This window comes from Apteryx mantelli, chromosome 1 (assembly GCF_036417845.1).
Source record: "Apteryx mantelli isolate bAptMan1 chromosome 1, bAptMan1.hap1, whole genome shotgun sequence".
Classification (NCBI taxonomy): domain Eukaryota; kingdom Metazoa; phylum Chordata; class Aves; order Apterygiformes; family Apterygidae; genus Apteryx; species Apteryx mantelli.
Genome location: NC_089978.1, coordinates 68,122,066 through 68,410,423, shown reverse-complemented (window position 1 = coordinate 68,410,423; position 288,358 = coordinate 68,122,066). Strand labels below are relative to the sequence as shown.

Genomic DNA, 288,358 nt, shown 5'->3' with positions numbered 1-288,358 from the left:
GGCTGTGTCTCTCCTATTGCACACCCCCGCAGCCTGCGCGTAACTTCTCGCAAGCCCCCGCCTTCCTCGTCGCTGCTATCTTCTCCGCTCTCCTCCTCAACCGGCAATCTCACCCGAACCTTCCTCCCTCCTTTCAAGGTCGAACTCTGGTCTCTCCGCTCTGCTTGGCCGTTACCCTTCCTCCCTCGCTGCAGTGCCTGACTCTCCCCGCCTACAGCACCCTCCTCTGCCGGGGCCCACGGCAGCAGGGTCCTATCTTCCTCACTAAGCGTCTTCCTCAAAACTGCGCCAGGCACGCAATCCTCGGGTTCGGTCCCGTCGACCCCCCATCCCTCTCTGTCTTGTGCGAGATCTTGCCAGGGATACACCGGAGGCGGCTCCTGGGATTCCACTGGTAGGATCACTGGAACCTCCCCGCCCCCACTCTCCCGTTCTTTCTCCGGGGCCTCCCTCGCGCTCCGCAGGAGCATTCTTATCAGCCCCCACACCTTTAACTCCCTCGCGGATCCCCCGTTCATCGGGGACTCCGCCAGCGCTGCTGTGCATTGCAGCCACAGTTCCTCCCGCAGAATCTCCATAGGAGAAGTAATCACTCCCTCCTTTACGAGCCTCTCTACACACGCTCGTATCGCGCCCGCCTTCAGCGGCGCCCGCCATTCCTTGGCGCAGGCCATCACTACCTTACATATGGCCTCCATGGTTCCGGATCCCTTCCTCACGCTCCCGGCGCCTGCGCCGGCCGAGCCGCCTCCTCGGTATCACGTCAGGGTCACCACTTGTTACTGTTCTCGTTCTTACCGAGGAGGCACGGGGCCTTCTCCCCAGACCCCGGACCATCACCACACAGACACCAATATGAGGAGTGGCAAAATGGCGTTTAATGAAGCGTGTCCTACTCTATTATAATGCTGTAAAGCCCCGCCTTCTTCTCCGGCAGCAGTGCTCCGCCCGTTACGACCTTCCCATGTTCCGCCCCGCAGTGCCTCCCTGCTCATCCTTTTTCCTCCACAGTATAAACACCAGCACAGGAACAAACTTTACATGAATGAGATCAGAAATAATTTTCATGTCTACCAACAGCTCAAGCAATGCGGGCAATCAGAGGGCATGACATAATGTTAGCATAAGAAATGTCACACTAACTTAGACTGTTACGCTTTATTAGCTCACTGCTTTGGAAGTTATGGACCTCTCTACTGCATACTCAGTACAAGAGTAATATTTATACAGTCATGAAAACAAATAAGTGACTCATCACCTCTTCAGACATCTTTATTCCCTTTTACTGAATTTAAGAGATCTAGATCTGCATTCAAAAACATCCAGTGCAGATTTTTAGCCTATACCTTGCATGAGCCATACCCATTTACAAAATCTTTGTGTGGAATTATACCCGGTTTTAACACACACCAGGTACTGATAGTGTTAAAAAATATATACTCTGTATGTTTATTTTTCTTAAGCAGTATTTCCTTCAGAAAAGAGAATGAGGATGTAATATCACTTTCTAGCAGCATCCTTGGTTCACAGTTAAGATGAAATTAAGTGGAAAACTCCAGCTGAGTTCACCTTGCCTAACTTTAGATAATTACAACGTGCATGTCTACTTTCAAGCTAGGCATAACAGACATTTGTATTGGGAGAAGACATAATCACAATACTAGAGGGTCTGTTTCCTTCTATAAAATATAAAAGGTGCATGGGGTGGCTAGCCTAAATATAGACACCTAGGATGGGATTCAGTTACCTAAACACAGGTGCCTACTACCATTTTAAATCTACAAAGTTATCCCACCTTGTTTCCAGACCTAGTCTCCAGCAGGTCCTGTATCGTATCTAATGGGCCTGTGCAGAAATCTCAGATGATGCTGGAGATCTCAGATGGTACCAGTCAGTTATGTTTAGGCAACTGATACCTGCTTCTATGCTTTGAGCCTCTGAAGTTTGATGAGGTGAATCCCAACCTTTGCTTTATAATTGCGCTCGTGGGGTCCTCAGAGAACAGGTACCAGGGTCCTACACGTGGAGCAAAGCACCAGGCCCTGTGGAGTCCTCTGCCTAAACAAAAACATCTAGCACCATTTGAGAGGTCATACAATGTCCAGGACATGTAGATGAGGCTGGCAGATATGACAGGGAGCATAGGAATGCATTCTTCAGGAGTGGCACCTAGCAGCCGGGTGGATATCTCTGAAAGGGAGTATATACCAATGTTTAGGCAACTGAATCCTCTCCTGTGGTGAGGATTAAGTTTAAGGTTTAGACATCTAACATCAGATAGCTATAAGGTAGATCTGTGATCTACCTGTCTAAGTCCTCATTATAGTCAATGGTCACCTAAGTCTCCAGTTGCCTATATTTAGGCAACTAAACAGATCAGTAAAGCCAAGGGAGCCCAAAGAGACAGCAGTTCAGGTGGTCAAACACCAGCGCCTCAGCCATCCTTGGAGGATGACATAGATAGCTCACCAGAGTACATCTACTGTACTGGCTCCATCCCAGGGTCACAGGCATCTATCTCACATGTCTTAAGTATAGACTTTTACAGTATAGTACCTGGATTTCAGTGTCTGAATCCAGAATTGAATCTCACCCCCTGCTCATTTTTTTGGTTTTCTGGGACCTCTTTCTGTTTTCCTGCCTCTAGGAATGAATCAGATTTCAACTTCCCACTATAAATTAGGGCCAACTCTCCCAAATCTCTTATGAATTTCTTGCACATCCCCAGCATTCTGCTGAAGCCAAGAAAATTCTAATGCATTATTTCTCTCTCTGAGACCTAGTGAAGTAAGCTCCTCATGTTTTGGTCTGAGAAATCTGCAAACCAATACATCTCACTAGCAGAAGGGCAGTATGGAAAAACAGCAAAAGAGCATAGTGTAGTCTCCCTTTCTGGGAATCTCTAAGAAATATTTCTGTCACACCGCTCAGTTCCACATATGGGCGTTCACCCTATAGGGCTTTACATTCTTCTTCCTCAAACAGACAGTGGGAAAGTTTTCTTCTTACACCCTTATTTTCCAGTTTATCAGGTGACTTTTCCCTAGTTTGTGAATTCATGTCCTCACCAGAAACTTGATCAATTGATTTCTTTGGGTAATATGGTGGAGAAGCAGGTCCTCTGTACTGCAACTCTTCTCCTAGGATTCTGGACTGAAATAGGAAATTTTCGACTCTTTCTTTTGCTTTGTTAGCCTCCCTCTATCATTGCTTTAAATCCCAGTCCAACATGAGATACCAGATAAAAAGATAACTGTGCTAGCACAAAATAACTAAAATTTTGTACTGGTAAATATATGCAGACTATATATAAATAAATACAGAAACACTGATGTGCTTCATCTAATAAACAGACATGATCAAACACATATTGATGGCCGCAATAAACAAATCTGTGCCTCAGAATATGAATGCTCATAAATTATTCAATTGCACAGACAATAAGTAACTCCGCAAAGTTCCAGCTCTTTCTTGCACTTCAATGGGATCTGTGTCCCCTCCATTTTAACCCCATTGCTCCTCAGAGTGCAAGCACTCATTTTAATTTTAAGAGGGCAAGGTAGTGTTGCTTGGCAACACCACAGTTAATAGCTGGTTGCTGTCTGGACTGGAGCACACTTCTTCAGAAACACTTTATATAGAAATATCTTTTTATTACCAAGGACGGTTATTCAGATTTTTCTCCCTAGCCGTTTAATTGTGTAAGTGTTCTTTCAAAAGCAACACAATTAGAGGAATCTTTTTCCTTAATTTTAGAAAGTAAGTGTTCATATTTCACATAGAACCAATCAGGAAAAAAAATTCTTAATAACTCCCCAATGCATAGTTATTAGCAGAACCATCACAGCATACAAAACTTCCCCAGTTAGGGACCTCTTGCACTTTGCACTGTTATGTGTTCTGACTTCTAAAACCAATATATATTTTTTTCATACTTAACCACTAATTACTAATGCTATAGTTTCTTTACAAAACAGAGCCTCCACTGTGTCTTCTGTCTCCGCTGATAACAAGATCATTCTTCCATTCTTTAACAATTTGCTAAAAAAAGAATCAGGCCTAGGTGATTTCTGAGGAAAAAGTCAGCACATTTCTTTCAATTTGTAATGAAATGCTACTAAGTATATGTGAATTCTAGACAGGTATTTTGTGGGGTGATTTTTAAAATGATTAACCTTACAGAATAGCTCAAGTTGAAAAAGATAATAGAGAGTAGCTGGTATAGAGCACTGGAGAAAAGCTCTTGAGAAAAGTCTTAACAAGAGAGCACTTTCTACCATGAATACCAAAGACATTTTAGATATAAGCGCTGTTAAAGAAGGTGGGTCCTCAGAGAGTGGCTATTCACTTATAGCCTAATGTGTAATGTGTGTATATGTTAAGAAGCTGCTCTGTGAATTTAAGCCTCCTCTATTAATGTAAGAGTAGGTTAAACTAAACAAGCAGAATTACAGACACTACAGGACATTGCTTGAGAGGGAGGTTCCTGCAGAGCATTGATCATAACTTCCTGACACAGGTGGCAGAGTAGCCAGCAAGGAGAGGTGTGCTGCTGGACCTTGTTTTAACAAACAAAGAAGGACTGGTTGAAGATGTGAAGGTCGGGGGCAGCCTTGGCTGCAGTGACCATGAGAGCATGATGGTGGAGTTCAGGATCCTGCAAGGAGGAGGCAGGACAATAAGTAGCATCGCAACCCTGGACTTCAGGAGAGCAAACTTTGGCCTCTTCAGGGACCTGCTTGGGGGAATGCCATGGCTTACGGCCCTAGAAGGAAGGGGGGTCCAAGAGAACTGGTTAATATTCAAGCATCACTTCCTCCAAGCTCCAGATCGGTGCATCCCTATGAGTAAGAAGTCAAGCAAAGGGGGCAGGAGACCTGCGAGGATGAGCAAGGAGTTCCTGGCAAAACTCAAACAGAAGAAGGAAGTATACAGAAGGTGGAAAGGGGGACAGGCCACTTGGGAGGAATATAGGAACGTTGTCAGAGTATGCAGGGATGCGACGAGGAAGGCTAAGGCCCGTTTGGAATTAAATCTGGCAAGGGATGTGAAGGACAAGAAGAAGGGCTTCTTCAAATACATCAGTAGCAAAAGGAAGACTAGGGAAAATGTGGGCCCGCTGCTGAATGGGGTGGGTGCCCTGGTGACGAAGGATGCAGAGAAGGCAGAGTTACTGAATGCCTTCTTTGCTTCAGTCTTTACTGCTCAGGCCAGCCCTCAGGAACCCCAGACCGTCGAGGCAAGAGAGAAAGTCTGGAGAAAGGAAGACTTTCCCTTGGTGGAGGAGGATCGGGTTAGAGATCATTTAGGCAAACTTGATACCCACAGATCCATGGGCCCTAATGGGATGCATACACAAGTGCTGAGGGAGCTGGCAGATGTTATTGCTAGGCCACTCTCTATCATCTTTGAAACGTCATGGAGGAAAGGAGAGTTGCTTGAGGACTGGAAGAAAGCCAATGTCACCCCAGTCTGCAAAAAGGGCAAGAAGGAGGACCCAGGAAACTATAGGCCAGGCAGCCTCACCTCCATCCCTGGAAAGGTGATGGAGCAGCTCATCCTGGAGGCCATCTCCAAGCATGTGGAGGAAAAGAAGGTGATCAGGAGTAGTCAGCATGGCTTCCCCAAGGGGAAATCATGCCTAACCAATCTGATAGCCTTCTATGATGGGGTGACTGGCTGGGTAGATGAGGGGAGAGCAGTGAATGTTGTCTACCTTGACTTCAGCAAGGCTTCCGATGCTGTCTCCCATAACATCCTCATAGGGAAGCTCAGGAAGTGTGGGTTAGATGAGTGGACAGTGAGGTGGACTGAGAACTGGCTGAATGGCAGAGCTCGGAGGGTTGTGATCAGTGGCGCAGCCTAGTTGGAGGCCTGTAGCTAGCAGTGTTCCCCAGGGGTCAGTACTGGGTCCAGTCTTGTTCAACTTCTTCATCAGTGACCTGGAGGAAGGGACAGAGTGACCCTCAGCAAGTCTGCTGATGATACAAAACTGGGAGGAGTGGCTGATGCACCACAGGGCTGTGCTGCCATTCAGAGGGACCTGGACAGGCTGGAGAGCTGGGTGGAGAGGAACCTCATGAAGTTCAGCAAAGGCAAGTGCAGGGTCCTGCACCTAGGGAGGAATAACCCCATGCACCAGGACAGGTTGGGGACTGACCTGCTGGAAAGCAGCTCTGCACAGAAGGACCTGGGAGTGCTGGTGGACACCAAGTTAAGCGTGAGCCAGCCATGTGCCCTTGTGGCCAGGAAGGCCAATGGTCTCCTGGGGTGCATGAGGAAGAGTGTTGCCAGCAGGTGGAGGCAGGTGATCCTCCCCCTCTCCTCAGCCCTGGTGAGGCCACATCTGGAGTACTGTGTCCAGTTCTGGGCTCCCCAGTACAAGAGAGATGTGGCGTTACTGGAGCAAGTCCAGCGAAGGGCTACAAAGATGATTAGGGGACTGGAACATCTCTCTTAGGAGGAAAGACTGAGAGAGCTGGGCCTGTTTAGCCCGGAGAAGAGAATGCTGAGAGGAGATCTTAAGGGAAGGTGTCAAGAGGATGGTGCGAGACTCTTTTCAGTGGTGCCCAGCGACAGGACGCGAGGCACAAACTGAAACACAGGCAATTCCATCTGAATATGAGGAAAAACTTTTTCACTGTGAGGGTGACAGAGCACTGGAAGAGGTTTCCCAGAGAGGTTGTGGAGTCTCCTTCTCTGGAGATATTCAAAAGCCGCCTGGACGCGATCCTGTGCAATGTGCTCTAGGTGACCCTGCTTGAGCAGGGAGGTTGGACTAGATGATCTCCAGAGGTCCCTTCCAACCTCAACCCTTCTGTAATTCTGTGAAGCTTTATATGTCTAGACATATGTGTACATACATATAGGTAAATACAATGTATTTTTATGTCTATGAACTACTATCACTAAACTCAGACAACAACAATCAATCAGACTAAAGCAGAATATTCAAGAAAAAGTTACATTCCAACACAAGTCCTTAACTAATGAGAAGACTTTTCAACATTAACCTGTTAATAACTTTTCCCTACTGAGTCTTTCCTTAGTCTATTGAGAAGCCCTCCCAGTAAATTGTTTCTGAGTGAGTTACTGAGGAGTTTAGCCAAGAGTTTGGCCAAAGATTAGAGATATTAGCACAGGTTTGTTAGTTAAACTTTTGTTTCTCCTTTTTGAGTATCATCTCACTAATTCCATATTTCAGTTCATTCCTTCCATGACAGGACCATGTCCTGGTTTCCATTCTTTTTGCCACAGCAAAAGATAAATCAGGCCTAGGAGAACTTTATGATGTACACCATGTTCTTATTAAAGTTTTTCTAGACTTCTCATTTCAGTGAAACAAAAAGAAACACATTCATTCCAGGTGTGAACTTTTATGTGTGTAATGATTCACAGTTCTGAAAAGGGACTAATTTTACTGGACTATGATCACAATTTTTTAAATCCATTACAGAAAACCTTTTGCTGAACACTGTTGCAATAATATATTCTCCAGTTTACAGACCTCACACAGCTAGAAACTGTGGACCATGAGTAAATTAGAATATCATTTTAAAGATGAGGCTAGATTTAAATATCACATTTGCACCAGCATCTGTTGAAAACATTCTTAATGTGTCTACAGGGCACTATAAATGGCAGTTATTCTGCACAGTTTTGAATAAGTCGCCATGATTATCAAAGCAAACTAATCTCACTCAAAGACAGCTTATACTTTTTTCATTATTCATCTCATTCATCCAGAGCTTCAAATATCTTCACATGGAAGTCAAACATAGTCTTATTTATGAGTGTAAACTATAATATAAATAGTTCAGGTGGCAATATCATCCAGCTAGTTAGTGGCATTATTTTCCTTGTACTACACACTATTAACAGTTAACCAGATAAGAAAAAATATGTGTAAAACACCTCTGACAGAAAGATATTTTACTGGTTATCAAAGAATTCAAATATTACCCATGAAAGCCTACTAAAAATAGCAATAAAAGAAAATGCTGGTCATCTTAGCTATTATGACATACAATGCATGGTGATTAACACAAAGGAATATACATAGGGTCAATTAGAGAGTAGGATGAGTAACCAAAATTAGCAAGTGATCATTATACCATTTTTACTACATGCTCTTTTCCCAATTTTCCCTGCAATTATTATTCAAGTTTCTTTAAAGTGTTTATGAAGTTTTCCAGAAGCTATCGGGGTGTGTTTTTTCCTGTACATATCTTTATTACAATTATTACAATAACTTTATGCTTGTCAAGAAAATTGCAAGCTGCAGTTCTCCTTAATTATTTATTCCTTTTGGTCTGAGTAGACAAATATTGCAAGACATAGACAGTTTCAGTTCTCCACCTCTCACAATGAGATAGACTCTGTAGTAGGAAAGGAGCTAGGGACAAAGCTCAGGGAGGTCTAGTCACTGACACCATAATTATGAGCAATCAGTGCAAGGATACATTTGAAAAAGAGAAGTGATATCTTGAGATGTTTGAGGAGACATGGAAATGTAAGTACCATTACAGAAGTACTGGTTACACAATGTGTGAAATACATACTTTTCTTGTCAGTTATGTTTATAAAAGATGAATTGAATTTGAAAAAGTGTGGAAAGAAATATTAAAATAGTCAGACAGTGAAGATCATATCATATGAGAGGAAATGAAAATAATTTGAGTTACTTGATCTGACGAAGTCTAGGCTGGGGGGATTACGATGATTGCTTACCAGAGAGGTAAAAGGATTTGTAAGGAAGATTAAAGGACAATACTGGCACAAGGAACAGAGGGGTTGAAACTGGCCACGAGGAAAGTGAGACAGTCCATCAGAAGGCTGTTCCTAAATACCAGAGCAACAATACTCCAGAACAAACTTTCAGAAGGTCTGGGGAGAAAAGGAGGAAAGGAGGGAGAAAAAGCCCTAAGTAATTTTCAGGTAGGGCATAATAAACTTATAAACAGGATAAAAATGGCATGGCTGCCTGAGTCTGTATTAGTGAAGAGTCACGTGGGGCCAGCCCTACTTCCCACCTCTGCGTTTCGAGGCAGGTTGCAAGCACAGGCCAGCCACCGCAGCTGCTGTACAAGTGCTACGGTGTGCCCTTGCCTGTGCCAGAAGCTAAGGGCAGACCTATGCTGTAATAGCAACGGGTGGACATGGTGACCCCAGGACTTTCTTCTCCCCATTTCACAATGCTCTGCTCGTGCCTGCACCAGGTCTGAGCTGGGAAACATTTTGCTAGCTCTGAAGAAAATTCCGCTTTGAGCAGGTGATTTTGTACAAGGTGGACACTTCCAAGGTTCATGGGAAGGAATGAAATAATGGAAGGGATTTATAGTTTGTTTGTTTGTTTGTTTTTCAATTGCAGGAATAAATTGGGAGGATTAGTCTTTGGTGACCAAAAGAAAAAGGACTTTAAATCCAATATTGCGTCAATTCATAATTTTCTGCAACTAAAACCAGTCAACTAGTAACATATTTTTGTTGATATTACTGGGATGGGTAAAGTGATGTTATACAAACCAATGAGTCTATTACTATCATCTTAAAAAGAAGAAAGACTACTTCTCTTCAGCTGACCTCACTCAAATGGCAAGTTCAACCATTCAGAATCAAACAGTTATTTAAACACAGAAAAGCTTTTTACAGCTGTAAATTTGAATAGAATAAATGTGTACTAAAAATAAACCAGAGTTAACACTGCACACTGCTGCCAACACAACTGTTTTCAGGGTCTTGACCACGTTCAAACCCACTGAAAATGTTAATGTCATTAGAAAAACTCTCTGCATGAGTGACAAACTCTAATATTGTATGTTGTGTATCTCATTCAAATCAAGTTGGGAGTACAGAGTTCATCTGAATACAGGTACTTGGATATAAATTGCTTTAAATACTTGAAGAATCTAAACAAATTTGAACTAATAATTCTTATTCACAACATTATATCTGGTATGGGTGGATGGGTTTAATCCATCTTCTCTTGATAAATCTCTTTGGTCAAAAGTCACATCAAACAGCCAGTTTTTTTCCTGGGGGGGGGATGCTAGGAAGTAATAAGAGTCTCTCTCAGAAGAACACCCACAGGAAAGAAGATTAACACCTTATATTAAGTGTCATATATTTTTTATGAATGGTTATAGACAAATATGTATTTAGCCTTTGCTACTAATATTATACTTGCCTTAAGAACACATTTATCTACTTATTCTCTAATCAAAGAAACCACCTTTACTTCACTGTATATGAAATCAAGTTGCTAATTCAAAATTTATTTTTAGACTTTTTTTAACAAAATTATAATCTTCCTTAGAGAATCATCCATATTGAGGGCGAAAGGCCACAAGAAGATCAGCACACTACTTCAGTTCTCCAAAGAAATCTTACATTTTGGTTTTAGTGACACATCACCTTTTAAGGAGCTTGGGCACAGGAACAGAGCCAGGTAGCACGGCATCATATTGGGAAGTTAAAATAAAGAGCATAGCTATTTCAATATTTGTAATTAATTCATGACAGCATTTTATTGATTATTACCCTCCACACAGAACTATGTCTAAGAGTGCTTAAGAGTTCTACCCTGAAGGTGTCTGAAGTGTGTGATCCTTTTTTCTTCACGACTCCTCATGTGCCTTGCAGACTCACTGGATTATCTGCCAGATTACCTGTTTCATTCTACAGAGAAAAATTCATCAAGACAAAATCAGTTTGCCATCACTATAAGGATTATGAGAGGCATACATTTTGCCTATGTCCCCAAAATAACCAAAAGCAGGCTTTGGGGGTTCTTTCTTTCTGGTTCTCACTTCTGTTTTCACTCTTCTTTACTCATGATGTCCTAATGTTGCCACTTCAGAAGTCACCAGTGAATCATCCAACGTAGACAAATTTTCATTTTATATTCGAGGAACCTGAAAAAGCACAAAGCGTGACTTCTCAAATATTTAACACTGTCTGCCACCCCAAGTCTCCACTCCTTCAGGCTTTTTTCGGGAAAGAGCTGAAATATGATTTTACAAAATCCTTGGTTTGAGTCTTTCAGGCTACTGATAACCGATCGATAAACCAGAGGTAGACTCCTTTTATAGCCCTTATTACCATTTCTTTTCACCCATTCACACAACCAGGTTGTCTGACAGGGAGCAGGATGCACAGGAATGCTAACGTTTACCAGGTACTATGAATCTTCTCAAGCACATGCAAGCATGTCCAGGATACAGTTGAGGCCTAAGCTCTCTACTTGTATCACTCCTATCAATAGTTTGTGTAACATTCTTTTGCACAAGATATGCTAAGAAACTGCTGTTTTCATTGTTTAATTAATCAATCATAGAAATATGAGTCCATAGGTAGCATGTCTCCAAAGACATTTAAAAATCCTGATATATCACAGAATTGTTCTCAGTGCAATAACAACTCAAAGAGCAAGTGTCAGCGTGGTACCTTCCAGAACGACATGGAACAAATAGATCCATCAGTCCAGTGATACCACTTCTATCCTCTATATAACTCTCCAAAATGACCTAAAAACAAACAAACAAAAAAATACTTCCTGTATTGATATAGCACAGTTTTGCTCAGTAAGAGTTTATTGTTCCTTCATTGAGTTCTTCATAGACTTCACCTCTTTCTGATCTCTGTAAACAGATTTATTCATCTCTAATAGAGAAAATATCAGGAGCCAGCTTCTCCACCACCTTGTATCTTCCATTGCAAAATGAATGCAAACAACATTTTGATTAGATAGCATTTTTCCTTCTTCATAGGGCATGAGCGTCTTAAAAAGGCATAAGGGAATCTGGTATTACATATTCTTTATCTAGAGAGAATTGTCACTTCTTTTAATTATTCTTATGACATAAGCCAGAAATGAAGCGGCAAAGATGTTAATTACACTCCTGTTTCAAGACTGGACTCTGTCTCAAAAGCTGAGCCAGAACTCATTTAGCAGTCCATGGGAACACTTGACTTTCTAGAAATGTCATTGTGTCACTACCACACTGTAGTTTTTCCTTTTCAGAGATTCAATTCAGGGACCATAAAACCTGAATTATATACTGTTTCCCAAACTTTCCCAGAGCATATCTTTGTCAGAAATAACTTCCTATGGTTATTCCTATTTTTAATGTTTGGAAAGTCATCTCTATTATCATGAGGGAGGCAATATTTCGAGACAGCTGTTTTATATATGTACTGTGCTACAAAGCTAAAACATGTTGGCCAATTTAATTAGCATGTAATTGACTGTTACTTCATAAGCTGTTGTTTCACAAATCTTCTTTATTCGGCTCTGACCTGCTTTCCCTCTCACTCTTCTATCACTTTTTTTCTGGCCCAGATGTCCACCAAAACACAGCACAAACAATGACAACAGAACAGAGGGAGCAGAGCTCTCTCAAGTGTTCAGAGAAAGGGCAGTGAGCTCTGGCAACATTTCTCTGAGCTTGCCATCCTGATTTCCATCATTTTGATGAAGTACAGAAAAGTAAATCTTAGTCATGAAATAATTCTGAAAATAGCTGAAGCAAGTGTAATGGATACAAGGGTATGTTTTTGAAAATCTGTGAACAACCTTCTGTCTAGATCTCTGAAAAAATGGGAAATAGCTCTTTCCTGTGAGAAAGTAGTAAAGGAGATTTTTATCTTCCTAAGCAATGTACTCCAGTGCTTACCTGCCAAAAGTACTCAAGAGTGGTTTTAGTCCCTTAACAATATCTTATAGCCCATAAGAAGTCGTAAACTGATGTCCTGAAAAAATGAACCTTCTCTTTTTATCACAAGAAAATTTAAAAAACCCAAGTAAGCAAAAATGTATTCAAAAAAGAACACACACACAAGCAGCTGTAATACAAAGGTTTCCTAACCTGCCTGTTCTTCTATAATTATGCTTCTATTTTATTTACTTCAACACAGCACAAGAAATACTGGAAAAGCAGACCACCTCTCTAAATGCTATCCTTTGTAAGGATAAAACACAAGTATGAGGAGAACAGGGAACAATGTTGCATATATAAAATTTCATGGTTTCTATGTTTGGCTGTACCCCTGTTTTCTAGTTCAGATGTTTCAATGGTGTTTGCTGTTTTTAAGACCAAGCCCACGTCAGGCAATGCTGCAGGAGTGATTTTTAGGCATGAATAGAATACAGCAAGAGCTGAAGAGATTTTGCAAGGTATAACATGGAAGAAAAGCTCTGCCTTTGAGAGAGAGGACAAACAGTAATTCAGATTTACCATGGTCCTCAGATATTGCTCATTGCATTTTATTCCTGGTTAACCCTTCAATTACTGTCAGCTTTATGTTGTGTCAGCTAAAATGATTGTAATGGGAAATCTTCAGAAGTAAGATTCAGAGAACCTATACCTGATTTCAAGAGTGTAACACAGGTGACTTACTATCCTGGGTCAAAAGATCCTGACTTCCAAAGTAATCATTAATAACACTGGCATCACACCTCAATTAGCTACCTGTGAAAAAGTCTGGATATAACTCTCAGGTCTCCTTGCTGATGCTAGAGCTGGCCAGGTCTGTCAGCCTTGGAAACTAGAAAGTTCAACTGCCATCACCTGAATACCATAATAGGTACCATATTAGGCACCATAGCAGGCACTCTGAATACAGATGTGGCTGCTACAGACATCCACGAGTTAAAACATCACTTGCAATAGATTGACAAACATAATTTATTAGAGTGCCATGAGTATACCCCAAAGGAACAGAACTTGAATGAAAAACGTGAAGGGAGTAAAGGGCAGTCAGTTGGACTCTGGTATACAGATAATTAAAAGGAGCTCCTAGCATTTCCTGAGGATGCAACTCATTCCATTATAAGGATATGGTATGTCATAAACCTGCCCTCTTAGGTTTTTGAAAAACTCAGTATCAATTCCTTTGAAATGTGTGGCAAAAAACAATTATGTTCTGAAGTGCTGCAAGACAATGATAAATGAACAATGTAACTGTAGTTAGTTCTGTAACTGTAGTCTAGTTCCTATTAATAGCCAGAGGGGACATACTCAGTGAATTTCAGAAATGTGATTCTTGACACATCTCCATAGACTTATAAAAAAAGGAAAGGTCTGTGTGAGTTTTTTCTGCTTTTTAGGGGATTGTATTTCAGTCTTTTCCACCGTGTAATGAGTATGGGTCAAAGCTCACTGCAAGAAATATGGCAGCCATTAAAATACGTATGATAATTACTACCACCCCTCTTAGGCTTTAAACTGGGTCCTAAAAATAACCTGTATGTGATCTCCACCTGTTTGCAGAGTGTAGGGTTTACGTGGGAGGGAGAAGGAGAAAGGCTGTGTTTTGTTGATCTGCCTGTTAAGTCCCAATGGAGACAGAGTTTTCATGCAAAAATACCAGTATCTTCAGAAACCTTCCTATTATCAAATAATTTTTGTCTATTTATTAATGTGTTTGTTGTGTTACAGGCTAAGGCAGTCCTTATTTAAAGACAAAGAACTACAGTAGCCAGGATAATTTTATTTAAGGCGCCTCTGCTGATGGTATGAATCATTCAGCTAACAGGGGCCTTCCTTCTGACTCATGCTCTAATACTTTTCAAGGCACAGTGCAATATTGAAGTGATTTTGTGAGGGGGGGGGGGTTGTTTTTCAGTGGAGAACCACAGTTGTGAGTCATAGCCACTTACAGTTATTAGAGACTATCTGGCAGTTTTTGTAAGCAATAGGGGGTGAGCCCCAATGTTATCTTGATACAATGTTCTCCTGCTTACCTACATATACCTGTGAAGGTTTAACTGGACACACTACTCTTCCTCTCCTGCCCTGAGCTTGTGTTTGAACCAAGGGATATACAGGCTACAGTTTATGTGAACATCATGCAATTTATCTCACCAGTGAACACCGAGTTCATCTCGGGCCTCACTGAAATGTGTAGCAGGCTGGAAGCATGCTAGGCAGAAGAGAGAAGGCTGGAGCAAGGCCCCTTCTCTGACACACAGGCCAAAATCAGTAGATTACAAAGGAGTGATAAGCTGTACATCTATGTGCATTCAAAAGTATATGTGCAACTGTTTGCATGCTGATTTGTTCTCTTGATATGTGGCTCTGCAGTGCACTATCCTATACCTGTGGAGTAATGTAAACATATCCCAGATAGCCTTAAATTAGATAGCCCTCATACCAATTCAGGAACACTCAGATTAGCACTGCCTGCCAAACTCACCTGAGACGCTATGTACAGGCCCAGGCACTGTCTTTGAATAGCCAAGGTAGCCAGCTGAAGCTGCTTCAAGTATGGCATTACGACAGAAACACAGAAATAGGCAAGCAAGAGCAGGTCATCAAAAGGTATGTGAGCTCCTCACTCATATGCAGACAGGTGCTTAATGAACCATGAAAATTTGTGGGAAGCTGGGGGTCTACACAGGCATCTAACATCTCTGTGGTGCTCAGCTGCAGTGACCGCTGTCACAGACAGAGTCTGACACAGAAAGAGTCTTCCCAAAAGCAGAATGGGTCCAGGTGTGATTCTGGGGCTGAGCTGATGCGCTTCTCCCCTGGTTGTGGGCTACATGTGAAAGGAGCACAGAAGCATTTACAGAAGAGCCTGAGTGTTTTGTGACCTAAATTCCATTCACTTTCAGGAAGTTTAAGGCAGCTGAACACCCAAACGATTTTTGAAATGGAAATTGAATTTTAAGAAACGTATGGTCTGTCTACCCTGTAAAATGAATGTGGCAGATTTAATCTAGATAGCAGGAGCAGCCACAGCAACAAGGGGGGATGGTTTCAGCATTAACATGTGCTACTAGAAAACCACATACAGACTTAACTCCCTGAGCCAAGAGTTTGCAGCTTGGTTGCTAGCCCAGATAAAATGTGAGCTGACCTATCTTCACTGCTTTTCTTATGCCAGGTACCTAAAGTGTCAAATGTTTATGTGCAAGCAGTACAGACACGTTTATACTAGTAATTATGATTCCCAGGTATGGTTCAGGAACCAGAAAGCACTAGGGACCATCTCCAACACACATGCAGCCTGCACACAGACAAACTGCTTAGGTGAATAAGAGATATACACATTCAGTACAAATTGACATCAACGCCCAGGACTGTTCCTAGGCATATTTTATTTACTACTGTAAATGCAGCCTTTGAACACAGCGTGTTCATTTTGCTCTACAGGCATCCTAGACATTTCAGGCACTTCTTAAAATATTTACTCCTTTATGTTTGCATAGCTTTCTCACTTCATCACTTGCCACAACTTTTCACCAGCCTGGAGAGACAGTTGTGATCAGCTTTCATCAGTCCAGATAACTCTATATTTAATTGCTATTATCTCCCTCCAGCTGCAAAGAGAAGTCAGTAACATACCTTATACACACACAGCACTGCTCTTCTGCAGAAGGATTACTTTATATGCTATGAAATTTGGGAGTGCTCTCCAGTGGTTAAAATTCCTGGACATTCCCAACAGTACATTGAAACAAGAGTTGGGTGCACGGCCCGCACATGAACCACAATGTATTCTTGCTGGTTTTCAGTCAGCACAAGCAGCAGATTGGGATTTCAGATCTTGAAGAAGCGAGTGTAGAAGCAACTCTCAGTAAAACTAAAGAAGTAACCTAAGGAGATATACCTTATCTCTTTTTTTATTTGGAGGCCAGAAAAACCATTTCTTACTTTGACCAAGTTTAGAGGGAAATGAAAACTACAACATATTTATCATCTTAAAGCTCCTAGAAACTCATGCAAGGCAAATTATACTGCCCGGAAATGTTAAAATCATCTCCTCTTTTGTATGAAAACATGGTCATAAAAATGGAAATAATCCCCTCAGGACACAACCCAGGGAGAAACAACAACATGACCCTGAGTTATAAACAGGAAAGGATTTCAAGTGTACTACAGGGGACTTAATGAAGGGATTCCCATTAATGTTAATAGGAGACACATGGATGAATCCCCATGCACTGAACTGGAAATTTAGCCCTTCTTGTCAAATGTTCTTCTGAAAACCAGCCAGTTTGGTTCTGACTGTGCATCCAGCCAGAAACGGGGATGAAAAGGGTTAATTGCTTTCTGATGTTTGAGTTGAACTGAGGACACAATATAAGCATGAAGCATCTGGAAATAATGCTCCTTTTAAGAATTCTGGGAGGCAAGTGCCTACTTCCCTGCACAGACATGGGATCCCTCATTCCACAGCTCTCTGGAAATACCTAATGTGAACCTCATTTAGATTAGATGAGATTAACCTCAGACTTCATTGCTCATGCAGACAAGACAACCTAAGTGCACTAACATATAGGCTAACCACTTTTATCAAAACATAAATGCTTCTCTCTGCAGAGCTTTTAAGCAAATTACAAGCCAAAATGAACATAAAGCACAAACTGAGCTATTCTGTTGTAAAGATCTTGGGTTTTTTATGTCGTTCTTCAAGCTTTTTATGCTGTGTTATGTTTAGAAATGTAAACTATAAAATGTTCTGGTGCAGTCTCCATTCACTGTTTTTTTTCAGTTGAAGTTTGTCTTTTTATAGCCTGAGAGGGAAACCTGAAATATTGAAGTGAATCCTGGGCTACTGAAATAAATGATGAATTTCCCACTATTTTGGAAAAAGTTGGGATTTCACCCACTTCCTTCTTGTGCATCCAAAAGTGAGGGGAGACTAACAATGGAAAAGATAATTAAAGATAGTAGAGAAAATAATAGTAGTGCATAGCAGCTGGAGATCTGACCCTATACATAATCATGTGCATGCACAGTTGTAAAATTTGCCACAGGCTCTGAGACTGCTTTTCCTGCCTTGTGATTAGGCAGTAGTACCATATTCCTACTGGCATCACTTTAGGAAAGAGGACAAGTTAAGTGCAACATATTTGTAAATTATGCAAATTATTATGATTTCCAAATTGTGGGGGTGTGGGGCAGCTGATAGACTGGAAGGCAGAACTGTGATTCAGGGGGACTTCAACAGGCTGCAGAAATGGGCTGATCAGAACCTCATGAAATTCAACAAAGGCAAAGTCCTGCAGCTGGAATGGTATAACCCCATGCACCAGGGCAGGTAGGGGACAAGTGGCTAGAGAGCAGCTCTGCAGAAAAGGACCTGGTGTCCTGGTGGACAACAAGCTGAACATGGGTTAACAGTGTGCCAGGCATGAAGGCCAACCACATCCTAGGCTGTATTAGCAAGATTGCAGCCAGCAGGTCAGGTGATTATTCTCCTCTGCTGAGAACCTGAGAGGCCACATCTGGAGGGAGCAGTGTATCCAATTCTGGGCTTCTCAGTATAAGGAAGATTTTGACAAACTTGTGTGTGTCCAGAGAAGGATAAGTGAGGGGTCCTGGAACACATGATATAAAAGAAGTTAAAGGAGTTGGGCTTATTTAGGCTAAAAAGAGAAAACTAAGTGGAGATTTAACTATGCTCTTCTAGTACATAAAGGGAGGTTACAGAGGAGACAAAGCCAAACTCTTCTCATAGGCCCACAACAAAAGGAAAAGAGGCAATAGTCACAAGTTGTCACAGAAATTGACTGGACATAAGGAAAAAAAAATTCACAGTGAGGATTATCAAAGACTGGGACAGGCTGCCAAGAGATGTTGTGTGATCTCTGTCCTCGGAGATTTTCAGAACTAGACTGGACAAGGCTCTGAGCAACCTGATCTAGATTTGAGGCTAGTGCTGCTTTGAGCAGCGGAGAGGACTAGAGACCTCCAGAGGTCTCTTCTAACCTAAATTACTCTATGATTCTATGTGTTGTTTAAAATATTGCTCAATTACCTAAACAATTCTGCAAAATAAGACACATTAGTATAATCTTCATAAAGGTCTGACCTCAGCTAGGAGGTCACAAGAGGCTATTCTGTTTAAGAATGGGTAATCAGCCAGAAAAGGATCAGGTTCACATGTATGGATCTTGCCTTAGCAATACTTTTTAATCACTTTGCACCTGTAGTTCTAGGTCATACTACTAGTACATAATAATGTAAATAACATCAAACTATCACATTTTGAAAGTGGGCAGGAAAAGCTCAAAGGGTTTACCTCCCGAGTTCTTTCAAATATCCTTTAGAAGCTTTCCTAAAGTGAAATTTTAGCAGATAAGAAAGTCTTGGCTATAGATTCTATTTCTTGTTTCCTTGAGGAAGTCAGTAGGCTGTGTAGCATCTGAGAGGATGAGAAGGATATAGATAGGGTGTTCTCAGAGACTGTACAGCTCCAGGAGTCCCAACCCCCCACAGCAGGGGAGTTGCCGGAGGGCTCTGTGCTGTGTGAAATGGTACATCACAACACTGTAGAAGATGGCTGGAAACTGGTCACTCCTCGTAGGAGGAGAAAGGCTCTTACTCCTCCTGAAGACCTGCAACTGAGGAACAGGTTTAGTGCCCTCCAGGACGAGGAGGAGCTGGGCATGGCTGCAAGGTAAGCAACTGGGACAACAGACCCTGTGCCTTGCAGGAACACCCAGAAGAAGCGGTGGGTGATTGTTGTGGGAGACTCCCTGCTGCAGGGGACAGAGGCACCTATCTGCCAACCTGATCTCTTATCTAGAGAGATTTGTTGCCTGCCAGGGGCTCGAATACGAGATGTCATGGAAAGACTGCCAAGGCTTGTCCACTCGTCAGACTATTACCCTCTGCCGCTCTTCCATGTGGGCACTAATGATGCCAAGGGCAAACTGGAGACCATCAAGAAGGATTTCAGAGCTCTGGGGATGGTGGTCAAGGGTCTGGGAGCCCAGGTCATCTTCTTCTCAATCCTGCCAGTGAGGGGGATGGATGGGAGGAGGAGGAGACGGGCTTTCCAAGTTAACGACTGGCTGCGCCGCTGGTGTTGGCAACAGGGTTTTGGTTTCTACAATCATGGGACCCTGTTTGAAAATTGACAACTGATGGAAGAGATGGGATCCACCTCACTAAGCGGGGCACACGTGTCTTTGCCAACAGGTTGGCCAGCCTGGTAAGGAGGGCTTTAAACTAGGAAAGATGAGGGAAGGGGAGAGTCATACTGACAGGGTAGTTGGCAAAATGCAGCTCAAGTTGGGATGCCTCCAGCGGGTGCGTGCAGCCAGGGACGTGCACATGGGACATAGCTATGGAGGATCCTCTTGTATCCCTCCTGGGAAACCTGCATGCTAAATCACCTCTCTGAAATGCCTGTACACCCATGCAGGCAGCATGGGGAATAAACAGGAAGAACTAGAGATCTGTGTGCGGTCGCAGGGCCATGATCTCATTGCCATTACAGAGACATGGTGGGATAGCTCGCATGACTGGAGTGCTGTCATGGATGGCTACGTGCTTTTTAGGAAAGACAGGCCAGGAAGGCAAGGTGGTGGAGTTGCTCTTTGTGAGAGAGCAACTGGAATGTATTGAGCTGTGCCTAGGGGTGGATGAAGAGCGAGTCAAGAGCTTATGGGTAAGGATTAAAGGGCAGGCTAACATGGGCGACACTGTTGTGGGTGTTTACTACAGGCCACCTGATCAGGAAGAGGAAGTGGCGGAGGCCTTCTACAGACAGCTGGAAGTAGCCTCACAATCCCAGGCCCTGGTTCTCATGGGGGACTTCAACCACCCTGATATCTGCTGGAGAGACAACACAGCTAGGCACAAACAGTCCCGGATGTTCCTGCAGAGCATTGGTGACAATTTCTTGACACAGGAGCCCACAAGGAGAAGTGTGCTGTTGGACCTTGTTTTAACAAACAAAGAAGGACTGGTTGAAGATGTGAAGGTCGGGGGCAGCCTTGGCTGCAGTGACCATGAGATGGTGGAGTTCAGGATCCTGCAAGGAGGAGGCAGGACAATAAGTAGCATCGCAACCCTGGACTTCAGGAGAGCAAACTTTGGCCTCTTCAGGGACCTGCTTGGGGGAATGCCATGGCTTACGGCCCTAGAAGGAAGGGGGGTCCAAGAGAGCTGGTTAATATTCAAGCATCACTTCCTCCAAGCTCCAGATCGGTGCATCCCTATGAGTAAGAAGTCAAGCAAAGGGGGCAGGAGACCTGCGAGGATGAGCAAGGAGTTCCTGGCAAAACTCAAACAGAAGAAGGAAGTATACAGAAGGTGGAAAGGGGGACAGGCCACTTGGGAGGAATATAGGAATGTTGTCAGAGTATGCAGGGATGCGACGAGGAAGGCTAAGGCCCGTTTGGAATTAAATCTGGCAAGGGATGTGAAGGACAAGAAGAAGGGCTTCTTCAAATACATCAGTAGCAAAAGGAAGACTAGGGAAAATGTGGGCCCGCTGCTGAATGGGGTGGGTGCCCTGGTGACAAAGGATGCAGAGAAGGCAGAGTTACTGAATGCCTTCTTTGCTTCAGTCTTTACTGCTCAGGCCAGCCCTCAGGAACCCCAGACCGTCGAGGCAAGAGAGAAAGTCTGGAGAAAGGAAGACTTTCCCTTGGTGGAGGAGGATCGGGTTAGAGATCATTTAGGCAAACTTGATACCCACAGATCCATGGGCCCTAATGGGATGCATACACAAGTGCTGAAGGAGCTGGCAGATGTTATTGCTAGGCCACTCTCCATCATCTTTGAAACGTCATGGAGGAAAGGAGAGTTGCTTGAGGACTGGAAGAAAGCCAATGTCACCCCAGTCTGCAAAAAGGGCAAGAAGGAGGACCCAGGAAACTATAGGCCAGGCAGCCTCACCTCCATCCCTGGAAAGGTGATGGAGCAGCTCATCCTGGAGGCCATCTCCAAGCATGTGGAGGAAAAGAAGGTGATCAGGAGTAGTCAGCATGGCTTCCCCAAGGGGAAATCATGCCTAACCAATCTGATAGCCTTCTATGATGGGGTGACTGGCTGGGTAGATGAGGGGAGAGCAGTGAATGTTGTCTACCTTGACTTCAGCAAGGCTTCCGATGCTGTCTCCCATAACATCCTCATAGGGAAGCTCAGGAAGTGTGGGTTAGATGAGTGGACAGTGAGGTGGACTGAGAACTGGCTGAATGGCAGAGCTCGGAGGGTTGTGATCAGTGGCGCAGAGTCTAGTTGGAGGCCTGTAGCTAGCAGTGTTCCCCAGGGGTCAGTACTGGGTCCAGTCTTGTTCAACTTCTTCATCAGTGACCTGGAGGAAGGGACAGAGTGACCCTCAGCAAGTCTGCTGATGATACAAAACTGGGAGGAGTGGCTGACGCACCACAGGGCTGTGCTGCCATTCAGAGGGACCTGGACAGGCTGGAGAGCTGGGCGGAGAGGAACCTCATGAAGTTCAACAAAGGCAAGTGCAGGGTCCTGCAAGAAGGCCAATGGTATCCTGGGGTGCATTAGGCAGAGCATTGCCAGCAGGCCAAGGGAGGTGATCCTCCCCCTCTCCTCAGCCCTGGTGAGGCCACATCTGGAGTACTGTGTCCAGTTCTGGGCTCCCCAGTATAAGAGGGATGTGGCACTACTGCAGCAAGTCCAGCGAAGGGCTACAAAGATGATTGGGGGACTGGAGCATCTCTCTTATGAGGAAAGGCTGAGAGAGCTGGGCCTGTTTAGCCTGGAGAAGAGAAGACTGAGAGGATGGGGCCAGACTCTTTTCAGCGGTGCCCAGCGACAGGACGTGAGGCAACGGGCACAAACTGGAACACAGGAAGTTGCATCTGAACATGAGGAAAAGCTTCTTCACTGTGGGGGTGACAGAGCACTAGAACAGGTTGCCCAGAGAGCTTGTGGAGTCTCCTTCTCTGGAGATATTCAAAACCCACCTGGACACGATCCTGTGCAACATTCTCTAGGTGACTCTGCTTGATCAGGGGGGTTGGACTAGATGATCTCCAGAGGTCTCTTCCAACCTCAACCATTCTGTGATTCTGTGACCTTTCTCTAGTGGGAAATACAAATGGTGGAGAGATGTAGGCCTCTCTCCCTTTACCCTCTGTAAGCTGTCACCCACCTCCTCCAGGGGTTTTGCTGCCCACGAGCCAGGGACAGGAGGCCCAGCTCTGAGACAGCCCAGCTGGACAACCTGCTAAGACAGATGAGGAAATTGGTAAGTTGTGAGAAAGAGCTGTGAAAAAGCCTGTAGAGCAGAGGTAAGGAAGATCAGTAAGGTAAAATTACAGACAGGTTAGATTGCTGAGACAGGATCATTAGTAGCTCAGGATTTAAGAAGGAAGGTATGGAAGAATATAAAATCCCCAAGGACAAAGCAAAGGAGAGGCTGGATGATAGCAGCTCAGTAACATCGAGGATCCATTTCAGGTAGCAAAAAAGTTTGACCCTTCTCCTCCTGATTAATGCCTGCCTGGCCAGCAGTCTCTTTGAGTGTCTTATTATTGGGGTGGTGAGTATAACAAGCCTAGCAGCTTATTACATTCTAGCTATCTTTGTGCTTCCAGGCCAAGATATAATTGTCTTAAACTTTAAAGCTTAATATACCTTGCTTGCAAGGTTTCTGCACATGGCTAAAGGTATGCAAACAGGTGCCCCAAACAGACATTGTCTCAGGAGTAAAGTTTTAAAGTTTTGTAGCACTATTTGGTTTTGAATTTGGGGGTTTGAAAAAAGAGGCTTTTAATCTGTCATTTTATTAACCAGTTTGAATTGAGGCAAAAGCATGCATGCTGTGTGGACAAAGCCCCTAGGAGTATTCATACTGTTGTCACTTACGGCTTTCGATGTGGTTTCTGTGCCTGGATATTTTGTAGTTAATGTCACTCCCAAAAAGGCAACTGAGACTAGCATTTCTCAAGGGCTTTGAAGGCAGAGCCACTCAGTTCCATTCTTTTTACAAACTATGAGCACTGAGCCATGAAACCAAGAGTAGCAGCATGGTTTTAGGCAATGTATGCATAGTTGATTGCAGTTTTTAAATTATTACTCTTTAGCAAAATTTCTGGCATTCAGTTTGTATTAGCAGAACTCCTAGAACTTGAAAATATTTGCAAGAAGGAAGTAGTAGTAATGTCTCAATTACCAGAACCTGAACAGCCCGTCAGTGTTGACTGCACATTATCAGTGACCACCAGTCTGGGCCACCAAAAGGATCATTTCAGCCTCCAGAGAAACAGCTCTCCGTGACTTCCCCGGGTTATGTTAGAGTTCCCTGCTGGGCCCTTGTTCTTTGTCAAGGAAGCAGCATTACAAACACATTCCTCCCCATTAGAATTTAGTCTACCTTATTTAACTTTCCAGATGTTTGACTTCAATACATATTAGAGCTGTTGCTGTTAAGCAACTAGAGGTTGAGTTATCTTGAGAAATCTCCACTTAGGAAACTGGGACAGGTTTAGCAGTGTTGCTCTGACTTGTTAAGAAATTCTTCTAGCAATACTTCCCTTCTTCAGTGTGTCCTCAGACACTCAAAATGATGGAGGCTTCACAAGAACTGGCTTGAGGCTAGTTTCAGTTAAACCCTCACCTGACCAAGCGGCTGGGACCCTCAGTTAGTGGAGGGAGACGCCTTTGCATGACAAGAGACAATGGTCATGAAATCATCCCAGGCTCAACAAGCAGTAAAAAGCTCAGAATTATTCTGGTTCCAAATAGCTTCAAAGAGGCTACACTTCCACATCCATCACTGCAGCTGTCAGCATATTTGCCATACACCTAGTATTTTCCTCCCTGTCTACAGCAGTATGTTGCTTATGGGGGCGGATCTAAGTTGAAATCTAAATTCTTCAGTTGAAGCTGTCAAGCTGGCTTCCTCCCACTGACTTATAGAGCCAGGTATCATTATTGCTCTGAAAGATGCAACGGAAGGAAACTGAGCAATTAAGGGTGCCTGTAAAACCCTGTCAAGCTGCTGAGTAGTCTATTTATTTTCCTACTGATCTTGTCTTTCTTTCTTTCTTTGAAGTATAATAACTCTCCCATCACATTCTTAAAGTTCCCCATGTCGCACAGCGCCTTAACTTTTGTAATGCTAAGGACCTCTCATTTGCAATTCTGTAGTCTGTCTTTCACTCAGCTCTGTAATCTTTCTCCTAAGCTGCTATGGCAATATTTTTCCAGTGTCATTCTCATGCTGTTATTCTTGTGCTGTTTTTTGCTTGGCCTTGCACCTTTAAATTCGGATATCACTGTTATGTTGGGTTTCTCACAGGAAATGACTGCCCTCAAGTGAGAATTGCCCCTTCTTCCACACTTTTTTCTACACCTTGTTATGTAGTTTTTAGTTTATACTAGAGGAAAAACAAGACTTAGTAGATAACATAGTACATAATAGTCATTTCTATATCTGATAAGTATTACCCAATAATATATATGCACAATGCCTAGCCAATGACCTTACCTTCTGTGTAGGAGGTGTCCCAGATGCTACCCTGAAGTCAGTATTTGCACTGTAGGCTACTAAAGTCTGTTTTCAATTTACACGATGTATGTTGCTGGCATCTTTTGTTTTTAATTAAGTTACAGGATATTGTGAAGTGCTTGGGACTGGGATTATCTTTCCCCATGTGCTAGTTTGGCACCTAGTATCTTGGGCACTAAATCTGACAAGAATTTTCCAGTGGAATCACCACAGAGCTATGGTACTTACATAAGCCTTTGCATCATTAACAGTCCATTCAGTTTGGGTAAAAAGTATTGCTTTACTTTTACTACTTTGGGTTTGCAGATACTGAAAAAGCTCAGAGCATTTGAAATCTCAAGTCCTTTCTGTATATAGTATTTTTAGTGTAAGTAACACCGTACTGTTACTTCTTGGACTGGCTGTCAGGATTCAGGTGGCTGAGGTGATGCAGCTCACTCAGACATCCTTCTGTTTGGGCTGCAAGAAATCACTGCACACAGAAATCTCTGTTTCACAAGGAAAGCCATGCTCAGTCACCCACATGTGGAACTTACTCGTATGCTTTGTGTATATTGATTACTGAGGGGAAAAAATGAACCCAGGTGAGTACATTTTGTCACAGGAGATATATCTAAAGCAGGTTGAATGGGAGCACCAACCTAGTTACTTACAGTCTTTAAAAATATTCCAAGCTGGGTGTTAACATAAACAACATTACAGTGACCACTGCAGCCTACAAAGCCCTGCCTTTTGGGCTACTGTGGCTTGAGCCAAATGCATTTAAAGACAGCCTGCAGTTAGAAGATCTGAAGGCTCGGGAACAATCCTGGCGCAAACAGGAATGACCTTCATTTGGAATCAGAGAGTCATGGGTAAAGGTGGAGCTCAGGAGTCCCCCTAGCTCATCTCCTTTCCCTAGGTCAGATCAGCTACAGTGATATCATTCCTGACAAATGTGTGTTGAACATAGTGGATCAAGCTTTCATATGCTAATACTTTCTAAACTGTTTTTATGATTTGGAAAAGAATGACTAAATTTCATCTCATTAGATCTAACAGAACAAGGAGAAAGGAAAATCTGAGCAGCTGTAAATTATTTCTTTTCACATTTGGAATGCTAAGTCTCATACCTGGATTAAATATGCTTGGCTGGCAGCATTTTAACTGACCTCAGGCTATGCCTAATGCCAAAAGAAAAAAGCAGCATAAAATTAAGAGATTGAAAATTCCAAATATCTTTTTTTTTCTCTGACAAGGTGTTTGTAGGTAGAACCAAACACAATGTCTTCAACAAATACTAAATTTGCACTAATAAAAAGAGGAAAAAAAAGAAGAACAAGCAAGACTTCTCTACAAATAAGGTCATATCTGGGGAATAGATTTGGGCTAAGAAAATGAGGGGAAGGGAACATTTTTAATGTTTTTTAATTTTTTTAAGAAAAAAGAGGATTAAAATCTAGCTATAACAGGAGTAAATAATCCTCCTTCCTGTAAATCAGACAAAATATTTTGATTCACACTGCAGCAAATGTTTTTGGTTGAGCTGCAATTAATTTTTTCTGTGTATCTTTGTGTGTGGATATGGGTGAATGTTTAAATGTCTTTAAAAAGATTAAATAAATTTCCTACTCAGCCATCATAATGAAAATTCTGTCTAGTTACCTGCCCAGTTAAACTTCTGAGTACAAAACTTCTCTTCTGGAAAAGGGAATCTAGCCCACAGTGGTCAGTGAAAGATTACTCTTCATCTAAAATGATATTTATGATGAAGAGACATCATACCAGGAATCTTGTTTGCTTTTCCTAACTATTTCAGGTGTTCCCTGCACACTCAGCCATATTATTCTTACAGTCAGCCATGGATCAGCACGACTACACTACCATAACCATGATTTTTACAGGTTTATATAGTGAGCCAGAGTTAAAACAAACCTTCTTTCCTTCATATGCTCACTTATATGAAATGACAGATGCCCCATTGTAATATGCAGAATTATGCTTCCCTGTACAAAATGGGCCAGATTCTCTGATCTGGTATCATCGCTTTGCACTATATTGCAAATATAATTCACACCTAAAGCCTTGTTAGCTGACACAGCAAGGATTATCCCATTGCAAGGATAATCCTTTTGGACACAGACTAAGTCTTAGAGCTTGCCTGGGACTCATTCCTGCGCCATGAATATAGCAAGGGAAGAAGGGTGTCGGTAGATGACAAGAAAGTATAATTAGTGTTTTACCATGTCACACCAGGCACCCCCCTCCAAAGGCTTGCAGTGTGTCTCTAATACAATTGCCAGCAAGACTCCCCCAATACCTAACAACACATATGCATGGAGGTGGAGAAGACTGAGCTAGACAGTGTAAGCCTTCTCAACTGACCAATTATTTTCACTGTTTGGGGGTATCATGTTTAACATTCATGTGATACTCAGAGAAAAAATAAATAGAAATCTAGCAAAAAAGATTGTATATTTAATAGTCTCTGAAAGATTTTGTCAATGCATACTCAGAAGGCTGTAACAGAGACCAAGAAATGGCAGCCAAAAATTATCAGATAAAATATATATTGAATTCAGGAAGAAAAGGAAATGAAGTAGTCCCCAAAATACCACAGAGTGTCTTCATTCCCATTCCTCAACTAAGCAAAGCCTTGTAAGGGATGAAGGGTCAGTCCAGGCTGGGTTGGCACCACCTTGATTCCTGCTCACACTCAGTGGGGCTGATGGCCAGGCAAACCATAAAAGCCCCACGAAAACAGCCCCTTCTCTCCTCTAAATGCCAGCAGTGCATTGCCCCCTCTGCAGCTAGCTGAAAATCACCAGTAGCAGGGAGACTGCAGGTCTCTCCTATCTTTAGCTCTCTTACTCTCCATGATACCAGTTGCTTTGAGAGCAGAAAGATTCTTTAACAGAGAAATGAATGAGTCAGATAGGGAAATTGGATTCCTGGGTTGCAAATTCCACTGAATTTTCTCTTCAGAGCTGGATAAACTTGTGGGTAGGGGGCCAGAAGGGTACTGGAAGAGCCCAGCTGTCCCTGCAGACTCTGTGTGAGCTCAAGCAAGTCACTCAAGTCTGTTTGCCAGTTCTTTTATCTGCAACATAAAAATGATAATCCTTTGTTTCTCACATCTCATGAGTATGCTTTGTTCAGTTTTCTGAAACAAGAACCATGCTGAGTGTGAACTGTACTGAACACAAGGACTTTTTGTTTTTACTTATCGATATCCAAATAATAGAAGTAGCAATAACTGTCTGGACACCCTTGGATGAGTTTTAAAGCAGGTAAGGAGAGACCACTTAAACCGTTTTCCAGTTTAAATTGCAATATGATCCTATCACAAACTGACACATCAGTTCTCCCTAGTATTGAAGAAATGCATAATCTAACACATAATACAAAATTATTCTCCAAGAGGTCCATCTAGGCTATGGACTTCAGTAGTATGGAGAATTTTTTAAGAGTTGATAATAACTATAGTTTACTGAGAGCAATCAGCAGGTACATCTCTGGCTCCTTACTATGAATCTGCTGTGGGAAGCCATATCAATTTTTCTAGTACATGAGATTTTTTCACACTTGTATAAAAACATAAGATTATCCTCTTAAAATATACCTGAATAACGTTCACATGGATCTTGGCTTTCACTAATGTTCATGCAAAGCTGCATATTCAGTGACCTTCATACATACCATTTGAACACTAGTGTCTGCTCTGGGTATATAAGGTTAAGCTCATTCTCCTACTTGGGTAGATATTAAAAGCCCTCTGTGCTGTGCACAGGTGTTGCTGCTCATAGACCATGTAAGGACAGCAGCAGTGCTCCTGGGCATGCAGCAGCTGAGCAGCAGCTAGCAGGCCCTTTGCTGAACAGGCTTATGCAGAATCCCTGCTATTGTAAAAAAAATTGTCAGTGATGTGGAAACAAGAATGCTCCCCATTATAAGAGTAATTTCATTCATTAACTTAACTTTTAAACCTTAAAACTACTGACTGTCCCCCATTTTCTCATGTCACCACAGCTGAAAGTAGTTGAACTACAAAGTAGTTTTAACTAAAGTTGAAAGCACCTTAGCCTATGTTTTCAGGGAGGCTGTGCCAACATGTCTGAGCTGCCATATGCATTAGAGCAAATGGCTGAGCTGAAACACTCAAGGAATTGTTATATGAAGCCCATACACTACCTAATCCATACTGACAGGCAAGATCAAGCTACCTTTTCAGACATGATGTTGTGTCAACATCAGATGCCTGTTTAGAAAATCTCAGTGCTACAATGCAAAACCTTTGTTTGCGTTGCATCACTCTGGTTGCTACAGAGATGGTTTTTCCACTTAAATGACGAATATGTTGTCCTGTGCTGCTACCTCATTTTCTCTAGATGCTTATAGCTTCATAAGATCAGCACACCTGTGGCATCTGAAGAATTTCTGCTCATATATTTATTTCTAGAAAAAATATCTGCCAGTGGAACAGTGGACTGAAATATCTCTTTTGCTCTTTACATCTACAACAATGGCCTAGGAGTGATTTTGGAACATCACTGGTAATTTATTCTTCAGTATTATATGAGTAATACCTGTTGTCAGACAAAACAGGAAGCTTACTGAGGAACATAGGGTTTTTTGCCAAACATTCAGCTTTGGGCACATTAAAAAAAAAAAAAAAAAAATCAGTATCTTGCATTTCTGAAACTTAGCCTGAGGTTCAATTGCCTAAATATAGGTGTACAAATTCCTTTGAGATGCCATCGAATATCCCACTTGGCCTCTGCTGTAGAACTGCCTGGGACTGGCAGCAGGTCCTATCTGCCAGCTCCATGCAGATAGTTCTACTATCCTAAGACAGATCAAATAGCATTAGACACTTACAGTTAGGCATCTGCTTTCCATCCTCAATGTTGCATTGTTTATGGACCAGGGTTTTGATGCCTTTCACAAAAATAAGGGGAAGGAGATGTCATTGCCCTCTTCTCCTTTTCCAACAGCCCCTAAAATCTAGCTTAGTGAGTCAAGGCACTGATCAGAGATGTGGGAAATCCAGATTCAAATCCCTATTCTGCCTCATTTAGACCATGGATTTCAACCCTCACAGAAGATGCCTGAACTATCAGGTAAGTACAGAGTCACTCCTGTTATACTTTATGTACAATGAATATTCATGAAAACAGGGATTCAAACCTACATTTTTCAGCAAGACCCTTAATTACCTTACCACTGAGATAGTCTTCCTTTGTCTAGCTTGAAGAATATTCAGCAATGTGCAGTGTAACAGCTATAAATGGATAACCTTATCCTGTAACAGTTTATAAATGTTTGTAAATGTTTCATTTTTCTAGCCAAATAGGAAATTCAAACAGTTGTATAGCTCAGATGTTATTGTACATTCAGGTTTGCAATGGTCTTCTATGAAAAAGGCAGTAACAATGACTGATATGGAAAAGTCTGTCACATAAAATGTGCACTGTCACATAAAATGTGCAGAGCATTCTATGTGGAGTTCTCTGAGGAAGTGTGCTCAGCACCCCCATACATTTATGAGGGGTGTATTATGAAGGAAAACAATTTTCTCTACCTACCAATTTATTCAGTTTTTAGTGTTCTGTAGCAAAAGAAAAATCAGCAAGGCTCTCTGTTCTTTTGTATGTTCTTTCCTGAATGAGACTTCTTTATTATAATTTTTTGGCACCCTGAGAAATCCTGTCACCCTGAGCTCATTATATTCATTATATTCAACAAGATTAACACAGGCTGTATTCATGTTTCAGAAAACACAAAATAGAAGACCTGGGCTAGTAAGAGAATGGATGTTCAAGAGTTGTGGACCAGGTTTAATGCCCAGGTCACAGATACTGACTTCTCCAGTCTTCAGAATTCCTGCATGACTAAAATCCTCTAGGTTTCCCTGAGTGAGTCTATATTCATGTTTTGCCAGGAGTACACTTTTGAAGCAGATCTCTGTCTTACCTGTCAAATAGCACCTCCTTTCTTCAGAGGGAGCAGTCACAACAGTGACAATTGTCAGAGAAGATGTACATATGGCCAAAGTGCTGCTTGGTGTCGCAGGTTAGAAAGAGATCACAACTCGCCAGTGCAACTAGGAGGAATGGCAGGACCCCCTTGTGCACAGGGAGAGTGCTTCCTTACCATGCATCCAAGAGACCACAAGGCATGGCCAAGTCAGGTGCTGGCTGGCTCATTGCAGGCCTCCGGAAAGCCCAAAATGGCAGGGAGGCACTGCCTGCCTCACCAGGACGGTTGCAGCTAGATTGGGAAGCAGTAGGAAAAGCTGCTAGACCCAGGGTCTGGCTCAGGGTGCAGGTCCCCATGGCAGCTCTGCACATTAGGGAGTGAATCCATCTGGCCACCAAAGAGGGCATCATGAGGGGTTACATGGTGGTGGGGGTGGGCTGGATGAATGACAGAAGTGTTTGGTCAAAGGCCCTGCTTATTTCCTGCCTCGCTGGCATGGGTATCCTCCTTGACCCTCAGAACTTACCCCACACTGCCACTCAGCCACAGCCTTGTGAATGGCAACAGGAACTGCTCTTTTGAACTTTCACCCAGCATAATCTTTAACACTGATGACAAACCCAGTTGTCTAAATATAGCACTACTCATGAAGTTTGCAGCTCACTCCTAGTGTTTACGGGCAGCCTAAGAAATGCAGGTGTCCTATTTTTTATCAAGTTTCAATATTCTTTTTTGTTCTGAACTGTGTTTCAGCTTTGCAGTGTTATTTTCTATCTCAAATTCCCATGGCTGCACCTATGAGTAAGCATAAGATATTCATACTCTTACAAATTCAGATTATCACCTTCTGTATCTCCAATTTCTAAATAATTGCAAATTCCTTTACGTGGGCCTAGATCGAAAGATTGGTTCTGCGTCCTTTTTCCTGTATTAAACTACAGGGGGAGGTATGGATTGCCAATTACATCAGCTAAGAACAGCTGTCTGATCTCTTCCATCACTACTAACCATTATAGTGCCACAGTCTCTGCAGGTCACAATCACCTCTGAGGGTAGTTACTTACAGTTATATTCAGCCGGTACTGTATTCAATTCTGACTTTCAGAGAGATATATACAGGGTGGGTGAACAATAAAACTATGTTTTTAAAAGCAGTCAGTTCTCCATACATTCACTTGCATGTGTTTCATACTGAAATAGGAGACAGACTCTCTTTGAAAACCTTCACCTATTCACTACCTTCTTTTTGGAGCAAGAGAATGAAACAGGAGAACACTAATGTGTGGCAGAATTGAACTACTTTGTTGGCTTTCCTCTTTGTTCCTCCATAAGTGGGAATGGTATTCTAAAGGTGCCTAAAGGTAAGGATAATCACATATTTAATTTATTGTATATTATACATTAACTTTGAACAAATGCCCTCATCTTTACTGGTGATATATAAAATCAAATGTCTTTTTTGCTTCTGTTTATAAAGGTACCTTTTATCAGCTGAAAGGCACATACCACCTAATATGCATTTTTTCCCCTGATATTAGTTGTCTGCAGAATAGCAACTGCCAATTGACTGGCAGATTTAAACATAGAAGAAGTCCTGACAGGTGTAGGAAAGCCTCAAATTAGGAGGATAACAGTTAGACAGGTATCCAAATACTTAAGCAAAATAGAAGTCTTCTGAAATAGTTTGCATCCAATATTTTTAGCTGTCAGTGGGAATCCAGTAGGTTGAAAAATGTGCCCAGTAATAAATTTCTTCTTCTATAAACTAAAGAGCAATTTTGTAGAGAGCTATTGCAGAGCTGAAAAAAGTTATGTCTAATCACATTATTCTACTGCTCTGAGAAAATATAGCAGACACCTACAGAAAAGCCTGCAAAAGATATGTATCTTGAACACATGATTTCAACCAAAACCAGGAAAGTTACAGACATTTTTGTAAATTTAATGTACACATTAATTAATTAACAAACAAAAGGGCAGGACTAAGTGGCAAAATCATTTGGCTCTTTCTAATCAATCTATCTCATGCTTCATGGTGCCAGTTCCGTGGTGTTGGCTGCAATGTGCCACTGACAGATGTACTCAGGTTTGGAAGCTGTTACTTAACCTACAGGCAGTGACAGTGTTTGGATAATTCTGATGTTATCCGGAGAGGATTAGGAGATGAGCACAAATTTAAACTCCCTTCTCCAATGCGTATTTGAAGATGATGTACATTTGCAGGGGACCGGCTGTCACAAAACTAATTTGGCCTACGTTTTTATTTGAACATATGTGGTTTCTCAAAGGAAGTGGAATGTAGGCAGAGATGAAAGCAGTTCAGTGCCTCTGATCTCTGGGATGCCATTTCCAAATGAGATCACCTACCTTCACTGCACATTTTCTTTTTCTGGCACCCATCTGGGGAAATTTAGAGACATAAAAACACACTCTTATTTTCAGAGTTTTCTTCACCATATAATGCATGCCATAGGAACAATCTGGGGCTTTGTTGTTTTTAGGCTAATGTAATTTCCTGAGAACTGAAATCAATAGTATTTTTGAAGACAGACAAAATGGCAAGATGATACCACCAAAAATCTTCTCTGCTTCCTCCCCAGTCCTCCAGAAAGTGAAATGAAACCAAAAGCCTTTAGAATTCACTTTGTTGTTCCCAAAGAAAAGTAGCCAATATAAGGAAACTATACTTTAAGTTGTAAAAGCAGCACAACTTTTCAGAGGTCAAATGTAAAAGCCAGATTTGTATTTGTATACACAGTACATCATGAAGCCCTTATACAGGGAAAAGAATGAGTCAGGGATCAAACTTTTCCACATTAGAAAAGACAAAAACCCTACTGCTGCTCTAATTAGAGTTACAGCAAGATTGCCACTTTGTATTTCATCTTATATTTTTTGATTCAGTTTAATAAAAAGCACCACAGTAAGATCTATCTTTAGAAAGACAAAGTGAAATTGAAAATCTCTCTTGCTATTTGGCATTTCAGCAGATACACTAATTGTTAAGAACTTGATTTTTTTAATTTAGCAAATGTAACATAATTGGTTCATACATCCAATATTCCTAGATCATTAAAGGGAGAAAATAATTTTTTTAGAAAAGGATAAGATGGCATTTGCCTCTGGCAGAGCATTAAGTTGTTTACTCTTTAGTTATTTGGCTTATAAAAATGAACACCTATTACTCATAGGCATATAGCACACGAAAGTTCTTTGAACACTATGCATTTCCACACTTCCAGATTCCACACTTCCAGGACATCAGCTGCACAAAACAGCTTACTAGAACAATATTTTTTCTTTATGCAATGTTCACAAACCATATGCTATTCCATTTTATTTTTAATAAGTTATTCACTTTCAGAATCAAACAAAGAGAACAATCAGGAGGATATAATCTGTATGTCACAGCACTTGCTATAAAGCACAGATTAAAAAAAAAGAAATTAGCAAACTGTCTAAACTACATGCTATGTCTGCAAGTTAAGTCATGATTAGCCACCACTTGCCAGTGGGGAAAAGAAAGGATGTTCCTAAAGGTTTGTTGAAGCACAAACAACAGCTTGAGTGTAAAGAGTCGTTGAGGATTTACTGAGCTTTGAAAATGTTCTGATTTTACTATTTTGTCTACTGCCTTTAAATGCTATTTCTGTATGTTAGGCATAAATACCATTTATATAGTTTCACTGAGAACCACAACTACAGAATGCCAAATTGGAAGCAGGAGAGGATTTGGGGTTTATATGTTCTTAAGTGAATTATGGGAACAGCTACTTTTTCCCCTTCCTCAGCACTCTTGCTTTATTTCCCACTGAAATAAATTGTTATTTTTGCATCTCATTGTAAGGCTGCTTTCACAGCTTTTGAATTACTTGTGTTTGGAGCCTACTGCAATTTTTTAATAATAATTCATATTAAAAACTTGTTATATTGCCTCTCTACAACACTCTTGCAGATCTCCAGACTTTATGCATTATACCATGGAAAAAGTGCATGAGATGAACGTGAAAAGGTGAGCGTTCCTTTTATTCCTTTTCAGCTTTGTACATTTCTGGGTTTGACATTTTCAAGTTTCTCTCCGCAATGATGATAATTAAAAAATGAAACCAAGATTCTGGGGCTCTGAGACAAACACCAAATACCAAAAACATTAGCAACACTGCTTAAAATGACACAAGAAAAATTCACATGGAAGACCTTCTGCTTTGAAATACTAGAAAAAATTTTAAGCCTGCACTGAAATTGATAGGTTCCTATTCAGACAGAAAAATTCAGCCTTATGGGCCATTTTGAGGCTCAGATTCATACCAGCATGCTGAGCCTGTAGAGCACTGCAGGAAGAATACTTCACCTGGTACACTGAGATTAAAACATGAACCAGAAAACACTTACTAAACTTTATTATCATAATCCTGACTTTTAGGAGGTTTATCTCTAAACAATTTGGCCATTCTGTTGTAAATTTTGGCTCCTGGCACTTGCCTTAGGAGAAAAAATTTACACATACAAAGATGCCAGATTCACAAAGGAGGAGGAGTTATGAAGTTAAAGGTAGTGTAGAAGTAAGAACAGCTTTATGTACCACTGCATACAGGTATAGCAACCGATCCCATTCTCCTATCATTATTAAACAGATAAAAATTAGACTAATTCAGAAACAGACACTAAAGTTTATTTTTCAACTGTGTTTTTAAGTTATCCAGTGAATCTGCTGTGTAAACAGCTCCAGATGAAGCATTTAAATTTCATCTATAAAAATTAAATGTGGTATTAGCGAAATGAACTTAATTACAAGTTTCTAGAAGGACACAATCAGTCTTTACACACAGCATTCCCTGAATCACAGTTGGCACCACCAGGACTACCTGCAGCTTCTGCCCTGCTCTCCCCTCCCTGGGTATGCCGGCCACTGGTCCCTTTGCCGTGGCATCACCAAGGTCCCTGACTCACAGCTTGGGTTCAGGAGGGCAAAATTCATGTATCACGAGCATCATTTTTCAAGTCTTTTTCAGATCAAGTCCCGCAAGTCTTCCTTGCCTTTATTTTATCCAGATCACTGTAGCAATGAAGCCCAAAGGATACCCCTCTCCCAAGGAGGCGGTGAACTGCTCTATACAGTTGGGAACCAGTGGCTGAAGGAAAGATTTTACCAGGTTTGTCCCAGCTGCTGAAAGGGCCAGGCAAGTACCAGTGGCACCTGCTAGTCCCCAGTGGGGCTTTGTCAAAGAGAAAAGGAATAGAAGCAAGGGGAAGACCACAATTTCTTTCCTAGTTTTAGGAAAGGGAGGTCTGTGTTAGCAGTAATTTCCTCCAACACTTTAAATCATCTCAAGAAACTCATAAAAGATTCCAAACTCTATTTAAGAACTAACAAAAGAAAAAGAAAACTTGCATGGGACTTATTCACCTGTATAAAAGCATTTTAGGCATCAGCAGTATTATCCCTATTTTACAGAAACAGAAATTCAGGTAGATTGTGTTTGGGCATGCATGTAATTGCAAACTGCCGCAAGACAAAGAGACTGAATGAATGGAAAGGAAGAGGAATAAAAAGAAAATCTATGCATAGTGTAAATCATAGATAATTGCACAAAGGCCTAAGACTAATGTGTGGTGCACAATATAATTTTTAATTATTTTGATTCAGGCCAAAATCAGACAGTACCTGATCACATTTATTATTTCAGTGTTTTACATTCTAAACTGTTGTTTGTATCTTTTGATATTTTGGATGGAAATGAAGACAATTAATAATAAAAGAGTTTCACAACAATTCATTTTAAAAATACTTTTAATTAACATAGGATTATTTTGTTGAGGTGCCATACAACATGGATTGCATATCCATATGTAATGTACCAGGCAATAGGTAAGGTATGGGAAAGACTGGAGGGAGAATAACAGTTCCAATACAGGAAAGACTGGAGGGAGAATAACAATTCCAATATATAATTAAATTAACCTTCTAAATATAAGCATTGCACTGCTGATAATTTAAAATACGAGCCGTTATAATAAAGATAATAAAATGGCATGTCTGTACAGATGAGGGAAACTATAAATGGCTTTGTGCAACTTAAAGATGTTTGAAACAGGAGAAGCACACAAAAGACAATTCCATCACACATTTGTCCTGCTGTAAATTCAGTCCAAACTTTACATAAATTCATGCAAAGCTCTCACATAGATTATGCCTGTCATTCTGTTTTGTTGAGTCAGAGAGGTAGCAAGAGTAAATCAAGCTAAACTCACTGTGTTTTCAGAATGCCCATCCTTGAAATGTAGGATATAAGGAATACGGTTTGTCCATGGAGCTGAACAGCAGCTGGAAAAATATCAGTTTTCAGAACAGCAGTAGCAAATTTTAGAATTACACCTGTAACCCACTGGTGGGTTGGAGGAATTATAGAATTTCAGGTCTCAGTGTTCACCCTATCATATGGATCATTCTTTAACTAATTCAGTGATTTTGTAAACGTTTCAAGATTCTGAGTTTGGCACTGCTTTTAACCGCCTGCTAGTGCGACAGAATCTGTTGTTTCATCTGCAACAGTGCATGCCATCTTCTAGAGGAATTCTGAGAAATGCCACTTGTCAGTTCAAAAGCTGTGATTTCCAGCATTAGTTTGTCTCCGCTGTTTTTCAGCAACTTTGAAATACCAGGATCATACTCTGCTTGGAAATAAAAGCAGATTAATAAATTTGTAACTAATCTTTCTAGTTATTTTCAGTTAAATTCATATAATGGCCTTTTACTGAAATCCTGTTCAGCAACATAGTAACAGTTACTTGGCATTTACAACAGGGTCATGTTTCTTTCTGCAGGAGGTTATTGGAAATTTAGGATGTCACTTGTTTTCTTTTGAAGATCAGGTTCTTCAGGTTTTGAGTGTTAGTGTCTGTCTAAAGTGTTCCTTTCAGTTAGGGAATCCAGACTGTATGAAAACTGCCATATATCCCCTGTCTAAAGAAGCTTTCCCCTAAATACTGTGCAGCACTAAAACATGGCTCATTGTCACCCACAACAGCATGATGGAGCCACTGAAATTGCTGAACCTGGATGAGCAGAAAGGACACTTTTACTTTCCAGAGCAATCTGTATGGAAAGGCTTGGTGAAACATGCTTGGTGAAACAGTGAGAGGAAGAAAAGTTAATCTACTTGCTGGAAACAAAGCTCTTTTTTTTGTTTTCCTTTTTTCCTCCCCTTCTTTTCAGTCAACCATTTTGTTTTAACACCTGGGAATTCTTCATCTTCTTTGCCCTCCTCTTAGTCACTACTCTCTCAGCAGAACTTGTGCAGGCTTGAAAGACAGAAATACAGTCAAAGCTGTTTGTCAAATGGAATTTTTTATCTGGCCTCTGGGGTTTTGCAGCATTGGGATGCTCTTTGAAAAACATAAGAATAAGGAACAGTTTAGACTGCATAAGTGGGAGGAGATGGAGCAGTCTAAACATAGTGCATTGATTATTTGGGATAACAGTTGTTTTCATGTTTCTCCTAGGTAAATCCTCTCTAATAGATGCCCTAACAAAAAAATGATAGAAGTTTGACTAGCAGGCATGACAGACTGGAGTTAGAGACTGCCAGGGCTTCTGGTGTTCAACAAGGTCTGGCTTCTCTTTTCTTTGTGGAAGAACAGCCTGGAGTCAGATGGGGATGGAAAGAAGCAAAAGGGGATAAAAGTCAGTGAGAAGACTTGGAGATAATCTCAGAGAAATAACACATGGCTAAAGAAATCTCACATGTTCTCAGATATAAGAGCACTGCCACACAGAGTGATGAAAACAGAACTAGCAGCATCTATGAAAGAGGGAAAGAAATAGCTTGCTATGCTTCAGAAAGCCCCAGGGGGAAAAAAAAAAAAAAAAAGAAGAAGAATAACCAAAACAGAGGCAAATGAGCTGCTTGGGGAGCCATTTGGCAGCCAGTGAAGAAAGGAACCAGGTTCCTCAGCAGACCAGTCTTCACGAATCTTCAGCCCCGTCAGCAGCAGCGAGCTGGGCATTTGTTTATCAGAGAGCCTGATATGATATAGTCCCTTCTACTATAGTCAGAAACACTAAAATGCTATTTCATTTCATATTTGACCTTGTATTTCCCCACATTAGGCAAAGAAGGGAAGGGGTGCTGTGTTTCTTCCACTACAGATAGACCTTCCCTTACAGCTTACAGTATTCTTTATAGTAAAGGTGATCAGGTTACAATACCTATAAAACACTACTTATATCTGTATTGAAAGGTAACCTTTATTGTGCTCACATACCCTCTTGTTTCTTGTTTTTCTAAATTGTTTTGGTTTCCACTAAGATTTTGGTAAGGTCTTTGTAAGGACCAAATATTGATGTCACTCATGTGAATAACAGATTTCTCCAACTGATGAGAGTGGAGTTAGGAGGGCTGACTGTTAACTGTGTCTTTGCAGAGCATTACTGTTCCAGATACCTGAATATCTAATTTTTCAGCACAGAGCAGTAAAGGCCTAAAATGTAGAATGTTAAAAAAAATAGGAAAAAAAGTAAAAAGAAAAAATCCACTAATCTTTGAAAGAGCTTACACATCATGGAAAGGAAAGGGCAAAAAACTTTTCTGCTTCGCAGTCCACCTTTAAAGTATTTCAGCTACAACTTGTGCTTAATCTCCAGCTGCTCTCTTGACATGTCATGGAACAATTTCCTGAAATTCAGCTATCCTTAGAGGCAATCACGATTTTTTCCTGAAAACCATAGGCCTCCCTTGTGCACCAAATTTCTCTATAGCATTATCCGCTATATGACAGGTCTGCAATTATCATTCTTGCAAACTATTATTTAAAAAGCTCCAGCTTGCTCCTGAAGATGTTAAAGGGTATGAATAACAGGACCTGCAGCAAGAGTGCGCCAGAGAACATTTCTGTCAGTGTGCAGACAGCTGTGAATCATGTGTCAGCTCAACAGAAATGCTCATATATTGCATCACAATCCAGAGATGTGCTTGCCTCTTGATTTATGAATCATGATGCTTAAGGGGAAATTATTTTGCTTTTCCAATTAGTTTTGCCTTTTAAAATTTTGACTTGGCCTAATTCAAGGGAGATGTTGCAGAAGAAGAATACATTGTTCCTTGAGAAGAAAGAGCAAAACCTAATTTTCAGGTATGTATAGAACAAACCTATAAAATCCACTCTGGGACACAATTCTGTATAGGTAGTGGAACAGATCAGCAGAGCTACTAGTATTTAGAATTCTCTTGGGACAATTCATGTTCTGCAGAAAAGAAAAACAGAGGATGCAAAGGTAAAAAAAACAATTATTTAGTATGAGGAAATATAGAAAACAAGAAGGAGAATTCTGAAGAATGGTAATGTGAAGAATGGCTTGTGTAATAAAAAGTGAGAGGAAAACCTTGAAGACATCTTGGGAAAAGATGGAAGAGCCATCAGACTTCAAACAGTACTTGAAGATAACATTTAAATTCAAGAGCCTGACTCAAAGCCATCACCTTTCTGTTCTTTTTCTTCCCTCTACTAGACTTTCAAACTACATTTCTGACCAAAGGACCACAGACTCTCCCCTTAGGTAGTCTCCATCTTCCCTATTCCCACCACATAACTGTGCCCATAAGAAGCTCAAGAACTCAGATGCCTAAAGTCCTTCATCCTTTAGGGCACACCTGGGAATACTTCCAAGAGGCAGTGGAAAGCTTTATAGGTGTGTTTGCAGATGACCTCATTCTCCCACTCTGATCCCAAAATGATTCTCTAAAATGTAGCTTAAAAAAAAGGTTAGAACAGTGTGTGACTAAAACATGCAAAAGGAAAATGACTTTTCCCCTTGTAATGCCCAGTTACACAAAGCATATGAATAACTAAAGAGCACTCAGGCAGCTATATGGCTTTAAAGTAAGAGCTGAAAATTTGTTGAACCCATCTGACACTCTTTGTGAAGCACAACTCCAGCTGAGCAGAGCGGTGCCATTCAAAGGAGGCTGACAAAAGGTAGCACAGTGTCCTGAGGGGATCATGTTGTGTGAATATAGAAAGTGATTATGCTGAAATAATTAACACCTCTAATCAAGCAAAGAAGATGTAAGGTTCAAAACACTGATTTTGTTCCTTTTATTTAAGAGAAGGAAGCTGTTCTTTTATCCTAAACACTGTATCAACCCTATGTTCACGCTGCTACAAGCTGCAAAGCTCTTATTTTTTTACAATTGTCTCTGAACAAACCAAACTGTGCACAGCATGAACTGATAAAGCTTGACTTGAACATTTTTTCTGAATGTAAATTGCTGTAGGCTTTAAAGGATTCCAAATCTCCCTGGGGTAGGTACGAACTATTTTTAAAATTGATTTGATACAACGTCTGTTTTAAAAGTCAATTTGAAACAGAATATGTCTGTATGCTAATGGGAGTAAATGGGATTGTGAAACATATGCTGCAGGCTTTTTTTGTGAAGAATGCAAGAACGTAAGCACACAAATAATAATAACAACAGTAATAATCTACTGTGTATTCCAGTCACTCTCCATACACATACAAACATACTGACATCATGATAGAGACATACCAGGCAGCTGTCTGTAAGTCATGAAAACTGCAGTTGAATTCCACACTAATAGCAGCAAGTGTGGGTGACTGGAAACATGGGGACAAGAGAAGGTTCTCTCATGGAAAAGGTTATACAAACTAGTTTATATGCACACATACATATACACATTATATATGTATATACAAGCACACATACGTGCACACACATATACAGATGTATATATAAATGCACACACTTTTTTGACATTTCCACAGAAAAATTCAACTTATCAGCAAAGTGTCAAAATATCAACTCTTGCCCAAACACTGAAATATTCCCATCTTGAAATATCTCTTCTCTCATCTGATCTCCCTGAGAGAATTAAGCATCTCCTGAGGCACACAGATGCCTCTTACAGTAAGTAAGGCAATGCATTAGGGAAGTCACTCATCTCCAGTTCAAGGGAAGCAGTAACTGTCTGAGGGAACCCACTACCCACACAAAGCAACAGCAGTGAGAAACCCCCAGACTGTCAATCCTATGAGATACTCTAACAATATCTATTTGCAGGAGAAATATTTCAGGGATCATTTTTGGCAAAAAATGAAAATGAGAAGGAAACAGATCTGCCCAGTTTAAAATCTAATGGCAAAACTTCCATTATTTTTAATGGACCCAAGGAATCGCCACCTTTAAAAAAGCAAAAAGTCTGAAATATTCCCCAATAAGTGACAGTCTCAACACTTTGGTGGATGAAAGGTAGCAACAATCTCCTACCTGTATGACCCCTCTGCCCTTCTACAGGAACTGGAATGTGTAGAGATTGCAATTTTGGTTGCTGACCGCCTTTGTCTCAGACACCATCCATGCATCCTTTCTCTGCCAGTTTCTGCAATCGCAGTCTGCCAAACTCAATTCCATCAAAAACAGAAAATAGCTTTGCCTTTTCTCAAAGAAAAAAGAAAAAAAAAGTAAACAGTGAGAAAAAGAGAGAGGAAAAAAGGCAATTTGAAAAATCTTAGAGAATTAAATTGTCACATTTATTCTGAATCATTTATCTTGTAGAAAACATCTACCAGTAATCATGAGTTTGTTCTTTAACTTTTAAGCAACTCCTGCTACAAAACAGTGGTTTAAATGAATGTTTTATGAAACTACATGAAGCAGCCAGTCCACTTTGGTAAATCCCTCTGCCAAAAAAATGACACCGTAACACTTTCTTTAAAGAGAAAGCAAAACAAAGCTATGACTTTTTTTCTAATTATACATTTAAAATCTTTGTAATAGAAGTAGGATTAACACATTAAGAGAGTTACCTCTGTCCCCAGTGCTGGCTTCTTGGTAGTGTAGGTCCCTCAATTCCTCAGGCGCCCTCAGCTTGACCTGAAGAATTTCCGGAGTCCTTATTTTTACTCACTCACAGGTTCTTAGAAGTGTCCACTGTACAGAGATGGGAAGCTGTCTCCCAGTCTAAGCCTCCAGTACAATGTATGCTTAGATGAACACACACCTGAATGCCATGTAAGTCTTTCCCCAAAGCTTTAATTAGAAGTAGTCAGTGCTATAACTCTTGTGGTAGTAATGGAGGCATTTAAATGGTAAGGGGAGCATTTTAGTAAGCTGCCAGAGTTTTCCTCTGCTGTTCCTCCAAGACCCTGGCTGTCTTCCCTGATAGAGAATTTAAATCAAAACAGTGGCACTAAAACTTCAGTGTGTCAGTGCCTAAACAAGTCTGAGTGTAAGCATGAAGACAGTAAAAAATTCTCCATTTACAAAGTGTGAAGGACCTGAGACCGATGTGGGCACCCAGAAATACAAGCTAGTACCATGAGTTGTCTCTTGCTGTCAATATAGGAGAATTAATAAAGAACCTGATCTCAACAGAACAGTCAGGTGGTTATGAAACTGTGTGGTAAAACAGAAAAGCACCCCTGTAGGCAAGGCTGTCAAGGCTACAAAAATCTGAAAGTAAAATTGGTATAAATAATTATCTGGAACCAATGAGGCAAGAAAGAAAGACAAATACTGTCAAGAGAGTATAAAATACAGATTTAAAACCCAAGCTGCATCAAGTGAGACACATGAAAGTCAGCTATTGCTATAAAATACAAGAGGAACAGTGCTGGGGTGATTCTGTAACAGTAGAAAAAATGGTACTCTTAAAAAAAGTTAATCAAACCAAGAATATTCATAAATTGCTAGTTAATCTAACTTTACTTCTCAGGTATTCTCAAATTCCATTTTTAACACAACTGAAGAAGATGAATATGTCAATTAATCTAATCCTGAAATTAATTTTCATCATAACTGCTGAATATTTGTGCACAAATACCATATTGCTCAAATGCACCCTAAACTTTTAATTTAATACTGTGAATCCATGAATGTCTCTTCAGAGTGAATTAGCCAGTGAAACCCACGCTTTAACTGGGGACATGTTAGTGAAAACAAAGCTTCACAATTTGTGTGTCTTAGAAAAGACATTTTACTGGAGGAAAAGTGGAAACTTTTAAAAAGTTTATACGCTGATGTCAAGAGCTACACATAAATGTTTCCAAAGGGAATGCAAGAACCACTAGTGTGTGGTTACCAGTGCCTCACATACTCATTTTTCCAGGCTTACAAAATCCTTGCTGCACCAGAAGTCTTTGGGACTTTGTTTTGTTAGTCATTACACTGCACTTGCCCCAAGCTGACCTTTCCTACCTTTGTCCTTCTTGCCGTAAGAGACTGAAGGAATATCCCATCCCTTCCCCAGGGACACACTACTCATCAAGATAAATTCCCACACTCACCTTTCTTTTCCCTTCTCCTTCTTTCCTTCTCCTTCATCTGAGGCATAGTCTTTTTGCCTAATCCCCGAATTCTTGCGCAGGTCCCCAGCTAGCTGGTTAATTCTGATGAGTCTCTTTGCCAGCATCAAGCTCCTTCCCCACCTGGCTCCCAAGCTTGAACCGCCAACCCACCAGCTATCCTGCCCACCAATAGGTCTCACTTCCTCTACCACCCACCTCCTTCTTCTGGTTTCTGACTTCCCCAGGGGCTAGATCTTCCCGTCCCCTGTCAATGCTTCCTGTTCTTGTGCTGGAAATATTATAAATCCCCCAGTTGGCTGGATGTCAAGCAGTGCCCAGTAGTAAGCCATCAGATTCATTACTATACTCAAAATTACCCACCACCAGTAACTATGGAAAGGAGATATTCATGGAGCCAGGGCCCAAGGCCTTTAGTGTCTGCCCCCATGAAACCCAGGAGTTAAAGCAAATGGAGCAGAAAAAAAATCTCTTCTTCCTTGCCAAGATCTCCTGGGAGGCAAAGGCAAACAATGAATGTTTTCTCCTCCCGGACCTCTGCAAGATGTCAGTGAAGGCTTTTGACTTCTGGGAAGAACCAATCTTATAGGCGCCAAGAAGATATGGGAGGTATCTATCTGAGGTATCTCTCACATCTCTGCAGCCACCAATTCTACAGAGAGAGAGCAAGTCTGACCTCTCAGCTAGAAAGACCACTGCAACAGCAGCAACGTACTTCAGGGTGCTTGTTTTGGCCTCGACTTTGAAGTGTAGAAGCCATTTAGATCCATCTCACAACATGCTACATTGTGACTGAATTGCAACCGAGTGCAGTTCAGTATTTATGTATATGTGTGCATATATATATATACACATATAAAGCTATACATATATAATATATGTATATATATATATTATATATATATATATAGCTATACATATATATTTTATATATATATATAAAACACCATTAAGGAACAAGAGATTCCTGTGATGAGAGTATTTAAAAAACTGACAAATCAGGCCGGGATTAAACTTTAAAACAAAACACTACCAAATTCATTCATTAACAACACACTCATGGTAATGGTTTGTTATTAATTATTATCACTGCACCTACAGAACCACGTCATTCATAATACTTACATCCTAAAATAGCTGGGAGTATACAGTATCATGGAGCTGATGCCATGTAGTTAGCACTGATGGCTATGGTCCTTAGTGGTTCTTGGTCCCAGAGGCCAAGGTGAGGCAGGCTTGTCTTCTTTATTCTCTTTCCTTGGTCATCGTAGGTGTTTTATGATTCTCACCACCCCGAATAAAAAGAAATCTCAACTGCTTCCAGTGCTGCTTATCTTGTTTTTCGTTTTGCCAGTCATCCTTCGTGTGTATTTGCCAGGACACCCTCCCTGTTTGGAGTCCCTTGCATTCATCTAGTTCTTTACTCTTTTCTCACAATTTCTGCTACTTGGTTCCTGTTTACATGTTGACACGTGCCTTCAACATGCAAGTGCGCAAGTCTTTGTTTCTTTTGTGGTCACACTGCTCACACACTTCTGTAAAATACTTAAATATTGTGTCTGGCCATCACAGTTTAAAAAAAATGCCTAGGCGCTGTAGATTACACTGTTTTAGTGCACTTCTATTTGGGTTCAAAGCAAGTGAATATTAATTATATCCTAATTAGCATATTTATAATTTATAGATGTCACAGGCCTCTGCTGGGGGTACAGTTACATTGTTTGCATATTCTCAAGAACGCTTTTTGCTGGCAGTTCTTTGCTTTTGCACTATTGTGGTACACAAAGGCTTTGTTATTTTAAGTTCACTGGGATCATTTACTGCTTAGAAGGTACCACTGCAGGTGTTGCTTACACCACATATATCCTGGCACAAATGTCTTTTTCCATTTTTAAAGCCTCTCCTTGAAGGAAGGTGACATTATTTGAAAATAATGATGTAAGAAATCCATGTTTATAGCCAAAGAGAGCATTGTAATTAATGGTGTTATAAATATACCTGCTACCACGCAACATTCAAAATGTGGCACGCTGGTTTGTGAGATGTAGCATATTCATTTTTCTCTCTGGGATTTCTTGAACAGAAAGATGTGCCATGTCTATGCCATGTATACAATGTAGAATTGATCAGATCATCTCAGACAAGTAGCCAAAATCATCTTTTACTGTAAAGTCAGGAGAGAAATAGAAAAATCGTCAGGGTGATAGATGACTTGTAAAAGTAGTAGCATCTTCACCCTTCCTTCCCCCAAAAGAAACAGACACATCAAATATGCATATATCTTTGCAAAATTAATCTTCAGTAGATACCTGAAACATCAAAAAAAATAAGATAAAGAATAAACAAATAACCAAATGGTCCAATTTCCACTCTCAAGAAGCCTGTGAATATTTGGGATAAGGGAAGAAGGAGTGCCAGAAAGAGAACAGAAAAAAGGAGGCAAAAGATACAAAAAGAATGGCAAGGAAAAATACAAGTCTAGGAAATTAAATGGGATAAAAAAATGGAAGATAAATGTGAAATGCACACATTTTAAAAGGAAAGTAAAACAGATATAATAGGAGGAAATGTAGGAGAATTCTAGTAAGACTGCATCATACTGCATCTGAGGCAAAACAGCCACAGGGAAAGAATAAGGACACAAAGGTTATATTGCTTTAATCATACTGTGTAGTTACAGTAGTAAAACGTCCTGAGCATAGATTGAGCAGTATAATCTAAATGTGTTTGTATCAGCAGAGTATATTCCTGAAAGAGACAGAAGATTTGAAGGCAGGAATACAGCTAATAGCAGCGAAGCAAAGAGAAAGCAATGGCCAAGTTTGAAAGAGAGATAAGGAACTGCACATTGTGCTCAGCAGTAACAACAGAGCAGCATTTTAGTGGTGCCTCTTAAATTTTATTGCAGAAAAGCTTCACTTCCACAATCAAACAGAATAAACCCAACTTTCAAATCAAGAATTCAAAATCTCTTGTGCTTTCTCATGCCAAAATACTTCACACATGGACTTAGACTGCACACTTTGTGGTATATATACCTTGCAGAGATTATTCACATCAGCTTAGGCAATTGCATTGCCACCTACACACACACTAGAGGTTCTGGCCTTTACTGCATCTGATGGTAACACCATCACAAAAGTTACCATCAGGTGTGATAAAGGTCACCTCTCAGTGAACCTTTGCACATTAATTTTCTAACCACTTTTATGAGTTATCTGTAGGTATATGTGCAGTCAATCACTTTTTGCTTGTATTTCCCTATCTGGCTTGTATACTTTGTCACCTGATGCAGGCATATGAGCCATCCTTGTACCACAGGGATCTCTTTTTCCTCCAAAATTCCTTGGTTCCATTTACCATATACACTGGCTCATCCCTAATATACACAGAAGAATGGGAGCCAATTTTGGACAAGATTTGTGTTGGTGACAAGGGACTTCACTTGCTTAAAGGTTTAGGCTTCTCACTTCAACCCTTTCCACTGCACATAAATTGAATGCCTAAGGTAGGTGGTGAGAGAACTCATACACTGCACAGAAATCCACTAAAGTCAATAACATGACTCTGGGGAGGTAACACAATATTTATATATTTTGAACACATTTTCAAATGCAGTTATGAATCACATCAAAGACATCAAGACTGCTGTAGAGACTAATCCTCTTTTCTCTTGAGCTTCAGAGCAATTACACTTCATTTAGGACACTGTGGATTTCAGCTGACTGAACCAGTGCCTGGGTGCCAAAAGCATCTTGGTAGATCTGATAAGTCAGATAATCCATGCATAGCTGATCAGCAGTTACTGTTATGCTTGTCCCTTTCTACCATTAACATCTTTGCAGCTGTTTTGCTTTCTTAAAAGGAAGATAATAAAGATTCACATGATACAGGCCAGAGTCTCCATTATTAGTATGCAAAAGCAACCTTTGTTAATGTCTTCTGACAGCATGACTATTTAAACGATTCAGCCTGGTGTCCTTTAGTCACAGCCTCTTGAGGGCAAAGGCTTTCTGTATAGCAGCAGGGACCACTTCCTCACTAAACACTGATGCTCAGTTAATCCAAGTTGTAATTAATTGGTTTTCTTTTATTGTGTATTCATGTCTAAAAGGGATTTTTCATCAATTTATCACATTTAACAAACCAGTGCAAAGCAGAATTGGACCTGCTGTAATTATTGTATTCATTTTCACACCAAGTGAATACAGAGTATCCATTTTAATTCTAGTGTAAGCAGGCACATCACCACAGAAGCTGATCTTGATGCAAGAATCTGGAGTGACATCCAGGTTAGGCCAATCTTAAAGCCAACACTGCTCCATCTCCTTACATTATGTATTATTAAATCCAGTTCAGAGACATTCTTATATTAGAGAAATTTCCATAATGAAGCATGATCAGTGAAGTTAAACTCATTAATACCAAATAATACCAAAGCCAAGTGTATGTTAACTAATACCAAAGCTAAGTGTATGTTAACATAGTAACAGGTAAGCTAATTGCTAGAAAAAAGATGCTGTTGGAGTGGCAGATCTGTGTCTCTCTGTGAGGCTACTAATACCAGCAGTTGCCTCAGCCATATAAATACAGGGAAAGTTACATATCATTCCACTTCTCTCAAAAAGACAGATGCTGTATATCAGAGAGACAACAGATTTACTAGCCAGGATTTTTCTGGACACAAAATACAGTCTAATCTTTCTACATTCTGAGTCACAAAAGCGTTTCCATCGGGTGTGATAAAGGTCACCTCTCAGCAGACCTTCACATGCTAATTTTCTAACCCCTTTTATGAGTTGTCTCTAGGTATGTGCAGTCAATCACTTTATGTTTGGATTTGCCTAAGTAGCTTGTGTATCTCGTCACAACTTCTCCTCAGAAATAACCAAGAGGAATTAGAGATTTCTCACTACATGGGCAAAAAATGAGCATTTAGCAACAATTTTCAACAGGACCATTGCAGGGCTTCAGCTATTTTGCTGAGTCAGGTTTAAAAGGTCATGACCTACAGCCATATTGGAATAGCTCTATTTTTGCTCAGAAGTATGGATTAAAATTAATAGGGACCAAAAGATCTGCTGAAAGGAGGCTGCCACTGAGTGATGGATTGCACTGAGCTCTGTGCATGCTAAAGTACTGTTTCAAAACTGCTTATCCAACTCATACTCACTTGTGAATATTATCCTTGCTGAACTTATTTCCAGACTTGAGACATGCATAGACTATGAGCCGTCCTTGTACCACAGGAATCTCTTTCCTCCAGAATTCCTTGGTTTCATTTACTATATGCAATGACCCATCCCAAATATCCACAGAAGAATGGGAGTCAATTTTGCACAAGATTTGTGTTGGTGACAATGGACTTCATTTGCTTCTTTTCTCCTTAGTATAACCATTTACATTTGCACATAATCAGTACTAATACCCACCTACCACCTGACCTGACAGTGTTTGCGATAGCACAAACAACTTTATAACTGGTATGGCACTCTGCAGGCTTTCTGATCATGCTTCAATTACCCTTTCCCTTCCATATCAGTTGCAGCATGAGGAATCACCTTAAGAGACACTGTTACCTGGCAGTTGCTTACAGCCATGAAGCCTCATTCCACCTCCCACTGCCTCTGAGACTACATCAGCAACAGAAAGTAAATCCTTTCCCACAGACCAAGTGAGTCAAATCATTTCTTTCTAGGAAGCAGAGTTATGCAGCCAGGATTTCTCTTGGTGCTTTTCTTGCATCAAGTCTTCCCTGGGAAGCTTGTTTCACATTTGGCACCCTTTGCTTTTGGTCCTGTGATGGTCGCCTTAGCTGCACCAAGCAGCTGTTTACAGTTGACAGTAGAAACACTGATTAATTGAAAAGTGTCAGTGAAATAGATCAACTCAGTGTAAAATGATGCTGCAATCAGGTTCCACTGGGATCAGTGACCCTCAAGATGGTTTGGGGTGGAGGAATTAAGGGGTTATTTCCCTGCCACATCAGAACTGGTTCCTGAGCAGCACATAGATAGCAAAGTATTCTTCCTTGCCACCATGAAAGAAAGTCACAAATACAGCATAGGGGAGCCCAGGAGTGTTCGTTGCAGATTTCTAAATCAGACCTCCTGTAAGGGGGAGCTGAAAAGCCCACCAAAACTGAGAGGCAAATGTGTCTCATGTCAGAATCAATGGCTCCGTCCCAAGGTGTTATTTTGGCTTGTGAGCAGGGCTGAGGAAATCCTCTTTCCTTCCATTGAAGCCCCTGCAATGAGCTCTCTCATTCCTCAGTTACCAAAGCAAATGTCACTGCTGTGTTGTTTGAAGCAGCTTGAATAATTTGTCTTTCCAATATAAAGGTGATGAAGCCAGTAGAAGCAAAAAGCTCCCAATCAGCTAGTAGGCATTGACTAACTAGATATGTAGGAAAGAAAGGTGGTCCTACTCTTAACTGTCCCATTAAATGGCTTGGAGATTGCAAACTGAAAATATATTTCCCATTTGCAATATCAGTCCTCTTGCCATCATTTTGCTCCATCATTCTCTCAATTATTATGAGTCTTCACTGCTGCTCACCTCCTGCAGATGCTTTCTTCTTAAACACACTGAAGAGCTAAATGTGTATTTATGGTATGCAAGATATTTTGCTTAGCATTAAAGAGGAGAAAACTGTTTGCATCCCTTTATGTTCTATCACTTGGATGTGTTTATCATCCCACAATCAAATGTAATGCAAGTTGGCATCCATTTTACTAAGAATAATAAGCCAAAATGTAATGTGAATACATAAAAAATGTTGTTGACAGCTTGTTTACAAAATTCAGGACTTTAATGCAGATTTTGTTTTAGCAGAAAACCTATTAACATAATAAGAATACTGTCTGTTTCAAACAACATGTTATCCTCAGCTGCACTTTTCTGGAGGAGTCATACTTTTTCAGATACCCTGAAACTGTGCTTACAGCACAGTCCTCACTACCTGTAGTTCCATGGATTTCCTGAGATTTTAAGAAGGCTCTTCAACCAATGGATATGGCTGCTGTTCCCAGTTCTTATGCCAGATAAGTTTATTCTATTAAAAGTTTGCAATTTGGGGACACATTATTTTGTAATCCCTCAAATTCAGATTTGCATGTGCAAATAGGGTAGTTAAACAGCTAAACTTCTAAAATATCTAATATCTAAAATTACCTGTCATGTACATGGTAGCACACATAAAAATATACCTTTAAATCTGTGCTATCCAATGCTCATATCTGCATGCAAATGTTTGTCCCTGCTTCATACTGAAATTCACTGAAATATTGGAACATATATCTAAGTATTTAATTCACTATGATGCCAAAGAGGCAAGTTTTAAATGAAAGATAAATAAATGATGCCTAAATTAATGTATTAGGGTTTATAGCTCACCTCCCTCTATGCTGTTGAGAGAATCTGAGAGAGTGAGGGAGAGAGGGGAGGTGAGAATGCTCTATCTATTTTCATGGGACAACATATTCTCCATGTTTATCTCAAGGGCACATTTTCAGTGACAAACTTATTCCATTTCTCCCAATGCTGAGAGTGCAAATAGTACTAAGATAAATAAACTTAAATAGTCAAACCAAGCCCCACTTTAGGTCATTAATTAAGTAAGTGTTTCACCATTCAAGAAGAGCACAGAAGCTTTTTAAAACAAAATGTGTACTTAAATATTGCCATAAATAAAAGTGTTTTCCTGATTTAAGGCCTTTCTCTGAAGGATATCTGCTCTATATATCAGGTTGTGAGGAGTTGTTTCACAAGAATCTACCTGGGTTTAGTGTGAGGTCCAATTTTATCTAGTAACTTCACTAATCATTTTAACAGAGAATATAAGCCACATAAATGAAATACAGCAAGGAGTGCTGCAGACGCTGCTGTGCAAAGAGAATAAATGCAAATAAATCTATGACAAAGAGGATGTGAAGTGCTCTGTTTGAACTGTAAAATACAACACACCTAAGCTTGGATGTAAAACCTCTGTTTTGGTGTCCTCTGACTCCTGAGTGTTTGTCTTTGCAACCTCTTTTAATGTTTGTTTAAGCAACCAGTACATCCATTGTATACATATATTTATCACATGAATGGAAAAATATGTCGGCAGGCAGATTCTTAAATTTGTTCCAGTGCAGAGATGCCAAGTCAAGTTTGAGAAATTTATTACAAGGGTAACAAAGCTACATCACATTTAAATGGCCACAGAAAAGTCATGTAAAATTTAATTGGGCTAAGGGGAATGTAGTTTAGTAAGAATCAAAGAAAACACTTATAGTAAATGTTATATCCAAAATATAAATATTTACAACTTTTAATGCTTCAATATTTCTTATCTGTTTATATGCAGAATATATAATATATATTCTCTGGATTTTGTTGTTATCCAAAGCTAATTAAAATAAGTAATTCACAAAAAAAATTTCCAAACTGTGTTGGCATAGACTGTAAAATATTTTTATTAATTTTAAGTGCATATTTCAAAACAAATTTCCAAATTTAACCTGCATTGGATCAAATCTGAGAGTCTGCCCACCTACACTTTTTTCCAGTCTTACAGTGGAAAAAAGATTGTAACAAGTATATTTGCTGCACACAGAAACAGGAAAGAATTTGCAAAGACTCTAGAGTGAAGAAATACCAAACTAAATGTTTTGCATCCAAGTTTAAGACAGCTCCTTTATCCATCTACTTTATCATGCCATTTCCCTTTTCACGATTATACAATTTTTTTCACAAAAAAAACGCAGCCATCTTTAGTCTGCACGTTTTATGAATACCTCTTTGGCATGTTGTTTTACATCAGTGCATGGTGTAACAACACATTCTTCTTTGAATGCTATTGAAGCTCTTCTCTGAAGTCAGAATTACAGATTTCCTCACGGAGTGCCTCATAGGTCTCACTCAGCTTCTTTTCATAAGAACCCTTCAGAGGTAAAAGCACAGGTGAAGAGAGACAGAGAAAGTTTAAGACTAAAACTGTTTGCTAATTCAGAGTTTGCAATTTGCAACTGTGACTGAGCAGCACTTCATAAAAATCAGATGGTAAATTCTCAGGAGAAAATCTTGTTCAACCTCCAGAAGCTCCTGTGTGCAGTGAACTCACCGCAAATACCACCTTAAAGGTTTTGATTGCCAGTCTAAGAAGCAGGTAAGGTTTTTCGAAGGCTTATGACATGGTCACCTTGGAGCATTTTTCATACAGGACACCTAAAACTATATCCCTGATCATACCTCAGTCTGCTTGACAAATTGCAGGCCCTGAAAACTGTTTCTGAAACATGAGAGCATTAAAGGTTTTCTACAGAAAGGATTTTATGATAATTTGTTTAGTATTCATCTTCCCTTAATCATGTTCTTGATATATAACACAAAGTGTCACACAACCTTACTTAGGGAAAATGCTGAAAAGAGTGCCTGTAATGCCAATATTTATTATTGGAATGGATATTGTCCAGACTTTACTGGCAATCACTGTGCATGTCATGCATGCACATACTTTGCATCATATGTAGTAGTTTAACAGAGGTCTTTGAGCAGAAGCAAGCTAGTTTTGGACTCCTCACTGACTTCAGCTTATACAGTCAAAAACCTCAGGGTGTACTTCATATTCTTCTTCAGGCTCAAATTAATACTTTTGCCCATTTTCATACAGTGAAGACTTAGAAAAATATATTAGTTACATATGTCTTGGCCAGTCAAGTCACACTGCTTAGGCCTAGAGTTGATAGAACTATAGGATAAACAGGGAAATCAGGGCACCATTTAGCCCAAGGGTCAGACTACATGCCTAGAGTACCCCCAAGAACTGTTTTTCCAACCTGTTCTTAAAAATACTCAGTCACATGTTTCCTGAGACATGGACCAATTTGTGGTTGTGGGAATGCACATACCTTTAAAATAGAGCATATATGAGGTAGATTACATTATCTACAGCTTTAACCACCGCTAAAAATCTGGATCCAAATTAAATAACCTAAGTGCTATAATCAAACTAGTAGCACAAAGTTTGATACTATTTCCATGTCGCAAGTAAGTTACTCCTTATTTATAAACCTAAAAAAAAAAAAAAAAAAAAAAAGATATTGTACTTTGCAGGTTTCTTTTTCTCAGGTTTTCTGGGAGCTTAATAATTGAATTCAGTGGCTATAATTTGTAGCCATCTGAGCTCAAAAGTGAATGCAGGAAGGACGATGAGACAGAAAACATCCTGAAGCATTAACATCCCTGAGACAATTTGAGGAGAATCTTGAATTTTCAATTTATCTTCATGAGCCACACCACTGCCAGACTTTGTGTTTTTTTACTTCAAATCAGTGTCTGTAACTCTTTTCACTACCAATACATAAAATGTGAGAGAGAAATTATAGGTTGGAAAGCACAACACATGAATATATTACACAGAAGGATGAAATAAAAAAGGAGACTGCACTGCCAACTATGAACACCTCCGACATTAGGAAATTTAAAAGAAAATAGCTTTCTTTCCTCCTCTCTTTAACCTTATTTGTTAAGTAAGAGCAGGCACAGGCCAGCTGGAGGAAGGGTCTGGAGACAGAGCAGATGAGTTGGTTTTTGGTGACTGACGGACAAGCGGAACAGAGCATGAATGAACAGACGAAGAATGAAGAGACGCAGCAGGTTCAAAGAGCAGATGCCTCAGTAAAAAGATGACAGAGTAACCATATCTGGCAGACACAGAATTGGAGGTGATAGGGGGAGATATGGAAGAAAGCAGGAAAAAAGAGAAAAATCCTTATCTCCCCACTGAATGTGCTTTTTTCTTGTTTATAGTGCTCCACAGCTCCCTTCTTTCTATTCATCTTGTATAGTCTGGTACAAATGAATGTGTATTGGTTTTCTTATAAAGAGCAGCAGGTCTTCTGTTCCAGCCAGGATAATAGTAATGATGGACAATACCGCATCTTGAGAGGGCTTTCTTTCCATTACTGATTAATTAGGCAAAGCACTAGTTGAAACTACTGCTAATAAATCACTGCTGCCTATCAAAGTTGCAATAGCAACCTAGAAAAAGAACAATAGCATGTGAACAACTTTAAAAACAGTGCAAAACCCCTCTTGCTTCTTATTATTTTGAGTAGCAATAACAAATTGCTAATCCTATAATATTCTCCACTAATAAGAAATGTGTGAGAAAAGGTTTTTTCTCTCATCCTCTCTCTCTAGTGCATCTATGGAGTAAGATTTTAATCCTTCTCTCAATAGATCTCCAACACCTGTTGATTTCCTGTTGCCCTTAATAAATAACTCAGATTTTCTTATGCTGACTTCATCTGAGGTAGTTAGCACTTATTCTGAATTGCTGGCATTTCCTATTGTAAATTCACTTCAGAAGTATTAATTTAATGCTTCAGCTGTTTCATTATTTTTTCTGGCTTGGCTCCCAATCATTTTCTTAGCAACCCACTATAACAAACACTGGGGCTCATGCTTAGCATATTTATTTTGTGTCTATTTCAGGTGCTACTGATTTTCTATCATTTGGAACCTACGAAATCTTTAATGGGGGGAAATGTGGGGACTAACCATCTGATAGCTGTTATGCTGATATGGCTCCACATTTTTTATCACTATCTTTAAAATAGACGGTGTTTGCAGATAACTAATTCTGTGCTATTTGAAACAACAAAATTGAGTATTCTTACAAAGTTCAAAGCATCCATACAGAAAGTACACATTTTTAAATAAATGAAGAAGTCAATTGACTATGAGAAGTTACATACCAAGTTAGCAATGCAGCAGGAACCCTTTCTTTTTGAACCTATTTCCATATATAAAATATAAAATCGCGCTGATTTACTGGAGGAAGTTTGCAGTGCAATTTGTTTGAAGACAATATTTGCAAATATTTTGCAACTAATATTTGACTTCTTAACTGAGACCTTCCTCTTTCTAGGTAGTCAAACAATTTTCATTTCTAACTATACCTTTCAAATTTCATTTCTTAGAAACAACACATTTTATTTTTACTTTTGTTGAGAAAACTAGAATTGCTTTATTGGATTAGACCAGTCGGTAACTTAGCTGGCTGAGTTTCCTGGTTTACAAAGACATGGTACAAGAAGCTTTAGTGAGATCTAAAATAAGTTTTCATGAGCAGCTGTGGAATAACCCATTCGACAGGTGAGTTTCCTTTTACAGACATGAATTAAAGTTAGCTTATGCCCTGAAGAATAAACTGTTATTTCTTTTTCAAGACAATTGTTTTTTCTAAATCCTATAGATTAATTCAGATATTTTCGTAGGAATGAGAATTATTTTTTCAATCTCACCTCAGTAAGGCCTGCTAGCAAGGTGTTCCCAATGCTCACTGTACAGTATTTGGAAATCATTTCCAGTTTTAAAATTATTTTTATTTGATCTGTAATTAAGACAAAGGGTAAATGCATCCAGTGCAACTGGACTTAAAGAAAGTAAGCTGCCACAGCATAAGGGGGGATGATCCCTCCATGCAGATCTGGAGGCACTTGGTCTGGCTTTATAAATATTTTGATCATCACACATGGTAAACAAAAAAAGTATTTGTAAATGGTCAGGATTTTGAGGTAAAAGGTTAAATGTGAAAGTTTGTGGGTGATACTAAGTTATTCAGGGTATCAACGACGAGGGTTAACAGTGAAGAATTACAGAAAACCCTTACAAGAGCAAATGACTGGGAAAAAACAGAAAATGACATTCACTGTGGACAGCTGTAAAGCGATGTAAGTGGATTAAAAAAACCCAACAACTTTACATATAAAATAATGTGAGCTAATAGTTATCACTGAGGAAATGGATCTCGTAATTATAATAGAATCTTCTATGAAAATGTATTCCTCTGTTTATTTGTCAGTAGCAGTCCAAAAACTAAATCAGATGTTAACGATCATTAGGAAAGGAATGGAAAAGCAGAAGAAATCACCAAACCACTCTATAAATCCTTTATGTATTTGTGGCTTGGCTAGTATTTTTAGTCCTCGTCCTTTCAACTCAAAGAGACTATAGTGGAACTTGAAAAGGTACAGAAGGTACAAAAAAAAGTTGAGGAAAGATATGAAAGCATATCCACATGAGAAATGAGCAAATAGACTGTGATCTTCAGACTAGAAATTGGCCTATAAAATCATGAGTTAGAAAAAGCAAGCAGGGGATGATTATTCGTTATCCCTACCAAAATAAAAAAACTTTGGAAAGGTGGAGGAGAAGGTGGGGGAAGGTGTCATAGAAATGAAATTAGCAAGGGACAAATTCAAAACAAACAACAGGATTTTTTTTTTCTCCACAGTGCATTTATCTGTGAAACTCATTGTAACAGATGTTGAATTTACGCAGGTTCAGCAAGTGGCTCACTAAATTTGTGGAAAGGACAATCCATCAGCTGCAGTTAAGTATGAAGATGCTACCTTTCATTCAAGAAGTCTCTGAGTCACAGAAGCCTCTGAAGCTTGGGACAGGATTACATTTGCCCTACTCTTATGTTCTTCCTTGGCAACCACTCTGCACCACTGTCTGACAGATACTGGGCTAGGCAGACCTTTGGCCTGCCCTGGTACAGCCAGTCCAATGTTTTATCTTTCCTGGACTGGTCAGTATTTGGTGGAGTTGTATTATGCCCCTGTTTCTTCCCTTGCTTCCAGTAATTGCCCTGCGTATCTACTAGAGATGGTTTCTTTTATTGGGCTTTGCTTACATTGCCCTGTAATGATAGACTTCACATATTTTTATCTTACTGCATTTTACACCCTTCAGGAAGGTGTAAAATGGATACAGAGTAGGCTCACATTTATATTTACTCCATGGCTTACAATGAACACCACCAAGTAGCCTAAAGGGATGTTAGTGAAAATGAGAATCCAGTCCTCTGAAATCAGCCCCAAGCATGTTAACGATTATATACATTTACATGATTTGTAATCTTTGTAATAATCTAATATTTTGTTCAACCTTTTAAAGGGAATTTCATTGAAAAACTAATTCCACCCACTCTTCAAAAGCACTCTGTTTTGGGGATCCCATGCACTAATTTTGTCAAGGATGTAGTCACTGTAGCTTGTGCCATTCTGATGTGCATATTACATTGATAAGTATAATAGAAGTCAATGAAAAATATACTTCATTACCTTGAAATGATCTGAAGGACCAGGGTAATTTTCATTTTAGCAGACTGTCTGCTAATGTGAGAAACAACAGCAATAGGACAGAAAAACATGTTTATCACTGTTCTTTCTCTGGTTTTTGAACATTAGATTACACTCACATAAAACCTTGCGCAAAGAAACAACTTTATCTTCTTTTTACCATTTGCTTTGTCATATGAGCTCTCAGTAAGCACTTCTTTGCTGCGCAAATGAAGCAACAAGGGTGTTTAGGGAAGGAAAACCAGTTTATCTGAAGGAAATCCTCAGGAAAACTTCATAAAGAATTTTCCTAGAAGCAGAATGAATTTAGCCTTAAGTTTAGACGCCTAAAATAATGATGAATATGATTGTGTATTCCATGTGCACTATTTGCCTTCTCTTGACAGGACAAGTAGTGTAAGAGAAAGAAAATCTCATCCGAGTCCTGTTGATGTATCACTTCTGAAGCCAGTGAGATCTCCCTTATACCAGACTGTTCCAGAGAATTTGGTAAAATGAGTAAGTAGAAACTAACTGCTACATTTCTGTCTTCCCTCTTTCAGCAAGCTGTAAATGCAGACATGCATCTTCATGCAAGCTAATGTGATCATGCTATTAGCATTAGCTTGCTTAGAGCTGGCATGGGGTTTCAGGATCCCAGAAGCAACATTATGTTTTGTTTATGTTTTATCCCTTAAAAAACAATAAAAAAAAAAAAAGAATTTGTAAGTTATGTTGAAGGTCCCAACTTTCAAGGTCACAGAATCTCGTTTTTATACTCCTGTGTGCTGACAATGTTTTAATGGAACAGGAAAAGAAATATAGCCTTAAATCTGGTGAGCGAAAAAAAGCCAGAAAAACCCAAACAGTTAAGAACAAATGTCTTTCAGAGGTGTCTTCATTTTGCATTCTCTAGGGCTTAATACAGCAGTCCTTGCACAACCAGCGGCTGCACCAAGATTGCTCAGATGTGAGAAATGTTGAAGGCTATAAAAAAAACTGTGATTATTTTTAACCAGGGATCAATGTTAAGCTGATTAGCATAAATGTTTCTTTAACTGCGACAAAATTCCCGTTATGGCAGCGTGAACTGCTCTCACGAAGAAAAAGCCTGAGTGCTGAGAGAGGGCAACGGGCCAAAATCAATTCCTGACAAATTTGTCGGAAGCAGTGAGCTTCGGGCTCTTTTTGTTTGGTGTCTTGTTCTGTTTTGATTCAGAGTTTTTTGCAGGGTAGTGTTTGCTGGTATTTCAGAGGCAGTAGAGGTTGTCGGTAGGGCTTGTCCCCATGGCGCCCTCGCTGGGGGCTCCCCGGTTCGCAGCTCCCCTCCCCCCACTTGCGCCTGCCCACGTGGCCCAGCCCCGCCTGACCAACGGCCGCTGCTGCACGGCTTCCTGCTGCCTCACGCAGGGCCCAACGGCCTCGGTGGGTAGGGCCAGCCCTGCTTCCAGTGAGTGCTGTGACTCGTTTCAATTAATACTGGATTTCAGCCTAAAAAAAAAAATCTATATAAGGGATACAACCGAGTACGTTTAAAATGGGATGTATGATTCACCTTACACCCTCTGTGAGAGAGATGACCACTTCTATCCCCCTCACCACGTTACCTCCAGGTTCAAGCGCAGGTGAGAAGCAGCATTTGCTCCTCTCTGCCGCTCCCTGTATTTCAGTCCTGTTCACCAGGCTCCCACCCTTGTCACTCAAGGTCAGACAGACACGCTGCCATTTAGGCCAATCCCACCAACACATTTATCTGAAGATGGGGATTGAAACCTTGACTCCCTCACAGGACTTAATATTCATTCAACGAGAAGCCTGACCTGTTCTGGCAGCCAATTATACAAAACAATATATATGGTTTAACACATTATTATCAGCGAGAACAAAATCAAAGCCAAATTATGATCTCATTCTTGCATATAGCATATTAACCTATTAAAAGATTTAGAGTATTCCATCACAGAAGTGAATTAATAATTAGATGAAAGATGTCCAGTGCTTTCTCACATTTTATGTCCAGGATTTGGTAGGGAAAGGGGCGTTAGTTTGTATTAGGAAAAAAAGCAGCTTAACACTGATTAGAAGCTTCAAAATGAAAAACAAAACCTCTATACAATGCAATCTCAGTTCCAAAATAATAATTTCTTCCAGAGCACATTCTCAGGAGATGTTTATTTTTAAACATAGATAATGATACATCCTTCGTAGTGTACAGACTGTCTGCTTAGCTGTCTATTATTACAATTTGAATATTAGTTACTTTAATACAAATAGCTAAATACATTGACAAAGAGAAATGAAGCCGTAGAAGAAATTACTGAACATCTGCTAATGTGAATGAGTTTTTCATCTATGACTATACTCAAATTGTGGCAGTACAAACTTTCGGGCACAACATATTCCCTTCTGATGGTGCCTTTTCATCCGCACAATAATGTTATTCACAATTAAATATATGATTCTTTTAATTTTGATTACCTAGTTCTGCAGATTGTTCACAGAACACAAGGTTAAGATTGACCAAAACCGACACTGACAATCATTTTGATTGATACTGTATGTTGGGGTTTTTGCACCTTTTTCCTCCCATGTATCTTCTTAGCATTCTGAGATACAAACTAAATGAAATGGGAAGTTTCTTTGGGTCTTGAAAGTACAAATTACTAAGAGTTCCAACCTACTACGACATGAGCAACAAGTAGATAGCACATTCCAATGGTACAGGACACAATCATCATGGGGAAACCCAACCTGAAACAACAATGAAATAAAAGATCAGTAAGGATACAGTATTTTGTTCTCTAAGCAAGTTATGGAAAGGAAGTTTAACAGTTAGCCTACATGTTCCTCACTGTGAATATGCTTACAGCAGTGCCAACAACCTTGATGTACTCTGAGATTATGACAATGACTAGGACTCTAATATTCAAGTTTACATTTCTACTTCCAGCCTATTTAAAACATGGATGGTCAACATTAGAATAATTTTATTGACTTCAATGCATCTTTTCCAATTTATGCTCAGCATCTAGCAGGTCTTGTTTTTTTCTTTTCCAGACAATATGCAATTGTACAGATAAAATAGCAATTCTTAAAAGTTATGCTCCATTAGAATAGATCATCCAATATGTATCACTTCAGATTAGGTGTATGTCCCTCATATGGTGCTTATAACTTAATTTATGGCTGGAACCCCTTAAATTGTTTGCTTGTAGATCTCTAATCACATACTGCTAGTATTCATCTTCCATACTGCTCACCAGGTTTAATAGACTTGAATACTAATGGAAAAGTCTTAAAAGCTAACATAACTTTGTGGACTGTTGGAAATAACCTCCAGGCAGCTGTAAAAGTTATTAAAACAGTTCTTTGTTTTTCACCATAGATTAAGCTTTTCAAACAATACCCAGATTTTACAGCTTTTTTCAGACTGGCAAACATAGGCAGCAGAGAGTGACAACTGGAAAGGATGTTGCAGGGTTGGCTGAGTCCTACTTCACTAGATTCACAGGTCTTCCATACTTGAGAAAAGAAGGTGGTGAGTTTTCTGAAACTCTTAAAACGTTATTGTATAGTACTCGGGGACTGTGAAGAACCACTGCTGTGATCATATTAGTTTGTTTTATATTACTAAAATCACAAGGAGAACTGAGATGAGAAAAAATCATGGCACGAATGACCCTCTGTATGTAATTGCTTTTGTCAAGGTCAGCCAAGACTTTCAGTATGCCTTATCAAAGCATGGCAATGTTCTCTGAAATACAGCGTTTCATTTATTCTCTTCCTTGAAGTAAGTTCTGCTTATTACGTGTGGGTATATTAGTTGTGCCTTTTTGCCTTGCTTGTTAGGAGGCCTTGAGGAAGTTCCAGGAGCCCATTCCCCTTGGCCATTGCTAATCATAGCGCTAATGGAGAAATGTCCATATAGTTGATGAGGAGGGAACCATTTTCTGAGCTTGTGTGGATGAATAGCTCCTTTCTGTAGGAAGCTACAGCTAGAAGCATCCTCTTGGGCTGTTAGGACTGCCCCCCACTTCCTCAGCATGTGAAACCACATATATAAAATGAAAATTAACTTTCTGATTGGTTGACTGCAGTCTGGCCACTCTCCCTCTTTCTACCTGCAGCTGCAATGTCACTCTAAACCTTGCAATCCTCATGAGTCATGTTTCTTTCAGCACTATTTTGCTGAAAAGCTGATTGATGTAGGCATAGATGTGACCAGCAGAATAGAGGTGCTCCCACCTTAATAGCCACCGTTTCAAGTTACTGACAAGGGGATTTCACCAGGAGCAGGGGTCCCTGCAAACACACAGAAATAAACAGCCCTGACCTATAAAGTTTACAGAATAATTAGGAAAGCAATAAAACCCAAACACTCTAAAGAAAAAGTTGGAATTATTTAGTGAAAAACAAGCCTGTCCATGATGCCTGTTTCCTGGCTGTTCTTGATCCACTATCAAAGTGAGCCCATCTTACATACTAGTAGATAGAGAGGCAAGCCAGGAACAAGAGGAGACCCTTGCAAGGCTGAAAATATACAAAGGACAAGACTGGCAGGGCTGACAGATCTTCTAATTTCTCTCTCCTTGACATCCCCCTGAAGAAGCTGGCATTGCCCTCTGTCCATGACAATATATTGCGCCTGGAGATCTGCCCCAGGACAGTTACAATTTCTGGCTCCAGGGGCTTTCTTCCCCATCTCTCTGGGATTTAGGACCTGGTGTGCTGGCCTCTTCTGGTGTTCTGGTAACAGGTGTTAACCAGTACTATCAGTAGTCTGGCTTCGAAGACATTGATTATTAAGTTTCTATTTGGAACTGGGGAACTGGGTTTGCTCAAGAGGTGAAAAACATGGAGAATTGCTAGAAAGGATCATAAGATTATCACAGCTTTAAAATATTTCCTGAGACGTCTGAAATGCATTTGCAAGTGTTCATTTATTTTTCTTTTTTGTTCAGATGAACATGTATAAATATACTGCAGGTAGGTATTATTTCTTTTCCACATCGACTGGTCAGACCCTTGCTTTTGAATGGCTCATTACTCTAAAGAGCTGAATCATTATCCAGTCACCAAATTATGATCAAGCTGATAATGTTGCAAAATAGGAGAGCTAAAGCTTCCCTTGGAATTATTTTAGAAAAAAAGAAAAAAATAATAATTTGATGGTTAGCCAATTGCTTCTCAGACCATAGTGTCCCTTTCCTACCTCCTCTTAGCATATCTGATCTTTGGTCCTCCCTAATCTCACTTATATAAAAGTGTCCAGATAGGGCAAAAAAGCAGAAACAGTAATGTTTGTAGGAATAAAATAGCGTGGTTAAAAAATCCTCCTACAGACTGCAACATATCTAATGAATGTTCCCTGCAGCTGACTGGTGAACTGGAGATTGCTACAAATCTCATTAAAAAAACAGGCTGTTATTTCACAGAAAACAGAATGTTATTGACCTCACAGTTAGCAAACAATAAACTGGTACTGGGAGGAGTGGGGATAGCACAGATCTTAATCTACACTAATACAACCTAACAAATCTCCCTGGAGAATGCACAGCAGCTCAGCAGTGAATGACAATATAATGCCTTTGTGCAGAATGGCAAGAGGAGGGATGAATCAGAACAGATTCAATGGCTACTCTACCGTTAAAAAGAGAACAGAAAAACTCATTCCAGCTTGAAGGAGGTCTGTGCAACATATGGATGAATTATACAGGACAACGTGCAATCATGTAGGAATTGTAATCATACCCCCACTATCACAGTGAGAGTCAAATGTGTAGCTGGAACCATGCACAGCCATCCTGGGTAGGTACCTCATTTCATTTATTTCTCTTGGATGTTTGCATAGGGCCCAACTATGAAGCCATTATTCTCATTGCATAGATGATTACCCCTTAACTTGAGAACTGAATTTCAGGCCCACTGGTCTGAGCACTAATATAATTGGATTAAATTCACTGTTGAATCTGTGTACCAAAGAGAGGGAAGAGATAATGCTAAGTCAGTGAATAGTTACTGCACAGTTAATCAATTACCTGAATCGGTTCAGTGCATGAAAACTACCTTTTGCACTCCCCGAAAGGAAGATACAACTCCTGTCCCAGGCTACTTACAATGTAATGTTTAGGTACCTACATTTTCTTTAGTTATATCAAACCTAAGAACACATTTTAAAAAATGTAAAAATTACTTCCACCAACTCTCAGCATGCTCCTCAAAGTCAAAAAAGGCAACATGCCATTCAGTTGCTCCTGCCCAGAAAAAAAGGATCAGCACAGATTAGAAGTCATAAAAACTTGCACTAAAACTTCAAATTATTGAGAAACAGTAATTTGCATCCTGGGTATAAAAATGCATTTTTGCACAACCTTGTAACACATCTGACATGACATTTTTCTAAACAAACTAAGGGAACTAAGGACAGATATATCCTGGTTTGGGCTAGTCTTCTATTCCCTCTCCCACACTGCAGACAGGGAGATACGTATGCGCTGCATGGCACAAAAGGTTCGTCTTGACTCTCCACAGGGAGACTGCTCAGGGAGACTGCACCTGAGTTTTCACTGCTGCAGAGAGGAAGCGGAAGTCAGCCACAAGGAATGGATGGATGAAAGGGTCTAGCATTCACCCCACTCTTCCTCCTTCTCTTCTTACTAGAAGTCTACACCTAAAACTGCAGTCTAGATGAAATCACACACCTTAAATATAACAACCAGCAGATATTAGTTCAGTGTGAGATAGTGAGGGCATTTCAAGTGAGAGCCGCAGGGATTTTTCTCGAACGAAGTTCTACTTATTAATAAATTCAGCGATCCACTAAGGAAAAAGCTTGCACCCCAGTACAGGAGAGTCATCAGACTCTGTGGAGAACAGAATTCAGCATGTTCTTTACAGAGTCAAATGAGAATTTGAAATTAATAAGATGAAACTCTGTAAAGGTAAATGTGAAATATGTATTAGGAGAAGTCAAACATGGGCACAAAAACAGCAAGGGAAGTGAAATTTTTTGTTGCTAATGGCCTATTTATTCTTGATCCTGCCTCAGTGCAAGATTTCTGATTCTGTATTACTTAGAAAAGAAGGAAACTTCTGTGTGATTATTCTGGGTATAAATCCTATTTTTACTGCTTGTATATGGATATGAATATCACAGTTTTCTTAGGTGATAAGTTTATCCAATATTATTTGCTAAATAATAATAGTGAAGCCTTCGGGGTCTGTATTTCATTTTCCTGGACTAAATGATCTCTTACAGTTCCTTCCAGCTCAATTCTGTGATGCTTTGAGAAACAGCAGGACCTAGGATATACAAAACCCAAGTTCAGTGCCCCATTCTGCCTGATTTGGGACACAACATATGAAGTGTTCTCACCTGTAGAAGTCATGCATACAGGCACAACAGTCACCGCCTTTCTGACATTTCTGAGTATGTAACTAAAACAGCCTGTGCATCCTCGGGGGATGGTCCATTGAGGAACCATGCCTTCAAAGAAATGGGGAATTATCAGTGGTTCCCAAGTGGGAAAGAGACAGCAGAAATCTCCCAAGATCAAGCCCGTGGTGGTGAAAGAAGCCTGGTGGTAGCCAGTGGGAAGAGTTAAAGCTAACTTCCACTCTCACTTACATTCCTGTGCAATTTAAATTATACCAGTTGGATTTGCATCAAGCTTAACATTTTGCTCTTCTCCCTGCATATCAGTTTAGTACTACAAGTTCTGTAGTTCATGTGGTGTGGTATGGTATAACCTTCTCACCCACCTACTTGTTCCTCTATTATTCAACACAGAGTGATAAAGCATCATTTGCACACCTGAAGAACAGCATGTCATCATAAACAATATTTAACAAAGGAGGGATGAGGGATAATTCCATCTCATTCCTGGGTAGACTCTGATCATATGCAATGCTTTGCTCTGGAAGTTTGATAATAATCACAAGCTCATTCTTAAAACCACATCACAATACCTATGAAAGTAGCCTCAAAAATGAGACCTGAGAAGATACTTAAAGTTATTTCTGAATGAAAGGAAAGTTACACCTTTTAATGAAGTTTCATAATTTGAATTACAAAGTAATCTATTTATATTTCTTTTCAGCACAATATTCATGCTTCTTAATGAAAAGGATCTATCATAACCCTCATGAATTAAACTTTAGAAGGGTGTTTTTTTAATGGAAGATAGGACAATTTTAGTGTGATGAAAACCAGAATCAGCTATTTAACAAAACATATATGGGTCTATGTAAGTTACAGTCTAATGCATTACAGCTCAATGAGCAAATTCTTTTTCTGTACCTCAGCTAGGATTGCGTAAGAGAGTGAAATTCTTTTCTGGGTACAAAGGGGAGAGGAGAAATTTAACTTTATAAATTTAAGACCCGTTTGTGAATACTGTCATTTCTGAAATTCTCCATATTTTTCAGGTCTATCAAAAACAATCTATAAATTATTTCAATTAATTTCTTATACCTTCATACATATACAATTTCAATTAATCTTTTGTACATTCTTAGATGCATAGCTCATTTCCACTGTGATTGTTTGCTGTCAAATTCTCCTATGGAGAGATTCTCTGAAAAGTCTTTATTTTGAATTTTCATCCTAATTGTAGAAGTAAATAATTACTCAGAATTTCTTGCAGCAAAAAAAATCCATTTTTAGTAGCTGTATTGATTAATTCTTTGCTTGTGGAAATTGAAAGGAGAGATTTTTAATTTATTGTCTGACTTGGTCTCAAAGCCACTAGGAATTCTCCTCTCTGTTAATTTCTCTGTTCTTATTACATCTGTAGTCCCTTTCCTGTCATACGATTTCTTCTCTCCTTTTCTTTCAATACAGTCTGCCTTATGTATCTCCTGTCATTTTGGTCATGTGAAACTTTTCATCATTCCAAATCTTTGATATACCGATCCAGTTTACCTGAAAGTATAGGCTTTACTGACTGTTTAAAGAAAACAGCTAAAAATGTTTATCATATGCCTATGACCCCTTCAAATCCAAGCACCTGTTGTAGCTCAGAAAGCAGGTGGCTAAAACTGCCAGTGATCATTAATGCAACATTAAATCGCTATGAATTTCACACAGCCTGGAATTACATAAAAATTACAGTGTGGTTACCTACTAGTTACCATACATAGTAGTTACTGTGTAATTTAAATCACTGAACAAAACCTATAATCCTATTTTCTTCTGATTGCTAAAATTATAATAATTTCTCCTGATACTCTATCTGTTTTGAGTCTATGCCAAGATTTCCCATAGAGTCACTGCCAGTAGTGAACCTCAGATCAGGAAAATGAGATCCTGAGAGAAAAATCAGAGGTATTAAGTTTTGCCTCCTACATTCAAGAACATCCTCCTAAAAGTACTTCACTGTAATCTTAACACTTTTATGTGCAGAACCAGTAATGAACCTTTCTTTGGCTATCCAAAATTCTTATTAGCTGAAGAAAAAAGCATAAACTTTCATTGTAAGATAACAGTTAATCTGCCAGTTCCGCCTTGCAAATTCAAATGACTGTTCACAGAAATATTTGTTGCAGTATCTGTCTAGCTCTTAGGTCTCTGTGGCACAAAAATACAGGACTGTCAGAACAGGTGACTGGTAACTATCCAAAAGCTATTCCTCTGTGGCAAGTCAGCAATCTGATAGGAGACACCTATATGATACACCATGAAAAAATAGGAAAATACATCAAACTCAGTAAAAAATGCTGTAACTGATTATTTAAGAACAGCAGTACACTAATAGTTTGGTGACAACGGCAGCTGACCTTTCTATTAGAAACAAATATGCAATGCCAGTAGGAGATCATGAAATCCTACAGACTCACAGGAAAGAATAGAAACTGAAATACAGGAACTAACTTAAAAACAGAGGTAGAACTAACAGTGACATTTTAATGAGGAAGAGGAACACATCACTGATAAAATTGTGGAATTTGTTTTTTCACTTTTCATGTGCATCTGAACTCTAGTATCCCTTTAAATTGACAAATCAGTATGAATAATTTGAAAATGTGCATGAGTTGTTCAAAACCTTGTATCTAGGTGACAGTGGAAAAAAAAGAAATATAACCTTCTAAATTTAGCCTCAAGGATTCCATGGTGAAGATAAATACACCATGTTTACATGAAAAAGAGAGTGACTTTGGACAAGCTCATTGGTGTCACAGCATGTAAAGGAAGCTAGATTCAGACCCTTGTGTATGTCAGGATGAGTTTTACTGAGTTCATATAGAATACAAGTTCAGATTACTTTGCTTTATACATAGCCTTAGTGGGATGATGTTATAGAGAGACATTCACAAGACAATATCTGAAAAATCTCTTAAATTTAAATCACTTGTTTAAGCAAGGGAATAATCCCATTCCTAACTTAGCATACATGATTAAGTGTTCTGGTGGATGAGGAGTCAAACAGACAAATCAAGTGACCCCACGTATTTCATCTGCAGTCTCTCCTGGAAGATATCCAAAGGCAGGAAAGCCAGTGACACAATTACTTGGTACAGATTCCGCTGCCTGCCCATCTTTGCTGCACTAACAGGAGTTTTGGCTTTTCTGCATCCACACGCCCTGTGGCATGAAACATCTGACAGGGTCACCAACAGGTAAGTCACTGCTTCAAGTGAAAACATAGTTATTCCAGACGTGAATGATCCAATTATCCAAAGCAACTCACAGGAGTGCCCCTACTCCCACAGCCTACTTTCTACCTCACTACTAAAATGTAGAACCAAACAAACATGTTTAACATCCTAGGCTCTTCCTTTTCCCACAAAGGCTTGCACCAGGGAGTGCAACACTCAGCCAAGGTGAAAACACAGAGCAGAGGACCCTCTAGAGCTGAGGACAGCCAGCTGAGCCTGCTCTCACACTTTCCCTTTCTTGAGATCAGTGTAACTATTAATTACATGAGAGAAAATATCAAGTGGCAATGACAGCCTAACACAGCCAATTTACATAGCTGAAACCATCTGTCCCATGACAGTCTAGGGATCAGAGACCCTCTGTTCCCAATTTTGCATTAAGTGGGCTGATGTTTCTGTAGTTTCCAGAAGAAAGTAATGTCATACACATTAGTAAAACAGTCTGGCTTCTAGGGGCGCTGATGGGACCAAACATATACTTAGATAAAGAAAAAGCAGACTTTGCAAAGTCAAGACTATGACTATTAGTTCTTGTTCCCATGGGGAACTGTACATTCAGACTTTCTATATCATTACAGCTTTAAATACCTAATCAGAGCAATCCAATTTTCAGTGTTGCTGAATCTCCTGAATTTAAAAAAAAACATATTTTTCTTTTAAAAATAGGCAAATGCTCTTGTGTGCTAGTAAGTTGAACAATATTTATATTTAACCCAGAGTGCCAGTATTATATTAAAATATTGAGAAACAATTGATATCCTGTGAAAATAAATATTTTCAATACAATAAGATAAACACTACAATCATTAACCACTTAAAAAAAGAGTTTAGGTTACACTAAGTTGCTTTCCAGATTCCAGTCAACTAACTGAAGTAATTTGAAAATACCTTTCCACTTTTTTGTTCAGATTTTTCCCTTCAAAGATAATCTACATTTAACTCACCTCTGTTTTGCTTTGTTTTGTTTCTAAGCCACTATAGAAAACAGAAGAAACACACAACAGACTAAAACTAAAACTGTGTGCCATTATTGCATTAGTTGTTTTACTTTCTATCATACATATGGTCTCTTTAGAGATAAAAAGGTCCTTCAAGCAATTTTACTAGACAGCTTTGTACATAAGCAGCTTTCAGTAAGTTTTAATACTGCTAAAATCTACATATTCCCTTAAAACCTAAATTGCTTTATATCTACTCCTTTTCAGCAATTCAGTCTGGTATAGTCCATTTAACAGAGTATATTTTCCCTCTTTTCAATCAACATATACTCCCAAGAAACATACAGTACACAAGGTTAAAGCTCCAAAATGAGCTGTCAAAACTATGGAAGTTTATAATCAAAGCAATAACTCCATTCTTTGCCAGACAGTGTTATTATGACTATTTGAAAGTGAGTGATCTTATATGCTATATGTTGGCAAAAAGGAATATGTCAAAGACTGAATTTTAGCTCCATCTTTAGTCAGATGATTATTCTCATTTTTGCAATGTAACATACCTTTTTTTCTAACATTTGTGCTACAAAGAGAGACCAAAGAATTGCAAACACGATATTTATTGTTACTGCCTGCCAATGTGCAGCTAGACAAAATATTTACAGTTACATTTACTAGAGCTGAGCTAAATTCTGTAAATTTAAATTTGCACACTTTCTAGCAAATTCTACCTGTAAATTTAGTTTAAACAGTTTCAGTTCACATGAGTTTCTGGTCCGTTAATGAAAAAAATTAAAGAGAAAAATTGCCAGGACTATTTGAATCCCCAAATAATCCCTGAAAGTCCGTTACTTAGTGATTTAATATGAAAAGTGCTGGAGGCCAGAGTAGGCCTTCCATTCACTAAGTATTATGGGAACATATTCTGAATAGACATACTGGTTCTCTTACTGACTACTGAGGAAATAAACTAGGACCTGCCATGATCAGCTGTGGCATAAAGGTTCAAGATGAGCTGCTTGTGATTTTTTGTGTTTATCACAATTTCATGTCACCCTTGGATGTATCATCATGTATCAGCAATGTATTTGCACTCCGCATCCTCCAAGGAAACCCCAAAGCAAGTTTAGTCCTCAATTTGTTTCTTCTAGTTTTGTTATAAAAGCTTCACCTCCTTCTAAAATTTAGCAAGTGCAAACACATGAAATTGATTCAGCTCCTTGGGAAAGCCATATTTATTCCTCTCCCATGAATCTGTGTGATGAGGTATTGTTGTGAATCTAAGGGTAAGAAGATTAATATCATCATGGAAAACTAGAAAAGAAAATCAATGAAGTATGTCTTCCACAATAGTACTTTAAGAGACATGAGTCTCATGTACTGATTACAGCATTGGTACAAAATCCCAGTACTCCTTGTAGTGAACTGTTCTCATTAACTGTTTTAATGGTTCTGATACAAATATTCAATTAATGAAATGGGTTAATGCAAAACTAGTGAGATTTACAGTGCAAAAATGAATCATTAGGACTGATGAAATGGGTTTTGCAATGTTTAGAGTTACTGTTTCTATATTTTTTTAAATATTTAATATAGTGGAAACTCATTTTTCCTTTGATTGTTATATGCTTCTGACAAATCAAATATAAGGTTTACTGAATACTTTTGTGGTAAAATACCTTATCTCAAACCTTTCTGCTATATAAGTTTCTCATAATACAAAATGAGCCTATAAAAATGTTTCTGATTACATTATTTTTCTACATAACCTAAACAAATGGATTTGTCAGAAATTAACTGTGATTTACTTTAGCTCCCACAGTTTTTCGAATTAAATAACCTTTATTGAGTCTGTGTTAACTTGCTTTCTCTCAGTCAACTTCCAGGATTGGAAGTTGCCTAAGTGTTGTTTCCATGAATGTCTTTCATTCCAACCCTCACAAAAAGTATCTTGCGGCACTTTTCTCAGTCTCATTTTTGTCAGTATGCTCCTTTATTTTGATTAAAGCTCAGGATAAAAGGAAAATGACATTTTGCAGTAGAGATTAATTGGTTAGTTCTTCAATAATTTCAACAGAGCATTCTCAACTATTATAAAAGCCACAGATTGTGCCAAAAAGCCAAATGCTACATAAGAAATAATATGATCTGTCACATTTCCCTTTCATTTTTCCCCCCATTTAGAGATTCCCAATCATGCATCATATGATGACAGAAAATTTATGATGGGTGTTAAAGCAGTATACAAGGACAAAGGCACAGAGTAAGTGCATGACATAGCTAGAAAAATAAAGATTTTAAAATTGCATTTTGAATGAAAAAGTAGAATCATATCTCCTGTGCACTAATGTTAATTTTTCATTATGGACTCAGCAGATGCCTTCTGATAAGAAGTTATCAACATTATAAGGCCAGTAAATTTTCCATCACAAACCCCATGTTTCAGGAATCCACCCAGCCTAAGGCAGGAGCAGAGGGTGGAGGTTCTCCTTCGAGCACAGTGCAGTTGGAGGCTTCTCTCCAGCCCACTATGAGATGCCAACTAAAAAGGAATAATCGGCCAGCTGGATCCTCCCAAGCCCTACGCAGTGCCACAGTGCGCTGCAGTGCCCAGTCCCTCCTGCCCCAGTAGAGCCACAGACCTGCACTGGTGTGCACTGCCCCTATAGAGAGCAGAAGGGAGTCAGTGTGTCAGGAGGATCAGTGGGCTGAATCTTTCTGTTGAGGTGCTTCTCTCTTTCTACCAGCTGTGAGGAAAACTTTCATTAACCTCAGGTCTAATTTTAAGTGCAGTAGCAAACTAAGGTTAAATAAAGTGAATGTTGTTGCACAAGTTTCTCAACAAGTTAAGGCTCCCATGTACAAAGCATTAAACAAACATATACTATATGAATATATATCCCCACAGACTGTGTTGCAAATATATACCAACAGCCACGAACTGCTTACTACCTGAAAGAGAAGACCTAACAAATGGACAAGATAGAAAGTGTGTAGTATGGAGGGGGCAAAAAAGTACCATTCGTAGGATGTTTTAACTTAGGCTAGCTACATGACCAGTTCACAGAATTGCAAGTCAATCAGAAGTGCTGACTGTCTAATTATTATAGATGGCAGGTAACCTTTAAGGTACATCAGTTTGAAAGGTCAGAACTTGAGAAAACCCAATTCTCTACTCCTAAAAATTTATGCCTTAAATTTGCAGGAGTTTTTTGAGAAAGACCACAATAGTTCCAATGTGGTCCTCTAACACATTTTATCATCAGTGTTATTCAGGCCGTTCAGTGTTATACAGTCGAAACAAGGATTACAGAGAGATTGAAATGAGGGAAATACAGGAATAAAATCAATAGACTTTTAAGTATTATAAAGGCATTATACTTATCTTTACATTTTTAAAAAGTGGGTGAAAACTATGCTCAGTTGCTTCTCTAATTTCTGCCTCCCTCCTCCCATCTCTGTCTCCGCAGTGGAAGAGCTGGATTGCTGCTCCAGGAATGCAAGTATGTGTCAGCCACCCACCTAGGAACTGCTTCATGGTCCTAACCTTAATACATAACATGACACAGAGGAGTTCCCCATCAAGCAAGTTATGCTGGAGAGCAGATGATCTGGGCCAACCATTTATATCAAGGCTGCATGTCCCTCTGTCTTCCTCCTTTATTGCTTTAGTTGTTTCATCTTCTTTTGAACAGCTGGGTCTATCAAATGGTTGGTTAAATGTCGTCAAGTGATTCTGAACCATTCCTAAATCCCATCACAGAATCACATTATTATCTTTATAAAAGATCAGGATCATCGTCTCAGTTATGTTTACGTCTTTTTTCATTTTAGTGTATTGTCTGAATTTGGCCTCTTCAGCTAAGGTCAACAGACTTTTGAATTTCCTATCTTAGAAGCAGAAGGTACAGTGGTGCATGCTGATGCATTTCAGCAGTAGCAAAGCGGAACAAAGTCTTAAACAAAAGCTTGGCACTAATACCATTAATGCGCTAGAGCTGGCATATGAATATTTCTTGACTGGCTGGAATAGTTTAGGGATTATTTTTTCCTTTGCCTTTGGTATTTCTGATCTTTATATAACTTCCATAATATCAGGAAGAGTTCCTACCTGTATAAATGCCACTTAGTTTTAAGTCTTTTAAATTTTTTGTTCAGCCTTCGCTATCAGAAGTAGTAATGAAAAGGCTTAATAATGAACAAACCCAGGAAAAAAACAAAGATTTTAAAAATTATTTAATAGCTGTATGTTACATGTTTCTATGAAATTAAAACAAAACAGAACAGAACCCCTTTGCAAACTTTCCTAGGACTTTTGTTTACTAAATTCTTCAAGGCGAGCAGAAAGAAATGGATCCCTAACAAAAAAAGTTATTAAAAAGTTGAAAAACCTGATTTACTTTTCAGGAGTAGGTTTTGTATTTTCCCCAGAAACAGTTCTTAGTCACTATCAGTTTAAAATTAATGTGATTACATAACCATTATCATTTTAGCACATTGAATTGCTACATACCAGCTTAAAGCTCCAGTGTCCCTATTTACATACCCTCACTGAAGGTGAACAACTGCAAGTGTTGACCTGGAAGTTATTATTTACAGTTTTAATGCTGTTTAAATTAATACAATACCCTCAATATACTGAGTGCAAGCATAATTAGGAAGACATTGATTTAAAAAAATGTATCAAAAATCGTTGCTAAGTTCAATAAATAAGCAAAGAACACTGTAAATACTACCACAGCAGTAAATACTATCACACCTGTTATGTGAAAAATAATTTCTAGTTTACACAAGAAATTGAAAATGTATTTACAATTTTCTGAAAAGAACTACTTCCTTCAAGCAGTTCTCATTTCAAGTAATACTAAGAAAATACCCATTAAATTTAACTCCTTCTTTCTTTGGATCATATTGTGAGACACCAGGATAGTCTTTGTTTGATATGTTATTTAGTGACAGAGGAAAATTCACCTCCCTAGTTCTATCAAAAATATTAAATTATTTGAGAAAATAAAATGCCGTGTAAAACTATGGTCAATTCCTATGCAATTCTGAGTGTCTATTTATTTAGGCAAGCAGAATGAAGCATGGGAAAAAGCAAGCTCAACCTCAGGAGAACTGATAAATCCTCTCTCAACAAGGCTTATTAGTCAGGGTTCATATGGCAAATATATATAAGCTTCATATTGCCAGTGTTCACTTTTCCGACATTACATGTCTTTTCCTGCCATTTAAGTATCCTTTGTGTTTGATCTCATGCAAATTGTTTTTCAAAACTATGTTTTGAGGTACAAAATTTCTCCAAGAAAATAAAGCCAATCCAGCACTTTCAAGGATAGTTCTGGTAACTGCTGAAGTACATTATTTAATTAGAAAATCATGTTCTCAATTTGATAATCTTTGAATGAGAAGACTCTTGTTCAGCAACTATGCTGACTGCCTAATCTAACTGAGCATGTTGTAATTAACTGGAAACTTGGCACTTAATGTAACAACTACATGAAGCTGCAAAAAAGTAGTGATTTGCTGGATAACAAAAACTATTTAAACCAACACATATGAAATTACATATGTAAGAGTTCAAATATGTCTTTCTCAAAACAAACAACTATATGTGAATTTTATATCAACTACCAGGTGGAATAAAATCAGAAACTGATTAAAACTTTGGCTTTTTATGTCTCAAAGTCAAAAAAAACACAGAAATGAGCAAGCATTTTACTGATTCTTCTTTTCTTACAATCATCTCTACATGGCTCAGCTTGTTCCCTTTCCAAACTCACCTTCTTCCCATCTCCCATCAACTCGCTTATCCCCAGCTTCACACCAAAAGATACACAGGCAGTTTGTCAGAACAGAACTATTTTCCACCCTGCTGCTTACCAACTCAAACTCCATTCCTGGGCACAATGGAATATACTTTCTGCCCCATACTGAAGATAGCAGTGGGCTCACACCTCCCTGTACAACAGTTTGTCTTCCAGTAGCCAAAAAGGTCAGTGGTGGCAATAACCAGCCAGGAACCAGGATTTCGAGATTTGTTTCTCCAGCTAGGGAATGCTGTCCAGACTAAATGCTGTCCAAACTAAAGTAAGAAAGAAGGTTCTCTGTCCGATCTCAAAATCATGAGTCAGACCTGGACTCACAATATTGTGCTCTCATTTCGGGGAGTGGTAAGGTCACCTACGGGTAGTAGCTGGAGTGGTAGTAGTGGAGTGGTAGGCCACCTACTTGTTTGTTTAAAATCCAAAGGCACAAATGATCAATTTATCTTTAAGTCTAATGAACTATAAGCAAATGAACAAAACACACTCTGGGCAAATCATCTTACCCACATTGCAGTGGCATCAGTTCTTCATATAGAAGCTCTTGGCCACAGTCCTTCCATGTTGATCATTCCTCCCTGCATCTCCTTGAAGCTGTGTGCCACTCATGATTTACTGCCTGCTGTTCCCCAATATTTGTATTTAACTTTCTGGCACTATTTCCAATAGAGACCATTCCACACCCTCTATTGCCTGTCTCACCACAACTCTCCTTACAAAGGCAGTTCGTAAATATGCAGGAAAGGAATACATGTTGTGGGACACATCTGTACGGAGCTAAATCTGAGCTACTGGTCCTTCTCGGACCTTCTTTGTTTGACTTATTTTAGATGTCTACATTAGGAAATGAATCACCTTCCAAAAGTTCTTATTTCTCTCTATGGACTATAATGAGAGCTGGGAGTGACTAGTTCAAATACAGACATCAACACTGCAGGTAGGAGAAGTCACGTGAGATGAATCTTGCCTTTCTGGCAAGCAGCTCTGTGAACATTGGAAAATGATGAAGCCTTATTTCCTACCAATTTGTGTCTTAAGTTTGATTGACTTTCTGTCTAAGAAGTGGCAAGCTCCAGCTAAAGCTTTTTTTCATAGTTTACAATGATGCTCTCCTGCATGGATTTTTCAGTATGTAAAGAAGTGTGGGCTCAAAATGCACACTCTCTCTCAGTGGGAATACTAATAGAGATTCTTTTCCTCTTCCCTGCCACCAACTTTGATGAAATTTCAGGAATTTTAATTATATTTGAGAAATCAACCCCTCCCCACACATTCCTTTTCCCCTGTCAAACATGTTTGAAGTTGATAAGCATATTCAGAAGTTATTAGGTGGGAGACACACAGACACATTCACAGCAGTATGACTGCACAGGAAACCAGATGAGAAGTTAGGCTTTGATGGAAAGAAAGGAACAAAAAGCATTTCAAAAGTATTCTTTTTTTTGAAACGTGCTTCTTGTAAGTAAGTAACTAACTGATCTTCAGTTGTACCAAAGGCTTACCTTGATATAATTCAGGAATGATTAGAGAAAGGGAACCATCTTTGCATGGGCTTACATTATATAGTTCTAGTCTCCGGCTTATTATCAGAATGCTTATGGGATTGGGAAGGTAATAGGGAAGAGAAAGAAATGTGAAGCTAAAAGTCAGCATGAATTAGCATACATTTTTATTTGAAATTTCATGTAATCCCTAGAGTTATTAAGTTAAATATACAAACCAAAATTCAGTTATTAAGCTATAAAAAAGAAAAATTGTGATCCCAATTCAGCTGTAATTTTCAGGGCAATCTTAACTAGTGTGTTGCTGTTGACACTCCCAGAGTATATAGCTCAGGCTTTACAAAGAAACAGAATAATGAAGTTCCATTTACCAAAATATTTTAAAGCAGCTGTATGACTCAGTAAATGGTCTCTAACAAAGTCCAAATAAAAGCAGTTTAATCAATGTACTGCTCAGACGCATACCTGAAACATGAAAACATTGCTGAAGTAGGGAATAATTTATCATTACCACTCAAAGTGATAACACTTTTGATGCAGTTTGTATTCCAAGTAGTTATATATTCTGAATACTGTTCAGAAATCTCACAAAGAAAACAAAATTAATATTCCAACAGCGTACCTCATATCTGAAAAGTTAAATTATTTTTACCATGAAGAATAATATCTGACAAAATAGAAAGAGAAAGAGGAATTCTTGTATTTCTTTGTTGGAATCATTAAAACATGAAAAATATATTTGAGGGTTTTTCTAAAATGCAACTACATCATTAGTTTGCATCAAATGTACTTTGCTCTGGTAATTACAATGGAAATAACTTGCACAAGGGTCAGTGAAGTAATTAATGATAAGCTTCAGCAAGTATTTAGTATTTCAGATTCTTCTGTGCATTGATAAACTAATTGCTAGCACTTCAGAGTATACATTGACTAAATATACTTTGCTTCAGAAAAATACACTCACTAAATTTTCTGTACAATGTTCAAAACATGGGATAATCTTAGTAACCATTTAAGTGAGGAGATATTTATTCTAAAGTCTGACTAATAGGATGACAGAACATTAAAATCCATAAAAACATATGAAGTTGTTAGAGATTTAACCAATGCCTTTCTGAATTTCAGTGTATCAGATATAAAGCTTCTCTTCCAAGGTCTGCATGTACACGCACTTATGGGAGGGAAAGGAAGTAAGTTTGCCCTGCATGGGCCATGAGAAAGATATACATTACTTGTTGCCTATTTCTCCTTGTGAAGAGCATAAATTTTGTACACTATTCAGAGCATCAGGTGGGGTCAGCTCTACACTCTGATGCAGGTAATTTAGCTGTCCTCCACAGCAGTTTATGTAAATGTGCCCCCAAAATAAGATTTTCCTCAACTAAATTGTGATGCAAACTACTACAGTCAAGTGCAGATTTAATTTCAGGTTTCAGTTTGGCCCTCAACCTACTTTCTTTTTCCTCTTCAGTGACAGAAACTTTAAAAATACTGTATAATACCAAAGTAATTCATTCTCTCACCAGCAAAATCACTGTCACTAAAGTCTCCACTGACCTCTTAAATGAAACTAGAAACAACATACCTTCCTCATCCTCCCAGCTGAGTAACTGGCTTTGCCACTGCCACCTCTACTCTCCTTGGGTTTGGAAGCGGCTTCATCTTCTAGCTCTCCTCTGAGGTCTCTAACATGCTTCAGAGGATTTTCTCTTGTTGAAGAGGTGCTGTTCTTGATCCTTCTCCCTCTTCCTCTGCCTCTCATCTCTAGGAAATTTCACCACAGACTACAGTTCAACAGTGTTCCCTGTGTTGACAATTCGCTGATCTCACTCTCTCAGATTAAGCCAACCTCACTCTGCTCAAAGCAAAGTTTGCCATGTCTTTACAGACCTCTAGCTATCAGTTTACTCTAAATGCCTGGCTAGCACGGTTCTTGGTCTTTTTCCCTGCAAATTTTCCCTTTACTTCCTTTCTTCATAGCACTATCATTGCTGTCCTTAGCCTCGCACATGTTTTTAGTCAGTTTTGATTCAGATCTCTCTTAAGACCCTCATATCCAATGTATCTCTAAAAACCTTGCAGATTATTTCTGCATAACTGTTCTTTCCTGTCTATTCACATAACTCAAATGCTAACCTAGGACTCTCTTTTCTCAATTCCTCAACATCCTTTTCTCTGGTCTCAAGAAGTACCAGGGATTATTCTCCAACTCCAACAGTTCAACTATTTCAAGACCCTCTTTGCATCCCTCCACTAGCACTCCTTGGCACAAAGCAGACACTTTTCCAACTTTCAAAGATTATCAAGGCCTGCTCCACCCCATTTATTATCTCTTTATTCTCAGTGAAATGTTTCAGCTGCATCCTGATGTCAGCCCTCATCACCATTTGTCATATTTCATATTAGTACCTTTCTCCCACGATGCTTCCCAACACTAGTAGGAATCCCCTGCAAAGTTACCTCGTTATTGTTCCTCCACTCTCTGTTTTTCCCTGACACAGTTGGCAGTACATAGTCAGTATCTTATTACATTTCTCTATGTTTTTCTTTCAGTGGAGAAACACAGAGAAATCACTTCACTTCACCTAACACTGGATGTCCAAAACTGAGGTATGTATTCTGAGCTAGAGATCAGTCTATGCAATCATCAGTTAAGCACTTATATTATATGCATACACTAGGATGGAAGTGCCTATCTCCAGATCAACTTGCACGTTTTGTCCAATTATACTTAGAACATCTGATAAAAGAGATAACCTCTTTCTACAAATCTTGTTCTTGCTATGTCCCCCACAACATGTCCCCAAAACAAGGGCCCCCAAGAATACAAGCATAGATGACAACAGAAGCCCCACAGTTATCAACACAAATCAAGAAAGATCAATTATTCATGGCTAAAGGAAAGCCCTCTTCAGCACTGGACTGCACTGGTTTTTAGGGCATAATAAAGAGAACAGAGAAGAGGTATCCAGTGTATGTAAAATATTCTATACATGGTGAAAATGCAAAGGAGGTAAGAAGAAGGTATGAAAACAGCTACAGCTTCTATACGAATGACAGCAAACAAACAGAAAGGGAAATGCTCCAGCACTTGGTCCCTCACATCTGATCAGTGCCAATGCTTATCTGTAGCAGGTCCTTCCTCACCTTTGGTAGAGAAAGAGCTCTGCTCTTTTATTTTCCATTCAGAAACTTCTGCTACCACAACTCCATAATCACTTGTAAAGTATTACCTTTTACTATATAACTAAGTAAGTTAAAATTTTAAGGAGCAATGTGTGCGCGTGTGTGTTTTCTGCTCCAACATTTCCACATGATAAAGTGACTGATACTGTAGCACCAAGCCAAAGTAAAGTTAGATGCAACAAATAAGACATCTGTGATACTATTCTCTATTTGTATTGACCATACATGATATACAGAATGGGCTAAATACCTCATTTTATTAGCCTAAATTAGGTGAGATGAATCCTATTCTTTGTATCCATCACTATCGATGTGTCTTATATTCAGATTAAAAGTTTGCTGGACAGGTGCCATTTACACAGCCTTTTTACAGTGCCTCACTTTTTTTACTCTGCAGGGCCTTGACAAGAACTAGGCACCGGGGTAACAGCAACTGCAAGAATCAGCACAACAAACCCAAATGGAATAAACTGTTCTGGGTCATGAACATGCACATGAATGTGACCCTCATGAAACTGCCTGTACAGTAACCTCACTTTGTACTAGTACAGAATAAATCTGAAGTGCAATATGTTTCTAAAAGAAGCCAAAAGAAATGCTTACCAGAAGAAACACAATGGTCTCCACAAACAGAGCTGATATCAAAAGAGCAATGAAGTATCCTGTGATATCAAAGATTTTGCCTTCACTGTTCCAGTTCCCAATTCTGGCAATCAAGAGTAATTTAATTAGAATATATTATGCTAGCCTCAGGGACTGACAAATAACTCCTATGGTCTGAGAAAGTGAACTTCTGTTGTATGAATTTATATATCCACATCTTCTTTGGTAATGTATGTTTCTGTGGATTACATTTAAACTAAACACTAAAAGAAAAAAGGTGGTATCAGCAATCAACAGATGTAAATTAAAGTAAAAATACTGACAGATTGCAGATATTGCTAGATTAACCACATTGTTTTGGGCAGCTGCCCAAGAGACATTTGCTGTTTTATAAGTAGCCTTGTAATCACCTACCAGCAAAGTATAGCTCCTTCACACAGACGACAGTTTCTTACATTAGACTTCTTGTATCACCTCCTGGGTTATGCCACATTACTGCATCGTCATATAAATTCTGTATGTAATCCAATAGTGCCTACAGTGACAGCACACAGCCTAAATGCTCTATTAAGAAAAAATGTGTTCTTTCACAGGAAGAGGTGAAACAAACATACAAGAGATTCTGGAAATGTCATTATACCTTGACAGAAAATAATTTTTTCTAATTCAGCTCCATCATTAGTCATACTTGCATTTGCTTAAGAAATGCCTAACTCTTTAAGAGATATGAGCAACAGCTGATATTTTCAAAAGGGCTTACTCTGGCCTAATTCTGCCCTCCCCCCAAGCTCAATGGAAAAATGTCCATTAGCTTCAACTGGGACATTATTAGGCCAACAACACATACTTTCAACAAGCACACATTGTTTTGTTTTTAAAAACAAGACAAAGACAAAAAAAAACAGTTCAGCTTCTGATTTTTCCATCTATCTCAAGAACAAGGTTAAGAGCAGTGGAGCATGGCATGAACCTCATCATAATGAATGAAATGGAGCTCCTTAGTCCGGAGTGCCTTCCTGCCTTCTTCCATCTCCCCAGTGCTTAAGCCAATCCAGCTTATGGGTCTTAGTCTTTCGTCACCACACTTAGAGCCTGAGGGCTTACTGAACAGCAGTAACTACTGTTGCCTTAAGATATTAAACTCAATTACCTCCTGCACTGAGGGCTCCTGAAAAACTAGGTATGCTGCTAATTTCAGGATTTATTCTGTTGTCTCTGAAGGTGTTTCCACAGTATGGACACACTGTCAGTTTGGTTTGCCCAGTATTTGGCTCCAGGGTGCTCATCCCTGAATTTACACCAGTTGACAAGTATGCCCTAATCTAAAATGAATCAAATGATTCCTTTGGCAAGAAAACCCAGACTTGCTGATTTTCCACATTCTGCCATGGCTGCCCTTAAAGGTAGGATTTTTTTACAGCAAGGTAGCTTGCTCAGGATGTATGTCTTTGCAGTCACAGCAAAGACCATAGAGCAATGTAGACAGGGCTGAGCTAGCACTACATCTGGAAGCAGAGAACTGATAGCAGACTAGTTCCAACAGGATGGAGATCAGGGCAGGCTGGTTCTCAGGTGCTCCCACTGCTGGGCTGCAACTCCACTGCTCCTGCTGCTCAAGGTCAGGAACATCCACATTACACTGAAGTCATCTGACACATCCTGGATTTGAATTCCTTGGGTGGGATTCAGCTCCAGATTCAGCCACCTAAACTCAGGTGCCTATTATTTATCCATCTATGCGGGAGATGGCTATTGAAGTTCGAACTGCAGGCAGTGGAGATCTAGCCAACACAGCCAGCGGAACCTGCAGAGCTGGCTATCATCCTACACTGATACCTGTGCTTGGGAAGCTGAAGAGCTTTTTAGAGATGGCTGAAAAATTTTTGAGGAGAAACAAAATTTACTTTCTTTTATTGTTAAATAGATTGACAAAGTCAGACTAGGAGCTATTATAGTCAGCTTTACCTATTTTTCCATGGTTAAATCATGCCTTCCTTCCCCTATGAGTTTCCATAAAGATGCATAAAGCACAGACTATCTCTCTGTAAACAGCCACCTTTTATGGCAGTGAAGTTAGAAGATAAGGCAGACCACATTATTCTATACCACTGTCAACACACCCAAGGCCCCACTATTATCTAAGGCTTACTTGCAAAGCTGCCCCATTTATTGCTCATCCCTACAGTAGTAAACAACTCTTTTGATGATCACACACAGGAAACTAGGCAGCTAATGCAGACCTAAGTTGCCTGTAAATCCAAAATTCCATAATTTCCTGTTGATTTCTAATGCAGGAACCATCAGATGCCAGCAGACATAACAGGTATGCCTTATAGACAAACTTCTATACCCTACATGGCTCTAATGTTATCAGAATCTTCAAGATAGAGGACATCCGAAGGCCAAAATTCTCCAAGCTGTTATTATAGGAGTATTTTACCATGTGCTCTGTTACTTTCAAGGAAATATTATAGGAGTTTTTTACCATGTGCCCTGTTACTTTCAAGGAAATTCCCTTCTCTCTGGTGCCAGCCAGCATTTGACCAAAAGGTTGGGCTCAAAGTATCTCTCTAACACATTGTCTCATCACTCAGCTTTATTGAAGGTACCATTAGATTTTTTTTAATGAGAAATCCTCCAAACAAAACATTTTACTGATGTAGCTAACAGACCATGTAGGCAAAAACATTTTTAAAATCCCATATATTTCCCAATTTATATTTTTGGCCCCAGTCCAGCAAAGTACTTAAACCACCTATATTCTTTCGATTTGGACATGGCTGCAAGGGAAGCAACTGGGACAACAGACCCTGTGCCTTGCCGGAACGCCCAGAAGAAGCGGTGGGTGATTGTTGTGGGGGACTCCCTGCTGCAGGGGACAGAGGCACCTGTCTGCCGACCTGACCTCATGTCTAGAGAGGTTTCTTGCCTGCCAAGGGCTCGCGTACAAGATGTCATGGAAAGACTGCCAAGGCTTGTCCACTCGTCAGACTATTACCCTCTGCTGCTCTTCCATGTGGGCACTAATGACACCAAGGGCAAACTGGAGACCATCAAGCAGGATTTCAGAGCTCTGGGGATGGTGGTCAGGGATCTGGGAGCCCAGGTCTTCTCCTCAATCCTGCCAGTGAGGGGGATGGATGAGAGGAGGAGAAGACGGACATTCCAAGTTAACGACTGGCTGCGCCGCTGGGGTTGGCAACAGGGTTTTGGTTTTTACGACCATGGGACCCTGTTTGAAGATTGACAACTGATGGAAGAGATGGGATCCACCTCACTAAGCGGGGCACACGTGTCTTTGCCAACAGGTTGGCCAACCTGGTAAGGAGGGCTTTAAACTAGGAAAGATGGGGGAAGGGGAGAGTTATAGTGCCAGGGTAGTTGGCAAAAGACAGCTCAAGTTGGGATGCCTCCAGCAGGTGAATGCAGCCAGGGAAGTGCACATGGGACATAGCTATGGAGGATCCTCTTGTATCCCTCCTGGGAAACCTGCATGCTAAATCACCTCTCTGAAATGCCTGTACACCCATGCAGGCAGCATGGGGAATAAACAGGAAGAACTAGAGATCTGTGTGCGGTCACAGGGCCATGATCTCATTGCAATTACAGAGACATGGTGGGATAGTTCACATGACTGGAGTGCTGTCATGGATGGCTACATGCTTTTTAGGAAAGACAGGCCAGGAAGGCAAGGTGGTGGAGTTGCTCTTTGTGAGAGAGCAACTGGAATGTATTGAGCTGTGCCTAGGGGTGGATGAAGAGCGAGTCAAGAGCTTATGGGTAAGGATTAAAGGGCAGGCTAACATGGGCGACACTGTTGTGGGTGTTTACTACAGGCCACCTGATCAGGAAGAGGAAGTGGCGGAGGCCTTCTACAGACAGCTGGAAGTAGCCTCACGATCCCAGGCCCTGGTTCTCATGGGGGACTTCAACCACCCTGATATCTGCTGGAGAGACAACACAGCTAGGCACAAACAGTCCCGGATGTTCCTGCAGAGCATTGGTGACAATTTCTTGACACAGGAGCCCACAAGGAGAAGTGTGCTGCTGGACCTTGTTTTAACAAACAAAGAAGGACTGGTTGAAGATGTGAAGGTCGGGGGCAGCCTTGGCTGCAGTGACCATGAGATGGTGGAGTTCAGGATCCTGCAAGGAGGAGGCAGGACAATAAGTAGCATCGCAACCCTGGACTTCAGGAGAGCAAACTTTGGCCTCTTCAGGGACCTGCTTGGGGGAATGCCATGGCTTACGGCCCTAGAAGGAAGGGGGGTCCAAGAGAGCTGGTTAATATTCAAGCATCACTTCCTCCAAGCTCCAGATCGGTGCATCCCTATGAGTAAGAAGTCAAGCAAAGGGGGCAGGAGACCTGCGAGGATGAGCAAGGAGTTCCTGGCAAAACTCAAACAGAAGAAGGAAGTATACAGAAGGTGGAAAGGGGGACAGGCCACTTGGGAGGAATATAGGAACGTTGTCAGAGTATGCAGGGATGTGACGAGGAAGGCTAAGGCCTGTTTGGAATTAAATCTGGCAAGGGATGTGAAGGACAAGAAGAAGGGCTTCTTTAAATACATCAGTAGCAAAAGGAAGACTAGGGAAAATGTGGGCCCGCTGCTGAATGGGGTGGGTGCCCTGGTGACGAAGGATGCAGAGAAGGCAGAGTTACTGAATGCCTTCTTTGCTTCAGTCTTTACTGCTCAGGCCAGCCCTCAGGAACCCCAGACCGTCGAGGCAAGAGAGAAAGTCTGGAGAAAGGAAGACTTTCCCTTGGTGGAGGAGGATCGGGTTAGAGATCATTTAGGCAAACTTGATACCCACAGATCCATGGGCCCTAATGGGATGCATACACAAGTGCTGAAGGAGCTGGCAGATGTTATTGCTAGGCCACTCTCCATCATCTTTGAAACGTCATGGAGGAAAGGAGAGTTGCTTGAGGACTGGAAGAAAGCCAGTGTCACCCCAGTCTGCAAAAAGGGCAAGAAGAAGGACCCAGGGAACTACAGGCCAGGCAGCCTCACCTCCATCCCTGGAAAGGTGATGGAGCAGCTCATCCTGGAGGCCATCTCCAAGCATGTGGAGGAAAAGAAGGTGATCAGGAGTAGTCAGCATGGCTTCACCAAGGGGAAATCATGCTTAACCAATCTGATAGCCTTCTATGATGGGGTGACTGGCTGGGTAGATGAGGGGAGAGCAGTGAATGTTGTCTACCTTGACTTCAGCAAGGCTTCCGATGCTGTCTCCCATAACATCCTCATAGGGAAGCTCAGGAAGTGTGGGTTAGATGAGTGGACAGTGAGGTGGACTGAGAACTGGCTGAATGGCAGAGCTCGGAGGGTTGTGATCAGTGGCGCAGCCTAGTTGGAGGCCTGTAGCTAGCAGTGTTCCCCAGGGGTCAGTACTGGGTCCAGTCTTGTTCAACTTCTTCATCAGTGACCTGGAGGAAGGGACAGAGTGACCCTCAGCAAGTCTGCTGATGATACAAAACTGGGAGGAATGGCTGATGCACCAGAGGGCTGTGCTGCCATTCAGAGGGACCTGGACAGGCTGGAGAGCTGGGTGGAGAGGAACCTCATGAAGTTCAACAAAGGCAAGTGCAGGGTCCTGCACCTAGGGAGGAATAACCCCATGCACCAGGACAGGTTGGGGGCTGACCTGCTGGAAAGCAGCTCTGCGCAGAAGGACCTGGGAGTGCTGGTGGACACCAAGTTAAGCATGAGGCAGCAATGTGCCCTTGTGGCGAAGAAGGCCAATGGTATCCTGGGGTGCATGAGGAAGAGTGTTGCCAGCAGGTGGAGGCAGGTGATCCTCCCCCTCTCCTCAGCCCTGGTGAGGCCACATATGGAGTACTGTGTCCAGTTCTGGGCTCCCCAGTACAAGAAGGATGTGGCACTACTGGAGCAAGTCCAGCAAAGGGCTACAAAGATGATTAGGGGAGTGGAGAATCTCTCTTAGGAGGAAAGGCTGAGAGAGCTGGGCCTGTTTAGCCTAGAAAAGAGAAGGCTGAGAGGAGATTTTATTAACATGTCCAAATATCTAAAGGGAAGGTGTCAAGAGGGTGGAGCAAGACTCTTTTCAGTGGTGCCCAGCAACAGGACGCGAGACAAAGGGCACAAACTGAAACACAGGAAGTTGCATCTGAACATGAGGAAAAACTTCTTCACTGTGAGGGTGACAGAGCACTGGAACAGGTTGCCCAGAGAGGTTTTGGAGTCTCCTTCTCTGGAGATATTCAAAACCCACCTGGACGCGATCCTGTGCAACATGCTCTAGGTGACCCTGCTTGAGCAGGGAGGTTGGACTAGATGATCTCCAGAGGTCCCTTCCAACCTCACTCATTCTGTAATTCTGTGATTTTAATGGATTATTCACATACTTAAAATTAGGTATTTTTGTGTGCAGCCATGGGATCTGGAATTTATTTGTGCATCATTATGAATTTGAATAATGAAGGCAAATGATGTCATACTCACAATCTATATGAGTGATATCATGAAGACAGAGAAGACATTAACCTCAGGTTTACCACTGATTTTGACTTTCAGCAGGGCTTATGTTGGGTGCATTTGCTCTTAAATTCAAATTCTTCCAATTTGTGTCAGTCATTGTTCTCACTGGTTTTGAAAATCATGTGGGAATATTTCTAATCACCCTTGGTTCAATAAAAGCAATCTTCATTGTGGTCACAATCTACAATGACTGTTTTGTTCTCAAACTATCTGTAACAAGACCTGGAAATAGTAAAAGTAAAGAAAAATCACAGTTTACGCATTGAAAGCCCTGGGCAATAATCAGGCAGCATTTGATTTATTTTTCTTGCACTGGGAAGTTTTTGACAATTCTAATGTTAAATAGCAATGCAATTAATTAAATCCCTAACAGCTTTGCCATTGGAATACATAACTGGATGTGTGTAGAATGCATTCCCCTCTGAACAAGCATCATGCTTCTATGAATTATATGATTTATGACAAGTATTAGCATGTAATAGCACTGAGAATATTTCCATTTCAAAGTATTTTATCATTTTCAGCAGGAATTTATTTCTGACAACAAAAATATTTCAGCTGCTTTTGTCAAAATGATAAATTATACATAAATGGTCATATTTAATGATAAATTTTGCAAAAATGAGATACTTAAAATTAGTCTCATATTTAGGGTTTAACTGACTCATTTTTCAGAAGTAGCTTTAGGTGCTCTTCTTCTAACGGGAAAAAAAATAGAGCGATTATTTAGGAACTTAACAAGGGATGTGGGAAGCCAGGCAAACAACCATTAGACTGGAAACTCAGGGTAGAAGGTGGAAGATTACTATGAATCTGATGGAGAAAAATTATTCTGTGACAACAGACGTCTCTATGAGCAATAAACATAAATGGCTAATATTGCACTTCCTGTGCAGTAAAAATTTCCACAAGTTGATACAGCTTTAAGGTTCCCATTTTGTGCATGATCAAACTTGAAAGTTATGCAGATTATTATGTCTGTTAACAATGCACCATTCACACAGAAATCACTCTCACTTAGTTTGAAATTTGCAGTAGTTATGCATTATGAGCTTATTATTTTAATATATTCCAGTGTAAATCTGACAAATGCAAAAGAAATTAAAGAAAAATATGATACATAACAACAGAAGTATGAAAATATATTCAAAATTTTCACTGGGATGAAAACTCTAAGATGGAAGCAAACATAGCAAAAGGGTTATTTCCAACTTACTAAATGACTTACTGCTAAAGAAGTTTAGGTTGTCAACTAAATATACTTTTAGTTGGGATCACAAAAGCAAGTCATTTTCCTTCTGTTTTTACTTTCTAAATAACACTAGACAAATGATGCCTGCTAGCTGCATGTGTATTTTTTTGTAAAAAGAAATACAACTACTGTAACTAGCCACCTAAGCATCAGCCCCTAAATAGCAGGCAGTTGCTTAAAATGGAGATTACCATTTAAAACTCTTTACTTAATTAAGATATAGAATCTGTCTTGGCAGAAGCCTACCAAAAAGTCCTCACCACTGACCCAATAGGTATGCAGAAGCTTGCGAAGCTGCCTTTATCTCTGCCTTTCTTATTCTTCTCACACATCTCTGTGGGAGAAGAAAACACTATCTAGTACTGGGCAGGAAATGACCCAGGAAGAGATAAATAGATGGGAAAGGCAGATCAACAATAAGAGACAAAGAAAAGAAAAAGTAGACAGTAGAAGGCAAAATGAACATAGATGGATGTGTTGCAATAACTTACACTGAGTTTTAATGTACAGAGTTTTTCAGTGTACAGGGTTTCTACATTAAAATGTTCCTATCTAGGCTGTTGCTTGTTTTTCTCTTTTGCATTTTCATTTGAAAAATCTTTTGTGCAATGCCAATGTACACAGGATGAGGCTGGGATTCAGCTCCAGATTCAAGCCCACGGAGATGTGAACTATATGAGAGCTTTTTGTCTAAGTTCCCATTGTGGCCAATGGAAATTCTAATCAATAGAGTAAAAAGTGTTTAGAGCAAATGCCTCCACTGCAGGATGAGGCAAACCACACTTTAGATTCCACTGAGTCTACTGGTGAGACATTCAAATCAATTGCTAAAATGGCCTGCAGTGCCAGTGGAGTTGTGAAGTGTGTCCCAACCAGCTCCCAGCTGCCACTTGAGAAGGACACAGGTCCCATGTGTCTTGTGTCATATCTGTGAGACCCATGAAGATGTCTTGGATACAGGACTGGATGAATATGTACGTTTACACAAGTGAATCAAGCCTTACTTCCCCATCAGGAGCTCCAGTGGGAGCTTAAGACAATTAGCTCAGATAACATCAGGTATTTTAATCAAAGCTGAATACCATCCTCAGGTTCACTACTGTATTGAGAGTCAAGATATTTTTGTTACATGAAGACAGCCAGAGTATAAACTGTATTAAAATAGTGCACTCGTTGGCTTTTTGTTCTACGCTTTTCAGGAATAAAAATAACCCAGGAAATTTAGTGCTTGCACTGGTCAATAATATTTGAAGATTCCATTAGAATGGTTTCAAGACTAAATTATTTTAAAATCAATGTGGATTTGATTTATTTGTTTCTCAAGTGAAGTGTTAATTAAAAATCTGAAATATTAATTTTTAATTAAATATCCCATATTTATGTATGGCTAATTACTTCCAGTTACTGTGTCTTTCACAGACGTGCCCACATTCATGCATAAATTCCACTAAAAACTGTCGAGATAAACTTAGTTTTACCTTTTAGCTCTCATGCATCAGAAAGTAGTAAAAGTAATGTGTCGTATTATTGATGCAGGGGGGGGGGTGTATGTGCTATATAGTGCAGGCTTTATCTGAAATGTTATAAATCAGCTTATACATGTGGTTTACCTAAGATGCAATTTATATTATCTACTTTTAAGCTGTAATAGCATAGGGTTCTTTTTAGTCAGCTGAATGAAGGGAACTTGCAGAAGGTAATTCTTCCCATCCTAGGATATCCATTTAAGATGTCAGGAAAAATCTTCCCCCTGAAGTTACCTTTTCCTCTCCACTGACTGCAGAAGGAACATAAATGAATTGCTTAAATTAAATGGATGAACTCAGGCATGATGAGTCACATCCCAAGTCAAATATCCTTTTTTCAACAGTCATCTTGTTGTCTACATGGAAAATGAGGAAAATTCGGGCATGACATGACCATGGGGAAATTTTCTAACTTCTGTGAGATGAAGTTTGACCCAAAAGGGGAGCCACAAGGTCACTTGCCACGCTAAACTTCTTTCAAAATTGTATCATATAAAATTAATAGAGGTTCATACAAATTTAGGTATGCACACTATCTTTCCATGGTGTCTTAGTGTTAAGCGTACACCAGACGAAACAGTCCGTGAACACTGCTTACTGCGGTAAAGCTACACTATGTCTGATTTTCAGTTACACTTAAAGCTGTCCAGGCCCCGGGGGCCCCAGCAGCCCTCACCATCCCTGCCCACCCTGGGCTCCCCCATCCCAGCCCCAGCCCCATCACAGCCCAGCCTGGTGCCGTCAGTCGCTGCCCTGCAGCGCTGCAGCGGTGCCGGCTCCAGCCCTGCTGCTGTATGTCGGACAACCACGTGTTTTAGCAAATGCTGGGTTTTTTTACTACTCATCTGAACTAAAAATGTTTATTTGAATCATTTTTTTGGTACTAGAATAGTCCAGGAATTAGGTGCTTTTCTGAAAGAATCATTCAAACTTCTACATAACCAGAAGTCTTACACATTTTCAGATCCGTAACTCTACTCCCTCTCCAACAGTAATTACGATAAGCACTGGCTTATCGTGCTTAATTATTTCAGTAATTTTTTTATTGTATTTATTAATAGAGTTACATTCACTGTCTCAAAACTTATGGAAAAGCTGACCATTCATTTGGAATTTGTTTCTATCTCTTCCTTTCTGAACAGCTGTAGAAATTAATATTTTTATGGCAATTTACTCTGTGCATACAGAAGTGTCAATTATTTTTAACCTCGAGACTAAGAGAAGACACATCGTCTGTCACTGAACTCTTGAGTTTGACACTAAAGTTCTTCCATTAAAAAGAAGTTATTAGAGCAACATGAAGACATACACAATCAATCTGTCAAAAATGATATTTCTGTAAAACCTTCAAAAAGAAAACCTTTCTTGTCAAATAGGCACAATTTGGAGGTGGCAGATTCTAGCTTTAAAATTAAAGCCCAGAGAACTTTGCTCCCATGTCCCTGATGGATAATAGCAATTTTTAAAAATAATACTACATTTAAGTAATAAAATGTGACAGTCTATGTACTGTACAGGAATACTGCCATGTTTCTAATAATATTACCCATTAGGCCAAATCAGTGATTGTGACAGTGTCTAAAAATGAGGCATAATCTAGCCTGCCTTTTTTCTGTTACAGTTTATATAAATATATAATGTTATATTTTGCTCTATGAATATATTAGTGGCCACCTGTTAGGTTACAATAGTCAATGGAAATAGTCCATGGGAATATCACTATCAACAACTTTTTCCAAAGTCTTCTGAATTTTGCTAAAAGAGACCATTGGCTTCAATAGGTCCTGACTGAAGCAGCAAAAGCAGAGGAGTCCATGGTAAGTCGTAAGTCTACATTTGGCTATTCTCCCAGTCACTGTAAATAGTCTTTACAGCCTTCAGCAGTATGTTATACATAAGAAATACAGCAGAATAAATTATTCATAATTTTTAAAAGAAGGTAAAGACTTGAAAAATATATGAAATAAATAATGATCCTCATCCGCTTTTATTAGCTTTTGCAACTGTTTTTCTTTGAATACTTTTGCTGTTCTCTTGTGGCCTTAGTTTTGTTCTTTCCCTCCCTGGTGTGATTATTCATGGCTATACTGCTTGCCTTCTTTCTTTTACGTTTCCTTTATCACTGCCACTACAGGTAGACCTCCTGCTCTTGCTGAGAAGAGCACACTTTTCAGATTTTAAAAGCTTCTCATTACACTGGGAGAAGCAAAAATGGAATTCAGTCTATTTAGGAGTGAATTCCTTTCAAGGCACATGAAATTTCAGTCACAATGAAACAATTCTGTAAACAAGGTTTCCATGAATAGTGTGGACAGCATCTGAGGACCAGTCCAATAAATTTTTTCGAACAGGTGGGCCAACACCTGGATGGGGCAAATATTTTCAGTTATATAACAGACTAAATCACAGTGTTTCAGTAGAGCTTCTGAATCTGCTTTCAAAAGCCAAGAATTTAGGCAAAAGGCAAAAATTTAGAACCCTCCTAGAAGATACCCTGTGAAAATAAACAAAATCTTAACATCAAGAGAAGCAAACGTAGTAGAAGTAGCCACTGTCTTTCAGACAGTGGAATAGGGAAAGAGAGGAAAAACCCTTGAGCATATAAAAGTTATAAAATACATGGCTGAGAAACCAGTGTAAAAGAAGAAATAAAGGTTTCCAGAAAGTTCTGTTCCATACACAAACCCCCACACAGAGAATTTGCAATATTTACCAAGATTATTTAAAGCCCTTTTTTTTTCTTTTTATGCTTGTGCTATTTGCACTGGCCTGAATAGCAATAACATATGGCTACCCAAAGGCAGGATCTGGTCTGACCACCTAAAACACAGAAAATACAGCTCTTGTGCTTTACATAAGAACATGGTCAACAATGTCAACCCCAAAGCTAGTCTCAAAATGATTAACTACTTTTGGACCTGGTGCCAGTCAAGAACCAGTAACAAGCCACATACAGTTACATTGTTTAGGTGTCCATGGATGTATGTTTTAATGTACAAGCTAATACAGACTATAAGGCCCCAAGACAGATGGGCTCCTCACTGAAATTCAAAGGAAGAGGCAAGAGTTTTGTACCTCATTCAAGCAGTTATTTATTACTCAGTCAAGCACAGGAGATGACTCCTAGCATAACAGATATATTTACATGTCAATGAAAGGAAAACAATTTTTACCCTAATTAAAGGAACAAGATTATTTCCTGCTTAAAGAGAGAATAGGAGTTTCCAGAAAGAAAATAAAACCAGCCTGGACTTCCTAGTAAACCTGAAAGGGGCAATATGAACCCTGATGGTCACAGGGAGAAGGGGAGAGGGCACAAGAGCTGATGTAATTTCAAAAATTGTCTGAACATTTCAGAAAAATATGCTTTCAACAGCATGGACTTGCTCTTTTTTAGCCTTCTGGTTCATTTCTTATCACGGATTTTGCAATATTTTACCACTGTAGTTTAAGATATGTCCAAGACTTCCAGCATCTATGACAAACATCTCCTTTTTATAAATATTTTCTAAACCAAATTAATAAAATCAATTTATTAGATTTAGATTAACACTGTTAGATTGTTAGATTTTCCCTCTTGTATAACATACAGCTTTTTCACTACTACACAGCACACAGGCCAAATTGGCACCACATCTATCAAAAGCAGACCGTTTCCTTTTCCATGCATGGCATGAACTGAGGTGGTAACAGGGAAGAAATTCCACCCAACTGCTTGCTCCAAGACAAGGTAGAGGAAAACAGCAAAGATTCCTTCAGCCCTATTTCTCTTCCTGCCAGAAATATTCCTCTAATCTTAGCTAGCCAAATGAGCCGGGCGTGATTATCAATGAGTGGAGTTACTCAAAAGAGACTGCAGAGTCTCTAGCCTTTCCTTTCACATGAACCTACTCAAGCCTTGCAAGGCACTAGCAAACCTGTCATTTAGTGATCTGCAAAGAAACACGAGTGCTAGACCACAACGGCAGGAGAGAGGTGGACACAATAATCCTGCATGTGTGGCCCACATTTTCATTAACACTACTAACATTGATGGATCATCTAGAGAAATAGTGCACTGACCTCTTTTAACTACAGAAAATACCTCTAATTTAACAGGCTCCAGTTTTTAGTCTTTTAGTTTTTATATCACAGTCATGACAAGCCTATCAGCATAATGATACATATGACCTTTATTTTGTGCCTTTTTAGAGTTTAACAAAAACATATCTACCTCAATGCAAAAACAAAAACTACCACACAAAGCTCCAAATTAACACCACCTTGTTGTTGTAGAAGTTCAGTCAAATACAGAGGTTTCCCATTTTCACTCCAGATGCACCTCAAACTGGATAACACACACCTGAATTATCATAGTTTATATCTAACCATAAAATGCTACACATTTGGAAATAGTACTGCTCAAACTAGATTAGAGGCTCTGGTAGAACCCAAATTCAGTGAAATTAAAAATGAGGCAATTTTAAAAGGCAGGTGCCTTTTAAAAGCCTGCAAGAACAATGAATATTCTCAAGGAATTCCAGCCCATATCAGCAGTGATAAAATATCAGTCCTCGTGGTCAGACATGCCAGCAGGGGAAGCGCTTTCTTTAAACTCCATCACTTACCAGTGAAAAATTGTTCCCTCCAGATTTTTCTAGTATTTCATTCTTTAAGCTTTTACATGACTTGGGTGACTACTATTTTAAGAGAAGCAGAGGAAGCACTGTGCTTTTCTTTGGATCAGACATTCTGATTTTCAAATCTGCTTTTCAGCACCAATCATAATCTGCTGTTAAAACCTGGGTCTTCAGGGACACTTCAAGAATCTTTCCATAAAAATATGATTCTCTTCATTTAAAATGAGTATGGCATGGAAGTTTCACAAAGTTAGAGACTAAATTCTGAACTAACTTTTCTAGAACTAACTTTTCTTTGCTGACAAAAAAAGCACTTCCCAAGACCAACCCATCTCAATCACCTAAAAGTAGTAAGATTTTTTATTCTCTTCAGCTTTCTTTCTAGGTTATTAGGAAAATAAATGCAAAAACACTTGAGTAATTTAAACAAAAAAAAACTGCCTGCCAATAAACAATCTCTTTGTTACTGCAATGTTCATTTATGTAACAACCCTCACAGTTCTTGAAAGAGGAATTAATTCAGAAAAGTCTTACAGCCTTGCCTTTTGCAGAAAGTCATCTATGGAAACAGCATCATCATACTAGAGCATAAAGAAACAAGACCAGATTTTAAACCTTTCACAGATATCAGTCTAAGGCAAAGAATGAACTTTTCCTTCACAGATACTGTTTAAATCCCCATTTTACAGGAAGAGATAATTTATTGTTTGGGACTCCCTAATAAAAAGACAATAAATGTGATTTCTTAAAATACCCATAGAGTGAGCTAACTGTGGATTAGCTACAGGAATCACTCCATCCTGATGCACAGCTGATGCTCATGTGTTTCAACAGTCATCTGCATGTCAAAACTCATTAAATTTCACAATTCAACACAAGGGCATGAGAGAAAAGGACCAAAACAGATATAGGTGAAGAATAAGAAGTTAAAAGTCAACCAGCTGAGAAGTTTTGTTTAGCATTAATTGCAGTACATGAAGCCTTGCTCCAGAATATTAGCAGTATTAGTCTCTAAAGGGGCTGCATTCTAGCTGTGTGCCAGGTCCCTTCTGAAATGAGACCTGGATGCACACCAGCCTCTCTCATCCTTCCTTCTCCCTCCATCTCCTCTTCCCATACCTCCATTGCATTGGCTTCTATAGGAAGGAAACCTAAACAAGTATGCTAGATGGGAGCTGCAACACATTCCAGCCCATTTCCCAAACTAGGAGACTCAGGGACAAGGACCCAGGGATGAAGGACCATATTACCTCACATCAGCACCATGCACCTTAAAATCCCTTTAGATACGGTCAAGTCTTTCTTTAGAACTCAATAAATGAGGATTTTCTTCATTTTCCTAGTTATACAGCTGGCCTATGATTCTAAAACATGAACCAGCCAGACATAAAGGTTTCCATGAACCCCACTTAATAATTTTGCATGTTATAAGCAGACTTAAGCCAAGGTTCATGGTAGGAATGCATCTCCTTCTAGTGACACTGCTCCTGGTGATGGGTTCTGATAACACGAACACCACAGTGTAGTGGAGAAAACAGACCAAAGAACGTGGTCATTAACTGTGTTGAGAGTTTAAGAAAACCTGTACATGTTTAAAAGTTGGTGGTGTTGGCCAGAAGTTAGCTAAGCAGATGAACATGTTGTTCTTTTATTAAAAAATGTGCTATCATTCCTTCAAAATACTTTTAGAAATATCTGTTAGGAGAAGCCAAAAGACATTGCTATGCTGTCTTTGTCTTTTCCCCTGTAGGGAACTAAGGACTAGCATTTCCATACCGGCTTGCATGAAAGCTGGCTCTTCACATTTTCGGAATGCTCCCCCATAACTCCTGTTTTGTTTAATCTAACATGTTCTTTGCTATTCTTTAGCTTCTCCTTGCCCTCTTTAATGAATTTAACATAAAATTAGAAAATGCTGGTTTGGTGTAGACAAGAATGGGGTTCCTCTTGACAAACTTTACCTGTCTAAAGTTCCAGGCTCCCTTTATACTCAATATAGATAGGCATATCCAGAGAACAATCCATCTCAAGTATTTTAAATACATACTTGGAATATATTGCTCTTTGGAAGTGCTTAGGCAAATTCGTTTACCATAGATTAATAACTTCTGATTGCCTATAATGTCAGGAAAGACTATTCCTGTCCCAGTGGGTTGTATCAGCCTAATGACATAACTAGCATAGACACATTAGGGGAAAACTTTATGCTTGCTTTCATGAGGGAAGACAAAATCCAAGATATCTTCAGAATCTTTGCATAAGACAGTCTATGTAAGAGTACAACAGTACAAACACAGTAGGGTATCCATTTTCTGACAATGACAAAAAATATCTAGAAATCATTACTGCTAAAATTATTTTCATTCCAAGTGCTGTTTGGATGTTATTAGATATTGATTCAGTTGGTAGCCTGTATTTAGAAAAGGTGACCAAGAATGGGTTATGGTCAATGTTACAAAAATACAGACATATATTACATTTTACCACTCTCCTCATTGTTCATTGGTTGATTTTATAGGTCATGTTAAATCACATTACACCAGTCATGACTTATGGCATCCACTGAACACGATTTCTAACAGAGTACTCTATAAACGTGGTCACTCATATAATTTGTACATTTAGTAGGAGCACTAGCATGATTATAAGTTCTCCAGGACCAGACCTCACTCTTCCATCCATACCAGATGCCACTATTGTGTTTTTCAGAGTATAAGTATCCTGCATTTCTGCTAACAATAAAAATTAAGTTCTAAGTAGTTTTTAGTGTGATCCAAAGCAGTATTTCTCTTATAGTCCATTTTTGGAGTATTTATTTTCCTTATGTGCCTAACCGATAAGTAATGTCATTTATGTCAAAATATCTGCAAGTGGATGGATAACTTTATGCGTATTATGTATAAGTTTAATATTGCACTATATATATATTAATATTTATATAATAATATATAGTATATAATATACATATTGGTCATGTATATATAATATATAATTATACAAAATGCATACACTATTATTTTATATATAATTATAAAAATATACACAATATATATTTTACAATATATAAATAATATTTATATATTGTTTAATATGTTTAATATTGCACAAAAGAAAAAGGTACATCTGCAAATAACCCAGAAATGTGAGGAATTTGTATCTATGCAACTTGAGGGGAAGACATGTTTGAATTACATTCATTACTTATTCACATGACAGACCAAGATGGCTTTGAACCTTGTCCACTAATCCTCCTGAATGCAACCTTTTAAATTTGTGAGCACCTGAAAGAATTTGAGTTCCAAAGAATTACTGATTTTCAAGAAAACAACCTTCTGCACAGAATTTCTATGTCACATTTGGCGCAACTCCTCCCCCAGTTTATATCTTCTTGGAACCCACACAAGCAAGATTTAATACAGAGGTTCTGGAGAGTACTTACATGTATAAAAATAGCAGACTTTGGAAGGCAAGGGGTAGCTTGGACTTATCTCTCTCTTTTTTTTTATATATAAACACTTATATCAAGAGCTAGTTTGACTTTCATGACTATTATGCTGTAGTCATATGAAGCCAGAAAGAGTAGTTTTATGTTAGTGGAAGGGAGAGCTATCTGAATTCCCATAAGGTGACAAAGAGATATATACCAGACCTCCTAAATGGCATGTGGAATTTCAGAATTTAAGGAACATTTTTGAGCATGAAGAAAGCTCATTCACCTCTTGCCTTGATATGGTTTGTTTCTATTATTCAATTTTCTTTTTTTTTTTTCTAGAAAAAATCTTTCTAAATGAATTTCTGTATCTGATAGGCCTTACACAGTCAAGAATCTTGATGGTATGGAGGGTCACAATGATTTCACTCACTTGAGGTACTAATATTCGTGGCTTGACCAGTGCTGACCCATACACAGAACTGATGGCAATAAAAGTTTGATTCCATTTCCTATCGTGTTTCATATATACACATTGTGTACTCATGACGTATACAATTTACAATCCCTTTTTTAAACCATTTTGGAGACCTTCAGCATGAAAGTCCTGAAATTCTCAGAAGAATTCATTATTGAGGGGCTTCTGAGAAGTTCTTCAGTTAATAATGTTTTGATCTAGATGTATTATACAAATTGAGTATTAAACTTTTTTGTAATTTGTACTTTAAGCTAAATAAATTTGTTGCATATTTCACATTGTACAATTATTTGCTTCCTTGCTTGAAAACCTCACTTAATTAACTGATGCAGTGCAAGAATTAATTGGATATTTTAAAGTCAAACGTGTTATTTGAAAACTATTTGGGGCGTATTTGTTTTTTCGCAAGTATTCAAATAATTTAAATGAGAAGAACAATACAGAAGAATTACATGTAAGACTGAATCAAATTCCCTTTTCAACACAAACAGATATTTGCAAAAAGTTTCATTCTTATACAGACACTATTTTCAATACTAATCTTGGATGTCATTGCATACCACAATGATTTTGCAAAATTGCACTGGAAGTATTAGACTAGTTTTACATGGGTCAGTAGGGTCAAGGGCAGGGTCACCATACTGAGGGACCTGGACAGCCTGAAGGAATGGGCCAACAGGAACTCCATGAAATTAAACAAGGACAAATGCCAAGTCCTGCCCCAGGGAAGGAAGAGAGAGCCCTGGCAGTGATATAGCCTGGGGGCAGAGGGGCTGGGGAGCAGCTCTGCAGGGAAGGCCCTGGGGGCCCTGGCAGGCAGCAAACTGCTGCTGTCCTGCATGGGCAGGAGCACAGCACATAGACTGAGGGAAGGGATCATCCCCCTCTACACAGCACTCTTCAGACGACGTCTAGAGCACTGTGTCCAGTTTTGGGCTCCCCAGTACAGGAAAGGCATGGCAAACCAGAGCAAGCTCAGTGCAGGGCCCCCAAGGTGGTGGGGGCTGGAGCACTTGTCCCATGAGGAGAAGTCGGGGGAGCTGGGCTTGCTCCGCCTGGGGAAGTGATGGCTTTGGGGGAACCAAACAGCCCTCCAGCACCTACGAGGTGTCATCGAGGAGATGGAGCCAGGCTCCTCACAGTAGGGCATAGAAAGAGAGAGAGAGAGACAACGGACACAAGTTGAAACAAGAGGGGAGAAATTTTTCGCTGCCTGTCAGGCAATGGAGCAGGTTGTCCAGACAGGCTGTGCCATTTCCATCCTTGGAGATGTTCAAGACCTGACTGGACAAAGCCCTGAGCTACCTGGTCTGATCCTGACTCTGCAGACCCATAGCTAATCCAGCTTTGTGCAGGAGGTTGGACAAGAGAGCTCCTGATGTTTCTTACTACCTGAATTTTTCTGTGATCCTATGATTAGATGCTACTTCCATGAGTTTACCCCATAGTAGTAAAGTGCTGATGCATGTGTATTGGAGGACTGGCACTTTCTATGGGGTCCAATAAAACACTGAATAATTTCAATTGCCTTTTAAATGTCATCTGTCCTATGATTAGAGGATGATACATACATATTCCATAAAAATACTATTGTCTTTTAAAACTTAATACCTGATTCACATAACCTTATTTAAAGCTGAGTTAAATGCTGAATATTTAATTTCTGTATACTTTCCTTAACTGGAAATTAATTTGCTAATTCAAAAAGGACTTCACAGAAAAAAAGAAAAAAAAAAAAAGCAAAAAGCAATTACTTGTATAGACCAAAGAATTCAAAGGTTTTTACTGTAATTAGAAAACAAAAGAGCGCATTGAACTCCATGACAAATTATACATAATACAGATAAATCCTCTTTCAAGTTGGAAAAGAATCTTCATATTTAAGGGTTTAAACTATTAAAATTCTTTGTTCCTTTTTCCTAAAAATAAACAAAAACACTAGTTCACATTTCCATTCATGGTGTTTCTTGATCCTAAAAAAAGAAAACTTCCAAAAAAGCCCCCCATAACTTAAAAATTATTCTTAGAAGGGTTTATACCACACTGTATTGCAAGAATACTAGCTTTTTTTTTTTGGGGGGGGGGGTCAAACTCAAACTATGCAACTATCAAAAATAATCAACATTCACTTTATTCAACTGCCATGGATGCCAATGTAACATTTGTTTGAGAGCAGCCTTTTGGTCAACACTGACAATTTAAAATCTTGCACTGACTATTCTTGGGTAGCTGAAAGAAAATTGACATCCTTCTTTACAATCCCAGAAGAGAATATAATGTTGAAAGATGAATACATGCTGAAATACTTTCCTGTTTGAGTGTTTAGTTGAAAGTCAACAGATTGTCTATAACTGTGTCCTAGTGACATAGTGAATAGGATGTTAAAATCTAAATGACATTTGTTAAGCTCAGTTCCCTAGGTCTAACAGTAAATATAGATTTTTCATGTATAATCAGATTTTTAATCTATGATTAAAATGAAACAATTCAAAAAAGACTTGTAACATTCACCTTACACTTTCAAAAAAAGAAATTAAGATAAAGATGAAGAAAGCTGGTGCAAAAAATGAAAAGATGTGGATATTTAAAGATAGCAATTTTGTGAAGCAAAAATTGTGCGACATTAAAACTTGTCCAAATTTTAATTGTACATTAACTTATGTTTTTTGAGGGGGCTCTGCTCAAGTGTTGCATTTGTACTTATCAGAACAGAAGAAATCTGTTATCATGTCAAATATCAACCTTTAACCCATGATTACTCTTCCTTGCTGGTCAGAAGAGTAGTGGGAAATGAAATTGAGCTAACTCGTGTATCATAATCATTAACCAATTCTCAACAGTTCATTGAGTCTTTGGTTAGAAACTTTGAGCATGCCAAAATTCTTATCTTCTGGAGCTGTACAGCTGATCAGAAAGCCCACAGATGAATTGTATTCAAGTGTTGGAATACAGCATTGTTCAGCTGAAGTCTCCATCACCAAAATCCATACCCCAGATAACAGGATTCTTTTTATTCTGATCAGATTCAGCCTCAGAACAGCAACAGTGTTTGGAAGATAGCAGCATTAATAACAAGGAAATAGGGAACATGACACTAAACAAACTGGAATGAACAGGACTACTGCCGTCTAACACATAGTCCAGTAAAGAGCTTTACATATGGCTATGGATATGGTTTCACAGAGCTTATTGTTTTTTAAAACAGCTGTTTTTAATATGTTGTATAAATAGGATACACAGAGGGTAGCAACAGAACATCACATTTGTCCTCCCACGTGCTTGAATGACAGTTCTCATGGGAAGATTGCTTCACAGTCTTTATGGGTGAGTGCTCTCAAGCAGAAATAAACAGGATAGCCTACTGTAAATATTTTTGCTGTAAATTTCCCCTAAGTTCTATGACGAAAATAAATTCTCTCTTAAGCTATTATCAGAAACCAATATTTTTGACACTTCTAAATTATTGTTACTCCCAGTGAAGATAAAGAATATTAATTCAGCTATTCAGATGCCATATCAAGGGAGAGGAATGACAAAAGAATGCAAAATCTGAAAATATGTACAATGCTTTCAGGATCATGACCAGCTAACCTTACCACTGTAATCTAAATTAGGTCCTCTAGGCTCATATCCTATTCCTCTAGGCAGACTGATTTCCTCATGTATCAGATCATTTCTCCCCATATACTTATCCCATTATATAAAGTTACCTTATCCATTTTTCCCTTGCCCATATATTCCCCACCATGATATATTCACAGTCAGCCAAAATTTGCTTGAAATAAAATTAGTGCATTGCTGATAATACTCACTTTCTTTTCCTGTCAAATAGCTTGAGCACTTATCTGTGATTTTTTATCACATCATGTATCACAGACAGTGGTGATAAGTATTGAATTGCAATAGGGTGAAGGAACATGCATTATTTTATATGTTTGTGAGATACTATATACATTTATAAGATTATAAATGTATTTCTTAAAGAGAAAATTAAAATTGAGCTGACAACTGTATTAGCAAGTAGAAATAGATAATTAAAGCTCCTGCAGCAATAAGCTCGTCTCATGCTAGGAAGTTAGCATCAACTTTTTCCTTGGTAACAAGAAGATTTCTGTGGATCATTTTCATATTCCCTAGGGCAGATTAACCTAGTGGAATGCCATTTCACAGCAAAAAAACCTCACAGCAAATATAGGTTTGTAAAAAACTAACATATAATGAAGCACCCAGGTTAGCAGAGACATCTACAATGCTATTTCTCTTCTTCTGTTCCTGGAGAAAACCAAATCTCTCTTGATTATTCTACAGTTGTAATAGATACAAAATCACTGTGTTAACCTCTGGAAATCATTCTGGCAACAGAACGATACTGTCCAACAAGACTATTTGACCATTTGCTAAGAGAAATAGTTCTGTCTTACACTGGGGTTTTCCCTTATGTTAATTAGTCTTATTTATGATTTAAGGTTTCTCTGATAATTAAAATAAAACACATAATATACATATAATCTTTCCCTGCCTTCTGCATATTCATATATGCTGTCACTGAGCTATTACTTTTGTATTATTAACACATCTGATGTTTTCTACAGGGTCAAGACTACCAAACAGAATTGCTCTTCTCTCCAGAAACATCATGCTCATTTGTTTGCTCTGCTGTTTACTCTTGACCATGCCCATCAAGCATCCTGCTGCTCTCTATCTCCTCTCCCAAACCCCACTGACTCACAATTATATCTGTTTTTACCATTTTAATATTCGTCTTTGTGATCATCTACTAATCCTCTTACTTGATCTCATATCACACCCATTTGTCTTTCACCTCTGCCCATTGGTGATATGTTAACTAGAAACACAGAGTGGGAAAAGTAAAAGAACTACCATTGCAGGGGTGGGAGGAGGAACAGGTAAACTCATGCTCTGTGAAAGAAAGTAACATGAAAGCCAAAGGACACCTGTATTTAACACTGAACAGCAAAATAGAAAGGAATTTGAAATGATATAGCTTAATCAAATAGTTCAGGATTTTGTATTTAAACATACATTTGTAACATGAAAAAAATATAAGGGGACTAAGCCTGGAATATTGTGTTCACAGCCCTGCCTTCTGGATTACTAGAAGGATAACGACAAAATGGAGGACAAATGATTTTTCAGCAGGAAAGTTTAAAGCATATAAATACAGTCTGATGAAGCAATTTCCAAGGTGGAAGAGGAGTGTAATTTAGTTGGACTGAATCCAAAAATGCAAAAGCATCCTAAGCAAATTTCCACTCCTGAACTTGATCTTCCTAGGACTTCTAAGTTGTTGTTGTTTTTTGGTTGGTTGGTTGGTTGGTTGGTTTTTTTTGTCTTAACGTTGTTTCCTTTCTTTTGAATCTGCATTAGTCTGAATGAACCATCCAGTAGCAGTAACTTTTCTGGAGCCTGCTAAGGAGACTGATTAAGAGCTCGATCATAGAATGATTTAGGTCAAAAGGCGGCTCTTGACAACATTTAGTCCAACCCCCGGGAACACCACTAGTGACTAGCCTACAGCTGGACTTCATGCCACTGATCACAGCATTGAGTACCTTGGCCTTCTCTATGTCCTTTGTCACCAGTGCACCATTCAGCAGCAGGTCCACACTTTCCACAGTTTTTCTTTTGCTGTTGATAATACCTGTAGAAGTCTTTCTTGTTGCCCTACCATCATGTAATAATGGTTTCAATGGTAAATATATATATGTATATTTTAGCACCACAAAAAATATATTCTTATTTTTTATAGTAATCAGCCAGGCAGTGTGGCACGTATGTTTGGGACCCGCTACCTCCTCAACCAGTGGACACTGCAGTTCTCTGAAGCAGGAGCAGATCTGCAAAGCACCTAGCAAGCTCACAGAACAATGTGGGTAGAGTGAAAATGTGGCAGCTACAAGCACATCAAGGTAAGTCATAGTAGACATCTGTAAATGTGACTGTGCACACATACTCACACCACCTCCCTTCTGCATGGAAAGAGGACACAAGTCCCCTTTTTTAAAGACTGCAACAGCACCCCCCAGCTGCACAGGAGAGAACCAAGCCCCCCCCCACATCCGCAAGCAAGACATTCAGAAACTACATCTTACTGGATTTACAGTGCATCACACAAATGGCAGCTGCCATGCAACCACCTTTCTCCTTTTCCAATGCACACAACCTAAACAGGTTAAACACACTCTTCTCCCCAGCACCATCCAGTGTGTGGCTTCTGCAGTGCCCTTGACATCTTCCCATGCCCACCCCAGCCCACAGCCAGCACAACCAGGCTTTGAGAACTTTTTGCATCACAAGGAGGGACAATATATGCTTTTTTCCCTCCTGCCTCAGGATAATCTTCACCACTCAAATGACATCCTTCCAGGACCTCCTCTGGCACAGCACTTCCAGCACATGGGCCTGAGTTGCTCAGATGGTGAAGACAGGACACCAGGGCTGGCTGTCTTCCTGCAACATCCAGCCATGCCCAGCAGTCTGGAAGGAGATGAGCGCCACCCAGGTCCTTGGGGAGGGAGGACTATGGATCCAGGGAAGGAAGCAGTTAGAGGTGTCTCTGAAGGGGACTCTTCCCCAGGATGCTGGATTTCTGAAAGACTATGGCATTCATGGTCATGCATCCACTCTGTGGGGTCTCAGAGGATTTCTTCTCCTACTGAAGGCACTGTAGATGGGAGCATATCAAGCTGGGCAGACCACAGCAGTCACAGCAGTTGAGGCAGGTTATCACTCCTGACCATCTCTAGCTCTGGCTGAGCAGTGTTGTACAACACCAACTGGGCTGTCAAAGCTCCCCTCTTGCCTATTGCAAGGGGAACCTGCAGCTGTGCCAAATGCCAAACTGTTTGTTTTACTCATGAGAAAATGATCTTGAGCCCATCAGACCTTTCACATCACATAGCCTGTCACTTGCTTTCTCTCTCTACAGTTAGAGTCACCAGGATGCTCTGATCACTAGGTATACAGGGCACTTACACCGCTGCTATGTCAAAAGGTACACACCAGAATTCTCTCAGCAACCTGGCCCAGAGTTCCTCCTCAGACCATTGCTTCAAAATACAGTTTGCAAAAGAGCTGCTTCTAACAAAGACACCCTCAAGACATAGTTGCATAATTTGGTCTTAGTGTGCAGGTAGGGAGGAAGAGTCCAGGAAGCAGTGTACTGTGCTGTGTGACTCCAAACACTACATAGGACTGACATGTCTGCTCTGATGAGTTTTCTGCACAAAGACATCTGAGGGGATACCAGTAACAGTCGAGGTTTGCAAGGGTTTGCAAGATGAAGGAGTGGGAATCTACGGCTATATATTGACAGAAGCACCACAAAGGACCCTGAACAGGGATGTGAAATTTAGTGAGTGGCCCTGGGCAAATGGAGAAGCCACACTGCCCAAAGGCTAATGCAGCCTCTTGGAAGCAGTGAATGCAGACCTAGCATGATAGATGATATGTTCTGTCATCATTGCCACTTCCAGCATCATCCTGTCCATCACAGACTTGTCAATCCACACCAGTTGCCCACTGACCAGGTAGAGTCAGAGTAGTGAGGCCTCACAGAGCAAAGAAAACCCTCTTATCTACTATGAGGGACACAGGGAAGATTGGGCTTCTTTGCTGGACATCCAGGACTGCCTCTCCACAAGGAGCTTTGAGGGGATGGTGCACAGAAAGGCCCAATACCCACTGCTGTTCATCCTGCATGTGACACCATCAGCAGCTATCAATCTCCAGGTATCAAACATCCGCCTCACAGGAAGTGTGTGGAGGGCAAGGAATAACGCCCCTGCTAGCTCAAGACCCTTGACCTTCTGAGGGGTCTGCCTCTGGCACCAGCCCACTCCTCCCCGACAAGCAGCAGCTCTTCTGGCCCTAACCTGGATCCCCCACAGGCCTACAGGCATCTGTCAGGGACACAAGCAGAAAAATTAGGGAGCACTAGGGGTTTCAGGAGACTGTCTTGAGACAGAGACGATCAGCATCCACTGACAACTCATGGCACCAAGCAACGCCACAGGTTGCCAATCTGAGGGTGCAAGACACATAGCCTTTTTTTTTTAAGAAGGGCCTTATGGGAAAGGCAGTGTCATGCAGGGAGCAAACAAGAGGGGAAGGAAGTCATGCACAGGATGCCACAGAGGCATGCTAATTCTGTGTAAAAGCCTGTGGGACACATTTCATGTCAGATCATAGGATCTCAGGCACATTCAATTTACTGATGGAGACATAGCCTTTAAGCCCAAATTATTGTTAGTAGAAGGGCTCAGAGAAAAATTTCTGAGTATAACATCTGCTTTTTATACTAAATGTTAGATTTCTATCAAAGAAAAAACAAATTTTTTCAGCTTCCAGCCATATATTTTTACTTTATGGACTTTTATCTCCCCCCTCTTCTTTTATGTGGGGCAGATTCTACAACAAGACTAAAATTGCCATAATGCATCATTCTCATTCAACAAGATAAGGAACCATGGTACATTATGGAGATAGACTCTGCCAATTGCTTTCTATTTGTTTATCCAAAATATCAAGTTTTCCATGGAAAATTTAGACAAAATATATATATCATTTGTTTGATGTGTTTGAAATTTTCCATAGAGCAAAATTATATTATCTAATCAGCTACAATGACTAGCTCTAAATGTTCGCTGAAAGCACAAACTTTTCACTTCCGTGGTGGCAAACTGATTCCTTTCTAATAACAGTGGTTTGAGCTCTGTTTTCTTTCAGGGTAATTAGCAGAACAGCTAGATATTCATATTTAGGCTTTCACGCTTTACACAAGAACACAAAAGACAGACTTTTCATTAGATCATGGTCTGGAAAATACAGCAGGCTTTTGGCAGTTTTGCTTTGATTCCTGAGTGAAAGATCCAATCATGGAAGCCAAACAGCACAAGAAGTAACAGGATAAAAATGCCTAACATTTTTTATTTTTTAAGAATTATCTTTTCTAAGCCTTTCCTAGTAACACTCAGACATGCAGAAATCACTTTGTGCTTTGAGGCAACCTTCTTAAATAAAAGTAAGCAAGATCAAAATGCTGAAGTGATACAAACAACACCTCTTAATGCCAGGAGAAGTCACAGACAATATTGAATTAGGGCACATTTGATTGAAACAAGTATTTTCCTAAGGCAAATTATGAAGGAACTCATGAACTTCCTGATCATTGATGGAGAAAACACCAGTGAAAGCGGGCTTTTATGTTCCTCCTGCTAATTAGTATCTATTGCTATCCTTCTGTGACCACTCCGGGGTCGGTTCTCACATCTTTGCTCACTACAGCCTTCCCCAGTAATTATTCCGACTGAAAGCATACCTAAAGAAGGTAGTTTCATGACACCTATGTATTATCTTCAGTCTTTCCAGAGAAGAATAAAATCCAGTGAACACTGTTTAAGAGACTAGTTAGCTTTATACATCCTTGTTTCTGCCTAGATACTCAGTCAATGTGATGGAAGCTCTAAGACTGTTTCGTTACAAAGTCTACGTAGAATCCACATTGTTAATGATAAATGCAGGTTAAATCCCCAAATTACAAGCTGAATGTCTGCAAAACATGCACAGAACAATCCAAAATAAGCCCATTATTGCTATATCACCGTCCCTTTCATACAAGGGCTTGTTTATCATTCTGAGAAGTCTGTTAGCTGTCACTGCATGCCACACTAGACAGTATTGCAGTCTCAGGGGTCCTGAAAACATACTTTGATTTGATGGGTGTTCTGCCTTTCTAAAACATGTCATCAGAGGACTATGTGTGGAGGGATAGGTGGTGCTATGAGCAGCAGATGCTTGGGGATTTGTTGGGAATTTTAGCAAGAACAGTTCAGATCATCTTTCTCACTAGTGTTATCACTGGCTCTGCTCCAGACACTCCCATATGATTAACATGCACATTTGAAGGCTTTTGGAGAATCAATATAAAGGAAAGCTGGCAGAGTTGAGAAACTAAAATAAAGAAATTAATGTGAAGAAAAAAGAAAGAAATGATTGGTATGAACTTACCTTTATTCTCTGCCCTAAATATGCAGTAAAAATCATCAGGGAATGATACTGTCGCTAATTCAACCGCACCTTAAATCTTAATTTCATGTCTGGTCTTCCATTTGCCAGTTTTCATTTAAACCTTTCTATCCACAGACTCGAAAACCAGAGGTGCTTGGAAAAATATTAAACTGTCTTATGCATTAAGTATAGCTCTTGACCCTCAAAAACCTGTTGATACTCTTGAATGACCTGCAGAGTAACTTCAGTTATTAAAACAGCAACTTGAGCTGTTACTAGCAACTTGTCACTCTTTCACTTACAGCTGCTGAGAAACAGGTCAAAGAAAATAATTGTGTTTAGATAAATAAGCTTTCTCATGGAACTGTGGAGTAGGGTTCTATTCAGTCTAAACCGGGATATCCGACTTTCTCCTTTCGATAGAATGTCCATGAAAATATACCAATAAGAAAATATAAGTTTAAACTATATTTAACAACAGAGCATCGCTTTTGTTATCACTGTAGAGTTGAAGATAAAGTTGAGGGTGACCAAAGTGGAGAATTCTGAGGCTTTGTTTCTTCTGGGGCTTCATTGGCCCCCCACCACCACCTTTGTACATCCTATCCACACCATGTAAAATAGCGTCCAGTCCTATGCTTGTATTTCAATTGCCAAAAATAAATTAGGAACACAGGTCTATTTCATAGACCCCTTCTCCAGATTTTCCCATTGGAGGATACATTGTTTATCTAGAGAAAAAATAATGACAGATTTAAAGTGAGAAATTTTAAATTGTACCTGAAAAACTCCATGAAAGAGAAGCCATACCCATGCTGTTCAGCAATTCCTGCACAAACAACGTTTGCAGATGCTCCAATCAATGTCCCATTACCTGCAGTTCAGAAAACAAATATATTTATAGTTGTGCTTTGTTTCTTATCCTTTCTCTGTTTATTCTATGCTAAAGTCCTTAGATGTACTAGTTAGAAAAGAAAAAAAAACAATTTCTATTGTACAGACTTGAAAAGAAACATATAGAAAATATCTCCACATCCTATAGCTTCATGTTTTCAAAGATAAGCCTGGTATCATTTTCTGATTCTATATAAACCAGGAAAATAGGGAAGAAACATAACACCAATCTAACAATTGTTAAAATGATACCAGAGACTTGCATTCAGATACACTTGCTGATTTTTGGTTTTATACACAAAAAGGTGCCATCAGATGAGCTGAAAACAAAGAGGTAGTACAGGAAAAGAAACAGGATTTTACAACAATATCTTCAACTAATGTTTGAGGATGCTAAGAAAAAGGGATGCCTTTTTTTCCTTAAGCAAATATGATATCAGCAAATTAGAAGGGTTTATATATATATATATACACATAGGATAACTAGTTGCTTGGATTTTTTTTTCCAGAATTAAAATATATATATATATGATACTACGGAGGAGAGTGGCTGTTTCGCATTTCTCTGTTAAAGCAGAACATTCATCGTAGATATAAAGTGTGCTTACCAAACTACAACAGATCTTATATATATAATAGAAGATAACTTAATTCACTGAACTTCACCAAATTATGTTAGAGGGTTCCCCTTCAGAGAGGAACACACCAAAGCAAAATAACGTGCCATGTTTAAAACGCGCACCTATCGTGTTGAAAGAAATATACACCATTTCTTTTTTCTCCTAAGCTTTTTTCGCTAGCCAATTTATTCCTGTTTGTTTGGGTTTTTTCCTAAACTTTCAAGTACATGGCAATGTAAAGAAGTTATGTATTCAGAACTCAGAAAGCCTGATCCATTTTCTGTAGCTTTCCACTGAGTCAGACCTTAGATTTGAGAAAGGCTGTATATTTGACTTCCACAAAGCAAATCTCTTTTTGGCAAGTATTTCTGACCTAAAGCATGACTTGGGAAGTGCCAGTGACTTCTGTATTCTGTTCCTCAACTAAAATTTTGAACAACAGGGACAGCATTCTGAGGGAATTATTTTATACTACAGCAAGTCTTCTGTTTTGTTCTACATCACTACATTAACAATCCATTTTCCTAAGCACAACAGACATCCTCTGCACTCATTGGCATATAATTACTCTTCTCATTTTGGCCCTGTTAAACATTACTGCTCAGTGGAGAATTTTCTGGTTTGACTTTGAGATAAATAGATCAGAAAGTAATTAATGCTGTAGTTAATTGTTTTGACTTAGTAAACATTTGAGGTTGTCTAGAGCTCAGTTTACCAAAGAATAGGTCAGAATAAAGGTAGAAAGATTATTCCTCCAGGTATTCACACACCATACCCATACAGGCTTCTGCACCTGAAAGTGCACAGAAGATGAGCAAACTAGTAAACATAGTCTAAAAAATAACATGATAAAATACTCTTAAATTGAAATAAAATTAAATGATAGATTTCAGAAACAAGAAAAAGGAGAGAAATGATGTGGTAAGGTAAGGAGGAATATTGGAGGAAGGAAGATCTTTCTTAAGTAAGAAAAAGCTTGATTTGGATAATTTGGATCCCAGTTTGGATTTAAACCCATACCAGTGTCAGTGGATAGTAGGATACAGGGTTTTGACTGGTCATTCTAGAGAAAGGGGAATAATTCTGAGAAACAGCAACTAAAAATCAAGAAACAGAGACTACAGTCAGTCAGGACAAGTTACAATTTTCCAATTGACTCCAAAGAGAAAGCATGCTTCTTGTTCAACCCAGGAGAGTCAATAGCATCCACAGAAAATAAGTAGCAAACCAAGATATTAATCCTGGAGTTAACCTCAAAATGGATATCTGCTGTCTCAGGTGAGTGCCCTAAACAACTCCTATTAAGAAGTGAAGACTGTTTTTCTGTTTTACCATGAGAAGCCTCCAACAACTCTTGGGATGATCCGACTAGGGAACAAAAAAGCCACTGAAATCCTGAACACAGTGTCAGATGAGGAAAACATTCCCCACACCCATCCCAAGTATACATTTTATTTTATATCTTTAATTGTCTCTTAATTTTTTTCATTTCATAATTGTTCTGCTCTCCCAGGATCTATGCTAGGTAGGCTCTTCCTACTTGCTCTGTTAAGGCCTTGCAAAGGAGCTAGAGTGGGGTGAGGAGGACCTCTCAGTCTATAATGAGCTCTGCTGATGTTAGTAGAATTGCATGCCAATAGCCGGGTATATCCATGTGAATCATAAAAGCACTGTGGAGCATTCTTGTGAGAACTGACTTACGCACTCACCCACACACACTTCAGGTGTGGGTAGAAAAGATGAGTAAACATGCTGCAGAACCAGAAATCTTTAAAGAGGTGTCTAGAGTAGTGCTGGTCATTAGCAACTGCACAACTCACTTCCTTGCCATTTTTGCCTCAAAGTGTATTTTAGCTATTTTAGTGCATGTTTAAAGATATGAAATTGAACTTGGAATATCAGTGATAGCCATAAGAAGGGCAAGATGCAAAGCATGATTGGCTTAATGCAAAAACAGAGCAAAAGAAAACAGCTTATGTTACTAAAGGAGTCAGGTAGGAACACTTGAAGAAGTTTCAGTTCCAAAACTAATCACTAGTCTACAGTGTCCAAACATTTCATAGGAGGTTTCTGCTCTACGTGTAGCACAATCAGACATCACTGTCAGAATAATATTACTGTAGACAAGGAACATAGCTCTGGCTTCAAATTAAAGAAACAGGTTTGAAACTACACTTGTTTCATGGCTGTGACTAGATACAGTCGAGATCTCCAAACAGCAAGCACTCTTCTATACTGTACACGTGCTCTAGTAATGCCTGCACATAATGAAATATTATGGAAAGAGTTTCTGCCTCAACAGTGAATTGATTTTCCTGAGTAGATTTCATATGAGGAGAAATCACCACCTTAAATGTTATCTGAAAGAAGTAGCATTTCTTATTTGTTCAGAGTGTGTGTGCAGTTTAATTAGCTATAGGCTTAGCAGGCTTTAAAGAACTAAACTGAAATTAACAATAGCAAACTTTTGATTCTTCTCCCATAAAGATCTGTCTTCACAGCAGGCATTTAACTTGGTAGTGAAATAGCAACTTTGTGATGTCTGAATCATAGAAAATTCAAGACTAGATTAATGCACAGGAAAACCTATATGCACATCAAATTCATTCAAGTTGATGTAAAATAAACATTTTCCAGGACTTCACACAATCTTTACATGTTACTCTTAAGAATAACGAAGCTTAAGAGCTTCAAAGGCTCTTATTTGTTTGTATGCTCTAAAGCAATAACACACCAGTGAGCTGTATCAAAAAATATCATTGCAATAACCATCTGCCTGGTTTGATGACTTCTACCGTAACTCATCCTTTATCATCACAAGACATATGGTTTTCAAGAAACTAGATTCCTTACAATAAATTAAGTGTTGTATTCCTAATATCAATAATTTGTGATATATTTGAGGTAGGGACCATATATTTTATCCTGCGTATATAATCTGCCTTATATTCTTGGGACACTGCAGGCACTACAATGCAAATATTGTGTAATAATTCATAAGTATGAAATCAAGAAACACCTTTTTTATGCAAAAAAAAAAAATCTCACTTTGAACTATGATCATAGAAAATCCAAACATGCCACAGAGAGAAAAACAACAGAGGAATCTTTATGGGTCATATTTCTTTTTCTATGGACTTGCCCTAGCTTTGCACAATCATTATAGAAGCACAGTAGAAGGTCTTCTACTATTTCTGTTTGGGAAAGGTGGCATAAAGTACCTTTCTCATCTTTCTCAAGGCAAGCTACTTTGAATATCTTTAGGGAACGTGCAATGAACTCCAAATACAGGAAAGTATTCAATAGTTTTTGCCAAGAACAAGTCTGTCAAGAATGATCCAGAAATACAAACCAAATATTTAAATGTGCCTTTCTCTCTCCAGTTGGCTTAGAGGTATAAGTAGGATGATGTTAAGAAGGTTGTGTAAGCCTGGTTTGAGACCTGCAGTATCCACCAGCCCTGCTTCTTCCAGCCTTCTGCTACTACTTGCAGCTACTCAGTGTCTTCCGCTTCCCTCGCAATCCACTATTCGATTATTACCCTCTGCTACATCGATTCGTCAAAGACTGTCAATTTTGAACCCAGTACCCCACATACCACACCCAGTGCAGCTCCCTTGGGTTCAGCCAGCCTCTTCCTCAGCAAACTAAATTAACCCAGGCAACTGTAATCCACAATACACTGAAATCAATGCAGGGAGAACTGGTGAAAGTTAATAAGGGAAGGGGCTAGGAGATGGGGGGAAAAAAAACATAGCAAGAAAAGGGAGAGAGTTTACATTAATAATATGTTTCCCCTCACTTTATACCTCATCCTCAGCTGTTGATTTTTATCTGGCAGCAGTTTATCTGTAATATCTAAGTATTCTTAGTTCCCACCCTTGGGTTTGCTACATTTTTAATATGTTTGCCTCCAGAATAGCCCTCAAAGTGACTGGCAGGATTAGTATGTATTACTCAAAGCACAGAGAAATCAAAGGGAAGGGATTATCACTAATAAAGTTATTTTGTGTAGCATGAGCAGCCTTCATAAACCATACCTTTCTCAAAATATAAAGGAGATGGTAGCTGGTACAACAGCAAATTTAAAAGCAGATTGCTTCTGGAAAAGTCTTACTTTGTTCTGAGTATTACACATCACTTTCCCTCCACATAATCTGACACCATCAAGTGGATAACAGCTACATCTGTACTTAGCTGATACTCTTTCTGCATTTTGTCTTCCCTGTAGCTCTGGCTAGCTAATGCAAAAGCAAAAGACTATGCTCTGTTTTCATTTCAGCTACAGAGCAAAGGCTATTCTTTAACAACTGTGCTGGTAAAGAAAAGTGTTTATTATTTTTCTCTAATCCAACTATTTTCAGTGGTGAAACTGAAAATAACTATCCTGTAACAGCAGTAAAAGACAAAAACACACTTAACACAAGCCGTGAAAACAGATTTGCCCTGGCTGTGGACAAATGTCTGCGTAGGGCACAGTTTTACACAGGTGCAGTTATTTGCACTCCTTTGTCCCAAACAGCCCATCTCACTCTGAAATAAGGAGTTTGTTTCAGAATCACGAATAATTTTAGGGTGAGGTTTCTCAGCCCTGCATTTTACTGTGATAAAAGCATCCCATTATAGTCTCTAAGCAAAACTTGTTTTAAGGAAGCCAAGTCCTGGTTTCCCATTCACTTTCAAAAAACCAAACCAAACCAAACCAAAACTCTGTGCACTCTCCAATACACTTTATATAGTTAAATATAGGTAGACTTATGTGTGTGGTTTCCTCTCCATAACATATTCCATTTCTCTACTTAAAGCACAACCTGAGCAAGTGTAACAAACCTGGCTACAGAAGTGAACACTGAACAACTATGGTTTTGATTAGCCTTACAGGAGACACCCTCATAGCTTTCAGAAATTTTCTGTTTCACACAAAATTAATTCATATTTGCCTTGATATTCATCTGCTAAATGTGTACCACTCTTGAATATTTTTAATAATTTTATGTGTAAAATTAACAAGCACTGGATAATTAAACTTTGTGGTCAATACAGAGCTGTGGAATCAAGGCCAATTAAATCATTAACAGTCCTTAAAATAACCAGGAGCCACAATTCATAGTCAGTAAAGGGAAAAATGCCTGTGTTAATTCATTGAACATTGTTATAGGTTATAGCACAGAAGTATTATTTCTGTAAAAGATTTCAGTTGTATAATCCAAACATTTTTTAATTTTACCCCTTTGGAAACACTTTGACTGGGATGTTTCTGCACAAATGCCTACACACGGAGTTCATAGGAAAAACTGAAGATGAATCAAAATTTGGAGATTACTTATCCAAAAAGTTCATTGAAATATTCAGTCCAAGATCATGAATTAGGTGAACTTCACAATTTTTTTATCACCACTACTGTACCACCAGCAGGGCAGTTACTGTAAGTATTGCACTGTAGAATACTCATTGCTTCCTTTTTGCTATAAAAGAAAAAGGTGAAAATTAAATTTGCCACTTTACTACCAGAAGTGTGAAATAAATAAGACAGGTTGCTGAACATCCTGCACGTTACTTTAATGACATAAAGAAATCCATAAGCTTCTTTTCAAATCTAGACATCTGTAAAAAAGGACATAAAACCTGAGATGATCACTAAAGTCATCTCTTTCTGCAAAGCCAGCTTACCCAGTACAGGAGTAAAGCAAGCTGTATGGAGAGGAATGGTTCCAACAACATGCTCTGATGCTCTGTTGCCGCATCCCCCTGAAACACACATTCAAGTAGGTTCTATTTAAAGCCCTTAATGCTGCACACAACACCCAGTTTACACATTTTTTTCTCTCCATTTTTGGATTCAGAAGCTGAAACTGTCAGCTCAATTTCACAGCTTTTCCACACGTGACACTACTAAGGAGTAAATATTGCAAAATAATTCCATGGATAGACACCCTGGATGCCAAGCAGAACAAAGTAATATTACTCAAAACATAAAAGTGTCCTTCCATGCAGTTATTTTAGAATATCAACTGCTTTAAATTCAGATTCTGATTTAACTCATCTTGACTTTCAATTACAGCCTAGCTGTTATGTTCAAGTGCCTTGTTTAAAACGGTTTCATAAATCCTGCTCGTGCCCCCCTTCGGTTTAGATGTGCTATCTGCAACTGTGCTACGCATATGTAGTAATATATGTATAAATAATATCCAGGGCATGACTACAGCATGGTTGTTGGTGTCAGACAGAGGTAGATAAGGAGGAAAACCCTCTCTGTCCTGCTAATACAGTTATCAATATGAGTCAATTATATTGCCGACTGAAATTCTTTTTCCTCCTCTCTGCTGCGCCATTCAGCACTGCTGCAAGGAGGAGTATGCCATTCATTTTCCAAAAAAGGGGCTACTATCTGAAAGGTTTCTGCAGAGGGAGGAAAGTAGATAGACCAATATGGTCTTCTGCACTTCAAGTTTCAAAGCTTGCTATAGCTTCCTTCTCTTCATTCTGTCTGATAGTCCAAGTGCTACCTTCTAAGTGAATATACCTCCTCTGCTGACAGCTGTGCAAATCATTCCATGTTCTCTTATTGCAGTGACTCACCAGTACAACATAATGAGTTTAAAAATTCCGTATTATTCTGAAAATAGAAGTCGCCACAGCTTCTAGGAAGAACCTTCTGGAATTTATGATAAATAAATGCACAAAGAAAGTAAATAAAATTAAACAAAAATCCACATATGATTTCTAGGAGTCTCAGAAGTCATCACTGCTGTCATTGCTGGTCATTATTCTATCCCTAACTTGTGAAACTGTATAGCATGCAATTATTTCATGCAAAAAATGGAAAACTGGTAATGCAAACATCTTGAATTCATCTGTAATGCAAGCATTAAAAATCAAATAAGCTTGAGGTTTGGTGTAAAATCTTTTTCAAAATCAAAGTAGAATAGAACTCTGCATACTACACATACCTTCTCTTCCTTTCCATTTTTACATCAGAGATTTACCATCCAAACTGTAAATGCTCATCAGTACAGAAGACATGAAATAGCATCCTTTATCCCACATACTGCATATCTTACCCTTAATAATACGCATACAGAGAGAGAGAGGAAGAGAGAGACATACATACTTGTCAAGATAATTCTTCAAGCTTAGAAAAATGGCCTTGCTTAGAAAAAAGGACTAGATTCAGTATGTTTTATTAACTCAGTGTCCTAAAACCAAGCAGGCCTTTGATATTTCCTCAACACAGACAATGGTGTGTCTGTCAAACACACACACTTTGAGTTTTAGCTGGAATCATTTTACATTCACAGCTTTCTTCTCTATATCTTTTGTGCCACAGAAGATTATCCTCAGTAATCTTAAAGATTAGAGAATCTCCTTTAGCTGCAGGGGCTCAGGTAATGAGCCTAGCTCTTACACCAAGGACTTTACAGCACTGTTGAGTTGTAAGCAGAATTTCATATTGAAAATATGTGAAGGATTATGACCCAGAGTCTGAATGTCGTGAAAAAGCTAAGCTTAATCTTTTTGGATGGTTATAGATTCTAGCTGTTCCAGAAATCAACAACAGGACAGTTTGGACACCTAAATGTCATCACAGAGAAAAGACTCCTTGTGCTTATATCTGATGATGTGGTTCTTAATGCTACAACAAAAAGTAAAACATTCAGTTAATATCTGGAATGAGTCCTTCATTAAGGAAAAATGAGTAGTACTGCCATTTACTGGACAGTAATCACAGTTTAAGGTCCGAGCTACTAATTTCCATCACTGTAGAAGCAATGCAAAGCATGCTTGGAAAGGTAATTAGATATTAGTATAAGAAATACAAAATTCATGCTATAATTTTCTTTTGGTTTTATCTCTACAATTCAGAAGCATAATACTGTTAAAGATGTACTAACATCTTTAAAGCAAAGTTGTGAGACATTTCCTAAATTTCCTTATTTGTTTTACCTGATTTTAAAAATCAAGAACAGCAACGTCCTTTTTCTCTTGAAAGATCCCAAATCACTCTCAATCCCTTTAATTCCATCCTTTGATTTGCATTATGAGTTGATGTATATTCATAGACAAAAACATCTGAAACAGAGCTGTCTCACCCACAAGACATAAAACTCAGCCCCAGGATTTCTCATCATTAAAAGATTCTGATGGTCTTTGGAAACAATAGGAGCTTTTGATATCAGTGTTCTGGTTAGATTCAAGCTCAAGTAAGTACATTCTCTAAACCAATTATACATTTCAATTACGCATTGTATACAATAGTTAAGACAGAAAACAAAGCTCTTATACAACAGCTATGTTTTCACCCCATACATTCAGTTCTTAAGTTAATATAATTTTTGGAATCTTTCAAATTGAAAGGCTGTGAGCTATTCTAACTACAAAAGAACTCCAAATAATCTACAGTTGCACTGTTTTCCTAATATTAATTTAGAATTATATATTTTAATATATCTTATGTTTTATTGAAGGCTATCACTCTTCCCTCATATTACAAAGAAGCAGGGTTGGTTTAGCAATTTAACAAGGTTTCTACCTTCATTGTGCCCTGAAGCCTTGCAGCTACTTCAGGATTTTATTGAGCAGAATCAGCAGGAATAATAAGTCAGTAATTCTCCTCTGTGCAAGACCCCATCTGCATCAGGGAAGTAAGGAGGGGTGCCAAGAGACAGAATAGCTATAGCACTGGACCACTGAGAGAAATCCAACTGCCTAGCTACGCTGTGGATTTCACTCTTTTAATAGCTGTAATCAGGATAATGTCTTGTGGATAATGGATTTTATTCACACCTGGGTTTTGACCCTGTAAGGTTAGAAGAAAAGTGCCTGCAGCACCTTCCTCGTACCTTCCTTCTCAAGTCAGAGACTACAGTGGAGCTTGCATGGCCAGAATACCACAGGTATACGCATCCTAGGGATAGCCTCTTTCTATAGAATTGTGACAGTGACAACTTTCAGGTGTTGTCCTCCAGAAAAATATGCAGACAGAACAAATAGTGCAATACCATAAACAGAAGAAAATATCCCCTCACACCGCAGCAATAGTCACTGGAGCAGAGAAATAGTTTTTGTGCCTGTTTACACTAACAGCTTAGAACTGAGAAGGTACAAAACTTTCAAATATGAATTCAGTCACTTTTTAACAAAAGCCTTTTCTTTGCAAACATACTTTTTATAAATTATGAAAAAAGGAGAGAGATAGAAAGACAAGTAAATGCCAGCTCTTCAGATGCCACATGTAAAAAGCACAAAAACCTTTCAAATAATGTCTTAGCTATAGCGTCTTCAGCTCAGTAAAGAATCTAGTTCTATGCAATTGAACACTCTTAATTAATAGATGCATTGCCAACTGTGCTCTTACTCAAATTCAGTTGAATTTGTATTTCATATTATTTTAAAACTTATGAGCCAATAGAAGCAGTGTGATTAAAGCTCCTCACATTCTGAAATTGCTGGAGCTAGCAATTTTCAGCTATCCTCCAAAAATTTCAGGGCAGCATTCCCTAGACCCCACTGGGAGTTTTATATCCAACTCAGTCCCAAGAGGTACCAACATTTCATCTTACTTTAGAAAAGGAAGGGCTAATGAACAAAGCTCTATTCAGTGTCCTCTCCTGCAAGAGAAATATGGATGCACATTGTCAGAACACCACAGAAAATAAGTGAAGTTATTCCTTGTTTCCTTTAATTTCTGTTAAACTTCCTTTTTTGTTTCCCTTCATGATCAAAAGATAACTGAAATACTGACAGTATATAAAAAACCCTGTGAGCAATACATTCCTGCCATCTATTACTTAGTCAGCCTGACCATTAATGCCCAGACAGACATGAGCTAATGGGTCATTCAATATTCAGAAGAACTGACAAACTGAAAGACCCCAAGGTCCAGGTTCATTTGCCCTGTCTTTGGGGACTCCTCTCAGCTACTGAAGTTATGTACGTTAGGAGCTCCTATGTACTCAGTGGAGAGAGTCTGGCATTTTCAGTAGATGAATAAGCATCCGCCTCCTGTCTTCCCATCACCAAGCAGGGAGCCTAGGGCAGCCAGACTCCTAACTTGGAACCTAAATTAAGCTCTTAAAGATAGCTGGGAAAAATACAAGCCTAAATTTCCAGAACTAGATTCCCTGACAGGTTACCGTGCTCATTTTTAAATGCACAAGATTAATCTGAACTGATCAAGAAAACTTCAGCCAGAATAGAACTGGCAAACTTGGAGGAAGACCCAAAGACTTCAAAATTGTGACCATCTCGCCAAGAAGTGCCCATGGCCATCACTGACATTGGGTTCCTTGATTAGATGACAGGATTTTCTATTCCTTTTCACTTTCCAGAGACACATTTCCCAGAGCAAGGAGCATATACACTACTCTCAGTTACCCCTTCTGTCTGAGCTTAATGCCATGAAATACAAAAATTAAGTAGCAGCAACTTTCTCCTTCAGGAGGTGCAGCTGAGGATGACAACAATGTGGCAGTTATACTGGCAAAAGTCTCTCCATCTTGCTTAAGATTGATTCGGTCCTTCCTTCATTTCCAGAACAACAGCTAAAGCAATAAAAGAAAATTGCAGTCTTTCCTCATCCTACCATCTTTCAACCCAGCAGCTGGCTGTGCACTTTCTGACAGTAGAACAAAATAATGGTATCCATCGGAAATTTCTCAGGACTAAATGTTTCAGCACATTTTCCAAGACAGGCGCAAAAGGTGAAGCTTCTTCATGGACTCACAGGCATTGAGTACTATTTACCATGAGCTCCACAAACACTATCAAATTACCAGGAGTGAAACTGTGTATTATCTGGTAAACAACTAACTTTGAAATCTGTAGTTATAATGCATTATTTAATCTCTGTATAAATCTCTCTCTTCTGTAAAATAACTTGTTTTCCAAGTTCCTTAGATTGCATGAGTAGTGATAAGATCCAATGTTTTGCCTAAAGCACCAGATATAATTGTCATCTACCTCTTACACTATATTAGCCTACCTTGTGGATTCCTTCACACCATTTCAGTGCTGATAGGACTTTCCTTTGAAAATAATTTTTGAAGTCCATCCACAGTTTCTTCAGAAAAAAAGTCCGCTACTTTTTTTTTGGCTGTGAGGTCTTTTAAAACAAAAGCTTTTCTACACTTCTCATTTTTATATTCCAGGCACTATTCTAACAATAACCTGCTGTTCATTAGCTCTTAGTTCTAACATGGGAAAGTTAGAAACATATACCTCAGTCTTCAGGCTAACCATCCTATAAGCTGTAATAGCACTCAGCATACCCTCAGCTTTACCCTAATACAGCACTTGTCAGAGAGTTTGAGCTTTCTCTAATGATGATAATGCTCTAACTTTTTATCAGAGTAATTATATGGAACCTGTTTGAATACCTGAGCAATTTCTATGTCTCTCTAGTGCCTTTAATTCAAATAATTTCCAAAGTACTATTTATATTGATATTTTTATTGTTCTCTCATACTTCACACACACTGAAGTCTCTCTGTTAACATCCCAGCAAGCCTTCAATAAATCAAATTAAATTAATTTGGGTAAAAAGATAAATGATACTTTAGGAATGTCAGCTGAAATCTGTAAAGGTTCCAAGGCTGGTGGAGTGCCTACCACTCAGAATATGTCAGTATAATCTGGCCAGCTTTAAATTTCTTATGCTTTTTTTTTTTTAATATCTAAAAGTTTAATGAAATCTGAGTGTCTTAGGTGATTAGCAAATTCTGGAGAAAGATAATATTTTATGGCAAAGATATATTTAAAGAAATACTCATTATCCAAACCATTAGTTTTAAAGAGGAATAGATTTGCAGATTAAAGTCACAATGTAACCATGAGTAACAATGAGTACAAAAACAAATTCCTAAAATAAATAATGGTTGTTTGGTATTAATTGCCCTCCCTTTGCTACATGGTCTTAAAATTCAGTCTCTAAATTATATCATTATAATCTTTACTAGGTATTAAGGTCACTTGCACCAGCAATCACTTAGCTACATAAAAAACAGGACTTACACTTCACCAAAAGTGTTTTTAGAGTATTTGGTGGAGGGTGGGGGGAATTCACTGTAGAACACCAGTATCCACTCTAACTTCATTTAAACTAATACCTGAATGTTTATGAATCAAAACATCTCAGTACAATATAATTAGTACTAAAATGCTCAGTAGTCAATATTAATACTAATGTCATTTCTCATTAAAAACTTACACATTTTAATTGCACTTATAACACTTGCTATTTGGAAATGTTTTGCTGTAGCACCTTCATAAGCCATTTGCAGAATATAAAACAGAGTAATCAAGTATAAGTAATAATTTAAAAACTTCTGGCTGGCCATTCTTCTTTGCTATTATAATAAATATAGGCCCAGGAAAACCTGGGCCTATGATACATACACAATACATTTTAATTTAAAAAAAAGAGTAATGAATCCATCTACATGTTTTGTGCTGATGCATAGAGAATACAAGAAATCCCAGTTAACACCAAGATGAGTACTTGGATATTGGCTTTCATTGTCTGAGGTACATTTCCCAAAGACTTCAGTGAGGTTTTTCTTAGAATAGGAGTGCTAAATAGGTCAGCGAATGGATTCTCAAACCATTTGTGTGAGAAAACCTCCCAGTGACTTCAGCAGGCTTTGAATCAAGCCTTCAGATCTCAGCTATTATACATTTTCTTCTTGTCCTTTTCAATAAGCAGTGATGGGCTTCTGTTCTGAAAGCTAAATGTATCTTTGTGTTTTCTCTCACAAAAGATCAGAACCCCATAAGCACCATCTGGGCTGTTTCTTTGTGCATTTTTACTTTATGCAGATGTGGTCTTCAAACACTGACTGCAAAAATCCTATTATAGTGTATGCAGCAGACAGCGGCTAGGATCCTGATCCTGTAGTCCTTTGAAGTCAAAAGGAGTTGGATCAGGCCCTCTCTGATTTGCATAATAAAAGCATGGAGCCTATTGTGCTAGTTTATAAATGTCATAATTTCAAAGCTATTACCTTATGCTAGCTTTCTCATGTAATCTCTTACCTCCAAGGCAGGCACCCATGGCCAATGAAAAGATTAATGGTTTCATAGGCAGGTTAACATCAGGATCTTTACTCAGGTTGAGAAGCACAGGAATCTGTGATTTAAAAAAAAAGAGAGCGCGATACAGAAGATATAAGCCATTCATCAGCAGAGTACAAATAAAATTTAGTCAACTAAACAACTGAAAACATCAGCAATTCCAAAGAAGAACTCATTTCTTCCTTTTATAAGTATCTGTGCATCATATTCTTGTTCTGTGTTCACTTTTCCCCACTGACTGTACTAATCCCACAAGCCAAAGAGAAGGTGTTCACACTGTTAGGCTGAGCTGGGTCATACCTATACAAATACTCATTTTGTCTGGGCCAGGTTGATTGTTAATAAAACTGAGGATCTCTTAAGGCTACGAGTGCCTCCCATTAGGTTCTTCTAATTCAACAGGGAACTCTCAGGGACTATGGGCTAATTCCCCTCCATTTCTTGCAGCCTAAGGGACAGAAACTTATCCCCTCCTCTTGCTGGAAACAAAACTTTTAAGTGTGAGAGATGACCAGACCTTCACAAACAAGATGGCTGTATATCATGTGTCATTATCTAAAAAATTTCTGAATTCCTGTTAGAACCAAATGTCTGGTCTGTTAGGGAAAAATGAGCAGAGAAGATTAATGCAGCAGGCTTCTAAATTCATAAGCAGAGCTGAGTTATTTTACTTTTTAGTCTAATATATTTGCCAAGAAATGCAGATTTGGTCCACTGGGAAATATTTACAAGTTTTTATGAAATTCATTTAATCATTTTAGCAAACAAAATTAAAACAGAACACTGAAAAAAAATCAAATGAGGTTTGTAGGGAGACATAATGAACTTCATTAGACCAACTGGTATAGAGCCCAAAAATACAGCAGGCAGGCTTTCTAGTAGCATCAGATCTAAATCAGAAGCAATCTTCCCAACTAAAAGCAGTTTGGGTACAAGTGTTTTGAGTTCAACCTAACTGTGTAACCACTTAGTTTGAAAGAAAGGGTAAAATAGTACCTGTAGAACAGAGAGGAATGTTAGCAAGGGGAGAGGTGATAATGTTCCTAACCTGCTGTTAATGTGCACAGAGGTCTATGGGACCAAGGGAGAGAGAGAACGAATAAGAAACCTGGAACAGTGAGGGGTTGAACAGGAAGGGAGGTATGGAAATTACTGTGATATACCTTGAAATTAATGCTTTTTCTGAGTTTGGGATTTTTAGCAGTAAATAGAGTTGTGACTTCTAATCCTCCAATTTGTCGTTTGAATGTATTTCACAGGTCTCCCTCAAGGGTTATGATCTCAGAGATGGAGCAGCTGCTTCCTGAAAAATGTTTATGGGATACCTTCCCTGCATACCTTTGATAACTAAGTGATGCTCACCTTTATTAATTGTGCATGTTCTTTTGGTATGGAGTAATATACAGACTTTATGAAAAATTACAGCCCTTCCTTTCCCCCTCCCTCCTGGCATTAGTGCTAATCATCCCTCTTAAATCCTCTAACTGATTAACATAGTTAAGTTAACGTCTAAACAATTATTTCTGAATTGTACATTGCTTGAGGATCTCTGCTTCTGTTTAAGACCTAAAGGAGAGCCAGCACGCCTAACATCTTGTCTGGCTTTTGCCATGAAACACTGTCATGAAAGATTTTATTTCTCCCCACAAATTTTGTTTCGCTCAAACCATCACTGCCAGAACATGATACACAATTCAAACTGCAGTTATATTTATTTTAAAAAAAGTCTTGTTTCAACTTAAAAACAAATAAATTTAGACATAAGTACTGAAATCCTAGAATAAATCTCTAAGCAAAGCATTTTCCTTCTATGTAATTTTGACCAGAGAACCAAAACCAATTATTTAGTTCCTCAGAATTATTTGCTGATCCTGATATACTACAGTAATCCTCTCACTGCAGTACACCATCCTGAACTGGGCAGACTAGCAGCACTTTTTAAATTAGACTCCTCCTTGTGCCAAAGCTCTGCCCAGCAAACACAGAGAAGGTGGGTAGGTAGAGGGAATTAAAATGTTAATCCTATTTTCTTGCTGTTGAGGGTCAATCCTAAAGCTGCTGCCAGGCAGATCCCAAGTGCGGAGAAAGTAATGCCATTTTCACACCCCCTTGGTGAGAACCATGCAGACAGCAGAGCTCCACAGCCCTCCAGGGGCTCCTCCCTAATTACAGCAATACAGCGGACAGGGGAAGCAAAGGCAGAGCAGAGATCCTAGGCAGAAGTGTCAATCATCTAACTGCCTGCTAGGTATTTGTAGCCAGATATGCACAGTATTCCCAACAGAAAATTTGGTTTTATGTTTACCGAAGCAGCTTAGCTCCATTAGCTCTCAGTGGCCCATAATCCCTGTTGATTGAAGCCAAGAAACCCCCTGGAAGAAAGTCACCAACCAAAGGTTTCAACTCACTCTACCTTCTTTTAAACACAAAGATACATCACAATGTTTCAAGAGAAAGTGCAATTCTATAATGTGCTTGGATTCACATTTCTCAATTTTTAAACCCTACAAAGTATTTTAGAAGCCCAAATACTCACTTGACCTCGCTAGTTTTATCATTATCTCCTTGATATAACATTGATTTTCTTCCACTTAGAAATACTGTGAAATCTTTTAAAAATCTTTCAAAATAATTAGTCATCTATTTAAAAATTATCATCAGTGATGTCATCTTCCTAAGTGCATTGAAAGACTGCAGGGCTACATCAGTAAACTCTGCTCCCATAAATGGCTGCTTTTGCAGCAAGAGACAAACATTGAAAAATGTCTTAGCAATATATATTTGCCTTTTGCTATTGTATCACATAACTTGGAGTTTTCCGCTATTTAAAGGAACTCATAACTACCAAAGAATAACTGTTATAAGTCATAAATGGGGGTAGAAGTCCTATAGACTTCTGTCACATGCCTGAAGTTAGATTTAGCATTTATGTATCCTTTGAGAAGAAGAGATATTTCTAACAAGGAATGCTGCATCTCCAGTTTCAATTTTGAATAACTAGATGAAAGATGAAAACATTAAGTTAAATTTCCAGTGTTTTAGACAGAAATATTTCATTGATCCAAAGAGTGCATATTTTTTGCAAACATTATGGGTTATCCTGGGTGGCAAATATATTCCACTGACTCTCCAAAACTCACTGGTGTCTAATTCTTTGGATCTAAAAGTAGGTATAATACAAACAGATTGTTCCAGTTTCCATCCTAAGCATTTTCCCACTCCAACAACAATGAAGAATCAATGAAGAATCTTGATCATCAGCAAGAGCTCCTGAAGACAGGTTGCAAAGCAATTAAAGCAATCGACATCTCTCCTTGCTTGAGCATCACCCTCTTAAATAGATATACTTTGCATAGGATCAGTTGCAATGGAACCTGCCTCTGTTTTCCCTGAAATAACCTTTAACACTCTCTGTCACATTCATTCATGCAATTGTGTTAGGCAGCACTTTTGCACTATCAATACCTCAGACCTCAGTTTCATGTACTGTTATAATTCACCTGAGTGTTAAGAACAGAAATGCGAAATATAAAAGGATTAGAAGGAAACTTTCCACTGTAGGCTTCAATGCTTTTGAAAAGTAAATTAGTTCTACAACTCCTTCTGATTCAAACTGTAGGCATTTACAGCAACATTGAAAGCAAATCCATCTTGGATACTTTGCAAACTGGGATATATTTGGCTGCAGTACATATTGTACAAATGCTTTTGCCATATTGATTTAACTTATTTGGAATGAAGCCTTTTTCGTAGTTTTACTAAGCGCTGCCCCTCAACAGAAACAAAAAGCAAGGGTAAAAGCTTATGAAACCTTATGCCTCCTTCATTATTCCTTTTCCAGACACATAAATAGCACCTTTATCAATATTAGCAGGAGAACAATAATATCTTATCAGGAAAAGAGCATTCATTTCTTATACCCTTAATTTTAATGATCTCACTGAGGAGAAATCTCTGGCTGATTAATTTCTAGAAAACCTACTGGCTTTGCTGTAAAGTTCAATATTCTCTTGAACCAGCCTACATTGCTGCTTGATTGACAGGATTGAGATAAAATGTGTGATGTGGTTCAACAGAGCAAAGCCAAATACCCCTCACCCACTCAGTATAAGACTATCTGCATCCAGGTACTAAAGCAGAAAAACACAACTATAGAAAATAATGATTGTACCTGGAAAAGGAGAGCATCCTCAAAGACTTGATACAGAAAGGTGCTAATCATTAATCTTGATTCTAACCACGATTTTTTGCTGCAAACAATCCTTGCACTTATATTGTGGTATGCAGCCCCTTTTGTCAAAAGAGAGCTGTGGCGATGGTTACACATCTCAACTCTATTTTGCAGAGAGGGGTCTACACGACACCTTGCAAGCCACATTCCTTCCAGTCCTGCTTGGCTGCCACTGGAATGGAGGGCCTTGAGTATTTTGTATTCATTTTTATTTTGCTACATAAACTGCATTATTGGTAAGCAGAAGAGTGGCCAAACAAGCAGCTTTTTCACACCCTGCTGTCACAGCCTCTTTTCCAAGACTCTTCTTTACCAAAGAACGAGTTGAATCACGACCTTTATCCTATTCATCTATTTTTATGATAAAACCTTCTGATGAGCATTGCATTCCACCAGTCAAGACCATCAAGGAGGAGGAGCTCTCTTTTGAATCTGTGAAGACCCTCTTCTGAAATACAAACGGAGATACTGATTTAGCTTTACTAAACTGGACAGTGGCTATGTAGGGAGGAGCCCAAAGAGGAAGGTCAGTAGTGCTGCTCCTCAGCAAGAACACCGCCCTGGTGTGGCAGGAGACTTGTTAGCAGCAGCAGGAACACGGTGAAGCTCTCCCAGCTACTTCTGCTACCTAAGCATAATCCTTGTAAATGTAATTACACACCCCCATCACACAGGAAGAATCACTTGGCTGTTCATCGAGGTTATATCCCATACTGGTGCAGCACAGTAGAAGGCATCAGATCATATTGCCCATCTCGTCAGTTCGCTCAAAATGACAATGAAAGAGTCATTTTTATCTCTATTTTAGGGACACACTGCTGTTCTAAAACATGGGATTTCACGGCACACACTTTCCTAAGAATTACATGAGGTAAATATGTTTTCTATGAAAACTGCAGAGAATGTACATTCATAGAAAAAAGCTATTTGTGGTTTCCCAAACCGCTGGTGTTTTCACTGAGAACAGTCTGTCTCTGCAGACTGCTAGAGCTCAGTCTTACACATTTATCAAGCATTGAAATGCAGGACATAGAAAATTCCAGTAGGGCAGAAGACAAAAAAGATCTAAAAATAAAACTGGCACTGAACACATGAGATGCCTGGGAAAAAGTCAGTACTGCAAATGAAAAGCCTCTGACAGTTTTAGAGGCAGTAAATAGCAGGCCAAAAATTATCTGGGTTCTAAGAAAGACCTGTCAGAGACTAAGCCACCTTGCCAGCCAAGTGGTTAATGGAAATTGTTTGTTACACTATATTGAGGAAATAGTATTTAAACTCAGCTAAAACAAGGATTTACTATGGCTCTATTTTTAGTTCTAGTAATAAAAGAGAAATATAAACAGATGGTTCCAACATATGCAGCTGATAAAACAAGTCAATTAAACTAAAGAGTGTGCCGATAATAAAATCACGTCACATAACATTGTAAGGGCAGAAATCCACGGCTATTTAGATGACAATGAAAAATGTCAGTGACAATGACTAGAAAAAAACAGGCCTTAAAAATGAATAACTCTGCCTGTTAAGGCATGTCATTGTGAGTTCAGCCTGCTCCAAAAAGAGGCAAAAAATCGGAGGATTAATAGAATGACACACAAAGCAGCACTACGCAATTCACCGTATTTATTCTTCAGACCTAGAAAGCTCGCTGTCCAACCTGAAAAATACCTTTGCCATTCAGGAATTAAGATGTATGAAACAGAACTCATCTCCTGGTTTATGAATTGTTTATGGATAGAACATTTTGTAGGTTGTTCTTAAGCAACTCCCAGATACATATGACTGCATGCATACCATCATACATAGAGATTGATTATTTTTAAGGCTTACCTATTCTATTTAGAATTAATATTCATGTGCTAAAATACATTTCTCATTAATGCTGCACTAGATAATCACATATTCTATTTTGTATAATGCATTCTAGCTGTAAGTATGGAAGAACTCTATTTTGGGGGTTATTTAGCTATATTTATCTTAAATGCAAAGAACTTGGGTTGACCCTCAGCTACCTTTGCTCTTTCTAGTAGCACTTTCTGTATATTTATTAGATTTGAAACTGGCAATATAGTCCTTTGCATACAGACAGGATTAATGGAGTTTCCCACAAACTATATACCAAACTCAAAATATTTTGCTGCAGTAGATTTTTTACATACTGACACAAAATGATTGACTTTCCCCTGTCCAATCATGTGCGGACAGCTATCACAATTGCCAAGCATTTTCATGCAGGAAAGTGCAATAAACTGTCACTCACATAAACATAGCTGGACTTCCAAATGCTTGAAGTGAAGGGAAAAGTCTCAGGGTTACGGTTCATCAATCCCGTTTCAATCTCCTCTTCTTGTTTTGGGGCAACCCATGGCCTTTGCATTTATAACAACATATATGAAATAAATTTTGTTCTTGTGCAGCTCCAATGCCTTGTTTTAGTTTAACAAAAACCAGAATTTCACCAAGACAGAAACAGTAAGATTAATTAACCTGTGATGATCTAAGTCCCTTCAGAAACTCATTCCATTTTTTACATACATGCTATTATCTTTCTAGAGCATCTTCTGTAGTATAAAATATCTGCTGTGTTCTGACCTTTTTGCACAGATTTCACTCTAGCTACTACTGTACATGGATTCCATACAGCACTGTTATTTTTGCTGCTGGCTTATACCAGATTTACCATTGTCTAGAGCAAAGAAGAATTTGGGCAACAGCAGTGTTGCACTGAAAATATATTTTCACTGTAAAGTACTTGAAATAATAAACTAATCTGATTTTTGCCATTTTGTATTTTGTTTTTTTTAAGGGAGAAATCTTCTCCGTGTTGCTGATGCTGACAAGCTGCTGAAAAGCATCTATATCTTCAAAACCTTTAAACAAATCAATATTTTACACCTTAAGAATGTTCCGTCTTGAAAAAAACTAAAAAATGTTTAGAAACCTTAAGACTGCAGGCAATTTATAGTGTGTGAGTTTTAAGATAAGCTGGAATCCTAACTTGTCTTGCTAGAAAATGGTGAAAATGGGACCTTCAAGGCATCCCTTGAAAATGTTCAAATTTTAAAATGATAAAATAGGAAACCACTTTCATTACCTGTTTTCAATCCATACAACAGTTGGTTTTCTAGAATTCTTTCTAATGTTGGCTCAGATATGTTGAGATTCTGATTACCTATTTGTAATATTGATCAACAGCTTCCACTTTTCATATGTCATTAAGGTAAGAAATAGTCAGCTAGAAAATTTAATGCTGTCAGATCTGAAACTCAACATGGACCAGTTAACTTTATCCAAAAACAGATAAAGTGAAATTTTTAGTGTCAAGATCCACTCATTAGCCATTCACAATTTTTTTTTTTATTTTTTCCATACACAAAGCAAGTCATTATGAATCTAATTATCCCACTTGTATGAACAAAGAAGCTCAAATGAAAATTTGGACAACTATACCTCAACTTGATCTTTTTTTTTTTTTCTTAAGAAAATGAAGTATCAAAGTTGCAAAGCTAACTGCATTTTTTTCTCTTTTTGTTCCCTCCAGCTATGCCCCTCATAAGCCCAACCTCAGACCTTTCTTATCTGCTAGAGTGGAATTCCACATTTCTTCCATTTCTCAGGCAAGTCCTTAGCCAAAATACTCTGCATATCAATTGCATGGGCTATCCTGACACTAGGAATTACCTTGGTGCAGATCAGGAGACTGAAAAAGCTGCAGCTGAGTCTCTTAGTATCTACAGTGTCTTTGGTTCAGGTGGATTAATTTGGATTAGGTATACAGTCTGAATTTACAGTCTGATCCAGAGCCAGATGTGTCCTCTGGGCATGTGGCTCAAAACTTTCTGCAGGGAAGGTATCCCATAAACATTTGCACCTGCACCTGTGGGCTCCTCTAAGAAACACCACACAGACTTCTTGTGGCTCGCACAAATTGTTACCATGTCACTTCCCCATCACAGTCACCTGTATCAGACCTTACATGTGAGAGCCTTACTTCTGCCTGTTCTCATGCTGTTTCTGAGTTATTCTACCACGTGTGGCCCAGGCCACCTCCCTGCTCCAAATTTGGACAACATGTACTGCAAAGTGTTGTAGGGGGTGAATGGAAGACTTTATCCAGCAGCCACGGAGGTCATATTGTGGAGCTACCATGAATGAACTGATGTCTGTCTTCCGGCACCTCCCCCCTCCTGAAGGAACAGGGACAGTATGCCTTTCTGGGTGTCCTTGCCATTGCGGTGGCTTTGCCCACAGTCAGCTGGAGGCTCTGGGCCAGGAGAGAAGCTGGGACTTGCAGGAGACTGGCAAAACCATCTCATTCCTGAAGTATAGGACAACCAGCACTGCATGTACGCCTTTCAGATACAGCAAGGCACTGCTGAGGCCCTCTACTGTAAGCCGGCACCAAGCTCTCACTGTGTTTGCATGATATTTCAGGAATGCCTATCCATGTTCAATACAGTGGCTCTCACCCTGTAAGCCTCACTTTTCCTTACTCTTGCAGGTCAGTGGCTAGCCACATTTGGGCAGGTAAGTCTACTCTGGGCAGGGGTCTCTGATGCCATCCTCCAAATGCTCAATGTTCAGTCAGCGCACACAGCTCACACATCTGAAACCATTCAGACTTTTGTCTCCACAGGGTCAAAAAATGGGAGGAACTTGACTGGTCCCACATCCCTACTCAATACCTGGCCCATGAAGACTATAACTGCAAAAACTACCAATGTCATACAGGCATTGGTTCACCACTGAAGGACAGACCTCTTGGAAGGCTTCACAGGAGACATTCAGTAAATCTGTTTCTTCCTTAATTGTGAGCACAGGCTCAACAGTGATGCTGGCCACTTTTTTTCCAGGAAGGGACAGGATCATTCATCATAGCACTATATCCCTATACCCCTATATCACTGGGTCATTTGAGGCCATACCCACACCTAAAAGCATGTCAGTACAATCCTCTGCTTCTGAATATACACTTGGGGTTGACCTCTGAATTGTTTCTCCAACTGGGTAACTATGTGAGAAAGTGCAAGTGAACTATGGGGCTGAATAAGTGAATGTGTTGTGTAGATGATTATCCGCTATTAATAATACCAGCTTGGTTTTATAAAAAACAAGTCAATAAATGTCTAAGAAATACTGGTTGCAATCTGTGTTTACACACACACGCACGCACATGCACACACATGCTCACTTCCCTATTAGGGAAAAGCTAACCTACAACACAGCTGGGTTCAATATATGTACCTCATCCAGAGTTGGTAAATTTGATTTATATAGTAAGTGATAAATAGCCTTCCAAAACCAAGTATTGCTTATTTTAACAGTAGGAACCAAATGTCAAACATTTATATGTTTTTACATAAAGATTTGGATCTATAGTTAGTTAGAAGATTTCTGTAAATGTTTTCTGCTGAAGAATGACAAAGACCAAAGTTCAAGTCCATTGTTTGAGCTAGACAATGCTAGGTCGTGACTTTAGTCTGCCATATAACACATGAATGCCTTAACACCTGGCCTATTGGCTATTCCTGCATAGGTGAGAATATGCCTGCATTTTTTCTTTCACTTCCTTCATTCTCTGCCCATTTTTCAAGACAAAATTGTAATGGTCTTAGGTTCAGTCCAGAGCAGAATGAAAAAAATATTCATTTGAAATTTCTAAAATGTTGGCAGAAAGGAAAGAATCCTTCCCTTCCCTTCCCTCCCTTTCTCTTCCCTCCCTTTCCTTTCTCTTCTCTTCTCTTCCCTTCCCTCCTGTATTTCCCTCCCTCAAAGATAGCAAAGCAGGGGTCTTCAGGCATCCCAGCACACTCCTGTGTTTCAGTCCAGTTCCCCAAAACAAATACTCTTTTTAAAAGAAGGTTCTTCTCACAACCTGTAAAAGGCCATTTGATCTATGTGTATGCAGGTCCTTTTTGGTATTGGTATTTCTCTAAACCAATTTTCATAGACTAGCTGAAGATGAGGCAAAACTTTCGAAGCTGAAATTTCTGCACTATTGCTTTATAGTGCTCAAGTATTTGCTGGGACATGAATCATCCCAAACCAATCTTTCTCTTCATGCCTATTCTTTGCAGTCTGTTGTTGTTAAATCAATACAATCTTACAGAAAACACCAAGATTATCAAACCAAAATGCCGTAGTAATATATTAATATATAATTATAGAGCAGTTACAAATCTATCCAATCTGTCGTATGCCCTGTATGAAGTGTCTTAAACCTCAATTCAGAGTAAGGCTAAACAAGGCCACCCAATAACAATGGCAGAAAAAGGGTTCCGAAAAATTCAACTTAGCTGAAATCATGCTATAACAAAGAATCATTCCTATGATTACTGTGCTTTAAGCAGACAACTTGACTGAATAAATCTATTTGATCATTCCCTAATTTGTTAGAATTTGATACTTTTCTGATATTAACACTCAGCTGCTGACAAGCATTAGTTATGTTTAACATTATTTGCTGTTTTAAAACTAATTCTGTAAGTAAAGGTAGCAATAAAAAATTAAAAAATCATTAGAATAACTATGCAGAGCATAAAGGGAAAATATTGACAGCTGTGGATGGATAATGACAGTTTCCATCAAAAAGACAATTTTAGTTTTCAGGTATGGATGTTGATAAGACAGGGAAAGTACAAAAATGCATTTAAAACAGTATACCTAGTTCTACACTTAACCACAGCAACTGCAAGCAGCAATGGCCAGCTGGATGCCTAAAATGCCTAAACCAGCTGGATGCCTAAAAATGATTCAGTCTCAGGGGATAAAGTTAATTATAGCATAGCAGAGGTCAAAAAAAGCAAATTGTAATCAGCAAGCTCAGCTCCCTTCCCAGAACTAGGAGGGAGAAATGCAGACTCTGCACAGACCCGTACCATTGTAGCCGTGAATGGAATATTGTCAATCACAGATGAGGCCAAAGCAGACACCCAGAGCACTAAAATGATGGCAACCGCCAAGCGCTGTTCCTCTGGAACTACCTGGAATTAAGAGAGGTTAAATTACAGCTCTGATGGGATCAGTATTACTCTGGCCTCCTAACGGCACAACTGCACAGGTTCTTCACAGTTCTAATTTATAAACATCTATTATTCCTTCAGGCCTTGAGACAGGAAAAATAATAGAAAAATATCTGTCATTTAGTAACACAATTGTTGCTCTTTTTTCAAAGAAATCTGAACAAGTAGAAATAAAAAAAATGGTATTTCTAATATTCATGCTTACATTTCACACAAGAAAAAAACAGTGCAGCTGTGAATTTTCCCCTTTTAGCATTCATAATTTTATTTTTTTCATCCTCATATTTTTTGTTTATTAGAGTATAGAAAAGGTTTCTATTTTGCATTTACGGCAACATTTATTCTGGCTTTGGACAGACATGCACATATTAAATATCATCTGCCCCAAAGTATGACATGCCTTCTTGATATCGCTGATGCAGGAAAGCAATTTTTAATGTAAGATAACATAAAACATAAATAATAGCATAAAACATTTTTAACATAAAACTCAAAATGAAATTATTATTCGTTATTCTAATAGAGTAAAACTATTTTCCTTACCTGATAAAAAACTGTAATTATTTTAAACATACCTTTATTAACAAAGCTGTCTGCTCCCCTATATAGTCTATTAAATGCAGATGAGCCAAAGCCTAAAAAGAGACATTGATATCAAGTAATGAAGTATCTGATGCACTTAGTTACATTTTTTTTCAGTGGATGTAAGCAAACACAATTCATTCCCATTCACAAGAAGATGTCGATATTCATCTCATGAAGCCTTACTGCAGCTTGGCAAATGGCAGAAAGAAAAGACAAAGCAGAAATTCTAGCTACTTGTGGAAAGGGGTTGGTTGTACTGAAATGATTGGTTAGATTGTTTAAGAGTATAGGGCACAGGCATTGGAGAACCACTGAAATTTACAGTTTACATTCTTCAATGAATACATTTTTTTCCTAAATATCTGAAAACAACTGATTTTAAACCAACTTCCCCAAAACCTTGAATGTATTTCTAAGCAGAATATAGACAGAAATATAACATGTTTAGAAAGTCGCATCAAATTGGGCATCTTGTGCTCAGCCTCAGCGGAAGAAAAGAGAGAACAAGATACATAATTCTGTCAAACAGCTGCCTCAGACCCCATAAAAAAAACAGCACTACTCATCTGCTAAAAGAAGGCAGGAGGTCTTAGATGAATGGAAATGGGCACAGAGCTGGCACCACCTGAAAGGCAGGAAAATGCAGCTCTCTGACGCCTGTGTCAGGTGTTTGAACCAAGGAGGAGCCTTCTAAACATTAGGCTGGGGGACAGTCTGGAAGAGGGGGCTCTCTGCCCTGCTACGGAAGCTATTCCCATTTCTGTAGGAATTGCAGATAGTGTCCCAGACAACCATGGTCACTACCATTGAGGAAGAGACATAGAAAGACTCAGGTGTGGAGGTTATGGCTCTAACCTCTAGCTGGCAGGACCACTCTCCTTGGGCAGAAGGGAGAATACAAACTAGTCTTCACACCCCGAGAGAATGATCTATTCCCTCAAACCACAAGGCAAAAGGGAGGATTTTAAATCATGCAAACTACTCTTTAATTCATTCTGGTTTTGTTTTGTTTTTTTTGTTTTTTTTTTTAAGTGTCCAGAATGAAAAACTAGTCTCAGGTTGAATGAGATATATCAATTTTTTGACTTTTCAGTTTCTCAGGGGAGAAAATCACATCATTTTTGGTTCAGCTTGGACCAGTTTATCTCCCACAACAAAGTCAGTTAGTTTCAATACCTTACTGACTGAATCCCTTCCTGTCCAGAACGGTGGAAGTCAGTGTTCAAGAGCCATAACTTTGTGTAACAAGCACAAATAGGAGTCAGACAGAGCCCTTCAGAGAAGAAGTCAATGGAAAAAACTATTGAACTTGCACACCATCAAATTCCACAACAGAGATGGGCAAAAAATCCTAACAGTGCAGTATAAGACACCATAATGTTAGAGTGACAAAGGTGCTGTTATTTGGATTGGCAGTTCCTTCTCCTCTCCTCATGGAAGCACAGGAGAACAGGGACAGGAGACACGGCCAAGAGTTGTCCTTGACTCAAAACTGAGAGTATCTCTCTAGTGCCATGATTGTGGCTCGTTCAGACAGAAGCAGGAGGCTGGTTTGGGTTGTAGCTCATCAAGCTAGAGACGATGACAGTACTAACTGTACAACCAACTTTGAGAAGTCGCACAACCAACTTTAAGAGGTCTCTGCGATATCCAGGCTAATCGCCTGCAAGAACCTGAGTGAAAGTCAGCAGTTAGCACCCTGCCACTGGCTTCCCCCGGATGTGAACTGCACAGAGGCTCTCCTGGATCTTCCCCAGTCCTCCCCAAGGAATAAGTATTACTGCACTAATTGGTGCCTTCAAGCAAACTAGTGCCTGTCTGACAGCTCAAATTAGAGTCTTATTGCAGAAAAAATCATGTACCTTTTGGATCAAAGTTTAATTTATGCACAAAAATTTGGATGAAACCCTCTTATGCACAGTATGTCATGACAACCGTTGTAAATAAACTCTGCCTGAAGAGATTAAGGTAAAATGTATTTTTTTGACTATAAAATTGAACAAAATGATGTATCCCTGAGAGACACAAGAATTTATGTCACAAAGAGACAGAAGAAACAGAAAGAATTTACAGCCTATAACAGCCAGCTTTGAACAGGGGATAAAAAGACAGTTGTAGAGATGAATTACCTGAAGGTTGTAATAGACAACCAGCATTCAAAGGATTTCCAACCTTTTCTTTGCAAAAGATCTACCAGACCACACTGATTAGCACCCAAAGGTAAAATCTCCAAGAGTTCCCCAATGAATCTGGAACCTAATACACATTTTCAAAAATGACTTGCAGCCTAAGTCATGCACAGGTTTTTAAATGCACCTTGTGATAGGAAAGGGAGCATTTATAGCAGTAGGAAATAGCTTGAGACTGGGAACCATCCAAGGTGAAGGATCACCAAGGATGAAGAATGTAAGCTAACAAGCGCTGAGTGCCTAGATTACAGAAAGATTTCTTATACTTCAGTGCATATCTTTGTTTTGACTTGTTTCTTTCTGAGATCACTAATCTAAAGGAGAGAAAAATGTCTTGACAAAGAGTGTTATCTCCTGCTAGTCCAAGCAGGATTATTTATTTTAATGGATTAAAATAAAAATTAACAGCAGTGATACTTAAAATATTTTTCTTGTTCATTTATGGAAAAGAATTTAACATGGCTCCCGCTTTTCCCCTTGACTATCTGTATGAGTTTCTTTCATGACCTTGAACTGGTGTTAGTCTAGAAAGCCAAGAAACATATTCTTTTGTTAGCAAACTATACACTGGTGACCTAAGAAACCATAAAAATGAAGTTTGGTGAATTACAACAATCGTAACTGAAGTCTGGCAGTAAATGACAAATAACTTCCTGTGTGCTTTACTATGTTACTGTGCACACAGCACTCAAATCAAAACAGTTCAATTCAAGCTAAAACAATAAATACATCAGGGAATGCAACTAATATACTGTTACAGCAACAGCAAACAAAATAAACATGGCTTCAATATGGATTCCCAATAAGGGCTAGAAATTGCAAGTATATGTAGAACTTGGTAATAGAGAACTAAAAATACCATGTGCTAATGGGTGCACAATAAATGAACATTTCTGATGAATTTTAGACCTACTAGCTCTCAAACAAGCTTCCTAATGATAATCAGAGCTTCCATTCATCTTCTCAGGGGTTACCAGATTTTGACTTCCAGTTTGAAATTAATTAGAATTAGTTGAATTATTCACAATTTGTGTTTGCTTCCAATTTAGTCTCTTCTTCTGTTGGTGAATAGCTTCTTGGGTTTTTTTTATAGATTCCAATTTAAAAATCTTGTGTTCTTTGCAGTTATTTGGGGGGGGGGGGGGGGCAGGGGCAGACTGTGCAAGCAAATTGGTAATTACAGGCTGTTCCCAGACTGCTCACTCAGACAATTCACTACCCATGGGAGTACCAGTGGTCACTCAGGTTTTATCAGTCATGTTTCTACAACATAATCATATCATTTAAACCCAACAGATAACAACTAGAAAATAACGAGGTCTCTATGGAACACACAGTAACCTTGTTGGCCTGTAAATGTTTGTATTCATACAAAGAATTCTCCAAACATTTGGGGTAAAAATAAATCCACTCAGTATATACAAAAATATCAAATAATGAGTAAAATGGGATATAAATATGACTGAACTGGCTGAATCAAACAGCCTATCAGAAACAGATAAACACAAAGAAACTACACACTAAGATATCTAGGCTTCTCCAATACCGAATAACTTTTCAAAATGCAATTGCAAACTGAAATTCAGTGATATCATCCTTTCAAGCAAAACTCACATGAAATCTCCCAGGCCATTTGGTAGCCAGCATGCAGCAGAAAGTGTTAGCAGCATTTTTAATCTATGGTTTATTCTTGTTCTTGTATTTTTTCCTATTGCTTGTCTAAATAATTTCAAAATAAACACATAAATACATATAAACTATTTGTTCACATAAACCATGCACAAACCTGGAAGCTAAAATTCTGCTTACGAGAAATGATTGTATCAGATATATGTAGCCTATGTAGCAGAGGGAGACACAATGAGACCAAGCTTATATTGAAAAATGAGACATCAAAGAGGTCCAGCAAACTTCCACCACTCTGCAATTTCACTTTGTACTGCTATGGCTATAGCTGCATCACTATAGCTTCAATATTCCAGAGGTATTGAACCTGCAGGAGACCTCCACCCTCATAATTCATATTGTAAGCCGATTCTAATTGTTCAAACTATAGGAATCACAGAATCTTACCTCCATGAGAACAAATAATGCTGCAAAGAAAAGAAGGGTTGCCCATTCAACTCTGTTCAATATCATCTCAAAATCATGGATGTCTGCTAACACTAGCAGCCAAATAGCTCCCAACATGGCAATCCAGCCTGCGTGAGAAAAAGAGAGAAAGCATCAGTGACTACGCTTTACACTTCACAGCCTTGTTATGTACTAGCAGCATAAAATGCATAGTATTACATTTTTCAGTTAAAGATTTTTGCCGTGCTTTTGCTCTGCCTCTGCAACAGGGAAAGTTCACAGGTACCCCAAGAAGAATGTTCTCTGCTTTCAGAAATTTTTTTTTTTAAAAAAAAGCTATTTAGGGGATCCAAGTCGGGTTACTAGCAGCTTTCTGCTAGGACCAGCAAAGCTAAAGATACTGAAGACTCTGCAAGCATAATCAAGAAAAAAGGAGGGAAGGCATGTCTGGGTTATGCAAAAAAACAGGGAGTTTGAATCACCAAGAAAACTTGAAGCAATGAGGAGATACACTGAAGGACTCTGCAAACACAAAAAATGCTGGCTGCAACTCAGGGCCTTGAAAACTGACTGGCTACATACGCTAGAAGATAAACAGAGGAAATGAAAAGCTCTCTAAAACAGGAGAGAGAGTGATAAAACAACAAAAAAAAGGCTCTTTCCATAAAGGATCCCTTTACACATCTCAAGGAGTTTTAAGACGTGTTTTGGTTACTGACTGAGAGAAAATGCAAATAAAATGCACCAAGCAAATAACCAGAGAATGTCCTATCTGACCAAGACTCATATTCTCTCTGCCCAGTTAAAATACTTTCTGGAGCTGTTTGATTCCTCTGGCACATTGATCTTAAACAATAGAATGGGATTTCAGACATGAAACACAAATATTCTTCAGCATGTTTTTTTCCCCTCAGAATGAAGCTCCTTCTGTCTGTCTTCCCTATTTTTTCATAAATAGCAGATGAATTTTTGAATGCAAAAAAAGAGATACATAATTTTAGGTTTTTTAATGAAACGCAAATAAAGCCTCCCACCACTTCAAATCATTTCTCTCTTTGTTGTGACTATTTCATACACCTCCCACATTTTCATATATTCACAGTTGGAAAGCGATGGATTCAAAAAACTGCAGAAAAAGTGAGGAGGAACGAAGAATAACAGTCTTTGCTGGCAAACAGCTTCAAGTCACAAACTTATAATCAAATACTCAATATGATTTATAGGAAATAGAAGAAGCAGATAGATGAATAAAATTAGCCTTCTGCAATACCCTTCAAGATCCATAGTTCTAAGAAAAACAAACATCGAAGACTGATTCAGAAAAGTTTAGGCCATTCAACTTTATAGCATATGCATATACTTTTTTTTTTTTCCATTGTGTTAAAGGAAGAAAAAGATCCAAAACCATCCAACAGTTCAAAATTAAAATTGAGTTATATTCCATCTAAATCTTATTTAAATACAAAAGAAATAAGCAGACCAAATGTCCTCCCTGTTCATGAAGCTATAAATAATGACTGATATATTTTTCAGAAAAAAAAACTGAAGAGTGTCACATAAGTATTCGCTAATCAGAGAAGGTATTTTGCTCTCTTGAAATAAGTATATTTTAAGAGCTTTCAGTGACATATTGCACTCTCTGAACAAGAATTTCAGAATAACTGTGATCTGTAAAGAACATCTGTTGAAAATATTGTGTGCACTAAGGAAGAATACAGGTATAAATTCTTACAGCAATGCATCACAAAGGAGAACATCAGGGCAGGCCATTACAAATGCCACACCATATTGTGGAATATTGTTTTCATTAGATTGCTTCATGTCCCATTTTTTGCTGTTTATTCTCCCCCACTAGGTGACTCTCCCCCAACTAAAAGCACAAGCGGTGCCCACAGAGTTGTCATTGCAAACACCTAGACAGAGCTTTAAACTAACAGGCTCAGGTACTCGCAGCGGAGAATCACAGCAGCACAAAGCTCAGTGCAGGCAACCGAAACTGCCTGAAAACCTGAACAAGTGGCCAAAGAGGTAGTTCGACTGGTCTGTCTGGTAATGGCACCTAAACTAGCTAGCTTGAAACTAGCTCGGGGTTCGGGGGGGGGGGGGTTGTTTTGTTTTGTTTTGTTTTAATGCTGCAGTATTTGCACAGCAGGGAAATCATACTTCTTGCATTGTTTGGCTCAGAAAACAAGCTTCTCTCAGTGACACCTACTCCTCAGCTGTTGACCTATTTCTTCGCTCTCAAGCATCTCCAAGTGCTATCTCCGCATGCCATCTTCCCTCCAGTGCAGCTCTCCTCTTGATTTCCCCAAAAACGGCTTCTGTCCTCTCCACCTGACCCTAACTATGTTTTCCAATACTGCAAATCATTTCTCCTTTCCTCAGGCCTCTCCCTGCTCTCCTTCTTCTTGAAAAGCTTCGACACAGCCGATCATTCTGGTCTTGCTGATTCCTTGATAAATGGCTCTCACAAGAATTTTTCTTTAGCCTAGTGCAAATCTAAATGCTAATCTATAGAGAGATGCAGGGAAATCCTTGTAAGGAACAAGGCATGAAGCACTAGAAAATCAAAGTTTTTGTCAGCAGAAATACTGCCAAAGCTAAGGAATACAAAACCAAAGCTAAACAAAGACCTGAAAACTCCTGAGTGTAAGGAAGTTTGCATCCAGACTTTTGTAGCTTCACCTCCAAGATTGTTCCCCAATATAGATTTTGAATAAAATCTGATCTGAATGACACACTGGATCCAAAAATCATGTCTCACAGCCAGCTCTGCTCTCCACCAAAGACAGAAACACTGCCATGTTGCTAGTTGAGCAAGGCCATTCCCTATTTTGGTCACAGTGAACTAATCATTGTGCACAGTCAAAAACAACTCAGGTGTGAACATTATACTGCAAGGGAGGTAGAGAGCAAAAACAATCACAAAAGAGAACAGGGCAGGGATGCTAAGCCCAACTGGTGGCTCCCATGACGCCAGCAGTGAAGTAAAGCTGCCCTTCCTCCCCTTAAGGCAATCAGCCTCTGAAAGCAAACTCTGCCTTACTGGGTATGAAACGTGGCACAGCGAGGGCCAAACCTAACCCATACATCGACAGAGGGAGACAGCTGCCAGGTAGTAGAAAAGATCCGGTTCACCTGCGTAAGGAGGAAAGACAAATGTGATGACTTGGGGCAAAGCGTGTATACCCTTTGTATTTTATGGAGTCTTTCTCTTCACAAAGGCTGTTTGTTGTAAATGAAAGAAATGCTAGGTCATAACCATCGCATCCGTCCAAATTTTGCAAGGGGCTGGGGCAGATGCCTTTCTCTATTCTCAGCTTGTCCCTCAGTAACCATTTGTACAGCAGACCCTTTTTGTAGCTTCAGGTACACGCAATTTTGCTTGTTCTCTCTTATCCCCAAATGTGCTGTGCTGTGCACTGTTAAACAGCTGCCAAATTTTTCTATGAAGAATGAAATTGTTACCACCTACTGGGAAGAGACTCCAGGACTGATGTGAGCTAGGAGTGGTAATACTCCCCATTGCTCAGACTGAATGCTGGAGTCTGACATAAGCTGCAAATGCATGGGGTTTTTTGTTTGTTTGTTTGTTTGTTTGTGTGCCTGACTCGGATATGTGTATAGTCTGAATGTCGAAATGGCACAGGTCATACAGAGGATCTGTCTTTTTGCTATCACCATTGATAAATATTTTACTTTCAGCCTTTCCTAAAAAACAAGTAAATCTGTCCATTCAGTTTAAACAGTTATTTTCTCTGAGCACAAAGGAAGGGGTATGGAAAAGCAATGTTCCACATGCAGTGGCTGATTTTCTTCTGGCGATCAAGTCTTAGCTGTTCTCTGAATTTCAGTAAAAATAGCGGGCCCAACTCCATCTTAAATAAACAAAGATGACTGCAATTCCTAGCAGAAGAACACTGCAAGAGGAACTAGATGTGTGCAGATCAGGAGCTCAGCAGCTGAGTTTTACTGCTGTTTTGTACAAATGTAAGTGACAACATTAGGTACAATTAAGTGAAGAGTTTAAGAATAGCAATTTCTCAGTAGTCCTGGAACAGTCTGTGATAATGTCTTGGCATTATTTCTACCCTCCTGCCTGGTACAAAAACAAATCAACTTGAACATGCTATTCGGAGATGGTAATTATTTGCTAATGTTAATGAAATATAATTGAATGGCCCAAGGGGTGGAAAGAGACAAACATATTCTAGCACCATGTATTTTATCGGCATGTATTAGCTTCATGCACAAAGGTTTACATGAGAGAAGGGTGCCCTTCCTTACAAACTTGCTCCCTCCTCTTCAGCAGATTGCTGAAGATATTGATGGGTCAGTGCCATGTCCTCCTGGAGTACCCTAACAAGAAACTGTCCAAAGAATGAAACAAGTCAGCTGCCAGTTTGGGCTCTACAGAGCATATTACAATATATACACACAGTCTACCCGGAGTATCTTTGCTTTCCCTGCTGTAACTGTAACGAGAGTTACCTGTCTCTTTTTCAGAGGGCACAGGATGCGACAGGAGAGGAGGTGACAGGAAGGAGGAAGTCCAGGAAGGAATCTGGGGGGACTTCATGCAAGATGCCTATTTATGACACCTTTGAATGTCACAGTTTAACTTAAAGCACCCCATAGCTGGACAGTAATAACGGCTCTTTTTAAAACCAGAAGACAACAGCCAGGTTAGTGTATGTTACAACCGTTTAACTGACTTCTCTCCCCTGAACTGTTTGTCAAAGTTAACTAAAAAGTAAGTACATCTATCACGTTAGCCTGCCTTTCCAAATGGGTTAGTGACAATGAACGTACAACATCAGTGTTTTATATACTCAGTTAGCTTTGCATTTGCCCTGGATCCAATTTGAAACATATTCCTTAATTTTTAAAGAATTGAACATACCAGGATACATTAAAGCTGGCTAGAGAAGTTGGCTTCTCTATTCATGTATTTTCTAGCTTACTGGGCCATAAAAGATAGCCAGGAAGAACAGAAATACAAATAATATTTAAAAATAACTTCTCATTACTACAGTAAAAGCAAAGCCTATTTATATTTGCACAAACGACTTCCTTTAATGCCTCTCAGCGCCTCTGTCTCACAACAATTGGTGTTCTGGAAATATAATGTGGAAAGAAACTGAATCTAAATTCCATTTCTGCACTGATATGGTACCTGTTGAAGACAGTGACAGTTTCTATTGATTTTAGGAAAAAGAAATAGTATCAAACTTTGTTATAAAATGCACTTTGAAAATTTTGTAATGCATCCTTCATAGAAAAGATTCCTTTCTCTTCTTCCTGGGCCCAGAAAAAAAGTACAGCAGAAATAGCTTGTGTGCTTTGCTTTTCTCCTACACTTTACCCAATAAGGTAAACAGTCTTTGGAACAATAAATAGCTCAGGATTAGCAGTGAATTATTGCAATCTGGCTCAGAAAACCTTATTTTGAAATAATCAAACAAAAAAACTTGAAGATAGAAAACAATCTAATAGAATCAAATAGAAGTCTAGAATATGTGGAAGGAAGGTAGACCAGAGAGAAAGAAATGAAAAAAAAAAAAAATTACTGTGCAAGCTATAGAGCTTTCAAATGCTCATTAAGAAAATTTGTGTTCCTTAATAAAAGTAATTTTGTCTGGCCTACTACCAGCTGAAAAGTGTGATAAGCTTCGTCCTAACAATGTGAACTTGTAGACATTGTATGTCCATTTTGGACGCACTGAATTTGAAATATTGTCTTTCTATACGAATACTGAAAGTACATTTAAAATTTGCTTTTGTGCAAATGTAAATGTGTAAAATTTGCTTTTTGACATGGCACCTGAGACATCTACACTGAAAACAAAAGCCAGGGTAACTATATAACAATAGTAATATAGTTCATACCTATATGAATACCAGCCTGGAAAAAACAGAATGCTGCTCAAGAAAGAGATGTGCGGGTACTACTTTTAGGCAGGAAGAGTTAAATGCACAAACACAGAATCAGAAGCAACCAGATTCCTAACAGGCCTGCAGAAAAGACTCTAGAAATATAGCGGATCAAAACTGAACCCAATGGCTTACCGGGATGCAGGATCAGGACTATAAGCTGTAAATCGTGTGATGCAATCTCTACTCTCCTCATCACTGGTAAACCCTGAGGTGGGGTACTTTAAGAAAGATGTGCACATTAGAAGATCCAGGGTAGAGAAGTAAGAATGATCAATAGTCTGAAAATTCGACTTTTGAAGAAAAATTTAAAGAATCCAGAACATTTATCTCAAAGACAAGAAGATTAAATGGGCCCTGGCAAAAGCCTTCCGGAGTGTACTAGGCTGCTCCAGAAGGCAGAGATCAATCTGTTCCCCACGGCAATGGCAGATAGGACAAGAGAGAAGGAGGAGGAGTCATCATAGCAATGAGAAAGATTCAGGCTACATAGTACGATCACGTGCTGCAGCAGTTGAGAAATCAGTAAGATTTTTCAAAATCAGCTAGACTAGCTTCTGCCAGGAAAAAAAGTAATAATCCTATCTGGAGACAATGAGATGAACCCACTGACTTTTTAGATATTTGTAACTGAGCAAAGCAGTATATGCTTTTTGTTTTATCTTTACAATTTTACTCACAGTCTCCATTTGTCAAAATGGCCACGGTAACTTTTTGTGAACTACAGAAACCATCTTAGTCCATGAAGTATATATCAGGCTTAGCAGCTGAAACATATTTAGTGCTTACCTTTGAATCACTGTTTACATAGCATGTCACTGAATATATGAGAAAGTCAACTCTATCCCTGTGTTCCAACAGCTTAATCGGAAGAGGTCTGATAAACTCCGTAACCCTCACAGATTTAACCTAAGGATATATGTCAGTCCTTCATACATGATGGTGTAGAAGCAATGTACATACTCATACACTCAACTATACTCTTATGCATGCATATAGAAATATTTTGGTCAAACAATTAAATCAGAGACATATTTGCAGAAGTGCTCACTCCTGGAACATGCTTCATCAGTAGTTCTGAATGAAAAACAAAATGTCCTATATTCAGGTTTAAAAATTTTTTTTTTTTAATTTTATCATGTGTCCCTGAACATATATATTCTGAAAGCATGCTGAATTTTTATAAATAATACTTGTTGGCAGCTGATAAGCATCATTGCATTTTTAATACATTTTTATGAAATTTTCTTCTTACAAAGCAATTTGCTGGTCTTTTGAGCAGTCTCTTTTCATAGGCTTAGCTTCCTAGAAATCGTTTCCAGCTGTTCTGTGCTATTTGTAGCACCACAGTTTAAGATTACTCCTTGGGGAAGGAGCTGTGATGGTGACAGTCCAGGACAGCTTGCACTGCAACAGGAAATGCTCAGTACAATGTAAGAAGACTGAAAGAACATGAAAAAACTTGATGGAAACTATAAAACCATTCAAGGCAAAAGAAACAGCAACCTTTGATGACAGAAGAAAATTTTGAAGTTAAAAACTAGAGGTGTAGCATAAAACAAGGAGACAGAAGACTAGTTGCTCTTTAATCACAGATCAGCATATCTGCATTAGTCCAGAATGGACAGGATTTTATTGCATAGCTGCAATGTCATGAGGTTAGAATGGAGAAATCATATTCACAATTGTATTGCAATGTCAACACTCAACTTTTTTAATTCTCCTGATCAATCTAAACACAATTTCACAGACGACATTCAAGACAGAACACTGTAAGAAAGAAACCATGGTTAAAGGGTGCTATAGCTGAGCACTGCATCTACAGAATATATGCGTTGACAGGTATATAGTTGTGTATACTGCATCAATACATAAGTCTAAAAAATTTTAAAGCATTATCTCAGTAAAGGTCATTGCAAACAAACACACACGCTGTTGACATAGCCTCATTGACTCTTGTGAGTCAAAAATAATATGAGAAGATGCAAATATCAAGATAAAGGTCAACTTTTCCAGAAGTATGAACTAAATCAAAAAAGGTACACTAGCATACACAACTACTATTTGTTCTTGGTTTTTCCACATGTCAAATGTAAGGGCAACTGCAAGGACAGAGGATATTTTTCCATGCTTAATTGCATGTTTGTAAAGATGACTGCACACTTTTGAGGGCACAATTTCGTGAAAACTATCCTAAAAGAAATAAAAATTGCAAGGGCCCTGGAAAGCAGATCTCTTATTCTCAGAAACAAAGCGTTATGCTGAGAAGGAGAAACAGCTCAGATGTGGACCAGACTTTCTGAGTCATAGCCAACGCTGACTACATCAATTAGTTCCACTCCAAAATGCACATTATTGCAAAATAATTGTCAAATTTATTTTTAATTCATATACACTCTAGCAGGATTTTTTTTTCAATATCACCATGAAGCAAAGACATACTAAGTCTTTTAAATACAATTATGTCCATTTTCATTGTAAAAACACAATATGCTCCTGCCATGTGGCAATTAAATCTCCATTCTACCTACTCAGAAACCAGCAGCAAGCCAGTCATTCGCATTTCTCTTCTTGACATCACTGTAAAAGCACTAGACATCTTAAGCTAACATTGCTGCATGTCAGAACAGATAAAAAGGTAACAGGCAGAGGAATGAAGCAAGAGCAAGGAGGAGAATATTGCTAAATCAGGGTAAATATGCCAAACTCCACTGATTGTTGCAGCTGATGCCACGTGGAAGAAAAGTCTGTAGATCAGCAGCTGTAACCACAGCTGGAAGGAGTGCCATAAAGGGTTGAGGGCATTCAAACAAGAGAAAGGTGCACTAAGACATCCTGCTACAGTAAGTTGGGCACTCTTGTCAGATGCTACAATTTGTTGCTCTGTTGCCTACCATTATCAGGCCAGGAATTAAAGAAAAAACGCTAGTTATGGAAAGCACTGTCACTGCTTCATATAGGTGCAATGTTAATGGAAAATTAGTAAGAGACGCTGCCAGTGACAAGAGTGCATAGGATGAGTAATTACAGATAAAAGGTCATTCCTATGGATGGAATCCAAGTACTTGACAATGAACTGGAGCACAGAAAAACAATTAACTATTCAATCAGTATCAACTGTCACAAAAGATGATACAAAAGATATGCAGTATCTAAAAATAGAAAAAGCAAAATACCAACCTGCAGTGGGAAGAAGCGGGTAAGGAGCTCTGAGGGAGAGCAGCGCAGGCAGAAAGGCAGCTGCCAGGAATCAGTGGGGTGAGGTGGGCTCAGAGGGCAGCTCTGAGCAGCAGCGCCACAAAACCAGAGCCAGAACAGCCAGGCGTCCCTACCCGATGCATCCTGGAGATGTGTTCAGAAAAGCCTATGCTCTGGAAGCCAAATGAGCAGAGAAGCTTATAGCCTTTTTCATTGTCATTGCCTTCATTGGATTAGTATACTTACTGCTCCAAAAAACTAAAAGCTGATCCATGGCTCAACGAAGTCAACAGAAATGCTCCTGTTTTTGTCTATGGACTTTGGACCGGACTCCGAATACAGAGACAATTCAGTAAAATCAAAGTCCTTCCAATTTGATGCAGCCCTGTTCCCCAGTAAACAGAGTATTGCCTGTGGCCTAATAGAGGAGCTGCCCACAGGCTTTGTACTAACTGTGCAAGGCCTCAGGACCTGGCAGGTTTCGCCTGGACTTGGCTAGGCTTGCTTGGAGCTTTGTCTTAGCTTGTTTACTTGTTTCAGCAATTGCCTAATGATTAGATGGATATTACCTAATTTTAGTTTTGCTTAGCTTTGCATACGTGCATGGTTTATGCCTGTTGTTACTAATTATTATATACATATGAATAACAATTAGCAATGATGTGTAGAATGCACTATTTATGACCCTAGCATAATGATGCAGTGTAAAGGAGTACAGACAGGGAGTGATAGCAAAGGTCTTGAAGGTCTGGGCACAGGATGACACCAAAGGCCCCAGGGCTTACAGCAACTCAACAGTGGTTAGTTATGGATAGTAATGCAAACTTAGGAGCGGGACAAGACCCACTTTAGGGATAACCAAAAGGACAAGGAACAAGTATGTAACATACGTACAGCACACCATATATAATAAAATTGGATGTAACATGGAGTTGCAACCAATGGAAAAAAAGAAAGGTGTAAGACATTAGAAGGCATATGAAAATGGGCCCAAATGGACCGAAGCCACCAGGAAGAAAAAAAAACATCAACACCATACACCCTCTGGTAAAGAGGAGAAAGAAAGCCCTATCACACTCCTCCCAGCAAACACCTGAAGATACCAACAACTCATCATGACTCCTCCCAGCCTCAAACTGGATCTTAGCACCCTGCAGAGCATGGAAGCGTGACCATAATATTAGAAAATAAGGGGTAGATGCTAGGAGTGTTTGGGTTTTTTTGTATAACAACTTTTAACTGTAGCACTATTAATGAGTTTTGTATTAATTAGATAATTTGGACTATAAGTGTTAGTATTATTGTAAGGGGACTAACAATAACTTTGTTGTGTTTTGCTTACAGTGACAAAACTTTTAATTAGACTAACAATAAATAATTAGCTCATATAAGGGGTGTTCCCTTTTTTGCTCACAACATGAGCATAGCATCATCATTGATACTTTCAAAACCAGAGCCAACTATCATGTACAGAGAAGGTATCCCTAATCCAAATGTTTTGGGGACCAAAACTATCTACTTCACTGATATGTGTGAAGTAGTTTCCAGGCAACCACAGTTTATCCAGGCTGGTATTTTGAGCTGTATAGAAAAGGTCCATAAACATTGGTTTCCAGGCTTTGCATCTGGTTCTTTAATTTATCAAACCATATAGGAAAGCTAGCTTTGAAAATGAAATGACAAGGAAAGAAATATTGATTGTAACAGATTTAAATACAGTTGATAATTCAGTATCATTTGAGCAGTCAATACCTATAAGCTCTCCTCAGCTAAAACTGATTACTACCACAGACCCTAGATATTTTGGAGAAAAAAGTTAGACTCGGTGACAAATTAGAGAACAGATGTGCACTTTTTACACCAAGGATATACTGATATAAGATCTGAAAACAGGATAAACTTAACAATGTGGCTTTTGGCATTAAGCCTTTCCTTGATTTAATCTATGATGTCATACACCAGCTTTTATAGTTTAATATGCTGTCTGTCTTACTGGGATTTTCTGTATTCTTAGCACTAAACTATTATATACCAGCCTTTTAAATTCATCTGTTCTTTCAAACGTTTTGTAAATAATGCCTCAGTAATATTGAATAATTTTATAATGGACCTTTCATTTTAACTATTGCCAAAATTCACCTGAAACCAAGCATTTCCGAAATAAAAATATTTCTCTTCTACTCCCTCTCTACACATACAAATGTTTAGAAATTGTGAGAACCTAGGGGTTTTTTTTTTTTTGGTACATATAATTTTAGTGCTTGTAAACAGCAATAGATTTATACAACTCCACCATCATACACTATGGTAGCATAAAATGGTTTGATCTGCTTATCACCAGCAGCAGAGGAGAAAAAAGTTACAGAATAACAGTTCAAAGTGTAAAAATAGGAGCCTCGTAGATGCTCTGGAGTTAACATGCCTTTCAGACTAATGGAATCTGTCCACACTTTTCTCAGGCATGAACTCCTGCTCCATGGCAATTTATAAATTTTTTAACCTGGCAAGTTCTGCTGCACACAGTGAGATAGGACTTCACCCACAGAGCTGCTGTGGAGTGACTCAAATTAAAAATGTTTTCACCATTCGAAAGAAACTTCCTAGTACAAATTCAGAAGCACATACTGTGTCTCAAGGCCAAGACAGACGTTGGGGACAAAAGTTTATTACAGTTCTTAGGCAGATGCACTGCACACGTGGGACCAAAACACTCACGCACTATGTTTATTTCACTAGTGCAATATGCATTCTTTTTTAGCTTATGGAATTATATGATTTAGTCAAAGATCTCTAGGCTTAAAGTCTCTAGCACAGGTTACAGCATTGCTAATTCTCATGCAAGCCTTTACACATACTGTCCCTGCCAATCTGTCTCAAAGTTGTTAAGAAATAATCATTGCTACGCTTGATTCTTTGTACCATTTGTTGAAAATGTTGCACAAAAGAAAGTAAAGGAGGTTAGCTGTTAAAATCTTAGTAGGCTGCAGTAACGGAGAACTAGCTTCAGTGTTTCTAAGCCAAGTAAACACTGATATGGAACTTTTGACATTCAACATTTTAGTTCTGTGATTCAATAGCAAATTCTAAGTGAGTTCATGAAGTGCTGTAGGGCTATGCAGGCCTTTCTTCATCACTAAGCAATCTACCAGACAAATGTCACTCAGCCCTGAGTCTGTTATAATTATTGGTTCAACTGTGTAAATTACAGTAAAAACTGACAACTGTGCATGTCCACTTAAACAAAAGCAGGACAAAAATTAAGAGAAATTATATTGGAGTAACTTTAGAGCCAATCCACTTTCTTGAATTTGAGGTGTCGCTCCTCTGGATGGTAAGACAAAATTTCCACTATAATTTGCATAACATTCTTGGTAGACATCATTTGTTTTTTTGTTCTGTTGATGCCCTTTCCAATTAAGGTATTTAATTTCTCCTGTGGATTTCTTCAAAATTTCTTATAAATTATGGAAATGAGTCAGAAAATACGATAACCAGTATCTAAAGGAGTGACAATACAACAGGAGTCTTTTGTATCTGCAGCAATTGAACACATTTTTCATTCAATGCAACAGCATTAAAATAGAAAGGAGGCTGCACACTATGGCCTACTGAACACAAAGACGACAGTTTAAATTAAATGAAAATCATGAATGCATTCCTTTCACACTGTTCGAGTCACAGGTTTCAAATGTTTCAAGATACCACTAGTCAAGAGAAATTGCTAATAGTTTCCTATTTCAGATCCTCAAAAGGATCTGCAGCAGAATTTTGCTGAATACAAGAAGTCAAGACAATCAGAAGTTAAACCACAGTGAATATAGATGACAAGAGAGAGTTTTCCAAGAAAAACTAGATTTAACTACATAAATGAGTTCTTGTCAAACAAGATAACAGTTCAGTGTATACATGGAGAAATTTTAGCTCTAGAAAAAGGACAACAGTGAAAATTTAGGCCTAGGATGTTTGCTTGGCATGAGTTTTGATTTATAGAACTTATCCAGCTATCCAGAAAGGTCATAGTGATCCGGTTTGTTGCTTAAAAGGGTAAAAACATGATTTTTTAAAAGTTGGTAAGTTTGGGTTGTTTGCTAACATTGCTTTGCTTAATAATACCAAAGTTGATTTTAGTTAGTAATGAAATCCCAAAATTATCAAGCATAAAGCTGAGTGTCCATCTAACTGCTATGTTTTTGCTTTCAGCTATTTGTGACTAAAACTTACTACAGTTTGACAAGATGATCTCTGCTTTATAAGGAGTGAAGTGATGTAGGGTAAGGTGAATCTTTTTGTAAAATAGACCTTGAAAGTAGGTCTGATGAACCACACCTGTTGATCACTTCCACTGATTATTCATCATCTCCATTGACTATTTTAAGGGGAGCTGAAGGTAATTAGTTTATGGATGTCTGGTGTGCAGACATCCATATCACCGGAGGAACCAGAATGGGATCAGGCATGACTGATTCACTCTGAGCATTCTCTATTGGAAAAAAAAAAAAAATCTAGTTTATATTCTAAATAAACCTTGCTTTATTTTACTTTAAAAGTCTTTGTTCTCTTTTGGGGACTCTCACTATAGTTCAAAGCTCTAGGCATGTCTGCCTAAAAGTTAAAGCCAACACAGGCTCCAGGTACAATCCTCAAAGGGACTTTACGTTCATCATTTGTTTTCCTTTTTCAGATGCTTTATCAATGCTTTAGTAACAAAACATAATCCCACAGGGACAGAACAAAGACACTGTGGAAGTCTTAACTTTCAGTTTTCCATATCTGTTTGTTTAAAGTCTCAGTATTAACCTTGCGTTAACATAGCTATTCCATAGAATTAGACTAAATAAATTGATGAGCAGGTACAAGACAACTGAGTAGCACGTGTTCTGCATTTTAAAAGACTGTTAAGTATGCTAATTTTATTATTTAGATTAAAATGTCAGTTCCCTCAAATTATATCAATGATTTCAAGTTAATAATGGAAAAAATATATCAAGGCTGGGGACTGATAAAGAATTCTGTAATCTCTCTAATTCACTCTACCAAATACAATTAAAAGTTATTAGATTTCTAACACTTCAGCTTCTGTATTAAACATTTTTCTAGTAGAAAATTAAACACTGAACTACAATCTACTTTCATCTTTATGAGAAAAACATATTGCAGAAATTTAACCAAACCATCAGAGTACAAAATGTGCTGTATTTTAAGAAATGTGTTTCTGTATGCTGGAGGACTAAAATCCACAGAGAATCACAGTAGCGTTACTTCAGTAATGGTATATAACTGATAGCTGACATCAAGATAGCGGAATTCAGGAGTCACCAATAACATCTCAGTACAAGCTTGCAGGTTCCATTAGATGTTAATGGAAATTATACATATGACTTAAGAACATTTCTTCATTAATCTGTTAGGTTTGCCATGAATACATAACAGGGAGAAATTATACAAAATACAGACAACCCTCATTTACTTTCAAGGTTGCATGTGAAGATCAGCTATCGAATAATAGAAACCTGCATTGCCAGCCTCGCCAGTTTTTTCATTTATTTTATTGATGTAAAATGGCACAAAAATAGTAATGATCAGTTATTAAGTTTCTTCCAGTATTGACTCCACCTACTTTACCATTTAGAGGGCATACCTTACGAGGGGTATATGCAACCAGTGCTATGTAGTTTTTACTGACTGTGTGTGGGTTTTAAAAACACTTTTAGATGTTTAATTCATAAAATCTTACATGGTTCAGAGCCTACTTATCAGAGACAGGAAAGTAAGGGCGAAAACTGACTTTTTTCTGAACTCTCTTCTTATATTCTTAGCCATGGCAACTTCAAATGCCTTCCCACTTCTTTAATTCCTCCATCCTCCTACACCTTGGTAATATAGCACTTTTGCTGTTACAATATTTCAGTATACCTTTTAACTTCTTAACAGCCAATAATCTTGATTGACTGAAGTTTCCCATTTCCCCAGCAAATACTCTGGAACATAGTATGTTCAGCTGTGACACTGGCAGAAAAGGAGAAGAAAGCCTGGCTGAGATATCTCCTTTTCTAACCTCATGCTGCTCCAGGGCACCAGGACTCCTACTACACACCAACAAGGTCTTGCTGAGTGTATCTACACTGTCAGGTAACTTCATAGCCCAATTCCACAGCAATGTCTTAGTCCCCCTTGCATAAGTGTTGGTTTGTTCCTAGACTCCTTTTTTTGGAGGGACCCTTCTTGCTTCCTCTGAAATAAAAATAAACCAGGTGTAGTTTTGGAGACAATTTCAGGGATTGTGCCCAAAAAACAGCATAGGTAGACTGCATCCAGTTTGAGTCTCTCTGTCCTGTACAGTCCAACATTATACCAAATGGCTTTGCATCCAGGGTCAAGGATCAATCCCAGAAACAAATACATTTAGCAGCTTAGCTGTACCTACTAAAACACATTGCTCCGGACACAGTAGCCCATATGCTCCCACTTGTGCTGGCACTATCCAACACTGATATCTCCTCGGATCCCAGCAGAGAGAGATGCTAACCAGATCAGGCCACTTAAACACAGTAACCTATATCCCTGCAAGGCAAAATAACAGCCTGCTGCTACTGGTAGCTTACCAAGCCAGTCAACATACCTGAAGTGTCAGCAATAGACACGGTAGGTTTTGTTTTTAACTTGCTCACTGCTGAACAACTGTAACTATTTCAGGCATAACAAACCTGGATTTAAATGTAATATGAGAAAAATAAGTGTATGTATAGCCATTTAACTTATGCACTACTCATCTGTGCATATTACATTTCAATCAGTGATTTATTGATTATGAGTTACTTTTCTTCAAAACTTGCTTCTTTCAGTCACTGGGATGGATGTACACAGTAGAGGAACTGAGATTGCATGAGAAAACATAAATCTGAAATTCCCTTACTTTAAAGGGCTTAACGGCCTAAAAAATTGTTAACTTTTTATAGGTCAATGCACAGATCAGTTTTATGACTGCCCTTCAGTTATTTGGTTCTGTTTTTAGAACATGCAGAGCATTTCCTTATATAGACATACACATATCTATACAAAAACCTATGCATATAAAGTATGCATCTATCTACTTGTCCTATTTCAACATCCACAATGCTTTCAGTTGTTTCATTTCACATATACACAGTGTTTCCTTGATTTTGTTTTGGGAAATGATTTATTCTGGCAATACAGTAATGGAGACTGGAAGTTATAGAGTTATTTATACTTAACAAATGCCTGACTACTTTAGTATTCTTATGTAGAGTGATTATTTTCTGATGTCCACAATGAATCTTGGTCACTCATTCAAACCTATAGTAACCATGCCAAGATCAGGTTTGCTTATTCTGTAATGTGTATCCACCTAGTTAGTAATGGGAAGTCAGAAAAATAAAGTCATGAGAACTACCTGTTTTTCCTCCTGGGGTGACTGGGACATGACTATATTTTGAAAACTTGTTCTGAGAAACTGCTGTTCTGATTAACATGGTGGAATTGTAATACAACAGACATGTATAATAGGACTTTCTGAATGGAACTAGATGCAGAAAAATATTACTGTTTTTTCTATTTAAATAGAGCAAAACTATGAAACTTACCAAGATCCAAGTGGATGCCTGGAATAAATGAGTTCAGAAAAAACATAAGAATAACACATCCCAACACAGTCAGGCATTTGATGAGAAGAATTTTGTCTATTATTCTGTGCTGTAGACAAGAAAAAAAAATTCAAAAACTGTATTAAAGAAGGAACTATCTATTATGCATAGAGTTCACAAAAGCATGCATGAAGCACAATCTGCTGTTCCTATATTGTATATCCTCTTCAACATGAAAGGCAGAAATATTTAAATTGAAGCATTTCATACATACCTATAAAATCATGAATATGTAGGGAGGCCCAGTGTGAATGTAAAAAACACAAATAGCTAACCTCTGCTGAATACATTCAGTTGTGTTCGGCTACCCCCATTAATACAGTAGGAAAAGCATGGTTGAAATGCAGTTCCTACTACAGAGGGAACTCCAGGTCCTCTGTGGTTTCATGAGCCTGGAAAAAAATCACCCTTTGTTGCAGTTATGCTCTGAAAACCTATAACCTTCCCTAGAGGTCAAATCTTTCATCTTTCCTCTCCCTCTTTCATGGACATGCCAAGACCCTGCATCCCTGTTCCCAGCTGCATATGTCTCCCACTCAGACCCAGGCTCCTTCTACTTCTCTGCTCCAGTCTCACTTTCTCCATCAACCCAGGGAATCACCTTCTCCCAGCATGAGTTCCACTCTTGTTTCCAATCTCTTCCACACAATTTAAAACTTTATGAAAATACAATTTAATCTCTAATCTTTAGTAAAGCTGTCTTTTTTGCAATGCAGGGGAAAAAGTCTAAAGCTTAATAAGAAATCCTGCTCTTGTTCTGTTTTGGTATAACACATTGGACAGCTAAGTCCTGGTCAAGGACTTGAGCTCCCAAACACCACCCCAAAAATAACAGGCCTGGATTCATTAGTGAAGCTGGTGAGGTGGAGAGGAGACAATGTTTAGACAGTCAGGTGAAATTAATCCCACTAGGGAGCGTGCATCTCATCAGACTCAGCTTCAGCATAAACACAGACAGTGCTAATGTGTATGCAGCAAAGAGAATGGGATTTACCCAAATGCTTTATCCATACTTGAATAATAAAACAGGCATGTTACAGGCAGTGCAATAAATTAGAGTTGGTATTAAGTACATCAGTAGTAGTGTATTGTATAGTTATGTATCATGGTTATAAACAACCTACTGACCTTTTCCAAGTCCTTCCAGGCATGGATTAAAAATTTAAGAAAATATTGTTGAATCATTTATTGGGCCTTTAAACAATACTTTTCTAAGGAACGTAAGTATAAAATCTGATTAAAATTGTCACAATGTTGTTCAGCAGCCCTGTCCCACTGAGAAGCAAGCTGCTTGCCTACCAGCATTTCTTCTGCTCATGGGAGTTATTAAATTTGTATTGGATTCAAAGCACTCTCTGCACTCTCTATAAAGGTAGAGGTCCACTTACATTGATGCTGAGAACTGCCATCTACTTACTTTTTTCTGGAGTTCCTGAATATTTGTTTCCCAGTTTTTATCTTCTTGTGAAATTTGCCTGAAAGAAAACGAGACCTGCTTTTTTCCAGGGTGAAATTAGAGCTCTGCCAAGAGGATTGTAATAAATCTCTCTCATCAGAACTAGACCGCCCTTTTCCCTGTATGCAGCAACTCATACCACAAAGGGACCCTGGCCTTCTTGAGGCCAGTACAAAAACTCCCATGAGAATTCACTTAAGACTCCACTTTTGTAACACACTCCATTAATGCACAGGCCCTTCTGTTCATGGAAAGTCCCACAGATTTGGAAGGAACTAGCCTCCAGAGACAAGTGAGCCCTGCTATAGGATCTGGCCATAAGCAATACATAGATCACTTAATAGTTTCAGAAGCTGATGTGTGCCTTTTTGAGATAAAACAAGGGTCATGTGATAATACCAAAAAGTCAGAATACATATATTTTACATTATATTATTACATTATATATTATCATTTTATAATGAAGTTTTTAAGATCTGAATAACTTCATTGTATTATCAGCATAGTCAGCCCTCCGGCAAAAAGCCTTGGGGTTTGCAGCTCAGCAGCTCTGTTGCTAACACTAATGGATTTTTATGCTGCTACACTGTACTGGAGGAATCTTGACTCTCAAAATCAAATATATGATTTTTATTTACTCTTCAGAAGTCACCTCTTTAAAAGGTCATAGTGTCTAATAACAAGTTATTATTTTGTGGAAAAGGAGGTTATTTTAACAGATTTTTTTTGTCTTTTAATAGTAATACTGTCAGACCATCAAGCACATCATCAGCAAAAAATCTATGTAAATAAAAATCACCTTACTACTGGAATAGTTTCAGAAATCAAATTTACATGTCCTTGCTCACACTGCCTATTTAATTAACATGTTTATTAATGAAAATTAATTAGTTCAGTTTCATGTTAGCTTAGAGTCAATTTCACTGTCAGAATATTTAGCACTGCTATTCTCAGACATCAAATTCCATAGAGCAACAGCTGTTTTTTCTGGAATATAAACAAAATAGGTTTAGCATTTTTGTTAGTCATCATTTATAAAAATCTGCCTTTCTATATATAAAAAAGCTAATTATGGCTATACTCAGGTTAACACTGAAGATTTGATTATAAAATAATTTTAAAATGCAGTAATTAACTGATGGCATATTTTCCAAATTCATCACTTCACTGAAAAACACTTGAATTTTTCAGTAAAAAGATATATATAGCATTTCACTACACTGAAGCCACTATTGCAAAGAAAAGTCTAACTTTTTTTTTTTTTTTAATCAAAACTACTTGAAATTTCTAGCCTTTAAAATCTGGGTCATATTGACATCCGTTTTGTCCTAAAATACTTTGTGTTTTAGTAAGGTTGAGTTTGGTTCTTCTTGCCTGCACCAACACCCACGTGATCAAGAGGTGACTAAGAACATAGGTCATGCCCCAGTGAAGAAACCACTGATCTACACTTCCTGTTCTGCTTAAAATAACAAAAGGTGAGCGCTCGGCATATTGAACAGAATAGAAATATCACCACTGATTTTAGCAAAGCCATGCTGTCATCCCTATTTGTAGGTTAAGATGACTAGGAGCCCCCTGCTGAAATGGGGCTGGTCCTACAAACTGCCCATCCCTGTAGATTGTCCCTATCTTGTCCCACAGCACTGACGTCTGCCCTGCTAGGACTGGGACAGGGGATGTGAGCTGGCACTCTCTCACCTTTGGAAGGTCCTGAGCTTCTTCCCCAGGAGTATCTCCAGAGTCAGGACCTTCTGCATCAAGAGGCATTTCACTGCTGTCTCTTCTCTGCTGGCAGGGTTAATACGCTGTGCTGTTAATCTCCAAACATAGATCTCATGTTTCAGTTCTAAGAAGAAGCAAAATTACTTAGCTTAAGCAGGTATTCATGCACATGAAATCAGAGACCGAAGAATATGTATAACATGCCCTGGACTCAAAGCTGTTAAAATGCTTAAAACTTAGATTAGATTTCTCATGAAACAAGCCACTTAGGAGGCTGTTCTTACCATTCATTTAGCAGAGTTGAAGGGAATGGAAAACAAATAGAAATATTTTATAATTTTAAATAAATTAATCTCAGATTCTGTTTCCAAAGAACAAGAACTGTCTTCAAATGCTTGCAAATGGCTTCCACAAGCTTTAGTTCTAAAATCCTAGCACATTTGCTTTTCATCAGAAAATAAACTACCAACATACATTATTCTGCTGCTAACATGATACTAGGTACTTTGTAATTATGAATTAGATCAAGAGCTCCTTTACTATATTCAGAACAGACAACATCCAAATAAATGAAATTCCACATATTTGTAACTTACAATATAAACCATGATTCCTGTTGAGTGCCTTTCCATTCACTTGTTGTCATAATGTGAGGAGAAACAGAAATTTAGCACTGTGTTATGAAATATTGTTTAATAGCATTTTAAAGGCTTCCTAAGAGGACTTGTTTCTTAGGCACTGAAAATACACACAAATACAGCTACCATATTCTGCATGCTGGCCCAAATGGCATTTGCTCCTGTGCAAGTTTAACCACACTGATTATCACCTGAAATCCAAGGATTTTCAAAATTTTGCTTTATTTTTTCCAGTATTGTCAAGGCCTCAGAGAATGACTGAAAACTCTGTGTTCCCATTCAGGGAGGGCCTTAAATTGGGCATACCAAAAAAAGCTTTGGATTTTCCAGGAAATTCCTAAAGAAATAAAAGCAGACTATTCATGCAGAAATTTTCTGCACAAATGCATCTTGATAAACCAAGAGGACATTTCCTTACTTTTCCTTTCCCCCCAAATTACCTATCATTGAAGGCAAAGTGTCAAGAATTCCAATCTACATTTTAATGATCCCTGTTCAAATGGCAAGTTACAAATGGATGTGGAATTCTTTGTGCCACGTAAGCAAATTATATGCATTATTTATAAAATATACATCATATAAATATTATTAAATTAAGAACTATTTTAGCATACTTTGATGTAGGCAGCAATATTAACATTTACTGCTGCAAGTCCTTAGCAGTTCACAGTATCAGTATCAAAAAGAGTACTAAATGTGCATTTAATCCTCCCTCCCTTTTTGAGTAAGTATTTCCAGTGATAATACAGAGTAAATCATGTAAAGATTGACCCAACATGGAATTAGGCCTGACAGAATTCAAACTTGCATGAAAAAAGTGGAGGTGTCCAGAGAAGTCATAACCTGCCTGCACAGTTGATACAAAAAAGGAATCTGAATGATTCACTCACATTTTGAACAGCTCAGTTCTATAAATGAGCACACAGCTTGCAAGATATCAAAATGGTAATCTTTGCCTGGAGTTTGCAATATAAGGCCAGAAATGTAAGTTCACCCTATCTAAAGCCCAGTGACTATCCCAGGTTGTTAAACAGCGTTCACTTAGAGCATTTCTTCCAAAAAGGGATTCATACCTGAACCACAGATATAAAGAAGTGCAGAATCTACCACTTTCCTTTTTGATTTATTTGATGATTCTTGCTTTGGCTTTGTGCAAATGCCCTGTCCTGGTCATCATTTACCTTTCCATCAACATTTGTCGCATCCACAAATACATATCAGGAGTGATTTGTCATTCTCTTCCAGATCATAAATGAGAAAGTGAAACAGCTCTGGGCCACAGCTATGTTTTGCCTCCCCATGGAAAAATATTTTTCAATCGTTTCCTCACAAACCGTTTTGGGGGTGGGAGGAGGAGGATTTGGGTAGACAGGAGCTGTGCAAAAAACAAGTTTCAAAACACAGAAATGGTAGATTTTTTTTCTTTAATAGGATGAAAAGATTAAAACTTAAGTCTCTGAATTTGTAAACACTGTAAATAACTATTTATGAAAGAAGCTAGTGACCACATATTTGGGTTCTGCTTCAGCTCCACAGATAGTTTCCAGTCATTGGGTAACAAGATATTTCCTTTGTCAGCTTCCACCTCATCATGTCCACACTGAAAGGTCTGAAATCATGAGCTGGGAAGTTACTCCTTACTATATAGACCAGCAAGACTAGATGTAGAAAAACTGGAATGTGGCTTTCTTGCATATTGTCTCCTGTTTCTCTTTGCTCCAAACCTCCAGACAAAAGCTTTTTCTTTGAAAAAGTTTCCTGAGTCCTTCATGGTGAAAGAAATATTTCTATGATCCTACATGCTGTCTTAGCCTGAATGAGACAGAATCTTTTGTATTTCATTTAAGTAGGTGAAGTTGGGGAATCCTGTCAGCAGGTGAACGGTCCTTTTTGTTCTTCTCTTTCATGCAACTTTCAAGTCAATTGGACTGTGGCTTTGAACTTGTCTCTCATCATCAGTCCAAAAGAAAGAGTATGTTACTGTCTTTTTCAGTGGCAAACACTTGTGAAGCATGATAATGCAGTTTGCTATTCTGCTCTCTTGAAAGCCTGTCTTTGCTGCAACACCTTTTCTGATCATGTCTGTTCATCCTACCATAGCATTTCCCTTCATCCTTTCCAGGAGAGATTCCACCAAGGTTTCTCCTGATGGAAGAAAGTTAAATCTTTTATCATCTAACTGAGATGCAGCTCCCCAGCAGGTATTCTCATAAAAAGAATCTTTATCTTCACTCCTTCAAAAAGGGACAGCTAGCACCTTTTTATCTATGCCACAAACAAAACTGAGGAATGGAAAGCAGTGACTTGCATTGTACATTCCTGTTCCATATCTGAAGTGCTGTGGGGCTAATCTACTGGTTCAGCAAGGTCTACCTGATATTTTTGGCCTTTTTCTGAAGGAGTATATCAAAAATATATGTGTATTTTCACATGGCTTTGATCTTGCCTTTATGTGCAGCAAGTACATTCTTGATTGTTCAGAGTCATTAGTTTTCTAAACACCCCGAGGATGCGAACATCCAACCTGCTGTGGAATTTACTTCAGAGAAAAATGTCCTTTGAAAATCAAAACAGTCGATATGTCTTTTATGCTACTAGTCATGTTGCAGCAATAATTTGTGACAAGGTTTTCTAACTCCACAGGAAGTTTCTCTTCTTTCTGTTTCATGCACACTTTTATTGTAATGGCATTTTATGGCATCAGGTGATACATATGTATTAGCAGTAGGTTTTCTTCCAAAGGAAGTATAATGCAAGACCCTTGAGGTCAGTGAGAACACTGAACCCAGCCAAAGACATTTAGACCTTTATCTGCACCTCCCATTTCAGGCTTGCAAATCCATTTAGGGTAGCAACCCCTAGAGTTTGGGAACTTCTGATATTTTATTACCTACTATGTTACACATTATGGATAAGGATTTAATGCATTGCAGGGTCTTATCGATCACTTTGACATTACAGCTAAGGCAGTGTAAGGGTGAGCTGCCACCAAAGGGGAAAGTCTCACCCACCATTTCCCTTTCTCCCTAACTTCCTGTCCCTCCTCATACAGGATCTAGTGTTCATGTTACTGCAGAATGTGCTGACTCAGCTCACTCATCCCCCAAAACCCAGTTTCTGCAGGTTTTCTGCAGGGTTAGCTTTACGGTGGATGAGCTTACTAACTAATTTATCCTATGACTGCTAAATCCAGTGCTAATGGTTGAAATGGTCTCTCTGTGTAGCATGGGGGGACTACACTTTTTGGTGGCATTTTATCATTAAAACAGCTAAACTAGCATTTAACTGCAATTGGAGTATCAGTAGTTGAAGTGATATAAGCAAGGTGAAGTGTAGTATGCAGCAATTTAGAATGAGAGGCGATAGGAGAGATGTAGCTCTGTCAGGGAATTCAGACCATTGGGATAATATTAACATTGAACATGCTGCATTCATAAAACCTACAAGGCACTGCAGCAATATACCTAGCATTATTTTTTTCATAAACATAATAATTGCTTTTCATTTTTTCTTTTTTTTCCCCCTTTACCTGAAAGTCAATTTCCAATAAGAAAAGAATAATTTTGGGGTCAGCTCTATAGTCAAATAAAGTATCAGCAAACATATAAGACTTATGCTGTTAATCAGCTTTGGTGCTGCCATTCATCTCATCTCATTTTACAACGGAAAGCACAGAAAATCCTGACATGAAGGCCTGGAACCATCAGGTTTAACAGAGTTTCAGCTAAAGAGTTCAGCTGTGACATTTCAGAAATTATTTTCTGCATTTTAGAAAACATTATGTTTCATTTAAAATGCATATTCTTTCTGCAGTCTGACAACTAATAGTCAGACTGATTTTCACTTAGTGTAATCATACATTCCCTCCCACGCAACTGCCAATAACAAAGAGCACATCCTCAAAAACTGTGTGTAATTAATTCCCAATCTCAGAATCTGAAGAGGCCAGTCTTGTTAACTGAAGATACTCAAAAGAGCATGACCAACCTTGATGAGATGATAAAATTATCATAAGACGGCAATTTTTAACCTGCAAGTGCTTGAAATACATTAACTACCTTTTCTGCAAGCAAGACAAGTTTGTACTGATGGGTTACAACTAACAAAATGCAAAGCATGTTCCCAAGGAACACTTTTTTTCTCTACATGTTGTTGTAGCTTAACTTTTTCCAGTAAAGCAATTATTTTTCTTAGCTAACTTTTCAGAACAAGGATACTTCTGCCAAAACATTATCTGAAAGGAAATTAAGTGCCATGAATTATAGCTTAATCCAGTAATAATATCCATAGTTTTTAATAAATACATTTTAAGTCCCTGATATTATGTAATTAATCCTCTCAACATTATTAGAAAGTAAGTAAGTGTCATCTTCATTTTGAAAGCACAGAAGCTAAGTCAGAAGGGTGAAGCCCAAGTGTAGAAAGAATTAGTGTCATATGATATTCCAGCTCAACAACTCATGCCTCTCTCCTGGAGGCTGCGTCCCTCAACAGGAAACAAGTGTGAGGAGCTGCTTCTGCCAAAACTTCTGAATGTCCTCATCTTTACTCCTTTGCATAGTCCAGTTTATTTGTCATGTGGATACAGCTGAGCAGAGGCATAATTGTTGCAGGGTCTTCAAAACTCTGCAATAAAACATGCCTTGCTTTATTCCTCCCTGTTCTTGCAAAGGAGTGCGAGAAATCTGCATAATGCTGCATAAAGCAATTTAACAAATTTATTTAAGCTTTTAAGCTCAAAAAATGGGATTCAGCTCTCGAAAGACAACTGGGGCCCCATTTGGTCACTGAGTGCCATTCCAGGTGCCCTGCAAGAGACTTGCAGCTGTGGCACAGGACCAACGGGAGACCCTCGCCCCTGCGGTGAAGCAGCTGAGGCCAGGCAGAAAACTCCAGGGCATCTCAGATCATGGCACACACCTGAGTTGGACACCCTGTGTTAGTCACCTCCTAGAGGTTTTCTTCTGAGTGAGCTGAAGCAGCCTGTTGCAGCCATGGGAGTTAAACAGCAAGTGTCCCTCTCCTTAAAAATTTAACTGGAATTTTTCCTCACTATGTTTTGGGTTTTCCCTCGTAATTTTGACACCTGAAGGAGGGGTGAGGAATGAGGAATTTCAGCAAGCACTACAAGCCCACCACTGCATGTTAGAAAGGAGCAGTCTATTTAATACCTCTACAATGGCCAATAACATGGCACTCAGATGGAGTAAACTGCAGATACATAAATAGGGTTAGATGTTTCAAAAGATTTCAAAATGGTTGATAAAGATGCACATTGATGACTGCATTATTCTCCAGGTGGTTTCTACTTAAAGAAGAGATGGATTCTCAGGTGATATATGCTCAGTTCTCCTTTTTGGATAAATCAGAGCCTCAAGGTGATTTCAGCCCATGATCTTACTCTCTTTTGTCAGTGCCTATGGAGAATAATGACTCAGATGACTAAAAAAAGGTAGGTGTTTTAGTGTTTTCCCCATCTTTTAAAAGCAGCAATATGAATATATTTAGGCTTCATATGTGCTCGTTAACACTTGTCTAATGTTATTACAGTACTCTGTTCTATTACACTGAGAACAGCACAGGGTCAGGGAAAGTGAATAATCAAGTATCTTGAGCATTCACTTAGCTAAAATCCCAGTGTAATCTGTTTCAAAAAAAATTACATCAGATTTGAAATCTATCAAAACAATTCCACTTTACTCACTGTTAAGAAGCTGCAACTCAGACTGCCAGACTTGACAATCAGAATCAAGTTAGCCAGTGTATTCAATTAAAGTGCAACAATCTCACTATTAAAAAAGTCTCTCTTGAACTCACTGTCATCTGCTCAAAAGCGAATAGATACATTCCAACAGTAAAACATTTTGCACCACACCAAATAACGACTGAGGTCAATTCAATATCAGAAAAGAAAAAAAAAAAGTGATGCAAGCAATGGTTTAAAGATAGTATTGCCAAAGTCCTATTAAGAAATAAAGAATCACGAATAGATACAGCCTCAATAGGACACCTGTTATAAAACCAAAAGATAAGTGCCTCATCTAATGCTTTTAACAAGGCAAAATGAAGAGCAAAATACTGAAGCACACTTCAGAAGCATCATATGTTTTAGCAGTCAGTTTAAATGTGAAAAGGGTAACCAATAAGTTCAGCTCATTTTGATTAAAAAATGGCTGGAACAAGTAAAAATTCTGCCAAGGTTACAGGGTTTTTTGAAAAATCATCACAGTGAAAGCTCCTTGTAGCAAGCAGATACAGAGCATGTTTTACATTAACCTAAATTGCTGCCTTAAGCTCTCTATAGCAGGAAGATCTTATGAGCTTCAGACCCATCAGAACAAAGTGAAATTTTTGCCAAAGCATCACCAAAACACCGTGATTGAAAAAGTCCAGGTACTGTTGACCAGTATATTTCTGTACAATCATTCCACAGCTTTGGTATGCATACAAAAATCCAGGAGTGCAAGTGCTGTAAAAGAAACAGAAGCTATCACTTTCTAAGTTTTTACCTCTCATCTGTGATTTTTCTGTACTGATTCCATCTCTGAAAAAGTATATAATAAAATTGTACTGCTCTATTGATTCAAAATGCCACTGTATTATACTTTCTGTCTGCATAGAGCAACTAAAGTAATTTTACTGCCTCCTTGTGACAACTACATTATCAATGCACTAAGCATAATAATATGCAACTGTCATATTTCCCTTATTCTGCAATGTCAGAATACTATTTTTATCATCTGAAAACAAGAAAGGACAGATCAACATTTTCCTCTTTCCAAGGGATAATTCATCAACTCTAACAATGTACAGAGAACATATACAAGAACTTCAAACATGGAATGAACAATCTTGAATCTATATAAAGCAAACTACTACACTTTTTTTTAAGCCATGAGTATTACAAAAAGAGATGTTGAAGGTACAGAGAATAAAAGGCAGAGATTTTTCTGACATTTTCAAACGTAAAATCATGACTCTGGTGGATCCTAAAACATTATGCAAAAAGGAATATATACACAGTCCATAGGAATTATAAACTCTCTGATTCCTTTGAAACTGAAAGTCTTAGAGTTGTTTAAAATAAAAGATACAATATGTAGCAGAAAGATATGAACTTAGATCCCAAGATAATTTGTAAGAAAGCTACATCCTTTAGTTTAGCATGCTATACACCACAATAGGACTGTTAAAATATTAACTACTTATTGTTAACACGTAAAACTGTATTACAGAGAAGGGGGGGGGAAAAGGATTTCCTATCCCACATTGTTCAAGATTTAAAAATGCTTCCTGTGCCCTGGGATGAGGAAGGGAGAGAGCTCAGAAGATGAATGCAATCTGTAATGTCAAATAGGGCAAAGACTGGAGTATGCAAGCAGCAACTGGATCCCTTATGTTAAATCACTCCTTGTTGTTATTCTGAAGCTCAGAGGAGCACACTGACCTCCAGATGTATACACAGACAGACTGATCTCTCTGTTATGTGATGTGGTTTGGAGCAGAAATCCCATTCTAGGGATGGGAAACATTTCCTAATGTAAGTTTCATTATAACCAACAGAAAAAAATTTTACAAGAAGTTATGATGAATTTAGCATCTTGGCTAGGGAGAGTAGAGTGCAACGTATATTGAAAAACTGCCAAACAGATCTAGCTTGGAGCTGAATGCTTGAAAGTATCTTGAAACATTCCTTTCTTTAGATACTATTCTTTGCATAATCTGCCAGTTGGATTCCATTGCTGAACCAACTTTCAAGTGAGGACAGCCAACTATTTTAGAACTGTTATATTAAAATACTAATATTGCTTTACTGGCAGTTAATAAAGTACCTACAAAGGTATAGAAGCATTTAGAGAATGAGATTTACTAATATATTTAATCCAGCTAGGTACATGATTGACCTCTTACTGAGACTAGCAGAAAATGGTTCCTATGGTTACAAATACACTTCTAAAAAAAATATGGCTAGGAGTTGTTCTCGGGCCTGAGGCCAAGTGGCAGACATACCTGTCTTGATAGTACATGACACGTTACCCTGGGTCCACTCTGTGCCCCTGCAGTGTCCTTGTGGCCCTAGATATTATTATTAGTTTATATTAGCTTTTTTCAATTCAAAGTGTCTGAAAGAATGTGAGGGTTGTCTCACATGCCATCATAGTAGTTTTTCCCAAGCATTAAATCATCATTACATCACACTGCTACATGCCCTCATACCATCCGCTGCAGTGTTTGAGGATGCAGAGGACACTGGGATAGTGTTGGAGGATGGTGCACTATTCAGGGAGCCAAAACTTTTGCAATCTTACACAAACTGGGAGGTAGTACAAGCACTCCAAAATGAAGCAAAATACAAAATTTAAAAATCTGTTTATTTAGCAGTGTGGACACAACCTATGTGACAAAATTACTTTTTAAAACACCCCTTTATCAGCACTTTTAGGCATCTCCATGACTGACAAACTATATCTCAAGGCTAGAAGGAAATCAACAATCTATTTGAACTATCCGAAAAGAATTATAGCTTGAATGGGCTTAAGTGGCCAAGGAACCAACCTATGTCTGCATGGAAACACAGCCTAATCTCACAGGCCATGAGAGCGCAGTGCAGAGAGAAAGAGAAACTTCACTGCTTCCTCCAGCAGTAGGCAAGTCATACCATGCCAGGAGAAAACAGCAGAGTGCTTTTTCAACCTTTAAACCAAGCCCACCTGCCCTGGGGGACGTTCTTTAAGGAAGGCATCTCCAAGCTGCAACGGGCAAGAGGCTTCGCATGATCAAAATAATGACGACAGCATTGAGCTATTCTTTGTGTTTACCCTCAATTACAGCTGACAATGCCTGCACTCTGCAAATCCCATGTAGTACTAAGTACTACAACAGCCTTTTCATAGTCACCGCACTACTGAGAGGTTCTAGACAGCACAGAAATGTTGAATTCACCAGACATTAAGTGTTAAATGAGTTTTTCAGTTCCATCTTGTCTTCTCTCTTGATCTTAATCCTAGCTGTGTCATCCCTTGGATAGCTTCACAAAAAAGGGGCCTGATGCCAAGGGGCTGGGGGAAGGCAAATATTTAGTTGATTTAAGCAGCTGTTTCAAACGATGCTTCTTCTATGTCCAGGAATGACTCCGGGACTTCTTGGGCCTGCAGCCAGCATAGTGCTATCAGTTACACGTTTGACAACCCTTAATTATCCCTCCCTACTTCTTTCCTTTTCTACATTTTATACCTTTTCATGGCTGATTTTGTACCCTATTTTTCCCTGCCTTCTATCCCATTTCTTCTCATAGAGCAGCAGTTGTAGAGCTCCACATGGAAGAAGGAAACAGATTAGCATACTCATCTGGTTTCTGGTTTCTGTGTTGAGGGAATCTGCACTGTGCTTTTTACATATTAAGTACTGTACACATTACTGTGATTAAACAGACAATTCCTTCTGCTGCAGGCTTTACATACCTACTATCATACTACCACAGCAGTGTTTTACCAGCTGCTGCAGACAATAAGCTACACTAGAGGGGACAACGTGCTCCCCCCACCCCCCACCAGGACATCACCACTCCTGCTTTAACATCAGGTTTCTCTTTCAGTGGGCAAAACTATCACAAATTGGAACAAGCAAAACAGGAGAACCGGAGAGCCGGTACCAAAACACTTCACTAAGATAAAGCTCTTCACCTTTGGCAAAAATGGCAATAATAACACTTAACACTGTACCACATGTCACCTTCTGTCCTGGTGATAAGGACCTTCCTAAACACTGAGGTCCACACCTTAACAGCTTGATAGTTGAGACATAATGGTGTATTGTCATGCTTTCCAGGGGTAAAATAATGTGTTGTTAACCCTTAAGGGAAGTAAAAACTTTGGTTTCAAGTAAGAAAATGTTTCCTGGGGGAACAGCAACTTTAATTCCTCTTCCACTCATATATTATTATTTCTTTTTACTCTTTCCTTTGGGGAAGAGCATATATATCTTTTTAACCTTCTCAGCTTACTACCCTAATCCTACTATCCTTTTAGTTAAATTCCACTGTTTGTTTTTAAGTATTAAATAATGATAAATAAAATAAGTCAGATCCCAGGTCCCAAAAGGTAACAGAACAAAAAGCCCCTATTTATCCAAAAAGACAGAGCTTTACAAAAGTTCTTTTGTAGACTGTCTTTGCACTCTTCTAAATGTTGGCCCTTTGTTCTTAGAACACCTACATTTCCAGTAGAGGTAAGCTTTGTTTCTTCAGTACCCCTAAGATATAAAAATTATGTTTCTTCATAATTGTTTTCTCACTATATTGAATTGAACATTATTCTCCATCTTTGTAAGCTATACATTATAAACATACAAAGGGAGGGAATGTTCATTAGGGAATAGTTCCAAATCGGTTCCTTCCAGCCAGGAAAGTTTATTCCTTCCCATAGGTAAGTTCAGGGTCAAAAAAGGGAGTTCTGCACCTAAAAGAAGTCAACCACAGGGAAAGAACTGGAACCAAGGGAGACATTTGAGGGTATCTGGGCAACATTCATGAAAGCTGTATTGGGCAAGGAGAGCTACACAGACAGAAACAGAAATTGCAGCAGTCTTTAACAGCTTCTCCAGACACAGACATGGAGGTAAATGGGCTAACTGAATGAATGAAAGCTTGCAAGGAAAGAATTAAACTATGCAAAAGTTCATGCGGTTCTTCAATTTTGTACATTGTACTTCATTTCACTAGGGATATGAATACTCATACTTTCTTCTGAAAAAGCTGTTTTTTAAGGGACTTTAACCTCCTTTCCGGTCATAATTCCTGCAGCAATTGAATGGGCCCCTCACTTCAACAGCAGAGTAAAGCCTGAAGATCCCCCTCTGCAGGCAGTTGTAGTCTGCAGTTCCACACTGAATATTTATCAGCTGAAAGTTGCATTTCAGAAAATCCTCAAAAATCTCCCTTCATTCTTAAAAGGCATTTGAATATCTCTTTCATGGTTGAGTTTTTCAGATTCTTTTCTCTTTTATATTATGCCTACTGAAAGTAAATATTATTTCTGGGGGAGAAATGTGTTTTTTCTACTGGACAACAGTTAAAGCTCAGTCCAAATATCAACAAATTAAAGACACTGGTAACACATAGTATTGAAAAATTTCCAATATATCATCAGAATAATGGTATTACCTGTTCTTAAAATTAGCCCTTATCCATTCTTAGAAATCTACATAGCCCAAAACAACAGAAAAGACAGTGAAAATCTAGCAGACCAGTTAACTCTCACATGACCTAAAAAGACTTGTTTAATTGCTAATCGGGGGACAGACTGGGGGAAGGCAGATATTTAGTTGATTAAAACAGCTGCTTCAAACAATGCATTTCAAGTTATCACAGAATCACAACAATTAGAGATAGAAGGACCCCTTAAAGTACCTTGGAACAAATTCTACTTCTTTTGTAAATCCAAATTACTAAAGCTACCTTCTAATGGAATCTGTATTTATCACTTTCTCTTTCCATTTCACAGAAAATTTCCATAGAAAAAGTAGTGCTTTAGCTTTTGATTTAATTGAACAGCTTCTCAGCTGATTAGCTTCTCAGCTATGGAGGAGCTGCTGATTATGAGAAGGAACACATGGTATACTGATTATAAGACTGCTGTATCTAAACATACAATGCTGCAAGTACCACTGATTACCAGGAGATGAATTGAGGTAAATATGCTAGCTTCTTAAAAGTGTACGATGTTTCACTAGCAAAAATATTATGTCAATGAATAAATTGTACTATTTGAGTTAATCCAAAAGTGATTATGCGTGTTTGATTTCCTAAAAATCAAAAACATGCTTTAAAAGTTATAGACTAAAGAAAAAAATAATAGTTCTATTTTTAAAAAATTATCTTCACAAAATAATGCTATTATGTTAGCAGCAAAATTGTTCAGACTTGGCAGAATGAGCTTTCTGACTGTGTAGATATACTTATCTGAGAACATCTTGCAAGCTGGCACTTTTAAAGATAATTTAAGTATATAATAACTTCAGTTATTCGTGAAAATTGCCATGAAGCTATGGTTTTTATTAGAAAAAAAAGTAATGAATAAAAGCAAATTGATTCTTTTCAAGTAAGAAAGTTGGAAAGTTACAAAAAATTGCTGAATACCAAAGATTTTAATAATATACTTCCAGACAACAAAAAAAAAGTAATCATTTTTAATAATGATGCATAATTACAATGCATTTTATCTGGGAGGTTGCAAGGGTTCCTTTCGTCGCCAACAAAAAGATAATTTCTTTCCCAGTGACGATCTCTTCCACAAAGGATTTTCATTTTTGAGCCCTGCATAGAACAGGTAGGAACTTCTTCCGTATTTAGCATTTTGATATAGAAGAGAAGGAGCAATTGAAACATGAGCCAAGTGCCTACCTATTCAGGTTATGCATTTAAGTAGTCTATTTGGGACAACTCAGAAGCGAATAATGTTTATCTCATACCATTTTTGTCTCTCTTTCAATAGTAACTTTGACCAAAAAGTAGGAAGGTCACTCACCCGCCCATGATACATAGTTTTTTCATGGATATTTATTTCAAGTAAGGATGCCTTCCCACAAGGCAAAACTCATCATTAATTACTTCAAGATGACAAATTTGAGTCATATACATTGCCAGGAGAGCATCCCTTTCTGCATGTTAGCATTTGCAATTTTCAGTGAGTAACCCATTTTCTCTAAAGGCATTTTTGGCACCCAAGATAACCATCTATTTGAATGGATACAGATGTAGTATATACAGGTGAGCCAGAAGTGTCCGGTCATTTTGTCTACTGGAAAATAAAGCCTTTTCTCTCTTTCAGCCAGAAGTACCTAGTCAATGGATTTATTTACCAGGTAAGGAAGATTTCTTGCATCATCTCCCCTGCTACAAAAAATTGGGGAAGAAGATTCTTGATGGACTTTCTGAAAATCTTATTTTGCACTGTCACAGGGAAATATCTTGACATTTTGGGGGCTGAGTTCCTTGCTTTATTTCTCTTTCTCTTAGGATCAAATGCCTAAGGGTGCAGAAAGCCTTACCTGTTTTACAGAGGCACAACAATGCAAATGTCTATCTTCTACCAAGCATGCATATAGAAGGAAAATTCTCCTTAATTTTCTTAGAAAATAGTTAGGTAATATCACCTCTAGAACACCTCAAAAACTCTTTGATTCTTAATGTTGAGAAGGACTTTGGCCCCTAGGGTTGTGAACAGATAGATAGGCTGAGTTCACCTTTTACTGAATGGGCACTGACATCCCTCAAAACCAAGGGTCTGCACAAGATCCAACTTTCTCAATGGCAGAGTCTCCCTCTGACCTTCCTTACAGATAAGATTCAAGAGACATGGTATAATCCACAGAGGAGAGGACAGGCACTTTTTGTCTCTAATAAGACCCTGCTCCTAAAGCCAATTTTCTTTAGAACAAGGCCAATCACTACAAGTGATACTCATCTTGCCCAGATTAGGTGCCTACCATGAAGACCTCTAATACTGAGTTAGTCCCTTTACAGTCAAAAGAGGAAAATAAGAATTCGGGTGTGATACATCTGACCTGTTCAGGCCTTAAAAGGGCCTGTCTTTCTCCACTGGTGCAGTGAGAACACCTGCGGAAGATCTGGCAAGGAGTCAGAGACTGGCAGTTTACATAATAGCAGCCCCAGAATGTGCTCTCTACACACTGACTGAATTCCCATCAAGGCCAGATATGCATATTCCATTTTGTCAACAATGTCTAGCTGCTTCCCAGCCAGTAGCTACTTCAGGTTAGCACAGCTGAGATAAGGAAATAGTTCTAGTGGGCCCTTACAACAAGTTGAGTCCCGCCTGGGCATCCAACCCGTGCATCCAGCAGCCTTCCATCAGTGACCCTTCTGCACAGTTCCCAGGGCTCTCAGTGCAGCTTGGGATGCAAGTCCTTTATTAAATCTACCCTATTTAACCCCTCACAAACCTTGAGTGTCTCTCTACTCCGGTATCTGACCCTCCCTTTCCCACCTTGTGATCACAACTGGTTACACAGGAAGCCGAGGAGGACTCATTCAGCTTTGAGCAACTACACTGCAAATATGCACCATACAGTCAAGTGAAGGACTTTTTTTCCCCCTAGATCTTCTACACAAAAAAAAGTAAACAACCAGGTTCTCATGGCAGTGACTTTTATACCAAGTATATCAAAAGCTGTCTTCCCCCTACTAAGCAGACCCCATGCACATTGTTTCAGAGATGTCATACAGCACGTTAAAACATCTGCTGCATGGTCAGTGAAAGCCTGCATCCCAAGTCCAGTGGCCAAAAATGAACAACCATCTTTCCTGGGAAAGAGACCATTTTACTTAGTTACCTTTGTACAAAGCCTGCTATGAAATCAAACAAGGTGTGTCATACTTTGTGAATCGTTTCTTACCTCATAAAGAGATTGTGGACATTTTGGGTTATTATTGAGTTTCACCACTGAAATAGAAGCCTTTCAATGATGAAGATTTCAAAACCTCTGAATAGAAAGGCATGAAAGCACTAAGAGAAAAGGGAGCAACATACTTAACAAACATTGAAAAGGCTAGTGGAAACAGCTTTACCAAGGCTTCTAGGAACTACTGAGGTGAGCAAGCCAAGAGAGAAATAAAATAGCTTGGGTCTAACTGAATCATAGATATTATATACCAGAGAAAGGTAGGGCTGGAAGAATTGCAAAGGCAAGCTGGAAAGAATTTGAAAAGTTGTTCTTCTCTTGAAGAAATGTCCTTCACTGACTACAGAGAGGGAAAGAACTGCCGATAGGATTCAGTCAGAGAAAATGAGCAGCGAGGGGATGCATCAGTGCACTACACCTGCCAGAAGAACCTGGGAAACTTGGGATATTTCTAAAGCTAAGCTGTGGACTTGGTATCTCGACCAGACATTAACAATGGCAATACAGAATATAGTGGGATTCAAGCCTATGGCTATAAATGATGCAAAATATCCCCACAAATAGTGTAAAGTATTTAATAATCTGTGTCAACCACACATCTTAGCACCAGAAAAAATCCATTTCTAAAAGTCAGAAAAAAATCATGATTAAAAATCAACTCTAAATTATTTGTAAATAATAAATATTCAGAGACTGAATGGGAGCAGATACTTCCATCTGAGGACAGCATTATAGTAGACACTATTTAGTTTATATTTAACATGTTCAACTTGGTGCTTAAAAAAATGTTTCCATGCTCAAACTCACCAACAATTTCACTTGGCTCCTTATTGTAAAGTTTTTTGTTCCAGTAAAGAAGTCTGAGAAAAGGAAAGGAGACCAGAACAACAAGGCAAATGCCAACAAACATATGCCCTGTGAAGGCTGCGAAATCCAATCCCTGGAAATGAAAATGAAAACCTGTATTAAAAATCAGTTATTTTCCTATATTACCTACAAGGAAAATTATCAACTATACATACTTTACCAATCATTAATAAATATAAAGCAATAATGTAAATTCTAAGTGCAGCATATGCTATAATTTGTCTGTTTCAGGGAGACCAAACACATTTCAATTTAATTCAGAGAACTCAAAAATAGCATTATGAGTTATTCTAAAACATTCAGTGTTCCTGAAACATTAAAAAACTAAACTGAAACATTAAATCTCACTTTAATCACTTAGATCATTTTAAATTCATTTTAAATCACTTTAAACCACAGAAATAATTAAATGTTAGTGACTAGCTTTTGTTTTAAACTGGCAACAACAAGGATTTTTACATTAATTCTATCAGAAGCGGCATTACTTCTAAATTCTCTAATATTCTTCTACAACAAAAATATATGTCAATAGTCTGTTTATTTTTCTGCCTATTTAAAAGATGGACACATTTCTTTACAGTTTGCATAAGAAAATTCTTCCATGGAGGGGTTCTCAAAAATGTTAAGTGGACTATATTAAAAAGCTATTGCTTTAAATAATAAAAATGAACAGTGACATCCTGACCTTACTTTGAAGTTAGCCATGCTTTGAGCAGGAGGTTAGACTAGATGATCTTCGGGGCCCCTTTCAACTCAATTATTCCATAATTCTCTATCACATATACTGCAGTGAATCAAGGTTAGCCTTTGGGCTGGGATTTTCTGAGGCTGTCTGTCCATCATCAGACTTAAGGGGGGTCAGGTCTAGGGTACTCTGGTAGCAAGGAGCTGCCGTATATGCTCACAGCAGAGGTCCTCTGAATTGATGATCCCTACACAGCAGCTCTGTCATGCTTGGAAGAAAGCATGAGCAAAGCATTGGATAACTCAGGTTGTCCAAACTGAATTCCTAAAGCATCCACTGTCTTCTCAAGACCCTAGAAAATCACAGAGCCTCTCTGTGGCTCTTCTACGTTGTAAAATGACCTGTCTTTTACCAAATATTTGTGTGCTACCTATAGGTAGCAGGGACGGTAGAAGGACCTATAGGCCACCTTTCCATTCAGCATCAGCTGCTACTTATCTTCTGTGTGTTAAGACTATTGGGGACTTGCTACCTGAAATACACGTGTTCTTCTATATTTTCTCCCACTAAAATTATTTATGTGGAAATGTCCCAGCTGAAATGTCTCTGATTTAAAAGAGGAAAAAATGTTTCTCTATAGCATTGTAGGGCATAATAAAACAATACTTGTGACACAAGACACTGATTAAAGTCATAAAGAACATTCATAGCCAGATCCAGTGTTCTTTTGCAAAAAAATCCATAGGTTGCAGATAGGCACAATTAAATAAATCTCAAGCATAAATATGCAGAACTGGGATTAGAATTAAAATATAGGTTTCTGCTACATGGGCTAAAGAAAATCATACTGAGTTGCTATTTAATAGTAGATTCCTTACCTCTTCTACTCTCCAGCCACTAAAAGCTGAAATTCTGCATACCTGTTCATTTACTGACTTTTCATTATAACCCAGATACTGCATATCTTTTATGGATCAGAAAGAAGAATCTTTAGGAACTGGAATAAGCTTATTTTAAGATATGGAGGAAAAACATGTTATCATAAAAGAAAATAATATACTTTTGCTCAGTTTGCCCACTTAATAGGTCAGCCAGTCAGACATCTGACACCTCTGCAGAACAAACTATACAGATCAGTTTTATGAATGCTCAGAAAGATTGGCCTGGATATGTACTAGAGGCATCAAGACAAGATTCAGACCTACAGCAGATATTTTTATGGAGGATGAAATCAGTATTCATAAACTAGGAAATTTATGAATAGCCATGAAAGAAAAAAATAAAATTCTGCAAACAAAAGGTCAGTGTTTGTAAGACCTGCCCGCAAAATACAGAAAGTGCATTTCCCCCCATGACGGTGTGCTCCTTCCCCCACCCCCACCCCCCAATGTGCTCTCTCCCCCTCAACCTGACCTCCCTGTAAACAGCACGTAGACAGGGGCTAATCGAGCATGCACCAACTAAGACCCATCTAGCATGCAAATATGACTATGAGTCAATCATCTCCCCCCCTGCATAAAGAGGGGGCAGCCCAGAGCCCCTTGAGCTCTCCTGCATGGCAGTGGGCTGCACTGCAGAACCTCCTCTTGAGCAGGGACACCTCTCAAGGTTATTCCTCGAGGCTGAGAGATTCCTTATCCGTGACAGATCCTCGGTAAGTGATTAATAGCATGCTGAACTTTTGTGAACTTTGAGAAACTTTGCTGAATTATATCTCTGATTAATTGTGCACATAATCCCTTTAGGCATAAGCCATTGACCAAGTTTGGGACTAGGATTGGATCCAGCTGCACCCAGGCTTTTCCGAGGGGAAGTCTGGAAAGCAAGGGGGTCCAGTCTGAACCTCGTGACTCAAAGGGAGGGTCTCCATTGCACATGGATCTGACCCTGTCCTTCATGTAGTAAATAACTGAGTGAACCTTGCCAATCGAACCTCGTTAAATCGTTCTTATTTACGATTGAACTTTGTTAAGTCTCTGTCTTACTGCAATAAACGTAGTGCTCCTTCCCTCTTACGAGTGAAGTGCATCACTCCTTTTGCAATACCCCCTTATATATTTCCTTAATTACAGACATTTAATGTGGACAGTTAGTCTAATTTATATACAGGCTGCCTGTAAGATTATGGCAAAAAGAAAAACAAAAAGAGAGAGAGCAAGAGAGAATGCTACCCAAGAGTCTGGAAAAATAAGAAGCCTGAAAACCAAAGTGAACTGGCCTTCATTTGGAAGTTGCTAAAGTATTAGATTGTGCCATTAAAAAGTTCTAAAGTATTAGAAATAAGCATTCAGTTTCCTCTGGTCTCTAAAATGAGCTGAAGAGAGCTAGGAAGCTGAAAGGAATTGAGCTGTAAAAACACTGAAGCAACACCAGCCAAAACAACAATGCCTAAATCTGACTGGAAAAATCTTTGTCCTCTGAAAAACAGAATGAGTGGGAAACAGCTGGCTGAGGAGCAATAAGGTCATTAGAGCTGGTCAGAATATATTCAACCCAGAATTACCAGAATGAGGAAAATTACTTTTGCATTCCATCTGGTCTTAAAAAGTGAGGTACACGTGAAGTTTTTCTTAGGTTGACAGCAATGTACCCTTGTCAAAAAAGAATAAGCCAGCTATCAGGCAGAATATGCTGACAGGAATTCTCTGTAGAGATACTCAGATATAAAGCTAATTGCTACTGCAGGAAATAAAAAAGAGAAATAAGAACCTGAAGAATCACTGGAGACTCTGGAGCTTAAGATATTAATGTTCACTTCATATGTTAATAGAACATAAACTTCAGGAAGTGGCTCATGGCAAACAAGTGCAGATATACAGAGTTGCTTGCCTCTAAATTTTGAATATCACCCCAATTTCAAAGAGAAACAATGCCTCTCATTGAAGTGTTGCATTGCCGAAACTTCTCAAACAAAAATACAGCACAAGAAATGTGCCACTTCAAACCCACAAAACTGATTTCTCTACGAAAAGGAAAATCACATCAATCAGGAAGACAAACTAAAATGCTGAGGTTAATGAGATCTCAGGTTTGACTGACAGTTGAAAGGAATTGAATGGAGATGAAGATCACAGTACTCTTAAAAATGAGGATTAACATAGTTTCATGGCATAAGAGCTGACTTAGATGAGTCTTAAGAATGATTTGTGGACATTGTCACAATAGAAAAAAATTGTCTACTTCTTTTCTGGCATCCTACTCAGGAGCTTTCAAAGCTTTCAAAGAGTGTAATTGGGCTGAGATTCAGGATCTTGTTAAACTTCATAATAACATCTCCTTGATCTTTCTTATTTTTGAGATCCTTGGGGAAAAAAGAAAGCAGGCTACCGTGCTGCAATTGCAGAACAGCTTTCCAATTCAGCTGAAATAAATTGTTTTTTAACATGGAGGGTGTTTATTTGAGGAAAGGACTTGTATGATAGTATTGCCTGTGATAGTGCAAGGCTGGATTCAATTCTCTTCCAGTCCCTTCCTCTTGGCTTTTCTCCCCATTTCCTCCTTGCAGTGGTCTACAAGAGTCAGTAAGTAAAGTAAGTGAAAGTGAAAATGGATCCTGATGATCTCTAGCCATGGATGACTTGGACCCTGTAGCCATCAGAAGGCTAAGGACTGCCAAGTACCATCACTTCTGTGCCTCTATAAGAAGGACTCATGGTGACAATTGACTGCTCGCTCTGATGCTTTGGCCCGGGCATGTAGCTCCCTGTGCAATGCTCCGGCTGCTCTTCAGCACACACACTATGCTTTTAGAGATGGGGCAGGCAGCTTTCACACCTCATATTGTCAGGGAACTAGTTATCAACTGGCAATTTCTGAAGGACTTTGGGATACCATTCCTATTTTCGAAATAGGAAAGCAGAAAAGAGTAAAGAGAATGGAATGAGGAGGAAAGAGTGCCCCTCTGGAAGGGGCAATGCACTGCTGTGTTACTCCAGCAGAGATATGACTGTGACGGAGATCCTCAACCTCTCTCCTGATCCCTCTGCTCCATTAGAGGGGGTTTATGTTGTACCACCTACATAAATGATGCAGTGGAGGATCCCAAGGAAGTGGCACAGTTACTTTATCTGTTGCTTATGCTCCATTTCCCACACCCTGCTTAGGGCATGCAACATCTCTACACAGCCAACATGCATTCCCTATGTGACTATGGATCACACTTTGTACCTCATGAGTCCTCTGCACTGACTGCCTACACTGTTGAGGCCAGGATTCAACATTATACAAACACATTAAAGTGCTCCACATGTCTGCTGCCTTCAACAAAATGTCATTTTCATAAAGATTTTCTCTTTCTTACACAATAGACTGAAATAGAATTGGCATGCACAATAGGCAAGAAATACTTTTCTTCCAGGAGATTTCAATCCATCAGATAAATACAATACTATGCTGCAAATGTCTTACTTGAGGCTATGCTGATTGTGTTAGATTTCTCCTGTTCCCCAGATGACAAAGAAAATCTAAAGATTTTGTTTTAGAAAGACAGCCTAAAGGCTCCCATGCCTACAGGTCCAAAGCTGAAAGAGAATGGGTATTTCTGCCTGGTTTGTGGTTTTAAATGCTAAGTCAAATATATCAATTTCATATTGAGAGGAAGTGTCGTACTGTTTTCCTAAAATATTATCGTTCCATTTTCCTGGTCTCTGGCAAATTTTTTGACTATTTATGGAGATGTGAAATTAAATTCTAGTAATTCAAACTTCTCCAGAATAAATCTGCCATTTTAGAGTAAAGAAAAAGCAAAAATTATAGTTAAGTACAACAATTCAGGGAACAAAATGCTGTATTTCTAGTCAAAATGTCCTTTATTTAATTTTTAAAAGTAATAAAACAAGGAAGAACTAGAATAACTTATTGTTTCTACACTGGCTTAGACATGCCTTCTACTTGAGTTGAAGTGACTATGGTCCACGTTGTCTCAGAAGGAGTAACTGCAAATGAAGTCAATGAACCAGAAAGCACTGGTGGTCTAACACATTTACATGAGGATAATGCTCATCTGAGACACTGATGAACCCCTTTTTTGTCCTGCACTATATTCTTTAGTGATTACTACACGCAGAGGTTGGAAAAAGTCTGTGAAATCAGCCATAAAATCATGGATTTTATTTTGTATGCATTACCTAGGATTTCATATTTCTTGAGAAAAGGAATCAATGAAACACTGACAAAATGAGCAGGAGTTTTACAAATTGATTAAAAATTTTATGGAGCTTGTATGCAGCAAACGCAACAAAAATAGCCCAGTAAATTACGGGAATCTATTTCACAATCTGGCAGTGCTTGAAATGCCTTTACAGAATCATATATAGTACTTTCTCTCTTCCATTTTTCAAGGTTGTCTACTTTTATTCATAAATTGTTCATACCAGATTTTTCATAAAATATAGCCAACTAATATTGCATCATGGTAAATTTCAGCATGAAGACTGAAAACATCTGAAAAGCACAACAGAAGAACCTGATGGCTGTTCATTTGCCTGTAAATTCCAGTTGAATGGCAGGAATAACTGTGAGTGGGCTGCTGGATATCCAAAAATCCTCAGAGAACAGTGAATAAACTGCAGCATATATATAGTAAATCTGACACACTTGGGAACCTCCACCTTAGTGGGCACGTGCAATTAAAATGTACAGTACATGCACAGTGGGCCTTCGCAAAACTGTTCTGCTCCACTCAGCATGTCACACACATGGTCTATGCCCACCTATTGAATCTGATGTATGCAGGATGTGTTGAAAAGCCAAATGGGCAGTGCACTGCCGAAGCCCATCACATTTCTATGCATTTGTTTTTTTCTGGAACGTATCGAGCTAATCCCTGTTTATCAATTAATCTAAATGGTAAATGAGACTTGAATGAAGCTTCCTCAGGGTTACTTCCAAAATGACCACACGAGATGGTCTCAACCAATACAGAGTGTGTTTTGCTCTGTAGCCTCTCTGCCAGCCCTTCCTTTGTCACAGGGGTTGACTGTAGCCCAAGTCTGGGAGCAATAATCGCAAAGATACAACAGTACAAGTTTATCATACACTAACAACCGGAGTACATAAGCAAGGTTCCTCAAGAGGCTATAATCCAGGGGCTAGCACAGGCTAACACTGTCTTCACTGTTATCATTACCTCTTCTAGACAGATTAAAGCAAGACACACTAGTACACACTGTGTTCCATCATTTTGCTCTGGAGACCTACTCACCATCCCTTCTCTAAAGAGTCTGTAATCACAGCCTATAAGCTTAGGGCCCAAGTGACTTCTGATTTCAAATATCTGACTAGATATTTGGAAAGATCCCAAGAATTAAGGCCTTAATGTTTAGCCTTTCTGAAAGCAATAACTAGTTCAAATGTGCCATACCGTGCATATAAAAATGGAAAGTCAAAAGTACAGACCTCTTCAAGACAAAAATATACCTTGAAAACAATGGCAACCCAGTAACAATACTCTGAAGGTAATAAAAAGTAAAGAACATGGACAAAGTATTGTATTCACTGAATTAGTTTTCCATTTGTTCTTAATGAAATCTCTTATTTTCAGCATTTTCCTTGCCTAATATTGCAACATAAATGCTATTTTGTAAGACATTTTCCTACTCCAACCTAAGAACAAGCAAATCTTCCTCTACTGTTATGTAAATGTTCCACTGATTCCAAGCATGATTGTAGAGAATATGTTGGTGTTATAAATTAAACACTGCTACAAAGAAAAAATTCTTTTGGCATCTATTTGCAACTCAAGACAAATAAACAAGCTTATCTGTACATTTTAATGACTAAGCTGTAACAAAAAGCTTTTTTACTCAAATAAACCTTTCACAAAATTTTTTTGTAATGTGACACAAGTTTTCCCCAGAACCTGGGGAAGAAAATATCCCTCCAGCACTACCGTAAATAAATAGTAAAGCATTTCTAACACTATAACCCAATAACACCCAAAGTAACATGGCTGCATTTCATTTTGTTTTGATTTAACAAACACAGGTTTCCCAAGAAAGTGTAGACTTGCATAATGTCTCATTAGGCTGTTTTTAGAGGTCAATGTACAACAGTGAAGTTCAGGAAGACTGATAAGATTTGCCTTCTGATGGAACCTGCTAAAATAGGAAAACCTAACATCTTCACAGTGCTATACGCTATCAGGCTCCTACAGAGGCAGTTGTCCAAACACTCCTGTACTTAGTTGTATGTAAATAGTACTGAAAAAGAAATGTAAGGTGATACAGAAAAGAATTTCAATGAAAATATCAACTAGGAAAATTCTCTAGAATGGGAAAAGCATGTCCATAATACTAAAAAGAGGAAAAAACAGCTATTTTCGGTAGGAAACATAGTGATAGTATACAATAACACATGTAGTGCTGTTTCCAGAAAGCTATTAAAATAATTGCTTACATTCAAGAATTTTTAGCTCTGAAATATTTTAAAGTGGAAAACAAAAAAAGAATAAATTTTGCTTGGTACAAATATAGCATAGACTTTCCATACATTTCAAACACAAATTTGGGTTTGATCAGATAAAGCTTCCTCACAGCAGCTACTGCCAGATCTAGTCTCAGAAATAAGGCAAGACTGGCTATGTTTCTTTTGAATAAAAGAGTGGTCCCTAGAGCAGGTGGACAAAACTAGGAAGTGAGCTGTTGGTTCAACAGTGTAGACTGTAAGAGGGCAAACGTACAAGCCTTCTCCCTGCCTTCACCCTTGGCTTTATCCAGCTCCTCCAGCTAGCTCCCTCCAATGCAAATCTACTTTAGAGGGGGTGAACCCTAAGTAGTGAGGACATAAGCCAGACTGTGCCACTTAGCTTCAGAGCCAAGGATATGTCTTTGACTGTCTTTTATTTACATACATAGATATAAGAGATGAGACCATAGGAATGAAAAAGTACAAGTCGTGTGGCACTGTGTTGGATTTGATCTATTTGCTTACATCTTTTTCCCATTGATGCAACAGAGATACGAAAAGAATCCAAAGACTGAAAATGTTTGGAAACTTGTTATGCTTGTTTCAAATAGTGAATTTGCTAAAATGTCATATTTGCTAGAGTATTTATACATCTGAGTCCTCCTAAAATTATCAGCATCTCATTCAAGAAAACTGTAAAATTATTTTCTTTCAATTTGATTGCTTAATTGCTTCCCTTGTTTATACTCACTTCTAAAGGTTCTACAGAGATGACGATTTTCTGAGTATTTAGGAAAATGACCTATGTGGTAGGTGCTAATTATTCTCTTTTGAAAAGAAGGTTGAAATAGTTGCATAGATTTTATATTCAAAAATGTAAAATTCAACTATCAAAACCATCACCCAGGAATATTACAGTCACCAAAGTCATCATCCAACTAAACTGTTACAGTAGCACCTTTCAAATATTTTGAAAGTAAACATTTAATAGTATTTATACTATGAACTTTCAAAGACATTTTACTAACTGGACAGTACTTAATTCCCTTTGAGAATATTTGGTTAGTTAAGAGAGATCCTTTTTTGGCACAATAGTAACATAATTGTCTCCAATTAAAAAAATCTAGAATTTTATATTACATTTCCCAGCTATTACATTTATATTTATATTTTTGCATATTTATTTATATTTTATATTACATTTGCACAGCTATTTTTGCACTAATCTGTACACTACATTGAGTTTCTTTAAAGTTATTCATGGCATTTTTTGAGGAACCATTTGGGATTCATAAAACCCGGCCAAAACGGAAAACACGCGTGCGGCATCCTTGCAGGCTAGCCCATTACACCGCTGCACGTGCTGCCTTGCCAATGGTTGCTGGCACAGCCCTGCGAAAGGGCAGGAGGACAGCAGCGCTCGCTGTGCCAGGAGGGGCTGCTGCTCACTGCCTGGGCAGAGCCCCCCAACCTCCCCAGAGCATCGGAGACTGGTGACGCACAAAAGGCCCCCGAGGGAAGCGCGGTGGGAGGGGACTTGCCAGGCGCCCAGAAGCAGCCCTCCTGTTCAGTGACGAGCATCACAGAAAAAGCATGGGAAAATGGTGCAAGTGGCAGCTCTCCCCCGAATCCAGCATGGAGAAGGAGGGAGTCTGCAGGCGGCTGCTCTACCCACCTGAATGCAGGTGGGAGGGGCAGCAGGGCTCCGAAACATCAGCTCTCAGGGCTCGGGAGTACCGCTGTTCAGCCCGGCACCAGGCACTGGAGCCTCCCCTTTGGCACAAGCCAGCCAGCAAAATGAAGCAATTTGGTTCTTCAATAGGACAGCCAAGAACAGGAATTTAAATTTGTCTCATTATGCTCTGGGGCTACCAAAATGTTGGCAGGAGCTAAGAGCCAGCTGAGGCCTGTGCTACACGGGAGGAGCCGCTGTTCTCCTCTCCCCCTCCGTCCAGGTGGACGCCTGTCAAATGACAAGGTCTCAGCTGGCATCTGAGTTGTGTGTGACAGGTGCCACAGAAAGCAATGCCATGTCTCGCTGTGCGCGTGCCACCTCCTGCGGTCTGTGTGCGTGCGAACGCTCCAAAAACGTCCACAGTTAGTTCTGTCTTATAAGCTCTAAAAAGGAATGAATGTTCTCAGTATATTTAAATTTTGGGAGAAGAACCATTGTAAAAAAGAAGCTTGGATTTTCATCTTTCTTTTCACATCTGTTTCTCTTTTTTCACTTTGCTACCCTCTGTTCATACCCCGCCTTTGCTTTGCTTCTTTCTTCATTTTACCATTGGCAAGCAAAGCCCCCAAAATAAAGAAAAGAAAACAATTATTCTCAGTCCATATCATAAAGTCTATTTTTCATCACAGTTTCCCCCCTTCCCCCCCCAAAATCACTCTGTTCTGTCTGATTGTCCTACTGAGGAAGAAATAGTGTGGCAGAACAAGTGGATTGTGTTGTGTTTATATGGATGTCTGGGGGAAATAAAGATGTCACATTGCATAAATCACATCTGTATTTAATTTTAGTAGCAAAACAGCTTACAATGCTATACATACCTCCTTCCTCAGCTCCTGCTTTGAAACAATAATCACATTTGGGGGATCCCCAACAGCCGTGGCAGCCCCTCCAATATTTGTGAAGATTACTTCTGCAATCAGGACATGCCTAGGATCAAGATTAAGTACTTCACATAGCCTGCAATATAAAGAAAATGAAATTAATATCTTAGCCTTTTATTAAATTACCTTAAACCTTAAAATTTATAAAATTTACAAAATACACTTCTTTCAGTTAAAAATTGCAGGATGTTAAACATTGTATTTATATGTGTGCATGTGTGTATTGTTGATGTTTTAATTTTATATGTGCTGCAGTAATTATGGCGATATAAATGCAAAAAATGTAGCTATTTTACATTTATATTGCAATAGTTACTGAAATGATATTGACACATTTTAAAAAAGCATTTCATTAAAAGTACCAAATGATTACAAGAGTTGGACTACTGAGAAAGCTGTATTTCAAATTTAAAACCTAATTCTCAGTGTCATACGACTTTTTCAACCATGTTCCCTAAGTTACACTGACCTATGGAAAATTATTCCAGGTGATCGCAGACTCTGCTCTCAGGCTCAGTTATTAACCTTCATGTGGGGAACAATATTAGAGGATCATCCAGGCAACCTATTAGCCATGAATCATTCATCAGTGACCTCAGCTTTCAGCCTAGGTTTATCCAGTCTATTCTGTTCCCATTTTTTTCCTTTTTCTAAAGCCTGATCTTGTGTATTTCTAGATTTATTTGCAATGCAGGAAGAATAGAAAATTTACATTCTTTGTTATTAAACAAACCTCAAATATGTTTTTAACAGCTCATGGACCAAACAGGTTAGTAGGCATATTTCATGTTTGGTAAAAATATAGCTTTCAGTAAGAAGCAGCATCTTGAAGTGCTCTGGTAAATAGGATTGACTCAGTAACCTCATGATCCTTTTCAGTTCAGAGCCCACTTGCACCCAGTAATCTGCACACAGATTACTTGAATTTACACAGATTACAATTATACACAGATCTGTGCAATATGCTCATTTTTGAAGCACATGTTTGACTTGAAACTCGGGCCATGCCATTCAATGCTTACTGTTGAGCTCATGCCTAAAGGCTTTGGAATAAGGAACAATACACATTCCTGGTCACACTTACCAAAATGTAACTCCAATGCAAGCACAGAGGCCAAGGTGATTCTGGCACCTGCACCCTGGGTATATGTCATAAACACTAGGCTGTTTTTTATTAAACAAAATCGAGTTACTATAGTAACCATCTTCACCTGGAGCTAGACAAAGCCGTTGATGAGGCAAGGACCTGAACCCAAGAGGGACAGTCCACACTACTTTCTTTTCCATGGGTTATCAAATGTGGTGCCTTCTCCCCTCTGCCGCGCTTGGAGGAAACAGAGCCTCCCATGGCAAACACGGCCAAACCATACTGGAGAATATGGGCAGCAACGGAGGTCTGAACCTTTTGGGTTCAGCAACTCTCCCCACAGGGCTAGATAGGTGGGACACAGGTCTTCCTGTCCACCTGCCCCCAGCACCACAACATGCCAGACCGTGGGAATGAGCCAGAATGAGAGATAAAATAAGCGTACCTCTTAAGTGGCCTTTAAGTGGCCACGCTTAAACTATTGGCCCCTCTACATAATACAGGAACTGGGAAAGAATGGACAGTAAGATTGCTTTCTGAGGATTTCCTTCAATTGTGGTGGTGTCACACATTTCCCTGAAGGAAGAGCTGAACTTTATGGTTCAGTCTAAATCTATATTATTAAAACCTATATTTCAAAGAGAAAAGAGTGCATTGCACAAAGCTTAACTTAATAAGCTTACGCTGTCACCAAGAGTGTCAATTTGAAACTCTGAAGAAACACAGTCAGATGCCACATATATCAGTATATAAAAACTCCAGAATAACTGCACAAAAATGTACTACTTGCCTAAAAGCAGAAAATTATGCAGTTGAAGGGTACTTTGTAGTACAGCTGGCCCAGGGACCATACTATGATTGTACTTGTAATTTTAACTTCATCATTCCTTGAATTCCAAATGTTTTGAAGTATAATCTTAAATTTCCTTTACTGATTTTTTTTTTTTTGATGGTCCTAGTGATAGTTTGAAGGAAGAACCTCTAATGTACTCTTAAGAAATGCCAGGACCCAAGCATAAACAATCTTAATGTGTTAGCTGTGTAGTAGGATTGAACTTTTCCAGTTTTCTTACCCTAGCTATATAATCTCTTGGGAACAAGCACCAGTCCTTTTCAGCTCCCAATAGTAAAGTATCTTAAAAATAAACTGCAGCTAAAAATGGCTGGTTATTTTTATCAGCTTACTACCAAATGCAAAGAGGAACAAGTATCATATTTTATATCCTATTAATGGTAGTCTAAATCCCTGTAGTCATAGAATCAGTAGAATTTTCTGCAAGCTTTATCTCCATGGTAATGAGAGTGTAGAGCAGCAGAGGGGAAGCTGTAGACAAGGACTGAAGAGAATGACAGTAAGATAAAAACAAAAAGACTTCCAGCATGAAGTTTTCAGAAACAGGCAGACTATTATCTGCTTTTACTTCCTGAGATCAGATTCTATCTTAGTTTTGATAGTAATTCAAAGTACAAATGTTTCCTGCATACTGAGTTTCCCCTTCTTCAGTGTTACAAACTCATTTGGCATAAAACAGAATAAATGCTACCATAGCTCTGCCTATAAACATAGTTCATGATACATAGACCTCTGAATTGCAATGCATTCCCAATTATATTTAATTCAAAACATTCTGCAACACAGTTGAATAAAGCTTGGTGTTTAATAATTCCAATGCTGCTTACTGCAAGAGTTGAAATTATTGACTGGAGTAAAGCAAAGTGATCTCTTTAAAATTTAATCAGACAGAAGACAAATGGAGCTTTCATTCACCAGCTGTTTCCCAATCTAGAATAAATTCCACTTGCAAAATTGGTCTTTACTGCTTTAAACAAAATTTTAAAGCAGGAGCATATCTTAATAGAATTTTGTGTACTTTAATGTGTTAATGACTGCAAGCATTACATCACTCCAGATCATTTTAAAACCATCCTAGATTTTTCAGAAACTGAACAGGATTAACCAGATTTGCCTGGCTAAATGCAGGTTAAATTCAGGTTAAACAGTAATTTATAATCACACATGAAAATGTAAATGTAATTGCAAATCACATGTTATTGATTTACAGAAATCTGAAGTAATTAAATTCACTGTTACTTAATAAAAATCCCAAATATCTAATCTGAAATCATGGAATTAATCTGGGGCTGTACCAATATTGTGATCACCAGGAGGAATAAAATTCAGTTCTCATATTCCAAAACAAGACTTTTACTTGAAATCTGAAATTTGTTTAGTTCATTAATTGTCACTAGTATTAGAAAGAATAACAACTACCCTGAAACATAAATTATAAGCTGAAATTTCATATAGACATTAGCCAATAAAGGACAAGGCAGCTTTAATTAAAAAAAAAAAAAACTGCCTGCTTACAGGAAAAAAAATCATCCGTTGTGGAGCATTTGGTGCAATTTGCTATTGCAGTTCAGATATGGAGACGAATCAGAATAGTTAGCTGCCAAAGCAGTTAAACAGCTTTCAAATATGCGCTCACTATCAACACAAAACAAAAAAGGCAATTGATCCCCTTGAAAGCATTATCTCTTTACCCTATTACAAGAGATGCATTTGAAGTTTTAATTGCCATGTAGATGATCAAACAAAAGTCCAAACAAGCGTTTTGCACACATATCTACTACTGATTGCTAGCTATAAAAGACTAAGTCCAAAACCGTAACAATAAAGTACCTTATGGTTACTGGAGTAAAGAGCAGCATTGTGGTGACGTTGTCCAAGAACGCAGAAAGAATTGCAGCGATAAGGCACAGAATCATAATCATGGCCCACACCTTGCCTCTAGAGAATCGATAGGCCTAACGAAACCAAACAAATAGCAACAAAATAAAGGGACGAGAACATTCCAGCTTAATTTTCAAAAATGATTGATTAACAGCTTTCCCAAAGGTGAGGCAAGAGGGAGCTCAGAGCATTTATTACTCTATGCACTTCCAACAGCGCACTCTGAGATGTTAATTAATTTAGCAACAAAACACTTTGTGGAAGCGGGCAAACCTTTCCATTATACAGAGGAAGAAGCTCGTCTGAAGAGACGGCAGCGTGCCTCAGTGCCGGCAGCAGGTGCATGGCAGGGCCCTGTGGTCCGGGCTGCTGGCACGCAGGGGCTACTGCAGTTCAGCTTTCCCGCCCGCACCACGTGTTGGGAGATCTTCCCCATCCTCCAAGCAGCCCCGTCCCGACTGCACCCTCTGGGCAGCTATTTAGGCAGGGGTTGTGCTGACCTTTGTTTTGTTTGGGGCTGCTGTGCTCAAAGCAGTCGTCTTGGTTGTTTTTCAATTTATTTCTTTCCACTGCTCTTAAGAAAATAAAGCTATGCAGCAGGCGAAGGAGCCCCTAACCATGGGTGACACTTGCTCTGCAACTAATCCATCGGAATTACCCTTTTCGTATAATCTTTGGTTCTGCGGCTGTACAAAGGTCTGTGGCCATATAACCGTGTAGGATTGCAAACCTAATGATCGTTCCCATATTTCCTCTCTCCTACTGCCTGGGTAAGTACAGATTTCAGCTACAGAGGAACAGCAGTCCTGGGTAAGTTACTGGGTAGTAAGTAGTGGGTAAGTTAGTAAGTATAATATCAAGTCAGCTTGATATTATACGCATGTCGATATACCTTACTGGGGGTCTTTGCCTTTCTCCTGCATAATATAGTTACTTTAAGGGCTTCCTTTCACCCCTAAGAGATTTTTATCAAGTTACAACTTGACCACTGTCATTTATAGTGCGATAAAGAAAGATTTATCAAAGATAGTGTTTGGTGTAATAGGTCTGATTAAGAATACCAAAACAAGCCTACCTTTACTGCACAGTAATCAAAGAATCCTGTTTCTGAGAATATGGCCACCAAAAGCATCTACCGACAAAGATGAAGAAAAAAAAGAGTAGCTTGTAACTGAATTATTATGCAAAAATAAAGTCATGTGGCTTGTGGTCCCAGCAAAATTCCTTCATATCTGCCACCATTTTGTGTCTTGTTTTTTCTGAGGATCTGATCACCCTGATATCAAGATATCTATGACAGCTGTCAGATACCTATTGTTAGCACATCGTATGCTGAAATTTAGGTCTCAATATAAACGGTGTGAAGGTGTCGTACTAGTCTGGTTGAATTTTATTTGTAATGACTAAGTAGGCATCATACATTAAACACTCAGTGTATCTCCCTTATGTCTTTAATCAAGAGAAGCTAATGACTGTGTGTGCGCTTTCTGCAGTAATGCTCTATAGAGCACAGAAGATATCAGCTCCAAAAATTGTCTACATTTTCCCACACTTCCGGGAGGTTTCCTGTCCTTCCATTTTGCTCCCATTAGTTTTGTTTTTTTTCATGGCGAGGGTAGGGGGGGTGGAAAAGCAGTGTCAGGAAATAAGAAAAGCTAAGAATTGCAACAGATAATGGCATTTTGTCTATGTACGATGCATATTTTGTGTTACAGTTTAATAACACTTGGACAACACTTTTTACCATAAATAGCTCTGGGCAAAGTGATTAAAATGATATATTATTACAATCTAATCAGCTATTTCTCTTCCATTTCTGGTTTGCTTATTTTGGCTGCAAACATAGCACTGACTAAGACAAAGAAAACCACTTTTTCTAGCAGAGTGTGTTTGAGGAAGGTTTCAAGTAAACAAAATTAACAAAATGAATGAGAGTGATAATACTTGGCACTTAAACAGGTCTTTCCATTTATAGACCTCAAGGATGTTTTTAGTATGTTATCAATATGATTTTATGGATGAAAAACAGAAAGAGGTCAACATATTTAAAAGATTTCTCTTCCTTCAGATGTCTGATTATCATTGTTTTTGATAAATCCCTCTAGGGCCAAATTTTCATCCTAACATGTCTCAATAAAAGTACAATTAACAAAATGTTTAACAAGGAAACTAGATATTGAATGTGATTATTTCAAAACATTTAGAGCAAAAGATACATTTTCATTACCATTCCAAACAACAGCGCCAGTGTCTCATAATCAATCCACTCTACCACTTCGACCATACTTGGCCTCTGCAATCAAAAAATACAATTACCAGTGAATACCACAGAACACCTAATTTGTGATTAACTATGGAAACACAAACTCCAATTAATTGTTGAGCCATTTAAATAAGCTACGATAAAAATTAATAAGTGTTTCTACAAGGCACCCAAAAAGAACTCTTTTATTATTATTATTATCATTATCACTAATTCAAAGTACTGCTGGCATCTAAGTGGGTCATTATCAAATGCCTTCATTAGGCTATTGGTTCATCTATTTGCTCCTTTTGTAGCATTACAGAAATAAATGAAAATCGAATTATAGGGTACACCTCAATTTCCTTTTTGCTAACAGAACAGAAACATTCAGCTTCACCCGTGAATAAACTGGGAGGAATTTAAAGGAACATAACAACAGTGATATGGTGACCAGTTATGATAAAAATTGAGAAAATCCATCAGAGGTTTCACTAAATACCAACTAAGAGTAATTGGGGGAAAAAAAACCAAAAGGATTAGAATGTGTAAGCATGAGGTATAATTATTTAGGGTAGCATAAGGCAGTGCATTTCCATTTAGGTTTGATTAGAAACCTGACATTATTGAAAATAATAGTATTAAAGTAAATCTGAATTAAGCTGGAAATGGCTGTACTTAGCTTCCTGAAACTCAGAACAAAATAGCAACAACTGACTTTTTTTCCCCTCCCTGTCTATACCCTAGGCTGTCCTTTTTCCCCATGATGCCTCCCTTCACAATATCTGTCCTAGCATCTCTGTCTCTTAAAAAGATTGCTGTATCTTGTGGCCATTTAAAACAGGGTAAGCACTAGAATTTTTGATATCATACACAGAAACAAAGTGAACACTTATATTTTATAACTTACCTCCCCAACAACAGCTAAAGCAGCTAACGCTGCCAAAGAGCCCAACATCGCTGCAAGGGTTCTGTGAACAATCTGCAATAAACGGTAAGAAATGACTGAAAATCCTTTTAAACATCTCCTTATTCTTAAAAGGAAGGAGGGGAAAGGATAAAAACTCCTATAGTGGATTCTTTTCTTGTTTTTTCTGCCTTTTCTGCCCCAACGGCCTCTCAGAAAGACCTGACCAGAGAACGGCAGATTACTCTGCCTCAGTGTAGGATTTAAAAAAAAACCAAAAAACTCATGCCTGCGAGAAACCCTACTAGGACATCTCAAATAGTACCCAACCAGTAGAAACCAGTAACCCAAGAAGGAAAGCCATTCATCTTTCTTAACTTAAGGATCAAAAAGCTAGGCATCTCACTCTGAGCTAGTCATGCTGGTTTCCCTTCATAGCCCATGGGAAGGAAATGTGTGTTTCAGTAAATCAGATAAATCATTTTTTTCTAGGTGCTTGTTCCTCTGCAACAAAGCAAGCTGAAAGCTAATAGCTCAGACTTAGGGCAGATGAATCCTGCACAGACATACTAGACATTGAGTTTTAGGTCCAGTTTGTGGTCTGGAGTACATATAGATCTGGCAAGTCTGCGCACATACTTTCTTGCTCACACACATAAAAGCCGTATACTTTAGCTAAAATTCACTGGACACCTTTAGCATACTCTCCTCAGTTCCTCCAAAGAAGCATACAGAACTGATGGCTTGACAAGTGATTTCTCTTCTAGTTGCCTCATGAGTGTCCTCAGCTGCTTTCACCAGCGCTAGACTAACCAAGCCTTGAACAGTGCTTTTCGCCATCTCTAGTGCTTCTCTAACACACAAGCAACACATCTGAAAACAGGATCCAAACTTCCAAACACAACAAAACAGTTAAGTAAATATTCTTTTAATAATGTAACAATTTAAACACAGTAAGGACTTTGTCCATGTCTATGTATCTAATGACTGAATTGCACTTAATATACTCAAGGAGGAAGTATTAAAGCAAACATGCCCTGAAAATGTGCTTTATATTCCAAGTGCTCATTTGTAATTATTTAATCCACCATGTCTGGAAGATCTGTTTCACAGATTGTATAAAATAATTCAGTTAAAGTAAAAATGTAATTAATAATAATTACACTACAAAAGACCTAATCTAATCAACAGTACTTACTATTAATGTGTTTAAATATTATTCAGACTCAAGTCAGAATTATTTCTGAGAAAGAAGTAAGACGGTCTAGAAATATCTCGTTTGCTACTAAATTCATAAGAATATTTTGCTGATGAGAAACAACAGGATGTGGACATCTCAAAGCCCTCCTGCCTGCTCGTAAAGGAAAGAAGAAAAGGAGACATTTGACTTTGATTTGTTCTTTGAACTAAAAATTTTAACAGTAACATTATTCCTATACAGCAAAGAAATTTACCAAATGACTAGAAAAATAAATATATAATTGACTAATTTTAAGAGCTGAAAAAAAAATCTGGTTTATTCGCCTGTGTTTTTGTTTAAAATACACTGGAGAATAACCTACCCATTGTGACGAAGTACACAGCACAGACTACATATCCAACCAAATCCCACAGCAATGTGTGTGATAAGTCACTATTTCATCTTCAATTTCCAGTTTCAGAATCTTAGTACAAAAGCACATGTATGGCCCTTCTGATTCTGCAAGGTTGGGGGGCATTTGATACATTTGAGAACTACTGAGACTGACAATGGGATGCAGCAATTAGGTCTTAGAGTTCATTCCAATAAAAGACATGAAGGAGAGATGTCCATCAGGGAAGCAGATCAGCTTCTTACCAGGGCAAAGGAAGTTCAGAAATAAATTACTGGGGAATCCTTGGTTGTCCTCAGACTGGAGGTTTTCTGCTCATCTAATCACTCTCATTAGCTGTCTGTTTTGCAGTTCTCAGAAAGATATCATGTGTTTTCTGAGATTTGATTGCCTGTAGAACTTTTGGATTGTTACTTTTCCATATTGCCACATAAATGGTTTTGCTGTCATTATTGTACACTTCATTGTCTATACTGGGTTGACTGCATTCTCAGTTTCTAAGAGTTTGTTGTCACCTGCGGGTGAAATTTGCTTTAACTTCTCCAGAAAGGTGGGGGAAAAAATCCATACTAATGGTGTCATCCCTCAGCTCCTTCATCCTGGTGATTTTTCAAGATGCGTATACAGAGGTAGATTAGATCCTTAAGAATGAACAATGAATATTCAGGTGCAAACCTCTACTGCAAAAAACTTGTCAAACATGCAACTCTTCATTCTGGCAAATTATCAAGTGCAAACTATGTAAAACCTAGGAAGTGCGCTTATGTACAGATGTAATCATTTAAAAGCTGAGATTTGGGAGAGGTTTAGGAAAGGGTGAATTACTCTAATTTTCTTTTCACATAGAACAAACCCCACAAAAACATATATATTCATAAGGGCATTTTTAAAAGCTTACAAATTAAGAAATCAAGAGATACAGGTTGTAAATTATGCCACACTTTAAACCATAGTTCCACCCTTTACCTGTGTCATTTGTATCTCTGGAAAATCTCACACTTGGGAGGCAAAATTCAGCTATTTTTCTTTTGGAAAATAGTATGGACCTGATCCAGACCCTTTTGAAATCTGGAAAGAGGATGAATGCCATTTCATGATGAATCTCAGAGTGCACCCACAAGTAAAAGTTCAGGTACAGAATCAAAAGAAGAGCTCAGAAATAAATTAACACAGACATTTAGCCCCAGGGAAGTTGAGAGATTTGGTGGACTTCTGAATATAGAGACATTTTGAAAGATGAAGTGAGAAATCATCTCTATTTAGTTGATCCTTCTCAGGCTTGAGAAAGTATATCTTTGTGCATTCTTTAGTAAGCAAAGACAATTGCCCTAAAAGAACCCTGATTCATAACAAGTTCCTCTTTCAAACAGGAATAGCCTATGAGATCACAAATTTTGGTTGGCTGCCTGACCTGTTTGGATAGAGTCTCCATTTTACAAATTAAGTACTGAAGCAGAGAGAAATGACAGCCCAAGAGTAAGTTATGTTAACAGCAAGACCGGCTAAACTCAGGTAATAAGTTCAGCCCTAACCTCTGGTCAATACAGCCATTTTAAGTAGACCTATGGAGTTAGAGATAATAACAGCTACAGACTGAATAGTCTATCAAAGTCAGTCAAAGAAACTCAGAGATTTATTTCTGGCTGTGTTTCATGGAGTGGAAGACACTAATGGTCCTTCCACATACAGTTAGTACCAATGATACACAGGCTCTGGATAACTAAGAGGAACTGTTTTGGACAGTGGGATTATAATATGTATTTGCACAAGATTCAGCATAATGCATCCTCAGCAAAGACACTGATGTAGTCAATAATACTTGCGGCTCATTCTATGATAATATATCTTCACTTTCCTCTCTATTTTATCTCTCCGTTCCAAAATCCATCTCCCAGAGCTGATAACCTCTTGCCTGGACTACTGTTCTGCTACACATTTGCATTCCTTTCACAAAAATCAACACTGGAATTCTTTGAACTCCACACACACATTGCACAAGCTCTTCTCCCTTTGTCTTTCAGTCTGTCTCCTACCCACATTTCTGTCACTTGCACACAAATGCCCCCTCACATGCTCCCATCCTCTCTGGTCCTTCTCAGTGGGTCAAAGCCACATGGCAAAGTGACCCCTTATTTTCTTCTCACTCTCTTATTTCTTCCCCACAGGATGGATTGCCACAGTTCACTGGTTCAGTCACAGTCTGGCCACTCTGTAAAAAGCACTTCTTATAAAAGTTTCTTGTATCACTTGCTGGGAAGTTTCATTAAAAAAGCAAGCAATGGCCATGGCGACAGAAAAGGCAGGACAGAGCAGGAAGACTCAAAGCCTGTGTTCTTGCAGTCTGCTCCCCACCTCCCAGCCTGACTACAAACCTTATAACCTCTTCAGGAAAGGGCAGCCTCACCATCAGAATCATCCTCATATTTGTCTGAAGAACACCTAGCAGTGCTGACTCAACGATACCGCAAAGGATGATGCTTGCTTTTTACAAATGAGCAATACATACCACTACTGAAAACAATGCAGCAGTCTAGATTTTGTCCTTTACAATGCACAACCCAGTTCTGGAACTCACTGACACAGGATATCAGTTAGGCTGAGAGCTTAAATGAATTTAAAAAGCGGAATGGATATTTACAGAATTATATACAAGTAACGAAAACATCCAGAGCTGCAACAATGGAGGCAACAGCATCAACAACATCATCAACAATGTGCCGGTGGCAATAGCAACACCATAGGGTCATGTTATAGGGTCAATTTATAGTGGATAGAGATTAGAAAAACTTGCTCAGTGGGTATTTTGTTTCATAATTGTCTGTAGGTAGTTTGTCTCATAATTGTTTGCTGTGTGATAATGTGCTGAATGCTGGTATCTCATCAGGTACAGATGAGGTAGAGCAGCAGAAAAGAAAGGTCAGTGGAGCCAATTGCATCTGCTTGATTTTCTTCATGCTCACCTATATTAAAGAGGTAGTCTAACCAATACCAGTAGTGAGGGTGCAGCAACATATTTCTCCCTCAACTGGTGACAGCTCCTAATGCTTTCCCTCCTCAGCCCTCCTTCTTTCTTGCTTGCTCCCTACACAAGTTCTGCCACTGCTTCAGCTGCAGGGCACTCTTGCCAGCTCCTGTGAATCCCTTATGGTGGAGGTGTAGAAAATTTGTGCAAAAGAAATGATAAGGGAAAATTAATTGCCTTAGAATTACTTACTTAAGCAGGAGAGAGTAAAATCTGTAGGGATTTTCATGAAACAAAAGAGAGTTACTTGATGCAGTTTAGAAAGCATAATTTATACTAATGAGGTATTCAGGGAAGGGCTAAAGCAGCAGGATTCTTGTGGCAAACATGTAGAGTACAGCTGCTGAAAGCTCATGTGCATCAAGGACCATAATGTGACTACAAGTCACTTTACTTCACAAAGTCAGCGATGGCAAGAATAGATATTTATATCTTTGTCTGCAGACTATAACACTATTTATAGGTATTCTGTACACACAGCCATGCAAACCATAAAATAAGACTTACACTAAGTTAAACTTTTATGAAAATTGTATTACTAAACTCATCTTCATAAAGCAAAATATATCAAAACTGCATCACTGTACATAAGTATGCATTGTTTTCAAAAGTAACGAGACAAATGGCTTACTCATTTTCAAAGAATTTCATGGTGACTCAATATAATAGTACAATCATATGCATAAAACATGTGACCAAGACAGTTTAAGAACACAGACTGGAAAGGTCTGTGAACTTGGAAATATAAGCTGCCTGATTTAGTATTAATATGCATTCTCATTAATGTTCAATAAATTGCTGATCTCTGTAATCTGTGAAAATAACATTCAATGTACATTCAAAAACTCTTTATATAAGGTCATATTCCCAACGCAAAAATACTGCTTCTCTAAAATAGAAACATGAGATTCTATGGCAAACTATGAGACTCCTGAAGAATGTCTGCACAACCCCAAAGTAAGAAAGCACTGATCTATGACATTCTGCTATAATATCCATTTTCACTCAGACAGTGTGCCAAATTACTTGTTCTGATTCAATGTCAGTGGAGAGATTCATGGTATAAAAATCCCTGCCTTAAGGGAAAGGCATAGAAGGCAGCATTTTGCCACTTCCTAATGCAATTATTGGAAATACAAGATAACGTTACTCAAGATGATTATCTTAAATAGCAGGTGATAAAAAGTAATGTTATATGGCATCCAAGATAATTTAATGCCTGTATTGGTTCACTTTTACCCTTATGGTATGTTCACTCACGAAGCCAAGAAATACAAAGTAGGGATAATTTTTTGCTTTTGTCTAGAAAAGGTAGCCCCACAATTCTATGATTAAATTTCACCAGTTGACATCATTTTTTTCTACACGTAAATAGCAGTGCAAAGAGAGAGAGGAGAGAGAGACTGAAAGAGATCAGATTATGTTCTGTGAATAAATTATTCGATTAATTCATTCCCCTCTTCAATACAGAAAATGTATAAGCCAGTCCTGGATCTTGCAAAGTTATTTGTTATTCATCATCAAAGAATTTGAATGAACAGCTTTCGGTCTTTTAATTGTCTATGAGATTTCTTCTTCAATAACCTCACTGCTTGCTGTTCTTACAGAAAACTGGACATTGAACTAACTAGTTTAAAGTAGCCCTCTGGTAATGCAAGGGTAAACATATCATTACTGTGTGACGTGAACAAGATTGTATCTGAAAATTACATTTTATGCCTCAGAGGACCTGGAGAAAAAGCAAAGGTAGAGAAAACAGTAAAGTCCACAGAAAGAAGGGAAATGGCATTTGTACAAATGTTGGCCAGAGGATCCAGAAGAGGGTTTATTCCTATATCATGAGGGTTAAAATAGATGCTTGACTGCTACAGTCTGGTTTTGCAAATAATCTCCCAGCTCAGAATATTGCCAATGAGAACTGGAGATGGAAGGGTATAGCACTGTACATAGTAAGATTTCTCTCTGATTCATACAGAATACAAAAAGAGGCATCTGTCATGCCTATATAATTACAGCTACCAGTGGGTGTTTTCCAGCCTTTACCTGTTAAGATAGCTCTGATATAAAAAGATTATTTTTATACATCCCCAGGAAACTTTGGAAGGGAAAATCGGACCACATCTGACTGTGAGCCTCTCAGAGTCAAATTTAACAAGTGTATCATTGTTATTTGTTATAAATTTGGGCTTCTATCTTGATGAGAAAATGGACAGAGGCACACACATATAAATGGGCTGAGGCTCTGTAAATCTGGGACTTGAGTCAGCTGGGATTAATAGAAAGCAGAGCCCTGTGGAAAGCCAGCATAAAGACCATTTTTATGTGCCTATGAGTCTCACTCCTGTAATGTTTTAGGTACAAAAAACATTTGTTATATGAGTAAAGTACAGAGATCAAGTCATGAGCCACTAAAGAACTAATGTTGTCATGTAAGACTGCTACTGTGGGCTGCTGTGACCAAAGTTGCTGGATATCAACAGGCTGCCCTGGAAGCAATTTTTCAGTCTGGAAAAGCCTTTGCAGTTTGGGAAAATTTGCTGTTTCCCATCAGAAAACAACCAAGAATTCTGGAAACTGAAGAAGATACCACCAGCTGTATTTCCCCATTTTTCTCAGTGTCCGCAAGACTAACAAGATTGTGAATGTGTAATGTCAAGAAATTTACACAGAGCAAGTCAAGAAAGCGAGGCACAAACCTATTTTAGTTTCCCTTTCTGAATCTTTGTTAGTCATCTTTAACAGTAGCATAATATGACCAAACAGAATTACAGCCTTGCACTATAAACACTATGGCAAACAGCAGCACCCAAATTACTTTCCCAGTGAACTATCTGCTCTAATCAGGAGCATCTCTGGCAAATCTTTTGTCCCTGATGTCTCCTCTCTTTCTCACTCCAGTTCTCATCTCCAGCATTTTTTCTCTTTAGATTGTTCCATCAAATCTCCCTCCAAGTCTCCCCCTTACATTTTCTCTGTCTTGGTTGTTTATTTCTTTTTGCCCTTGCTCTTGCTGAAGGAAGACATCATTTGAGGCCTCAAAAAGAAGCTGAGTGGCTCTTTTCCCCATTTGTATGCATTAGAAATATATGTGTGTTCTAGCACCTTGTTTAAATTTTAAGACATCATGGCTCTCTACCCCTTTGGTTGCCTTAGGCAGGATAGAAGCTGAACAGCAGCATTCAATTAAGCTAATTTAATGTTCTATTGCCTGTCTCAAACAGAAAAAAACAACATACATAGTATGCAAGGCAGGGCAGCACATTTGTGCTTGACAGTCTTTCACAAATTCACCAAATACAGCTCAAAATTAGTCTTAAAAGGCAATAGAGAATAGAAAATGGACATCTGGAAATTAGTTTTACACAAAGTGTTGAAAATATCACTCTTATTATTATAGAAAAAATAGCATTCTGCGAGAAATGAAGCCTGGATAACAGCATCTTTTAGAGCTGACAATCTCATCTAGTCCTTAGAGTAGCAAGCAGCACCATCCAGTGGCAATTTTTTACTATTAAGTTCTTAATTAAGGCCAATTTACATGCTACAGAAGTACCATAACATCTAAGAGAAGATATTTTTCTTTAAAGCACACACATGCGTGTGTGCATGCGCGCGCGCGCGCGCACACACACACACACACACACACACTCAGCAGAGACAGACTTCTACCAAAATAGATTAAACAATTAGGCAATAACGGGTATAAAATCAGCATTCATATTGGATTAATAATAGCATTAACAAAAGCATTCTCACAACATGTCAAGCTAGGATCATGCTGAGGATTTTGGTTATTGCTCTATTATATTTTTGTTTGAATTTAAACTTTTCCTGTTTTTGTCTTTGCTTCATTTACATTTCCTTAGTTGCAGTGACAAGCAGCTAAAAGATAGCTGTAATTTATCTAACTGGTTCTGGCTCCTCTTTGCTGGCAGTGTCTCTGCTCTACCCAAGTGGTAGGAATCCTGGCACCTCATCTGTACTGATCCACTGTTCCTCATATAAGGAGCAACATGTAATGCTCCTTTAGAGCATTAAGGTCATTTTGAGTCTCTCCAAATGCGCAGAGGTCTCCTCATCCTCCCCAAAACAAAAAAAGGCAAGGAATGACTCTAAGCACTGATATCCCACACTGCTTAATTACTTGCTTGGTCCCAGGCTTTATTTTGGGCCTCTGCAACTCTGTGGGAGAACATCTATGGCACAGTTTTGGGAATAATTCACTCTAGGGGACAGGACAGATGGATCTGTCCCATGTCAGAGTCTCCTTGCTCTACACAGTCCTCCAGCACCTATCTCAGCAGGCTTTGCCACCACCAGCACCCCCACATGCCTTGATGGCATTCCCCATGTCCACCCTCAGTTTCATGTCTTAGAAACATTATTTGTGTGGACTGCAAGACAGTCCTCATCATATTCCACATTTTGAGCTGTGAAAAGGAAGGAAGGAAGGAAGGGAAAGAGAGAGAGAGAGAAAAAAAAAAGAAAGAAAGAAAGAAGAAAGAAAGAAAGAAAGAAGGAAAGAGAAAGAAAGAAAGAAGGAAAGAGAAAGAAAGAAAGAAGGAAAGAGAAAGAAAGAAGACATTCAAATAGTAATGATGCCTTAGGGTCATGGAGACATCAAAAGAGACCCACAGCTATGTGCTGCCCGGGAAGGATGCAGCCAGAGGGAGCTGGTTTTCCAACCTGTGCCAAATTAAACATAGCAAATGGCCTATGAATTCTAAAATGCCTCTTACCCACTATAGAAGGAGGATGGGGGTATTTAACAGAAGGAATGCTTTCAAGCTAGATTTTTCTCCTGGATTTCATATTTTAGGTTGCACCATGCTGGATTCCGACTCCATGCAACCGACGGAGTCTGCAACCTAGAGGCTGTGATGCCTGCCTAGAGCTGGGGAGTTCAGTCTCTGGGCTCTGGCTCCAGCTCTTGGTTCCATTTCCATAGCAGGTGATGGAGATAATCAAGATGGTCTCTTCTGTCCTCCAACCAGGAGGAGCAGTCTCTCAAGGAAGGAAAAGCGCTCACTAGCTCTGGCTCAGGAAAGCATGTCTGCCCTGCTGGAAGCTGGCCGGCACACGCCGGAACACTGGCCTTCCGGATCTGCCCTAATCTTGTGCTCTTTCACTCCTTTCCACCACCAGGCAGGAGGGTGGACAAGGGCGATCTTTTATCTTGCCCTGTGAAATACGGCTCAGACTCTTCGCCAAAGAGAGAAGATGGTTGGTACTGATAATCTGCCCCTAATTTTCTGCCAGCAGCTAAAGCACTGTTTTAATTCCTCTTCATAATTCTTCCATCATAGCATGACTGGAAATAAAAGCAGCAGGGATATTTTCTTTCCCACAAAGGCCAGGGAGAGCAGCAGCTATGATTTTCTTTTTCACACTGTCTTTTCCAATAGAGGCTATGGATTTTCTTCTGTCCATTTGCTACCAATCTTTTGCCAGAATAAATGTGGAGGTGGGAACACTCTAATCCACCCTCTTCTCTGTCTGTATTTAAATAAAAATCAATATGAGAATGGATGGGAAGTGAGAAACCATGTCAGCATGGCTGACAGCAAGCTGATCATTGGTTTCTACAACTTTACTCATTGGAAAAATTCTCCCTCAAGATCATCCTGTTGCAATCACTCAGTATTATGTTTTGTATACAAATGAATATTGTCTTTTGTTTTCCCATTCCCTCTCTGCTGCATAATTTTCCCTGTGCAAATAAATAGCGACACTACTGGAAATAAGCAAAAAGTGGACTGTGTGAGCATAGACTGTAGTAATAACAAACATCATATTTCATTTGCAAAAATGCTTCCTGCAAGGATACATTGGCTCAGCCAGCCCACAGTGCAAGACAAATGGTCAGAATAAACCACATACTATAATCTGTAAAAATTTTACTGTATATAACTAATTTCTGCTGGTTAGAGGCTATTAAAAATCACTCTACTTTGAATTAAAGAAATTAAACTTAAGGGATGCTTATTCATAATTTAAAATAGTTAATAATGGAAACGTAATATGGAAAGAGAGTGACACTCTCCATTTCCACTAAAGTAATAAAAATTGTTATTATAAGTCCATACTTCACAAAGTAAAAAGCTAGAGCTTTTAAGGCCAGATCTTGCACTTTCATATTAGTGTTTTAAGGAGAAATACAGACATGTAAATGTTATTCAAGATGTCAGATCATTAAAAAGTAATTTGAAAGATGCTGCAAGATCTTTTTTAGGGTTACTTACAGGACAGGATGTAAAACTAGATCATAGCTCCTTTGATAAAACAAGTCCTATGGAGGCTCTCACAGAATTTCAAATACCTGCTGATATCATTTATCTGCCATTTGATGTGCTGTTGGTATCTAATATCTTTTTTTTATTTAATAAAATGACTGTTATTCTGCATTTTATTTCTAATTAGAGAAAATCTTTTGTAAAATATTTTTTAAAAGGCAATTACTTTCATATTTGTTTCTTTCGGCAAATTTAAATACCATAAACAGTTAACACTCCATTTTAATCCACAATGGAAAACAAATATATTATTAAAGAAAAATTTTGCATAAGGGCACACAATTAATAATTCATTCAAGTTAATGATCTCTTTTTTAACAATAAATACCTAAGTTACACATACCTTCTTACATATTTTTATTTGATACAGCTCCAGTGTAGCCACAATATGCAGTTAATAAATACTAATAAGAGCTTTATTAATTCAAGAAACTTTGCCAAATATCAATAATTTTTTATAACATTGACAAATATTTTAAGATGTAGATAGGTAGATACATTTATTTTCAAGATAACCAGCATATTATCCCATTAGCCATGTACACATATAAAGGAAAAGGGGGAGAAGTCAAAGGTATCTTAATATATTGCAAAGTGGGAACAAAGAGATTTTATCCATGCCATTTTCCCTGATCATGCTGTACAACCAGAAACAATCATATACCACTGCTTATTGAATTTGAGTGAATAGGGTTTAAATAATTGTTTTAGTTATATACATAGAAAAGGGCTTTCCTGGAAAAAGAATGGAAATCAAAGAAGGCACAGACAATGTATTTTTCTGCTCCAGGCATCTTCGTTCTTTCAGCTGGGAATTCAAACAGTAAATTTTCTAAGATTTTTGGTTAGAATTTTTCTTCAAATTCTCAGTCAAAAGAAGCAACACATTTTGAGCATCAAGACTAAAAAGAGTCTGTCTTGAAATATATTGTGAACTAATTCAGTATATCAAATCAACATCAATGCAAAACTCTCAACATCTGCACCTTATGCCAGATGTCTCCATAGACCAATGTGAAAACATATTTATAGCCCATCTTATCTACATTCCTCAGTAATCCTGAAGGGTTAAATGGTAGAGCTGAGATCAATAAAGGTAAATCTGACACACGCCTTTCTTTTTTAAACGTACACTTCATTTAATTTTCTGTGCCATGAAGGCTTCCCAGAACAAAACCAAATACTTCATTGGTTTCAGCAAGTCTATAAAATAGCATATCCTTCTAGTTTAATTCAAAAAACACCACAAAGAAACAGGGTTTTTCTCCTTTCTTTTCCAGGAGAGTAGGAGGGAATAGAAGACTGTTAAGAGGTAACAGATCTATATTTGAAGAAAAATCAGTTTCAGGAGAATCAATGGCAAGCTACTGAAGGAAAGGATGGGTACATGAAAAAAAAGAAAAAAAAGGATTTCAGACAGAAAAGGTAAGTAAGAGATGTCCACATAAAGAGAATTAAGGGCAATATACCAAGACTTTCAGGGTGAGAATAGCACAGTGAACGAAGGCAACATGCATATTTGTGTTAAGCACATGAAAGAAATTATTAGAAAACAAAGAGGAAGAAGGGGAATTTTACAGGAAAGATATTTTTATTTTATGATATATATAACATGTAATCACTGATTGCCATCTTAAAAGAAATAAAACTTAAAACACATGCCTGAAGAAACTAGATTCAAAGGCTAAACATGTCTTCTGAAGAACAGAACATCTTGAGACAGTAAGACTTCTGCCACCCACAAGGACTGGTACTTGACATGCATTGTGCTCCTAGAAATTTGATGATGACATATATGTAAACGCCTGCTTCAGGACAGAATTTGCCCTGTATCTTTACACTGGTATGAGTGTGGAGGAGAAGATATTTTACAACAGATATATTTCATTTTTCAATCTGAATCTCTTACTTCATCAGTGCACTTCCCATAATCTGTTCCCATATCTGCAGGAGGCGGAAACTCTTGCAGCTTGCTCTACTGCTTGCAGTGACTGAGGTAGCAAAGGGCATGTGGAGAACGGGAGGGAAGGATTAAAAGATGAAGAGTATGGAGTTGCAGAGGTCACAGGCACAAGATCTGGGGTTCCTGTTTGGGGAAAAAGGACTGTGCAGGAGGAGTGAGAGGCATGCCTTGGGTTGGCTCTTGTGAGCTGTAACAGATAAAATGCTTCCTCCTTCTTCATCATTATAAGACAATGCAAACACACAGCTCTAAAACTTGCTTGGGTGTCCACACTGTCTGACGCTGGCCCTGTATTGCTAATGATAGTGAGTAAAACAGAAAAATATAAAAGACTGATAAAAGAAGAGGAGCAGCAGCACAGAAGATGAAAAACAATGAGAGATCAGTCCCGCAGCAACACCAGCAATTGATTTCTGTGACAGCGATAACTAATAATGGGATAGCAGAGTGCTATGTGTCGAGAAATCAGGACTTCAGGCAACTTAAGTTTTAAATACTGAACATAAGGTGGGCCACTGTTACATATTCTAACAATATTAACATCCATGTCATGGAAGGGATCCATGAGGGAGTCAAACAACAGTCAAGCTTTGTTTCAATATTAGTTATCGTCAGCTTATATATTTATAGTTTAAAAGTTACTCTAGTTGTAATGTTTGCCATTTGTACAACTATTATGGAAAAAACAGCCAAAATCATCGTGCAACAGGTGACTACACATTTTAAAATTCAGTCAAAGATTACTTATGAAGATCTTTAAAAGAAAATAAACATACAAGATCTATTTCTACCCTTCAAATTGCAGAAAAAATGCTTCTCACAACAGAAATTTTTCCTTGATTCTTTCACAGAAACAATAAACCAATGAGCTATTTTAAAGGTTTTTTTAAAAAACAAAAGGAAAATGTATGCTTTCTTTGGTTTTGCTTTTTAGTTTCAAGCCTATAGTTCCCTTGGTGCGTGAATTGCTCCAAAGTGGTTTTCTATGATGCAAACGTGAAAGCTCAGCCATTACATACATTAAAAACCTGATGTTTTTGCAACTGCTAAAGAATTGCATAGTTTATTTGAAAATAAAAGCTGCATTAAAAAGTATTAAGATTATTTTGGTGTTGTGCTGCATGCCTACATAAATTTAAATCAAAATCCAATCCAGTCCCCCTTCCCACTTAATATTTTATCTCTTCACCCATTTATAAAGTACATAGAGCCAGTTTTAGCCTCATAAATAAATCACCATTACTGAACCATGTAATCTAAATGTCTAAAGCATCTGTCATGTTGCATGTATCTATTATTGACATTTGATTAGGAGGTGTTCGACTATCTTATTTACCATTTCAGTGGGTAACAGAATGAAAAGCTCAAAGAACACAAGGGATACAGAAGAATAATGAGCATGCTAGACATAGTTATTATGAGGCACCTTGTAGACTTGAGTCACTTCTCTGTTTCATACTAGTAAATCAGATGCAATTCAACTGAGACAATTTATTGAGGCTGTGTGTACTCACATGAATAAAAAAGAGGTGGGCCCCTCTATCTCCTGCTTATTTTAAGATAATCAGATAGTAATTGCTTTTGGTTCAAAGAAGTCTGTTGGAGCCCTGTGCTATTTCTGACATGTTTTCCACCTTTAGTACTGATGTGCGGCATTTTAGTTAGGTATGATACCTCAAGGCTTTGAAATGAAGTTGCAATATATGTTTAAAGTTCATTGTCCCTTGACTGCTTCATGTTAACTCGGACTCTACTTCCTCTTTAAAGAATACAGGAAGAGAACTTCTAAATGTCCCTCACATTAAAAAGTGTGTTCAGTTTAACCTTTTAATAAGTACACTAAATTTATAGTTTGCTTTTGAAGTGTCATAGAAAAAGGAAAAATGAAAGCATTTTTTGCTTTTACACATTTGTCAGCTAATTTGATTAGTTTTTAAGCCAAGACTTTCCCCACCTTTTTTAACCAAGCTTTATCTTTACTCCCACAGCCAAGCTATAATCCTATTAAAAATACAAAAACACTAAGAGGGCCTAATAGAAAAATACTCGAGAACTGTTCTAATGTTAGTATAACAGAATCAGTTACAATTCAGGACAATTTCCTCAAGCATCTCTGAGAACTTTGTTCATGCTCTTAGCAGCGCTGATGGTACAGTAAGGATTCAGACAGTATATTAAAGTCCCAGGATGATACCATTCCCTGTTGCATTTACAATGAAGGGAAAAATTAAAATCAAAGCACAAAACATGACTTACTTCCAGTATGATCAGGACATAGACACCTACTAAGATGATGGATGCAATTGTTACTTGTGCCTCTATATTTGCATGCAGGTATTGATACTTCACAGAGAGAGGAACACTCCCAGGCTCCGGTAGGAAAGCTTGAATGTTTACGAAGATGGTGCCTCTGGAGAAAGAAAGGGAAATTTTGCTTCCTTATGAAATAAAACACCATTAGTTTTATTTATGCTCTAATTCTTATTAAATAAATATACATATATTTGTTTGTCTTATATTTTTTAAATTGCAAGCAACTTTTTCAAATATTTTAACTCTACCCCTCTAGATAGCATTCTCTGGAATGTAACTCAAGTACAAACCAGTCTTGGAAATACATTTAAAAATCAAAGGAAGAGTCATGCTTCACTGTCCCTCTGAAGAAGGCAGTGATAGGCTCTTTTTAAAATATTTTCTTTTCCCGTTGCAGTCACATCTATGTAAACTACTATTTCAATGGATCATTTTCCAGTCTGTTAGCCAACCTGTTTAGTATCTCAAAGGTTCTAGTTGTGATGATTTGCTGATTTCTTCTTGAACTTAAGGGTAGTGACCAGTTGTATACAACCTGCAATAGAGTAAAATTTGGTAATATTAATAAAAATTATCAAAAGTGATATATGGCTCTGTTCTGTTGTTGTTGTTTTTTTAAACCTCTTTTTTTCTATCTTCTATGCCTTTAGGAGAAATGTTTGTGGACAAACATTTCCACACATACCAGCTTAAACCCCTTCTACCTGAGTAGGTATGTCAGAGGCACGCAGGTGCAGAGTCACTGGTGTCTGCACAGCTCTCTTTGAACAGTGCCACAAACTGTATAGCCCTTAGCCCAAGTCTCCTTTGGTCTCTGTGTGGTGCCCCTGTGACCTCAAGATATTTCTTCTTAAATTCAAATTGCTTGGAAAAAAGGGAGTTAAAGCCCATTAGAGTGGTGCTTTTATAGCATGATGCTGAAGACACTCTTTTGCTTGCCTTGGCACGTTTGAGGGGGAGACCTGCCAGGAGAATGTTAGAGGACTGTGTAGGGGAACACAGCCAAAGATGGTGAAGCCTCCACCGTCCTCCTGCAGGCAGCCATCCCTTGACTGACCTGTCCTCTAAACTGCAGGGAGATTTACTCTCAGAGACAACAATATGGTTCATTCCCAAAGACTGCCTGGGAAAAAGATAACATACATGAGGTACAGAGGATGAGAGGTCCAGAAGCAGCCTCCTACCCCTAGACATTAAGATGAGCAGATGGTAAAATTTGCTCTTCATGCAAAAAAGAAAAAAAAAACTTTCTGAAACTTTACACTTACTTACTATACACTCTATTCAGGCAAGTTTAGCCACATATGGTCTTCAAATGTAGATCCAGAGACAGTATCTTTTTTAATGAAAAGGAACTTAGAGATACTTTAAACTCAGTTAATTGTAGCCTAAATTCCCATTCCTGTCCTGACCCCATATCCTACAAAGTACAGAAAAACAGCTTGACTCGCTAACTTAGAACATATGATGAAAAGAAATATTTGAGTTCCATACAAACAGGGTAGATTATTTCAGCTAGCTATTCCTTTGATTGTGGGAGGACCCGCCGCCGGTGTGTCAGCAGGTGGTGGGTTGCTGGAGCAAACTGTACTCTGGCTATCACACAGCAGCTCGAGGATCCCTGGGGATCGCTACCACCAGCACAACTTAGAGCTGTTTTCTCATCAGTGGGATAGGTGGTTTAAGAAAATAATTGCCATTACAGTACTGTTTGCTGAGCTGTGGGACTGTTCTTGTGCTGTAGGCAGTGTAAGTGGGAATACTACTGACATTGTTCAGCTCTGCTGTCACTGGTATAAACAGGCCAATTCACAAATACAGAATCAGAGGCAGTTGTTTGTGTGTCAAAATGTTATTTATTCAATGATGAAGCTTACTTTCATTTTTCAGTGATACACAATGACACATCATAAAAGATCTTCCTCCTTCACTGAATTCTCTGGGAGAGAGCAGCAGGAAGTTGTTGCAAACAACATGAACAATAAAAAAAGCCTTAAGAGAAATAAAGCCATTTAGTGTGACATGTTTGAGAAAAAAAACATTGCACCAAAATGTGAAAATGTATTTCAGTGAGTGCAAAAAGGCACTTTACACTTGCTTTTTCCTTTCAAAAAGACTTTTGAAACTTTGCCAATTTTGAATACAAGAACCTCTATGCTAAGTGTGAGGCCAGAGGCATAAGTTTAATAAAATTTTGATACAGGAAGCTAAAGTGAGTCTTACAAAGATGAAAGAAAATGCAGCTTCACTATTATCCTAATATTGTTTCTAAAGCTGACGTTGATATACATTTCACATCAGGGAAAAGCACGACCTGCTAACCCACCCAGTGGTAGTGGAGATACAAGTAATAAAGCACATCTCAGAAAGAGTGAAAGAAAATTTGAAGACCATCACCTGCTGCTGGCGTCTCCTTCTTGATCCAGCATCTTCAGTCTGGCTGATTTGTACTACAACGTATTCCTCTGTTTGCTGGTCAGCTACATCTGCTACAAAAGGGCCTCCTATATCTAACTTCATCAGGGCAGAATCATGAAAATCTGTAAGATTCATAGCTGTCAATAAAGTTGTTAAGGTATAAACTTCCAGTAAAAACAAGCATAAGACTACACAAATTCTAGGGAAAAAAAACTGGAAATTAGTCAACTTGTATTGAAAACATATTGCTCACTTAAAATGTTTAGATTTATTCAAAGAACAAAATAGATGTTTGTTTCCTCACCAACTACCACTATTTTAGCCTGGCTTCCTAAGAAAACAGGACATGCAGCATCACACTAAATACATCCGTCCCTTCCTAATGGCTTTTGAGATCGCTCACAGTTTCAGCTGACACTGTAGATGTAGATGTAGATCTACAGCTGACACTGTAGATGCTCCAAAATAGTTTACGAAAATCCACAGAGATACAGAAAAGTAAGACTGTTTAAGTGCCTGTACTAGATAAAAGGCTGTATCATTAGCTCAGCAACTTAAACATTACAGAATTCATACAGGTTTCTGAAAACATTGTGGAAGCTGCAACTACAGGAAAAACTAAGCCAGAATGAATGGCCTATTCATGCTAGGCAAATTTCCTTTTTGGTCGAGATTTCTCTCATTCACAAGTTTTCTAACATCCAAAAGGTGCATATTCAAGCTTCTCCCAGTACTCATGATCTCCTTCTCCCCCAGCCTCCCTTTTCTTCCTTTTTTTTCCCCTCTATCAGATATCTAGCATGAGGTGTGGTCAATCTACATTCCTAGTAAAAAATATTTAAAAATTCAGGCAACCGTGATACACAAATCCATTGGAAGCCTGGCTCTATTAGTTCCAATGCCTCAAGGACTGTTTAAACTCTGCAGTGCTAGAAGTCCATTTCTGGCATGGCTGAGAAAGAAGCATCAGTGTGGGTTTGGGGAAAAGGGAAAGCCTGAGTTTTTAACCCCTTCTTGATTGTTCGGTTACTATAACAGAATGACTTTGCAATTCTTTTGTTACTGTCTGTGGCCAGATAGAAAGTTAAGGCATCACCAACAAAAAAATTTTGCTAAGACAGGAAAGAAAAGACTTGATTTTACATATATATGTGCTGTTGAAATCACGTGACATAAGCACATCCTGGAGTGTCTTAAGGATCTTAACATCTGACATTTAACTGAGCATATTACAAAGAGCAAATTGGCTGGAAAAAATGTACAAGATTATTTACCTAGTAGAAGCTTCTGAGAAAGAAGCTTAATGAATAGAATTAACACCCATAGAATTCAGAGATTTCTACAGGAGATGAAAAAAACAATATTAGAAAAAACAATAATTGCAATAAAACAATATTAGAAAAAAACCAATATTAGTTAGACGGGACTCAGTACAGTGCTGTATCCTGTCTCCCAGTGAGCCCCAGTAAGGCCATCGCTGGCAGACCAGGCCCATGCTCTCCTCTGGCAGGGAAGGCTTGGTGACATTATGCAGAGTTCCTTCAGCTTTAGAAGTGAATTGTTGCATCTTTCCACATTCCCAGCAGGAAAGTGCATCTGGACAAGAGATGTCTCTCCCACTCTCACCCGAAATATATCCTAGCAGATCTAACAGCGTGTGACCGGCCCATGCATTGCGAAGCAATGTAAATGCCACCCTGCTTAGCACAGTGAGCAGAGCCATCACCAGCATAGCCACTGTGATGCCATTCTTAAACAATGAACCCCTCAAGCACCTATTTGCTTAAACGAATTGCACAGGAAAGGATTAAAAAAAAAAACAAAAACCAGATGCAATAGATCAGAACAATTCCAATCAAGAGAATTTCCACACAGGCCTTAGCAACTGTAAATATAAATTACAACAGTTTCTGAAGGTTTTAAGCGTGACTTAGCATCACAGTTTTTCCGTGTCCTAATACAGTGATATTAGTCTCCACTGGAACTACAGCTATAGCTTTAGCTAGAGACATTAATTATAGCTTCTAAAAGGCCTGCTGACCTGAAGTCATTAACCCAATGATTTGGGACACTTCTGACAGTCTGCATTTTATTAGGACTGCAGTCAATAATTTATGTCTACAAAAGCTTCAGGTGCATATAATTATGGCAGCTCCCTTTTAAGCAATACTTTTAAAATAAATCCTGTAATTACCCAGGTGACACATTCAGGAGCTATTACAAAGGATGCTTAAAATTAAAGGAGAAAAAAATGAAACCTTATTTTGCAGAATAGTGGTTCCTTCCTGCTTTTCATACAAAGATGAGGATACTTCAGATGTTTTTTCCCATTCCCTTCCATGCATTTATGAAACTGCTAGAAAGAGCCCTAGCAAAAAAAAAAAAAAAAAAAAGGTTCTCCTTCGATTGCAAGTGAAACTGAACATCATTCAAAGGTCTGAATTGAGGCACTGAAATCCCCTCAGAGTTATCTTTCTCCAAACAATATTTAGAGACGCTGTCATAATTCCGTTGTTATACTGCAGCAGATCACAGCCTTTAGGAAAGGTAGAATCAAACTAAACCAGGGGAATACTTCAGCCACTCTTATATAAATCAAAATGAGATTTTTTTACCAAGCTATTCTTCGGAATACTTTTGTTCTGCCTTATCTCAGTTTTATATTTTGCTTAAATTGCCAAAATGTGATCTCTTCTCTATTTTAATCACTCAAATGTGACTTTAACTTATGGGAGAACTATCTTTTTACTTCTAATATTGCCTCTTCCTCTGCAATTTAACCATGCTGGGATTTTGGGTCTTTCCTGAGCCTTTTTTACAATGTTGCCTCCAATATGTGCCTTTAATGCAAAAAAATATCTCTGAGGAGATTTACAGCCAGAGCTGTCATTTTTTATTTCATTTCAGCTAAGCTGCCTCATTTTTATATAGTTCCATTCTTGAAATTATATTACTGCTGTGAATTATTTTGCTTCTATCAAGGGATCTGGGTTTGTATATGCTTTGTGCAACATTACACAGTGGCTTTCTATATTTACATCTGGAACCAGTTCAGGTCCACAGCTCGGAACTAAACTAAGAGCTGTTTTCCCCTTCTGGGTTTTCTCACTTGCTGCTCCTAGAAGGGTTTGAAGGGTGTCTGAAAGTCATCTCACATCAATTTATTTTTTTGTAGCTTATGTAGATAACATGATGGAATGGGATGCAGTGACTAAACATTTAAATTGTCATTCATTCACCTAAATTTATATTTCTACACTGTGGACATCTGTATCTGAGTTAGTTACTCTTCTTCCTTTAAAATCAGTGAAAAGAGGGTGCTTTTAGGATGTAATTCATTGTCTGATTTTAGACCACCACATTAAGATCAAAGGACTCACTCATTAAAAGCATCTATTCTCTCTGTTAACTATAAAGAGAGCCTAGGATGACTAACTCAGGGGTAGCTGAGATGAGTCACACCCTAAATAATAGTGAGTCCCTGCTTTACCTTCCATCATGGCATTTATTCAGTATATGAAGTACTAACTGAAATGCCATGATTGACAAAGATAATCTGTCACACTTCCATGCAGATGGCTGACTTCATGCTTTCTTTAACATCTGCTTGCATCACCTACTCCACCTACTATGAAACGTACTTTGAGATTCCTGTGTCCACTGATTGTCTTTCACCAGGTTTCCAAGGTGCTTATTATGCCATTAATCCTGACTTATGACCAGGTTAATCATGCTAGTTTATTAAGTTTCTAACAACACTTTAAAAGAGACAAATATATTTGACCCGTATCTTAGTATTTACTTTCATGTATTGTCCTTAACTGAAGTTATTTCTACACTGATCTTTGAAGTTTTCTCTTTTAATCTTATAGATTGCTGTCCCATCCCTATAGTGAGGGTGTTTTTACTTTGTCCCTTCACAGTGCACCATGCTGAACCACATGTTCTTCTGTACCTGCTAGGTTTCCCCATCTGAAGAATGCTCTATAGCTTTCTTTTTTCTTTTTAAAGCATCAGCAGTCTGGTTCCACTGGAACCCACCCTTTCTCTATGCACTCCCTCTGTTGCAGAATTTTCCTGAGTTCTTAATGAACTCTTCTTTCGTATAGCATTTTCTCAACGAGGTCTTCAGATTCTGCTTCACTGGCTGCCTCTACATGTGGTCCTGGTCCTCACCTACCTACTCAGTAGCTTGAACACTGCCTGCAGGACAAAATGCTTAGTACAGTTCCAACAGCACCGACAAATATAAGAGATTTTTAAATGTGTTCTGCAGTGAAAAATGACTGAGGAGTATCTGACAGTAGAGGACTAGGTTAACAAAATAGAATAAATTCAAAGGGATTAGAGAAGTAGTTTCATTCATTCAATTACTTTATGCTCCCTGGGAGAAGAACCTATCTTTTCAGGACCTCCACAGAGTCAGAAAAATATCTGAGTATATTCTCTGCATCACAGTCTCTTTTTCTATATATACTTGTGGTTCAGGGACTGGGAAACATGATTTTTCAGTACCACTGATGGTCCTGGCATTATGATTACAAGTTTTCCTAGTAACCTTTTCTTGCTCCATAATTAGCCCATTTGCACTCATCATTCAAACTCATGCAGCTTCAGTTAGGAATTTGATGATAAGGTCAGCACATTTAGCCATCTTATGTCTTCTTGGTCTATAGCCTCCCCCATCACCATCAATATGTGGAATTGTTCTAAAAAGTTCCACTGAATTCAACTAAAATGAAAAAAAATATCCTTAGAATTTAAGTTTCAATATATTGTTACAACTGCAATACATCTACTACTTCCTGAATTTGCATTCTTAATTCTGGACTGAGCATCAGTCTGAGCATCTGCTGAGGAGGGAGGTAAGTCACTAAAAATGGGCACTGACTGGTCAGTGTGATATCTCTGACTTTGTCTGAATTGGACTGACTGTAGACCCATTCAGCCTTGACTTGAGATGTTGTATTTTCATTAATTTTTTTTTTCTGGCGGTGGCACTTAAAGAGCAAGTGAGTAAGAAACCCTTTACATTAGGTGTTGTGCAAATATGTACCTTGCTAAATATCAGTCCTCACTCCAAGAAGTTTATGATGATATATCAAACAGATAAAGCAAACAAGCAGATCAGGACTGAAAGGATTTAAACATATATTAAAAAAATGCAAAATACTTGGCCAATCTGGGAAAAATTCACAATCCACTCCCTAGTTATTATCAGGTTTTGGGTACAAGAGAGGTAAGCTTTGATGAGCAGTCTGAAAAAGGAAAATGAAATTCCTTCACCTAGACTGACTAAATTCTCCCTCACATATAGGGGGAACTGGCACAGTGCAAAGGCTTTTGAAAGGGAAGCAAACAAGAATGTTACTGAAACACTTGTCAGGGATAGGGTAAAAATGGAAATTCACAGCTCAGTGAGCTAGGTGTGAGCCTATTGTCTTAGAAATGTACTAGAAGATGTTATACCTTTTCTTATGAAAAGCAAACATTTCTAGTATTGAGAAGTGCAGAAATAGGAATAATTATGCCAGAGGCAGTGCAAGAAAAGAAGGTACTATATCAGAAAGACATATCTTTAAATGACAGTGAGCTCGTGCACAGTTTGATTGCATAATTCCTTATTAGCATCCATGAATCCCCATTACTTTATAATTTCAGAAAGCCTAGCTCTATTCCAAAGGCTAGTGCACAGTTCTGTTCCAGCTGACTCTTCCACACTGCTTGAGTAAAATTAAAAATTTTACTCAGGTCTGGGCAGAAGTTGTTAGAAACACATTACAAGGAGAAGTACAGGAACAAACAGTATATTTAGCATTTCGGAACATTCTTCAAAATTGAAAACTTACGTAGTAGGGGTGAAGTAAAGAACTACTTCTTATTCTTTCTGTGGTTATCCAGTTAATGGAGTGAGGTTCCTTGAAAGTTTGAATGGCCAAACAGTTAGAGAAAATAATGTTTTAGAATAAGTATTTGTAACTAAACTAAGAAATGTTGGGATTTATTCTGACTCTATATTTTTTCTTCTGTTTTGAAAATCTGCTTTCCAAAGGCACATCATCTTATTAGTTATGATGCTTCCTACTTAACATACAGCCTTTCAGCAAAGATCTGAAAATGTTTCACAAATTTTCTCTAATAAGGTCATTGAATCTTGCTTCCTGCAACAGAGGGTCCTCCAGTCAGACTCTAATATAAATCTAGTTCTCTCTGGTATTAGAGAACTGACTGTTAGAACTTAAGTCAATAAATCGCAAGTGGTGAAAAAAGGCACAATATCCCCACTACTTTGAAAATTATACTAAATTCATTGAATTTGGATCTAGTGCCAATAGAGAAAACAGTATTAAAACACATCTGAGAGACTCAAAAAGCTTCTATCAATTCACAGGAGGCTACATGTTGTTTTCAGAAACCGCAGGCAACCCACCTTAGTGCTTCATGCCAGGTTTGTATCTAAGGTCATGGTCAAAGCAAAGGGAGATACAAGTGGGCTTATAAACAAGAGACAGAAGATAATGGGAAGAAAAGCAACTAAAGTAAATCCAAGCAAGAGATAAAAGTAGAAAAACACCAAACAGAACTAGAGCAAATGGAAAAGAAGTGGGGAGACATCATATGGAAAGCAGGTCACCCCCACCCCAGCAGACAGCTCTCTCCCAGCAGAGACAGAAAGGCCTGCCTTCAAGCAAATCTAAAATAAAATAGGCATGACAGGAAAACCGCAAATATCTAAGCAACACAAGGATGATATAAAGGATATGAAGCCAGAAGAATTTCCAACTTCCTTTTTCTATTTTTCAGATTTTTCTGGTGTATGCAGACATTGTATGCATGAGACTGCACAAACACAACACACACGTCCATGTGCATGGGCATTTATGAAAAGAAATAGAAATGGAAGGATTTAAAAATAAATCAAGTATTCAGTGCTTCTTAACAGCTTTTAGGCATGAACAAGTGGTAAAGAATGTTCATTTGCATAATTTAGCATTATATGAGCTAAGTCACTTGTTTTCCACCCAAAGTAGTCTGATATAATAACCTCTAAGGGTTTTGTGACAAGGACTACTGCAGCGCACCTGTCAGTTTACCAAGAAACCGTACACATTCAGAGAGGAACTCCTAATGTCCACTGGGAATACTGCAGTCCGTCAGCCAACAGAAATCACGTCTTTGACATTGCTCTGTGAATAGCTAATATTATCCAAGCCTAGCCAAAAAGGTGAATACTTTCTTCACTATGTAACAAAGTGGAGGATAAACATGTGAGTTTACATCGACACAAATAAAGACTGGCAGCCACAGTGAGATGACATTCAGAATTGCTCACATCTTTTCCAAACCTCATTTAGAAATTCAATCTTTCTCCTTGACCCTTCTGCTTGAATTACCATGTCACCTTGAAAATGAAGCATGGCTTTGCTGGGGCTTGCTTACCTCTTACGCTTTTTCTCACAGATCAGTGAACCTCAATAGGAGTGTAAGGACAGAACGTCCAGTTTTAAACACCTATGACAAAAATTAAGAAGTTTCAGCTCTGGGTTTGTTGAGCAAGGAAATGGAAAGGCATAATTCTAACTGTCTGACAGCTATTTGGCTAAAAACATCCTGACATGATAGGTCAAAGGTGAAATATAGGAACACTTGTCAGTACTCATATCGCAGTGTCACCAGTGCTTCTCTGGAATAAGCAAAAGGAATAACTGGATACCAAGTCAATGTGTACAATAACACAAACAACCCAAAATCTGAGGAAAGAGAGCAAATCCTCAGATTATGATATGACAGTTGACTGAAGCTTGAATGCAAAGATTTGCTGCCAATATACCCTGATTTGACAGATTGGGCCATTACAGCCCTGATGCTGTCCATGACCACATATATACACAAACAGGAGCTTTCAACCACAGTTTCAAGCAGGACAAAAATATTGATGTGAACAGGATATTGCTGGGTATCTACAGTTGATGTTGTCACTGGTCCTACTACCTCTTCACTTGCTTTCCTCCAAAAAGCAATCTCAACATCTAATTACTATAAATGACCCTCAAGTGTTAATCTTTTCTTCCTCATTTACCATACTAATACTGGTGCGATATTGTGCCATTATTGACAACAGTGAAAAGGCTAAAAAACAAATCTATTTAAAATGGACTCTCCCTTCTTGAAGCTGTGGACCCGCCCAATCAAATAGAAAAATTTAGCACTTCAAAAATTAAACCTGGATGTACCTTTTCAAAACAAGCAAACACCTACCAGATGCTTCTGAAATATGTCTATTGTTGAATCATCTTCTAAGGCTAGTGGAGTAAGAACCAAAGAAATTGTAGCCTGATTAAACTATAAAAATTATGGGAACTAGAAATGCTATTTATTTGCAAAAGTTTTGTTTGTTTACTAACTGAATGTTCATCCTTCAAAGACTTCTCACATTCAGGTCTTCATTCACCTGCAGTGAATCATATTTATCTCTGGTTATTCTATTGCTTGTTCTCTTGAACAGTTCCTTGACAATCAGCGGTCTTAAATTCACTATTGAACAATTTATGCCTGGAAAGTTTCTAAGGGGATCTGCACCTCCACTGAAAAATATCTAAAGGTCCACAATCCAAACATATGACTGGGTTAAGAGAAGAAACATATCTCTGAATCAGCTACTTTGCTGCTTTTGAAGGAGCTCACTAGGTAGCATCACAATTCAAGCACACATGGTGTCCAGACTGGACCAGAGAGTGTTCGCTGCAGCTGGGTGCACACCCTAACCATGGTCCAAGCTCTTTTCTGGGACTTGACCCAGCAGAGCTGCAACCCATTTTCACACTCTTGGCTTTGTGCAATGAGACCAAACACAGGGACTAGATGGAAACCACAAGCTCCCCCAGGCAGGCGGGTTCATTTGGAATGACTGGGGGAGCAGGACTGTGGCCTACATCAGAAGAGAACTCTAAGTGCAGCCTGGGCTCTGAAGACACTGAATCCTTTCAGTGTATAAGATAGAAAACAGCCTTTCAACCAGTTTATCAATGAAACATCAGTTCTATTTTCATGAGAAGGATACAGAAGCTTTCCAGAGGTGATACAGCCAACATCTGCCAGGGCACACTTTGGTCAGGATAGATGCTAAATAAAATCTAGGGCAAGATAAAAACCAAACATGCGTTAAACCAGATTAATACAAAAATTGAAAAATATCTACTAAGCCTATTTCAAATACTTAAGAAAACTTTTTCAAACTGTATAACATATCATAAATTTGTCTTCAGTATTTTCAGGTATGTTTCCCCACCACTGAAAATCTGCCATGGGACGCATAACAAGGACAAGTAATGTTCATTCCCTAAACTTACTGCCAAAGTCATGTAGTTGATTTATTTTATTCAATCTCCTCTTAGAACAAACTTGTAATCTTAAGTATCTATCTGGAAAGCAACACTCCCATCTGAGGGAATACAGAAAGTCATTTTTTCGTCCTCTGATACAGAAACCTTGCCAGCCAAAAATGTGCTCCTCACAGCAGTTAAAAGGATAAATTCCAACCTTCCGAAATGCTTCACAAGTTTTGCAGCCAAAGGCTTTGTTGATTTCAAAGATTTCAGTGGCAGAGCGCTGCACTCCAGCAACCCCGGTGGCGAGCTGCCTGCCTCCTGCGACGTTCTGTCTTTCACACAGCGGAGCACTGTGATTGCTGATGCATGCTCCCCAGCACATTTTTTCTGACAGCTCCTCTGTTTCCCAGCATCTTCCAGCTGTGCCATTTATGTTGCTACTGCAGAGCAGTGAATGTAGAGGAGCCAGGAGAGAAGCCACTCAACATCTGCCTCTAGCTGCCTTGCAGCATCACAAGATGGGCAAATTTAAAAGCCAATATGGTGATGCTCTTATGTGGTGACAGAGGTACAACAAAGACTAAGAACAGTCCTAATGGGACAGGGGGAGGAGAGGAAAGAGAACTGTGAAATGTTAGGAATGGGACAGGAAAACAAAAAGCATGTCTGAAGTTCATAGGTGAAGAAGGAGAGCATGTTTCTTGGAGAAAGAGAAAGATGAGGGCAACAAGAGGAAGAAGGGAGGAATACAGACTGTTGAAAGGGGATGAAGACTGCACGGGAAAAAGAAAGAAAGAACTGAGAATGAGAGAGATTTTTTAAAGACATGCTGGGGTCTTTGGTCTGCCAAGAGGACACAGCTATATGCTCTTCTCCTTTCTTCTTCTAGACTTTCCATTCAGTCCTCTTATTTGAGAGAGGTCCTGCCTTTCCTTAGTGGCTGCAAGCACTCACTAACAGGAATTACTCCCAGTTGCTGTATTTCAACAGCCACTCAGGAAAGCAGAGAGTCCACAAAACATTTTATATGGTTTATTTTCTTCCATGAGAGAATGGCCATTTAAATGGAGAAGGTAAACCTTTTGGCAGGGGGGAACCTATGAACATTCCCCAGGTTTTAAGTAATATCTGAAGACTCGCCCTAATTCAATATGGAACTATTCATGACATATAAATTTGAGTTTAAATTGCCTCCTCGAATTCAACACCCTCACCTATCACATTGTCCAAGGGTGGCGACTAGCACACCAAAGAGTGGTCCAAGTATGTATAAGACTCTGCACATTATTTTCATTTTTTGCCATCTTGTCCCCATCCTTAAAACATTATTTTATTAGCTAAGACCAAATATCACACCTCATTTTGAACTAGTTATAAGAAATTTAACGGGGGAGAGGGGAGGAGGAAAGAATCCAATACTTACAGAGCAGACAACTACAAAGATAAAAAGGCCTGAAACTTTTAGGAATTTTAGACAGCATCTGAAATGTAAGAAACATGTATTTACTGAATGATTACTTTAAAAAGATCTTTTTTGTTCTCTTAATAGTTCTTCCCTTTCAGCAACATCATGCTAGGCACTTATGGGTGATACCGTATGGTCTGTTTCACAGTACAGACACCACTATAGAGGGTCAGCAAGGGCTTGGGCTGTGCAAGAGACTGCAAGGGCCTCCTGCCCTCGCTCTGCTGCCAGCCCAATCTCACGGCATGGGAAGGAGGATTTGCCTCTTGGGAAACCGGAGTGAAGCTGCAGTGTGAGCTGGTGCTGGGACGCACAGCTGCTTGTCTCCTGCTGTCTCTGGCTGCCTACAGAGCCACCCCACCGGCTCTGCCAGTGCCGCCACCAGGAGGAACAAGCTGCAGACCCTTTCCACCACAGGGCGGAAGGACCAGTGTTACCAAAGCTCCAGGGAAGGAAATGGGGATGAAGGGGGGCAGGAGCCAAAGCCAATATCACAGACACCACAGTGTTAGCTGCAGCTAGTAACATCAGTTTTGCATTCCCCCAGCATCAATCTGTGGCCCATCATGGGCAGTGTGTGGACGGCGAGGGCTCACACGTACTCTAGCCCAGAGGGGGCATTTCTGCAAGGACTGATCAGCGGGAAATTGTGCCAAAAAAATCCCATGGTTAGCTTGAAAGCCTAATTTCGTGTAGAGTACCAATATACACAGTCATAGGCTAGTTAGTCTGCAGCTCCCTCTAAGGGGCCTACTTTCATAGTCCTTATGAATCCAAAACTGATTTGGACATTAGTGGAGTTTTCCTTACATAAAAGCTTAAAGACAGGGCTCTAAACACATTTTACTTGTTGCATAGAGGGGTATTATCATGAAATACTTCCTCAAAATTGGAGTTCTCATACACGTCCTTAAAAGTATTGGGAAAAGGCAGTTGGAAGATGGGAACAAACTTTAAGAATCTCTCAGTTTTGAAAGTATCTCTTTAAAACAAATATACTTCATGAGCATCTTTAGATAAACTGACAAGAAGAACTAGATTTTTTTCCATAGCACATCTGTGCACTTTGAGAGAATTCCTGCATCTAAGCTATTTGGTGCAATCAAATCTTCTGAAGTGTCAGAGCTTACTATTTAGTGGGTTAAGTAAGAAAAAGTCTAAATTAAAATTTTAGATGTAGAAAATGTATGTTCTTGAATAAGAAATCTTAAGACTTATCAGTTTTAAATTACCATTTTTGTATCTTACCATAAAAGGCAACTCAATAAACTATTTTCATGTTGCCCATCAGTATGTTACACAGATGCCTTGATTTGGAGAATGACCTGCCCTTATTACATCTTTTTATTAAGTGAAGCCATTGATGTTCTCATCCTATTTTTTCAGAAGTAAACACCTAAAAATTGCATTGCTTTCCTGACAGAATGACAAATGTAGGGTTTGATTTAAGCCTGATGATAGCAAGAAGGAAAACATTTCAAGTTACTAGGACAATTAGCTGAGAAGGGAACACTGCAATAAATAGGTGCATTGACAGACGCTGTAAAACAAAATATTAAAGTAGAGCAGTCCGAAGAGTCAGAAATATTTTTTAATCCCAGTGGAAATCAGTTCCTAAATCAAGTTCATTGAATAAAAACACTGTGAGTGACTGGAGACCCCTTTTTGAAAAATATTGTTTTCTAAAGTTTCCTTCTTCTCATTAGAGTTCTCCAAACAGGCAGAAAAAAACAACAGTTAATTAAAATGTGAGGCCACAGTCAATCTGGGTACAAAGGGGCTATAACAAATTTAAATGGTAGAAACTTTATACAGACTTTCTACAGAATAAAAATCTAGAGAAGGCAGCAAAGAGAGGAAGTCAGTTAGGTGGGTTCTTCCAGAAACACCAGGTAGCCATGATGTGATGAAAAGCAAGGCAGGGGTGGAGGGAAATATAATAAAGGTTTGAAAAGGGAGGAATGACAAAAAAGCCATTATCAGTACCTGGCAACTGATAACTTATTTAGGTATTGTGTGATTTATGGAAAAGACCTAATGCCAGCTCAGGCATATATTTTTCTCTCCCCCGCTTGTCTATTCTCCCTGTCTTTACACCACAGTTCTATTTCATTATTTTTGAGAATGTATTATTTTATGAATTACTAAAGCCCATTCCAGACTGGGTTAGTTTTAATGCATTCGATATTTTCTGTTTGCACTTTCAAATTAACATTTCAAATAATATTAATAATTCATATTATTATTGAAACAAGAAGCAGCAATAACTTGATTTTAAAAGAGAAATCAAAAGGCATTAATTAAGCCTTTATAAATTCATAACCACTTGTCTGTAAATAATAGAAACTCATCTCAAGAAGCTGACAAAATATAATAAAAAAGCTTTTGGAAAAGGTTATTTTGTTAAATGTAGAATTTAGAAGGCTTTTTCCTCCCGTCTGTTTGTTTTCATGGTATTTTGTATTAGGGAAGCAATGCTTTTAACAGCTTACAGTTGAGAAGTGATCAGCCTTTGACTTGCCCATGTTTTGCAATCTGTCTCTCACTACGGTTCTAATCTGGCACAGTGATGCAAGTACAAACTCGGTGCCAAATTCTCTGCTGATTTAGGCCTGCAGCACGATCCTATTTGACTTCAGTGGGAAATGTATGAAGTATAAATCTATGAAGGATTTCACCCCCTGTTCTAAACCAAATGATTTTTAGTCTGATCTGCATGTGGTGTCAGGCAGTTTAGGTCCATTTATTATCTCAGTGGAGTTATGCTGATTTACAACAGCCAAGGAGCTGGCCCCGTATGTACAACCAACACTAAAGCAATGAAAATAATTCAGAGGAAGTTCTGCTAGAGAAATATATTACTCTCCAGAATATAAATGTATGCCATACTGGAAACAATTGATTCTACAGTTCTACTCAATGCCTTTGTTCCATCAAATACAGGGGAAGTCTACTGAGTGTGAAGAAAGACTTCTGCCAAAGTTCTTCACATCTGCTCATATTGTACAAATTGCAGCCACTGAAATTATCCCGCTCCATTTATTCAGCAAGAAAGTGGCACTTCACATGACATAATATGCAAAACGAAAGAAGGAAAACAATTGTAAAGTGGCGAGCTAAGACAACATGCATACTGGGAAAAGATGCATGGACATCTTGTTAAAAAGGATCTGCAGATCAACACGGAGATGCGGACATCCAGTACTGGGCTCCATGCCAAACTGCAGAGCTATTAGCAAAGGCCATACGAGAGTATGAAAAAGTGTTGAAACTCTGGAAGCAGCAGAGAAAATTAGTATCTGAGATTAAAGGGTTTACTAGTTAAAACCCAGGAGAAAATATCCTGAGGCTGCAGTGACCATGAGATGGTGGAGTTCAGTATCCTGCAAGGAGGAGGCAGGACAATAAGTAGCATCGCAACCCTGGACTTCAGGAGAGCAAACTTTGGCCTCTTCAGAGACCTGCTTGGGGGAATGCCATGGCTTACGGCCTTAGAAGGAAGGGGGGTCCAAGAGAGCTGGTTAATATTCAAGCATCACTTCCTCCAAGCTCCAGATCGGTGCATCCCTATGAGTAAGAAGTCAAGCAAAGGGGGCAGGAGACCTGCGAGGATGAGCAAGGAGTTCCTGGCAAAACTCAAACAGAAGAAGGAAGTATACAGAAGGTGGAAAGGGGGACAGGCCACTTGGGAGGAATATAGGAATGTTGTCAGAGTATGCAGGGATGCGACGAGGAAGGCTAAGGCCCGTTTGGAATTAAATCTGGCAAGGGATGTGAAGGACAAGAAGAAGGGCTTCTTCAAATACATCAGTAGCAAAAGGAAGACTAGGGAAAATGTGGGCCCGCTGCTGAATGGGGTGGGTGCCCTGGTGACGAAGGATGCAGAGAAGGCAGAGTTACTGAATGCCTTCTTTGCTTCAGTCTTTACTGCTCAGGCCAGCCCTCAGGAACCCCAGACTGTGGAGGCAAGAGAGAAAGTCTGGAGAAAGGAAGACTTTCCCTTGGTGGAGGAGGATTGGGTTAGAGATCATTTAGGCAAACTTGACACCCACAAATCCATGAGCCCCGATGGGATGCAGCTCAGAGGGTTGTGATCAGCGGTGACGTCTAGATGGAGGCCTGTAGCTAGCGGTGTCCCCCAGGGGTCAGTACTGGGTCCAGTCTTGTTCAACTTATTCATCAGTGACCTGGAGGAAGGGACAGAGTGCACCCTCAGCAAGTTTGCTGATGATACAAAACTGGGAGGAGTGGCCGATACACCAGAGGGCTGTGCTGCCATTCAGAGAGACCTGGACAGGCTGGAGAGGTGGGTGGAGAGGAACCTCATGAAGTTCAACAAAGGCAAGTGCAGAGTCCTGCACCTGGGGAGGAATAACCCCATGCACCAGGACAGGTTGGGGGCTGACCTGCTGGAAAGCAGCTCTGCGGAGAAGGACCTGGGAGTGCTGGTGGACACCAAGTTAAGCATGAGGCAGCAATGTGCCCTTGTGGCCAAGAAGGCCAATGGTATCCTGGGGTGCATCAGGAAGAGTGTTGCCAGCAGGCTGAGGGAGGTGATCCTCCCCCTCTCCTCAGCCCTGGTGAGGCCGCATCTGGAGTCCTGTGTCCAGTTCTGGGCTCCCCAGTACAAGAAGGATGTGGCGCTACTGCAGCAAGTCCAGCGAAAGGCTACAAAGATGATTAGGGGACTGGAGAATCTCTCTTAGGAGGAAAGGCTGAGAGAGCTGGGCCTGTTTAGCCTGGAGAAGAGAAGACTGAGAGGATGGGGCCAGACTCTTTTCAGCGGTGCCCAGCGACAGGACGAGAGGCAACGGGCACAAACTGAAACACAGGAAGTTGCATCTGAACATGAGAAAAAGCTTCTTCACTGTGGGGGTGACAGAGCACTGGAACAGGTTGCCCAGAGAGCTTGTGGAGTCTCCTTCTCTGGAGATATTCAAAACCTGCCTGGACGCGATACTGTACAATGCGCTCTAGGTGACCCTGCTTGAGCAGGGGTGTTGAACTAGATGATCTCCAGAGGTCCCTTCCAGCCTCAACCCTTCTGTGATTCTGTGATTCTGTGAAAATTTGAACTTAAGTTCTTGTTACATTGATATCTTTTAATATATTAACAGATTCAACTTCCTTCTTGCCTAAGTGAGGTCGAAGTTTACCCTGAGATAAAGAGTGAAGTATACTAATGCATTAAAGATACAAAAATGCCTGGTTATATTTTGCATTGTGTATGTTTAAAAAGCTACTATATTAACTATAGAAAGATTATGTTAGATACATAGAAGACTATATACTTGTTTTAATTATAATGAAATACATTATAAAAGCAGCAAAATGCTAAAGAATAAAGTTGTGTAAGAGACCAAGATGCTTGTAAGAAATAGCGCCAAAAAAACTTTAAACGGGGTATAGACAATATTTAATTTCACATTTAGAATAGGTGCTATGATTAACGCTTGTAAAAACAAGGGACTATTGACCATTAAGTAGAGTTTTAGTCAATTTCACCAGAGTTTATAAATAAACTATCAATGGCAAGATATGGCCTAAATATGGAGTGTTATTCTTATCATCTGCAGAAAATAAGTCATTTTCTAGACATCTACACTTAAAAATTAATTAAGAAATAAGAAAGAATGCATAGAGAGATAAATGAATGTTTGAATTCAGACCTCATCTTTGATAAATTGAACTTTACATGGAGGTTGTCCAAGATTTCATATCTCTCAGAAGAAACAGATCTGGACAAACAGGTCATTCCACTTCCCAGTTGAAACCTTTGTTCAAATTCTGCAGAGCTGTTGTCCCATGAATCATCATCCGTGGTAAAATCTGGATTATGAAGAGCCATGCACCGTAATCTGTCACACATTTTCAGTAAACATAATTAAAACAGCGGTTTATTTCATCGGATAACAGACACAACCAATCTTGCATGTGTTTAGCTTCACTGTAATTGATTTTAATGGAAATATTCATGGAAAGAGATTTATTTAGTACAGACTGAGCTCCCCTTGGTGAAACAGTTGGGTAGAGCAGGGAGCAAAAACAAAGACCTCATGATATTTAGGTGCACCTGGCAGAGCTAACCCTCTGATGCACCAGGCAGACCTTCTTCAGGATACGGCATGTACAACCCCTAAGGGACCTTTCCTACAGCTCTGCTGTGTCTTCCAGTGCAACAGACACAACAGCACGTGAAAGCAATGCAAGCACATGACCTGCGGCTGCTTATCCTTAGCGCTCAAGTCACCTCAGTCTCAGACCTTACATCCTTTCCTTCCACATTCACAGCCCCTTCTTTCATTCAAGCTCCTCCAGAATAAATCTCTGCTCACAACCCCTGCTTTTCACATTATTTCCCAACAGGCTTGGTGTCAGAATATATGAGAGAATCATGCACAATTAAATAGAAGAGAGTTTAGAAAAGAACTATTTTGTGTAAAATGAAAGTAACTCACCCATTTTCCTCTGAGGAAACCTTCAGCAGTGGTGTCCTCTCTGTAAAGCAAGTGTTTTTTGACCTTGGGCTGAATAATTTGGAAAATTTGAAGTGATATCTTTGGAGGGAAAAAAAAGAAAAGTCAATTTGCATTACAATGATTCTCTAAGGTTCTACACAGTATTTTGCTAGTATCTAACTAGTTAAATATTCTTTAATAATGGTGTTCACGTAACTTAAGGTTTTTGCTAAGTTTGAACTCCCTTATAATCAAGGGGGACTTGACTAAACAAAATGAGAGAGATTTGCCTCATCCTATAATTGGAGTCTAAAATAATCAATGAATTTCCCTCTGAATGCCAGAGGAACCATAGACAATTAACTCACACTTTGATGCTTACATTTTGGACATCTAAAGTTAAGGCAAACAATTGTACTGTAATATTAGTGAGGCAAAATTCTTAAGGGAAATAATTATATATTTTCATATAAGTTTATATAAGTATACTACATAAAACATTAAAATAACAGGACAATTTCTGTCCCACAGAAGTCATTTGACATGTGGATAACCAGAAATCTACTAATCTCTAAAACAGCCATCTCACCCTTTGTATTAGGGAAGAAAACTTTATTTGAAATTAGTTTTCTCTTGGAAATTTCAGCAATATTATAGAAGTAGTGTGGGGTAAACTGAAAAAAACACTTTGAAGGGCTGAGCAACATCCTCCTTCCAATTCTAGCCAAGGAACTACTACCCATCTGAAGTATGGAATTGGGATTATGCATACAGAATATAATTAAACTTTTAGGAATTTAATATCGTAATGCTACCCAATTAAAGTAATACTAAGACTTGGTTTTGGACAACCATGGATTATGACAGCTACCAACTTTGTGGAAAATATCTTCCCCCTTTGCCACCCACAGTCTGCAAATTCTCTGACCCACAGAAGAACCTTGCCCCAAAATCCATGTCACTCTTAAACCAATAATTGTAGTTCACCAAATCTGAAGTTGCGAGCAGAAGCAATAAAAGGGCACTGCAGCCTGGGCAGGACAAGTCAGCCTCCATCCCTATTGTCATAGGTAGCTGCAAGTTCCTCATTCCTGAGGCATGAACACTTCCACACAGTTTCTATCAGGTCTTGGCCCTGCTGATTAACCAGATAATTAACTGATAGTAAGCTATGTTTTGCCATATTGCAGTTTAGCATTGCTAAGAGTCTTTTTCTTAAAATATAGATCCCAGAGCTTAAGAAACAGCTGAAGAGGATCAATCACAATCAAGGGGGTCTAGCTTTGGGATAAGTTTCTGGGAGAAAGAAACTCGCTGAGCCATTAGAGCATCTGTAAGATCTGGTTCTTCCAAAAACATTTTCAATCATAATGACCATTATTCAGACACACACAAATGCATTTCATTCATAACTGAGGCCATCCACCACCAGAAAGTCCTGAAGAGATGTGCTACACATACAATCAATACACAGATTAACTATTCCTGGAGACACTTAGATGTGATGGTGACAGGAATTCCATGGAAACCTTAAATGTCATTTGCTATTGCTAGAATTATAAAACCACAGACTAACAAACAAATATTCAAGGATGATGAGTAATACAGTCTTTTAAATATAAGACCAGTCCAAAGAAAAGGGTATGTATATTTAACTTAATATCACGATGGAGGATAGTCAAATTACTTGCAATGGGTAGAGGTAAGTGGGAACTCAGGCTTCGTAAAACTAAAACCTTCAGTTACTGCTTCAGTTTGCCAGTTAGTAGTGATCCTCTGTTATGATTCAGAGGCCATGCTACCTGTGTAGCAAATGAGTATGGTTATTTCAGCCTTGAGTGGCCACACCTCTCATTCAAACTCTTCTGTAAGCACTGTGTTTGCAATCTCAGCAAAAGAGAATGAAATGTTAGAGAAACTGAATTATCTGGTACCTCAGGTCAGATGTTAGACAGATTAGAATTCAGGTGCTAGATTGCACTGACACTTCATCTGTGAAGAGATGATTGCTCACAAGAGATGACTGAAGCTATTCAAGCATTCCCGTTTTGAAATAGGAGAAAATATCGCTCATATCAGAAGTTTAAGCAGAGAAATCCTTGTATTTTAAAGCATGTGCTAATTTAATCTTATCATAGCCTTAGATGTAAAAGATTACCTAGAGCTTTTAGAAAATCAGATCTATGTTTTAAGTGTAGGCTCATTGAGCATTACTGATATACTTCTGACTAATTCTAGCATTCCACTACATTTGAAAAGACACATTTAATAAAAATTCTAATGGTGGACAATGAATTTATACATTCAGAAATGTAACTCTCATGAAGACTGATTAGCCATTTCTGCTGTTAAACAAAATAGTGCTACTTGCTGCACAAAAAAGGTTCCAAAAAGTATATATTTTATATTGCTCTGATCTCACCTTGCATTGCACATGCCATTAACCCTTCTGGACTTACTTTTCTGCTTGCATGCCCGCTCCTAGGGCATGTGCAAAATCTAAGATTAGTAGCCAGAAATCTTTCTACAAAAAATTCCATTTTCTTCTTCTAATTAACAGTTACCAACACTGCTTTGGGCTAGATAAATATGTACATAAACTGACAATTCTGTTAATATTAAAAAGTAAACATATGGACACAGACAATACAAGATGCTGCAGGATTAGCAGGCAGTAGCAGTCTCCTACTACTTGAGTAACAAATACCTAAAACCCAGAAATTCTCACAATTTCTTCTCTAATAACCTGAAGGGTGCAGTGAACATTCTACCTTCATAGTACCACTGAAACCAATGAAGACATGTTCAAGTGTAAGTCCCAAAATGCAGATTATTCTAACATAATGAAGTCGGTCCTTTTCTCTTTTGAATAGGGCCATTCTGCTTTAGGCAGTGACTGCTTCCCCTACCAAGGGCCAGGCACAGATTTAGTGAGCTTCATTCACCGCTGGGGCCACGCTTCCTCCTCCCACGCAGATGGCTGGCACATGCATGGCACCCTGCAGGCTGCCCCCTGGGCACCAAGGGGCTTAGCCAAGGAAATGCAAAAAGCATGTGATGCAGGGCCAGAGCAAATTTGGACATTCCCCAACCTCAGGGGTCACCGCAAACGTGCCATGTCCCTCCCCTGGCACCCACTTCTGTGGGGAGAGCAGGGCAGGCACCCCTCACACCGCTTACTTCTCTCACGCGGAGGAAGGAAAGCAGGGGACTGTGCAGCAGCTCATGGCGTCTCTGTGTGAAGACTTGCTTGGTAGCCACATGCAAATTTGTAAAAATTAATTTAGAAACTATTTTGGACCCAGTAACTAACTTTTGACTACTCAGCTGAATTACAGATACTTGTTCATAATGCTCAAAATTGGAAGTTTGTGTAGAAATACTTGAGCGGACACACTTTCAGCTGCACTAAAGACATACCAGAGTTGATGTATTCTGCTCCACGTTCCAGAGCGCAAAGTCTTCATCACTAGTGTAAATGAGTAACCAGCGTGCTGAACAATAGCAGCAAATGCAACCAAAAAGAGACAATAAAGGTATTGTGGAAGGTGTCTGAAGGGATCGATCCTAAGTGATGAATCCAGAAGGATGTTTAAAGACATCAACCTCACTTTCCTTTGTGCATTTGTTATCCCCACTTACTGGTATCGGTCTTGCCACCTTTAAATGGGACTATAGGGTTTCACCGACTGCCAAGAATGGCCAAATCAGTAAAACTGAAAAAGGTCTTCAGATAAAGTGAAAACCGTTAGTACATGACAACATCAATTTGCAGACAGTAGGAACACACAGACAAGAATAAGCAGCAGGAAACAGCCAGGCTTGACAAAACAAGAGTAATTAGAGGAAAAAGTAGAAGATCCTCAACTCCCCAGTGATGTGATGACTCTAATTAGAGAATGACAGTAATATAAACAATAAAGCCAATTAGGATATAAAAGAATCTTGACAGCAGAAAGCTCAAGAAAATTTGAAAAAAAATATCATGAAACAATAGCACAAATTATAGAAATGAAAGTGATCCCTGAATGGAGAGCCTAACGCAAGTGCCTTTGTGCCTTACCTACAGAGGTGCTATCTCAGGATTTGGTCATCCACTTCATTAAAAGATAACAGAGATCTTCCGCAAGTAAAATCCAGGAAGGCCCCAAAACCCTCTGGCTTTAGAGAAGCGAGTGTGCAGTGGTCAAAAAACTATCAACATCATTCTAGTTACTCCTCAGCCCTGCAACTGACTGGCAATTATGACTGCATCACAGTGGTTTCTTTTCCAGGAAGGACTGCTTGGATACTTTTCAAAACCTGGGATCAGTATACATTCTGAATGTTACTTATCTTCATGACCAAAAAAGCTTGAAACTTAGCATATCTACATGCTAGAATGGAGTGCAATCTATCTCTACTGAGCAATTCAGCAACACCACCAAGGAGCTAATCACCAGTTCAAGTCATCAGCCCGTTATGGATAGACACACTTTTAGGATCAGAAGACTGGTCTGAATTTACACTAAGTGCACATGAGGAGCTAGTAAGCTGGACACCAACTGTGTTCACTATTCTTCTCTCATTCAGAGTTAAAAATCATTAGCATTTTATACATAAAATATTAGAAGAGGCATGAAATACTTGCATTTTTATACGTATACTTTTGTATGGAGGTATACATATAGATCTCCACACAAAAAAATTAGCATTCCCATTTCACTTTGATTCAAAAGTGATGGGAGAAAATAAAAATAATTAACACATCTGTAGAAACATTTTCTGAGTCACCATTACAATCAATGGGAAAGCAACTAAACAGTCAAAAGCTAAAAAAAAAATACTTGACAATGATTTCTTCAATGACTTGCAAAGCACCACTCATGTGGAAAGATCCGTGTTACACTGCTGTTAGAAAAAGAAGACTATGACCTGCCTCCTGCACAGCCACAGCTCTGGTCACATTCATTCTCACATTCAGTACAGCTGGGCCTGTTTTCTTCATTAAGAGAAGTCTTTCAAACAGAAGATTGTGTTCTTAACCACTTGGCTACTGCTGTGAAAGTAGTTTATACAGATTTTGGCTCTGTCCATAGGAGTATAGGTTTGTTCTGAGGAAGCAATGTGGTTTTTGAGCTGGTTACTTGCAGTCAAAGTCATATTCTCCTATCATTAATCTTTCAAGCAATTACAATTTCTGACTGTTTCCATAGTAACCCAGAAGATCGACCAGCATCATAGGAGAGCTGTTCACCTCACAGACAATACAGCAGGTTCTGCCAAGTCATAAAGGTGTCCGCAGATGAAACTCCAGCTCTCTGACAGAGCAGTTGGAGAAGAATCCCATCCACAGCACCTAAAAATATGAGGGTCCAAATGCAAGTTCAGGGCATCTAGGCAGAAGCTCCCACAATCTATGGATGTGCTGCAGCTCCCAGGCACGAGCAACATTCAGGTTCTTTTGGTGGTGCTTGTACCTCTTCTGTAAAGCTGTACAACAGAAACATGACCTTCAACCTCCAAAACTCACTTGGACAATATAAGGAGAGGCAAGCTCCCTCTGCCATACTGGCCACATGGAGAATATGGGGAGGGCAGGAGGAAAAAGGAAGGAGTGTGAGAAAATACGGTTATTCCCACTGATGGGCTGACAATTCCTCAGACATTACTCAGTGTAGGTGGCTGAAGAGCACTGTAGGTTCCACCTCCAACAAACCAGTGTTTCCCATTAAGTGCAGGTGATTATTCCCAAAGTTGTCAGAGGGCTTTGGATCAAATCCACTAAAAGAACTCAGCTCCTGCCCTTGAGCACCAGACGTGCACACATGCCATGTGAACACAGACTTTTCAGGTCTTTCCTAGAATGATTAAGCATTACATTTAAAAGAAGAAAAAAGAAAAAGATAAGGGAAGATGTTGTTGTAGGAAACGTTGTACAGCAATAAACAAGCTTTCAAGCCTGAATACCCTAAAGCAGAGGACACCAAGAGAAGCAAACATCCTACAGGAGCCTAAGGAAGGGAAAGCACACACTCACTTAAGTTAGCTGGCAAACACTTAAAATAATTTCTAGGTTTGGCTGGAGCCTGTTATTTAGCCTTATATTGAAAAGATTAATCATGCCACACAATGCATTAGGTTTTCACTCCCTATAATAAAAAGCACCGGTTAATATAATGCTTCATCTGCCATATGCTAAGTCATGCACACAAGTATCAGTAAAAGAGCTATTTCTATGACAACAGAAAGCAATAATTCTCACTTCTACAGAAAGGAGTTGGTCAGAATTGAAGAAGAGGTGAATATACAAGCATATATATTGCGCAAGAACATCAACAATTTTGAACATATCTTATTGAAAATTTCGCTACATAAAACATTAAAAACAGAATCTCTTCAGGAAAAAGGTTAGCCTGTTTCCTTGAATTGGTAGTCAGTAAAATCATTACAAATGTGAGGTTGCCCCTGAATGAAAGTCCAGGAATACAACAGAGCCAAGGGATTATAACAAAGTCGGTAAAATTTTAGGCAAAGTTTCCTAGAGGAGAAGACCTGAGTTAGAATGTCAGAGAGTTAATTAATCATGCAGGAGTCTGGTAGCAATTGTAGGACTTTAATTTATGAGTTTTACATTTTAATTTAGCCTTATTTAGGAAGCACCAGCTTCCCTGAACACAGAATATTTATCCTCACACTAGATCACATGTACTGAACTAATTGTTATTATCATAATTGTAAACAAGCATGAATTAAAATTAAATTGAAAAGCAGAGAGGTTTTTACTAGAAAAAACAACCAAACAACAACAACAAAAAAAAGCCCACGGCAGTATTAGACTGCATCTTAAAATACATTCCTCCACCCAGATTTGGTGTCAGTATCTATCTAATAAAATCCACTTGTGGACAATGGTTACATGGTACAAATTGAGCATTCAGCTTTTAAACATTTAAAAAGCAATGTTGTACTGTATACTAAGCAGCTGTATGCATACGTCTATGAACATCATGATCTGTATGTGCTGACACACAGACACAACACTGTCATGATGTATCCTCAGTGGCAGCACATCACAGGGGAACTGTTAAGATTACCCATCACAAATGAAATATGGTCAACTGATACACTAAGAGTCAAGGGAAGGATCAAAGTCTCCAGAGCTCATATCTCTAAACAGGCTCCAGATATTTTCTGATGACTGCTTTATGTAGTTTCAACTAAATCACCACATAACCCCTTGACCCTTTAAAAGCATGCACCATTAAGATGTCAGAAAAATTTAGCAATGAAAGCATTACTTAATACAGACAGATTTTCTCTTTGACTTTCCTAATTTTCTTTTAGGAGGGACTATAGGATTCTCCAGAGGATTGCAGCATTGGCACCACCTGACAGCAAGACACTAGACCAGGCGCAGCCAACTGGTAGGGCTCATGTTGAGACGTACCTTGCCACAGCCAAGTCTCCAGACAAATTAAGAACATGCATAAGAAAGATGCAGTGAAAAGTGTGCTGAGCCTGTCCGAGATGGACCCTTATACGGGTCCTACCTAATGTGCTTGCTTCATTCATTTCTTCAAACTTACAAATGAGCTGCTGGATCTGGGGTGGGGGAGAACATGTCCCAAAAGAGGATATGCTAGTGGTCTCACTTCCTTTATTTGTTCCATATTCTGCTATTCAAAAAATTAGGGCAATTTTAAGTTCAGAAACAGCTAAGCAAATAGAACACTTCATTTTTTCTTTTTTTTTTTTTTTTTAATCAAATAAGGCTTTGTAGCATTATCATACTTCACCAAAAAATGAAATTTTCAGATACTTTCAGAACTTCAGTGGCTTCTTTTCCCCCAAATTCTTTGCCTGCTTCTGTCAGGGGATGTCTTCATCAAGACATCAGGATGTGATTAACTACTTAGAGAGACCAACACCGCTCCTGACTGGGTGAGTCTGAAATAAGTTGCTCAGAAGCTGTTCTAGCTCAGTGTAGGAGGACTAAGCTTTTCCATACTTTCTCTGCCCTGGTACCAGGGCACCAAAAGGGCTGGCGTCCCCAAGGGAGGAAGAGGGGAGCTGAGCAAGCAACCATCCTTTGAAGGACTGAGAAGTTGTACTAAGAAGGCACAGAGGCTGTTCCCTCCTCTCCATTTTCTGCTTCAGCAAAGAAAACTGGAAAGCAATAGGAGAAAGCAGACAAAAACTGCAGAGAGTCTGAAAGTGAAAACACATTTCAGGAGCGGATGCTGCCAACACAGTTTAGCTGTTGGTGACTGCCAACAAGCTGCAAGTTTGAAGTAGGCAGCAGTATTGGGAGTGGTCCAAATTCCCCAAAGTCCATTTCTCTATGGATCACACAGATAACCTGCTACAAAATAATATTCGCAAATGGTGCAGGACACATTGAAAAATGAATCTGCTATATGAAGGCAATTTACTGGCAACATTTTGAGCATGGCTGCACTTGTAATGCTGTAGCATTTTCTGCAAGCATGGCTTTTAAATGCCAGCATTTCTTTTTGGCATTCACTACTGGCTTTTAGTTTAACCAACTCTGATGCTAACTCAAATTTATGACAAATTGGGGTGGGGGGGCATATCTAAATCTGTGAGGCAATTCCAAGAATCTCAAAAGTTAAAAGAAAGTGGTCACAATTTATATTTTAAAAATATTATATCTGCCCAGACTCTCTTATAGAGGCAGATTTGTGGCACTGCAATGATGGGAACATGAACAGAAGGACAGCTCTGAGAAACAGCTGGACATTGTGGCCATCTCGGCACAATGTTATTCTTAATCCCTGTAGTGATACAACGTTGTACTCTCAAAGACTTTGGGGAATATACATTAAAGTATGAAGAGTCACTGTCAGACTGGCTGAATTTACAGATGATCAGAAAGGAAGCACTGTTAGAAGACCACTGGGCACTTCCCAGATGAGGAAATACTTTTCTGCAGAATGATGAGGCAGAACTATTTTGATACAATTTTCCTTAATCCAAGCAATGTACTGACAAGCTGCCACATGTAATTATGCTTCTGGCCTTGCATACTCATATAATTTTGTTTCATATGCCACTCACCCCAGCTTTGGAGACTGAAAAGAGTAATTAGGGAGCTATACTTGAAGATGAAATCATAAAGAAACTATTTTTCTTTTTAAAGCTTTTAATTAAGAATTGCTGTTCCATACATTTCATTTCAATAATTTGGAGAGAACATTATTCATACCTGTAACCTTTGGAGAGAAAAAGTAACTTTGTCACTAAAAACAGAGTGACTTCATTGCTTAAAGTCAAAAAAAAAAGCCAGACAGGTGACAGCTGTACAAAAAAAAAAACATTAACAATGTGAAAAAAGTGTGACTGGCTTCTGTGCCTGGAGAGGGGTGGAAGGGGCAGGGGGAGTTGAAGACAAGCAGCAGGCCACAGTGTGGCTTAAAATGTTCAAATTCCTACCAAATCAAGCTTTGTTTAAAAAAATATATGCTGTATCACCACTATTGTAAGCTTTCTGGGACTTGTATTTTGTCCTTTGGTCACTGTAAAATGAAATGCACAGCTGTGGTACCTTTTAATTGAACAAGGAGAGCTCAAGAACCCAGCCTTATATTTGGTGAAAATTTGGGTTCTCAGAAGTTATTACATTATAACTCATTTATGTAGCTCCTGATCTCAGCAGATTGCCCAGGACCCATTTTTAGCATAAAATGCTAAAATTCTCTCCAAAGCTAGGACTTGAGACACTACTCAGAATAGGCAGAGAAGAAACAACTGTTAAATTTTAAGATTAAGAAATCATTTAGAGGGCTATACAGCTATTATATACTGAAATAACAGTATCAAGCTGATAAAATAATGGGTATTTTCTCACTATAATGGAAGTCCTTCCATTATATTTAATCTTTTAACACTTTTTAATTATAATGGAAGTATTAGATTTCCTTTTCAGCCTCTGGCTGAGCATAAGTCATTAAAGAAGTTATTCATGTAACTTTTGCCATCTAAAAGTCTGTCCTAGGATAGTTAAAGTCCCTGGTGATGGAGAGAGCTCTCCAAATCATATTCATCCTCTCCATCCCTCATCTTGACTATTCAAGGAACCTGGATAACTAACTTTGAGATAACAGAAAGATTTGTATACTAAATAATATATAATTACAGTGTGCAGATTTTTGTGCCTCTTCTTTCATGCAATTTTTATTTGATATCAGACTAAATACTATCTTTGGCATAGAAGATTTTTCACCAGAAGTTATTGTGTTGATTAGAAATACAAAGAACTATGGACAAGTCCTTCCAAACATGATTTCTTCACAACTCTCTAACAAGTAATTTGAAATAGAGAGCGAAACCAAGTCACTGGTCATTTCATTCAGCTTTGAGTTATATCAGTCAGAGCTATTTTTAAATTATTTTAAAAGCAGTGAAAAACCCTGAGGAACAAACTGAAGAAACTAGACAGAATTAAAACATGGGTGATTATAATATGCTATTTGCTCTTAACATTTGGAGAATATTCCCTGAAATAAAAAGAATAAGTGCAATTTTGTCTCATAAAGACATGGCTCTTCCTCGTAATCACTCTTCACCGAAAGCATGGTAGCATATTAACATAAGTAGTTTCCAAGCCTCAGGAAATTCATTCTACAGTATTGGGTTCTATTTTGCTACTAGGGCTCTTTAAAGGACTCAGATATCTATAGGGACCTCAAGGCTACAATGTCAGAGAGGGAGCTATCTAATTTATGTAAATATGCAGGTCTAAAACATAGATTCCTGATTCCGCGCCAATGGAAGAGGAATTTGAAACACAAGATCTGAGTCCATAAACACAGCCAACTTAGATTTTCAAAAAAATAGGAAGGGTTGTAAATTATGCATTCCAAAGAAATTGTGTGCAGAGTAGCATGCAAATGTATATTCTGCAAGTTTCCCCCTGAAAGCAGGGGGATTGATGACAAAAGAAAAGAATAAGGACACCATTTCAGCTTGCTTTCCTCCTGATTTAAGCTGTAATCATTCTGCAGGTAAGAACATACTACTATGCACTGAAAAGCCAACAAAACAAAGATATGTTTTTCAGGTTCCTATTTGGCAAATGGCTTTGTCCTAGCAGCACAGTTATACTATACATCATATTTCTTGATTCAGTGAGGTATTTCTTTACCCCCAGTCACACAGATGCTAGATTCTCTCAGCTCAGACATTGTGTTCCCTTTGGCCCTTACAGAATAACACTTAGGTTATTCTGTAATCACACAAAAACGGTTTTGTTCCATCTTGCTCCTGACGTGACATATTCTTGATGAGGAACACCGTAACATTTGTTATGAATGTTCTATAAATAAGCACCCTCCCAAAGCTAAATAAGACCTGGACATTGATCACCATAAAAAAAAAGTAGGATTCTGCTCAGCTGCTGTAGAGATAATAAGTCTTTCCATGCACATGAAAACTTCTGTCCATCCAAACAAGAGATTGTATAAATAAAACCTCACTCTGTTCTCCAAAAGAAAAAGAAAATGGAAAAGAAAGAGTCAGTGCTGCTGACTACAAAAAAATAATTCTCCAGCAAGAGATTATCCACAGAAAAGGGGAAACCCCATGCTGACATAGCCACCCGTTACCACAAGCCCTTTCTGTTTTCTTTCCTTTATTAAGGCTGAAGGCTCCAGGCTGCTGTACGAAGAGATGAAAAAAACAGCAGGTCCTTAGAAATGAATCCCATTAAAGAAGCAAGAAAGATACGACTATCTCCAAAAGCAGAAAATTTGAAATTAAGAATCTGTTATTGGTACCATCATGGCAGAGATGCAGTGGAACACAGAGTTAATTTAAACAGTTAAAGACAGAAGAAAGTTTACAAATGTTGTTTTTTTTTTTTTTTTTCCAAGGAGATATACAGTGCCTGAATAATCTATTAGTTTTCAGCAAAAACATCACTTGTTAACATTTTAAAAAGCTTGGGGAGAAAAGGGCTTTTCGTGAAAAAAAGCAAAGCTTGTCCTTTGCTATGTGTCGGACCAGACAGTTACATAGCTATCTGATTATAAACTCATAGGGATCAAAAAGGTTCAGTGCTCTTGAGTCAACAGCACCGCCAAATAAAAGAAGCCTGGAATGCACATCAGATGCCTGACAGCAGCTTAAAAGTTGGATCAAGTTTAGTGCTAACAAAACACGGCTCCTCACATAAATCTTTTGAATAAAATAACTGCAGAAACTGGCGCCAAGACAAACAGCCACTACACTAACAAATGTCTTTTTAACATAGTCTGCAAAGGCAGTATGCAAAAAGAAATTATTGGTAAGGAGTGAGATGGCAGGAAAAATGAGAGATACTCTGGCAACATGGAAACAAAAATGGAAAAAGAAAGGTAAGTGGATACTCAAGGCAGAGGAGCAGTGAGGTGAAGTAACAAGAAAGAGCACAGGATGAGAGAAACTAAAATGACCAGAACCGGACATTGTTCTTAAAAGCTGGAACATATAGGTAGCTCTTCTGCACCTCCAGAATCAACATGGAATAGTGGTTATTCCTCTACACAAAAATAACAGCTTTAAAGCCCAAATGATGACATTACACTTGAATCATGGCACTTAGGTGCCATAGTTCACAATTCCAAAGAAATGTTTTAAAAACAAGCCCCAGAAAAGATGTAGGAGAAACAGAGGTCCACAGCACATTGTCACAGAAAAACTTTCATTTTGTACAATTTTAGTATTGCGCAATGTGAAAGTTAATCAGAACAGTGGAAGAACAAAAGCCACAGGAATTAGCTCCTCCAGAAGCATTAGGAAAACGCATCGGCTGGAGAGAAAAATGTCATAACACGTGGCAGACCTAAAAGATCAGATTTTAACATAAGACAAAAATGTATAGCCATATTAAACTAAAAAACAAAAAGACCATTGATTTAGCAAGGAAGCACAGACTCCATCAGCATCTGCTCTTCATTCCACTAGGCATGTTTAGAGACTGTAATTCCACAGGAAAAGAGGAAAGAGCCCAGGACAAGAGCAGTTTGGTTTCACAGACCAATCAAAAAAGAAGTAATGCTGGTGTGACCCTTTTGCTGAATATTCCATTTTTAATTCATTTACTCAAAATGTGGGAGATGGATGTACAATTCCCTCTCTGGTCTGAGATAGCCTAAACACACATCTCCCAACTTTTGAAAAAGTGCATGGCCCACCAGGCTCCAAAGCACTCTTATTTTTGGTTTTGCTCTTTCACTTTTCCATAAATAATGAAACATCCGTTGAGAGAAGAACTGTGACTCAGGTATTCTGTTTTCTCAGTCAGTTTCCTGATAATCAACATTATATGAATATCTCTTTTCCTCTTGCTCCTTTTTTCAGTGACTATTTTGTTGAAAGCAGGATGGCCTCAAGGGAGAGAAGAGGAGGGATTTTTCAGGATACCATCTTAGCTGCTAGTCAGGGTAGTCAGGTGAGAGCTGGGGTAGCTTAGTTCGTGTTGACTATTTGCCAGAAAATACCGCCCCAACCTCTGCCCAGGCTGGCTACTGGGGAACTGCTGCTAAGCATGAAGTGGGGAGAGGAGACTCAGACACAGATGGAAGGAGAAGAATCTGGAAGGAGAGAGATCAACAGTAGAACTATTGAGAAGGATGAATGCAAGTCCTTGCTTTTGGCTACAGAGAGACACTGGGGGAAGCTGAAAGTGTGAAAGGGGGTGAGACCAGCATGTAGTGAACTTTGGAATGAGTTAGATAAAAGCAAGTTAATGCAGTAGTTGTAAACCAGACTCTAATGTGATCAATCCTCAGCTACAATAAAATATCCTAACTCCCCCAAAAGCTGCAGTTAACAAAAGAGGATGAAAATTATGGCTCCCTAACCTTGAAACTAACCAGCAGAGTTAATGGCACTCTTTGCTTCCACTGAACACCTTGCACTAGTGAGTACTTACTATTCTATCTTTCAATAAAAAATAAGACATGAAAGCAGGATAAAAACATGGAAGGCCATCATACCTCAAAAGTAAAACTGCATCGCAAAGGGTACAGAAAGGTACCTTTCATGCCTTTCCTTTTTGCATACCTTATTGTTAGATGTTATAGACTGCAGTTCTACCTGGTGATAGAGACATGTTTCAGTTTGCCCAACACTTTAAATGTCTCTCCTATTAGAAATAATTAGCATGAGAGTGGTTTGTCCTCTTGTATTAGATGCACAGGAAATCATTCTCAACCATGGCAAAAATTTCCAGGGTAGAGTGGTCATACATTTAAGAACTGAAGTTCATGTTAAATTGAATGTAGCTGATGGAAAAATAGATAAGTGCAGATGGAAGAAATTAGCTAGTGAATTAGAAAAAAAATAGGATCACAGTCTGTAGTCTGGCAAGTCATATGGTTTTTTTCAAAAACTGCTATTCGTAAGGAGCTCAAGTGATTTATTCTCTGAAATACAGCAAAGGCTGATAAATGAGTCACCAAAATGCTTACAGACAGTGACCAAGCAAGCAATTCTCTGTTTGATAGGTACTAATGGGACTGCAAGGGCAACTTGGAATAATTGTGCTAATGGATCAGCAGGAGTCAGTGACCACGTAGAGCTCTGTCCGCTGCAGGCCAGAGCTAAGCCAAGGACAGCACAGTGAGCTGGAGCCAGGTCCTGTCAGAACTGGGTACATTCAGAATTAATGCATTTGTTGTTGGGGTTGTTTTTTCACTTTGCACATGTTTTATATGAATTTTTTCGGGCAGGGTGAAATAGAAAGCAAGAGGATTGGCAGTCACTGTAACTCACAGTTTTCAGAAATGCAACAGAGGATATTGACTCACTACTGGCTGTGAATTAGCATTATTCAGAAGCAGCTGTGAAAGGTTGAAAGTTTCACTAGTATTTGCTGAGCTATTCCCTTTCTGTCCTCATCAGTAAGGACAGCAAACTCAGTCCATCTACATTCACTTCCTGGAATCATTGATGGGAATTTTTGTAAGGATTCCTTTGCCTAAAGTGAAGTTCTACTACTTTTTTAGTATGGAAGCATTTATGTCATAAAGCCATGGGGGCAATTATATTGAACTGGTATGTGTGGCAAGGCATTGCATTTGCTGTTTGAGAAGAAAGTTATACGCTGTTGAGGAGTTTACTGTAAGAAGTGTAAGCCTGAATTAATACACTTACTTGAATTGTGTAGGTAGATGTTTTGCAGTGACTTCAGCCAGCCAGTGTTGTGGTTTTATGTAGTTTTTTTCTTTCCCATTGCTTGAAAAACAGAGAAATAAAAGCAGCTTCAAATATCCTTGGTCTCTAGTCTTTCTAGGAGTGATAGGAGCAACGCTACCTCCTCAGCCATGTCAATGACATGTGAACTGCAATCCTCTTCAGGAGTTTATTGACAGCTGTTTCATCATGTAAAGCTCTTAGGGTGAAAAGCATGAACCTGAATTTAGTGAATATGTCTGATAAAAGGAATGGTAAATCCAGAAGGAGGGTAACCAGGAATGTACTTCTCTTTTGTCTGATGTGTCTTTAACTGTGGAATCTAAACAGCAGGGCTATGTTCTACTATTACACAAATACACAATTTTGTTATATCAATTGCCAGCACTTGGCTTCTTTGGAAATGTTTCAATGTACAGAATATGTCTAACTGCTCTGTTATGGACTGTATGGAGAGGCTCCCAGTGCTTTTCAGAGCAGAGCAATAAGACCAAATGTTTTTTGCAGAAATGGCGCAAGAGGATTTGTGCATTCTAGACATCCTTTTCACCTCAGATTTACTTGGCACATTGTAGTTTGTGCTCAAAAATGAGCTAATCAGGAATCATAAGGAGTAGTAATATTTCAGTGTAAAAATTTTATACATGAGCTTGTAGAAAGCTATTCTTTTTAACCACAGGTTAAATGGCAACATGCACCCATTACAAATCTGTTCGTAGTTGTATAACAGTATTGAAGAGGATTACAGAGCTGGAAATATTTCAGCTAGCCTATTTTGTCAGAAGACAGACTATCTTTGGCAGAAGAGAATGATAGCTTGTCATAATGGTTTGTATGTATATGTGTGGTGTTAGTCACAGTTTTGAACATATTGGTCTGTCAACAAAGTTGAAAGAGCTCCCTTAAGGTCTTTGGACCTCTGATATTTTACTTCATCTGAAAATCTGATGTTTGGGAGACAGAACACACAAAAGCTCCACCTCAAAAGCAGTAACAGACCTACCTATTTATTTACAATTTAGAATAGGACTAATCATTTAATTTTCTTGACATGTCAACCCAGCAAATATTGTAGATTCAGGCAGACAGGATAGAGAAAAGAGAATTCTGGCTCTTCATACCTGCCAATGCTGTATGAATCCAGGGAGATTTAGGTTATACATATAATGCTTTGAGATCATCCAAACTAAGTATTGACATCAGCTTCCTTTTGTGTAATGGAATTTATTTACTTGTATGCAGAATTTGTCATCAGAATCCTACCTGTGCTACATATGCATCTCTGTAGAGATGAGGTTTTCATGGTGTCATGGTCTACATGGTTTTAGGTTTTTATTAACAAAAAGATGCTCCTAATGACAAAGCATCTGGTTCTATTAAGGTTGGAGTGTTTAGTTATTGACCAAAGTGAGTTAATATATAAACTGGAATTACAGTCTCTATACATGCCTATTGGAATGAAGAGCAGATGCTGATGGAGTCCATGCTTCCACATATGTTTGTTGCAGACTTGGACCCACCATCAGCTGGCCTGCAGACCCAAGGACCCACCCATCAGCAGGGATGCCCCTGATGTCAACAGCATGGTGAGGAGAAACTGGGAAAAATTTTACTGGAAGGGTGGCCCATAAGGGGCAAGAGCGGTCACTGTACCGTGCACCCGTTTGGGAATCTGGGGAAAACTACACCAGAGGGGTGGCCCTCAAGGAGAGGGCAAGAGTGGTCATTGTACCATGCACCCATGATTTAACTGTAGAGCTCTGATATGTACATATATTTTCAGTTCTATTGTATTTCTAGCTTTGCTATACTTTTAGTTCTGTTACAACCTCTTATCTCTAATAGATTCTCACACTTGACAAGTGATGATCTCTCAAGTTCAGTACAACTAACCCCGGAATCCAAAAGAATCTCGGATTCCCTGTTAGTGGTGCCTCACAGCTCTGCAAATCAGATCCACCTCTTTTCCCACCACTGCTTTTACCTTGCTGGAAGGAGCTAAGCCTGTCCAAACTTCAGCCTCTCACTCTTAGAGAAACAAAGTTCAATTTTGCCTGCATTGTTGAAAAGTCTTCAGTTGGTCCTCCCTCAAGGATTTTCACTGCTGAATTCATATAAGGACACTTCCTTCCCCTCATCTTCTTTAATCTTCTTTGCACGTCCAGCTGATGCAGTAATGCATGTAAAAAGGTTGCAGATTTCCAATGTTTTGTTTTTCTCTCCCTAATCACTGTCAGAAAAGACTCATCTGTTCTTCTTCATATAAAGCTTTGAGACACCTACATGGTAGAAAACTGGGGGCAAAATTGAACTGTTATTAATTAGTATCATTTGACACCTACTAATGCAAAGTTCTGCTTTTCATAATTTAATATTTCAGAGCTACCACCCTCATACAAGCACATTGACTAGGAACTAAGCACATGGAACACACAGTCCTTCAAAGAAAAAGCTACACTGAAGGAAACTGAGTGGTTGAGTTGTTTGTTTCATCTTAATTTGATAGCAGCTCCTCACATCAGCTGCATAATCCTCTTACATGCCCTCCTGCTCAACTGTGATTGTCTCTATACAACGTATTTCTTTTCAAAGTCTGACTGTCTGCTTGGCTTAACCCTTCAACCTTATAATGTAAAAAATCATTGCTGATGTTTAAAAGCCTTCTCCCATTTAAAAAGAGTTTTACACGGAGGATACAGCTGTCAGACCCCAAAGAGGATTGAACCGTGTCGTTACTGGCATCTTTCCACAACTGGCCTACGAGGTCTAACTAAGAAGAACCCAACACAACCATATTATTAACCATTATGAAAAGAGCAGCTGCTTGCAAAATGTGACAGTTTTGTGCAATGTCACAGGGACTCAGCTGAAACATTTGATCTTTGTAGGCTGGTACACAGAAAATTTTTCACTAAGTACTGAGTTCAGTTTTTAGCTCGACAGTGGAAAAAATGTGAAGTATTTAATTAGTAGCCCCTAATTCTTTCAACATTGCACTTTGAAACAAAAATGAATATTGGTGGATTTTTATTTACAAAAATGTCGTGTCAGAATCCAAAACATTTGAGTGGCTACATGGGAATGTTATAGTTTTATTCTGCTGATGGTACAACAAGAACTGTAGCACATGACCAATTTGAGATAGTGTGAATAATTACAATAAATAAGCACTGAGATGATAAATAGTACACTGCCATAGAAGAATTAAATAAATCTGAACAAAGGGAAATTTATCATAAGTGTGGGCTGTGTCTGGATATTTCATTAACAGAAAAAATAAAGTTAAAATCCTTCTTTTGCTGCACACATATCTTCTGCTCAAATGAAGCCAAATACTCTCCTTAAATTACGCCATAAAGTTTCCTTTCTTTCTTTATCTCTTCAAGATATTTTCTCCAGGAACCTTTAAACTGAGAACAGCTAGTTAACAGATATTTAGAAGGGGACAACAGAACCTTCTGATACTTAAGTTATTTATTTGCCTATTGTACATAATATTGTGTTTCTCTTATTCTTCCCACCATTCAAGCCAAAGATATGCTAGAACTGTTTATTGCTTCTTTTGAAGTAGAAATTCATTTTTGAAAGGGATTTTGTGATATGCTGGCTGCAATAGCAGGGACCTGTAATCTGCACTAAGAGAGTCCTTGGAGTTGTATGTACCCCACAGCTTGCTCATGACAAGCTGTATTGTCACCACATACTTCCATGTTAGGAAGAGATGCATGAGAGACCATATTCAAAATCAAATGGACAGAATTAAATTAATTAGCAAAGCCTTGACTTTAAAACTTCTTTAATATCACTGTAGTGACATAGCTCACTGTAGCCACACAGCATTTAAATATCGTCACAGGGAAGCAAAGCTCAGAATCATTCACTACGTATAAGAAACAGAAAGAAAGTCAAGAATTGCCACCATTCAGACAGCAAGCAAGATCACCAGAAGCCACATGAGAATGATGTATGTGGAGGTTTGCTGTGAAATCATTCTCTCTGTCTTGGAGTCTTCTCTAATGTTTGTATGATTAACATGAAAAATCAGAATGGTTCCTACACAAACATACAATTATTATGTGAAAATGACCACCTTCCCTACTGGACTGCTGAATAGAAGAGATCCTGTTTTATTCTAATTGCCAAAGAACAAAATTAGTCTTAGGACACACATAAAAATGTATTTTGAATGTTCTTGAGCTATTTTTCCCTCAGTCTTTTTCCTGTGTCTGAGGAAGCTTTTAAATTGTCACATAAATTTTACTTACTTAGACAGTAATCATGTCTTCATGACATCTTATTGTAAGTCTCATAAATGTCCTTTAAAAGTAGCAATACATCAACATAATTAAAAATCAAACCTGAGATTTATAATCTCTCGCACCTAAACTTTACTTTCATATTGACTTTTCATTGTACAATAGTTTATCTTCTCCCAGCTTCTCCAACTAATCAGAAATACGCTTGCAATCTTTCCTTTGGATTGGTGCAGACCAAAGAATTTAAAAGACATTTTTAATTCACTCACCTACTCATTGCAAACCAATTTCTTTACTGATCCTGAGATCACAGATTCAGTGGAAAGGAAGAGCTGGATTTGGCTGATAGTTTTTATTTGTTCTTACAGAAGTGAACATTATATAAGTGAAGCTGAGAGAATGGAAATATGCTGAGGGAATTAGTTTTGCCTGATGAAACACAAATTCAAGCAGATTTCAAAAAACTAGATTATTTTTTGTTATCCCAGAGATGAATCTTCTTAATGAGGCACAAAGGTTAAAGAAAGGATTTCTGAAGACTATTATATTAAATGACCAGGAAATTCCAGGTCCCAATTTCATCCAAATATAACTTCAATGGAGTAACACTAGGGCTTGGTTTCATCACCTTCCTTTTATAGTCTCATTTCTCTTGAAAAGTCCACAGCACAATGAATGCACAACTGCCAACTTTTTTTTAAGAAGATAATGTTATTATCTGATCACCTAAAGCAGTTATAGGCAGCAATTACATCAAGGAAAAAAAGAGACCAAAAGGGCAATGTGAAATAAATGCCACAGGGACTAGTTACTCTATTACCCACTCTTCCACCACTTTTATATTCCAAAAAATGCCTTTCTCTTTTTCAGTAACACAGTCTTAAATATCATCTCCAAGTAATTGGTTACACAGGATTACTGTTCATCTAATTTCTAGGTGGCCTTTGAGGCTCATTAATTCCCAGGCCAAAAACAGCTGACATCAGCCTCCTTTCTGAGGCTCATAAAGGAGAATTTCAGATTTTGTTGATGCAAAGCCATGTCATTAGGCATCTCCTGTGGGAGTAGCACTGCTGATGATGAGATCAAGGCTACTGAGGGGCCTTTCTCTGTGACGACAGCTTATGAGTACAGCTCCACTGAGAAATGATGGAAGGAAGTAGCCTGAGCTTTTGGAAATTTGTGAGGGCCAGCCTGAACAACATTGCCCCTGCTGCCACAAAGCAGTGTAAAATCTTCCTGCAAGTCAAGGGACTCAGGTAGGTGACTTGGACCAATGTCTATGGACTGCAAAAGCCACTTTCCTGTAAGGAAGAGTTAACTGTAATGAAAAAGAGCTTGATCAATCCATTGTTTAAAGGCTGAGGAGAATAGGAGAAGTACAAAATCAAAATCTAGACTTCACTGGCATTTTGCCAATTTAAAGCCTGCATTTCCCATGGAGCAAACTATGTCATATAAATGCTATAGTAGTATATAAATATGTACTAATATATAAATATACTAGTATAGAAATATATAAGTATATATTCTGTGTAAATATATACCCAGGCCAGGTGCATTCCCACTGAACTCCCTGGGAGCTAATTTGTAGTCCACTTCTGAGAAACATGCCTACATTTCCTACAATGAGCACTATGGAAAGAAAAGTGTTCCTAAGGAGAAGGCTGACAGTCTTATTTCAGCAGGAAGGATACTCAGGAACAACAAAGTCATCAGAGTGACCACAGTGGGTGATCCAGACTTCATACAGAGCCCAGGGAGTCTAAGGCAATGTAGTAAAAGATTCGTTAGATAACACTGTTCTTCAATATGAGATGTAAATGAGAAGACGTTTTGACAGGCAGGTCCTTGAGCCAGGATAAGACAGTGTGCACGCTGACCACAAAATACCTGCAGGATTACCTGGCAGTCAAATTAAAACATTCAGTCAAGTATATGGTGGACATCTATCTCCCTGAATAAAGGGCCCCAGTTAATTCAAGAATATTTTCTTAAAGACAGTTTTAGTGATCAAGATAAATCCTCTGTTCTGTTAAATAGATTCTTTGGAATGTCTTGTCTCAGCATACATTTCAACAATTTAGAGACTCTGAGAATCTTATCCCTGAAAGATAATTCAGCAATTTAGGTTAAATAGCTGTATTAAAACAAACTATACAGACATGCCGGTTTAGTGAATCTTTTTATGCAAAAAAAAGGATTTGGTCTCCCCTGTTTTCTTAGTCCTTAGTAGTTTTCTTTTGCAAGCATAAGAACAATTAACATTAAAAGTTAAATGTCATTCTACTGAAACTAATCAAACAAGGTGTGAGTTGTCAAAGGTTTATCCATGTTTTACCTGCATTTTATTGAGTAGTCCCACTGATTTAAGGACAGTTGCTCTACTAGCAGAGTCAACCCAGATCAGAATCATATTTTAACTGAAGTCACCCAACTCTTGGTTTAAAACTGCCCCTTAGGTGCATTGGCTGAAATACACACTAAGAGCCAGATAAGATTCATCTCCGTGTGAAAAAATCAATTATATCAGAGGAGCAAATGAGGTAAAGATCAGCTGAGGAGAAATTTCAGGAGATCCTTTCCCAATTCCTAATATATTACTATAAAAAATTAGATACACAATTCTTTAAGATGACATGGGGGTGGGTATTTAATTGTACATCCTTTCTTGAATCACTCACAGTGATTACATTTTACTTAATAGGAAAACAATGTTATCAAAAGACTTGGAAGTACTGCTTGCACTTGCAGGCACTTTTGCACTTGCGCTTAATCACACTGTGATTTAGTAAGTATTTTCCACCTCTGATCTTGTGACTATGATTTCCTGTGTTTTCATAAGTTCCTGTGATTTCACAAGTTCACAATAAGTTGCCTGTAGCTGATGCACAAAATAATATCACCCACTGAAAAACAGCATGAAGAATTTTTGCAGGAAGGGTAAGAGCTGGTCCATGAGAATATGATTGTATTTTTCAGTCCTGTGTTTGGGTAGTTAACAGGACACTTAAAAGGACTACTAAGCATATCTTTATCAAGAAATACATGAGATTTCCCAAAAGAAAAGTCGTGGTTCCAGATGGACCCAGCCCTTCCCTTTCCCATCCTTCTTTCTTTCTATTCTCCCATATACATTGTACTCACCATGCTGTTTCAAAACAAGATGACATCAGCTCAGTCTCATCCCTGCCGCATGCTGAACTGAAGAATTTCTACAAGATTTGATTTTGCTCATAAAGCTGTTAGTCAACACAGTAAATCCTCAAATACCCTAAAAATCATTTTTAAAGGATTTATATGGCTTTTGTGGTCAAGTTGTCAACTTTTTTTTGTTTGTTTTTAGTATGTGGAAAATATAGCCATAATGATTTCCAGTTCTCATTCTAAAGGCTATATGGTAATACTCTTCAACGCACATAAACTTAACTTGGTTCAGGTGAACCTTTTGGTTCACTTCACTTGGTTCACCGTAGATTTATAGGGCACACGTATACTGTGGGGAAGAGGCACGCCAAAGCTCACTTGTCTATCCTGGTTCCCCCTTGCCCAGATGAGGGAACCTGCCAAAATGCCCCAGACCTCCTTTCCTCCCAGCACAAACAGATTTCCTTCTAAATGACCTGCAGAAGCACGGGGCACATCTCGGCCCTGTACGGCAATGCAGGGATGTGGCCAGCATGCCCACAGCTATGGGGAGCAGCCAAGATGTCACCTTGCCACCAACACGGAAACTGCCATGGAGAACCACATAAGACAAGGGAGAGAAATGAAAAGAAAATTCTGTTCTTCAAACGAAAAATCTAAATGGCTACAGATAAGACTTAAGTCAGGATTCTGAGCTGAATTACACTTCTGCTCTACTTTAATTAAGTATTTAAATAAATTGTATTTAGGTATTATTTCATTTTAATCAATAAAAAAATCTGACCTGATTTAAACATTAAACTGCCTTGAAATCTGCCATGTCTTTTCCTGATTTCTAGCAGTGTAACAGAGTTTCCAGAATCAGGTCCTGCCAATTTTGCTTGCACTCTACTTCATCACTGCAGTTAAGTCATCTTGCCTGATGCAGGAACCCATAGGCAGCGTTTCAAGGCCTGTGTTCTGCAGCAGTGCAGATTAGGTACAACATGGCCCTCACTTTAGACTTTGTCAAGTCACCTCTGCATATTTTTAAAACTACCAAAAATGGTTTAGAGTGATCCTCAATGCCTTCCACACAGTGTGATTGCTACTGGTGCAAGGGTTGCTTGGTCCCAGTAGCAAAGCAGTTTAGCAAAATGAGCACATGAGCAAGAAAAGTTTAAAGAGTCACCTATGATATTTCGAGGTCTCCAAAACATTTCTGAATATCTACATGTAGAATATCTGATTTTTAGAAGATCTGTTGCAGCAGAAAAAAAATGAACCCTCCCTCCACCCCAAGCCTGCCTCTTTCCTCACGGAGTTCACTCCTTGTATGCTTGATACTGTGATGTGGTGGTAATTGTCGCGGCTGTGTTAGTGGCATCATTTTTATGCTCCCAGTCTGAGCCATAGTGATGCAGTTTAAGGCCTTATTATGCACTTCGGAAATTGGTATGCAGCTGCCTGGAAGAGATGGGGTGGCAAATGAAAACTGCTTTAGCTCTGTGTGTTTTGTGACACTTTTGTTTCCCCCAACCAAGTAGGGAAAAAAAACAGGTGTTTGATTTTGAAAACACAGCAAAATTGACCCATGTTTGCTATTAAAGCTGAGATTAGCTCAGAAATCTGATGATCCATGACCCTCCTTAGGTACTTAAGTCTGCTCCAAAGTCCCATTAAGCTTCCTGTTCTCCACCTGGTAGAAACAACATTCGCTTAATGAAAATATGCATCTGCTCAGCAAGGAAATAAAAATTAATTTGGATTAGGAGGAAATTATGCTGTTTGTCCTTATTCTTACCTTTCCTGCAGGGGGAGAGGAGTGAAATCCTTCCCCAGTGCAACGCAGCAATCATTCCCTATTGCTGTATTTTCACAGGGGGTCTGTGGCTCTCCGAGAGCCACTACCATGCCATGATATTCTTTTAATAGCCGCAGATCGTTGCAACTTCTGGTCACTGGTTTGGCTGCCACCTTTGCAGTTAGACTGGTGTGATGTGAAGGAGATGTCTGATTCAGCTCCATCTCTTGTTTTCTAGAAATCGTACTGTTATCCTTGTTATCCAGGTACATCTGTCCCTGGGTTTTTTTCTCCTAAAGAAAGTGAAAACAAACATATTAGAACTAAATGGAACTGACTCAGTATTTGCTTTGATACAAGCATGTTGGACCAAAATCCCAAGCTGAAGATTTTTCATGCGCCTTTGGATATTTCTTTTGTTGGTCTATTTCCACCAGGAATAATTCCAACATTTTAAACCTCTTGACAATTCAAAAATAGCCATTATAAAAAATTCTGAAATACGTCAAGAGATGGGTTTTGTACTTTTTAGCCTAACATGAACTTCTCCCACAAATTTCTGAGAAACTTGCACGTGGCCACAAAATAAGCCACAATCATGTCTGGATCAGTGAGGGTTGACATATTGACTATTTAATGAGAAACAAATGCAGACACAGTGGTATCAGCGAATCTTGGTTTTTACCTCAGAAACACATAAACACCAATTCTGGAAGATCTGTATACATGGAAATCCAGCTTATGCCAGGAAGTATTAACTCAGATTTGCAGTCCTTTTAGCATTATGAGAGTAGGACTGGGAACAAAATTCTGGCCAAATCTGAAGAGGAGATTTATTTGTTTACAACATATGGTACAAAGAGAACTAGAGTCAAGAGCTCTGGCTTTGCTAGTGAACTAAACCAGGTCTCAAGGACCGTCCCTTGATCCCACAGGCTGTTTAGCTGTTAGCATGTTAGCCATGGCCTCTGCCAGCTAGCATTCTTCCACGTCATGCCTGGGCGCAGCCATGGGACCAGCACATGCCAGGAAGGGGGAAATATAAACATGCACTGTGCTGAGACAGCTGGCATCAGGGCCGGAGAAGAGTCCTGGTTCATTTTATTCATTAGCATAGACATAGCCAGTGACTCCTCATGTCCCTTCTTATCCTCTGCATAGAGCAAAGCTGAAGCACAAACACTATTATAGTGACTTTCCTTAGTTCTCTTCATCATATGCCCAAGACAGAGAAGCTCTCCCACAATCTACTAATACGGTGTCAGTGCATGGGCTCAAAACACACAGCAGAGTCTGAGTTTTGTCAGACGGGTAATATTTGTGAGCTACCAAGAGTTTCCTCTAGCAGCTCTTGACTGTCAGCAAAAGTAAAAATGACCTTTCTTTGCATGAGCAGAGAGAGAACAGGTATCTCCTAAAGCACCGAGTACTATAGCTCATATCTGTGTGGAGAAACAGCACGTGCCGCAGCTTCACACCAGGTCTTGTTTCAGCTTCACCCTGGCACGAGGAGCAAGAACAGTGAAATCTCTGGCAGCCACTAAGCAACTCACTAATTCTACAAACCAGGCACAATTAGTAAGCTCCTGGCCCTCGTTGATCATCTCCCCTTAGATATAAACAATCCCAAAGCAATTTTAGAAGCACCATCACTTATGATGAGAGTCTACTTGGCTATCCTGTTTATCACACTCCTCTCCTTTGCTGGCATTGTATCGGGCAAAAGAGCCACCAGTTCAGAAATACATCCCTTGCCCAGTAATAGGACAGAGTCTGCCAGGGTTATAGTAACACTATTTCACTGCACTTTTCTCTTGCAATGGCAGCAGCCCCACTGCAGCAACTGCTCTCTTCCTAGCGGGAAGACTCCCTTGGAAAGCTGCTGTCATGTGGAAGCTCTTCCACAGCTGACGGCACCTCATCAGATCAGATACTTGAGTTTTATGAAGACAACATGCCATTTCACAAGTTACTAGTGGCATTTATAAAATGTGAATCAAACCTTGATGAAAATTAGGTTCTATTATATGATTATTAATGGTGATTATAATAAAACTTAGTGTATAACAGTCAAAAAGCTTTTATAGTCTGATCATTAAAATTTGGTGTGAAAAGTTATAAAAAAACACTTCAGAATCCCACAAAGTGCACAAATAAATGAAGACTGAGCTAAAGAACATTCTGTCTTAAACTCATGCTGTGGAATCTAATTACTGGAATATTTAAATGCAAAGTGTCAAATCCACCAAAGAGGACAGCAAGAGATCAGGAAACGGGCCTGTCAACCTCTTACATCCCAGGGCAGGGGAGAGCAGCCTTTTTGGAGCACATCCCCACTCCTCCCTCTGGAGACTTCAGCACAGGACAACACAGGTAGAACTGTAGGCTGGGGGGCAAAAATAGCATGACATTAGGAAACAGGCTCTGCTTCAATCCCAGCAGGAGAATTCGCCAGAAATGGAAGCAACAAAAAGTTAATGATGATTTTGTGCAGCTTTGAGCTCTCCCAGCCTCACAATCTGGAAGGGAACAGAGGCTCCTGAAAGAAAAGACTGAACATACAAGTCATTACAAATGCAGATCTTGGCTCCAAGCAACAGCAGGCCTGCTAGCCATATCTAAATCAGAATTTTCCCAGGTGGTATTTCCTCCTGTAGTCTTTCTTTTTTTTTCTTTCTATTCCCAATGCCCTTGGTTCTCATTTGCCAATCTTCTTCACCTGTCCCTACAAGCAGTTTGACTAATTTGGCTCTACCCATCATTAGCAGCTTGGAAAACATCCGCATAAGCCTTTGCTTATTTGTTCTTTCTTTGTCTTCTTGAAAAGGAGAAAAAAAGAAAGGGAATATAAGGAGAGTGCTGGAATTACCAAAAGAATGAAGGCACAAAGTTATTCCCTTTACAGTGCTCCCACTTCTGGACACGCTTGGTATGCAGCAAGAAAACTCTGAAGACACTTCAATTTTAAACGGATAATACCTCTCCCCCAGACATTTCCCTAAAGGGACAAACCCCTTTGCAAGTCACTGTAAGGAGTGCAAGCACGGCTGATGTAACACCAAAGGCACCATCTCTGAGCTGGCCCCAGGCTTCTCCATGGCCCAGACAGTAATGAAATTCAATGTCCCCAGAAAAAGTGCTGAGGGAGAGTCCTGGGAAGCTGGGATTTCTGCTTCTGCACCTTGCGATCAGCAACTGGAGGTGTTGGGAGGGTGAGCGCACACCACGTAGGGGCCACCGCTGCCCCTCGCGCACCTTGGCACTCTGCAGATGTGCTGGCTGGCTGCAACAGCTGCAGCTCGGGCAGCACTTGCTGCTCTGATAGCCTCCTCCACAAGCAAAATAAGTGCAGGGCTCCACAGTTGTCTCTTCCCATGACTATTTTGCCATCTCTGGTAGCCTGCTGCCATACCAGATGGCCAGTTTTGCCTGTATTAATCCCAAACAGCCTTCCATTCTAATGGTTAGTTTTGAAATGCAAATAGCTCCAACTGCAAATGGAAAAGATAATTGCTCTTGTCTTCAGTCTCACTTTATATATTTACAGATTGATTTTATTAAGACATTCTGTAAATCGTAATGGAAATATCTACCAACTTGTTCCATTTTTCATAACATTCAGTTTGTCTGAGTATCTGCTATGAAAATATAGAGATTTTTAAATGATGTGAGGCTGTAGAAACATGAAGAGTAAACCTGCAACTCAGGTTTACTGAGTTACAACTACAGCAACTCAGGCTGTTCTAGCTTTTAAAAGATGTGAAACTGAACACAAACTAAAAGTGATCCTGTCTCACCCCAAAAATGATGAGACAGGATCCTTGGGTGAATAAAATGTACAAAGCCTAGTATGAAAGACATTTATTTTCAGAATTATTATCAGTGAAAAATAAAAGAATGCCAAGGACAAGGAGTTTGAGAGAAAATCTGATGCCTAGATACAAAATCATAACCCACATCATTACTGCATATTCACAAAAGCTTTGCAAAAAAATAAAATAATACAGCATCATTTTGCCACAAGAGACGTGTTTGATTGTGATTACCTACACAGCTAAAACATTGCTAAGGCAACTATCACCATGGTATCTAAACTTCTAAGACATCAGTGCATTTACCATTCAAGAAATTCTCAAATGATCACATTTCTCTGTAGTTACAGGACTTATCTTTGATTTTATTTCTTCTTCCTTTTTCTTAACTTATAATACATCCATCAGTAATGAGACAGGCGAGATGCTAGCATGTGAAGGTGGGGGAGATTTTAGCCAAGGAAAGTCCATTTTAGTTTCATCTCTCTGGAGCCTAGATTTCAGGGTAATTTTTGTGCACCAGCAAGAGGTTTTTGGCCACAGCTAGAAACTGATCCGGCAACCACCCCTCTGGAGTTCAACTATGAAGGGGCTAATATAGCGTTTAAGTTATTTTTGCTATCCCTTTTCATCCCTTTTCATCCTAGTCCAAGGAGTTGAACATTCACTTTTAAAGTACTGGTGCAGAAATCATTTTTTCTCATCTATTCAGGTGCTAATAAGATCAACTGTCCATCTAAGATATTCCATTCAAGAGGCTTTGTGTAGCTTGCTTTTTAGTTGCAAAAAAATGCCAGAGGCAAATGATCTACCTGGTACTATTTCATCACTTAAAAAGTTATTTTCTTGAGTCTCAGTAATCATAGCATAGCATTTTTGCAATCAAAAATGAAGCAGAATTCAATCTTAGAGGCCATGAGGCTACAAAATACCACATCTTCTCCAGACAATATCCGTAAGTAGCATTTTTCCTGCCTTGCACACTTTATTATCCATCAAAGCCTTTCATCTACCAAGACTGGAAAACGCATTACCTTCCCACTAAGTCACCTTCCCATTACCAGGCAGAAACCCAAATTCTCAAAGCAGAAGGGCCGCAGGCTGCTGCTCTGTGGGGCAAGCCCGCATGCCTGCCTTACCCAGGAGAAGGAAAATGTTGTTTTTTAAGCAACATTCATCCCCCAGAGTTCAGGTCTACCAAGAAGCCTCTCTCCCAAGGCAAATTAAAGCCAAATCATCTTGCCTGGCTGGGAAGAGAGCACCCCAGGCTAAAGAAACTTCTCTCTCACTCTGGTTCTTTTCTCAGCATGGTCCCGCCCCGGGAGCACTGCAAAGGCCACATGAACCAGCTGCCAAGAGGAAGTTCGCACAGAGCTCACACCAATGGAGTACCACCAAGGCGGAGGAAAAGATTTTTCCTGTCTATATATGCATCTTCTTCCAGATATGCTGCTTATCGTAGCTCTCCCCCAAATCAGCCAGGTGATGTACTGGCCTCCTTTTGCCAAGACACCTAAGAATAATCTCAGAGGCAGGGAGGAGAGTAGCTATTCCTAACTTGAATATGGCCAGGGGAAACAGAGCAGGACTTCTGCACTACATCTCAGAAATCTTGTGCAGTCATTGCCACACATATCCCTTACCCTATCGCCCTAGGGACTAGGCAGTGGAGAACTATTCCCAGTCCTGGGAGATGGAAAGTTCAGCTGAAAACCTATCCCTAGATCTGTAGCCTAAAAAAAGGTACCACATGTGCGCACACACACACACACACACACACACCCCACACTGTTACTGCCAAAATACACTTTATATTTATTTGCAAAAAGGAAAGGTGTTGAGGGGTGTAATGCTATGATGTACAGGCAAGAATTTTCAGCGCTTTCTTAACTGATAGTTTTTCTCATATAAAGAGAAAGTGTTTCTAACTGTAGGAGGCAGTCAAAACTGGCTTGGGAATACGGGATGTAACAAATTACCTTGACATCCATGATTTGGAAGTTTGTTCCAGTGCTGCTGTTTTCCATGAAAACACTGCCTATCCTACATATAGGATCCACCTTATCCCATACAGTGGTGTTAGGAACTGCACAGAATAATGACGCGCAGAGCAACCCTCCCTTGCATGACTTCATGGGAAGAGAGCAGAGCATGGCAATGCAGAGCCGGGCTACAGGGCAGGTCCTGACCAATTGTCACTACTTTCCCTTTCATGTCTTCAGTGACTTGCTGCCTATCAGTGGCAAGAGAAGAATGATGTGGCTAAACCATTATCAGTAAAACATCTTGAGCACCGTTATTATGCACCAGCTGTAGAAATAAGACTGTCTGGGACACCTGTCTAAGACAAATAAGACTTCTTGCTTATGTTCCCTGTGAATTCTTGGCCCAGGCTAGCGGGAAGGGTTATTTTGGCAGGTGAAAGCAGGGTGAGGGGCTAAGAGAAGTTTTTTCTCCAGTGGGCATGCTGGAGAAGAAACTGCTTCAAACTGTTCCCCTGTGAACTGTCTCCAAGAGGCTGCTCCCAGACACAAGAAACCACTAAAGCCCAGGTGTGTACATCTCTCCTGAGGTTCTAAACTGTTTAAAATACCTCTATTATTAACTGGCAGAACTGCACAGCTTCCACTAAGCTGCTGCAGTTCCTTAGCCAAGAGGAGGGTGTATGCCTGAGATAAACATGCTTTTCTAATCCAAGTACTACATGACCAGATCTGCTGTAAGCTGGGCAGCGTGCAGCAGTTTGCCGTGGCCTCACGTCTTATATTGTTGTCCTGGGATGGGCACGTGCATGTCAGGGAGAGCGAGGAAAGGCTCCAGTCCCAAAGCCTTTTAGGGATTCAGCAGAAGCTCCTAAACCTCACTGCTGCAAGATGTTCTCTGTTGCCTCTGGCAGCTTCAGTAGTTGAGGGGCAGTAGCTACTGGATCTCAGCTCTGACCAACTTCTCAGTTCAGCAAGAGCTTCGAGACCTTGCTGCCGTGATCCTGTTGCCTGGACCTCACAGCTGTGTGACACAACAGCCCCCAGCACGCACATAAGATCTTGACTTCGTTAGCGGCTGTGCTGCTTCTTCCCCCACTGCTCATAGAGCTCAACAGGGATGACATGGATCCAGCAGTCCCTGGCACTCTATGCTTAAAAATACAGATTTTTGCACCACCTGAGGACTCTGACTTAACAGCATGTAAGAAAAATCCTGCTATGCTCAGAGGCAAAACCTGGCTCCTGCAAATGCAGGTTCCCCAGCCTCCTCTGAGCTCAGCTGATGCTGCTGCAATCCAGCAGCTGCGAAACCTAGAGATACGACCTTGCCTCCTTTGGGACTAGTGTTTACTAGATGCCCACAGAGATCAGGGGAGATATGGGACACTGTCACTCAAAGGACTAGCTGCATCTTTAGCTAGCTTCTCCTAATTGGGGAATATGGCCAAACACCAGGTGGACGGTGCCATCCAGCAGAGCTGGACACAGCTCTCTCTGGGGGGAGTAACCATTCCCAGCTCCTCACCCCAGCCAAGCTCACCTCCAGCTACGGCAGGACTGAGCTCAGGTAGCAGCTATGCCCAGAGAACCCAAGGTCTGTCAGTGAGGGGTGGTTACTCAAGCGTCCCCAGACCCAGCTGCAGGAGAACAGCAGACCCACCATGCTGTGATACTCACTGGCCTCCTGGTGAGCATGTACTGGTGTATGTGTTCAGGTTGCTATGGAGGAAGCATGCAATAAACACGCCTGAGGTGTATAAGACAAAGACATTTTTAAAACACAATTAAACAACATTTTTGCTTCTCTCTATTTGGTGTTAGCTAACCCAAAACTACAAGGTTGCACTCCACACTGGTGTCTGTTTGCTTTTAATGTTTTTATAATTACGCTGTACTAAAAAAAATTCTGTCTTTCCCAAAGCTGGCATTTTCCATAGCAAATTTGATCAGGGTCTCCTTAAAGAAAAAAAAAAAAAAAGACATGGCCATCCCCTTAGTTGTGAAGACAGCTTCTGAAATGGCTCCTGAGTGACAGCCATGGCCTCTTTTAAGCAGCAAGAGCAGCTGCTGCTGCTTCTTCATGCTATAGCTCCCACTGCATGATATGCATAGTCCCTTCTTCAAAGGCAACTGGGGAGAGAAGGGATGAGCCTACCTGAGCTCACTAAGATGGAGAAGGAAGATAAACAGCTTTTTTCTCTGGGCTATTCTTCCTCCCTCCCAGCCAGCAAGAGTCAAGTTCCAGTCCCTGCTCCATCTACTTTGTGACAAATACAGTGGTCACGCCTGGTCTTCAGGCAGGTCACCCTTGTGTCTCACATCGTTCTCTGTGGACATCATCCACTGCTGCCAGCTATCCCCCAGTGCCTTGCCCACACGAAGGACAAAAGCACAGAATCCAGCACCTCACCGGGGACTCAGCACCGAAACGAGGATCACTGTGCCACAGATCACACTCGGAGCCACAGCGGGAGCCAAGACTCGGGCTCCCCCCAGCTGCTGAGGGAAGAGAACAGGAGAATTTGGCTGGAGTGGATAAATGGGAGGTCTGCTGCAAGGCAAGAGCAGCAAGGAAAGCCATGAGTGGACAGGGCATGGCTGGTGACTAGGTACACAGATGAAGATCAGGAGCTGGTCATGATGAACCAATCGATGGGGAGGGCTGCTCAGTGGACAAGGTTATTGTACAGACCTGGCTCAAAGAGCTTAACAGGGGAAGCCATTTGCAGGCTTCTGGACAAAAGAAAAATAACTTTGTGATCATTTCCCTTTCTCAGTGGAACCCAACAGACAGTTGCACCAGTGCAACTCTGTGGACAGTAAACCACTGCACAGGAGCAAAAGCAGGCAGCCCAGGTGGGAAGTCCTTGGAGAAAGAAAAAGTAACATCTAATTGCATTCCAAGAAACCACAGAGCCACTGGGCTATCTCAGTAAGAAAAGTAGCTGAGAAGTGTGTATGAAAAATAAGCAGGCATGAGCAGATGTAACAGAGACAGAAAAGTGTTGACACAGTTTGGCAACACTTTTATAAAACATTCTGCCAGTAGAACATCGAAGGAAGCATGTGTCTTTCCTGGATTGCATCACAGAGTTGGCTTCCACGACAAGAGACTTTATGTAAGCTATTTAGGCACACACAGCTATGCTGGCAGGATTTTACCCCTTCTGGGACACTTTCTTGGTAGTTTCACCAGGCTGAATTAAACACACTTTTCAGCAAAAGAGTTTCGGTGAAGCTGTCAGCCCCTGGCATTCATTCACAAGACGCCCAAGCCTGTGTTTCCCAGCCTGGTGTCCTCCCTCTCTCCCGGCACGCGTGCACTCAGAGCTGCGGCTCAGCGATACAGAATAAAAACAGAGACACGCTGACCCCTTGTGGCCGCATGACCGCCTTTCAGAAGCAATTTTCCCCTAGGAGGAACTTAACAGAATTACAGATTTTTAAAGCTGGAGTTCTACCGAGTCACAAATGGGTTCACCGCCGCAGAGGCGCTACTGCTCTGGCTGCCTCGTGCTGCTCCCAGCCTGCCGAGGCTTCAAGCTCTGGGTGCAGAAGCTACAAAGCAGCACATTGCTCGCATTTTACTGAACAAAAACCAATCCTTTTCCTGACTCACAGAAGTTATCCTTTGGATAGACCGAAAGACAGCTAGTAAAGGAGCTCGCCAGGTGGGGATTTCAGAGATTACCCAGACAGCTCCTGCTGTGCATAGACCTAGCGATAGGAACTACTTGTATAGTTAGGATGTGGTGCTTAACTCCCTGGAGGAGTACCTGGCCATTGCAGGGTCTCCCCCAGGCAGTTCCTGCTTCAGAATTGATCAAACCGTGCGTAGATATGTAAATAGTCAGTAGAAACTGTTTCTACATATGTGGGAATGGTCTCATAGGACACTCTTGTACGAAGTTAAGATAGGAGGTGTTTTGTACTTATCTTAAGATACTCAGTATTGGTGTATCATGCATGTGCCGGAGTGGTCATGCAAGACCTCAGGCCAGCTGGATTATAAGAATTTGCCAGAAAAATAGTTCAGGGAGTCTCATCCAATCCAGCTGAAGATGCCGTTGCAACAGAGACTCCCACCTTCATCCAGACAGCAACTGATCATCCTATTCAAGCGATCAGTTCCCCACATGTTACCCTATGCAAAAGATCCCCATAAATTAAGACATTTTAAAAACATGCTGTCCATGAATGTCTGTGGGACAGTGTCCTGCTCTTGCTCCCTACTGTCTGTGAAGGGCTGGTTTGGGGAGCCTTCTGGCAGGAGCCCTGGCTGCAGGAAGAGTTTAAGTGAAGAGCTATCAGCCTGGTCATTAGGAGCAGAGAGCACTGCAGGCATAATGACTATCAAACAGGCTAACTGCCAAAAAAAATCCCTTTCCTCTCCTTATTGTATTTGCCAAAGAGGTCCATCCAAAGCCCATTCAAGTCAACAGGTAGCCTTTAAAGTGTTTAATCAAATATCGATAACTAAGATGCAATATATTGTAAGGTTAGGCTCCCCCTTACAGGCCGTGAAGAGGGATAGGGACTGCCCACCGGGTCACCATTCAGTTCACTCTAAAGTGGACTTCTAAGACAGGGTACACGAATCTTGCTCTAGAAGTGCCTGTATGTTTCCACAGACTATCAAGGGACCTGAGGGTGAGGGAAATGTCTAAAGTTAGGTGAGATGATTCCCAGCAATGATCACCAGCTTTGCATCAGGGACTGGAGACAGCGGGAGCATGAGATATATCGCCAAGTACTGCTGTGCAGTTACTGAGAACAACTTTGCGACTAGGCCATTTGAAAGCTGATTTAACACTGTCACATCATTGAAACAGTGCAAATACTCAAGCAGTTTTCTTGCTGGTAAGCTGAGCAGATAAAGGGGTAGGGAGAATGAATGTCAATATTAACACCACAAGTCACTGAACAACTTATTCAGCCAGCGCTATTCAAGCCAGTGCACAGGGCCTCTGAGGCTTCCCTGGAACCAAAATGGTCCCCAAAACTTAGTAGAATAAGAGAGAAAAGCAGCATTTGTGCTGCCTAAGTTTCTGGGCCTGAAAACCATTCTGTATTAGAAGAGAAATGCTATAATTTTTAAACAGGCTGTTTTGGAATTAGGTCTTGGTCTTACTTTGAGGTACAAAGCAAGAAACCTAGAATAGACTTGCAAAACATATCTGGAGACCATTCCACATACACAGCTTGCACTGATTAAGAGATGCTGAGAAACTAGGCAGTTTGAAAGAAAAAACAGTCTCCTTCCTGTCCTGACCTAAGTGTAAACTCAGAGAGTGTTTTTTTTCTCTCCTTAAGCCATGCAAGTTGTTTTTTGAGGCATAAAGGGAATGTTTCTGTACTCTCTTAAAAATGAGTTCAATAGCAAATCCTGTCTCAAAAAAGCTAAATAGTCCACTGAGAAGCCAAAGGCCTTCCACACTGCCTCTGTACAAGAAGGTGAAATGATTTACTCCGAGTAAAACTCCAGCACTCTAGCCCTGCTAGAAGACTTTTAAGAGCTTTGTACTTCTATTTTGCACTGTCATAACCTGTTGTTACTTATTCATTGGAAAGCAACCAAATCTCCAACTCTCCAATCATTCTGAAGACCACTGTGGGTAACCAATGAAGCTTCAAGATCTTGCGAGAAAGCCCAGCTGCATGCCCTGCTTGAGACTGCAGGATGGCAACAAATAAGGCAGGAAAGGTTATTAGAGGAAAGCATTTTGATGTTTTAAATGTGTCCCAATAGTTCTTTGTTGATTATTAAAGATTGCTGGTGTTGTTACTTTTACTTTGGGTTCTTCATCCTTCAGATATGTGGGACTAAGTATATAGCAGTGCTGTATTCTGTTATTCAGTGCATATAAAGGTCTTTACACCTTCTTTTTTTAGTAATGAGCAAGACATTGGGGGGGTTGGTTAATTGACAGTACATTTTGAAATCATTAAAATAAGCCCAGTTACCTTCAGCTCTGTTTCAGAAGAAAGAAAAATCACATTGCCAAGTGAAAAAGGAATACCAATGTCAAATAATTTTTTATGCCCATACTGTACTAACAAATGTTACAAGTTCTTAACAAATTACTCTCCAGACTTTCAAGCTGAACACCAAGCTAACTAAAACAAAGTGCAGAAAAATGTTATTGCCCAGAATGACGTGTCTAGATTATTGTTATTCCCACAGTGTCAATCTTTCTTATGTCTAACTTGATAAACTGCAGGTGCTTGAAACTGCTGCAGCAGCTAGAATACTGATATGCAATAAGCGTTCATGTCACATTTCTCCTATCCTCTGTTAGCCTAAATTTGCTTCATAGAAAAGATGATGATAAGGAGTCTCTTTGCACAAAGGAATTAGAGCATCCATATGCCTTGGCAGCTGTACTATGGAAGAAGATAATACCAACAGGTGCAGAAGAGCAGAGTTCATGATATTGCTGGGTTTTCCTTTATTCCAAATATGCAGCAAAGCAGAATAAAATAGATCTTTTTCTTTAGAACCCAAGTGCAAATGGAGGTAGCAATGACATAGACTTACAGCTTTTAGCAAGTCTCTTTGTCCTAATATCTAGTAGACTGGAGGTCATTTTGTCTCAGGGCAAATATTTCATCTGACAAAGCAAGCAGTGTACTATGTATGATTTTATGTAATTTGCAATATAAATTTTTTGTCACAATGCACTGCTTATATGGCTGGAATTTTTACTTTGATGCAGGTTAAAATAACCAATACATGTTTTGTTGATGCTGACCATAATGCATCCAAAATAATTGAATGCAAGAAGGGACACTGAGGATGCTAGATAAGTATTTGGTATGTATCCATTTCAATATTCAATGCTCACAGTTGGGTGTTTTGTTTACTTTTTTTTAGAAGAATGCATATTTTTATTTAAAAATTTGTTTTCTTCCTTTACTAAATGGCTTCATAGCTGTATTAGGAATTAATCATTTCCACAGGACAAATTTTTTTCCTATCTTACAAAGCAAAGAATACTAAAATGATATTCTTCTGAGAAAGTTACGGCAAACAGCAAAACATTCTAGAAGCCAGGCACTTACTACTGTAAATGAATGTAGCGGTACTGATTTCAGGCATCACTACTACTTATTCTTCTTCCCAGGCAGCCAGACAGATTTGATTCTGCTCCTATCAAAACTTTGCTTTGATTTCAGCTGGGACTGGATCAGACCTGACTGAGTTAATAAGTCTCAGTTTGGATTAGAAATAGCAGTGCTTTTCTAATAACCTGTTCTTGTAAGAATTTAAAATTGGTCAATCATACATGAGTAAACAAAGGTGAAAAAGAAAATACAGCCATATTTTGAACTCAATTTTGTGAAATTTGGACACTGCATTAGCATCCTACTGCACACAGTTTTTTTCTAGCCTCCTGTCATAAACAAGCCTGCATTTATGTATATTCATACTTCTCAGATGCAAGCTATTATGCACTAAAAGGAAACGCAGCACTGTCAGGGAAAACTGATGTTTTCCTGTTGTTAATGGCACTGGTTCATGTTATAGTCATAGCAAATTCATTAACTTCTCTCTCAGCTTTAAAGCATTCTTACAAAACCAAGAGGCTGAAAGCACAAGTTATGGGATGTAGATTTGTGAAACTGGCAGCTTTCTAGAGTGTTAAAGCTTATGAAAATCCAAATCCAAGATAGAATGTATGGAATGTGAGCTTGCTTCCCGAAGCCCTGGGGCTTCATCCAAAATGCACTGAGGCTAGCGAGAGTCCGTCCACTGTCTTCACTGGACTTTGGATCAAGCCCTTCAAAGATGTAAAACAGAGGCTTGACATGCTTAGTTTGCAAGGGATATTTGGTTACAAATAGAAATTGCCCAACTCAATAACCCTGAGAGGAAAGGCGAAGGATGCACCCTCAGGACCAGAAGGTTAAGATGACATGGAGGAACCAGGACTTCACCATGCTGGTAAAATTAGCCTCTCCGGCACACACAGAGGGAAAGCAGCCAGGGAAGCGTATCAGAGACTCCTGCCCAGATCCACTGCAGAAGGAAGGGTCTAGGAACAGGAAAGCTGGGGCTGGTGCACTAACTGTGCATTTACATTTTCTGGCACTACTCCATGAACAACATAGTGGATGACATGTTTCCTCCTCCGTCATCCATGGTGAACACTCTTTTCCTCTTGGTGGGAGTGGTTGTAAATGATTTTAATTAGTTATCCTTGGGAAAAAGATATTTCAAATACAATACAAACAACAACTCAACAACTCTTTCCTACTACAAGAAAAAGGAACAGCAAAACAATCTCCAAATTGTTCAAGCAATTTAACTGTTCCAGTAACCAAGAAATGCTTTAAGCTGAGGAAAGTGTGAAGTCTCAGCCTAGCAGCTGCTCCAGAACTGGAGACAAGAGACTGGATTTCTGTTCCCTGCTTTGCTACCCATTTAAGTTCCTCTCAGAGGTCAGAGGGGCCTTGTCTGCTAAATAATATCTGTCCGGTAGGTTTCTCTCAGCAAAGCTGTAAATTGTTTTGAGATTCTGAGGCAGAAGGCACTGGGGGAAATGCACTACAGCAATAACTAACCCAGTTTTCTCAGCAAAATGTTTGGACTGTGCACAGTAGTTCCAGAAAAAGACCCAGGCAAAACACATGTCATTTTCTCTAACAACAAAAAAACGTAGTGAGAGGTATGTTGTCTCCTGGGACTCTGAAGGCCTAACTTTGTTCCTGTTGCATTCAGCTGAGTTTTGTTCCAACTCCAAAAGTTAAAAAATCTCAGTAGAAAAGTGAAGAAGACAGTGGAAGGAAGAAATGTGTTTCCATAACCAGAAAGTTTAGTATCATCAAGGATGGCTTTTTGTTGCTTTAACTTTCTGGAAAATGGCTTCCAAAAAAGCTCTCCATACTTTCAATACTGGAAACAAGCAGCCAACTATCAGTGGAAAGATGCCCCAGTACTAAACCTGGGTTTGCTTAAAACGTAACAATTGCTAAGAACAGGTATTCTGACTATTACACATACAAATAATAGTTTGTTCTAAACCTTAAAGTCCCCTTAAGTATGCGACCTCAGGTAAAAGCCACTAATGAAGAGATACTATAACCCCTGAACATGTTTCACTGAAAGGGGGTCTGAGGATGGCCTTTCTCTTTAGATTATGTTAAACAAACCAACTTTGACGAGTGATTTCACTCATTGACATTCATTTAAGATAGTACATTCTTAGGCAGAAAGTTCATTGCACAGAAGATTCATTAACGAGGCCGCCTGTGAATCCCGAGAAAGGCTGCGCCCTCCAAGTCTCCAAGGTCTGAAGCAAGAATGCATTTCTGAAGCAGCTGCTTAAAGATCTGAGGGAAACTTGGCCGGAAGAGTAGCCACATGATCCTCCGTTCTTTTTAGTACTTTTGGCTTTCAGACGTTAAGTCCAATGTAATATGACAGCCTTACACAATCAAAAACTCACCATTGACTGACAGAGCAATGCAACATTGTGAAGATTAAACAGAGGAGAGAGGGAGATGTGCATCCACCTTTTCCTTTCTTTCTTTATTCTCATTTGAAGTTTTTAGTCTCTAATAGCTCAAATGAAAGTGAAAACTTCCCACCGTGAATCTGGCTGTTGTGCAATGCAGCACGCTGGCTGGGGAAAGACAGGCTGCCTTTCTCGACCATGTGAGACATTCTGCTCAGAAGGAGAGAGCATTGCCCTGAGCAATATATAACTGACCTTACATTCAAGGCAGGCCCCACAGGCACAGACAGCTCTGAGCTTTTGAAAAGTGTGCATGAGGATGCATATTTTGGGTCTAGTAAGGAGGAACTCAGCAACCCCCAAGCAGCATCTTTAGTGCTTTGTTTCATCTCTAGCCCTTCGTCATCATATTTTCCCTTTAAAAGGTCCCTATTTAAAAATAACCCATTAAAAGTACCATTTGCCGATCATGCACTTCACCAGAGTGCTGGAAGACACTATCTTTTAGTTGCTTGACAACTGGCAGCCCTTGTGCTCCTAGGACCTACCATTATATTCAGGAGGTGACACCTCACTCACATTGTGGGATACAGGCCCAGATAAGGAAGGGAGAAGAGACAAAAACGTTGGGCCTGACACACACATTAATGGCTTGCCTCCCTACCACAAAGCTAGAGCAAGATACATTTGCACTTTCTCTAAATCCCCTTTGCACAGTCAAAGCAGTGTAAATGGATGTTAGGGTAGGTGGGAATAAGGACTCTTATCTCCAAAGAGATGATCTGACCTATCTAAACTTCGCAGCAATTTTGCTGTAATACAGAATTTTCTTTACCCCAATATAATTACACCAATATAATGTAAATCTCCCCCTAGCAGCAATAAGAAAGTGGAAGACAATGACTGGATAATTTTGTGCATCCCAAAGTCTTTAATTTAGTCATATATCATACTTCAAGAGACATGTTATTCAAAGATATGTATGAATTTCACATCAGACCACAGACATTTGTTTCTTTTGCTTCATACAAGATAATTGTTAGATTAAAGATAATTGTTAGATAAAATACTCTTCTTTTCTTTTTTCAGAGTTCACAAAAGTTACCTCATAGTAGAAATAATTCTGAGTTAATACAGCAACTAAAAATTCTAAATTATTAGCTTTCTCTGACATCCATGTAATTTGTATTTTAAAGCTAAATATCAGTTATTTGCAAGTAAATCAAGTCTCTCTGGTGCTGAAAGTTGTAGTTCAACTAATTTATTGCTTAGTAAAGTCCAAAAATAGTTATGTTTACTCCCTTTAACTTTTTTGAAAGTGTTCAGTGTTTGAAACCTTTTGAAAGTGTTTGAATTTTTGAAACATCACTAAAAAGTGAAGTTTCAAACTTCCGAAACAAAAAAACTTTCAAACTTCTGAAACAAATTGAAAGCTTTGAAACTTCACTGAAACTTTTTGCAAGTGTTTTTTGAAATGTGTTGCATTGAATAAGCTAAACATTTTTCCTGATTTATGGGGCTTGATAGCAGTCTGTGGGCAGACGCAGAATAATCTTTTTGCCAAAAAGATCAGTTTCTCTGTTTAATTAGAGCCAGAAAATTAGACATCTGGGTTGATTTCTGCAGCACAGAATAAGCAGTTAAAGAAAACCAATTCACTCAAAGAGAAGAAAAGATGTCTATAATCTGTGAATGCCTGTTAAACATATATAAAGAATTTTTAAAAGAATGCATAAGTTTATTCCTTTCAAAATGTAAGGAAAAACAATAATGGTTGTACAGCCAGAAGTATTACATTGCTTCCAACTGCTGTGAGATGTTTCACTTTGAAAATACAGACACCTTAGCATAGGGTTACATGCCCCAGAGTTAATGAGATGCCCTTTGTTGAATGGATAGCATTGCTGTTTGAATTTTTTATTATTATAAACTGTTTTTACAGCAGTTATACAGAGCAAATTGAGCCCATTCAGACCAAACATCCCTGCATATAGACGTATGCAAATAACATGTCTAGTAACAAGGAATGTAGCCTATTTATAGAATGTGAAATAATGTGAAATATTTATAGAATGGCCTTGCAAAATGCTCTGGCATTTAGCAGCCAGAGAACTAAGCCTGCGTTCTTCAGTGTGATGTAGAAAAAGGACAAACGTAATCCTTGAAGGAGTGAGGCCAAATAGCACAAAGTAATCAAGACTGTTGATTTATTCCTGTATTAGAATTTGTTACCCACTAAGTGCTGCGTGCAGTGCTGGGGCTCCCGTTTTGAAAAAGACATTGGAAAAATGGAGACAGTGCAGCAAAAGTGCTTTGAAAATATTTCAAGGACTGGAGAAATGCCTTAAAGTGAGAGCGACATTCAATCTGTTCCGTTTTTTGAAAGAAGATGAAATGATGGCTCAGTTACTATGCCATCTTCACAGAGAGAAATATGTGGTACTAAAAGACTCTTTAACTTAGTGGAAAAGGCATAACAAAAACTGATGGCTGAAAGCTGAAGCCAAATAAATTCAAACAGGAAATATGGCACACTCTTTATGGCTTTTTTTTTTAAAGTAGTCACATTCATTAACTACTGAAATATACTACTGAGGACAGCAGCGTGGCAACGTCTTCTAGACTAGAGATCTCACTGAAACATCTGCTTAGTCAAGCAGACTCAATCCAACACTTAGCTAAAATGTAAAAGTGTGTGATATACAGCGAGCTGGAATAGAAAATCCCTTTTAACTCCAAATTCGATGAAATTTCCCTTCAGTTCATGAGCTCACAATCACTTGGGGTTAATTTTCCAGCTCAGAAAATAACTCAGTGTCAGTATCATATGAAATTTTGTTTTTAACTTGGCATTGGAGATCTTTGGTTAAAAACAGGGAAAACAGAAGTGGTTATCACAGTAGAAAAAGTTGTTTTAAAAATTCTTATAGTAATCTACTTCTTTTGGATCTGTAAAACCTTTAGGAGGCTTAGGCCAAAGAAATCTTCTAGTTATTGAGATTTTTTTGTACATTTTCAAGGTTAAAAAGGAAAGCTTTTGCTGACAATTTTCATTGAACACTGTTATTTTTAGAGCCACTTCAGCAACAACATAGGATGCTATAATCGCACTCTACACGCTTTGGCAGCCCTTGACATTTATGAGAGGTACTGTATTCAGACTATCTTCTTTTTCTTTTTTAACAATAATAAAAAGACAATAACTATCTACTTTCAGAGCTTCTGTATAGCTGGAGAGAATGCATTAGCTGAGAGACACACAAAATGAGAATAGCTCATTACACATTTAGCATGAAGATACCAAGTTTAGCCAGACGCTCTATTTTAATTGGATTTTCCAACAAGAAGAGCCAAAGGCTCTCAAAAACCATCCTCCAAGGGAGGAGAAGGAGCAACTCTACTCTCTCCCTGCCAGCCCCTGCAACCAAGGGGATGCCTCCAGCTCTTTCCTCCTCATGGCACCAGTGCCGGGTGGAAGGGGTGAAGGGGATGAAGCAGGGATTACGAGAGAGAGCGCCTACAGCCTCTCTGCCAGGCCAGCACACAAAGGAGCAGGTCAGAAACTGCTGAACCTGCAGAAATAAATGCCTTCTACTATGGCATACCAGAAAGGGACTCAGTTGTGTGCTCTGTACTTCAACTCCGCTCTTATTTTGAGCCAGAAATATCTTGGTCCTTGCCTCTCCTTGGGAAGCTGCTAAAATGGACCCTTGCACCCAAGGGGAGCTCAGTTTGGTCAATAGGATGATGCTTGGGCAGCTGCATGCTCAGCATTGCAGCCTTGGCTCTCCAGGCAGCCTCTTGCCAGTTCTTTGCTCATTACTTACAAGGTGGGGATGTTGGCACCCGTGTGCACACACACCCCTTTTCATGCAGCATGCACAGGGGCTGTCCACTAGCCTTTATGGGGTGAAGTGGATGTTACTGACTCATACAACTGTTTTAATTCGTGTGTAGCCGTCCTGACGTGGATGACATGAAAAAGTTCCCCACCTGGTGGTTCTTGTAAATGGCTATGTGTATATGCCTGTTGCATCTACTTTTTCAAAGATACTGCTTCTTTCATGCTACATTCACATTTACTTGTTTTAACCTCCTTTTGTTTCCTGTTTTTCATCTTCACTCAGCTAGGAAAAGTGTTCAGAGGTAGTCACAAACATAATGTACTAGCCACTGTCCAAATATAAATAAATAATGAAAAGTTTACAGTCTAATAAAACAGTATATAACATAAAAAAATAACATATAATAATGCAAGAAATACTACTTTCATCCACTTTCTTAGTTGAAATCAAGAATATAAAAGAAGCATATATAAAATACAAAATGTGTGCATTGGTTGATAATACTGCCATTAGTGTATGTGATCACGTTAGTATGTGCAGGATGCAGGAAAGTTAAGCCACAGCTCAGCTAATCTGCTCACAAATACCCAAGGGTCCATTTAAAGACAAGCCATTCCAGGTTAAATCTGCCCTACAATCCCTTGTACCAGGTCCCATATCCTGTCCTCCCCAGTCTCCAGCATTTTGCAACTCATGGATGTCCTGAATTAGTAGTGGTAGCTTTGTTTTCCACAGTCCTTGCTGGACTTCTATAGCATGAATTTTCCCAGTCACCTTTTGAATCCTTGAAAATGTGAAATAATTACAACTTCCTGTTGCAAAGATCTCCATTGCTCAGACATCTACTGTGCAAAGCATCTCCTTTTGCTTGTTTTGAACTTACCATTATCACTGTTGAGGGAAAGTACACTCAGTTTTCTGTGCGGATTAAATATATGTAAGTTTTTCAAAGGACTGAACTGATTCATCAATGGAATGGAATCTTTCAGAATGGCTCAGTTGGCCTGTGACAGTTCATAACAAGTGACATTTTATTAGAAGTTTTTTACTAGATCTGGATAGACATTCTGGCCAAATCCAGACAGAAGGAGGGACCCTAAAACATGACAAAAAAAGAGGCTCACTGGCAATACAGGGGATTTGGATTAAAATCCCTGTTAGTCCAAAACTGGATTTGCATCTGAACATCCCACCTGCCCAGCATGTGGCATGACATTGGTTAGTCTACCACTGATATCTACCAGTACAATCTGTTGGAGCTACACCAGTTTCTACAAATAAATATTTCCTGGGTTGATACAAAGGAGACTCAATAGCCTGTGGTCAGAGCTTTCATTTCCTGTGTGGAAGATGCAGCTTCAAGTTTCTTTCTTCCCTGAAAGGTATGAAGCCACATGAATTCCCACTACGGAGGAGGATAGAAAATCAGAGAATAATTTAGGTCAAGAGGAACCTCTGAAAGTCATCTAGTTCAACCCCTGCTCAAAAATGGGGCTGGCTTTAAAACTAGATAAGGTAGATCATAGACCAACACAGATCACTTGGGGCTTGGTACCCAAAGCAGTTCAGCTTTTAGGCCAGACACTCCCCGAGTATGCGAACCTGCTCCGAGAAGGGAATGGGCACAGAGCAGCTCATGGGAGACAGCCCCAGCTGGGAGCCTGAGAGCACAGGCATGGAGGTCTCCCACAGCCGAGCTCGTCAGCACAACCACCAGGCTATTCTGAGTGAAGTCTTCATCTGCCTCGGATTCCCAAATTCTTTATTTCATCTCAACATCAAACAGGAAAGTTTTTGAAACATCATAGTTTCTGAGTTTCCTTTTCTAGAAGGGCCTCAGCGGAACTGGAAACCTCCCTATCAGTGCATATGGTCAGTTTTCAAAACTGATATGGGTCATGATTTTATAGAGATACTTCTGAAAAGTTTATCCTTCCTCTAATCCCTGCAAGCCCCCACCTGAAACTACACCATATAGTGGGCCCTAGTCTGTATAGAAGGGTTTTTGCTTAAAACAGGACCATTATTATGTTTGTAGCAAACCATATCAGGCAAGAACCAGACCCTGGCACACATGACAGTAGTGAGAACATTTGGCTTGACACTGTTTTCTCAGCTGACTGGCCTGATGGTTATGTAAAATTCCTCAGACTGTAATGAAACATTCCTGGTTAGACATAGATAGTCTGAGGAGCAGCTGGATACAAAATCCATTGCATGAGGATGTTGGCATTTATGAACAGATCTCACATTTTCCTGCACACTTACAATGATCCACCCTGATGCAATTATTCAAGCTGGATCTTGATGAACTCTTCCAAAGTCCTGAGCCATCACATGAAGAGTCGTCCACAAATAGCAAGTTCATCAAGCTCCAGCTCGAACAAAAGTTAATTGTCCATTATTGGATATATTTAAGCATTTCTTCCCCTGTGCTCTGAGATTCTTAGTGTAATGCACCAGGAAAGACAGTTTTGAACAGGAAATTATATCTGCAGGGTGGAACATCAGTTTATAAATTGAATTAGCCCCATTCAGTGGGGGCTATTTTAAAGTAAATCAAGCTAGGGCATACAAGCACAAGACAGTGGATTTTGAAAAAAAAATTAGCAGATATAAAATCAAACAGAAACTACCAGCACAAAAACTAAGGAAGGCAACATTCAACAGGTTGAATTTATTGTTGAAAAAGGCAGGCTCTTGACTGAAGCTCAGTCCATGTTTGGGGGTCTTTAAGGCTCTCCTGCTGAGTTTTCTTGTGTCTATTAGTGAGTGAGTATGTTCTGCTGCCAAATTTTCTACAGAGGCAATGCTGAAGTGTCTCTTCCTCTCTTTCCCTCAGCAATTTTCAGGAACTCTAGCTTAAAGACACACAGCTGTGTCACCCACGTATATCCCGAGGCTTGCTTTGGGTAACAATTTTCCCAGTGGCATTTGTATTCACGGCCCTGTAATTAGCCTGCTCTCCTTCTCTACTGCCAGGTAGAATTTTCCCTGCTGCTGCTGAGACAGATCAAGAAACTTTTAATTACTAAATCAGGAAATTAGAAGATGATTAACAGAGGTTTATAAAGGTGCATTGTGTCTATGAGAAAGATAAAAGAAAAGATACTGCCAGAGCTGCCAAACAGCTAGAAACTGTTCTTACTTTAAATAGCCCCCTTAATCTGAAATTCTCCTCAGTACATTCCTAAATGCAACAGGAAAATATTCAGAAGTACATTGTGGTACGAACAATACTGATGATAAATTATACCTGTCTGGCAAATAACTTTGCCTACAGAAGTCTAGTTAACTTGATCAAAACAAATTTCTGAGTTACCTCTCCATAGTGTTGCAAATTCTGCAGCACCTTCCAAAACATAAATTTTACTAGGAATGAAAATTAAGCGTCCCTACGAAGAACCACAAAGACAGAAATTAACAGACACCATTTTAAAAACTCATTTAAGTGCTGTCCTTTGTGTGAAGCAACCAGATAGATCTCAGCCCAGTCTACTGAAAAAGAATAATCAATGTCGTTGTCAGTTCTGAAATTACAAGATTATAAAGCTTATCTTGCCAAGATGCTTTATTTAATTAAAACAGAAATCTAGCAGATGGGTTTTCTATTTTAAATTGAACTAATAATTGTAGGAATACAAGTAAAAGAGGTGAAGTTCTCTGCTATAAACAGTTCATGTCAGAGAAGAGAAATGGTTAGAAGAGATCTCAGCTGTAGCATCCACAGGGTGCACTGGTAATTTCATAGATCAAGCAAATGCAAGAATAATTAGCCCTCCCAAGAGAGTAAAAGAATTAGCATGTTTATGCAAATGAGTAAAAGTCAATGAACAGAAAACGAGGCCTCTAAAATGTAGGCCCAGCTGACATTGCAAGCATCTGAAGTGTGACATATGACCATAGAAGAACGTAAGTGTATCCGATATTGATGGGAAAGGAGGCTGGCGAATGACAAGCAGATTAGAGAATGTGCAGAGGACAGATGCCTCCATACCCTTGTCCTGTGCCATGTAGCTAAGAAGTGTCTTTTATAAGACCTCAATAGCCTTTGGATCAGGTATCTTCTGCACTTACTAAGGCTCTTTTTTAAAAGTCAGCTTCTCCGATAAGTCCAGAGCCCGAGAATTATCTGCTGTGGCTGATGTTACCAATTATCTAACTCTCTTCTTTGATACCATTTTTAGTCTTTTATATAAGCTCCTGAAATACCACACACTTGGTACCTAAAGCCATTGAATTCTGCAGAAGAATTTCTGCTGGTTTAAGTGTTCTCTCAACAGGTGTCATGAAGATGGCGTCAGAACAAGGTAATGTATGCAAAAAAAATCATTAATCAACCAGAAGGTGCCGTATCCTGCATAGAATCAGGTTCATCTATTTGTTTGCAAAACAGGAATGTGACTTGTATTTAATTCCAGGCTATCATATTTTCCTCTAAAAAGATATCCCTGTTTCTGCCCATTTTGATAGGAAATTGCGGGGTGCAGTGATATTCTTGCAGAGATTAAGAATTTCAATATTTTCAATGAGGTCAGAGGTCTAGGATGAAGGCTAAGCATGAAAATAAGAAGAGCATGAAAATCAAAATGCTGATTTATTATCAAATCCAGTGTTTGTGTCCTGCACATCTTAGAGTGAATGAATTGTTTTGGCAGCACTATGCAGCTCTTCTAATGAACACAAAATATTTTCTTTCTTCTCTCAGGCAAATTAAAATATCAGTGTGTTCATTCCTCTGCCTTGTTTGATCTGTTCCTAGCTGGTCATAAAGATTTTAAAGAGTATGATGGTCCTACCGTGACCACATTAAAAAAGCAAACATCTGTCAACCATTACCACACAGCAGTTCCTCAGATAATGCTCCATTTGTCCCTACTCAGAACAGTGACAGACACAGAACAGCAAAATGTTGTTTCCATAACAATTGGTCCCTGTTGGAAAATAGCATTTTTGTAGTATTCTACCTTCTTTGCCCAAAAATTGTAGGCCATCCAACCTTATGTACACAGACGTCAGTAATTTTCTTTTGTGTAACAGGCTGACATGGTTTTGTAATGCTCTTGAAGAAAAAACTGAGTCATCACTGTACCAATAGACAAACTTTATTGCACTATTAACACAAAGTGGCAATATTTGATCTTGTCTCACTTTTAGATTTCTTTCTTTTGTTTTTAATTCAGTGAAATAACCTGAACTGACCACAGTTGTTACCCTTCTTCTAAAAAATATATTGGCTATGTGGCTATTCTGCAAAAGTAATTTACTGAAGCAGTTTAATCTGTTCTGTGGGAGAGACAATGGCCAAATCTTAACAGTAAGAACCTAAAGGCTTTCTGCTGTAACAGGATTTAGCAATAACTTTAAGCTGGCAGTTCAAAGTTAATCCTCAGGGGAGAATGTGATTTGGCAAAAGCACCCAGTCATTAAAAAAAAAAAAAAAAAAAAAAATCACTAGACTGTGGGGGTTTTTTCTTAGTATTTGTGCAGCTATTGTTATTGGGAAACATGACAGGAATAATTGTTGCATTGCCTTGGACCAGCAAGGCTCTTCCTGGGCAATTCATTTTAAGCCTTTTTGTACTTTATTACTCTATCAATGAAAAAGGAAACAAAAGTTTGCATTTCTCAGTACTTCTTCCTAGGAAGCTTTAGCTTTATGTAACACTTCTTCTGAAGGCAAAACAATGGGCAAATCCTTCAGACTGGTACTCTGCTCTTCCTTTTCTGTTCTTCAACATCAGTTTCGCATATCCACAAGCCTGAATTTTTCTTCCATTACTACTCAAAAAGCCTCCCCAATGGCTTCCAGTGAGGGAACAATTCTGCTTGTTCCCTCAAGCAGATTTAGTGGTAGGAAAAGCCCATACGCCAGACAAATCTTCACATTAACACACCAGGATCTGTTCAGCTCTAAATTTAAGCAATTCTGTCACCCGTGATTTCCCTTTTTTGTTCCAGTGATGTTTAAGACTAACTCATGGTGACCTGTTTAACTTAGAAGAAAGCATATGGATGATTCAACAGAGAACAGAGGAAGCCCAAATTAGCCCCCTGTTAATAGATCAAAGTCTGTATTGAAAGCTAAGTTCTGGATAAAAACTCAGGCATTTTCCCCATGAAGCTATCGGGAATTTTGATGGTAGTATGTGAGAACAAGAACTTTTTTTGTGAGAGTTCAGGTAGCAAATAATTACGTTTTCCATAAATGAATGCACTGAGAAATATAAAAAGATTTCACCATCAGCTGAACCATATTTCTTGAAGGTTGCAGCTCTTCAATATCTGTTTTATTTGCACTACTAGATATTTTTTCCCCGTATTAGATTTTTTTATTTTATACAAATATTCCCCATAAAAATTATGTAGCATCCTTCATGAGGCTAATCCCCTGATCTATTGCTTTAAGTGTCATTGCAGTCCAAAGGTTCAGAGCTAATTTGTAAAATTCCGAACTCTTGGGAAATAGGACTGTTTCACCCTCTTCCTCCTGCAACAAATACAGCGCTGAGCAGAACAGACCAATCCATTGTTGGTCTAACAGCTGTTCTCTTCCTGGCAGAGTATTCAAGCAAGATGATGAGAAAAATCACAAAAGTGTGTTACATATACAGTCAACATGAGTAAAATCCTTGAAATATGTGCTTCAGAAAAGTGATGGGAATATATATCTGCCCCACTCATTTTTTATTAAACCATTTTACTTTAGAGATGTATTCATTATATAACATCAGTGTGTTATTTCAATATGCAGACCTAAATGTACCTTTTAAAAACAAAGGTTTATATTTTGTAGAATACTTAACCCCAAAAGTAAGCCTGAACTGCTTATCTTTTACACATAAATAGAACAAGAGGGACAAAAAGTGTGCATTAAAAATCACAGTAAGTTTGAGTACCCAAAGAATTTACAATTTAAAGCAAGTTAAAACCATTTTTTAAATTTTTAATAACCTGGGGATGGTTAGCATTTTAGACAATACAATGGTAAAAAGGAAATGTAACCAAGAGAACAACTGAATATTATAAACAACACCTGATGTGTCTCACTGATGTTTTAAATTGCTGAATGCTCAGGTGCATATAAATGTTATCCCCAGACTCTGCACTACTTGCAAAGTTTGAGTAACTTTTAATATGTAGTTTTTTATTGCATATATTAAAACTCCTTCTCTCAAAATAACAGAATTCCATTAAACTATTCTAGAAAATATTGTTTGTAGAAAGATTACATTTTACCTGCTTTTTTGAAGAATTCTTGAAGTGGTTCTTTTGTTTGAAAATAAAGACTTCCAAAATGAGAGAAAGTGGACAGTTGTTAAAAATAAAAGACTTGGTTCAGCCGAGGGAGCAGCAAGATGCCAGGTGTTTTCTGAATAGGAAGTTTATTTGAGTAAATGAATTTTTCGATGAGGAATTCAGATCAGTTCTTTGTAGTAAGCATCTCTAGATCAAGAGAGAGTGACATTGCATCTTGTGTATGCTCATAAATGAAGCAGGAATTCCCAGATTTGCCATCATGTGATTTCAGTGAGGAACTAGCACTCGCTTTACTTCCAGCACTGTTATTGTCAGCCTAAATAAAGCTGTTCTGAAGCTTGAGATGGTTATAACAAGTGACAAAGAAAGACAGAGTAAACAGATCACTACTAGCTTCACTGAGCACTTAACAGACTGTCCTGAGTTTGGCCAGTAAGCAGGAAAAAAATGTGCTAAAGAGAACAGGGCAAAAGTACAGAGATCCATTGTTAAACTTGCTAAAGAGGAGAGTTATAAAAGACCAGATTTAACTGTTCTCACTACGAAAAACTGATAGCATCTGAAAGATTAAAAAAAAAAAAAATAGAAATCAAATTCTCCTCTTCCACCATCAGAAAGTATTACAAAGACTATCCTGACAAATACATTTTCATTCTCTGCACTGGAAGTTCAAAGATCTACATATTATGCTGCAGGCCTGAGTGCACAATTAATTAAGCACCATTCCTGTTGAGCTCTTTTTGCCTATAGCAGTCAAAAATTGATAAAAACCAATATTATAGTCCTGTCTATCTACAGTCACAAAAAAACAGATGCTACATTAATATGATGGCTACAAGTAGAATAAAAAGAAAAATAATATAAAATCCATTCTGCACAAAGCAAATAAAGCTATTGACATTTTGCCTTAGAGAACTGCATGTTATTAAGTAGTAATGATAGTTTTTACTAGCTGTACTTTCCTAAAGAAGCAATTGTACTTGAAGAAGTAACTTTTTTGACCTTCTAAGACTCAAGGCAAAGGTGAATGCTTCCACCTCCCCTAGGATTATCCATAAAGTCATCAATAGTTTTCTCCAGTGTTCTCCTTTGGTGTACCTCCATGATGTCTATGCAAGGTCTGTTTCTTCTCTCTTGCTGCACAACCTTTGATGCATGAGCCTGGTGAGAAGCTGCAATAAGGTGGACCATTGTACAATTTTTATTAAATAGTTCCATTTATGCTGTTGTTGGAGGTACCTGAATTGTCAAAAATTTTGTTTTTCTGTGCTTTTTTTTTAGGCTGTAGAGCCCATGTAATACTTGCTCTTCTGTTATAAAATAGGTCCCAATTTAATCTGATTGTCTACAAACACAAAGGTGACAATACCTTAGGCCCTAGCAAGTTATTTACAGCTTCGTAATTCAGGAAGTGCCTGATCGTGTTTTGTGAAGGCAAATCTATTTGTACGTATTCCCAGTATTACAGGAGGGCTACTCACTGACTGCTTCCTAATAGTGTGGCAAGAGACCTATCAGCATGAGATAGGTCATCTTTTTCATCACAGAAAACTTCATTTCCATGAAAATATTGTTTTACAGATAGATTATGAACATGCAGGTGTCATCCCATCCAATTTGATGGAGACAAGTGAATGCAGTTATCCTTTCAAAAATGATTCTGATATTAAAAGAATCCCTTTATTAAAGTAAATTATACATCTCCAATTTCATTATCGAGTATTTGTGTCTTATTGCGTAGATGCTCCAGTCGTGGCCCACAACCCCCAAGCAGTAGGGGCTGTACAAACACATAAAAGATGAAGTTTCCACCTATATAGAAGATGCATAACACAGAAGAGAGCAAACAGGACAAGGAATGACCAAGACACTACCTATCAGCATAGTAATTGTAGTATTTCAAGAGGGCACACAAAGGCATGCAGAGTATTCTGTTTGCCACAGGAAATCACCAAATATCCATTACCTCATGTAATCTGCACTGCCATTATACTTTGTGCTTGAAGCTTGCTATGTCACTGGGATAGATGTTTTAAAAGTGGAAGATCAGGAAGAAATCCCAAGAAGCCGAAAGAAGTAGTGTTGCATATGATGCTTACATGTAAAATAAGAAACATAATGTACTTTAGTGAGATGAGAAATTAAAATTATGCTTTTACATTTGCTTCCTAAAAACTTTAACTGGAGATCTAGCCACAAAAATGAGTGCATTTCCTGGTAAACCTAAAACTAACCTGAAATTTGTATATAAACTAGTGATAATTTGGAGGCTCCTATGCACATAGGAAACTACAAATTCCTGCCAATGCCATGGACTTACCGTGTTCTTCTAGTCCTTCTGCAGCTGCATATGCCACCCTGCTGGAAGGAGGCTGGGAAAAGTCTTGAAGAGTCAACTCTACCTAGACAGCAACCATGTGAAAGAGATTAACTGAAGTGATTAGCACCAGTCTGCAAGAACAGAAGAAAGTTGCCCAGCATCAAAAATAGAAGCTAGGTATCCTTAGGGAAAATAGATAAGGGCCAACTTGAGACACTCAGGATGCTGGGAACAAACAGAAAAAGGAAGCAGAAGAAAGGTGGGCACCTTCTGATAGAAAGCAGTTTTAGAAGTAGGTCAGCAGCAGATCCTGTGAAAACAGGAGAAGTTGGGCAGACCTGAAAAGACTCCGTGGTTCAGAAGGAGAAACATCAGCTGCATTTCAGTGTTCTGAATCATGTCCCAAGAACCTGACAATGATGTTTCAATGTGATGAGAAATGGGAGGGAAATGTATACAGGGTTTATTTTTTCTTATACTAGATCCATAAAGTGAGGCCAATAGGAACTTCAGTAAAACCGCTGAAAAAGCAGTGCACCTTTTGAGCTTTCCCTGTTGCCTGCCCCCACACAGCTGACTCATAACCAGAGAGTGCTCACACAGCCCAGGCTCTGGAGGGGGCATCTTGCTGGGGCAGACGGAGGATGGACAACTGGTCAGTGCAGGGAAGAATATGGCTCCTGCCCCACCAGGCAGACAACTTGCATCCCAGCACTCCACAGATTGCAAAGCTGAGGCAAGCTGTAGGGCCAGTGTCCAGGCAGATCTTGACCAAACTTGTGGCACAACAGAAATATGAAGTATGGGAATGGCTTTAAGGATTATAGCCATGCAGGTCTTAACCCAGAGGTTGGAGCATGAAGTTGGTATGGGTCAGAAAAGGCTGAATCAATAAAGTGAGTCCAATCAGCTGTTTAAAATGTCTAGTTCTAGCAAGATGCTCAAACATCTGTGGGGAAGAGGCAGAGGGGAGAGCATATAACCAGTGACTGGCTAGGACAGGCAGGCTTACAAATTAATGTTAGAAAGCAGAGATCAAGGTGCCACCCAGGAGATCCATATTAACACCAGGGGTCTGACATACTGGACAAGGCTCGAGCTGTCAGGAATGAAAAGAGACTGAAGACTACACTCCAGCACACAAGTGGACCATGAACTTGGCAGGAGTGCTCTAAATTAATGGCAGATTATTGGCCCATGAAATGCCACAGCCTTTGTTATGCCAAAGGTCTGACTAAATAATCAAAATGGTCTTTTGTGGGTTTATGATGCTCTCATTCTTTCAAGGAATACATTGGGCATAGGAAGTGTGAAAGCCAGGGATACAGTGTTGTTGGATTTACTTATATTGCTAATAAACTTGATTTTGCTTCTCTGATTCTCTTCTTTGTAAATTTAAGACAAAACAGCCAAATCACATCATATAATTGCACTAGAAAAAGAGACGTTTAGTATATTTGTTAGTCCCTCTGCCTCAAGTCTCCGAAAATTATCCATTCAACATGATGCTAATGTACTACATGGAGCATCATAATTTGGGTTTGCAAAAGAATCTACGATGGGAGCAAAAAGATAAGCCAAAAATACTTGTAAATTATGAAATCACGTCTAGAAAAGACTGTAAAAAGAAAGCTGTGATGTTGTCCAGTTTGATTTAGGACTTTGCGTACATATCAAAGCAATAATTTTTCTCATACTCAATTTTGAAACTTCTCAGTTTCAAAGGATTAGAACTCAATAGAGCTGGGAGGCAAACCAGTCTTGGTTTTAGTTTCATTATCTGTCTTTTCAGAGCAAAAACATGGCCTCAAAACCCTCTATAACATTTTTTTCTGAGAAAATTACCATGTACTTCTATTTTACAAATTAAGTTAAACAAATAAATAAGATCATAACCCGTGTATTCTAAACAAGTCCTGGCGGTAGCTGCGGAGTAAACATTTATTTCTCAAAAGGGAATAACAGACCTGCAAACAGTCTGGCTGTGGTGTGAAAATCACGTAGCTTAGACTCAAAGACAGGGGCTTTTGCATTCCTGACAGACTTTCCAAGAGATCGAGTGCTGTTCACTGAACCCGAAGGGCTGGAGGAGGAGGGGAGCGGCGGCAAAGGCAGCCGGGAGCTTGGCTGCGCCTGCACGCTTCCAGTGACCGTAGCATGACAAACCTGAGCTCGCAGGTACGCAGCAGAGGGGCAGCCTGGATCCACACTCGAGCATTTTACGCAGGGCAGCACATCTGGCACAAGGGGCACAAGCAATCCCGGGGCACACACCAACTGAAGCTAACAGGATCTGTCTTGGAAAAATTACAGTACGTTTCCTAGGAAACCTACATTTTTCTTCAGTATTTGGACTAAAACTACACATATATTCATAGAAACAAGGACAAAATTCAACCCGATGATGCACATGCTGCTTGTATTTTTCATCAGCACAGGCCCAGGTTTGAGATATCACTTGAGGCCACAACTTTCCTAAAATCACCATACAGAGATGTGTTCCAAAAGCCTTCCCACCCTGATAGCTCTCACTCACTCCCTCTGCAACCAGCATGGCCAGTGCCAGGGCCGGGCCTGTTACCAGCAAGCTCCCATTTGGGTACAAATGTGAACAATTCGATAGTGAGGGGTGGCAAACTGGCCCTCATCGTTGCCAAGCCAAAGCCCTGCCTTTCGTAGCGCCAAAGAGCTGAGCAGCAAAATTCTGTTTCTGGCGTCCGAGCAGCTCTGCCCAGGACAAGGAGCAGCAAATCTCCCCCAGCCCGTAGAGCCAAGCCTCAGTGAGGCGCCCGAGCACCACACAGACCATGCACCTCTTCTCCACCAGCCCCCAGCACTTCTTATACAGCCCAGGGCCCCGTGCCAGTGAAAAAGGTGATTCTTCCACCTTCACAACCCTCATTATGCTACAGGATGTTTATCTTGCACATGAAAGGGTAATTCATTCAACCAAGTGCAGGTGAGAGAAACCAGGTCCCTAAAGTGTGTATTTCTCCCTGTTGGCGAGGAAGGGAGCCCAAGGGTACTGGCTCAGCCAAGACTTCTGCACTGGAGATATCTAAACAAGGCATCACCCCAATTTAAGTTTGAGGTGAGATCCAGCCTACCTACATTAGACACTTTCACCTTCAGATTCCCCAATTTGGATCTCTTCTTACCGAACAGTAACTATATAAGTTGTCTAGTCTAACCTGCCTCCTACACTCCCTCTAATATATGAAAAGATGCAGACAATTCTACAGGACAAAGGATCCCCTCCTAAGGTAAGGTGGGATTCATGCTGGCAAATTTTAGGCATCTACCTGGAAGCTACAGGTCTAAACTTCCACTTACTGTGTCTGGAGAAGCAGTCAATGTAGTCAGCAGAGTGTAGAAAGGGATACATACACCTGACCACAGCTAGGTGTCTGCTTCAGGATGAGACTAAAAACTTTCAAGACTGTATTGACTTTATTAATTAAGCCTCCATTTCCCAGAATGGGGAGAATAGACACTGAGTTCACATATGGGCATCTGTAACATAGACACCTAGATTTAGGTGGCTCAGTTCAGTAAGGAGAATCACATCTCCTAAGCAGTGCTCTGGAGGGAAATACCTACATCCCTTACACAATAAATGGGGAAAGGAGGTGCCTTTGAGCTCTCCAGAGGAGAAAGTATGGAGGTAAAAGATATGGGGAGGGAGGAGAGGGGAAGTCTAGTCTAGATTTACACCTGCAAACCTTGCAGCTGCACTGAGTGTGACAACTGACTGATTTCCTCTGCATTGTTACTGAATAGCAATACAGCCTTTTCAGTGGCAAGTCAGAGGTTAGATGCTGATTTGCCATCTTGAAATGAACATCTGGAAAGCTAATGATGAAGTAGGTCAGAGCTGAACAAAACAAAGCCAATTAATGAGTGAACTTGGATGAAAGATTTGGCCTTCTGTAATATAAGGGAACAAACATACAATCCAGTCAGGGCTGTAGAAAGGAAAACAAAAGGAAATACATCTTTGAAAGCCAATCCAGTGATCTTTTTCTTTCAGAGTAAGGCTAAGGCAGTATTGCTTGTCATTCACTCCTGCATGATATAGAGCCCAGGGCAGATTTTTTTATTACTGCTGCCAGAGGTCTCCAGGTATTTGATACCAGGCTATGGCTTTCATCACACTGGTCAGTTCACCCCAGGAGGGTGCCTTGCCAGCAACGGGAGGGCCTGCAAGGAAGAGCAGAGCACTCGTGAACCTTTGTTCCTGCCCTGCAGCGCACTGCTGGCAAGCAGATAGCTCAGACACATCCCAGCCCTCTTATCTTTTTCTTGATCCATTGTGAAAGACCCCATGCAGCAGGTCATGAGATCTGGTCGGGGAGGGATGCAGATTACAGTGGTGCCCTTTGAGCTCAGGGCCCTGAAAGTTGGCACTGACTACCTGCCTGCTGCTCCCTGCCGTGGCGACCCCGTACACCAAACACTGCCCAGGTCCGCAGATCGGGTAGCTGTCAGCCAGCTACACTTTGCATCGGTGCACAAAGACAGGAGAGAGGCATCTGGACAGTACAGGGAGAGCTATTTGGATCATTAAGTCACTCTCTATATAAGAAGATATAAGAGCAAACATCCTTTTAGGCACGAGCATGTACATCAAAACAGGCATGAGACAGTACTCACTGCACAAGAAGAGCTCCATTTTTAAAAGTCATCCCATATCTTTAGGATAATCATAACTCAGCTGAGGCAATTATAAAGATAAATCTCTATCTATGCTGACATCTCATCTACACAGAGACAGAATTTCTGAGCAACTCTGAATTCTACATCTGGAATTCTCTGGAATTCTACATCTATTGCAGCTTCTGTATCTAATCCAGAATAGCTGCTTATGTCAGCTTTCTAATTCCCCACCCAGAACTGATCTGGAATAGATCAAGAGAAATAGTCATTCCGGGATAGTTATGCTGGTGTCCATGCAGAGACGAACCTGAGTGTTAAATGGGTTTATGCTGTCATCATTTCTGCATGTCAGGCAGAGCAGAGAATGTTTCTAGCAAATGGGAAAACTTAGTTAAACTGGGAAGTTTTCTGAATTTTTATAAAAGAAGGTATTTGACTGCTATGATTTTTCATGGAAGTTTAATAGTGGTTCATAAGGGGCTTTTTTCTCATCAAATTCTGTTTTCCTCTCCCATTTTTGCTATAAATGTATATAGTTTATACGTACACACTTTATATATGATTCTGCTAGAAAAGTTACATTATTACACATTCCTCAACATGTATGAGCCTGCTTTCATGGAACTGCGTGCTACTCTGGTTGAGTTGAAACATCCCCACTCCCTGCAGGTTTTAACTCAACATTTGCCAAACTGGTCAAAAGAATTTTCTTTCATAGAACTTTGAAGTGTAGCTGGCTCTGGAAAACTAACGTTTGAGAACATCTCACCATAACCTTTATCTACACATCAGATGTGAGCAGAAGAGAGGTGTATTTCACAGGTCACTGTTTCAAATTGCTTCACAGTTCCCATTTCTGAACTTCCATTTTCCAGGGAAAAGCAGCATTCTGTCATTGGCAACAGCAAAGATATTTCACATTAACATCATCAGGGATATTAAAAGGCCCAGTAAGACCTAGTGGCTCCTTTCTGCTTCTCCTCCTTTTCTATACTGCTATACTGGTTTTTGTGCTAGCCACATGCTTTCTGTTGGGTCTCTTCAAGAGGTAACTACTCACAGGTGACCTGGGCCTTTCCCCTCTTTAAAGGTTCCAGCATCCTATAACAGGAAACTTCAGGATTATCAAGACCGATTAACAACTTAGTAAAACTCTATTCACCATTGTAAATCCATCAGACCAAAAGCCAAACTAAAAGGAAACCAGCTCTGCACAAACACAGGGGACATTCTCAAGTGACCATAGGTGATCCCTCATTTCTAAGTTACCTGCAAAGTCTCACATCTAAAGACTGGATGTCTTCGGACAGGATGCTAAGAACTGCTTAATGCTGACAACCCGAAGTCCATCTCAGTAGCAGAAAAGCAGCATTTCAGTTCACGACAATTCATAACTCACCAAATAAAAGGTCTCCATTATGCAAAAATCCCAGATCTCCTTGGAAGCTTATCTTCAGGAGAATGCCTGCTTGATACACAGCTATGGAAAAGAACAGCAAGTAGCTTTGCCAGCTCAAACCAGTTAGCTTTGAAAGTGGCATAGACAGTTTAGAAGGCAAGTATATAGTTTTAAGATTTTTGCAAGACCAAGGGGGCATATTTTTCATCTGTTCCCACTGCCTTTTTTTTTTTTTTTTTTAAGTCCTGCAAAATACATTGTAAGGATATTATAAGGCATGAGCAGGCCGTATATGCATCACCATATCCACTGTTCAAATCTTTAAGCTGCAATTTGTGGTGGGATCTTCATGGAGGACCCCAATGAGCTTTATGACTGCCTCTACCTCTAACCTAAACAAGGACACTCAGACAACATGATCAAGGCACTAAAAGGCACCTCAAATTCTTCTTCATTCTGCACCGTCTTTTGGTCTTCTTTTCTTCTCTGTCCTCAAAAGTATTTCCTCACTACTATGGCCACACATTGGCCATCTCCACATAGTATGGCCATAGTATAGAACAGTCTCTGTTTGTCATTCCGAAGCTGGCTTTTCAGGTTAGGTGATGTCTAACCTAGAGCAGATACATTGCAACTCCTCCAACACAGCGGTAGCACAGTTACATTATTAGTAAGAGCTGCCATCTTCTTCAGGCAACAAATGAGGGGCTCAGGAATTCAAAACAGCAATTTGAAAAGACATCTGAAGAAATTACTGAAAACTCAGGAAAATGACCCCAAGACCAGCCATGTCAGTAAAAGGAGTGGTCAGGGGTTGCAACTTCCCTCTTTCCTACAAGCAGCTGGAAAGCTGTCAAGAGCAAAGCATCAGTCCCATCAAAGACATACATGAAGCACTCTTACAAGATCATTTTTATCAATGGAGCCTATGTGAGGAAATACCATTTCTGTACAAGGCAGGAACTTTGATCTCCTGA

The 288,358-nt window shown here is 39.1% G+C and overlaps 1 protein-coding gene across 1 annotated transcript; it reads right to left on the bottom strand.

Moving 5' to 3' along the window:
- Positions 1-60,834: 60,834 nt before the first annotated feature.
- Positions 60,835-252,918, bottom strand: OCA2 (OCA2 melanosomal transmembrane protein). The gene is made up of 23 exons (XM_013954085.2): positions 252,647-252,918; positions 228,284-228,382; positions 227,495-227,683; positions 221,784-221,841; positions 220,093-220,165; positions 211,011-211,168; positions 209,066-209,148; positions 208,557-208,710; positions 193,434-193,505; positions 192,509-192,574; positions 191,357-191,413; positions 190,231-190,355; positions 186,398-186,536; positions 175,696-175,828; positions 159,806-159,953; positions 158,066-158,123; positions 156,589-156,697; positions 139,856-139,983; positions 135,584-135,643; positions 134,865-134,969; positions 123,717-123,810; positions 109,954-110,047; positions 60,835-61,380 (listed from the first exon to the last, which is right to left on the bottom strand). Exons 1-23 carry the CDS (start codon positions 252,916-252,918, stop codon positions 61,293-61,295), a joined length of 2,562 nt encoding a protein of 853 aa, XP_013809539.1. The 3' UTR covers positions 60,835-61,292.
- Between the last annotated feature and the right edge of the window lie 35,440 nt (positions 252,919-288,358).

Excerpts from the sequence above, each read along its gene's own strand:
- OCA2 (XM_013954085.2), bottom strand. The coding sequence starts at position 252,918 with ATGTACCTGGATAACAAGGATAACAGTACGATTTCTAGAAAACAAGAG. Across the intron at positions 209,149-211,010 it reads GAAGGAGACGCCAGCAGCAG|GTTGTATACAACTGGTCACT; the intron begins GTGATGGTCTTC and ends ACTCTATTGCAG. Across the intron at positions 135,644-139,855 it reads CATTATTTGTTCTCATGGAG|GCTTTGGCTCATCTGCATTT; the intron begins GTAAGATTCTGT and ends GTCTCTTTTTAG.